This window comes from Thunnus maccoyii, chromosome 20, assembly GCF_910596095.1.
Source record: "Thunnus maccoyii chromosome 20, fThuMac1.1, whole genome shotgun sequence".
Classification (NCBI taxonomy): Eukaryota; Metazoa; Chordata; class Actinopteri; order Scombriformes; family Scombridae; genus Thunnus; species Thunnus maccoyii.
The window spans coordinates 5712801-6001158 of NC_056552.1; the positions used below are offsets into that span (position 1 = coordinate 5712801).

The following is a 288358-nucleotide window of genomic DNA, read 5'->3' on the forward strand; positions in this document are numbered from 1 at the left end:
TTTGATTTTTGCTGAAATATTGGATCATGTGAACATTTATTGAAATGAAAGCATGTGAGAAGTTTGGAGGGAAAAATCACTATTTGGTGGAGCTGTTAACAACTCATAGACATGTGAAATGTGACCCCGACTACACACTACTTTTTGTGAGAGGTCAAAAGCCAAAAAGGTTGGAAACCACTGGTTTCATCTTTAACAATGTGTTGTATTTTAAAAGCTTGTTATATTATCAATTGTGTCAAATCTTCATCTGAAAAGTAACTAAAGCTGTCAAATAAATGTAGTGGAGTAGAAAGTACAATATTTCCCTCTGAAATGTAGTAGAGTGGAAGTATAAAGTAGCATCACATGGAAATACTCAAGTAAAGTACAAGTATCTCAAAATTGTCAGCCAGAGCATCATAGATACTGAGGTTATATGTCAAAGAAACAGATCTGAAAAATGTTTCTATTATTTTTCAAATTCCACTGTTATATAAAGGATACAGACACTCATCAAGCACTTTATTAGGACCACTTGATGTGGTGTAAGTGTAACATGCATGTAGGGGGCAAAATATCAGGAACATTTTTCAATATAATGCACTCCAGTCCACCACCAGCACCCACTACAGCATCAATAATAAACATAAAGTAGAATTGTCACCTGTCTGACAATGTCAACAAAAACTGAAAATGTATAAGCTTCATGAATGTAGAATTTATGGCAGAGCTGTTGTATTGGTTTACATTAGACTGTGTTCCTAATAAAGTGCTCAGTGAGTGTATACTGTTGTTGTTTTTTACTCATTTAAAATTCTTGTTGGTCCCAGACTTGTTCTGCAAGATGGTCTAACAGTTTTCTCCCTCCTTCCTCCTCTGGGAATTTAATTATTGTTGAGAAACATTATATTTATTCATTCAGCTATGTGCTGCTTAAATTGTCTTTTCCTGATAAAAGTCAAATTTAAAAGTACAAAGTCTCACAAATATTAGTATCTGCATTAAAAAATAAAAATGATTTATAATCAAGAATAAATATAATTACTTTTGTTTTTGACTTATGATTCTTCGACATGTTATGTATTGTTTTGTTTCATGTTATTTTTCTGTCCGTTGTTGGCCGGGACTCTCCTGAAAAATAGATTTTTAATCTCAAACATGGTTAGTTAAGTGAAGGTTTAGGTTGTTTGTTGTTTAGTTGAGACTGAGCACAATCTCAAGTCAATTTTATGGTTTATTTCTCATTATATAATGATTTAAGGGTCGTACTTTTAAGTATAACATCCTTCATGTCTGTTGGTTTCTTCCTGTCAGATGATTATAAAACACTTGTTGTGTTTTAGAAAAGGGAAACTTTTCATTTGTAGGAGAAAGAGACAAAGTTTATTCAAAGTTTATTAAAAATGTTTTATGTAAGAAGTTATGTTCTCTTCTGACAAGTGTTTTCTGCTTCACCATTGAACTTTCGTATCTTGTATGTCTGTGTGGGCGAGGTGTTTGCATATGTATGACTCAAATTAACAACTACTAATAATAAATACGTGAGCTTTGACTCTCTAGCGGTTTCTTTTAATTAGTTTTTCAAATGCATACACTCTTAGAAATGACATGTCCTTTTACACACTGACTATTCTTTTCATCTCAATACATTTTAAGTCAAATTGTGTTGTCATTTAACACAAATATGTGCTGAAACTGTTCCCTCAAAGACCTGTTCCAGATATGCTCCACATATCTGGAAGAAAACAGGTACAAACTCCCAGAAACCTGCAGGTCTGCTGCAACTCTAAGATCTTTTAAATCACAGCTGAAGACTTTTCTCTTTGCCGCTGCCTTTATTAAACCAAATTTGAGAGTAAATATCTTAAACTGCACAGTAACTTTTATTCCCCTGTTTTATCTGTCTTATTGCATTGCAGCTTCTTTTATTTCCAATTCAACACTTTTTAATTGTATTTAAATGTCTTTTTACATTGGCTTGTGCTGCTTTTATATTCTGTCTTGATGCCTTTTGTGTTTTATGTGAAGCGCTTTGAATTGCCTTGTTGTTTAATTGTGCGATATAAATAAATCTGCCTTGCCTAAGTGTCTCTGAATCTGTCACAGTTTGGGAGCCTCGTCAAGGCTTCTGCAGCTGTCAGTGTCGTAAAAGATGGTTTTAGACAAATTGTGCCACATGTCCTGCATTGTCATATTGTTTTATTTGCTACGTTTTATCTTCACCTCCCTCCAGAGGGACAGACGGTGGCGTCACTGCAGCTCCTGCAGGTCGAACATCACTGACTCTCACAACCACAAGATGATGCTGTTTGCCTGCACAAACTGCACATCTGCACCAAAACCTGCAACACATTCAACCAGCTGTGGTTCACACTTAACATCAGGGACATGAAGATGGAGCTAAACAGGACTTTTAAACATGTCATCAAGACTGAAAATGATGGACATTTAAAGCTTTATTGTTAATTAACAACGTCTTTATGAATATTCAAGCTGACATTTTCTTTCTGTGGTCTATAAATACATCTATTGGAGACTGATTGGACCAACATGCTTGACATTTCAAGTAGGCCTTTCAAATAACAAACCTGCAAAACAGTAAATATTCCAGATGTGAGGTGATAATATACTGTAGGGCAGCCATGTGATGCTGCTGACATTTATCACAACAGTTGAAGGCTTTGTTTGGTAGCCTAATTAATTTGGTTAGAGTCGACTCTGCTCTAATCCAAGGACATTAAAGGTATAAAATTTTAGCCAAAACACATGATTGTGTCCATTAAATTTCTCCATTGCAGCAATATTATTTTTTAATTTTTATATTTTATGTCTTTTATGCAGGGCTTACAGGGGTACTAATGGTTTATTTTGTGAAATGACCATTAATTTATTCATTCATCAATCAAAACTCCATTAAATGATCTCTCTTAGATCACCTTAAATTGCAGTCAGTTTAAAAATTAAAGGCCCTCTACACACCCCAACAGGTGTTTCTGGTTATTTTATGTGATTAGACGTCTGATCAGGTGGACAGTCGACAGGGGTGTTGTTTGTTTGTTTGTTTGTTTGTTTGTTTGTTTGTTTGTTTTGCTTTAATGGCAGAGAAGAAAAAGAAGAGAATAAGCAACCCATGAAATGAGAAATTAATAATTTGAGACAAAGGAGGTTTAATAAATAATGTGAAGATGTAATTAATAATATAAATAAATACACTTTTATAAAGTAAATTTAAAAATTAATTACATTTAATGTCTTCACTTGCTTTCTTGCTTTGATTGTAAATACTACTAGCCTCTTAATAAACCTTAAAAGTAAGAAAAAAATAGTTTTGAGATGAAGGAGGACTTTAGTAATTAATGTGAAGATCTAATATAATTATGTAAATAAATAACAACATAATTGCTTTCTTTCTTTAATTGCAAAGACAATTCGCCTCCAAATATACCCGTAAAATATTTTGAGAGGAGTTTTAATAAAAAATGTTATTATGCAAATAATAATATAAATAAATTACATTTTGTAAATTTAATTAAATTTGATATACCCAGTCGCTTCCTTGCTTTGAAGAGACAGAAGAAAATTTACCTCCTAACATACTCTTATAATTAGAAATAAGCAGTTTTAATAAATAATGTGCAGATCTAAATAATTATGTAAATATATAACTACATTTTTTAAAAAGTTGTAACTACTTATTTCTTGAATTGCAAAGTCAATTAGCCTCCTAATATATATGGAAAAAAAAACTAAATATGAAAACAGGTGTTTTGAGATTAAGTGTAGTTTTAATAAATAATGTTAAGATGCAAATTATAATATAAATAAATAATTGCAGTGTATATTTATGATTCAGTATTATTTTTATTATAATTAATAATGAAACACCATAATTATAAGTTTAATTAAATTAGATTTAATGTAGTTGCTTTCTTTCTTTAACAGCAAAGAAAATTAGCCTCCTAATATAACTTTAAAATAAGAAGTAGGGAAAGTAGTTTCAATAAAAGTGTAAATAATGTAAAATTAATGTATTCTCCTCTTCCTTTAATAACCACTTTAATTAATTTTAATTTGGGAATTACATTAATTAAGGACAAATTAATGTAGGCTATGTGGGGAGAGTTCTCTTGGCAGACTACGTTTCCCATGATGCACCGGTGCAGAGCGTCGTGTCGCCAGCGGGCTGTCAGTGCTAGGGGAGAGAGAGGGAGAGAGAAATTGGTCCAGCATCTCTGGAGCAGCGAAGCGGAGCGGATGACAGAGACACACCGTCCTCATCAGCAAAAATGAGGAGAAATTAACTCGACTGTGGCTCTCTCCTGCTTTTTTTTTGTCCCGCCGCGATGCACAAACTGGATGTTTAAAGACTGAACCTCCTCGTCTGCCATAGACCAGCGCGGTGATCCGACTTTATTCTATCAATGAGAGATATGTGGAGAAGCTCTACCGCCCGGTGGTAACGCAGAAAAACGCAAGATGAAGAAGCAGTTCAACCGAATGAGACAGCTCGCCAACCAAACAGTGGGCAGGTAAGAAGCTGCGGTTGTGACATCGGATGTGTATGTGGATGCGTTTGTCGCCTGTTAATCTGCCTGCCAGCGTGCAGCGTTTCAGTCATTCACTCGATGGGCTTTTGCTGCTCAGCTGGTTTGATTTGCACAAAGCATTAACTGTCAGCGCAGGTCACGGTTGCAGTGTGAGCGTTGTGTGATTGATGGGGGCTCAGCGGGGAGGAGCGTATCCGCACATAGATGAGGAGGGAGCGGACATGGTACCCAAGGCGCAGCGCTGCTGCCCGCTGACCAATGAAAGCGCAGGGCGGCCCCGGGGCACCCTGCTGGGGGAGTAAGGACACGGATCACCCAGGGCCACTGACATGTCTGCGATGACATCCAGTGGTGGAGAGTAACTAACTACATTTACTCAAGTACTGTATTTAAATATAATCTTGAGGTACTTGTACTTTACTTGAGTATTTCCATTTGATGCCACTTTATACTTCCACTCTACTACATTTCAGAGGGAAATATTGTACTTTCTACTCCACTACATTTATTTGACAGCTTTAGTTACTTTTCAGATGAAGATTTGACACAATGGATAATATAACAAGCTTTTAAAATACAACACATTGTTAAAGATGAAACCAGTGGTTTCCAACCTTTTTGGCTTTTGACGTCTTACAAAAAGCAGTGTGTAGTCGGGGTCACATTTCACATGTCTATGAGTTGTTAACAGCTCCACCAAATAGTGATTTTTTCCTCTAAACTTCTCACATGCTTTCATTTCAATAAATGTTCAAATGATCCAATATTTCACCAAAATCAAAGATTAGAGAAAAAGTCCAAAAAACTGAAAACAGATTTGTGTATCAGAACTTTGTTTTTTCTTCTTTTCTCTCCCATTAATCATCTCATGATCCCTCAGATTTATCTGGTGACCCTTTGGAGGGGCCTGACCCCTAGGTTGGGAACCACAGAACTAAACTAGGGTCATGTCTAGATGGTTACCCCATATTTGCCAAACTCCTGCAAAATTTGTACGCGTTGTTCTTTCATTGTGCTTGTTCTACAAAATAATTATGTTTTATGATATGATAACCATAGACTAAAAAAATAATGGACGTAGTCACCGTGATGTCACCCATTGGTTTGTAGACTCCTGTTCTGAAGCCTTGAGTTTACATTTTGGTCCTCACCATCTCAGATTTTTGAGAAGTCAGAAGTGACTATATTTGGATGAGAGGGTGGAGCTGACCCCAACGCTAGTGGATAGCTGCTAGCTTAGTTAGCATGGTGCATTTACAATCTATGGTTAACTGTGATAATGCTCATGCTAATTTTTGAACTGTAACTGTGGCGGCTACGGCTACACCTATACTCAATGAATCTGGGGTTATGCCATGGTTATGCTACCTAACTAACATTGTTGCCAAAAGACAACTTTTTGTACCAGGCTGTAAACATGTTTATTTCCGCTGTAAAGTTGGGTATTGTAAAATGGGAGATTGACTCACTTTTGGAGCCAGCCTCAAGTGGCCATTTGAGGAACTGCAGTTTTTGGCATTTCCGCGTTGGCTTAATTTTTCAGCCCTGGAGGTTTCCACTTGGTGACACACAACCATAAATTAGCTAACTGTATATAAAATAGTTGAAACTAGCTCCACCTCCAGCAGCTACAACAGTAACATGCTGCTCTAACACTGATGCTTCAGTATAACAGTATTACATTAATATTCCTGTCTCAAGGAAAGACTTTTGTTTTAAGCTAATCTGCTGGAAATAAAAGTGTATGTCTGGACACTATGTTTTAAAAGGAATATTTTGACTTTTGGGGACGACATTTAGTCACTTTCTTGCTAAGAGTTTGATGAAGACATTGATGCCACTTTCAAGTCTGTATGCAGAAATATGGTGCTATAGCCAGGCGATGGTTAGCTTAGCTTAGCATAAAGACTGGAAACAGGGGGAAACAGGTAGCTTGGTTCTATCCAAAGATAACAGTACAAACAAAAACATTAAAACAAACAATGTAACATGTTAATTTTTACATTGTTAATTTATTTTACTAAGCTCAGCTAAGCTAAGCATCTCCTGGTTTTAGCTTAACATGGAGCGTACAGATACTAGAGACTACACACTGGTATTGATCTTTTCATCTAACTGTACAGTTATAGTTTTGAGTCCTGAATGACACCAAGAATCTGACTTGGTTTTTGGATTTCAAAGACAGGGAGTGATGATAAGGTTTTTCTTCTTTTGTGCAAACACTAATTGACAGTCAGAATGATTTCAGTTTTGTTTGTATTCAGCTGAAGAAAGTTCAGTTATATTTAATCACTGATTTGTTCAATGCACTTGCTGAGAGTATCTTATAGGACTGTTAGTCTCTTGTTGACAGATGTAGGTAAATTTGGGTGTCATCTGCATACTCATGACAGGTCATTAAATAGCTTTTAAATGCTAAATAAAAGAGGCCCAAGGATTGAACCTGGGGAACTCCAATAAATAATAGGAATTTCTATAAATAACTAGCGCATGTACTATATGGTGAAAAAAGCTTATTTATGTTCCTCCAGTATCTATAAATCATGTGCATTTTAGTGTCTTTCTTTGACTACCTGCACACATGAATGACATGAAAATACTACAGTGCTGCGGCTCTTAGTTGCTTTTAAATATATCCAGATTATGAATAACAGAGTAATTTTTGAATATCTGTGTTGCTCTGGAAATTAAAACAGTTTTACAGCTGCTTCTTTTGTACTCAATATTTCTGTCAAAAGTCTTTCTTGGCTCAGGTAAATCACATGACTTACAGTTCAGATTTTTTGTCATTACAGTGAAATTGGCAAACAGCACAACATTGTCTTTGGAGGCTTTGGACACATATTTGTGTGTTGAGGGGTGAGGAGGGTCCCCTCCTGTACATGGGGTCCACAATCTCTAGCTACACCCCTGGGAAAGCCAGCTACAACTGCTCATTGTCTAAAGAAAAAAGACAAAATAACTTTTGGTGTTTGGTGTCGAGCTTCCGAAAAGCTTTTTTTTAATCCTGGAAGTTAAAATCCAAGTATTTAGTGCCTCACATACTGTACTGTTCAAACATGGTGACACGTCATGGTTGATGAATGTAGAAGTGATTAATCCTACTAAATCCTGACTGCACGATGCTGCATCAGATAGTATGCAAATGTGAAAACACTTTAGATTAATGTGCTTAGGTTTATGTGATTTATTTGTTATCAGTGTGTCTGTTTTTTTTCCCTGCAGGGCTTGATGCTACAGATAAATCTAGAGTTTGTTAATCTCTCAGTCAGGACCTGAGGCTCGCTAAATTATCCACCAAAAAGTACATAACCCATTTTGGCTCTCATAGTTTGACAACGTGCAGTTTATCATGAAGGAAAGTGCAACTCAACCCCTGTATCTCTGCTACAGAACTACAGAGAGGTGAATGGGAGTTTTCTGTCAGGAGGTCACTGGTGTTGTAGCTTCTCTGAGCCCCGGGGCTAAATGGGATTGTGCTTCAGAGGAATCCCGTTGAATTCCAGTTGAAGAGGTGTAGCTGCAGCTCAGTTTTCAATAGGTGCTGTTGAGTCTTTGTCTCTCCTTCTGTTTGTCAACCCCACCCTTAGCTCGTAACTGAAAGTCAATGTCGTGTGTCAACACTGCGCCCTCGGCAGTTTGGATCAAATGTTGTCAAACCCTTCGTAATTGTTGCATAACCTACAAACAGAATCACTGTTGAGTTTTTCTCAGGCGAGTCAACAAAGAGGATTAGAAAACAGGTTGATTTGCAGCCTGTCATGCATAAAGTGTGAATTTTTGAGGTTTTGTGAGTTCATCACAACCTGGGCCGCTTGTTTACTTTGCTGTCGGCTGTAACTGACGAGGCTGGCACACCAAGAGGATTTTGTGTCAAGCTATCTTGCGCCTTGCTCGCCCACACTCAGACTGCAGGCAGACAATCAATGAAAAAGGTATTACTGCAGCTAATGCCCAGCAGAGTGGACTTGGCAGAGGTATCAGAAACACCCGGAGGACGTTTACCCATAAAAATTACTGGGATTGTTCCTTACCGGAGCTCTAAGGGACAAAAAGCTGTAATGCACTTAAGCAGATAAAACCAACCAATCATTTAAGTATATAAACAAAAATGTGTGTGTGTATGTGGTCTGTCATAGGCTACTTTTGGGGACAAATCTCAGATTTAGGACCAGTTAATTGGTGACAGCTTGTTGAACTTGGGACAAAAGCTGTGTCCCCAATTGGGAAAAAGCTGATTTTGGGGTTGGTAGGATTAGGTTGAGGTTAGGTTTAGGCTAGTAGTGGTGATGGTTAGGGTTAAGTAAAGTCTCGAGGAAATGAATGTAAGTCTATGCGAAGTCCCCATAAGTGACCACGGTCTGATAGGTGTGTGTGTGTGTGTGTGTGTGTGTGTGTGTGTGTGGTAGGCCAGGTGCTTGTTTATTTCCTGTCATCTGCTTGAGAGCCGGAGCACCAGAGCCCAGCGAGGCAGAACATCCCAGTAATGAGTTTTAACCTGTATCCTTAGAAGCAGAACAGCAGGGCCAATTAGTCATATTTAGAGGGCAGAAACTCCAACACGACGCCTGACTGCTGGCCACACAGGTAACTGGTGATATCTCCTGCGTGACCTTGGCAGCCCACATCACCTGTTTGTTATAAGGCTCAGAGACTTCATTTAATTGTGACCTTAAATCCTGCACTACTGGATTCAGAGAAGACTGTTAAACTACACCAACCAAATACAATCAATGATCTAAAGAACCCTTAAAGTGAAACCATGTAACTAATAACATGTTCTTCCTCTTAAAAATGAAACTTTGAACTCATAAACAATAATAACTTAGCCTGACTAATGTTGGCTCTTAATAGCAAACTAGAAAGATATATCTGTGTAACTGACATTACTGAGACAGTCCTCTGTTCCTGTGCCGCTGTGAACACAACTAGAGCTGATTGGTTGATTAATTGATCATCAGAATATTAATTGGCAGCTATTCTGATAATTGATAAATCATTTCAGTTATTTTTTAAAGAAAATAAGCCAAACATTTGACGGTTCCAGCTTCTCAAAAGTGAAGATTTGACATTTTTCTGTTTCATATATGACAGTTAATTAAATATCTCAACCTTTTTAGACTGTAAGTCTGACAAAACAAGCTGTTTGAAGACATCTCCATGGCGACAGAGAAATTGCCAATGCCATTTTTTCACCTTTTTTTAACTTTTCGCAGTCTAAATGATTAATTGACTTATAAAGAAAATAATCGGTAGATTAATCTAACATTAAATCAATGTTTAGTTGCAAACCTATGCACATTGTTGTAGCGTTTACTGTTAGCCTGTAATAGCCACTTGTTGCCAGTAGGGTCATTTTGTCATAGTTTTAAGGTTTTTTTCCATAATAGAAATGATTTGGAGCTGATTTGCGACCGGTTGGATTTTTCATTCTACATTAACGATGTCAGTAATGTATCACGAAAATTCATAAATACTTTAATTACATGTCTTTTGAGATCTCGAGACGGCCACTGTTACTGCTACTCACAACCTTTTTGTGACCCTCTTTCGTTTGGTATGATTTACGATACAGAAATGATACATCTATAATTATATACCTATAATCAGTTTGCTTTAGCACTGATGCTGTACTGTATGATTCAAACTCAACTTTGGGTGCACCAAACTCTGGATTTGTCCTGATTTATGATAATTTTGGCATCTTTGAGTCATTTTTAGATTTTCTGCACCTGACAACAACGACAGTTTGCCTTAAAGCAACAACCAAAAGAGGAAGAGTGAAATGCTCATATCATGTGTGATTCATCTCACTTTTCACAGTTTTTATCACAGATTTTGCCCCAACAGAAAAAAATACCAAACATTTTCAATACAGCGAGTCAAAATACTCACAAAAGATTTCTATAGATTTCTATTTATTGTACATCCATCATTGTGATTTATTAACAACACATTTTCAATATATGTGGGGAAATCTGGTTCTGCATACTTCTTGTTCCATGTTCATTTCTAAATATATTGACTCTGGTACGAGTGTCTCTCAATCTAATTTCAGTAATCAGTAGATCTAATTGAATTTCATTCAGTTGTTTTGTTTTTCTCAATGTATTTACTTAACTTACTCACATGTGTATTTGTTCCACTCACATTTTGGTCCAGGGATTTGATTTGGATTGTGAAAAATGGAATAAAATGGAAGTTTATTAAATTTATTTTGCATTTCTGTACCATTACAATGACAGCTGGAGCTTCTAAAATGTTCCTCTATTAGCCTGTGAAGAAAACACACATGAGCATCCTCAAACTAATGAAGCATCTCCCCCCAGGACGACATTGCCGCATTGCTCCAGTTAAGGATATAGGTCAAGAGAGGTTCAGACACAGTTAAATTCATCTCCAAAACAGTCAGCCTGCACCATTAATCCTGTGTAATGCTGCGTAAACTGTGTGACTGAATGAAAATGTGTAACTCTCTGTGAGCACAGCGAGGTTATGGCAGGAAGGGGACAGATCTAATCCTCTTTTGGCTCTGTCACGTCTTCTGCAGCGTATTTGGCTGGACTGGCCGCGGACCAGCCCTCTAACCCTGAATGTCACTGACTGACTGACTGAGTGATGAAGTTACACCATTGGTCAGACGGCCCAGTGTTGGAGTTTTCCCATTGGCTGTCACTCTTTCAAAAATGATTCAGTGCAAACAGTTTTCTATTGTCATCAGGGGGCGTTTACAGCTCCTCTACAGTCATGTCATGTCTGTCTATAGTCATGCAGCCCAAACCTCCAGGAAGTGCACCAAATTGACATAGTGGCTAAACTGTGTAATTACAACCTTCTGGTCCGACGGGGGCCCAAAAAGCATATTTCCCTGCATACAATCATGGGAAAAAAAGAGAGACATTTTTTTGAGCATGACAATCCCCATGATATGACTCATTTCACTACTCGACTTTGATCCATTCAGTCCAAAAACATTTGGAAAGTCTAGACAAGCCACACAGTCACACATCACACGTAATTTTATCCCCATTCAAGTAAGCTGAGGACTAAACTGGAAGTTAGTCAGCTCGGAAATCTCTGTTGCGTGTGCTCTGCCCATTGAGCGCGTGCAGTATTTGTTCATCCTGGTAATGTCTTCACAGCAGGAAGTGGCTTCTTTGGTTTTATCTGAGCAACTCTCATAAGAATGAACAGGGACCCGCCTCCAATGCTGCATCCAGTTCTTATATGGTGCAGCCCCGAGCCCAGTTCACTTTCTGTGAGACTGAGAGTGAGAGCAGCCCCGAAATAAGTTTTAAAACACACATTTACCGACCGAAGCGTCTCACACCGAGGCTCCGACACTGAGAGCGCCAACCCGAGGAAGGTCCGTGGACACAGTCGTGTTTCACATGCGCACTATTAAACAGAGCACTCCAGGACTGTTAATACATCACTTTATTAAGTTTTAATAGTTTTCAGACGAGAAAGTAACCATTTAGATTCCCAATACGTGGTCATTTATGTGAGAATTGAGCGTCGTCTTACTGTCAAGACGACTGTTTCCGCGTCTTACATGTGTTTAGTGTCTTTTCCAAATGAAGCACTTCTGTGTTCATGGTAAATAAAATAAAAGTGATGCAACAAATACATTTACGAATGCAAACTTTAGACAAATTTACACTCAGCATTAACGATTAACTTGATAGTTACTGCATTAAAAGTATTTTTCTGTGTTATGGGTAAGTGAAATAAAATATAAAACATATAAAAAAAGCCTAAATCTTAACTCGACCCTTCGTACAATCTGGTGCAATGCATTTTAAGTATTTTTAACGTTTTTTTTTATGTGTACAGCATCTTGAGTTACAACTACTGTATGAAAAGTACTATACAATTTAAAAAAACTTACATAAAACAAACATCTTAAAAATGCTGCAGTATTCATGTCTGACCTCGTCTCGTTCATCTTCTTGTTCACATTTTTCTGTGTTGGTGATAAACGAGACCGGTCGTTTTTTTTTCTTGTTGGTTTGCAGACAGACGAGATTTCTTAATAAAAGCAGAAAATAGATGTGAATCCGGGTCCGGCAAAGGAAGCTGAGGAATGTCAAGGTGAGATAAGACTGAAAACAGAAAAAAAAAATCAATTACAGAGATGCTAGAAAGTGGATTTATAATCTCCGTCAACAGGCATTGGAAATGGTTTCTTATTGTCGTTGTGTAGCATTCAAGCTGCAGGCGACAAGATCCCAGAAAGTATTGTTTGTATTTGCTCAAACACATTTCATTTCAGTCCCTAAAACCATTATCGACTGTCAGTCTGTTACAGCTTTGATGATTGAAGAGAGCGCGGTAAATTGCATGTTTTTTCATAGCCACAAAACAGGCCTTCCCTTAATGGCTTCATTATTTTTGGTTATTCGTTTCATGCATTATTCTTTTCCCTCCCGTCATATTCTGGGCTGCAGGAACAATCAGTAACTTTCTGATTGATGAATTCTTGTGGCTTTATTTCCAACGCTCCTGTTTTTCTTTGGTCCTTGACGGCATTTTCCGGCTGGTTGTTACTTTCTGCTTCACTTCAATGAGACCTGAGGAAGAATTCGTGTAAACCGGCCACGCTTGTTAGGTTTTTATTCAACGTCTTATCAGCAGGAGGGAGGAACATAGGATGTGTTGCCCTGCGGTGGCCCGGACATGCTCACAGACATCTGCTCCTGTCTGTGACAAGGTTTAATCTGTCGGGCAAGAGGCTGCTGCTCGGAGCAGGAAGCAGAGCGGCTTGATGCTGAGATCCATGATTAAAGCAACAAAGTGCAGATTCTGTTAGAGATTTTCCCCCCATTGAAAGTCCAAGTGACGTCCTCAAATTTCTTGTTTTCCTGCCCAACAGTCCAAAACTCAAATATATTTGTCTTTAATATCCTGTGTGACAAAGAAAAGCAGCAAATCTTCACATTTAATGAGCTGAAACCATCAAACGTTTGGCTTCTTTACTTGAAAAGGGACTGAAACAACAAATCGATTATCAAAATTGTTGCCGCTTTTCTCACAATCGACTGAATTGATTAATCAGCTCTAATATGTTGCCCTTAAATAAGCATATCTGTTGTTTTGTGATAAGTTCTTTCACAATATTAGGACAGTTTTAGGTAGATTTGTTTGATAATCATTGAACAAAATCTCCCAATAATCAAACAAAAAATAATTATCATTCATTGGACAATATTTCTATATGATTGTTTATAGTTACTAATAATAACCAAGCAAAAATTAATAAGAATTAAGTAGAGCTGCAATGATTAGCCAATTAATTGATTAGTTGCCAATTAGTAAATAAATCTAAATGTAACTATTCTGATAATCAATTTTAAGAAGAAGATTTCTGATTCCAGCTTCTTAAATGTGAATATTTTCTGGTTTCTTTAGTCGTCTGTGACAATAAACTGAATATCTTTGAGTTGTGGAATACACAAGACATTTGAGGACGTCAGCTTTGGCTCTGGGAAACAGTGATCGCAACTATTTCACAATTTTCTGGCATTTCTTAGACCAAAAAAGTAATTTATCAAGAAAATAATCAACAGATTTAATCATTAATGAAAGTAGTTGTTACTTCCAGCTGTAGAATGAAGGAGCGCTAGTTGTGAGAGAAAGAAAGAGTCGGTGAGGTGAATTAATTTGAAGTTGTACCGCTTGTTGTTGCACTTTCAGACCATCGACCAAAACTAATTGACCAATTTGTCAGATCTGAAAAATTCAGCAGCAAAACTGAAAAAAATTGACGGCAAAAGAGAAATAAACAGTGAGAGAAACGTGGAGAATAATCAAATGTACAACTTTTAATACAACTATAGTTTTATTGTAAATGTTTTGTTTGATTCTCGGGAGATTTTGTTCAATGATTATGAAACAAATCTAAACCGGACTGACTGAGCCTTCGCAGACTTGAGTCATAACATAACGAGACACATGAAGTGCTCACTGTGATTACTTTGATGCAGATTTAATCAATATTTATATTGATTGTGCCGAGCTGAGATCTGCTATTTTATTTTATATTCTTTGTATATATTTTAACAGAAGATGCATGTTCTGTAAAATAGCGGTGCCTTTTCATCCCAATTAATGTCGGATATGGACCAAATGTTTGACATGACGCTGAAATAAAGATAAAAACTAAACTTTATATTCATGAATTAAGTAATTCATTCATACAGGGGAGCCCAGTGAGAGCAGCATCACTCTCTTTTGCATTTTTACACAGGACAAAATTAATAGATGTGTTAACGATGGATCACATGACTACTTGTATGTGACTCTTTATTGTCTCTCTCAGCTATTTGTGTTGGTTGTTGTGACAAAGGCTGCAACTAACAATAACAGTTATTTTCATTATGAGTTAATCTTCCTCGAATTTTTTTGTTGAATTGTTTTGATCTGTAAAACATAAAGAAACTGTGAAAAATGACAAATTTCTAGAGTCCAAAGTGACTTTTTGTCCCCAAGAAGTTGAATTTACGATAATATAAGACAAAGAAAAGCTGCAAATTCTCAAATTTCACACTCTGGAACCATCAAATATTTGGCATTTTTGCTTAAACAATGACCAGAACTATTCATTTATAAATAGTTTGTCATCGCTGAACTTCAGTGTTTTGTTCTTAAAGAGAAATTCTCCATTTGGCAACCTGTTTGGTTCAAATAAAGAGCTCCCATCTTGTATATACAGTATATATAAACTTTGGATTAGTACAAATGGCTCCATAGAGGCAAACATAAATTATGCTGATCTGTTTTTTATCCTCCTCGGCTGCCGGGCCATTCAGCTGAGAGATAATGAACTCATTTGTCAAACACGGTGCGTGTAGTCCTGCTTGTATTATGTGTCGAGTATGTGTGTGTTCCAACATCTTTAGGATTTGATAATTGATTGCCCTTTATTTGGAGAATAATTAGTATTCATAGCGAGGCTGCTTTAGACACTAAACACGGTGGGAACGTGCGGTCCTGGGAGCAAAATGAAATAATTCAGGTCAGTATTAATGGTGGCCCGGTCTCTGCACGGCCGCCACAAGCTGCTCGGGGGTTAAAGGGTAAAAGAAGAGACAGGAACAGGACCTGACACGGATGACATTATGTTTACAGCATGAAGTGTTGCATCTCTCCGGGCTCCTCGGAGGTGTTGATTCGCGCTGGGAGGGAGAGGTTTTATTAGATCATTAGAAGCATTACTGTCCTCCAGTGGATATGTACACAAGGGCTAAGTGGTATGTGTGTGTGTGCATGAATATATGAGGCTCATCTACCTGTCCCACTCTTCCTCATTAATCATGATGAGAGTGTGTTAATGATGAATTCCAGCGAAGAGTTTAACTGCAACTGCTGGTTTCACTGTAAATATGAGTCTGTGAGGGATGTTAGCAGCCTTAAAGGAATAGTTAAACTTGATTTTTTTAGAGAGTGAGATGAGAAGAACAAAGTCAATTTCATGTCTGTGTGTTGAGCACAGAGTTAGAGTCAGTATGTGATTAGTTTAGCTTAGCATAAAGACTGGAGGCAAACATGGAAACAGCACCTGTTAAGCTCACTTATTAACATATTTTTTTTCATATGTTTAATCCATACATGAAAAGAGATGTAAATACCGAGAGCACAGGATTTGGTTTTGGTCTCTGTAGAGACATGATGGCACCCGGCAACCTCACTCTGACAACAAGACTTCAGGACAGAGCTGCAACGACTAATCAATTAATCCATCAGTCAGTGGAATGAAAAATAATCAGCAACTAAAAGTCATTTTTAAAGCAAAAATGCCAAATATTCCCCAGTTCCAGCTTGTCATTTGTGAGGAATTGCTGCTGTTCTTGGTCTTGTGTGATAGTAAATTCAATATGTTTGGATTTTGGACAGTGAATTACTTCAGAATTTGATTTTAAAGAAACTGTGACAGACATTTTTCAATTTTCTGGCATTTTTTAGACCAAACAATTTATTTAGTAGCAGTCTTATATGTCAGGAGGCTGCATAAAGTCTCTGCACCCAGCTGTTTTTTTGTTTTTTTATACTTGTGTCATGTGTGGATTACCCAAACTATCAATAAGACAACATAAGAGATGGCAGACATGTTATTGAACTTTGGACAAAGCTAAGCTTCCAGTCTTTATGCTAAGCTAAGCTAACTAACTCCAGCTCATTAATGCACAGACTTGAGATTGATAACAGTTTCACTCTCTGAAAGACAGAAAATAAGAATATTTCTTTATTTATCATATAAAGTCAGATAAAGATGAATATGACAAATATAAATATTTTTAAAGGCTCTGCACATCCATGATAAACCCACACAGGTGATTGTAATTATTTTGGCTGATTAGACCTCATGTATACAGACTTTGCTAAACTGACATCTTCCTCACTCTCCTGTTTCTTAATTGCACAAACGACATCTTTATCATTCTTATTAGTAGCGTAACTCCACCCAACTTCAGTTTCAGCCGAGTGAAAACACCTGTGTGGACGTGCGGCGCCTTTAAAGATACTTCAGTGCTTGACTTTTCATCCCACGTCCTCGCTCACCTCTGACGTGTTTGTCTTTAACGCTACTTTGATATTTTGGACCTCAGGTCTGGACTGTGAGCTGATTAATTGGTTGACCTTTTGGTTTTTGTAGCAATTCTCAGTTGAATTAAATTGGATTCAGCCATGCATTTAGTAAAAATCATAATAAGTAAACTTTAAGCTGAACTATTAAGCATTTTTATACTAAAAACATGATCTGAAAGAGTGAGTCACAACTTTTTTAATCATAACTTCCATGCAGTCGGCGGCTGCAGATTTAACCAGCTATATTGGCCAAATTTACTCAGGTTTAATTAATTTACTTTCTTTCTATGAGTTTGCCAAATAACAAAAATGAACTCTTGTAAATATAGTCTTTGCATGCTGGTGTCTGCACTATTTATGCTCAGCCAAAGATTGCTTCCTTGAGAAATAAACACCAGTCTGTATTATTTAGAAGATGGAAAAGATGGAAAGTGTATTGTGTAATTTTGTTGTTAAAAAAAGTGGTGAGTCTGAAATAAACAGTCTAGGTTATGACAGACTTTAAAGTACATAATGGTTTTAGGACATTTCCCTCATGATTTGATCCGTTCTGTTAACTGAGCAGCCTGAACTGTAATTTACTCACCTCTTCACAAAAAGACTTTTCCACCTCTCCTCTTCTTCTCTAGCCATCTCAAAATCGACACTGATTCTTCTTCCTCTGCTTGCCTCACACACTCATTTACCTCCTCTGTCTCCCTCATTCTTCACCCTCCTCTCGTTGTTGACGTCCTTTGCAGTCTCTCCAGTGTAAACTTAACTTTATGAAAGTGCAGCACCTCTTCTGAAATGACAGTTGTGACAGTTCTGCCCTGAAGGTAATTAGCATAAAAAGAGGAGATGATGACAAAAATAGCTGACACTAAGGCTGAGGTGTGTGATTATATATTCACCTTGCGCAACACTGAAGCTCATACAAATGAATCATGTTTCAAATTTAATGACTTAATGTGGTTTATGATCCTGCAGATCAGCAGTAGACGTTTAGGGTTAAGGTCTAAGAGAGGAATAAAAAAAAAGCCTCACAGACACATTTCTCACTGTCAGTGTTCTTCTGGGACATCAGGTTTGTGGGTGAATCCAAGGAAATCACTAAGGGACATGTCGTCGCCAGTGGAGCGTTATCGAAGTCACTGGAGTGCGATGATGGAGACGCTGCTTCGGGTTGTTGTTGAGCCACAGAGGAGACGACAGACAGACAGACGCCCAACCTCCTCAGTTCTTACTGCTGCTGATGACAACATGCCGTTTAGAAAATAGTTTTACTTCTTTACGAAGTTGGGAAATCAATCAATCAGCCGGTTTATAAGCAGGGAGGGAGGTTTTACACTTTTAAAACGGCCTTTTAAAGTCCAACTGAAATTAAACTGCCTTTTTTTTGTCTGCTGTAGCTACATATCTGCTCTGTTAATCACTTGTCCTGTGTTCTCCTTTGAGAAAAAATCAGAAACAAAAAGGGTTTCACATTATTTCGATTAAATACCGTTCCGCCATCTGCTTATGTTGCTGGAGTTTGACACAGCAAATCAAATCTTCTACCATAGTCAGAGCAGATGGTCACACTGAGCCTGATTGCATCCTGCTACACGAAACAAGAGCCACAGACTCTGAACAACAACCCACATTAGTTTTCCTGCTAAAGTCTACTTCTTGTCTAACTTAACTTATTGAATGAGCTGCCAAACCAAGCATTCACTGGGGAAAAGTGTGCAGCTAACATCAGTTAGCAGGCTAGATGGCTAATTCAGCTGCAGCACATTAAACATGTAAACATACCTGAAAATGTCACTTTGGTCTGGTTAGTTGGTTAGTCATCAAAATCCAACACACACTGACACAGTCTGTCCATGACTTGTAGCTACAGCAGTTTGTTTACTTTGTCTCCGTTCAGTATGATGTAACACCGATAGCCTGCCAGCTAAATGTCAATCAAACTAATCTCTGACACGACTGTTTTCTTAATTCTAATAATAAAAAAACTATTAAAGGGGTCATATCATACTATTTGTGATTTTCTGTCATTTATACACTGTTATAATGTTTGATGTCTATGTTAAATATGGTCAAAGCTCCAAATCTAGAGGTGTACGTATGTAAAAATGCCACTTTCAGGTTAAAAAAAAGCCAGGAATTCAGCCTGCCATGAGCACTTCGTTTGCAATGTTACCTCTACTTCCTCCTCATGATGACATCAGTTTGTTTGCCCACAGTTTGTTTATGTAGCTTTCGGAGCCAGAGGAAGCCTCCTGAAGCCGGCCAATCAGAACGGAGTGGGCTCATAGGGAGGCGGGCCTTAAAGAGACAGGAGCTCAAACGGCCTGTTTCAGACAGAGGCTGAATTGAGGGGCTGCATAAAGAGCCAGTATAAGATAAATGAAGAGTTTTTGAACAGTAAATCATGCAAAGATATTCCAGTAGAGCCCCAGAATATAAATATAGACCTGGAAATACATTTAAAAACATATTCACATTATTTTTGACCGAAAAGTGAATTTTTTGACTAAATGTGCTTTCAGTTGGACTTTAAAAATGTCTTTTATTCTTCATCCTCATCTTTTACCCGGAAATAAGCAGGAAAGTTTGACAATAGCCTCTTTTTCATTTGCACATTCATCAACTACTCACTCCAGCTGAGATGTTGCAAGTTGTACGAGGCTTCAGATGAACCTGATGACACTGCTGTCGGGTGTGTCTCTTTTATAACGCTCTTCGTTACTCATAGCAGATCCTTTTGCCAGCGCTTTTACTCATTGTTCTTAACTCATTGGCTGGCTTTGACCTACAGACGCAGAACAGATTTTAAAAATCAGAATAAAGCGTCTTAGTGGATCCTCTCTGTTGGCTCACGTTTGTCCGATGGCGTGTTTATCTGTTCAAGATGTATGTAAGAGATTTACTCCTCTGATTATAATTTATCGTAAAGGTAAAAGAAAGGACAAAGACAAGCAGCATCACAGTCAAATCCAATAAATAACAATAGAAATAGCCTCAAAATGACCTCTCAGCTCAGTCTCAACAAATATGGAAATGTTGGATCGAATTGTTATATAGTTACTGTTACTTTGTCCATTTCCTGCACATGGAAAGAATGAGACAACACACTTTATCATCTTGTCCATCACGTGTTAGTCTTCACATGTTGATGTTCACATTTGGGCTAGAAACGTTTGTCGGTTAATCGATCATTCAACAGTTCTCAAATGTGAGGATTTGCTACTTTTCTTGGTTTTATATCATTTTAAACTGAATATCTTTGGGTTTTGGGGCTGTTCATTGAAGTCCCAAACTATTGCCACACACTTGGATGCTCACAATTGTCTAAAATATTGTCTAAATGATATAATATAAACTGTGGATTATTTTCTCAATGAAACAATTAATCGGGTTGAAAAATCAGGAAATAGTAAAAAATGCTTGTTATAATTTTGTAAAGCCCATGGTGTCATCCTCATGTTTTGTTTAATCAACTGTCCAATATCAAAAGATATACAGTTTACTATCATGAATGACAAAGAAAAGCTTCAAATTCTCACATTTGAGAATCTAAAACCAGCACATTGTGACATTTTTGCTAAACAAAATGCCCATTATTAGTTTTCTGTCGATCAATTAATTGACTAATAATTGCATCATTGCAGGTCTACTAAGATTTCCCTTCATTGTAACTAAGGAGCCCAAACAAGAGCAGCCACATAGTGTATTTGATGTCAGCACAAATGAATATAGACAGAAAACAAGTTGGCTGCAGCCCACAAGTCCTGTGTGTGTGTGTATGTGACCGCATGGCGTCCTGCGACACACCCGTGTTGCCATGGCAACCTGGATCCTTCAGTTCTGTTGACGCTGACGTTACCCACCCGGCTACAACCACACACTCCACCTATCCTGTGTGTCAAACTGAGCTGTCCTGGAAACATTAGCTCAACAGTGTCCGGGTCCCGCCTCGCTTTCAAAAACAGCCTGCAGCCTCTGTAGACCATTAAACACCCTCAGCTGAAACCCAAGTGCTTCATCAACATGCGAGCGGAGCCTGAACATGACAGGAAATGACATCACGGGCGGGGGAATAACACTCCCAGAGCTCTTGCAGTATTTTCTCTGTTGTAATGGACACTAATTGGGAGCTTGCTATGGAATATGAATTCCACTCAAGTGGTCGCGTCTGATGCAGGCACGCTGATGTCTCATTCGGAGCTGTCAGGCCGAGTGTAGCCGAGCTGCCAAGTGAGGTCCCAGAGAAAACACATCGCGTCAACATCCCGGAGTGCTCGTGTTGATGAGGGACAGTCTGAGGCAGCCATGGGTAAACATTTCTAAACCGTGATGGAGTGCAGATCGAGGAGATGCTGTTGATCTGTTTGAACTCTCCAAGCAAGTTGGAGGCAGCACAGTTAAAGGATCGGTTCCGGTTTTTTCAAGTCTGTCTTAATACAATACTGCCTTTACCTTTATGTACATGGAAATGGGTCAAGTTGGTATCTTCCAAAATTCCCTCTTTTTTCCTCCAGAATGTTCCTTGTCAAGCTGCGGCGGAGGGATATCTTCCAGTAGTCGTGTGTAGATTTGTTGCAGGAAATGGCAATTTACTCACATGTTAAATATATAACCACATGCTGTGCATTTATTTATACTTTTACACTGACAGTTTTAGCCACAACCTGCTCCATTCAGGATCTCTCAAAGGAAATCTCTGGAACACATTATCTCGTTGCTTGTTTCTTTCAGAACACATCAGATAAACACAGATATGAACCATATTCATGTCTTATATAGGCGCAGAGGTGGGAGCAAATTGAAGTCTGGAGTATAAGAAGAATAGCTGGAGATCGACACCAAAATGTTCTAAACACAAAGCTGGAGCAGGCTGCTACCAAAATATTAGTATCCAAAAACACAGACTACAAAAATACTCTAACTATCAAATATAGCTGTGCAACATCAGCAAATGTACACGCGACTAACAAAATGTATCCCTCCACCACATAACTTCATTCTGTGGAAACAAAAAGAGGGAATTTCGTACTAGACAGACTGTAACTTTAGGTTATACCGACTCGGTTTAGCTAACTCAGGCTGCTGAAGCATCGTAGTAACTTCAGCCGAACTTTGCAATGCATGTTGTGGATTTTGTCCACCATATTTTACAGTGTAGTCGTGTTCCAGGATGAAATAGCTTCAAGGCCAGCATACAGAGCACAGTGACCAAAACCCATTTCCATGCACATATTGGCACATCAGCAGGACAGACATGAAAATACCCGAACCTATCCTTTAAAGGTAGAATTTAGTGGCATCTAGCAGAACAGACTTGGCAGAAATGTAATATAATATTCACAAGTATGTTTTAATTAGTGTATAATCACCTGAAAATAAGAAGCATTATGTTATCATCAACTTAGAATGAGCCCTTTATATCTAAATAGGGAGCGGGTCTTCTTCCACGGAGGCTGCCATGTTTCTACTGTAGCCCAGAATGGCCACCAAGGGGTATTCAATTTGTTGCAATGTGCAACCTCACTACTAGATGCTACTAAATCCTACGCACTGCACCTTTAAAAAGAGAGCAAACTGAAATTAGGAGTTCAGTTGATGGAGTAGAGAAGCCGTCCTCGTCATTTACACGTTATCTTGTGTTGCTGGCTTTCTAAGAGCCAGACTCATTCGTTACCCACTCTAATGGGAAAGATTTGTTACTCCACTCTTGTTACTCCCCTCCGCCTCAACATATCCGTCTTCAGAGAGATTTTTCACTCCCTGCAGTGAGAGACTTTGGCCTCGTACTTTATGTGCAGCCTCTCAGCGGAGAGTCATTGAGTTGAGCCATCTCAGACACAGGAAAATGATGCAGCAGGCTTTGTTTTCATTTTCAGGGTTTATTATTTCAGTCAAACACAGATCAATTCAATAGACAGTTCAAAGACAAAGCAAATGCAAATATTGCACAAATTACATCATACTGTTGCGAAGATGTAGCTTGGGCTGATTTCATTAAAATGGAAGTTTGGAGGTCTATCTTCATGGGGTAATTTATCTCTAAAATAACAGTATGAGCCTCTTAGTGGTGAAAAAGTTGCCTGGTGGTTGGAGGAATTATTTTGCATGTCATCTATGTTTGAAACAATCAACACTGATTGTCATGACTTGCAAACATGTAAATCTCACTTGTGGTAAAATATAAAAGCACGAATGCTCACAGTGTGCTACCACTAACTCACAAATATGGATAGAGTTTGGTTGGAAGAATATAACTTGGTTCTTCATAACACCCCACATCAAAAGCAGACAGCCAACCAGCCGGCAACCATGTTGGAGGCTCTGTTGCGACCTGGAGGCCAACTATACTCATGTTTTCTGGAGCTGCACTAAACTAAAGCCTTAAGACTATTAAAGACATGATGGGATATGTCATCCCAAACAACTGTGCTGAGATGTACCTTGGGAACATTGAGGAGGCTTGCAAAGATAAGATAGATATCTGGCAAAAAACAGAAAAGCTATAACAAGAAAATGGCATAAAGTTGATCCTCCAGGGAAAGATCTATCTATCCGATGCAAAAGTTGACCTACTTGCTGAGACTTGAAGGAAATATTTTTGACAAGAACTGAGAAAAGTGGATCTTTTACATGAAACATGATACCGAACAAGTAACTGAACTGGAAAAGAGAAAGTTTATACATGTCTAAGTTCTCCTAGACAACTATTTGTTTATAGTGTTAGATTGTATGTGCTCTCATGCTGTTATGTCCAGATCTGAAAACCCAATAAAAAATTAAAGTATAAGAAATAAATAAAGGCACAAATCCCAAATTCCTTCACCAAACAATCCTTGTACAAAAGTCTGTCTGCTTGCTTCATGTCCAATCAGAAGAAAAACACTCCGGCCAGCTGTTTGAAGGTGCGGCCAGAAAGCAGCTGATCTACCTTCTACTGTACCTGTTGCTTTGTTGCCACCACTCCTATCTATGTCTGTTAAACTTTAATGGGAAGTCAAGCCCTCGGAGCTCAGGTGTCACTGTCACAGCCTCACAAGCCTGCGGTGTGAGGCGAGGGGCAGGGGTGAAGAGGACAACTTCACATGCATAAAGGGGGGGGATTCTGTCTGCATTGGTGTTGTTACTTTGATGAATAAAGTGTTTTGTTGGCATCACTGTTAAAGGATAAATTATTGTTATTATAACAAATCTCATGAAAAGACCAAAACCAACAATGAATCGATCCTAATAAAAGTATTTTTCTTCTAATCTTGTCCAAAAACTATTAAAAACACATCAACGAGCCACACCGTCGCACTGGGTGAGATGTTCCTTTATTACCATGAACACAAACACTGTAGTTTATTTTGGCTCAATCCCACGTACACCGTCCTGCTGCCAGAAATACTCCAGTGTGTATTAATCCACTGCTAAAAATAGTCCCCAACAAATACACAAATTATTCCTGTTTGAGTAATGTTTACTAAAAAACTACAGTGACAAGCTATTTTAGGAAATTACTGAGCTTTAAGATATTCCAGTTGAGCCTCATAACATAAAGATACACCTGAAAATGTGCATGTGGTCCTTAAGATATTCAATTCAATACTACTGATGGAGATGTGCAGAGTAAGTGATTTACAGTCATTTAAATGTAATATAGTAGTGGCAGTAGATTGTGGAAGTTGTACAACTTTAGCAGAGAGGGGAGAAATTGTATATCTGGATCACAGGAAGGAAGGAAGGACCTCCTGGGGGGTTCAGTGGAGCACTCAGTCATTCTGAGTCTCTGGCTGACTGTGCTCCTCTGGCTAACCAGAACACTGTGTCGAGGGCGGGAGACGTCGTCCATGATGGAGAGGAGTTTTGACAGCATCCTCCTCTACACGCAGAGGGTCCAGCTCCACCCCGAGGACTGAGCCGACCCTCTGAATCAGTTCGTTGAGTCTGTTTGTGTTTGTGTATCGATTGACTGATCAATTAATTGTTGCAGCACTAGACACTACCCTCCACTCTCACCCCGAAACAACAGTCAGGGTTAGGGGTTTAGCAAACTGGCCAATTTAGTGAATATTAATTCTGAGAAAACACAAGATGCCGATACAAACGACTGTCTGATGATGAGTCTTGGATGAGTGAGATAGTTTGAGTCTACCTGAGGGGAACAGAGGAAAGCTGGAGAAACTTCCCTCTCCGTTTCTTACTTCACCCCCCAGCATGCATTCCTCCCCCCAGCATTAACTCCGTCAGGGACCTCCGGCGCTCCTCAGCCGTAGATATCTTTAATAAGCCTCGGCCCCACACAGCCTCGTTTCTATGCAGGAATTCCATGGCAACAGTTGAGTCATTTGCTCCGGGAGCTGCTGAGGTGATGATGTCAACATACTGATAGTGTAGCTGACTTAACCAGGTGTAATGATGACGGAGGCTGAGTGTGTCTGAGGTAATTCTGACTGTAGACATTTGGCTTTCTCTGTTTCACACCTCTTTATTTATTTTACACCTCTGAGATTCTCTAATTGTCGTATCACAAACACACTAGCAGTTAAAATAATGTTAAATGCTTATTAATGCTTGTTCAGGTTTGGCAAAACTGTTAATCTTTTCCCTTTTAACAATCGAAAATCAGTCTTTCCTTCTCTGCAGGGGCATGTAAATGTCTTTAGTCTGCACACCTCGTAAACAACAGCAAAGCTGCTAATGTGCTAACTAAGCTTTTCAGCCCAAACCATTGCAGTTGTCCACAATAAAGTGTTATTTTTGGCCTGTACTGGGTGAACAGAGCTAATTGTTCTCATATTAAATGGAATAGATGAAAAGATTCTGCTGCTTGTTTGGAAGTTCACTGAGTCAACCAGTAAACTATTAAAAGTGGGACAAACTCAAAAATTAGTCTGGATGTGGATGAGCTTTACCTTTAAACTCTTTAAGTCTGACTGTCACATTACTTACTCACCTGCATCACTGCTTAATTTCCAGTGATTGTCTTATTGTCTGTATAGTAGTGAAACTGTTGCTATGCTTTCATTATAGACATGAAACATAGATAACTGTATTTAATAACCTTACAAGTGAAGATTAAATATTGTTTTGTTATCAAGCCACATCAGCTGTAAACCTGTACAGATAAGTGCTTAGAAGACAAACATCAGTAGGTGTGTAGTACCTTTTATTAACAGTGACTACAAACTTTCTTTAACCTTAGCTTAGCTTAGTTAGCTTAGTGTAGCTGCCATAACCACAATCTTTCCCTAAACTAAACAACACCACAGCTTCCATGCACAGATATTGTATAAAATGGAGAAGTTGAAACATGTTGGAATAGGATGTAAAAATGTTGCTGAACATTATTCAGGGTTTTGCATAATCATCCAATATCAGCACCCTAGTCTGGTGAAGTTTCCTAACATCTGTTGTAGAAAATGTTAGGATTTGGCGGACGCTAATGGACAAAACCAAACCTTTAGAGATACCAAGACTAGGATTTGAATGTCCTGGAACTTCTTAAGAGGCCAGCATACTGCTTGTCGGATAGCTTCAGAAACCCCTTCTCCTCACACTTTTCCGATGTTGGATTGGTTGGGGCTGCGTTTGACTGTGTCAAAATATTAAAAATTATCCTTGTATTAAACTGACTTTTCACTCCACCAGAAGAGGGCTGATAAACACTTGATTTCTGATGTAATCATACAAACTGACCCTCAACCTGCACTCACTAACTTTTTTTCTGGAGCTTTTAACTGCTTCCCTCTGGTTCACACTTTAAAATGATCCTTCACTATCTTACAGTATGTCCTGTCCCATTATCCTTGATCCTCAAGACATACATCACATTAAGAAAGTACAGACACAATTTCATGGGTCATTTAAAGTCAGACAACAGAGGAGAGATTTAGATAATATCAGTAAATTCTCAACGGAGATGGTTTTAAACAGATCTGTATGCCCTCAAGAAGTCAAAGAGTAGTCTTATGTAATTTTAACAAAAGCATTTATTATATATTTTTGTCAGTAAATTGTTCTGTCCTACATCAAAACACATTCTTAGTTTGGTTGGTTTCCATGTGAATAAACTCTGAAAGAACCATGCTAGCCAGATATTCTTTGGGAGTGTGCTGAAGTGCGATGAATCACACATTTTTTCGCACCACCCTGCTTTAAAGCACTGCAGCAAAGCCATAGACGAGGTTCCTGCTGTGAACCTTCAGGTCCGAACCAGTGCACAAAGTAACGGTTTCAAATACGGTTTGACAACCGACATGCAAGCAGATAAAGTGTGATCCAGGTTATTTCATCACACATCTGATGACTAAATCCTCCCAGGAGTAAATCAGTGTGCTTTTGCAGGAAAAGGTAACCTCAGACAGCGCTGAGACTGTGCAACACCCCTCATCGACACTCCTCTGCGTGAGTTGTTTGTGTTCCCAGTGTTGACAAGATGCCTCTTATTTTAGCTCCATGCACTCCACTTGCCCTTGCTTCAAAAAATACATTTTTGTCTTGAGAGCAATCAGCAGAGCAGCTCTGTGATAAGACGGCACAGTTGCACATAAAGATGTCACCACTGATATCATGATGCCTCTGTAACGAGCCATCGCACAACAGGGGTGCAGTTAGCCGCCATCCCGCTTCTTCTTGAGACTTGGATATTCATTTGACTCTGTGTCTCTGACATTTAGGATATGAAAGGAGATCAGCTTTTGCTTGGCAGCGGCAAGAATGAGGAAAGATTGTTCTTAGACCCAAATGGTGGAAAATGTTTGGATCCTAATGGTAGAAATAACTGAATATATGACACAAGAACGGAGATGAACATTGAAGATTTGAAATTAAGCTTTTGGCATTGATTGATTGATTGTTTCAGTGAGTCACTTATCAGGTGAAAATACCATAAAATTACTGCATCTGGTTTGCTTCTTTTTTGTTTCACATCATTAGAAGTTGAGTCACTGTGTTTTTGTAGTGTTGGTCAGACCGACTAAGCAACTGGAACTAATTAAAACCACCTGAAGTGTTGATCTTAAAGTGACTGAATGCTGCAGAAATCTGCAGATGGGGGTGTTGACTCACAATGGGATTAGCAGCACTAGAGACTCCTTCACATCACAAGCTTTTCTCTTTAACATTAACGCAGAAAATATTGCTGAACAGAGGTTTATAATGGTTATTACATAGTTGGGTGTTATGTAATTTAAATCCCACATACTGCACCTACAGAGAAGGATGAATTAAAACACAAAGAAGTGGTTTGGTGCTTTTTATGACTCAGCAGCTGAGTCATAAAGGGAACTCCTATAATACTTGGCCGGCTTCAGGAAACACCTCGACTCTACTGATGTGAGGAGAAACACCTCCGACACAAAATCATAAACATTTCTCCACAAGTAGTTCAGTAGGCAGGTGTTTGGCGGTGTGTGTGTGCGTGCGTTTGATTGACAATTATTTAAGACTGTCACACTTACTAAAAACAGAACTGTGCTAAAAAATTCAAGGGGCTGCACTGGTGTGGTCATGTTTGTTTCAGGGATCAAAGAGACGATGAAATACAATCCAGGAAGGCTTTGAGTATTAGATCCATGAGTCTGAAGTTTTTTTAGACACAGTACAGAGGTTTATAATACTATAAGTTATAAGATAGCATGGTGACAGAATCATTCCTAATCAATAGTCCGCTTCAGTGTTCGTTTTGGGTCATTTCATACATGAAAACATATGGAAAAAAATTTAACTATGGTAATTATATTTTCTTTTTACCTCAATCCCATAATACACATATGATGTGTATTTAGTGGTTGCGGCACCATTATCAGGTATTGCGGCACACCTCTGCAGGGTTGTGTGGAGGTGTGGAATGTGGACATGTTTATTTGTAACCACCTTGAAACAATTAGAAAATAACATTTTTTTCCTCTCATTCACCAGCTTTCTCGCTACCACTGCTCGCTCTCCTCAGCCACTTTCTAGCTTGCTCTCCTCCTAATAATGTTTTTGTCTTCCCTCATGGCAGGGTTGTGCAGCGTGACAGGTTGTGTTTCTCCAAAAGTTGATTCTGGTTCAACTTTCTCGCTGCAGCGCCCCTGCGGCTCCCACCCCCGCAGCCTAAACGCACAACACACAACCCGTCTGCTTCCGGCTGGTGACCTGAGGCTGGTGACACGTACACATTGAGATCATGACAGGAAAATGAAAAGGAAAAAGTCATTTTCTTTCAATGAAGCTTATGACAAACTGCCAAAAACGAGCCAAAGAGATGCAGCAGTGAAACAAGAAGCATTGAAAAAATAGCAAAGCTGCCTGTTTCATTACTTTATATTCATGTAATAAATATACAAATGTCAATTAGATGGTAATCTGCATGAGAAATTAAGAAAAAGAAAAAAAAATCTGTTATAATAATCATCAGCTTATAGTGATCAATTTGACCCAGAGGGATTTGATCGCTATAAGCAGTTTCCACTGTACATGAATATAAAAGAAAAGCCACCATGTTAAAAAGAACAAAAAAAACAAATTGGATTGTAAAACCAAAATGAAAGCCTTTTTAAAATATGCACTAAAGGACAGCCTCTACAACAGGCCTCACTTTTTGGCTAAAATCAGGATTTTTTTTTTTTTTTTTACTTCAGGCAGTTGACAGTAAACCAGAATGTAATAAACCAAAACTGAAGCTAAATTTCAGAATGCTTCAATCTTCAAAACATCCCTTCAGAAATCTGCACAGATGCTGCAGTAAATCCTTTTTTTCTGCAGTTCTTAGTGAAGTGAACAAAGTTAAAGACTAATCCATGTCTGTGATAAAGACACTCTGCTGTATAATGAGACTCATTCCTCATTATTCTCAGTAAAAAGCCCGTAGACCCTCTTTTTCCCTTCAGTAATGACAAATCTCTGTTTCACTGATGCCTGTGTAGCTGCTGGCTCATAGATACTGTACATGCTGTTTATCATGCATACAGGTTTCATGTCAGTCCATACTGCTCTTTGTCATCCTTTTGTAACTGTGACAGCGGCTGTTGAGCTGATTTACCGTCTCTTTGTGTCATCATAAGTTTGCTTCAAGGTCCTCTTGTGTACATGACGGCTGCATCACTGAGGCGTTCAGTCATTATTGATGTAGGATGACCCCGAGGCTGCTGCTTGTGATGACTGAGTGGGACGTTAGTGTTTATCAGAAGGCTATTCAGTGCTACAGTATGATGGTTAGTATGGAGCTTGTCTGAAAAGAACTAAATTGATTGTATACTGTGCAATTATATTTCATAATTGCTTGTTTACTAGTGTGTTTATCTCGTACATTTTGCACTTGTGACTCATGTTTACTGTAATAATTACAGGTTTAATGACAATGATGATGATTGATGGAGAAATGTATGTAGGAAATACTTTCAATCACCAATAGGGTTGCAACTAATGATTATTTTAATGATCAGTTAATCTGTCCATTATTGTCTTGATTAATTGATTAGTCGTTTGGCCAAAAAAAGGCCCTAAATGGTAAAGAATGATGATTCCTGTTTCCCAAAACCCAAGGTGATGTCCTCAAATGTCCATAACCCAAATATATTCAGTTTACTAATATAGAAGACAAAAGAAACCAAAAAATATTTACATTTGAGAAGCTGGAATCAGAAAATGTTGGCATTTCTTCTTGAAGAAGACTCAAAATAATTAATCAATTCATAATCATTGAACAAAGTCTCCCAATAATCAATCAAAAAATAATTATTCCAAAACCCAAAGAGGTTCAATTTACTATAAGGTAAGACAAGGAAAAGCAGCAAAGTTGAGAACTTGAAACCATCTAGTATTTGGTGTTTTTGCATAAAGTATGATTAATTTTCTGTTGATCGTCTAAACTTCGCAGCTCTAATTACAAATAAATCCTGTTCTTTTTCATGATGTTTACTCATTTTCTGTGGCGTCTTGTTCAGCCGTCTGTTATATCTAAATATCGATGTGTGAGGGTTTCAGGCAGCTGTGACACACTTAACAAAGCTCTGACCCAGTTTGTTGACTGGCTAAGTGGGTTTCTCTGTTTTTGGTTTCCTGCTTTTCTCACATCTACTCAACCTGTCGGTCACAACAGCTGCACATTTTGAGAAGCAGGAGCTGAAGGGATCTCTGTTGAAATCCAGATTAAATAGTTTCAAGTTTACTGAATAAATTAAACACACCGTCACAGAACTTGACAAGTTATATTTATCTGTTTGACTCAGAAGTCTTATCAGAGGGGTTACTGTATGTGCCAACTGGTGCTTGGAAGTTAGCTACAAAGAGCATTGCATGTTTTCTTAGGGAAAAAAATCATATTACAGTTAGTGATTATTTTCTTTATTGATTAATATGCTATTTTTTTTCGATTAATTGAATTGTTGCTTAGTCAGAAAATAGTAAATAATGCCTGATATAATTTTAGACTCCAGGACCTCAAAATATTTACTTTACTGCCATTTATGACAAAGAAAAGCAACAAATCTTCACATTTAAGGAGGTGGAACCAGTGAATTTTGGGGATTTTTCCTTCAAAAATGACTAAAATGATGAATCAGTTATCAAAACAGGTGTTGAATAATATTCTGTCCATCGACTAATTGATTCATCAACTAATAGTTGGAGCTCTACTACAACTACATATACATACTTTTATAAAACTTGTGAAGTGCCCCTTTAAAGTGGCTAAATTTGATATTTTTTATAAAAATAATGATCTGATCTGTCAGTGTGTAATGTGTTGGGTGTGCCAAGTGAGTTTCAGCTCATTGTTTAGCTGTCAGGCTGCAACTTTACTGTTTTGGTTCATTCTCAGCGCTCTCATAGTGTCGTTTTGAGCCACAGCAGGCAGCTGTTTTCTAAAAACCTTCTGTACGCTACCTGCTCAGCACCAAACAGCAAACAGACACAGGTAGCTGTAGACTAGCTGGTGAACATAGTGGAGCATTTAGCAGCTTAAGAGCCGGATATTTCCCTCAGGAGTTGGTAGAAAGCAAAAACAGAGCTAACAGAGAGTGAATATTGGACTTAAATTCACCAAATGGACAGAAACACGACTCCAAATGGATGATAATGTTGCTCTGTAACTGCCGGATGTGGAAAATAATCAACTGTTTGCTAACAAGTTCAACATATCAACTTGAAAGGTGATGATAAGTGGTTATTGAGCTCTTTCAGCATGTACAAGCATGTAAACAAACATGCAAAAAAAATAATGCCTGGACTGCATCTTTAAGCCTCTGGGTCATTCTCACCAGACAGTGTCAGTGTCCAGGCAGCCTGGAGCTACATGATGCAGGTGATGAATCACAGCCAGGCTTCCCTCTCCGTCAAGTCCGTCTCCTTTCGTCTTGATTTAACATCTAAGGATAGATTCCTGCTGCGTGTTTAGAGCTGTGACATCCCATGCTGCTCACTGAGGCTGTGATGAACACAGATAATGGAAAATGTCATTTATGTAACACTGTAAATAGCAATTAGTTCCGTAACTCTGAACAAGAAAGGTTACCGCACATTCACATTTTAAAGCTAAGATTAGATAAAATCAGTGCATTTCACTCACACTCTCACACATGACTGAGAATATTAAACTGGTGTTAACAATACATATGTAGGTAAACAAGAGTACTACCTGGAGGTACAGTTACATGCAACTGAACACTGACAGTTCAGTGGCAGGTTACAGTCAGATATGAGGATATTTTCAGTTTGGGGAATGTTAGCAGCGCTACTATCTCTCTGTTCGTGTGAAAAATATCAAACACCCTGTGAGCCGGCCGGTTTCAGAGAAGCATATTTCAGAAAGTATTGCTTGATGTTCTGGCAGATTAGAGGAACATTTCTCTTTCATCTGGCTTTCATAGCTAATTTTTCATGCTCACAATCATCAACATACTGTCCGAGATCAGGAATTCTTTTGATAAAAGCGCAGAGAAGACCTCAGCTTGCAGTGTGCTTTTGTTGTGACACGCTTTCTTGCACATGTAGGCTTCACTACAGTGTGGGAACTCTCGCAGACGGAAGTCAGTTAGGCAGTTAGAAGCACCAGATATTCATTTTAGATAAACTAGCTATTGCGTAACGTTCAATATCTCCAAAAAGACAGATGATGTTGTAGAAGGGTTACTGTTAAAGTATTATTAGAAGTGTTCAAGGTCAATTATTTTTCAACCCTGTAGGTCTTATTCTTATAATTTTAACCGTTCTGACTATGAATCCTGTTAACTTTGCACTCACCACTTTCGATGTAGAGATTAGAGGAAACGCATCTCTGGGTTTTATTGTGTAAAACCGATTGTCTCTGAACATTTTCCTCCTACTGTGGAGCCACACTAGATAGTCTAAATTAGTGAAGATCTGAGTTGATAAAAAAAAATGTTGATGCTAATCTGAGTGAGTTACTTCAGTTATTACGTGTGCTCATAGAAATAAGATTAAAGGAAGATTGCTCTTCCTCAATGATGAAGGGGGAGACTCTAGACGGACAACTACGACATGCAAGGACCAGTGGAGACGTAGACGAAGGTGTTCGGTAGGCTAGTTTTCAGTAGCTATCTTGTGTAGTTGTACTATAGCATAAGGTAAACAGTAAAGAAGAACATAACACAATTGGACACTGAAAATTTAGTATCAGTAAAGCTTGTTAATCAAGCTGCTGTATTTCTTTATTCTTTCACCCTTATTTAGTTCTGAGAAGTTGTTCTCGGAACAATGCAAAACATTTACAGACGTTGAAGTCACAAGAAACTAACTTAGCATTTGTGGCAGCTAACTTCCCTCCAAAATAAGCACATTTAAGGATCCCTTCAGTATTACTTTCCAGTTTATGTATTACGTCAAATTTAACAAAATAAGATCTGAACATAAAGTCTGTTCAGCAAAATATCAGACAGAGACACAGTTCAATGCCAACGTAGAAAAAACACAACAAACTTAAAATAATGTGTCCGTGTTGTGTTATTATATTTAAAAACTCATCGATTCAGTCATAAATAGCACATTGACTAGTTCATCCATGACTGCTGAACTAGATGTTTGATAGTAGATTAGCTCATTAGCTGAAGTGCTAGCTCGGCTACCTGTGTCGGTCATGTGATCCTCCTCCCAGGTTGTAGTCGGCCATCTTGAGTCTCCCATGATGGAGGTTGTTAGGGCTGAAGAGAATACCTGCATACATGATTCAGGGCTAAAAAAATGTACTGACAACGTTTCTGAATAATATTTGTATTTAACGTTAATATTCTTGCAAAAAGACGCTATAATTGAACATCAGTCAAAGACAAGACAGTAAAGCACAGTGCTCGTTGTAGTTAAGACACAAATATAACATTATCTATCAGAAAGTATCAGGTATCTATAAAGAAGCATAACAGGATTTAGGATTAGTGCATTAACAATACAGAGGTTTACAGAGCATTTAGCATGACTTATGGTCAAAATGGCCACAGTTATGAGGAAAAAATACTGGAATTTCCCTTTAAAAACTGCCACATTCAGTCACATTTTTAGTAATAAGGTGCCACTGTTTTATGAAGATGGATGGCTTGGAAACACTTGTTTTCAAATCCCCCTGTAGCGAAGCTCCCTGAATGACTTTCAGCTGAGTAGAGCAGCATATGCTCCGTAATAACATAGCAGGGGCTCTTCCCAGTGCAGGTGGTGAAACAGACTTGCTATGGTGTGTTAGTCTTCAAAGTCTTCCTCCTAAGACTGTAATACAGTCTCTCTCCATTTCTCTCTCTCCATCAGCTTTGCATTTGTGCCGATCTGCAGAACAGTAGCAGTTCCTGTGTCACCATGTTTTCACTCCTAACTCATCACATACAGAAGCTTAGTCAGGAACCATTGGCGTCTATGTTTTAACGCACTTGGTACCCCTTTAGCGGCATTTTTCAACATGCAGTATCACAGCAGTCACTCTTAAATATAATTATTGTGTATAAATATTGTGTTTAATGGTGTGAAAATGCTGTGGTTAAGGTTAAACACAAAAAAACACTGGGTTAGAGTTAGAGAAAGATCACGGTTTGGTTTAAAACTGTCCCGACTCGCGGTTAAAGGATCAGTGTGTAGGATTTAGTGGCATCTAGTGGTGAGGTTACTGATTGCGACAAACTGAATATCCTTCCCCTCCCCCTCCTCTTCCAAGTGTGGCCATGAGTCTTGCAAAAAACGCAAAAGGCCCTTTCTAGAGCCAGTGTTTGGTTTGTCCGTTTTGGGCTACTGTAGAAACATGGCGATGCAACATGGCGGCCTCCGTGGAAGAGGACCCGCTCCCTCTGTAGATATAAAGGGCTCATTCTAAGGTAACGAAAACACAACGATTCTTATTTTCAGGCGATTATACACTAATTAAAACATACTTATGAATATTATATGCCAAGTTTGTTCTGCTAGATGCCACTAAATTCTACACACTGCACCTTTAAAAACTGTCCCCACTTGTGGTTAAAAACTGCAGTCGGAAACGGGAAGCGAACAGTAGTCTCCTGCCATCTGTTTATCTAACCATCCAACCAACCCGCCACCTCCGAATATGGAAATTTGTCACTTTATATAGACGTCATCGGTCTCATGGCGTCTATTTCAGACATTGTGGGAGCTCTATAGAAGTCTGCCGGACTACCCTGCATGCTGAAAAATGATGGTGAAGGGCTGCCCAGCTTGTTAAAAAGTGACGCCAAGGGGTCCTGACCAAGCTTTGGTACGTGACGAGTTGGGAGTGAGAGTTGGCTGTCTATGTAGCCTCACCTCTGGCTTCGTCTCATGTTGTTCCAGTGCTGCACAAAGCCAATGTGTGAGTGTGTGTGTGTGTGTGTGTGTGTGTGTGTGTGTGTGTTTGTAGACAGATGAGGGACCAGGGTATGCTGTGTAATGCCTCAGGGCTTCTCCTCTAAAGGCATCTGGTGCCCAGTCGGAGAGCCTTTCGATGCCTGATGAAATCACAGCTGACATTTTGAAAACACAGAACGCGCCCGGCACAGTAGATGAAGCGTAGCGACCGAAGGATTATGTTTGGTTGAATTTTTCTCACCTTTTCTCTCCTTCCCTTTTTTTCGCCTCCTTCTGTCCTCCATCCTCTTGTTTCTTCTTCTTTCTGCATCACTGACCTTTTCTGGCTCATGATTAGATGTGTATCAGCGTAAAACATGCATGTTCAGCGCCAATCTGAAAGCTGAAAATTGAGTATGGGTGAAGGGAGATCCAGAGGAGCATAACAGACACGTTGTTGTCTGTCTGCTAAAATATTCAGATACAGTGTCGCCTGATGCATCATTGCCAAACACAACATACGCTTGTTGTTTGAGGCTCCTCTCCTGATCAGCAGCGACAACAGCGATGAATATTTCACCGTTACAGAATGTGGAATGTGGGTCGCAACGAGAAAGCGAGGCCTTGCGGGGAACGCCATAAATATCTCCCTGGTTTTAATGGTTATGCTTTATTAGGGCTGTGTGTCTGTGGAGCTCACAGTAACAGGTCCAAGGAAACCCAGAGGAGTTCAGAAGAGCCTCAGGCAAGGTGTTGCTTCATCTGCAACAAATTCTCCTTTGTTTTATTTCATCAGGCGTTGTGGGGTTTCTTAAAATGAAAGAAAAATGAGTGAGTGCTTGTGTCAGTAAAATGCAGAGAGAGAGAGAGAGAGAGAGAGAGAGAGAGAGAGAGAGAGAGAAAGGGGATAAGTGAACAAAAAATGAAAAGGAAAGACACGCTGTGCTCGTATGTGTGTGTTCTAGTGTAAGAAAAAGAGGCAGTGTGTGAAAAAACATGAAGACACAGTTACCTCATTTGTTAGTGCTGCATGCTGAGAACACAAAATGTTTTAGTCACACCTCTTTTCATGAAGACGAATCCACGTGAAACTCATGATCCCTGAAGGACCGAACCCATGAAATCTACTTCATGAGGTGATGAGGTGGAGATGAAGGGACAGAAAATGCTTTGAAATACACTCGGCCTTTGCGGTTCAACGTGAGAGCGCTTCGCTTAATATTCTGTACACGCGTTAAGCTTAGGAGTTGTGTGCTGCGTGTGACATGACTTAGATAACATCTGGTTTATCTTTACATCTTAGCCTAGCCCAGTGGGTGGTGTGTTATGAAGAGCCAAAACCGGAATGTCCAGTTTCTGTGCCAAAGGTAATAAATTAAAAATGATAATAATGCAAATTGCAAAAAATCCAGCCCTACAGTATAACCTCACACAACAGTACGTTGTGTGATTTACTTCATTTGATTAGGGAGAGGTGCTACTGTTCTAATATGTTCTAGTATTGTTTGATATTTCGGTTTTTAGTGGAATTTAATTAACATAATTTCAGACAAGCTCAAGACTGTTGCAGGTAAAACATCATCAATGAACGCTAACGTTTGAAGTGAGACTAACTTTTGAAAGAAAAGCACATTTATTATATAACAAATAAAAAAATGAATTCAAAAGCAATAAAATGCATCCTTGTTCAGTGCAGCACATTGGTCTCGTATGACCATCGGCTGTATATAAAGATGGACGACATGACAGCTTCCTAAAGGTGGTAGGCGGCAGTAAAGGTCATAAATGTCGCCCCTTCCATGTTAGCGGATGAGACATGAGCCAAATTAAAACATCAAAGTTCTCCAAGTGCTCATTTTGTCTTATAACTTTGTTTTTAATGAGTTATTTGACAATATAAAAAGGGGGTCTGACGTTATGATTGACAGGTGTGACAGCTGCTCTCAGACCTCTGTCAGGCGGCGGGGCGGCTGAGGGGGCGTCATCTCGCCGCCCGACTCACTGCGCAGACTCTGGCTCCAAATGACATCACACAAGCAAGATGGCAGCTCCCAAAAACTTAATTAAGATCTCTTTAAGGCTGTATTAATTGATGTTTGAGCAACTTTATTTGTTATATAGGGGCAGTAGAGCAAATGTGTTACCAAATAGTTGCCTATTTATAAATCCAGCAGACATGGAGCCACGTTATCATTCATCTGGAGTCATATCTCTGTCCATCTGATAAATATAAGTCCAGTATTCACTCTCCGTTTAGCTCTGGTTTGTTCTCTGCCAAATCCTGGAGAAATATCTGGCTCTCTTAACTGCTAAATTCTTCACCAGGTAGTCGCTAACTTTGACTGTCTGACCGTAAACACCAAAAACAACCAAAACAATGTTCCTTAGAGGGCTAAAAGACCCCGTAAAGCTGCAGAGTTTGATGATAATTCTCTGTGGGTTAAAAAGCAAAACCTGTCACATCACACACAGTCATTCCATTCATTGTTACTATCACAAGATTCTATAGACATGTTAGTGGCTCTGTGAGGCTGTACTTGTCTGTCCGCATGCTAACATGCTAATTAATATGCTTAGGTTTAGCAGGTATGTAGTTTAATATTGTTTAACCAAACACACACAAGTACAGCTGAGGCTGATGAGATATTAGCTTCCGTATGCTGCTTCGGTGGCTAAAAATTAAAATCACAAAGGACTCAAATCCTTTATAGCAGTTAAGTGCTGTAGTAGATACTTACTGTACTTCTATTTATGTCAGAAAATGGAAAGTTAAACCCAGGAGCACGTCTCACTTTCTCAGAGAGACAGATGAAAGAAAATCCTCAATGAGAGATTAAACTGAGTCACAACAGTGAGAAGAACAGCGGCTAACAGCGATGTGACATCAGGAGTTTCTACCTGTGTCACCGGACGAGGACGTGAGACAAGAGTTCCACCTGCTGTTTCATGTGCGCCGTGGGTGTTAAACTAAATCAATGTATGACAGGATAACGCTAAGGGCGCCCACACACACACACAGAGTATATACACACACACACACATATTCATCTTAGCTGTCATACACTTCGACGCCTCGCTATGTTATCTGTTCGTCCTCTCCATCAGCACAGGGTGTAAAACCACATTCCCCCACCAGGAATGTTGCCTGGTAGTCATCTCGCACGTTTACGAGTGTGTCGCTCTCGCCTGTCACTTTTCTGATAAACATGTAGTTAATAGAAGCCACGGTGAAGCCACGACATACCACAACATGTAACGAGCTCTCATTATGTGTCTCTTAAAGCAACTGATGAACACTTGTTTCACCTGATAAACCGATTCAGTTACTCCGAGCTCATGTTTCCGTCGCTGTTGTTGTTTTCTCTGCAGTAAATGGAAAATAATTGACCTGCTCCTGTGTCAACATCTGTAGTAGAGTGTGCTTTAAAAGACTGAAAGATGCTGAAATGCTTTGAAGAGCTAAGGAGAGCAGCAGAGCACCTCTCATGTACACATTTCATCGATTCTTCATTTAAAATATTGATCATAGCGGCTTTAAGGATTATAAGATAGTACAGTAAGATAAGAATAAACATGACATAACGAGCTAGTGGAGAAAACTGCCTTGAACGAGGCCTCTTTAAACATCCCGCAGCATTGGAAAAGTCATCACACGCACGCACGCACTGATACTGCGCTATATCATAATCATACGAACCGGCCGTACTGCTGCTCGGTCCCTCGAGGAGTCTCGTAAATCTTTTGAGTCGCCTAAAATTAGATCCAAGTGGTGTGTGTTTGTGACTGGGTGTGACGGTGTACGCCTGTGTATGTGTGTGTGTATATATTCTACATGCGTGTATTTGTGTGTGTGTGTGTGTGTGTGTGTGTGTGTGTGTGTGTTTGTAGCTGCTGCTGCTGTTGACAGAGACTCAGTGCTGTATGAGAGTGGAGGATTTCCCAAGGCAGCCATTAACCAGATGCACACGAGGACACATCAGAGTATGCTAAACATACTTTATACAGTACATATGTCTGCGCCATCAGATGGGAGGTGCTGGGTGTGTGTAGCGCTGTGTATCAAAGCCTGTTCTTATTTTTTATGTGTGTCGTTATGTTTTTGTGTGTGTGTGTGTCTTCAGATCTATTTTTGTTGGTTACCAGGCCCGCGATCGTTTACAGAGGAGGATGGAGAATATGTAGGTTACAGTGGAAATGCTCTCAGTCAATTTTATGGCTTCTTTAAATGAGACTTAACATGCTTTTTGTGATTTGCAGCTATTTTTAGGCTGTTATAATGTTAATTGTTAATATATTCCTCATATTCCACTTCAAATTTCAAGTCTTGAGGTGAAAGTAAGAGGCGAAAATGCTCCCGGCAAGTCAAAAACCAGGGCTTCAACCATATATTTCAGATCGGATTCAGGCTCGAACACGTACGGATGTATTTGAGAAGTTTCCATTTTGAGTAAAGAACAATAAAAATAAGCTAAATGTGACAACTGTTTGTTGGCTCATCAGGAGGAGGGCCTTAAAGAGACAGGAGATAAAACAGCCTGTTTCAGACAGAGGCTGAACCGAGGAGCATAAAGAGTCAGTATAAGATAAATAAGGAGTTTTTGTGAACTGTGAATCATGCAAAAATATTCCAGTAGAGCTCCAGAATATAAATATACACCTGTAAATGTGCACGATACATCATGGTGGGTGTTGTGTTCTCCTCAGTTTTTCATTTTCCATCAAGAGAACTTTTGTTTTCAACTATAACTTAATATATCTCATTTCTACATTGATCACAGTTTGAAAGATTAAGGAGCACCAGAGCATATTAATATTACCATATGACTCTATTAAAAACTAGCATCTTCCCACTACATGACCAAAAGCACGTGGACGCCGTTTTCCAGATACTTTCATTGGTCTGAGGCTGTTTCATGTGGTTTGGTTGGTTCAAATTAATGCTTCAGTCCAGCATATAACAGCAGTTTAGACCATAATGTGCTTTCAACTTTGTGTCAACACGTTGGAGAAAGACTCTTTCCTGTTTCAACATGACAATACCCCTGTGCACAAAGCCTGGTCCATAAAGAAATGGTTTTCCCAGTTTGGGACCCGTTGGGATTAGTGGTTTTACTTTCCACTGATGCTCTTGTGGCTGAATGGGAACAAATCCCGGCAGCCAGGTTCTAAAATCTTGTGGAAAGCCTGAAACCAGAAGAGTTATAGCAGCAGATTAATGGTTTTGGAATGAGACGTCCAACAATCATATGTGGGTATAATGTGCAGGCGTCCACATACTTTTGGCCGTGAAGCACATTATGTTACCCCTCCGTGTAATCAGTGCTCTACCAGGCCAAATATCACTTAATGCCTGTTACAAATCAAATAATTTTTTAAAATCTGTTGACAGCAAGTCATGTACAGCAAAACCACACCAGCCTAACGAGAATACAAAACAGATGGACGCGTTTGATTAACCAGTGATGTAAAAATAAAAAGTTGGTGGGTGCTGTGGTAGTTTTATAATATGATGATTTTCAGACACCGGATCGTGGCGTCATCACTCGTAGAAATGACGCTCGCTCTGAATTACTGTGTTTTTTTCTCAGAGTGCTGGAATGCGTGAAACTCTCCCGGAGTCTCACTGCCTCCTGTGTGTCTCAGTACTGTAGGCGACACATGACTCTGAGGTTTTTACAGTAAATGAGACTTGTTGTTTCCTTGTGGCGAGAAGAGCATCATCATACGTAGAGGAGGAGGATTTCAGAGCTCAGTTTGAAGCTGAAACATGTGGTTTTTGCCTCTGAAGAGACATTTTTTTAATGGATATTTTGAAATATAAGTTTAATTCAAGTGAAGTGTAAGTGGTGTCACAAGCAAATTGCAACTCACTTCATTAACTTGCTATAGAAGCAAATGAGAAGTGAAAACTACTCATCTCTATTGTTAAAGTGTGACTTTTATACAGTATATCAGTAACTATTTTGATAATTGATTAATTTTTCAAGTAAAAATGCCCAAAATTAGTCGGTTCCAGTTTCACAAAAGTGAGAATTTGCTGCTTTTCTCTGTTTTATATTATTGTAAATTGAATATCTTTGGATCTTTGGATATTTTTGAGTGTTGGTCGCACAAAACAAGAAAGAGGTTGTACTCAGAGGAACATTTTATAGACTAAACAATTAATCAAGAAAATATCAGGACATTAAATGATAATGAAAATAATCGTTAGTTGCAGCCTTACTGTTAATTGACATAAATGTTCAAGGTTGTCGACACGTCAGGAAAAGTCATAGATTACTTAATTACTTAGGTTTTATTGATACATACAAACCTTCTATCTGAAAAATGCACTTTTTTATGAAAACTTGTTCATTCTTGCATGCTATTTGTTAAGGATACCCAATACATAACATGCTGTTTTTGGACTATATTACTATATTATGTGTTATTGTTTACATGTTTGTATGGTTATTATGGTATTGTTAACACATAATATAGTAATATAGTCCAAACAAAGTGTATTATATATTGGGAATCCTTAACAAATAGCATTCTGCAAGAAAACAAAAAGTTTTTTTTAAGTTTTCTCAAAAAAGTGCATTTTTCAGTCATTGATTCGCTGTTATTTCCTTACTTTGCATTAAAGGTGACAGAGTTATGATTATTAACAGACAAGTGCTTCATCAAGAGTGTTTGAGGTCAGATGTTAACAACGTCATTGGAGCATCTGAGGACTAAGACTGAGACTGAAAAATCTCAGCTTCAGTTCCTGTAACCAGCATCTCTCACTTCTGTTTTATTACTTTAAGTGTTTCGATTATCATTCTGATCAGTAGAAACAACATTGTACTCGACAAGTTACTTCCTGAGATCTCGGAAACACGGTGACATCACTAAAGAAAGAAATATTATGGGTAAAGAAGAGGTCAGATGATCAGACGATTAGTCAAACGTATTTGGAAGAGAAAACAGAAGTGAACAGTAACATTTTTTCCCAAACTGTCATTTCATGGTTCCACCTGCTGCACTTAAAACAGCTCTAACTGTCAGTTTTACCTCTAAATAAACCGGTTTAGATAATCTGCCTAAATTATTGACTTATTGAATGAAACTGTGAAAGAATAAACCAGAATTATACTTCATCATTGTGTCTTTTTAGAGAGAAAAGTTGAGGAGAAGCTCATGAATAAGAGTTTTTCTCCTGTTTGTGGCTCATTAAACGTCTCTCCACGTCCTCTTGAGGTCAGAGATTTTTGTCAGTAACCTTCCCAGAGATCTGGACTTCAACGCTCCTCACATCAGTCTGACTGTCTGTCTGAGCTGGAAACAGCTGTTGGACTATTTAATTGGATCTGACAGTGAAAAGTGACATCAGTGTTGCAGTAATGCCTGGATTCACGCCTGCTGTCTCCTCCCCGCTGTGGGAGACACGTGACGTTTGTTTGTTTTGTGTGTGTGTGTGTGCGGATCCATGTGTGTCACTTCATTATTCATGTGTACATATGCCGAGTTGAACATAACTGACAGTCACATATGTTCAAGAGACAGAAACAGTTACAGAGTGAACATTTAATCATTTGTATTTATGAATATTTTACTAATTGTGTGTCATCAGATGGTTTTCTGAGCATGTCAGGTGGTTGTAAAGTCATAATATTCCAACAATTTATTCACTTAAGTCTCCTCTATTTCTCAAACTGTTCAATTTTAACACATTTCTAACATCAAAATGTTAAAATGGTTGAAAATGCATAATTTCTGTGATGTTTTTCTCCAAAAATATGAAGAATTTGGGTGTTTTTGTTGTTGTTTTCATGGTGTGCAGGTAGCAGGTAATAGAGAGTGATGTTTTCCTGTTTGGCCTCATGTTGTGTCACTTTTGTTACACAAAAAGATGAAAAGGTTTCTTTTTGCTGGTGAACTGTCACCGTAACATGTCAGACACACTGTAGAGCACAACTGTCTTTGATATCAGAGGTTTTTGATGAGAGTAACTGAAAATGAAGAAGCAACCAATTATAAGGATTATTGTTTTGTGGATCAGAAGTAAAATTTGTTAACGAGTACGACAGTGATCAGAGGACAAACACTTCCTGGAAAAAGGCAAGTAAATGAGAAAAAATATGTATTTAGGGGTTTACAGCTGTACTTAATTCTGACAAGTTTACAAGCAATAAAATTTTTAGCTCCATTTTATGTAATCTGTATACGCAACAAGTGTCTGAAGACCTGAGATGTGTGTAAAAAAATGTGGATGTGGACAAAATCAAATATCACAATGTTTTTGACCAAATACCTTGATATAGATTGGGATGACTACAGGTGCTTTCTGCATTTTTGATCAATAATCATAAGTAATGTGTTTATAATCACTTTACTGTAATGCAGCCTTTAAAACCAGGAAAAGACAACACTTATGCCATATCAAGATATTACGATATAGTCTCATATCACGATATCGATATATTATATTGATATATATATATATATTGCCTAGCCCTAATTTGAAGGTTGAATTTAGTTGTATATCAAAGATGGCACAGCATCTTCTCCTCACTCTCCAGCTGCAGCGCTCACTGCTGCTACTAGTAACCAAAAGATAATGAAATAATAACTGAGACAATCGTTTTAATCACTATCGCTGCAATATACTGCAGCTCGTTTTTGTGATGTTGTTTGTTCCAACTTGTAAGCTGCTGATAACCTTTCCTACCATTTAGTGAATCTGTATTTTCTTCCCCTAAAAAGACCATTTGCACCTCTGAGCAACTCAAATGTGAGATGGTCAGTTTCCAAAAAGCAATTGTGAGCTTTGTTTACACACCGATTTCACTTATGATTGTTGTTCGCAAATTTTCCGATAACCTTGCCAGGCTCCTGCAATCTCTTGCTTAGGTCAGAAGTATTGTGTTTGTTTTGAGTAGTGAAACAAGTCGAGCGAGAGGAAAACAGTCTCATGTTACAAATCACAGCTCGCCCCGTTGCAAATTCGGTGAAACGGGCCCAGGCGGCGTCTTGGATCAGGGTGCGCTTGTTCGTCTGAACCCCTCAGAAATGAATTCCCTGGTGAAATGTCACTTCCCAAGAAACGACGAGGCTAAAGCCGTGATGTGAGCGGCGAAGCACTGTCTGCACAGCCCGACTGAAAAGGGGGGAGGTGAACGAGGTCAACGGTATCCACGACGACAGCCTAACCTCGCTTTCCAGAGACGAGAAAGTCTAAAGATGTGAAAGAACAGAGAGAAAGTAAAAGAGATGAGTCTGCACAACTCCATCAGCCGTCACAGATCACTGTCATCGTGAGCCTTCAGCGGCATGAACAACAAAACATTTAAAACTAGAAACCCAGCGTCAGTTTGACAATGCTGTCACAACTCCTGGGCGCCGCTCCATATCGTCTCCTCCCGCCTGTCACCTGCTTGAGTTATTTCATGGCTACGGTGATGCCAACGTGAATATAAATTTTTTTTTTGTTTGTTTTTTTTTAGAGGAATTTCTCACTCTCCGTGCATTTTTCTAACTTTCTGGGTGTTTGTCTCCTCAGCCCGTCTTCTCAGTTATTAGTCATCCTCTGCAATTGTTGAGTATGATGAGAACTTGGCAGGAGAGAAGCCTTCCCCGTCCCAATACTCCTGCAGAGAGGAGTCCAATGAGCTGTCCTTAGCTTGGCTGCCAGAACGCTGTGTGTTTCCTCACTGAGGCGGGAAGGTTGACAGCGAGTGACGAGAGGCTTAGACAGAAGCAGCAAAAAAATGTAGGGAGATGTAAGGAGGAGAGAGGAGAGAGAAGGAGAGGAGAGGAGAGGAGAGGAGAGGGAGAAACGGAGCTGGAGGGAGATAAAAAACAAGAGGGAGGGAGGGAGGGTGAATGAGCAGGAAAAACACACGGCGTCAGAGCATCGGACCGCCTGCCAAAATATGTGAGACCCTCGTACACCCCATCGCTGGCTGCGACCCAACTCCTGTTGAGGAGAGAGTGAGAGCGGGGTGGGGAGGAGGAGGAGGAGGAGGAGGATAAACACAACATGTCTGTAGCTTGATGAAGAACAGCCACTTCACCAGATGTTCTCTTTTTCTCTGGGAAAGCACCTGCAGAATTTGTTAACATATATATCGACGTCTAACAGCAGACCGGCGAGGTTTCACCTGCGCAGGCCGACTGATGCAAACAGTGTCTCCTGAATCTTTAAATTTCAAGTTGTGTCGTACTTTACGGCGGTGGTTCCCGACCTCGGTGACAGGAACCGATTAGTCCCAAGATTAATGTGAGAGGTAGAAGAATCCAGGCCTTTAAATCACTGTCCACGTCTTTGATTTTCTAAGTGATTCACATAGATCTGGTGTTCATTAAGTGTCCACTTGTTTTTATGTGCATTTATAATTTGTGCTTTAAAAAAAAAAAAATCTAAAATCTGATGAAAATTGGAAAAAAAAGTTGAAATAGACTTTTTTTTTTTCCTGCTGGGCTGAGGAGGAAATATCGGTGTAAAGTTGAACAGAAACATGTGATAAAGATCAGTGGAAACAGATGTAGGAAATAAATGATGACGTACGTGAAGCGCGTGACTTAAACGTCAAACCTCGAGCTTTCCAAAGATCTGTTTGGATGTGATGAAATGAATACATGCAAAAACAAACAGAAATATCATACTTCCATCATATTTTCCACAAACATCATTTGCTGTTTTAATGACATCATCTTGTCTTCTGTAATAGTTTAACGGCACCAGACTGGAGAATCTGATCCTCCACCTGTTTGCTATTTGTATCACAGTGGTGGTGGATGATAATCTGCTTTAACTCCTGTTTTCTTTTGCAGATTTACTGTAAATTCCAGTTAAAACTTGTTGCTGCATTTGGATGAAACACCAGCTGGTTGGAAAAACAAACTGAACCAATCAGAGACTTGTAGGTGGGATTAAAACTGGAGATCTTCTTGTGTCTGAGCCGGACAGGTAGCAAGAAAAAAAATGGCCACAAAAAGTGCAAATTAAAGAAATTAAACTTCTTGAATTGACAGATTCAATCATGAAGTTATGCTCCTGTAGCTTCAGGTCACTGGCTACTGATTGGTCGGGGTCAAAACTAGACAAATATATTCACCTAAACAGACATTAACACAGCAGGTAACTGAATAATGGAGTTAAATGAAATAACGAGGTAGGTAACGATACTAAACAATATCATTTGTTCTTAGTTTGAGTCTTAGATTTCCCAGTTTTTTAATGTTAAACAAACTAAATCAGCTGTACAAGAAATTTCCCTCAATTAAACAACAAGTAATTATTTAGATCTTAGAAGAATAGTGTCAGTAAAAAATAATCAAACAGGAAGAAACGGCTCGTAGCACATCTAATTCTCGTATCTCATAACTTGTTGGTGTTTATTTCAACATTTTCTGCCAGTAAATAAGCAAATAATACTCAGAATATGACCAAGCAGTCGATGCCAACTGTTAATATGACAGTTTTTCATACTTTATATGCTAAGAGCAGATTTCAGTTGCTACCAAAAAGGTATTAAGGTTTAATATTCAACCCAACTGAGGAGTCACATATTGTTAATACTTTTAAAATCTGTGTCACAGTTTTACCATTCTCAAATGTATGCTTTTCTTGGTAAATACGAGATGCTTTGACCTCTTTAGACCTCTATAATTTCTTCATGTTTTAAGTTTGAGAAGGAAAAATCCCTCTTCGGTTGAACTGCTGAACTTATGTCAACATTAAGGACATAATGTGTAATGACGGGACTCATGTTGCTTCTTTTTAAAGGGTCAAAAGCCAAAAACACTGTTCTGAAGAGAAGCACAAGCGGTACATTATACTGTAGATGTTTGGCGCTCTCAACCACAGAGACAACCGTGACATAAATCCCACTGCTGTTTGGAACGTCCTGTTCTAGTGAGTACACAACAGCAGAAGAAGAAATGAATGGGATTTGTGTATTTGTGAGAAAAGCAGCAGCTCACAGGTGTCCAGTCAGTGAATCTTGGGTTGTTGTCCTCAGAACGTCCATTTCAACATGTTTCAGTGTCTCTGGCGTCAAGAAACACCATCAGTCTTGTTCAGACCAGCTGTGTAAAGACGTGAAAACAAAGCCACAGGGTCGGATGTCGACACGAGGAAGGCTCATCTGTGTGTGTGTGTGTGTGTGTGTGTGTGTGTGTGTGAGCTCTCCAGCTCTGTTGTTGTGTAAGGAGACAGTCGACAGCCTGAGAGAGAGAGAGTTTAGTCATGGCGGCAGCGGCGACCACACAGGCAACGCTAGTTACTGCAGTCTCACATGAGCATCATGATTGTGTGTGTGTGTGTCTGTGTGTCTATGTTTATCTGTGTGTCTGTGTGTGTCTATGTGTGTCTGTGTGTGTGTATCTGTGTGTGTGTTTTAGTAGTAAATATAGAATTGAAGGCTGCCAGGCTTATTTGATTGTCAAAGTAGTTGCTGATCATTTTTCTGCTGATCGACTAATCAATCAACTAATCGTTGCAGCTCTAATGTAGTATATATAGTATATGACCTCACTGATAGTAATAATTGTCATTTTAAATCCTTTTAAATACATTTTTATGCTTTTAATGTTCCTATTTCTGTTTTGTGAAACGCGTTGTACTCCATCTTTTTGTAATGAAATGTGCTATAAATAAAGTTTTATTATTATTATTATCATTTACTTTGTAATATATCCGATAGAGTTGCAACAATTAGTCATTTTTTTAAGGAAAAAAGACAAATATTTGCTGGTTGCAACTTCTCAATTGTGAGAATTTGAATCTTTTCTGTGTCATACATGATAGTAAAGTGAATATATTTGGATTTTGGGCTGTTGGTTGGACAAAAGAAGACATTTGAAGACGTCACAACGGATATTTTCCACTATTCTCTGACATTTTATTGACAAAACAGTAAATTGATCAATCAATAATCATAATAACCATCAGTTGTAGCCCTAATCTCCAGTTTAATGCACATATTTAGACTTCAAAGTAGAGCAGAAACAGTTTGATGAATTGATTTGTTGATCGACAGAAACTATTTTTACTGCAACTCGATTAATTGAGGTATTTTTCAAGAAACATTTGCTTGTTCCAGTTTCTCCAGTGTGACAATCTGCTGCAGTTTTTACATCACTGTAAATTGAATATTCTGAGTTTTATTGGTCGAAGGTTGAAGTGTCAACTTGGTGTCTGACATTTTATAGACAAAACAAATCAATGAATCGATAAGATAACTGTCAGATTGTTCGTTAGTGACAGTAATCGTTAGTAGCAGCTCTACTTCAGTGCACACACCCGCTCTTACAATATGTTGAGATGGCTGTATTTTTAGCTGTACTGAAATATTGATACCATCAAAGCATAAAGCATTAAAGTTTCAGTCTGAGCTGCCTGAGCAGTTCCCAGTTTTTAAAGAAACATTTAAATCAGACATTTTAATCAAACCTTAAGTGTAAAAACCCTGAAATCAGGTCTCAATGCTTCCTAAAAGCTGGATCTTGTTAAAAATATTCCAAACAGCCATTTAAAGAAGTGTTGAGTGTTATTTTTAAGGCAACAACATCTTTATTTCCCCGGAGGTGAGAAGTGAATCTTTGGAAGCTTTAAAGAAGTGTAAAAAAAACCTCCTGTGGTTGATTTTTATTTTTCCAGGCTTTGCTCTGTTTTGTCGCCTTGTTAATAGCGAGGGGCAGCGGGGCCGAGGCGCTCTGGGTGAATCTGGAATGAGTCAGGCCATTTCATTGTATTCAGAGGAGAAAAGCCGGGGGATTTAGTGCTCCTTGAGAAAAACAGCGAACTCTCTGCAGAGCTGGACCTGAAACTTTTGGCTGTGAGCGGCATTTTGATAGGTTGTGCTTTTTGGAGCAGCTTTAGCTTGGGGCTGTTTTGTGTTATCTGTACGGCGGTTGTGTTGTGGCTGTTTACTATGCAGCGTGAGCGCCTCACTGACATCAGAATCAAGGTGGTCCGCTGTAAATAGCACAAGGCCGAATACTGTCATGTGTTGGAACGGAGCAAACAGGCACAGATGGAATATTTATTTAGCGGTTACAGATTTGGCATTTAAAGCCAAACATTAGGTGTCGTAATATAAACCATCAGATGCACAATTCACAATTCCTCTTCCTTTTGTCAGACGCACAAATTCAAACAAGATGCTTGTTTTTTTTGTTTTTTTTATAGGACACCATGAAACGAATCAGTCCACTCTGGAAATGATTGTGATTGGTCATTTGCCCTGCAGGGATGCACAAATGAGTTATATTTTTTTATCAGATGGATTAGACTGTTTGTCTTTAAAATCCCATTTCAAATTAAATTGCATGTTTTTGTCTGCAATGGCATGCTGATCTGCTCTGTAAATCCTCTGTAAATATCTTGTGCTCTAAAGAATAAGACCTCAAAAGGGAGAAATTACTATTTTATATTTCTTTGGTGTCATGATGGCTCCTCCTGCCTGTCAGATTACTACGACAGAGCTTCCTTGCAGAAATACAATCAAATCATTTAATTTTGCATAAAGCAGTAAACAACACTGTTCTGCTGCTGGATGACAGTGACACTGACTAACCGTGGACCCTTATTAGCTTCCTAGCTTATGTCTTCATGTCTCGTCTTGTTGAGTGAGCCAGAAAAGTGCACTGCTATCATCAGTTTGTAGATGGATCGCTAATTAACTGCAGCAGCTTGAACAGCTAAAAAACCTGCCTGCAAATGTCAGTTCAGATGCTAAATGTTGCGGTTCCTTCTCTTCACGGCTAACAAAATGTTGTCTGTCCTTCACTAGTGACCCACAAGTGTGTTTACACTGTGTTTCAGTGTCCCTTTAACTGTCAATCACACTCATACACCGGACCGCCCACTCAGAGGTTCGACAGCTAAAGGAGCATTTCTGAAGTTTCTCCAAAGAATATTTTTCATCTTCTGTTCAATATTAGTTTATTTTAACTTTTAACAATTAATAATATATTTGCAAATGATTTCATGGCTGCAAAAAGGGAATTTCAGCTGCAAGTAGTGAACACAACACTGACATATCATCACCTTTTAAGTTGATATGTTGAACTTCTCAACCAACAGTTGCTTATTTTCACATCCAGCAGTTACGGAGCAACATTATCATTCATTTGGAGACGTGTTTTTGTCCGTCTGGTGAATGTAAGTCCAATACTCACTCTCTTTCAGCTCTGTTTTTGCTCTCTACCAACTCCTGAGGGAAATATCTGGCTCTTTAGCTGCTAAACGCTCCACTATGTTCACCGGCTAGTCTACAGCTAACTGTAGCTAGCAGGTAGTGTACAGTGGCTTTTTCAGTGGCTGCCTGCAGCGGCTGAAAACGACACTATGAGAGCACTGAGAGTGAACCAGAACAGTAAAGATCCTTTTACAAACACGTGGTCATGTTACCAATCGTTATGTCAAAGTCATGAAAAATCTGACGTTTTAATTTTCAAGCTGTAAAATGCTTCATACAGCGCACCACTGTCGGCATATTTCCACCTGTTTCCACACGGAGATGCTGCAATGATTTATCGTTCATCAATTTCATTCTTTGCCAATGACAGCCTGCAGTTTGTTTGGTGTTTTTTCTATCCACCTCTGTGTTTATTTAAAGTTAGAGCAGAGTCAAGACCAGCAGACAGTCCGAGGATCTCATTCAGAATACTCAGGAGGAGGGAGGCGATATGAAACATCTGTCCTGTGTGCTGTTTTATATTTCGATAAAAGTGTTGAATAATAAAATGAGGTTAAAAAGACGTTTTATTTATTTCATCTGCAAAGGGAGAAACACTGACAACATTATCATTCATGCGCACGTGATCGCATTCTGATCCACGGATTTACATTTTACTGAGACTTCAGTTTACCAGGATCTTGTTTAAAGGCTTCATGATGATTTCTTATTCCACCCCCACTCCCACAGTCGCTGGATTGGAGCAGATGACCTTGAAACCAAAAGAAGATATGTGTGTGTGTGTGTGTGTGTGTGTGTGTGTGTGTGTGTGTGTGGGAGAGATACGGATCTCATCTTGGGTGGTTCTGCTGTTGTGACAAATGACAGCTCGGCCACCGGCGCTGCACCTCAGCCTCCCGTTAGAAGAATGACTCCGCTTTACTCCGGTGCTTCATTCGTCTTCGCACGCCGTCTCCACTACGGCGTTTGATCCGTCCGTCCGCTCCGTCGCTGCAACACCTGCTGCCATAGCAACCCCCACCCCCACAGTTAGCGGCGGAGGGAGAGAGAGAGAGAGAGAGAGGAGAGAAAGAGAAGCATGCTGGGTAATCTGACTTCACCTGGAACAATTTCTCCTGGGGGATTTTTCTGTCCTTGAACTGTTTTTTCCCCTCATCATACACAGATTTCCCTGCATTAGATGGACTGAATTAATATTCAGTTTACAGGTATATATCACATAATGCAATCAAAGTGCATCATATCCTGCTGGATTTGTGACATTACAACACATAACGCTCTTTTCTCCTCCTGCTGCTGCTTCTCCTGACACTTAAATGACCAGTCTGGTCTGCAGACATGTAACAAAGATGTTAAAGCTGACTTGTGCAGGCACTGTCAGCCTCACATGATTGCTGCCGTATTGATCGGCGCTCATGTAGCTGGCAGACAGGTGAGCACGGAACGAAAAATGGTGCAACTGAGACAAAAAAAAAAAAAATAGAGGCTCAGACTGTTTGTTCTGTTTCTCAGACTGTTCTTTTCTTTTTTTCTTGGAAATAAATGGTATGAAATTTGTTAGGATGAATGACTAAATAACTAATGAATAGTAACATTACAAGCTGTAGTTTTCTGCAATCATATCAACAACTCTCACATAACAAAAGTTATGAAAGAATATCCGACCAGATTTATAATCTTTTCACTTCTCTTTTCTCACTAAATTTGGCAGACAGTATTTTATTGTGGAATAGTTCTTGTACAGCTGTTTGTGTTTAGACAACAGAACTTTGGTGTTTGTTAAATGAAAAAAAGGTTTTACAGAATAACATTTTTATATGTTTCTAAGTAAAATGTCGATATCAGACGTGTAGGCAAAACAATCTTATGAAAAAAGAACGCCTTACCTCTTGAGAAAGTATCAATAAGTATTGTTTCTGTATCAGTACTCGTGTAGTTTATCAGTAATGGTATAGAAACATTTCAAACGATATCCAGCCTGAGATTTACACCTGCAATAAGTGATTCTTTTGGGCCACTTTGGCAGCAGAAACAAGCTGCAAACACACTGTAATACTGTTAAATATATATAATACAGGTATTTTAAGGTGATATTCTACTGCTGTTAGCACATCCAGCAGATATGGAGTCCATGTTATTACCATAAGACCTGAAAGAAGGGGGACAAAAAGTCTTGTTGTCCCTCTATTCCGGCGCCAGTGATCCCGTCCTGAAACAGGAGTACATGAGTTTCGCTAGCTAACGCCTTTGACTTTAATATGTGTTATGATGGTTCTGCATCAGGACTATATTAACAGAGCTCTTAATTTCCTGTTAAGTGAATATCTCATGTTGGGTTAGTTGTTTCACATCTACTCTCTGTCTCCAACACTGCCAGAAAGCTGCTGATCTGCTCCACTGTGCAGCACTGAGCTCTCATCTCTCTGATGAAACTCATCTGTCTCCACTGGGTTTGTTCTTTCTGTTCAAACAGCAGCAACTACGGTGACGCTGGTTGGTGTTCAATCAATGGAGAAAACATCAAGTGTTAAGCTGCCAAAAGTTGACCAGAAAATTGGTTAGAACATAAGTGCTGTTTCTATTGTTAGATTGTACTTTTACTCCTCTGAATGGCTGTCAGATGGGATTTTTGATATTTCTACATCTTTTTATTATTATTTCATGCTCTGGCTCAGCTTCAGTAACAACTAGAGGGAGCAGATTTTAATATGATGTTGTAATTAAGGTTGTAAAATGGTAAAATAAAGTGAAGAAACAATGTACCATCACAATATAAAAGCTTTTACAACCCCAGAGCTTACTATAGATGTGCTGTTTTTGACCTCTGACCCTTCAAACGTCACTGGAATGCAGATTTACCAAAGGTCAACCTGTTCACGACCCCTGCATAAGTAGAGAAATGCAGATCTTTCATGGTGAGATTATGTTTCCATTGTTTCATACAGATAAATTCAATCACTGTTTTAGTTTAATCTTGTTTGTCCTGCTTTTCCTCCATAAAACATAAATGCACTATTATGCTTTTGCTGTTCATACCAGAGCCTTATACTCTTCTATTTATTTTTATTTCAAGGCCACAAATGATTCATGAGTGCTGACTTGTACTTTGTACTTCTTGTTCTGAATAAGAACACAGCCACAGCTCATGTTATAACATAAGAAGGTCGGATATTTAAAGCCCCTCAGCATGCAGTGCTGTCTGCTGCGGGTTCTTTTTGCTAAGACTGAGAGCCGCCAACGTTGGAAATTTAAAAATTTTACTACAAGTGTTTAAATGTTGAAGCTTTTAGATTGTGATCCGGTAGCTGGTTCCATTTTATTTGTTGTTCCAGGTTCATACAGTAAAAATAGCCAGATTTGTTAAGATCTGACACAAAAAATAAATGTTTTTTTTTTATTTCAGGAAAAAAAAAAAAATTTGTACAAGGTTAAACACATATGATAAAAACGCACTTTTACTTACATGTACTCAGATATACATGAATTCAAAGTGAACAAATGCTTGTGCAGGAAGCTTAACGCTTTTTAATTGCAAAGAGCAATGTTGAAAACATTTAGGTAACGTTAGAAGACTTCTAATTTTTAGCCAATGTGGCTTTTGTCGGTTAAGATGACAAATATCACAGATGGAAGATGATATCAGCTGTAGTAGGGCTGTTTTTTTTCTCTGTTCTGTATTTCTCTGTTTAGCATCTTCAGGCTAGGCTAACCCATTGTTGCTAACTTTGGAGCTAACCCCCTTTACTTTTCCAGCATTTGGAGAAACAACAGACGTGACTTTTTAGCATTTATTAACTGACACACTGTAGTCTGTACTGTACATTTACTGCCAGACCGACAACTTACTACTAACCTTTTCCTCTGCTCCGCTCGTATCACTTCTCTGCCCCTCGCTCTTTCCCCACTTGCTACGCTAACATACTCCCTAACGGAGCCACGCGACCGGTGGTTTCCCAGGCAACGACACAGACGTTGACTCACGTACCGGAACAGCGCTGCATAGAGACTCCCAAACGCTGTCGATATTTGATATCGACAGCTTATCAAATATTTAAAAAAAATTTTTTTTGGTTGATTCAGTAAACGTTCAGTAAACGTTGAGTACAGTTAGACCCAGCGGTCTCCATTAAGTTGGGCGAGTTCAAAGTTGTGAAAACAACGGGGGTGTTTTGAATACACCCCCGTTGTTTTCACAGGTAATTAGTCTGTCCCTCCCGCTGCAGGAAATAATGGATTACTCCTGGAAAGCTGTTGATGTTGCACTTTTCTCCTTATGAAAATAACACGGAGATTATTCGACCAATGAGAATTTAGTCGGACGAGAGCATATCGACCAACTAATCGACCAGCAGACCAGCAGACTACAGCCCTAAGCTGTAGATAATTAATGTTGAGTCCATGACGGCTAAAGTGAAACATTTGGATGTTGTCTGGTTAATGAGCTTTTTCTCTGAACTCAGGCAAAGCTCATGTTTGTGATCGAGAGAAAGAAACATCATGATTCAACTGAGAATTTTCAAATAGTTTTGTCACTTGCTTTATTCTCTTTGTGATTTCTTCTGTGGAAGTTTTTGAGTTCATTAAATTAGTGTGCAGTCATGAATTTCATTGCAGTAACAAAAAGAATATTCAACAAATATTAATGTCTATGATCTTTATTGATCAAGTATAGGGCAGAAAATATGAAGTGTTTGGTCTTCTGTCAAAGTTCCTGGACCAAAGAAGGAGAAAAATCAAAGAGTTGAGTCATTATACAAGAGAACAATCTGTATTCTCAGTCCCTCTCGCTCCATCTCCAAAGATTTATCGCTGTGAAACCCCCTTTTTACACATCTGTTATCTTTCGTGCTCCTATCATCTTCTCTCCTCCTGCTTCTGTATTCTTCATCACCAGCCTCGCCTCGTCTCCTCCTTCTCTTTTCTCTTGTGCCAGTGGGAATCCCAGCTCTGACGACAGAAGCTGATGCTGCAGTAAAACACAGAGTGTGCTGCTGAGGCTTTGGTTCAGGATGCTGTAACGCCCTTCATGTGTCAAACAATTTACCAAAGGCTGCAGAGAGAGGAGAGGAGGGCGAGTCACACTGAGGTTTAGATGGAGAGAGAGATGTAAGAAGCTTTCGCCCTCTGTCCCTCTTTTCGGAGTATTTAGTCGTCATTTCGTCCACCCTGTGGGTCCTTTCTTGCAAGCGTCCCCTTTTAGATTTTTATCTTTTTCCAAAATATAAGCCATGTGTTTGTCAGCCTCTCCCTTCCTCAGCTGTTACCCCCGTCACGCTGCGTTCCCCCGAGTGGAAATGTCAGCACAACACAACAGCTGACCCTCTCTTCTCCTCACACGTGCACTCAGAGGCAGGGCCAAACACGAGGAAATGTTAGCGGCATACATGTTTTCTCAGGGGGAGAAAAAACCCAACCAAAAAAATGCACAGTCATTTAGTGCAAAAATGCATTTCAAAGTTGATGTGAAGCTTATATGAGGCTTCAGCAGTCTGAGTTAGTCATATCAAGTGGATATCTGACACATTTAGTCTTATTAGCATCATGTTCCCTCTTTGTGTTTCCCTTTTGAGCTGCGGTGGAAGTATAGTAACAAAAAGAGGGACTTTGGCACTAAAAAGACTGTAACGTTGAAAGATATCTACTTGATTTGACTCATTTGAAGCTTCATATTAGCTTCAGATAAACTTTTAAATACATTTTTACACAGAAGGAGGACTGTGGATTTTGTCCTCCATCACTTACAGCAAGATAAACCTATTTCAATGTTCATTTTGGCACCTGGCTGTTGTTTTAAGACAGACTTGAACACACACATTTCATAAAAAGATCATCCTTTGACTGAAAAGCTTTTGCTTTTGCTCCTTTTGCATCTGTGTGTGTGGTCAATCTTTTTATTTTGACATTGTTGTCAAAGTGGCTCCTCTTTGTATCAGTTTGTCATTTCATTATGTACCAGAATATTTGGTTTTATTGTCAATATAAAGAACCACGTGTATTCAGTTTTTATTATCTACGCGCTGATGATTTTGTAATTGGTCAGAATGTTAAACCTTCAATATGTTCGATTAAATTAAATATACTTTCTGTCCCTGCTCTTTCAAAGAGTGCAATGAAGTTTCTTCATCTTCAGTGTAACCTTAAGGATCCCTGAATCTTCAGTATACTGCACTTGAAACAGACCGAGCACTCTTTTACTTTAATTATACCTATTTTCTCGTTCCAAATGTCTGTTTTTACATCGTCTATTAACCAAATTTGAACATCTATTCTGCCATTTTTCCATCTCCACTTGTCTTTGTCCTCCAGTTTTCTCCTCAGCACTACCTGCAGAGAATCTGAAAGACAAGAGAGAACATTTTGTACAATATGTGCTCTCTACCTCTGGTAGACATTGAATACACTTTGTCTAGGATGCAGGATGCATGCAGCAGCACTGCAGGTACATTTTGCTGCAGCTTTAGCTTTAATATACAGTTAATAATACATTCATTTCCCACAGGGAGATGTGTGGTCAAAGTATTATCGAATCTTGCCTCCTGCTGGTAATTGAGGACATGACAGTTCAAACTGAAGACATTCGAATAATCTGCTTCCTGTGTAGACTTTATATACTGTATTATGCAGGTACATTTGCAAATATAATACATACAGGATGTGTGAGGTCAAGAAAAAGTCAGCGAGCATTCTTTGAATTTTAATTGTCTGGGTGATTTTCACTGTAGCGGCTGAGAAGCAGTTTGTTTTGTTTGCATTAAACCTTCAGCTTTGTCATACCATGCCTGGAAAGAGATGTGTGTGTGTGTGTGTGTGTGTGTGTGTGTGTGTGCCTGCCTGCAATCTAAACAGCTGTCACAAAGGAAAGAAAATGAGAATATGTCCTTTGCTTCGTGTGCATGTTTGGATTACTTGTGTGTGTCTGAGTGTGTGAAAGAACAACATTGCACCTTCCAGGAATGATGACTAATTACTAACCTGCTCATTATTGTGTGTGTGTGTGTGTGTGTGTGTGTGTGTGTGTTTGCATGAGCATCATTATCCTGTTGTTAAATTCACTGAGCCAGTAAATCGTGCTAACACTTTCTTGTTGTCAGAGAGGAAATGAATCCAGTGAAAGTGAGACTGTCAGTGATTTACTTGGCATCAAATCTCAGGAAAAAAAAATCCTGGATTTGTACACAGTGTGTCAGAAATAAATTAGGTTAAGTCAATATACAGAAACGAGCCGCTGTGACTCTGCTAACAGACACACTGTCACTGTCCCACAAAACCACACAGTGCATACACAAACTTATACAGCACTGTTGCTAACTTATTCATCTTCTCATCTGTCGAGTAACAAATACTGACAGCCTGTAGGCTTTGAAAGGTGGAAGACGACAGCATAAAGTCAACTTGGATTCTCAGCGGTTATAATATATTCAAACACAGCAGAAAAAAGTTGCTGTGACTTGGATGTCAATTAAGGCGACCAGATGAGAAGAGGGGGAGTTGGGGGCGGGCGTGGCCTCCAGTTCATTACATTCAGTGTTAACGAACATTAAAACACGTGAAAGTCAAAACTCAATGCTAAAATGTATTATTTTTGTTCGTGAAGTCAACTGTCTGTTGTTAGGACAACAAAAACAATGACTGTGTTTTATGTAACAGTGTTTAAATCATCATCTGTTACATAAAATTCATTTTATTTTATTCATGTCATCAGGATGGTTTAATGTTATTACGGCACTACTGCACAAAACTACAACAGCCATAATTCATGTAGACTACGGACATAACTGCCCGTCTGTGGGCGACACCAAAATAATGTTCCACAACGATCCGTATTAATGTTTTATGAGGTTATAACTAATCAAAACGTTGGTTTGTCTGATTTTTGGGACAAACAGGACGGGATTCAGGATTTGGGACAATTATTTGTAATTCGGAATGTCTGGTCACCCTAATGTCAGTGTTGGTCTGATGGTTGGTAGGTCCATATCCTGTATATAAAGATGGATGTAGTGAGGTGTGAGGTGACCCGTTGATTTGCATTGAAGCCATTTTGAAGCCAAGAGTTGCAGCTTATGGTCGGTTTCGTCTTTTCCGTTTGGAGTCACGACCTTCAAAATAAGGAGTGCAGGTTGTTGCCTTTCACGCTCTGGAAACACGCCCGCTACCTCAGACCGAAGCCTCAGTGCACACTTGAACTAGCTACTTCAGCTAAATTTTTCTAATTGTATCATAATGGTATCATAATAAAGTAACATTAAACTTATTGAAATATTGTGACAATAATCCGACTCTGTGCGAGTCCCAGAGGTGGGGAGAGCAGCAGGTGAGCCAACTGTCAATCACAGCTGTCAATCAAAGCCCACATGGCGGACATCAAAGCTACTGTACGTCTTCAAATTTTCAAATACATCCTTTTAGCACGCACACTAATATAATATATCCAGTGTTTTGTTGTATTAGCTGCACACTGCTCTGAAGGAAAAAAGAGCTAACACATGTCGCTATTTTGATGGTTGTAGTAAAACTGTTAAGCAAGCCGCAAGAAAACCAATCTGGCTATGACACATGCTTATGCAAAAGATGTAATAAAATTTATTACAGCTAACTACAGCCGTCAGCATCCGTTAAGCATCAAGCCAGTAACCTTTCAGTGCCACTCTCCAAGCTAACAGGATTTTTGGTGGAGTTTTCCTTCAATAAGCAAACAAAAGCACACAATTGCTCAGACAGCTGCATTAGAATTGGAGTGTGTAGTAAAAAGGACAAGAGACCCAGACATGGAGCTGCATTGTGAGGCTCAAAGCAGCACGGACACCAGCTGAGGAGGATGGAGGAAGAGAAAGAAAAGACCTCTCCTTTTGTCCTCCTGCTTCCAGCTGTTGCACTTCAGCCGGATCAATAATAATCCAGCCAATGAGAATGAACTGGAGGGAGGTGAAGGTGAAAGAGAAATGTTACAGGGTTTAAAAAGGTCAGGATCAAGCAATTAAGGGCACAAGCTCATGCAGCAACCAGCAGCCAGGTGCTTCTCTTTGTTTGTCCACCTTTTTTTTTATCATTTCCCTATTGTTAAAGAACTTCATGCAATGTTCAAGTAGATCGATGAAATAGTTTTTAAGGTTGTTGTCAATAATGTCTCCTGTTATATAAAAGATATAGCAGCTGGCCCAGATAACATTGGGAGCCACCCACTCACCTGTTGTGCAGAGCAACGAGGTCCCATTTTTAATTACATCTCTATGTTGTTAATCAGCCAGCAGAAGGTTCCAAAATTATGGAAACAGTTTATTCCAGTTGCCAAGAACAACCACAAAATCCTGAATGACTAAAGGCCAGTTGCTCTGACCTCCTTGGTCATGAAGTCCTTTGAGAAACTGATAAAACAGGAACTTCTGGACAGAACTCAACACCTTCTTGATCTGTTTCAGTTTGGCTACAGGGCTGGGCGGGGCGCTACTGTCACCTTGCTTGACCTTTTATTCAAACACCTGGAGGGCAATAAAACTCATGCCAAGCTGTTATTTATTGATTTTTCATCAGCTTTCACCACCATTGAACCCCACCTGTTGGCGTATAAACTCTCTAACTACTTTAGTGTTGACTCTAGTTTGGCTGGTTGGATCCTTGACTTCCTGTCCACACAGGAGGGTGAATGAGTGTGCGTCAGGGGAGCTCATCTACGGGTTCACCCCAGGGCCGTGTCCTCTCACCTCTCCTTTATATTCTGTATACAGATGACTGTTGGGGCCAGTTTGAGAACCAATAAATCCTGAAGTTTGCGGATGACTCAGTTATATTCATTCTCCTTCACGATGATGAATGAGGTCATGGCCCTTCAGATAGCACACGGAAGTGGGCCAATTCAGGCAATGACGCAGCACTACTGGCCTTCTTCTGGCCCGGACAAAATGGATGTGAGCCTGAAATGTCCCACATGTAAAATAGCAAACATGGCCCAAACATCCCAAATTAAATGTGGGCCTTTTTTGGTAAAGATGTAGTGCTCTCGCTGGATGTGGGCTGGTACTGGTTTAGCTGGTTTGTTCTTGGTTGACATACAGCATTGCTATGCCTTGCTTGTAGCCCAGATCTGGGGCTACAAGTGCCATCATTCCACGCAGTATGTGGGCCGGATGAAAGTGCTGAAAGTGTTTAGTTGGGGCCGGCTCTTGGCCACAGTAATTTTGCTATCTGGGCTGTGGTTGATTATTTTTTTAAATTGGTGCAAAAACTTTCCCTCTTCTGTTGGTATGACAGTCTAAATATATCAAACTGAAGAATGCAATAGCTAAAATAATGAATACAAGCAGCAAAATTACGGGTGTCCAGTAGAGTAGCCTGTCTGTTAACAGCCAGGTGGTGCAAATTACATCCTGTCTGACTGCACCCATCCTCTTCATCAGGAATTTCAATCCAGACCCTCCGGCACCCACTTCAGATTCCTTCTCAGTCAAGACAAACAGATACAAACATCCCCACAGCCATCACCCTCCTCAACTCAGGGAAAAGTAGATAGCTTACCCATCATGAGTATGAAGGCCTACTTGTAGGATGATGTTAATGGTGATTTATGATTATGTTGTTGCTGCTGGACGGATTTGTTGATGTATTTTGATTGTCATGCTATGCTGGTCATACTTTATGTAGGGGGATGACAGGATAGTACAAAACCAGTTGCCCTTTAGGGACAAATAAAGTTGAACTTTAACTTTAACAAGCTACTTTTTTGTTTTAAAGGTGACATGTCGTGCTTTTTGTGGTTTTCTGTCATTTATATTCTGTTATGATGTTGGATGTTAAACTTGAGGTGAACATATGTAGGAATTCTCCCTGCAAGTCAAAATTCAGGGCTTCAATCTGCTCTGAAGGATTCATTTGCAACATTTTTTTGTACCTTGCCAACAAGCTGATGTCGGCTCGTCATATATACCTATTAATGGCCGTCCATTCTGTAGCTTTGGTTGCTAAGGTTGTTGCTAAGGTTTTCCCATGTGTTGTTTGCGTTGTCCACTCGTATATTTCGGCTCAAACGTGTACTGATGTATTTCAGAAGTTGACATTTCAAGCAAAGAATGAGAAAAAACAGTGAAATCCTACAACTATAGAGCTGGGAAGTGTATTTCCCCTTTCTGTATTCTCATTTCACATATTTCTTTAAACAATCTCGTCAGTATTAATAAACATAGAAACTCAGGACTCTCCTGGATAATGTAACGATCCTATAGATTTATATTATGACCACCGGTTTTTAATTATTTCAGATTCGTTTCTTAGAAATCAGGTTTTGTCTGCGATTGATGGATGACTAAGAATACCCATGAGCCTCGGCCGCCGTTTCTATAGAGAAGAAACCATGGACATGAATCAGAGCACAATGAATTCAAAACACTTTGTTGCTGATGTTGTAAACAGCCATAGTTGCTGATTTCACTCAAAAGTGACCCAGAAATTAGAAGTAAACTGATTCACTCTGTAGGTTGTAAAATCAGTTTTCTCAACACTGTAATCTTAAGCTTCTGCTCGCCATTATTGGCGCACCAAAACAAATTTTAAGCTTGATGATTGGCTCTTTCTTGCTGAAATACACACTGGGAGTAGTTAACTTCTACCTCAACATTTTTATGTAACCACTCTTGCACTTTTTACTTAAGAACCAGTTATTTTCTAATGCAGTTGTACATCTTACTGTGCTGTTCTGACTGGGAGAGTTTCATGCTGATCCAAGTCATTGAAGGGATCAAACTGTGAGTCACTAATGTTGTCGATGGGACAAATAGATGGGATTTTTACTTACAGAACCAAGGGGTGCTTGAAACAACTCTTCCCACTTTGCAGCAGTTTCTGTCATGGTTTGTTGACGTTGCTGAGTTTCCTGAAGCTAACCAATCAGAACAGAGTGGGGCCTTAAAGAGACAGGAGCTAAAACGGCTTGTTTCAGACAGAGGCTGAACTGAGGGGCTGCATAAAGAGCCAGTATAAGATAAATAAGGAGTTTTTTTAACTGTAAATCATGCAAAGATATTCTAGTAGAGCCCAGAATATATAAACACAGACCTGAAAATGTGCATGTTATATCCCCTTTAAGGTTTATGTTATTTTCTCCTTTGCAGTGTCCGTGTGTGTGTGCAGTCATACACAGCAACATACAATCTATAAATCAGTTTTTGTGCAATCCAACCTGTTGACAAGTGTGATTACAGGCAAAAGGAGATAGAGAGATTGGTTGGTGATGAGAGAAAGAGTGAAAGGACCAGATAGTCAGGTCTCATTCTTCAGTTTTCCCTCCCCCTCACTGCCTCTTTTTCTCCTCCTTCTGTCGTTCTACTTTCCCCCTTTACTCACTCGTTTTTTTGCCATTCGACTGCTGCCTGAAAACAGTTGGTTTCCCTCCTGTTAGCAGGGGGGATGTGGAAGAGAAAGCTGCAGATCAGCAGGACTAGAGCCTCACGCAGGAACAGCACGGCTTTGTAAGTCCACCCAACCGCAATATGGTGTTTTTTTTTTTTTTTTTTAATTTAGACTAAAGTCTGTTTGTGTCAGGATACAGTCAGAGGGGATGTGTTGTCTGTGCTGATCAGCAAGTGAGGTAAGACAGACTTGATTGGTTTGGTGTTTGTTCTCAGTCAGAAAGGACAGGGCTGCTGTATGTTTGAGGTTTCATGATCTGAGCGAGTTTATTTTGTTGATTCATTTGTAAAAACATCCATGAATAAGATGTTGTTTTCCGGGTTATAGTGGTTTTTTGATCATATCAGTCATTGCACTCAGTAGCATGTAGGCAGTTTTGATTTTTGGCCTCCAATTATGTTTTATTTCATTAAGATTTTGTTTTTAATATAAAAGGGTTGTCTTTTGATGCTCAAGTGACCAAAGTGTTGCAGTCCTGCTTTGCCCAACTGAGACAGCTAAGAAAAATCAGGTCATTTCTTTCCTCTGCAGACTTAGAAAAGGTCATCTGTGCTTTTATCTCCTCCAGACTTGACTATTGCAATACACTTTAATCTTGTATAAGTAGGTGAAACATCCAGAGACTGCAGTTTATACAAAATGCTGCTGCCAGCGTCCTCATTATACCAATCCTCGCTGCCCGTCAGTGCTTACCTGTGAGTTTTAGAATTGATTTTAAGCTTTTGCTGCTTGTTTTTAAAGCTTTGAATGATCAGGCTCCTGTTTATATCTGTGATCTGCTAACTCCTTATTAACCTGATGGCTGCTTGAGATCTCCAGCAGGTCTTTCTGATGATTGAGCCCCTCAGCTGTGAACTCCCTGCCTGGAGATCTCAGGCAGGTAACCTCAATGTCGTCTTTTAAATCTCTTCTTAAGACTCACTTTTATCGTATGGCTTTTTCTCAACTTAAGTTATAACTAGTGGCTTCACCAGTGGTTGATAAATCATAAAATAATGCTTTATAGATCAGTTATCAGTCATAAATAGGAAAAATATTTGGGTTGCGTCGTTGTAAAGATTCCTTAGGAATGCTAAATGTTAGTAAGTCAATATTAAAGGGTTTTCAGGGTTTTTTATGATTAATAAAGAAATTGAATATGTGGTAACGCTTTACTACTTACAGAGACATACTGTATATTTCCCAAAACAGTCCTAGAAAGTTTCCTACATATAATTTTGTACTTCTTATGGGGAAATTATATGTTTTTTTTTTCTTTTTAAACACATTTTTAACCCCAGTAAATATTGATTTATTATCAATTCATAATTGGAAGATTTGTTATCCATAGACGTTGAATTTCAAGTTTGACTGTAAACAGATTTCACATTTGTTCAGATGAGATATCACACCAGCCACTAATTAATTGGAATCAGTTGATTATTAATATTATTATTAATGGTTATTTCCAAATTACAGAGCTTTTTTGGGGAATTTGACTCACAAATTGTTAGGAATGTACAACCTGTATAATAAAATGTTAATAAATGATCACAATCATTGGAGGGATTTTCCTAATGAGTTAAAATGGCTTATAACTGGTTTATAAAGCGTTAGTAAATGATTTATTAACAATTAATAAAGCCATTAGTTACAACTTTTAAACTCTTTATAAAGGGAGCTGTATTAGAAATTGGTAACTTTATTATCTTTTTATTTCACTGAGCTGTTCTGACTTTACGAGCAGTTGGTCACTCAGAGTTTCAACATAATAAACTTGACAACAGTCCACTTTACTCTCGATTTAGAGCCGCTGTAAAACTTCTTCTACCTGTTTTACTGGAGGTTTGTACCTCCGGGGCCAAAGAAACTCACGTCAGGTGACTCAAACTTATATGTTTTATTATAATTATCAGTTCTATTATTTATTAGGGTGCTGACAGCAGAGAGTAACGTTATAACTAATAACAAATCAATACTGTTTTTCTGCAGAGAGAATCAACAACTGAAATATACTGCAGGTCTAAGAGCATGACTTCCAAACAGGCTCCTGTGCTTATTGTCAGAGCAAACAGGACGGGGTATAAATCATTGACTGATGCGGTTTCTAGACCACATATTTTTAAAATCAGTGTTTAAAAATGGTGCGTCACAGGTTTCAGGGGAATTCCTGCGACTGCAGCTGAACAGGCTTGTATGAAACCAGACCTCCCGCAGGTACTTTAACTGAAGATAACATTGCAATAAAAAGAATCTGAATGCTAAGAGGCTTTAAGGAAAGAGAGGCCAGATTGCAGCCGACTGTATAATCAGTGTCTATAGAGCTGAATCGGAGCAGACAGAGAATCGCTTCAGTGTGTCTGAGAGAGAAACCTCAGCTGTAGCTTCATGTTGGTTTTTTCTCGTCTGCTTGTGTTCACAGGTACTGCACTGAATATGTGCAGTGTTAATTGTTTAACCTGCTGTACGTTTGGCAGCTGAACACTCTACCGTAATAGTTCTTTACTGTGAAAGAAGAAGCTGAGATACATTTTCATCTGCTGAGCTTGAAGTAAATGTAAGACGGGACCAAAGTAGTGAATTAATCAGGCAGTGGTGGAAAAATCAATGGAGGTCCATCTTTGATATTCTAATTTTGTTTCCCCATATTGCAATTATACTACTTCTACTTCTGTTCGCTATGTAAACACTACATCAGTTTCATGTCTGTCCTGGCAGAGGTTGCTCTTCTTGAGGTTTATACCTTTTTTTAACCCATAAAGGTGTTACAGAGCGCTAACGAGTTTTTCCTTTTCTGAATTGAAGGTGTTGAATGTTGTCAGACTGTAAAGCTGATTTTTAGCTGCAATGTAGTTTTGTAGCAGAGAGGTTTTAAACAGTCTAAAACACCAACTAAATGCTTTTTCTCTCCACTGACCGTAGACCAGAATTTTAATAATGGCTGACAACATTTCTCTTACTCACTATTGTTACTATTTCCAACTCCATGTAAAACCTACAAGTACAGATGAATAACTTTCTTTATTGGGATTTATGAATTGGGAAGTGAAGGAAATCCTTAACTTCACACAATTTTTGACAACATTGAATTAATTATATATGCATGTTGTGTATATTTGGACATTTAGTTGGTACTTTCAGCCAGATTTACTGTATGAGTCATATACTGTTGTTAATTATTATTAATGAAAAAACACTTAAGTGACCCTGTAATGTGTCAAATATACCATCTAATGAAATATAACAGTATAATGAGGTCCAGAGTAGCTTAAAATGTTCATTATTCAAGACTGAGAGGAATCAAGGCACAGATTATACAGCACAGTATAAGTAAACAACAGTATATGACTCATACAGTAAATCTGGCTGAAGGTATCAACTAAATATACAGTATATATATATATAATTAAGTAAATGTCAAAAATTGTGTGATTAGAAGTGCTGTACATAATTGTTGTAAATAATGTCATTTCTCTCGCAGACATTGAGATTTTAATCTAATTTATTGTAAATTTGTTCCTTTTTTAACCCGATACAGCAAAAAGCAGTAAAGTCTCTGGAATCTAACAGATTGATGTTAATCTTAATTGATATATTTATTTGATATATACTTTCTCAGTGATGTATTCAGCACATTTTCTCTGAGAAGCAGAAGAGTGTTGATCTCAGCTTCTGGTCTGAATAGGTTGTTGTTGTTGTTTTTTAATCCTTTTTCTGTACAAGTGGACTTTTGTAGCTTGATGTTCTGCACCAAGTTACATTAAAGCGTTGCTGTAATGTTCTTCAAAGGCCATCGACACTCCAGGCAACATTTTCCTCCAGAGTGCATCTCGTACTTTACGATTAACCTTCAGTTCCTTGTAGCCTCGCCTGTTGTAATATCCACATTGATCCAGGTCCAGCTGTCAGTCTCCATCTGTGGCCATGTGAAGGCAGTGATGGAGGCGATCGACGTTGCTTTAACACCTCACGCTCTGTATCCCTGCCTGAAGGTCTCGATGTGACTCATAATCAATATTTATGTTGTGTTTTTTTTGGTTTTTTTTCAAAAATGGCCTGCAGAAACTGAAAATTGAACAGCTGTAACAAAAATGGCTCTGTAAATGCTGGATTGGACATGTTATTATTACAATACAGTCATTCATCATTGGTACCAGTATAAAGCTACAGATATATATTCTATATTTTTCTGAATGTCAACAAATCCCTTGAAGAGACACAAACCAACAATGAATTTATCTACTTCCAAGTGTTATGTGTCTATCCGAAGTCTGATATATCTTCTTCCTCTGTGCCGTAGACCTCCGTTGTTGTCCAAAAACACGTCAGTGAGTCACACGGCTGCACTGGGTGACATGTTCCTTCATTACACGAACACACACACCATCCTGCTGCTGGAAATACTCACTAAAACACCAAATGTGTATTAATCCGCCGCTGAAAATAGTCCCCAACAAAGGCACCTTTTCTTCCTGTTTGAGTAATGTTTGCTAAAAACTACAATGCACAGCTGTTTTAGGAAATTACTAAGCATTTTTTAAATTAAACCATATATTTGTGACCTTGGAGCTGAGAGCCACAGACAGAGCAAAGAAGTCAAGTCTGAGAGACAAAGACCAACACACTGTTGGTTTTGTTCATTTCATGGGATTTATTTACAGTGAGCAAAATATAAACCTTATACCAACCGTATACAGTAATATGATTTTTAGCAATGCTAGCAGCCAGACTGAAATATCTCAACAACTATTTTATGGTTTATCATGAAATTTTGTTTCAGACATTCATGTTTCCCCTCAGGATGAATTGTAACTTTTCAATATATTGTTTTTTTGACGAAATACCTGCAAAACTAATGACATTCACATCAGCCTCAGCTGTACTTTTTGTTTAGTGCTAATTAGCAATTGTTAGCATACTAGCATAGTAAGCTAAGCTGGTGACCATTATAAACATTATACCTGCTGCTGTGTCTGAGTTCATCCTCACAGAGCAGCCAGCGTGGCTGTAAACTCTTTGTCTTGTTGAACATCTAATTGTTTTATTACATTATGTGGAACTTAATTAACAAGCTTTCTCATATTTTCAACCAGTGTAGAGTGACATTGTATCATACTTAAGCAAGTAATTACATTATCTGGCAGTTATTCTATTATCAGTTGGTATGCTGTATGTCACAGCTCTGCTTCATTTTCTACATTGTAAGATAAAATCATTTTGGATTTAAACTTCACTTTGATTTGAGGCCAGTAGAGACTGTAAAGTGTTTACTATCCAGCTCTGATTCATTTAATGGACTAAAACGTTTATCTTCACTTTATCTTTAAATAGTTTTTTAGCTTAAGTGATGTAAGAATTTCTCGACTCATAAAGGAATCTTTCATTTCATCACAAAAATTAAAACTCATCATTTTTGGAGATGCTATTGTCACTGTCACTGTAAAGAAGAGACTGATTTCTACATTCATGTGTTCAGGCAGCGTTTTCTGTCAGATTTACAACCTGAGAACTTGTAGTTGTGCGTTTCCTCTGTATCAGTCCTGTGAAACATTCCTGTTAGACCATTAGCTCCAGGCTGCATCTGAAATATTAATATTAATGTGCACAGAAATGAAATTCAGCAAATGATGTCATTACCTTGATTGAGGAGTATGTTGCTCAGTTCCCACAGTAACAAGTTATGTAATTTAACATTTCCCCACTGAACCCTAACAGCCTCTTTTTTCTTCATTTCTCAACAGGGCTGAAAAAACAGAAGTTTTAAGTGAAGATCTATTACAGGTACTAATGAATCTTCTTTTTCAAGTGTGTTTGTGTGCATGCCGTCCCTCAGTATCTTAGTCTCAGAATCATAAAATTACTTTTTCAAATGGCTTTCTGAACTGCCTTCAGGCAAAGTTAATAGGTGCTGTAATTGAACCTCTTTTGCGAGACAAAAGGCTGAACGTCCCCACTGATTGACTCGGGGCAGCGATGTAATTGATCTGATTAATGACGCCCTCAGTGGCAGCGACACCAGTTCCACGGAGTGGAACATTTAATAATGAAGTGAGAGGCATTAAGTTGGACAGGTAATGGTCTCGTATACAGCTGAGTAGACCATATTTTGCAGTATTTTTAGAAACAAGCAGCTCTGACAGAAAGCTGCAGCATCTGTATTTTTTTTAATCAGATTTTGTTCATGCTTGAGGCTTTAAGTGCCTCATATGCATGTCTGTAACTGCCAGCCGGGTCCTCCTGAAACTAACGTTATCTGTGGATGAGTGGGAATGTGTTGTCAGTTACACAATATACAGTATGTGTGTGTATTCCACTTCTCACTGAAGCTTGTCCACTGTTTTTTTCTTTCTTTCTGTGTATGTCAGGTGGAGAAACGTCTGGAGCTGGTCAAGCAGGTTTCCCACAGCACACACAAGAAGTTGACCGCCTGTCTGCAGGGCCAGCAGGGCGTGGATGTGGACAAGAAGTCTGTCAGGTCACCCTCGGTGAGAAGCAACCCAGACTCAGGCCTACGATCCATCTGAAAACACAGCTGCTGTTTGCTCTTTGGGTCTATTTCATTGATTTCATCTCTGTCTCATTCCCACAGATAACTGACCACATGTAGATAGTCTGACCTGATTTGAAGCATTTTCAGTGATTCAAATTTTCTGTCTGTCTTAAAACAACAGTCAAGTTCCCAAATGAACATTGAAACAGTTTTTGTTCGCTGTAATCATTCCTCCTGTTACTGACCAACGGAAGATCCTGTTAGAACATATGGGAGACAAAATCTGCTGTCCTCGTTTTGAACAAAAATGTATTTAAAAGTTTATCTGAAGATAATATGAGGCTTCAGCCATCTGAGTTAGTCAAATAAAGTGGATTTCTGCCACAGTTAAAGTCTTTTTTAGTAAAAACTCCCTCATTGTGTCCCGGTGGACAGTGTTTTCCTGTTCAGCTGCAGTGGAAGGATCGTAATAAAAAGAAGGAATTTGTCACTAAAACAACAGTAACTTTGAAAGATAATGGAGATAATAGAATATTTCTGCCGGCAGGATCATGATAAGAGACTCTGCACACCTGTTGGATTTTTCTTTCCTCTAAAAAAATTATAAATGTAACGTAAGACACAAAGCATTTTCCACCCAAAGCCATCAGTTTGCACAGCTCACTGAAACTACACGCGGAGCTGATCACTAAAGTATTGATCACAGAGTCATGACAAACGTACACAGTAATGAAGTGAGCTGTCTGACCTTAAAACAAGCGTTTCTTCCTGTTTAAAATCATCCGCCGCCTTCCAGAGTTCTGACTAGATCTCTGAAGCTAACAGCTGTATGCTAGATGTATAATATAAAGTATGTATACAATATATATTGCTGGAGCTTTAACTGTGCAGAGATATCAGTATGTAGCTGTTTGTCGCTGAGGTTTGCAGAGAAGCTGATGCACACGAATCGCCCAAATATCAACTATTCATTGTGCAGCAGTGTAGCTCAAACAAGCTGGTCAGGTGATCCAACTTCCTGTCAGGAGGTGGGTTTGAAACAGAAAAGTAACAAATATGTTCACACTCACATTAAAGCACATTAAAGAAACCATGCAGTAATATAAACATGACTATTACAGTGTCCTCCTACATGAATAAACTCACAGCTGGATGAAACACAGTGATTAAAACCATGCTGGGAAGCAGTGGTGAGAACACTAGAAGAAGAAGATTGGTTAGTTAAATAACTGATAAATAAATAAATAGATATGAAACTTAATTATAACTGTCTCCTCGATCACAGCAAACATTTAATGAGTTGATGATTTGCGATCCTGCACTGAAATCAAATGTTCTGTGTATTTATGTGCGTTACAGTTTGTGTGTGATTCATTTCATTTGTTTATTACAGTTTTCAGTGTTGAATGACACATTCAGGAGCCGTTGCGGCTGATTCATCGATTGTTTGTGTGTTTGTGCTCGTTCCTGTTTAGAAAAAGCTTCCTCTCACAACACTAGCGCAATGTATGGTGGAGGGGGCGGCGGTGCTCGGCGACGAGTCTCTACTAGGGTGAGCACACACACACACACACACACACACACACACACACACACACACACAGTAATCTATATAATCATTGATTACCTGTAGCACTGGCAGTGTTTTCTTTCCAAAAGCGCTGACATGGAAGGAATGTTTGTATCACCCAGAGCTGATTTTCCATTCATGTCCAGAGATACAGTCAGATGAGGACAAACCTTATCCTCCACTGTAAGATGTAAACATCTTCTATTTCACTTCTAGTCTTCTTTACTTTTTTTTGTACCTTTTATTTAATCAGGAACGCCTTAATGAGATTATAGATCCCTTCCAGATATGTTTTAAGACATAAAAATACTCTGCTTGGAATAATAATTGGTGTCTGAGATGATTTTTCCACAAAAAAAGTTCAGCTAACTTGATAAAAGTTCATAAAAATACATCTAATCCTTTTCCCTCATTGGAAAATCCAGAATCTATTATTACGCAAACATTTTTAGTTTCAGAATTTCAACTGCTGGACACAAGATGTCTCCTACTTCACTGAAAAGTCCATTCTCATTTCAAGTTTCCACATCACACTTGTTGCATACTGGACCACGATTGGCGCCAAACAAGCTGTGATGTCACAAAACACGCTCATAAACTCAGATTTTAGTTGAGTTCAGAGAAACTTTCCACCTTCGGCAGATGAACGTGAAAACAAACTCTGCACGTACATCATTCTGCTAAATGAAGCTCAAACATCCGACTGAAGGAACTGAAGAAAAACATATTTTTTTTATCCGAAGAGAGCTTTAAAAATGTATTTCTCAAGAGCTCAATGTTGACGTCTGAATGACAGAAAAAACAGTCAATGGAATAATATTGTCATTATTGACTCCTTTGCCACCGCGATATCTTCTGCAGATAAAATCATCTGAGTGTTTTTCTTTTGGTTTCAGGTTACTGAAATTGAAAAATACAGGAAATGAAGCATTTTACAATAAAACCTGTCAGTTGTCAAGCTATATTGATGCTACTGCCTTCCTCCTGTAGTGAGTTTCAGTGTATTGCATCATCTCGCTGTATTGACTCATACAGTATATGCATCATATTTAGTTTATTTACTACAGGGCTTTGTGCATAAATATCAGAAAAGAAGTGTAGAAACACCCCGGAGAACTGCGGCTGCCTCAGAGACCTACATTTCACATCGTGACGCATGCTCCTCTGTGTGTTTACTCGTGTTGCTCGGTCCCGTTGTCTGTTGCAGGAAGATGCTGAAGCTCTGCGGCGAGACGCAGGACAGACTCGCTCAGGAGCTCATCTTGTTCGAAGTCACCATCGAGAGAGACGTCATCGAGCCTCTGTACGACCTTGCGGAGGTACGTAAACAACGCTGTGTGAAGCCCTGTGTAATTAATGGACTCCAGTGAAGTTAATAGCAACAACAAATTATAATGCTTGATTAGAAAAAGGCACCAAACTGCACTCCTAGTGATTTAATTTATTAGATTGGAAGTTTTTAAGGATAATTACATGCAGAAAATGTTTTCAAGTAGCCACTGACTGATCAAAAATGAGGATATTGAAGAAATAAGGGGATAGAAATTGCCAAAAATTGATTTAAATAAGGAAGCTAGATTCTCACAGGGCTACTTCTACATGTGTTTAATATGGGATAAACATGGGACTCATTCTGATTAGTCTGTTAATTAGCCAGTAAACTAATCTTCATGAGACCAGGTAATTAGTACAGTTTTGCTACAACAGGTGCAAAGCCTTCAACAATACAGAGTCTGTTTCTCGCCCTCTTTCAAACCAACAGACAACAGACTGAAGTTAAACTCTGTCTTCACAGGTGGAAATCCCAAATATCCAGAAACAAAGGAAACATTTAGCAAAACTGGTCCTGGACATGGACTCTGCGCGCACACGGTAAGTGCGTTACTGCATGTGTGTGTTTGTGAGAAACAGAAATCCCATCCCCTGTGAATGGACTGGTCCCGAAGCTTCCCACTGAATGTTAATGGGATTCGATTGCACACAGGGAGGTTTTAACCATGTCTGCTTGGATAAAGCGTGAAAACCTCACCTACAGCCAGATGTTTCCTTTTGCTTTATATGTCATGTCATCCTATGTGCTGATATTATTAAAAAATAGATAAATAGTTTCCTATATGGCAGCAAATCTTTGTTGGTAAGTTAATGTTTACATATTTAGAGGACATTTTTTAAAAAGTTTGCCATGTATTCTGTAAATTTAGCAGCACACTCAATGCTAAAGAGCAAAAAGGAAAAAAAGAATCAAATATGAAGAGAAAAAATACAATTATTCAATAACAAAGACAAATTTATGGTCACTCGACCTTCATCGGGGCAAAGTTTTGACAAAAGGGAAACACAGAGCGCATAAATAAAACAGAGAATACCGTGTTTTTTCATCCAAGTACAAAATGGAAATGTTAATAAGAAATGTGGTTCCCAAGGTCAAAATACAAAATAAACTCCACAGATAAAAACATTTTACAAACACTGAGGATAAATCAAAACAGATAGCGTAGAATACTATTCATGCTGTTTGCTTTAATTCATAGGTCATATCATGCTCTGTGCTGATATTCATTATTCATTTATTCATCAACTAACGTTTCATACATGTACTTCAGACATTTATCAGCACACTTAGCAATGCTGAGGTGCAAAAAGGCCAAAAAGAATCAAGTATGTAGAGAAAAATGCAAGTATTTAATAATAAAGACAAAACTTTTGGTCTTTGGTCAAAGGTTTTGTCAAAAGGGAAACTCAGAGTTCATAAATGAAACTGAGCATCCCAAAGTTTTTTCATGCAAGTTCAAGTGGGAAATTCAAACAGAATTGTAGTTCAAACTGTCCAAATACAACAGTACGACAGTGTATTGCTGCCACTGTGACGAAACCACTAGTTTGACCGTCGCCATCTTGGATTTTTGGAGCCAGAAGTGAACATATTTGTACGAGAGGGTTGAGCTGACCCTGGCTGCTAGCTGCTAGCTCGGTTAGCATGGTGCATTTACAGTCTATGGTTAATTGTGATGATGCTAATGCTAATTTTCACTAGCAAAAAACAGGTTTAAAACCATTAAAACAAAATGTACCTACCGGAAAAACTGAACATCCAACTCATTAGAGGGTCTTTTAGTTCAACCAAACACTGAACAAGTGAACTGAACTTTTTAGGTGAACAAAATGTTACAATTAACTTTCATGAACTGAAAACACACTGAAATAACGACAGCTAAGGCTACGGCTCTGTGAATCTGGGGTTACGCCATGGTTACATTACGTAATCAATGTTGTCGCTATGGTAGCTACTTGTCAATCACATATTTGCCACGCCCTAGAGCATACCCTGCTCTATTGGCTATTGGCTATATGCTGTATTGAAGAAGACTTGAAACTAGCGATTGAGACCATAAACTCATTAGTAAAGTGGTTACTGAGGTGATAAATCAAGTGAGAAGTAGGGTCATTTTCTCATAGACTTACATATACAAACAGTGAGGATAAATCCAGATAGAAAGCAATCAGGAAAGTAATTGAAATACTTATTAGAAGCAATAAGAGGGGAGGAAATATTAAATAAACCAAAAGTTCTCTTTAAAAAAGTCTTTTTCCCCCCGTTATTAAAATGTACATGCTTAATAAAGTATATGTATTATTTATATCAGGAATAGACCTTTATCAGTAGAAAGGTTTGGTTGGAAGTACACAGCAGTGCTCCTCGGTATAAGCTTTCACACTGAGCACATCATGCTGTTAGACTCAATCTTCACAGCCTCCCAGGGTTCAAATACCACAGACCACCAAGCGATTCAATCTCAGTTACATTGTATGAATCATGAACAATTTATGCTAAAGAGAGATTTTCATTTTGCTCAAGATTTTGTGCAGCATTTCTAACATTATGAAGGCTTGCTCACTGTAGAGCTGCACCCAAAGGTTGATTATAGGTTTGACATTACCGCTTATGGCTTCAGATTCTTCCATGACGTCGGGCTTCTTGCAAGAAACAGATTAACGGTCAAACTAACATCAAATGCGTTGCACCAGAGGCAGAGATATTCAGATTTTAAGTGCCTAGAACGGGTCAAATACTGGATCCTACACTTCCCATAATGCAACTCAACATAGTCTTTTCATTAGACCCTCCCTGCCTTGAAAACGTCTCCCTCTTTCACTTACATTTACATTACATTTAGTCATTCGGAAGATGCTTTTGTTCAAAGCAACTTACAAGTGAGGCAAGACAAGTAGCGAGTAGCAAGTGACTGGAAGTAAACAAATACACCCCCAGTTTGTTTAGATTTGTTTGCACACAGAGGCTTTTATGCTCAGCATGTCCTCTGTTGCAGTATTCTCCAAAATGCTACTCAATGCTGAGGAAAACTTCCATGACCTGTGGTTTCGCAACTAAGGGTCATACAGATGTTTGCGCAGGCGTACCTGTTCAGCCGGTCTACCTTTGTACTTGGTACCGTATACCATCTGGAAATGAAAAGCCCCGAGCACACAGTAGGCGCTTAATCCCAAAAATTGGAAAGGTGCACGACCACGCATCGTGACAACTTGCAGAGCTTACGTGCTCAACACAAGAGGGGCGATGACGTCACTTTTGGCACATGCACCTTTACTGCATGAAGCATAAACAAGGCTTCATGCAGGCTTCCTGTTAATATTTGCAGTCTAAACCGAGTCCAAGCCGATGTTTTCACAGCCTGAGCGATAATCTTGCTGACTGGTAAACAGATCTTGTTGGGTAAAATTGGTGAACTTCCCCATAAATTATATCATGATTGTAGCTCAAACTTACACAGATTTTTTTTAGATGTACAAAGAATGAATATACATTCAAAATAAGTGAAAAATACCTGTAATTAAAGGTGAAAGAAGGTGTTGTGGACCTCCTGGCTCAAAAGCAGCTGAACTTTCTGCATTTTTGACTTTGAGACTCATTCTCTTGTGTTTTTATTAATCCATTCCAAGCAACCACAGAAATCAATGCTGAATAAAAATGTTATTCTTAAAATGCAGACTTTAGGACCATCGTTTCTCTCACCTTATTTGCTGTCATTTCAGTGTCATTATGAGCAGTGACACGGAGAAATACGATTTTCCTCACTGCAGTCAGTCCAGTTAGTTGGTTCGTTTTTTTTTTTTTTTTTTTCTAGTGACCCAAATCTGAGACAGTTTTCCCATCATCCCGCTGTGTGCTGAGCTCCTCTGGCAGCGTTACATATTATCTCCACTCAGGCCGCTCAGACAGAAAGTCTGACAGGCAGAGCGAGAGAGAAGAGAGTTTGATAGAGAGAATTAAAAGAGAAAATAGCTTAAGTTGAATAAATGAGGGTATAATGATAGTCCAGAGTTGGAATTTGTCAGTCAAAGACTTAAGTGATCCACCACCTTTTATAAAAACAGTTTGTTTTGTTTGTCGTTTTGTTTGAGTCGCTGTCAGATTTCGTTTTGTTTTGATGATTTTCTCTCTGAGGAACAAAAATCTGAAGCTGCTGAAAGCAAATAAAAATGTCAAACCTTCTGTTGGTTCGTCAGTTTTATTTTTTTCATCATTTAAAAGTCTCAAATCTACATAAAATAAAATATATATTGCATATATTAATTCTGAAAAACGTATTTACTATTTCCAGGTTTTATCAGTCTACCAAGTCTTCAGGATTGTCCAGTAACCTGCAGCCAACGGGAGCCAAGGCCGACCACCTCAGGGAAGAGATGGAGGAGGCAGCCAACCGCATGGAGATCTGTCGAGTCAGTAATCACTTCTGTTTGCAATAAATAAACAGTTTATGTCCATAATGCTACACATTCAGCGTATTTTCTTTATCATTCAGTCATTCTAAGATTTAGGGTATCCAAACTGCTGCTATTACTACTCACTCACTATCATGTTACTTATTTTTGATTAACCCGCAGAGAATTATCAGGTCAGAGCGTTTTAGCATCTTTCAGCTCATTGTTTTAGTTTACAGCCCTCAACTTTACTATTTTGGTTCATTCGCACTGCTCTCGTAGTGTATTTTCCAGCCATAGCAGGCGGCTTTTCTCGGACATAAAGCTTTGATAAACCCACTGTACACTACCTGCTCAGCACCAAACAACATAGTGGAGCATTTAGCAGCTAAAGAGCCAGATAGAAAGTTCAGAAAAGGATCCCATATTTGATAAAACGTAAAATAATATAATATGTGCACACCTCCACCATGGTGGAGGTGTGCACTCTCTGGCTGCTTTCTAGTACTATATTCTACACTTTACTATTTATAGACATTTTTCTCAGGAGACTTTTTGAATTATCATAGCAGGAAACTCACAGGTGCAACTAATAACAACCACAAAGGCTTTGCTACATAAAGAGCCAGCATGCACAATAAAGGACCCAGGAGCTTACAGCCATCATCTGTTTTATTAATTACACCTGTGCTTCCTACCTACCTTATAAAAGGATGTATTAAACTCTTTCATCTTTTCTTGTCGCTCATATATGTTGTTGTTTTTCCCTCCAGGATCAATTATCAGCAGACATGTACAGTTTTGTGGCCAAAGAAATTGACTATGCAAGCTACTTCCAGACAGTAAGTACAACATCTCTGCAGACTGTGACATGAGCGAAGAGAAACAAAAATAGTCTGCAGGTCCATCAGAGACTCTCTGGTCTCATTTTCTCTCTCTCTGTCTCTGCGCCCAGTTGATAGAAGTCCAGGCAGAGTATCACAGGAAGTCGTTAGAGCTGCTTCAGAGTATTCTGCCCCAGATCAAAGCTCATCAGGGTGAGTTTGAGACGACACACACACACACACAAACACACACACGAACACACACTGTCCCCTCTCCAACCCCTCGCTGTGCTGCTGCAGTTCACATCACAACAACAATATGTCCATGTTAGTTTGTACACATATACGATCGCCTGTAAATAATTTGGGGTTCTGCTTTCGGAAGTTAGATGATTGAATTACGGCTACAACACAGTGGTCACTAAAAACAAACTGACACAAAGTGTTGAGTCAGAATGGAGCTGCAGCAGTGGTCTATTATGTTTTCAACGTCTTGTATTATTTTTTATCATTTGATACTTTTAACAAACAGATATATTGTTTTTTTCTTTTGGTTGAAAGTTGTAATTCTTGACTCATTAGCACAAACTCCTTGTACGTACTATTAAAAACTGGGAGAAATTAGCCAGTTTCCTCTTCAGCTAACATGTTTTTTTGTTGTTGTTGGAAGCATGTTTAATATTTTTCTAAAGCCTTCAATAATTGTGACTTAATAAGCAACAATAAAAGTGAAGTAACTATCAGACAGCAGCCTCCATCGTTCCCAGTGTAACGGACAGCCGGGTCACGTCAGCGCTCTCTGCCATCTGAGCTGACGATGGTTGAACTTTTTCAATTTGCTGCTGCAATTACAAAAACCACACTGATAGTAAAACAATACAGGAGCTAATTATACTTGCATGAGTACACGGAGTTATACACCTCTTCATTATCACCAGCAGTGAACAAAAAATACATTAAAAAAATTGTCTTGGAGCAACAAGTTTGAATATCTGATGTGGGCCAAAAAACAATGTTTATGATATTAGTTACCTGGACTTGCTGTATTAATTAATCATGTAATATTACTAACCATTAAAGCTTTATTTAGCTGCTGCACTTAATGATATTAGAGTAGGTGGATAAGATCTAGCCACTCTGATTTGTTCAGTATTCAAACAGATCTGCTGTTGTTGTCATTGAGGACTGTTTCCAGTAGGTAAAGAAACAGTCAACCAATTACAAATTTGTAATTTTAAGAATTAGGACATCATCTTCCTCATAGCAAGCTACGACCATGAAATAAAACTACCACATAAATGTTGATGAGTATGGATGAGATCTGTGCAGTTTGTTTGTAAATTGACTTACAGAGACTCTTAAATCTGCATAATTCTTTGATGTTTGTGACAAATGCTAACTGCTCCCAGCAACAACCACTGCAGCTTCCCTGATGACTGAAAATGATGCTGCAGGTACAGATATGTCACTCACTACCGACTGATTAGGGAAAAACAAGACAAAACACCCCCTCTTCCTATCAAGAAATCAGCTAACATGAACACGATGTCAAGCTGAATGACTTAATTGAAATAAAACGTTAATTAAGTGTAATTATCAGGCTGGATGACGCAGATTCAAAACACAAACACCAACATCACCAAGTGGAAGATGCAGCTCGATGCCTGAAAGTTACTTATATTCAACTGTCGTCAGATTGTGACTCTCTTTATTTAAATCTGATTGTTCTGTGAAGATGTGTGGCATCACCTTTTCCCTTCAAACGAGTGACAACAGCACAAACAAATAACACAAATCTTTCAGCAGATAATAATGTGTCTGTCACCCATAGTGAGAAGCTGATTAATGAAATGTTTTTCAGGGCCTTTAAGGTCACCCAGAAAATAGATTTCCTATTTGTTTTGGTAACTTTCAGTGTTAGTTTTAAGTGGAAGGTAGCAGCATCCTCAAAGTAGAGCTGCTTCTGCATGTTGTGCGTGTGTGTAACACTGTGTGTGTGTTTGTGTTTGACAGAGTCCTGGGTGGAGAAACCATGCTACGGGAAACCATTAGAGGAGCACTTAGCGCTCAGCGGGAGGGATATTGCCTTTCCCATCGAGGCCTGTGTCACCATGCTGCTGGAGTGTGGCATGCAGGAGGAGGTCAGACTCCACCGCACACATACTGCATCTGTCCCGACTGCTTTTAAATGACACCAACAGACTCAGTAAACAAATTACTGAAAAGAAATTATATCTAATAAGGCCCAGGCAGCAGTTTGGTTTCCTCAAAGCAGTTTGCTTAAGGCTCGAAACAAATAATCCTCGGCTGTTTAATTAATGTGTGATGGTAATAAATGTCCTAATTTTGTGTTATCAGTCCTGCGAGCTGTGCAGCTTTAATTGCTCAGCGTGTTGCGATTGTTTAACGGAGAAATACTGAGAGCACAGTGAATGTTTCTATCAACAAATCATTATGAGATTAAAGGAAAAAGACATAATATATCATTATACATTTCCATTTTAATTAATATATTTGTTGCACATTATGGATAATATTTTGCGGTATTGTGCAGAATAGTGCAGAGAAAGTTTTAACATCTAAGGCTGCGTTCACTCTAAATCTGGCAAAATGGGAAAAACGTCAGTCCTTCCATTCAGTTAAATGGGGGCAGTGTGTTTAGGCTGTGGGAGTGAGGACTGCATGGGGTGCAGGTAAAAAACCACAGTGGCCGTGCAGGAAGAAGTTGAACCAGAATCAACGCTGCAGAGGCCAATCATGTAAGCCGGTGATCAGACCAACGGGAAGAAGAACCTGGTTTACCATGTACTCTGCCATGAGGGTGGACAAAGACATTACTAGGAAGAGGGGTGGACATTGTTCTTTGTTTGATAACTTTAAAAGTAAAGTTTGCTGTTGACTTCATGACTCATTGTAAAAAAAGACGAGAGAGAGAGAGCAGCGGTGGACGAGCGAGCTAGGGAGTGAATGAAGAGAGGGAGCGGTGGTAGCGAAAACAAAGCAGTGACTCAGAAAAATAAGACATTATTTTCTGATTGTCTCACGGTGATTACATTCTGAACCATAAATAAACATGACTACACCTCCACACAACCCTGCGGGAAGGTGTCACATTGCCAGATTTGGTGTGAATGCAGCGTGAAGCTGACAATCCAGTTAATTCATGGTGGTGCAGAACTCAGAGGTCCCATCCTATTTAACATGTTTGGCAGCTGAAAGATATTGATTAAAGGAAACACAAATTGATCCTTTTGGTGCCAGAACTGCTGCTGTTCATTCATTAGCAGTCGAGTTCAATGTCTCATAGGTTTTGCGAATGTGATATGTATCAATGAGGACGTAGGTTGAGGTTCAATCGAGTTTTTACTTTGTTCTTCAACCAAAAAATCAAACAAACTGAAACTAAGTCAGTGCTCTTTATGTACATTAAACTGATTCGGCAGATGCTTTTGTCCAAAGCAAATTACATTTTTTTCCTCTCCACATAAGCACACATTGGGATCAGTTTTGCTCAAAGACTGCTGGGAATCAAACCTCCAACCCTATAATTATTGGGCACAGCTGCAACCACCCTGTTACATGCATTATGTAGGCTATACAGTACATTTAATGGTTCTGGTAATTAACATTAAGATATTGTGATGAAACTGGCTCGTTAGACTACGTGTTCTAACTGTTAGTCTAAGTAAAGAATTAGAAATGCAGTGTTTAATTGATATTTTTGCCCAACATTTTGGAATATACATAAATATACTATAATAAAGATGTATATATTTTTTAAAATAAATAATCGTATCAAATTAAATTAACTTAAAAAAAGGAAATTGATCAGAAATAAGAGTTATGTATATATATTGACAGTAGGCTTTATCTGTTGAAATTTACTGTGTTTGATGAGCGTGATGTGAGATCAGTTCATTGATGCTATCTGTACACATTTTAATAAGAAGCTCTACTCGGCCTGTGAAAAAAACAAACAGCGTCTTCTGTTGCTCAGAGGAGCAAGTCTGAAAATAGAAATAACCCTGAAGACCTCATAGTGATGTCATCAGGGTTATTTTTGGAGGCTTGGAGACAAGGATTTTATGAAAGACACTTGTAGTATAAAGAACAACTCTGTTATGTCTTGATCTATTATCTGTGATCATAAATATATTCTTTATACTACGAGTGTTGCTTCAGACTTCTCTCCTTCTCTGTGCACTTTGGTGACATTGTGCCAGAAATCCCTACTTTACATTTAGCAGTTTAGCAATTTATATTATAAAATTCACAGAGAGTCTGCATCACAAACTGGAAGTGTGGAGTGGATAAATTATGCTATTGGTTGCATTATGCATTCTTTGTTTGATGTAAATAGCATCTATTTTGGGGAATTTTACAGTTATAAATTGGATAAAAATTCACATTAAATTTTCTATTTATTTTGCTGACTAACATCTTTCCTGTCATGTCCTGTACAGAAAATAATCAAGAAGCCCATTCACATACTTTAATTCTTTGCAGCTGGCAAGTAGCAATTATCTACACATAAAATATGACATTTTGACCACAAATGGTGTTTTCTCGGTTGAAACATTGTCATATCCTTGAGTAAGATACTGTATTTGTCTGCACTTTTTCATTAATTTCTCCCTTGACTGCCCTCTTATGTATCAGTAATCAATTATCTCTTTTTATTTCAATCTTTTCATTGAACTCCTGACTGTCATCGTCAGCTCTAACTCGTGTCATCATGTTTTGTGTCTCAGGGTTTGTTCAGAATCGCTCCGTCAGCCTCCAAACTGAAGAAGCTGAAGGCGTCTTTAGACTGTGGGGTGTTAGACGTTCAGGAGTACTCCGCGGACCCACACGCCATCGCAGGTGAGCATGCAACCTAATCTGTTGCCATGACAACTAATAACCATCATCTAGAAACTGAAACTCTCCTCACAGGGGTAGACTCATGAGTTGGCACCCATTTCGCTTTAGGAATCTAATTTCTGCACATTTCTGGCTTGCTCCCTCGCGTCTGTGTATTACTGAGACATCTGTTCTCCCACCTTCACTTCCACACGAAGGGGAAAAAAACAATTTATGGGAATGAACATCGTAATTAAGCTGCCAAATGATCTGGCAGTCACTCCGCATTGAAGAGATCTCTCTGTTATATTATATTTTAAAGATGTTTTTCACAACTTGTGTTTGCCCCTCAGTAAATCCTCACATATTACTGATTCTGCTGTTGTCATACGTCAAGCTCAGCAGTTAATTTTCTTGCTGGAGGTTAATTTGAAAGTGTTATGTAAGGGCGACACATGAGAGTTAGAAGATTACTTTAGACTTGATTAGGATTCAGTTGCTGCAACAAGAACATCAGAATCAAAACAAGCAGAACGTTTTTGTCCTTTTTTGCTTCTCTGTCTTTTTTAGTAGAGATATTCAATAAACTTTGCCAAAATGCATAGTGATAAACTCCAAATATAACTGGGATTATTGTCAAAATGATTCTTCATCTTCTGCACAGGCTGCACCAAAAAACAAACTCTATTATCTTTGTTGCTTTCTGTTGCTTGTCACTGACTTGCGTTTAAATCAGAACCGTGACTGACTACAAAGCTTTTATGATGCTGTTGTTGATATGTTTTTAAGGATGCTGCATCTTTACTGACTGCAGGATAATGCTGTTGTCAGATGAAAAACTCCAAAACATTTCAGGAGCTGTGGAAAATATTTTTAGCTTGAAAACCGTGCATTTCAAAAAAAAAAAAAAAAAGTCAGAGTAATTTATGGAGATGGTAATATTTCAGCTGAACATGAAACGCACAAAAGCTGGAGATACAATATTTTCACCCATCAGGAACAATATGTTTCATTATTAAACATCAAATTAAAGTCAGTCAATCAGCTGCGTTCACTGGAGCATGTGGAGTGACCAGAGAGAGCGTTAAGATGAATCCCGAGTCGATGCCGTATCCCTCTCTGATGATTCCAGATTAAACTGGGTTAGCGCCAATAGGAAATCTAATTTGTGTGCTGGTCCCACTGGGTTGGGGGTCAGCGATCGTGGTTGGGGGTGGGGGCGTGCAGGGGTTCATCTTCCATCAGTTTCAATCAAAAGCAGCTCCATAAATATAGCAAACTACTGTAGAGGAGCATCTTCTGTGGGTTTAACATACTTCCCTACATTTAAAGGATAAGCCTGGTGATTTTCTATATTTTTCTTATTGTGAGTGAATCTCATGTACAGAGCCAAACCAACAATGAATTGATCTACTAACAAGTATTGTGTGTGTATCCAAAGTCAGATATATCTTATTCCTCTGTGCCGTTAATCTTTGAACCCATCGGCTCTCTGATGACGATTTAGCCTCTGAAGGCAACAGATATCTGGATAACGGATATCTGGGCCAAGACTTCCTCTTCCGTGCACTGGTTGTTGTTTACAGTCCGATTAGTAACTTAAGATGGTTCAGACAACATTTCGGCTAATCTGTATAAACAGATATATGCATATGAATGCAGATAAATTAAAAAAAAGCTAATAAAAAGCGAAATTGTCGTCAGATGATAGCCGATGGGTTCCAAGATTGCATTTCGGCCAATGCGTTCTGCCTCTTTTGCTCTCCACATTGACTGTTTACCTGCATGCAACCAAAGCTCGCTCTAACGTGATTGGTCAATACTACTCAGACTACAAACCAAAATCGCCTACAGATTCTGCATTTGTATGCAGATATCTGTTTATAGAGATTACTGTGGTATAGACCTCTGTTGTCCAAAAATAATTAAAAACACATCAATGAGCCACTCTGCTGCACTAGGTGACATGTTCCATCACCCTGAAGAGTTTGGGAATGGTAGTTTGTTTAGAAACGGCTCCAAAGACTGATAACAGCAATCATGTTTTCAGTCTCCGGAGAGTAGTTCCTTGTAAGGCTGCATTCAGACTGGAAACAGCTCTGTGTTGAAACAAATCAAGGGGTTGCATTGAGGGAAGTGTGTTGTTTAAGGTAAATACAATCCAGGAAGTCCAGTTGAAGCTACAGATGGCTTTTCAGACACCAAAATACCACACAGCAGTTTGTAAAACTCACAGGCAGGATTTTACAACTCTGGAAAGTGTGAGATACATTCGGATACAGTGCTCACGTTACAAAGTAATCCACCAATATGCACTTGCATAAATCTTATTTGCCGGATGATGTCATGTTGCATTGCAGCAAAAGTTGAGCCTGGTTCAACTTTTTCGCTGGACGACCCTGCAGTGTTTTGCTGGAGCTCTTTGTGTTGGCACCCCCAACACGCAGAGTTAATGTCGGTCTGAATGCTGCCTAAGGCAAACGCTACTGTACATGCACGGGAACACAACCTCTTGACTTTGTAAATTTCCCAAAGAACTTTAGTACAAAGTCAAGAGGTTGTGATATGTAGCACAACAAGCAAGTAAAGCTGTAAACAGAACCGCGTCTTCTGTACAAGGAACTTCTCTCCAGAGACTGAAAACGTCATCGCTGTCATTAGTCTTTGGAGTTTCTAAACAAACTAATGCGACCAAACTTTTCATGATGAAGGAACATGTCACCCAGTGCAGCGGTGTGGCTCATTGACGTGTTTTTAATAGTTTTTGGACAACAACAGAGGTCTACGCCACAGAGGAATAAGATATATCAGGCTTTAGGTACAAACACAATACTTGTAAGTAGGTCAATTCATTGTTAGTTTTGCTCTGCACATGAGATATAAATATATAAAAATATAGAAAATCACCAGCCTTATCATTTAATATGTTTATTTAATCCAATCACAAACTCCATGTCTGTGTATATACACAGATCTAGACAGGCAGACATGTATACGTACACGCTCAGACAGAACAACAGCAGCCTCCAAGCTGTCTCCCAGTGAGGGATGCCCTGACTTGGTTTGTTTGTCATCCATCCCACGCATCCCTGAGGGAAATGAATGCAGCAGACCAGAGAGAGAAGAAGACAAGTCAGAGAGAAACCCAGTCAGCTGTCGTTTTCCTCCTCAGCACTGGAAAATTACACTGCCACCCACCAGTCCTGATCAAACAGAGTTCAGAAATAGTTTTCTGTTTGTTTTGAACTGCTTGTTGTACTAGATATCTGGGTCTGTATAATTTCTAAGCACGTGATGAGACATTTTCTGCACAGTCACGGCACAGGTACTACTGGGAAATGTATTTGTTGCCCCAGACTCATAGCTTTTCTCCGGATCATTTGTGTCTACATAATTTGATTAATTTAAAATTTGCTAGAATCCTCCATTTTATGGTCCTGCTGTTGAAGAGGGACTCTGTGTCAAAAGTTTTAAGACTTTAATTACTTTAGTTTATATTGAACTCATTTGTTGTAAAATTGTGTTTTATCAACTTGCAAACAGAAAACTGAGGAACAGGTCATATTATTCCATCATGAGAGGCACTGTAAGGCTGCAACCAACTATTATTTTTTTACTATCAATAGGTTTGACAATTATTTTCTTTAATCAATGGAAGACAGGGGAAAAGGGCTTCCCAGACTGGTCAGTGAAAATACTCAGGAGGGAAAAGGGCTGTGAAATGCAAAAAAGTGAGAGCACTAATTAGCTGCTGGTCCAAGCCTTCTCTGTGTTCTTTATTTGTATTTGCCTTTTTTAATTTCACAGCTTCTTTTTTATGAGAATTTATTTCTTTAATAATCAACAAGTGTATAAAATGTCAGAAAATAGTGAAAAATGCTGATCATGAGTCCCTGAAGCCCAAGTTAACATATTCAGATGACTCATTTTGTCTGACTAAGAGTCAAAAACACAAAGATGTTGAGTTTATTATAACAGAAAACTGTGAAAACTAGAAAATATACTGAACCACCAATGAATTATCAACGACTTTTGGGCAACTTTGCCTTAAAAAAATCAAAGATTAACAATTAATCAGTTATCAAAATTGTTGCCAATCAACTAATCATTTCAGCTCTAGAGTACTGCCAATATGATAGGGGTCAATAGGGATCAAACTTTTGCCCCAGGGCCCCACAACCAGAGCATGCTGGTACGCAGCATACCATGCTTCCAAGAATGAAGAACCTGGTTTCTTGTGTGCATGTAAACACGTCTCTCCTGCTCTCAACATCACTGCTTAGTACGCTCTCAAGTTTACCTGCACGATTGTTCACCCTGTCAGAGTGTTTGGCTGTTTGGTCTCCAGTCTGATCACCAGTAAGATATTGGTCGCTATAGGGAAGCACTGAGACAATCTAACTGGTAAATGAGACACAAATATAAGGTCTGAGTCTGACATATAAAACAATACAATCACTGACATATACAGTAAGATATATATATACATATATATATACAGGCCTGCATCAGTCTTCTGAGTGCAGCTGCTGTTTGTTCTTCTTCTCTTGAGATATGGAGGCTTGAATCAAACACAGTATATCCCATTGAATTGATTCTGTATTGAGCTGCTGAAGTGCTCATCAGTTCACAGCTGGTTTCACCTCATTTATCATCATCCAGCTTCCTTTACTTTCTTTCCTTATTTATTCCTTTCTTCCTTCTTTCTTTCTTTTCTTTCTTTCTTTTCTTTGGCTCAATCCCCATGTCCCCCCTAAGGCCTAAGCCCTGAACCCTCAAGGACTTAATTGACGTCACCTGGCAAGTGCTCGAGTGCAAGAGGCTGCAAGGGCTCGAAATAGTACATAACCGTTTTTCCCCTTGTAACCTCGTATTTAACGTCACAATGCTATGAACTGTGGGTAATTCCCTCGACTTTACAAAAAGTGTGTAGAAAGGGTTCAAAATGTCTGTGAGAGAGCCCTCATTGCACTTGACGATTTGACAGTAGGATAGCCCGAAGCCCTTGTGGACTTAGCGGGAACGTGCCTCAAAGTCCGTGAGTGTGGACATTGGGATCAGGCCTTTCTTCTCTCCTTCTTTCTTTCTCTATCTCCTTCTCTTGTCTCCTGCTCACACTTACTATACATAAATGCATCACCTGCTGGTGATCATACAGACACTTGAAGCTCACGCAGTTACATCTGCATTATATTTGCACAGATACTGCACATACATGCATACATGCATTTATCTTATGATTTTGTTCTCACCAGGTGCTTTGAAGTCCTACCTGCGGGAGCTCCCTGAGCCGTTAATGACCTTTGAACTCTACAATGACTGGATCCAGGCCTCCAAGTGTGTATCTTTTCAGTATAATTTCGTTGTTATCAGTACAGACCTTCATATGTTATCATCCTGAAATTTAACGCATCTTTTCTGTGGTCCTGCAGCATTCAAGACCAAGACAAGAGACTGCAGGCTCTCCTCAATGCCTGCGAGAAACTACCCCCAGCCAACAACAACAACTTCAAGTGAGTCACTTTCTTAGTTTCTCAGTTTCACACCAAACCTAATTATTACCAGTAATGATCTGCTTTGGCTTCTATGTTTATGATCAAACCGACTCCTATTAGTAACTTTATTACTATAGTTGAATGTCACTTATTAACATTATATTTAGCTATATATAATTAGCTGGTTAGCTAGCCATGCAGCTTTGATTATTTAATGTTAAGTAAAGAAAGCTCACAAACATTTAGCTGCTGTTTTACTGACACTATTTACTCTTTGTGAAAAATCTCTTTATGTCCATCCCCTGTTTTATAACACGCATTTCAATTTGTTTTGACAAAAACAATAATTTAGCTTCTAATAATAGAAAAGGACAATGTTAATGCTAATGTTAATTAGTTGTGGGTGACAGTTAAAACCACTGATGCTAAAGTCACTTTAAAACAGGGAAATTCTGAAGCTTTATGTAGCTGGTTATCCATACCTCACACTGCGGTTAAAGTCAAAGCTGCAGAAAGAAACTGAGCTGTAAAGGACTGTTTGCTTCCATACAGACCTCCCTTATCTGCCCTGTTAGATCAGGAGGAGGATGAGGGAGAAATTAATGAATACTGAAGTTTTTCTTCACTGATATGACACACACTTTCCTCTGTTCTGCAGCTTCTGCAACCCACAAGCGGTCAAAGGTGGTTTTATATGATGGGTGCATTAAGCTAATGTTTGATTGGATACAGTTTTGTTCACGCCCCTGAGTTCAAGATGAGTCTTCAAACATTTGAAAACATTTGACAGGAAGTAAAAATACTACAATTGGCATAATGAGCGATAACTGAACAATTAACCCCAGGACATGGGATTAAAACTGGGAAAATTGATTTTTTATTTCATTTTGTCTTTAACAACGAGTGTACAGGACTGCTCTACAAGCGTCACTGATACCATGTAGAGCTTTCTAGCTGGAAGGAGCCAAGTAGTCTAAACAGAGAGGGGAGTCAGAGTCGAATACGAATGAAAACATACAGAAAAGTGACTTATATACTTGACTCTATATACTATACTATTAAGGGTTTTTAAAACACCTTTTGTGAAAATACAATTTAACACTTTCTAAAGCCATCCGATCTCAAATATTTGAGGGGGAACAACGCCTCTGTTCTTAATTCTTATCTAGTTCCTCAGCAGCTCAGCGTTACTCTATTTGCAGCTGGATTAAGGCAAGCGTTAGATATTGGTTGAAGGGCTTGTCGCATGATCAAAAGAGAGAGGAGGAGCGGCAAAAAGAGGAAGAGGAGGGGATAAATAGCGAGACGGTGCAGCACTTGTCAGTGTCATCATCGAATCGCACAAATAGGGTGTATTTTTAGACAGTCCTCCTCTGAGAAGACCTGTCAGACCTGTCCAGATGATCGCTGCTCGCTGGAATGAGCTGCCTGATGTTCATTCAACTGTAGTTCAGCTCTGGATGAGTCATTCAGCTCAGCTACACTCCGAGAGCCACAGAAACCCACTAGCCCATTTTTGTGTCTCAGAGCCCCCATGAAGAGACTGAAAAAATAATAATAATGATAATAATAGTTTACTGAAATAATATGGTTTAGCTCGGTGTGTTTTGTGGAAGGCAAGTGTTGATGTAGCACAATGAAAAAATCAAAAATCGACATTAAATACACTGTAAGTCTGTTGGAAACTGACCTTTTTTTTAGAGGATAGGTTCGCAATTGTCTTAAAACAACAGTCAGATATCCGTATGAACAGTGAAAGAGGTTTTCCTCTGTAATCATTCCTCTTATTCATACTGGCTATTAAAAGATCCCCTTCAAATGTGCTTTCATTGTAAGTGGTGGGGGCCGAAATCCACAGTCATCCATAGGATTAGCAAGTATAACCCAGTATTTCATTGTTATTTCCCACGTTTCTTACTTTACACATCTCATTTTCGTTGGAGTTTATCTCAATTTATTCTGACAAATAGTAAAGCTGAACCTCCATGTGAACACTACCACATGCTCCAGCTCCTACACAAATGAAATACACAGGAAAAAGGAGAATTAGCTCAGTTTGCTACAACTTTAAGCTAGCAGAACTCAACAGCTTTAAGCGGCTATCAAAAAATCAATATTTTTTATAATTGTTTGACTGTAATGTGTTGGGCGTGACTTATAGTGATGAACCTACAGAGATCTACCAGTGACTCTGCAGCTCCCCTCGGCTTTACAGAGCTTTACTGCAAGTTTCAGCTCGTTGTTTAGCTGTCCGGCTGCAACTTTACTGTTTTAGTTCACTCTCAGCGCTCTCATAGGGTCGTTTTCAACCACAGCAGGCAGCTATTTTCAGAGGAAAAGCTCTAAAAAGCCTCTGTACACTACCTGCTGAGCACCAAACACCAAACAGACACAGGTAGCTGTAGACTATCTGGTGAACATAGTGGAGCATGTAGCAACTAAAGAGCCAGATATTTCCCTCAGGAGTTGGTAGAGAGAAAAAAACAGAGCTAAAAGAGAGTGAATATTGGACTTAAATTCACCAGGTGGACAGAAACACGACTCCAAATGATTGTGGTGCTGAACACCAATTTCTTCTTTGCTCCTACAGGAGTTGTTTTTATCGTAAGTTGTTTTGGATAAAAGCGTCTGCCAAACGAATGTAATGTTTCATTGACTGATCCACAGTATGTCCTGTTTCTCTATTTACAGATATTTGATCAAATTCCTCTCCAAACTGACTGAATACCAGGATGTAAACAAGATGACACCTGGAAACATCGCTATTGTCCTCGGACCTAACCTGCTGTGGACGCACAACGAAGGGTAAGACAGCATTCGTACAAACAGTATCAGCTATACAGAAATGAGTTAGCTTATTGACTTCTGTGTAACAATATAAACTTTAAAGAGCAACTTAAAATCTGCTGACTTATATCATGCTCTGATTTTCTGTTAGTTTTATACTGTTATGATATTAAACATGATCAAAGTTCCAAAACTTGAGGTGAACGTATGTAAAAATGCTTCCTGCAAGTCAAAAGCCAGGGCTTCAACCTGCTCTGAACGCTTCGTTTGCAATATTACCTCTACTTCCTCCTTGTGATGTCATCATATCATGCACACACGTTCACAAACAGCTGTCCGTTCCGTAGCCTTTGTCACTAAGGTTGTTTTATATTTGCATATTTCGGATCGGATTTTGGCTCAAACTTTTACGGATGTATTTGAGAAGTTGATATTTTGAGTAAAGAATGAGAAAAAGAAGTGAAATCCTTTGTTTGTTTATGTAGCCTCTGGAGCTGGAGGAAGCTTCCTTAAACTGACCAATCAGAACAGAGTGGGCTCATCAGGATGAGGGGGGGGGGGGGGGGGGGGGGGGGCTTAAAGAGACAGGAGCTAAAACAGCCTGTTTCAGACAGAGGCTGAACTGAGGGGCTGCATAAAGGGCCAGTATTAGATAAATAAGGAGGTTTTTTTAAATTCTAAATCATGCAAAGATATTCCAGCAGAGCCCCAGAATACAAATATATACACCTGGAAATGTGCATGATACGTCCTCTTTAAGTTACATTTTAAAAGAATATGCCACTAACTTAGCACTGCACTCCTACAACATTGTAGGATTCACAATGAATTAATTTATTCCTATGTCTTGTATAACACAGAGAGAATGAACTGAACGAATATATAATTGAAATAGTCCATATACTGTGTCTTTTCTCTAGTGTTTTAGTGACTGTGGCTGGTTGTTATCATGCTGGGGTGGGTGCAGCAGCTCTGCATCCTCCTGTTCAGCCTAGAAATCTGTTTTTCATGCAGTAACTCGGTGGATGAAGAAGACAGACAGATAAGAGAAGGACTCCGTATCCACAGGGATTCTCTCATCACAGCTCAGCTTCTTTTTCTCATTTTTCTCTGCAGAAAAAAAAAATTGAGCTGCTGATTTTCATGATGCTGCTCAGAGCTCAAAGTGCTACAAGTTCTAATAACAAAATGGCCAGCAGGCACAAAGCTCCAACACATCTCCAGGAGGCTATTCTTATCATACAGTACATTCATGATGGTGACTTAGCAGTTTGGGAAGGGTGAAGGACACCTCCTTTATATCTCTGTGTAAATCTTACAAACTTTTTATCCCTCTTTAACTTTTAATTAGTATTTTAATAGCCCACATTTTTGAAATGGCTCTAATTTTCTCTTTTTAATGTGTCTGTAATATCATGAAAATGTGTTAATCACAGCCTGAGTGTTAATTCTTATGATCCAGACAGCTACTTTTCCTCTATGTCCAATCATAAAAGTCTCTGTCTATTTTCTGTCTGCAGCAGCAACATCACAGAGATGATGACGACAGTTTCCCTGCAGATCGTCGGCATCATCGAGCCCATCATCCAACATGCCGACTGGTTCTTCCCTGGAGGTAAGGAGGGATAATAGAGGAGGAAATAGATATAGTACATGTACTACAATTTTGAGGTACTTGTACTTTACTTGAGTATTTCCATTTGATGCTACTTTATACTTCCACTCCACCACATTTCAGAGGGAAATATTGTACTTTCTACTCCACTACATTTATTTGACAGCTTTAGTTACTTTTCAGATGAAGATTTGACACAATGGATAATATAACAAGCTTTTAAAATACAACACATTGTTAAAGATGAAACCAGTGGTTTCCAACCTTTTTGGCTTTTAACGTCTTACAAAAAGCAGTGTGTAGTCGGGGTCACATTTCACATGTCTATGAGTTGTTAACAGCTCCACCAAATAGTGATTTTTCCCTCTAAACTTCTCACATGCTTTCATTTCAATAAATGTTCAAATGATCCAATATTTCACCAAAAATCAAAGATTAGAGAAAAAGTCCAAAAACTGAAAATAGATTTGTGTATCAGAACTTTGTTTTTTCTTCTTTCCTCTCCCATTAATCATCTCACGACCCCTCAGATTTATCTGGTGACCCTTTGGAGGGGCCCGACCCCTAGGTTGGGAACCACTGGACTAAACTAGCTAACTGTAGATAAAGTAGTGTAAACTAGCTCCACCTCCAGCAGCTACAACAGTAACATGCTGCTCTAACACTGATGCTTCACTATTAATAATCTAATGATGTCACATATAATAATATATCAGTATTATTATTTAGTATTTCTACATTGATGTAAACTTTTACTTATCTGAGTACTTCTTCCAACACTGGAGAGAAATACCAAGGCTTAAGAAAGTATACAAAGATCTATTTATGTTTCTGCACAAAACAACATACTGAATTGTTTCTTCTGTCTTTCTTAGAAATTGAGTTTAACGTCACGGGGAACTACGGTAGCCCCGTCCACACCAACCACAATGCCAACTACAGCTCGATGCCGTCTCCGGACATGGAACAGATGGATCGTAGGCAGAGCGACCAGAGCCGACGGCCCCTCAGCGTCGCCACAGACAACATGATGCTGGAGTTCTATAAAAAAGACGGGTACGACATATTGCAGTTTAAATATGAGGATAACGGTGCACATTTTCAGGCATTCATGGTGTTGCATTTGATTGTTCACGTGAAAAGTGACAGGATGAAAAGAACGAGAATGAAAGAAAAGAGCTTCAGAGAGAAGTCCTCCACACAGCTGACCAATCATGGCACAAAGAGCGGTGTGTGAATATCGGCTCGTCATTTTCTGAGAGTTAAAGAAATGGTCGGGCAAGCACTTATTTCAGAGTATGCAGGCTCCTTTACACTCATGTTGCAATCAATCAGCAACCTCTCTACCTCTGCGATGCACTTACAGCTTCATTCAGGGCGGATCCCAACTGACAGCTGAGCTGACATGTTAGCTTTACATTTTTTCTAGACAAGGTCACAACGAGGCACGTAAAGTTTCCACATGACTGCCTTTTGACAGGGTCGTGCGTGTGGAGTAAGAATGAGAGAATTCCCGCGGTGATTACCAAAGTTTCATGTGAGAAGTGACTCCGGTGAAAAGCTCAGTTTCACTATGAGGTGGACAGAAAGGAGAGTGCATCACTCTTTATCTGCAGTACCTGCCTTTAAGCTTTTTATGTAGCCTAGAGAACAGGGAGACACAGAGAGAGATGACATTTAGTCTGTGAAATGAGGAATCTGACAATCCTCACACTGTGGAGGAGGATTAGCTGAAAACCAGTCTTCGGTTTTCTTTCTCTTTCTCTGTCCGTCTCTGTGTCTCTTTCTTTAATGCTTTAATTCACTCTCGGTCTTATCAGGCCCTGTGGGTAGTCTGAGCTCTGCGGCCGTGGGACCACAAGTAGCCTGCCTAATTAAACCTGGACCGAGTGTGTGCTGGGTCTGATCAATAGAGCTTCGCTTTCAATAGCAACACTCCTCAGAAGCAGCGGGCTCAGCACAGCGAGACTTCTGCTCCTTTGAAAGAGAGGCTGTCTCAGTTTTTATGTATTTAAGATGTTGGATTGGACACAGCTGAAACTTAACGGCAGAATGTGTAGGATTTGTTTGGCTGTGGTTTGTAAACACAACAGCGACAACGACACCACAAGCGTGTTATGTTCTTATAGAGTCCCTGCACCTGTTATTGGCTGGCGGGCTGCATTGAAGCCCAAAAACATCCTGAACACAGCAAAATAAGAGAATACAGTCGGAGGGCAGAGTCTCCGCAGATATAGACACTGCCACACACTTCTAGTGGGTCGTAAGTGATGATTGAGAGGGATTATTTTTGTAAGAGTCTATACAATGTTTTTTTTTTAGTAAAATCCTACTCATTCTGCCTTTAACTTGATAGTCACATTTAAATGTTTTACTTAGTGCACATCCCTCTTAAAAGTTAATTGATGTTCAGACACTAAAATCTTCTCCTCTGGGGATCCGTATCCCCGTAATGTGAGGGATAAAAACGTTCTATTAAATCATCATTGCTGTCTTTATCTTTATACGCAGCCTGGACAGAGTGTAACACGTACAAGGTTACATACAGGGCAGAAAAAACTACAAACGGTGTGAAAGTGAAAGAAAATAGTTGGACGTTTTTATCTTTAACGTGTAAAAGATTAGGTCATAAAATATCATTTTAAACTTACGATGGAAATAAATAGCAGTTTAAGGATTTTTACGACTCTTGTCTCTGCAGAAAATAAACTATATGGCCATTAGTATGTGGACACCAGGACATTACATATCCTAAACCAGGGGTGTTAATCTGCTGCTATAACAGACTCCACTCTTCTAGTTTCAGGCTTTCTACCAGATTTTGGAACCTCGCTGCAGGGAATTTTTCCTGTTCAGCCACAAGAGCATCAGTGAGGTCCAACACTGTTGTTGAGCAATAATGCTGCGTTCATGTCATATGGGATTGATGGGAAAGATGGGAAAGATCCTCATGTTTACTGCTTGCGAGCATTTATTAGACAACTCAGACAGACAGAGTTGGTCGAGTGATGATTAAAAATACTGTGCACTGACAATATACTATAACAGTATATCCGTTATATCTGTGGGTTTAATCACCATGAATGATGGACTTAGGCTGACATGAGGCATCCCTGTTTGCTACATTTTCAAGTACTTCTGTACTATTAAGCACTAAGTCTGATATATCGACGCTTTCAGAAAACTCAGAGTTTCCCAGACATAATGACGACTTGGAAGTTGGCGTGAACAACAACTCTGATATGATGTTAAGGTCTGGCTCACATTCTGCATTGTAATCAGCAATATATTAAAAAAACTGCATCTCAAGACAGTGCCCTGTTCATTCCAATGATAGTTGCTCAATAGACATACAGTACCAGTCAAAAGTTTCTCATTCAAGGGAAACTTGAAACTTTTGACTGGTACTGTATATGTAAAAAACGTTTTTGTACATGCGGCTTTTTGAGACGTTTCAAATTTCATTGGACCTAATGGCTCAAATTTTGATAATACAGAGTAATTTCTGGGGTGTTAATCTGATTTTTTTTCTTTACAGCAGTTTGTGTTGTAATCACTACATATGGGAAAAAAATCTTTTTGGCCAGTGAGTATCTGTGACTACACAACCCAGCTCTGGTTCTGGGAGCTTGTTTCCACTTCATCCCAAAGGTGTTGGATTGTGTTTTGATCATGGCTCTGGGCCAGTCAAGTTCTTCCACACAAACCTGGGAAAAACATTTCTTAATGGACCTGGCTTTGTGCACAGGGGTGTTGTCATATTGAAACAGGAACGGGTCTTCCCCAAACTGTTGCTGGAAAGTTGGAGCTGCACTGTTGTCTAAATATTATTGCATGCTGTAGCATTTAGATTTCCCTTCATTGGAACAAGAGAGCCCAAACCATAAGAAACAGATCCAGATAAAAAAAAGTGCATGTCCACATACTTTTGGCCATATAATACCACCGACTCTCCGCATGATGTACTGGTATGTCATCATCACAAAGAAACCACACTAATGAAAGAACCACTGTTTTGGGGGGATTGTCTTGAATTCATTAGGGAAACTTTGACCTAATTAGGGCTAAATGAAGCAATAATTTTCTCTCATGGTTGAAGCACTTCAGGGAGAGCACATTTCACCCCTCAAATCGCTCTCCTCATTACACTCAGCATGACTCGCATCCCCTGCAGCCCCCCGTCAGGACAGCCTTCCCATTCCACTCTGCTGCTCCTCCATCTTGGCTCTTGTCTCAAAAGTTTATCCTGCCAAAGTTCCGTCGCCGCTTTGATAATGATGCTATTAATGAGCCCGGGGAGACTCTGTCCCCCATGATCTTTGCTCCTGTCCTCATTTTGCTTGTCTCTGTTTTAACAATGCAGCATTAGGAAGATACAAAGGTACAGTATAGATCCTTTTACTCCAGTCATCCTCCCATCGGTCTGTTCATCATGTCTGTCTCAGCTGCACGTTGACAGGAACTGTCTCTCATTCGTCATGTGTGTTTAATGCTCCGGTCAGGTCTGCCTGACACTTGGACTCCTATAGTTCAATGTCTCCTGCAGAGAGAGGGCTGACAAATGGGTGACATGAACAAAGCAGGCCTTTCTCTCTGTGTTTACTTAAGCAGCATCTTTGTAACGTCTGGCACTGGATAGACTTGTTCAGCCTGTGAGTACAATGGCCCCTTCTTGTGCAGTCTTAGCCAACATTACGGTTAAGTTAGCCCCTGTTTTTCCTCTCTGTAAAGGAATAGTTTGACATTTTAGGAAATACGCTTATTACAATATGTAGCTGGACCCAGCAGCTTGGTTGCTGTATATATTTACCATAGAGATATGAGAGTGGTCTTCTCATATGACACGGCGTTTCAGCCATGATTTTAAATAAATACAGCCGTCAACACAGGCCACTTAACAGCTTACGTTTTACCTGAAGCATATTTTTATGCTTCAAGTATGTTTTTTTTCTGTTTTACCAACTAATAACTCCAGTAATTGTCTGGTGGGCTCTGAGCACTGCCAAAATGCCAGTGACCAACACTCAATACTGCGCCTGAACGCATCCTGTGTAGACACATACGAAGCACTGAAGCTGCTCTGCTTTCGTGCTGCTTTTCCACTGTGCAACTTTCAACAATAGAACAAATAAGCAAATTTCCCAAAATGCCAAACTATTCCATTCAGTTATTTCTTTGGCCTGAGAGGAGCAGTTATGATGTCAAGGGGACTAAAACATGCATCCTATTTTTGTTCATTTCATTCAAACTGCTGCTGTGTTGCAGTTACCAAAAATGTTTACATTTCACTCATACACCATTATCATAAAGGAGAATGTGTCATAAAAAAGGGGATAGTAGAGTAAATGTTCTTGCATGCTGTGGATCATAAGTGGAACCATACAAGGCTTTATAAGTGAAGCACAGTGACCCTAGAAGCTGATCCAGGGTCAGGCCTTTTTGAAGCACTAGTGGTGTAGATGACGGACAGAGAAGCTGATCCCTCTCCAGCAGCACGCGAGGGGCAACATCACCCCGGACGATCTGTTTAGGGTGTGGAAACCTGACCCCCTGAACCAACACACGCCCTCCTTTGATTTGATTGGCTGTGCATCTCTGTCCCACTGCAGCATGGGTGTCAGGGTGATGGACACTTCTTGGGTGTCACGCAGGGGCTCTTCTTCTACGCGTAAATCCTCCTCCACGCCACCGAGCGTGCATCCCCCCTACCCGCCCTCTGACGCTCTCATCCCCGAGCAGCCTGGGGAATTCTCTGCTTCCCCCTCCCCCACCCCTCCTCCCACTAGCAGCGACCGAGCCAGGTAAGGCTGTTGTGCCCCGTCCTCCTGTTTCACCCCCCCCCTCCCACACACCCCCTCACCACCTCCCACCTGCTGCTGCTCCCCTCCCCGCCGCGTGTGCTGCTGCGTCCTGCAACTGACAGAACAGCGCTGTCTGCTCTCCCACGTCTTCTTGTCTGTTGCTGTTTTCCCCTCCAAACTGCTCATCCTCTCACCTCGTCACCTCTGTGTGAACCCTGCTGTCTCGCTCCCGATGAAGCATGTCATTTCATACTTTGTGACTGCTCTTTAAGTTTCTTTGTTAAATATTTCTCATCCTTGAATGTGTAGAGTCATGTGTGGAGTTCATTTTCTGCTTGAGTGGTGATACTGTGTATCATATGGTGCAAGCAAAGACTTTCACTTCTGTTGAGTTTTGCATAATAAAATGTAGGAAAAGTTGAGGAAAGTTCATCTGTAGTTCAGTAGAAATGGCTCATTGCTGCATGTGCATGAATGATCTGTTTTGTTTTTGCCATTAGTCCAAGCATCATTAACAGCATAACAGTCCATTGTCGCAAGGCCCTGCAATGGATGAGGTGATTGACTTTTCTGTTTTATTTCATTTTCGTGATTTGAAAAGACTTTCATGAGCACCTATTCTTTATTTTCTTTGTGCTGTTCCCTCTGGAGCCCTTACTTCTCTTCCTAACACAGTAATTAGTATTCGCCTGATTTCCCTCCCTCATAATGGACCAAACTTAAAGGATAAAGCTGTCAATTTTCTATATTTTTACATGTTGTCAACAAATCTCATGTGCAGAGCCAAACCAATAATGAACTGATCTACTTACAATTATAGTTTTTGTACCTGAAGCCTGATACATCCTGACATATCTCTGTGCTGTAGACCTCCATTGTTGTCCAAAAACTATTAAAAATACATCAATGAGCCACACTGTTGCACTGGGTGACATGTTCCTTCGCCACAAAGGCAATGGCTGCCGTAGTTAGTTTAGAAACTGCACCAATTTGTCAGAGAACTTCAGAATAAAGTCAAGAGGTCGTGATATGGAGCACAACAAGCTAGCAAAGAACTATAAACAGATCCTGGTGTCTGCTGTACAAGGAACTGCTCTCTGGAGACTGAAAATGTGATCGCTGTTATTAGTCTTTGGAGCTGTTTCTAGACAAACTAATGTGACCAAGCTCTTCATGATGAAGGAACATGTTTCATCATCATTGATGTGTTTTTAATAGGACGGAGGTCTACGGCACAGAGCAATAAGATATATCAGGCTTTGGACACACACACAATACTTGTAAGTAGGATGAGTTAATTGTTGGTTTGGTTCTGCACATGAGATTTGTTGACAATAAGAAAAATATAGAAAATCGCCAGCGTCATCCTTTAAACTTATAAATCAATATATCCCATTTCTTGTTCCTTTAGATACTAATGAATTCATCCACTTTAACAGCTTTTCAGCCTCTGAAGACCACCACAGTTCCCCATGAAACTTTGGTATTTTTATCATTGCAGCTCGGATGATGCATCCTCCAATTGGTCGGACTCCTGTTATGCCTACCCCTCCCCTGAGGAGGAGAGACCGCCTCCCCCTTACCCTTCCTCCTCATCTTCCTCTTCCTCCTCCTCTTGCTCGTCCTTCTCGCTCCCTCACCACCATTTCTACACCCGTGCACCTCCGGGTATGCGTCCCGTCGCTCCCAGTCCCGAATCCGTGCCTCCCGGCCAGTCCCCTCCCCTCCGCCGCTCTGGCTACAGCCCAGCCTCACTCCCCCACTCCCTTTGCCCCTCCCCTCAGCAGCTTGACGTCAACTCCAACCCCAAACCCAACTCCCTGCACCTGCCCAAACAGGCCTCCCTGTCCGACGCTCCGCATGCGCCCCCGTCCGAAACGAATGGCTCCACCCTTTACATCAAACCCCCGCTCGTTCTTACTCGCCACGATCTGTTCCTGAGCTCCCCCAAACCCCCCAACACCCCCCTCTCTGCTCCCCCTCCATGGGCAGCCTGTGCCTGTAACCGAGAGAGAGGAGCCAAGCCGACTAGGTAAATACAGAACCCTGCTTAACTCGTTCGTACAATTCACACACAAATGAAGAGAGGCCCCACAGGGACAGCATGAGAGAGGGATGATGTGAGGAGAAAGAGGGATGGGTGAGATTCAGATACTCCCGACAGCTCCGCCCTATGTTCTGTCTTTTTAATTCCCCTTTGGTTTTCAATCCGTCAGTCATTGAAATCAATCGTTCTTTAGGATTTTCATTATCAAATCCATCTTTAATTAAATAGCCATGTATGCAATCCATAACTTTCCATGTTGCCAGGATATTCAGGAGCCGGTTGCCAGGCAACAAAGGAAATTCAAAGCTTTCGGTGAATACCATTATAAAAGTGGGCGTTAATGAGTCATGCCAGTGGGCCCAGTCAGCCCTGAGTTGTGCACTGCAAGATCAGACCTTCACTATGAAAACACACACACACACACATACAATGATGCATGTTTAAGATGGAAAGCAACATCAACTAACAAAATTACCATGGTGTTTGATATTGGAAAAATGCCCAAAGACGTTCATCTGCATTTATCCACCCCGGCTTTAAATCCTCGCAGCTTCAATCATCCATCCATGCCTCATCTGCTGAAAGTCAGAGCCGGAGACTGTCAGTCACTCAGAGTATAAACTGGTTATGTTTTGAACTTTAAGCCCTTTCCCCATTGGCATTCTGGCTGCACTGCACTGTAAAAGTAAGGAAAATCCATTAAGCCATCAGGGTTTATTTGGGATCTTTTGAACTGTTTCTGCTGCACCGCAGTATAGACTACACATCCGTCTGCAGCAGTGGTCACTCAGGCAATTTGACATTGAACTATGGGTGCTCATATTTTTTTTAAAGAGATTCATGGAAACAGGGTTGACATTATTATTAAAGAGGAGTGAGATGAACAGGACAGCATGTGACTGGAGCGTGTTTTTCTTTCTTCACTCTCTCAGTACTCTAAAGAACAAGGAGCTGTCTCCGGTGATCGGACAGAAGGGAATCCAGGGGACAGTGACCTCTTGTGGACAGCCGCAGCACTCTGAGCACAGCCCACACACCCTGAGGAGAGGTAATCAGGCCTTTGTTTCTTGTATGAGTCACTGAATCCATAACATCATCTATCTGTTAATCTCATTTGAAAGCCCCTTTTCAGACATGCAGCTTGTTAAGTAGATTCTGTTTGCTGGCAATTTCCAAATTTAGTTAATTAATCGATTTGTCGATTGACAGAAAATGAATCGGCAACTATTTTGATAATCGAATAATCATTTTAGTCATTTTTTTAAGCAAAAATTTGCTGGTTGCAGCTTCTCAAATGTGATGATCTGAGGCTTTACTGTGTTATATATGACCTGAATATCTTTTTTTTGGACTGTTGATTAGACAAAACTAGACATTTGAAGACATCATCATGAGCTGTACAAAATTATAACAGGAACTTTTCAATATTTTCTGACATTTTATACAGAAAACAATTAATCGAGAAAATAAGGATTAATAGACAATGAAAGTAATTAGTTGCAGTCCTAGTTTGAATAAGCGTCAAAGTCACTTTTCTGTAACAGTCATGATGGCAATGTTACCAAGCTGCAATCATATCAACATAAAGGCTACAGCAGCACAAGGTTAAATAAACAAAGAGACATATTAAAGGTCCCTCTCGTACCCCCGGTCTAAGAAAACTAATACATTTGTTATTCAATTATTTTCTCTAAATCTCTAAATCAGCTTTATAAAATTCAGTTTAAAAGAACAACACTGTAAATGAGCCAGATTTAAGTTGTAGGGATCTTCTCATGTCAGATCAGTCTAGAAAATTGTTTTCATTCATTGTTTCAAAAGAGGAAAAAAAGAAAAACTAGGAAAACTGCTATAACTCTTACCTGTCTTGAACGTCTGCCATCTTACCCTCTTTCTTCCTGAGAGGACCACGATGAAAATAAGCTTTTAGCTTTATTGTTTTTTATCCTCAACAATTCAATTGTATGTCGGCATTGGCAGACTGCAGTCTTGTATATACTTTGATTGTTGTCAAATAAATCTATCATCATGTCATTTATCCCCTTAATGTTTCAGCTTGCATTTAAGCTGACTGCTTATGATATAAATATCCATCAAAATGCTTTCCATACAGTGTGTGAGAAAATAAGATGCCACAACCTAACATTTTGTCATTTTAACTGTCAGATTGTAGGCTATAAAACAGGAGAAGCAGAATTACAGATTCTACTAATGAATGCTCACATTAACGAGTAATTTTACTGGTGGATCTACAGGGTTGATTAGACTAGTGAGACGCATCCCTCGATGATCATTAATTAACTCTAAAATAAGTTTTAAAATCCATCATTTATGCAGCCAGACAACTGATAACACGTTTTTTTTTCCTTCAGATAATTATTTTCCAGCTCAGTGCCGTTCTCTAACAGCACCTCTGCTCCATCTGGTGCATCAGCTGAAATATCTTGCAAGTCTTGCAGTTCTGTCCATAACCTTTTTGGGTTTTTTGTGTCTCCACAGCAAAGAAGCTGGCCCCAATCCCACCTAAAGGCCCGTACTGTCAGACAGGAGCCATGTCCGACCAGTCGACAGGTCAGCCGTCTCCAGTCAGCCTGTCACCCACTCCTCCCAGCACCCCCTCCCCATACGGCTTCAGCTACCCACAGGGGTACGCCACCATCGGCTCCCCGGGACAGATCCAGATGGCTACCACACCGTCTCTCTCCTCCCCGCCCTCGCTGGCCGGGACTCTCACTAAGGCCAGGCCGACACCCAAACCGCCCCGGCAGAGACCCAGCTTACCTCCTCCACAGCCCCCCACCACTCCTGGCAGCAGTCCCCAGCCTCTGGAGCATTCAGCAGGTCTCCTGGATGGTTTATCTCCTGGGGAAAGCATGTCCACAGGTAAGGTCTTTAAAACAAAAGAGGATAACATTTCACTACATGTGTGCACCTTGACTGGACCGCTGTATTTAAGGATTGCTTTGAGGCACTTCATTTCTAAGATCTTTGTACTTCTACTTTATTACATTTTCAAAGAAATGAATGTCCTTTTAGTAAACTACATCTATCAGAGTTATATTGTATTTTGCATAAATAACATGGAATAAATTAATTTATGCTGTGCACTTCAATACAACATCCACAATCAGCATTGCTTGACCACCAGCTTTTACAAGATAACGTTAATAATAGATCAAGGATATGAAGCCCCTTTTCACTGAATTACAAGAAACACATTTAAAACATGTATTTCAACTTATAAACTTACTCAAGTACTTTTGATAAGAAACTAATTTCTATTTTTGATGAAAGATTTTCTTTATTTGGCAGTTTGTTGATATTTATATGTTAAAGTAACAAAACTGCACATTTTGTATAAGTATATACATATATATATATATATATATATATATACAAGGATATAGAGGAACACGTTTTCAGGACAGTGGAGTTATATTGCCAAATTATTTATCAGATTGAGATATATATTCATAATGGAGTGAAGGGTTTTAATATAACAAGGAATTCAACATGACAAAGCTCATCTGAGAGCATAAAATATTCCATCAATGTAGTGTAGAGTAACACATTATATATCATCTAATATATACACCTAAACTTCACTGCATACTAATTAAAGGTCTGGTGATATTCTGTATTTTTTACTGTAAACAAATCCCATGAAAAGACCAAAACCAACAATGATTGATCAGACTAACAAGTATCGTCTGATATATCTTATTCCTCTGTGCTGTGGACCTCCGTTGTTGTCCAAAAACGATTAAAAACACATCAATGAGTCACGCTGTTGCACTGGGTGACATGTTCCTTCATTACCATGATCACACACACTGTAGTTTATTTGACTCAATCCCACACACACCATCTTGCTGCAAGAAATACTCACTTGAGCCTGAAATGTAGGTTCATCCGCCACTGAAAATAGTCACTAACAAATGCGCAATTTCCTCCTGTTTGAGTAACGTTTGCCAAAAACTACAGTGCCCAGCTGTTTTTGGAAATCACTGAGCCTTCTAAAAAATGAATCTATATATTTGTAACCTGTTTTTAAAGCATCTTCAGTAGTTTTTGCATCTTCAGTAGTAACCAATGACTCGGGACTGAGTGCCACAGAAAGGGTAGTAAAGTCAGAAAGTATTGAGTGAAGGACACCAGTGGTGGAAGAAGTACTTAAGTAAAAGTAGCAATACTACAATGAAGAAATACTCCACTATAAGTAAAAGTCGCGCATCAACAGTCTTAATTAATAAAAAGTACATCAGTATTAGCAGCAAAATGTACTTGAAGTATCAAAATAAAGGTACTCATTATGTAAAATGGCCCAGATTAGGTCATGAAATACAGTATCAATCATAAACTGTATACATTATTGGAATATAAATACGGATTCTGATTGACATTAACGTTGTCATGGGGAGCTAATACATAGTATAATTATTACAAATTATACCGTTGGGTAGTCAGATCTACAACAATGGATATTTTATAAAGTGATCATATGTTTTACATATAAAATATTGATCTGAAAAGTAGCTACATGTTGTTACTATAGCTGTGAAATAAAGTTGAGCACCTAAAAATAAAATACCTCAAAACTGTACTGCAGAGTACTTGAGTAAATGTACTTTGTTAGATTCCACCACTGACTAACACATTATTGGTCTTTTGATGGGATTTGTTGACAATAAGACAAATATAGAATAACCAGTCTTATCCTTAAGGTAATAGTAACTTTATCAGGCTGATTGGTCACTTTTGGAATCTCAACATAAATCTGCACTAAATTATATTATTTGTTGGCTGTTGCTGGATTCTCATCATCACTGGTAGTTTCTAACCATGTTTTTTGTCTGATTTTCCCCTCTTGTTGACTCACTTACAGCGGTATGAGGCGAGAGGTTCAGTGTGATTCTATTTGTGAGAGGGACTTTTAGGGTAAGCAGGAGTTCCTGTGCTAAAGTCTCACCTCCCCACCCTTCCAAACCCCCCTCTATGCCATCCTGGCCCCAACACGGAGCCGGTTTACAGTAGGGTGAAGCTGCCAGCAGATGCAGAGAACGATTCACTGCTCAATGGCAGCTTCTACACCCTGCTCCTTATGTTCTTATACATGACTTCTCCATGTGTATAAACCAACATGAACTACTGTGTTCAGTCCACCTCTAACCCATTTTGTTGGCCTTTGCATGGTGGCTGAGACTGATGCGATGCATGGCTTACATGGGCGTGTCGGACCGTCCAGTCTAAGCAGACCGGGGCGGAAGCTGCAACCTTTTCTTCCCTTAAGATTCCCACCCATAATGCCCTGCTCCGGCTGCCCCTTCACTTCGGCTTTGACTGCCTCCTCCACTCCCCCCCACACACACTCCCACTCCCACTCCACAATGTTGTGCCTCACTGCCCACCGCTCCTCCTCGGTCAACACACTTCCTGTCTGTTCAGTGTCCAGTCGTCCATCACACTCGTTACACCGTGGATGTCATCATTCTCACAAGAGAGGCAAAGAAGTAGCTGTTATTTGTATCAAACTGAGGTCAATGTGTTAGTTTATACATAAGTATAACTAACTAAATTGATCTTGTGCTTTTGGGTTTTGACAGCGTGTTTATAGAATTGATTAGTTGTCGTTTTTAATGCTCATTGATCATGTCTGAATCAGGTTTAAGCATTATGGGTGCACGATATTGACATTTCTGCAAATATCCAATACCGTCTATTATTTTAGCCAACATAGATGCTAATAGTGATACTCGCTGCACCACCACATGTACACTGTAGTTTCCATCAGTGGAGTTACCCTGTCATTACACTGTACAAACTAAAAATCACTGGGTCAAAATTTTACCCAGTTTGGGTATATATACAGTATATATAGCACCAATGCAATATTAGGTTAACTTTACCTAGAACATCGGTTATTTTGACCCAGTTTTACACACAAAAAGCTCAAGTTTTAGCTGAAAACTGTCACAAATTTATTGTTTCTCCTATAAAATGATGTGAATATGACATTTAAAAGATACTCAAGTCATTAACAATCATTGACAAACAGTGACATGTACTGTAAATTTAAAAACAGTAGAATATAACAAGGTTTAGTTTGGGTAAACAACCCGACAATAAAATAAAAAAATACCACTAAAACTAGGTCAAAACAACACCTCGTCTTGAGTGGCTTTCTATGTAAGCCACTATGTTGGTGCTATATTGACCCAAATTTGGTAAATTTTGACCCGGAGTGTAACTTCTGCAGATGCAACTGTCTAAAAAGCAGTGCTTGATTATTACAGTCCTGATTTATTACTAAACATGACACCATATCCGGGTGTCTGCAACCACTGAGGATGAATTACTTAAATTCAAATGTATTAAGCATTAAGTTTGACATATTATATATTATATCATATATTTTGGCTGCAATATTTCAATATTTTATTGTTGCTTTTTTCATTCCATCATTGAACACAGTATTTCCTCAAGTGAAACTTGAAAATTTTATGCAACATTTTTGCATAAAATTTTAACATTGTGCTTTCAAAATTGGCTTGACATTACTACATTAAAACAGAAATGTCCTACGTTTGTACTGGTAATTAACAAATTAATAATCCACATACAGTACACTACATGGCCAAAAAAATGTGGATACCCCTATCCACATAGATATAGATATATTTTATCATTGTCCTCATGGGGGAATTGTTTCCACAGTGCATTAGAGTACATGTACCTCCAAAACATAGACAGATGTGATGTTGTGAATAGCGGGCAATGGAATTTAAAACCACTGTAGCAGATGGGACACAACTTCTCCATCTAATTGTCCTGTATCTAGATTGAAAAATGAATTGATGAAGCACACAGGGTCATGTGCCACACAAGTGATGGCTCTGACATTAAGATCTGAGAGATTGGGGGCATACTTTTGTGTACTTTTGGACTGGGGCAGTTTTTTTGGCAGAAGATTAACACCCCTGTTTTTGGAATGACATGTACAACAATCACATATGATTGCAATGCTCATGTGTCCACATACTTTTGGCCATTTAATGTATTAAATTGGTACAAAACACTGAGATTGAGTAGCATTTATTATTATTGTCCAGTATAATAAGGTAGCAGTCATATCATGCAACCCTGTCATGCATTTTTTTAATTTATTCATACTGTAACTCTGGTTTGGACCTCTGATGACCCACATGCTGTGTGTGACATCATCCAGCATCGATGAACCCACATCTGGAATGATCTGTTTCACTCAACACATCTGTTTCTATTCAAATTAACATTGTGGGGGTTTTTTTCTCCTTTCTGCTGCTCATCCTGTGTGTGTTTGTGCTCCGCCAGGTTCCCTCTGCAACTTGGACATCCCCATCATTAACATGGAACTGGACGGTATTTTTGACTTGCCCCACATCTCCCCCTTCAGGAACTCAGTGGCGCTGCTCGAGTCGACCAACAACAGAGCGGAGTCAGAGGAAGAGTCTGAAAGCACAGTGCTATGACGTCACTGAGTCTCCCCCCTCCCCTCCCCTCCTCCTCCTCCTGCTGGGCTGATTAAATGAAACTCAACGCTACTGCTGCACCGTCTCGCTCAAACCCCCCCCCCCCTAGACTCATTCGTCGACCTTTCACCTCTCCAGCTGGGTCGCTTCAGCCTCAACGACCGCTCTGGATCTCACCTTCACACCTCACCACCTGTACTTGATCCAGAGTTGTAAAAACAAGCTCTTCTATAAAATAACAGAAAAAGAAATGTCCATTCTCACAATCACGAGGCGTTAGTGACAATGCTGTCAGGAGACTTTTGATCGGACACAGAATTTGACATTTTACGTTGGCTGGATCATTTTGATTTTTAGGAAATGTTTGGGTTTTTTTTTTAATTTAATGTTTTATGTTTCTTTTTGCCTTATTTGATCCACTTGCAATATTGCCTTTAACTTCACACACAAGACTGGAAAGAGGCTACTGGGAGGAATGAGTGCTCTTCGCTGCTGCTTTTCATGAGTGAATTTTAACAAGGAAGAACAACATCTGTCCTGCCGATTCTTCTTCTTCTCTCTCTCTCTCTCCCATCTCAAGTTCCTCCTCCATTCCTCAGGGGCGTCCCGTTGAAATGCCTCGCTCTGGCATGTGGTGGCCACAACCCCCCCCCCCCCCCGAATTTCTATCCCACCTGAGCGTTCACTGTGAGTGTGCCAGTATGTCGTTTTGGAAAGTGTGTGCGCGTGTGCGTGTGTGTATTTTGCTAGTGTGTGATGTTTTTGGTAATTGTACTACGTGATGTTGCACTGTTGGTGTCGAGCATAAACAGGAATGCATGTTTTAGACATTTAGGAAATAACAACCAGGTTGCAAAGAGGTTAAACGCCCAATCACACTTTTCTCTATATTTACATTCAATCAGGATTTCAATCACTGAATATTTATTGTTTATACTGTACATTTTCAGAGTATATGAGTAACATTATAAATCAAGTCGGATCATATTTTGTATCTACAGGAGAGCTATAAAGATACAGTTTCCTCCAGATAGAATATAGGTGATGTTGTCAGGGAGCTGCAGTATAAAATATATGAGACATAGTTTATGAAAGGTACAAAAATGGAAGGGTTGGAATTAATTTTGTAAATGCAAGTTGAAAAATTAAAAAAAACTCCATGTGATTACACATAATTATTTTTGGCAGCGAGCAAGGTAGCATGGGATTTTTAATTTTTTCATGTCAAGTGAGGATTTGTGAGGAGCTGAAGACACAGAATGACAAGAATATGCGGGTGTGGAGGCTGGAGTGTGCCAACAGAACGGCCGTCGGAAGTAAACAAATCACTCCGCCACTTCTCGCTCGTCACTGTGGGCGTGTTGACACCAGCTGACAAGGATCTATACATACTGTCACCACAATGTCAACAAGGGAGGGCTTCTGTGTGCGTGTCCCGATAATATTTGAGCTATGTTTTTAGCCTTTTAGTATTTCTTAGCAGTCATTGTCTAATTGAAACAACTCTTCTCCGACAATTTGTACTACTTTGTGCCAAGCTGCAGTTCTTTTGTCCTTGTTGATTGCTGATTTATTATCTTTCAATCAACTTATTGATTAATCAACCACTCATTGTGCGACTAATCAAAGTGGTATGTCAAAAGTTACATAGTCCTGCTTTAACAGAAGAAATAAATGAATTGTGAGATGGGATATGATAGGAAGACACACATTAAATTGAATAACAAAATGTAAACTTTAAAAGCCTTTTTTAAAATTAGCTTAAAATAAGACTTTATTATTAATTGGCAAATTATATTGTTTTACACTGTATAATTTAAATGCAAATTTATATAATGTTTCACTTATTTTAATGATTGTAATTGAACAAGTAAATATAAAAGTGTTGAATATCTCTGGTGGCACACTCCAGGCTCCATATGGGAAAACCTTGAACAAGCATGTTGAGAATCATCCCTGGTAAGACCTTAGCTGAGAGAAATGTTGGAAACCTCTGAGTGAGAACGTACAGGCACAAGTTTTTGTCCTCCTGCCTTGAGGTATTATAACATCCTATCATATCATAACAAAAAACTGAAAACAGTCTTGACGCACTCCCAGAAAAAAAAGGTGCTACTGGCTAAAACGTGTGCACCTTTTTTTCTGACAGTGCAGCACTGTCTGATGACGCTGGTATTTTGGTCTATATTGGTGAACCAGAGGCAAGTGCAAAGATATGTGTATATGTGTTTATTTTGATGAGAGTATTTATACAGATATATTTCTGAATACTTTTTACTAGGTCTAAAGGGTTGTGATTGTTTCCGCTACACATGAATCTCATCTGAGGGGAAGGGGGGGCGGGGGGAGCATTCAAACATGGGACCAGACTTTCCCTGCTGTCGCATCAAAATCTTTTCAGAAATCAAAAGTAAGACTTGAAAATCAGTTCAACTGGAGTGACGAGCTTTGCTTATGACGGCAGCCGTTTGTTATTTGCCTTGCGGTGGGTTTTGTTGTGACCTATCCAGATTTGTAAGACTTTCTTTTTTGTCCTGAGAACATCAGTGCATCCACGACACATGGCCTCAAAGTCACTGTGCTGCTCTACCATCCTCTTTCTGTTGAAGAGCGATATTATTCACAGGACTTTTGTAAATATTGAAACCTCTGTACATACATGGTCTGTATATACTGACAGGGGAGAAATTTAAATATATATATATAGATATATAGATATATACAAATACTGTATTGAAAAATATAAATGATGATGAACATTATAACATTATAGTGTACATATAATATTATAATGTTGCCGGTTCTAGCACAATATCTCCAGTTTCACACGAAATAACATCAAGTAGACTTCGCACAGTTAAAGCAGCTCTAATGGCACTGACTCCAGGTTAAATCTAGTTTATAGATTTTCTCAATAAAAACTGCTGATAGTGCTTGTGTTGCAGAGTTCTTTACTTCAGAATTAACCTCTTGAACCCTGATTTTAGCTTTACAGTTAGAAAAAACTGTCCACACCATTTAAAAATATTGCAAATAGTACTCTTGTGTATAATTTGTTTTTTTTTTAACATTTCCACATAGTTCAACCTAGCATATTTCATATTTTTGAAAATGTTGGGATCTTGTTTAGAATTTAAAATAGTTTTCTGTGGGTTCGCACAATCCTTTTTTAACACAACCTGCAGTTGGGATCAATTACAGGGTCAACAGGGTTTAAGAGGTTAAGAGACACTCTGCAAGGAAACTGCATCACTGTCTTTAAAGTTTGACTTTTAGACAGCAGAAAATGAATCTCCTCAGTTCCACAACATGAGTAAAAAAATAAAAAAGACATACACAGATATGTCCCCATGTTAGATATAAGATAGATTAAGTAATTTTAAAATTAGAGCATGCAAGAACTTTCTTCACCAGCAGAAAAACTACAGAATCAAAGAAAAATTAGACATTTGCTACAATTTAGGGCTGCAAAAAAATATTTTTATTATTGATTAATCTGCTGATTAATTGTCGTTGGTCTGTAAAATGTCAGAAAACAGACCAAAGTCATTTGTGCGACTCAAAAACCAAAAGATATCCTGTTTACTATCACATGGGACAAAGAAAATCCTCACAATAAAGGAGCTGAAACAAGGAAATATTTGGCGTTTTGTGTTGAAAAATTACTTTGATTGATTACTTAACTAACCATTTCAGCTCTGCCACAATTCATACCAACTGAATTCAATCAGTTCCTCCAGATGAGTTGAAATCAATACAGCATGAAATGCTATCACCAGTATTTACAATTTAAATATTTAAAGAAGTTCATGCTGACAACACAAAACATTTTTTAAAAAAGAAGTTATTGTTGCAGTTTGGCTGTGCTGAGGTGAATGGTCTGTCCTGTCTTTGTCTGGATTTCTGTGTTACAATGTGCTGCTCTTCGTTTTGTACTAAAGGGTTTCAGATTAAGGCTTGTACATACATACAGTATTCTTCAAACACAACTTTATTGACAATAATCCTGTCGAGCAGAGACAGTCAGCGAGAGATTCCAGAGACAGTTTCCAGTATTACAGCTTTTGCAAGCATGCCCTTTGAGCACTAAAATACGAAGGCCTTTTTTTTTTACATGAATAGGTGGAATGTACCGGTGATAGACGATGTTCACCTCATAGGTTGTGATACAGGCGGATTTGTGTGTGTTGTGGACATAGTTTCAAGTAAAAGAGGGTGGAGGGATATTTAATAAAAGTGTGTTATGACCAATTTGCAGGGGGTGGGAGGAGGGGCGGGAGGGGGGGTTAATTCGACATTGTCCTGTGTGAAACTCAGCAGCATGCTTTTTAACCATGCCTATGAAATATGTCTCATTTTTGGTCCTATATAAATGTGCTTGTATTTATTTTTTATAAGTGAATAGATCGACCTTTGCAAGAGAAAAATAATTCAGTGCTGCCCTTGACCTTTTTCAGTCAAACTCCCCATCGATTCTGCCAACAGTTTATTTGAATAACTCATGATTTACTGCTTGTTTTTCACCTTCTGTGTTACATTAATACAGTACATTCCACCCTTTTTATCTATAGCAAATAAGAAAAAGCACATTTGACTCAAAACACAGACCAAAATATCTTCAGCTAACATGATGGAAAAGAAGATGATTGTGGCCAGAATCCTGCGCTTTCAGAGGAATAAAATCTGGTTAAAAACTTTTCTGACTCTCAACTGAAATCATAGATGGACTTTCCTGTCAGCAAGCAAGAAAAAACATGCTGCATACAGGTTTGTTTTTTACCCGTACACTCTGTAGATTACACTGTGGTGCATGCAGCCATTGCAAATACATCTTCAATCATCTTTTTTTGTTTTTGCTCAAGTTTGAGTTCCAAGTAAAGGGGGCCAAAATAAAAAGGGAACAAATAAGTGATCAAGGAATCTTTTTAGATTGAAAAGTTCTTTGTGTCGAGCTGTAGTGACGCTGTGGACTCTTTAAAGTTTGAAGTGAAGAGGAAATGCCTTTTCTTGGACATGCTATCTCCCAGTCACCAAGTGGAACACAGTGTAAGATAAAAAAAAAAAAAAAAATCCTCATCCGAATGTCAAAACTATTAAAATGTTTTTATATTACTTGGATTTTCTGTGTTTTTGTTATGAATGATAAATGTAAAAAATGGTGTTCAGAAAGAGGCATCTTGGGACCAAAAAGCAAATAAAAAGAAGAAGAGTACCCAAAGTGCTGCAATATATTAAACGTTGGTATAAAACTGTCTGGTTGGGTTGCAGTGATTTCTCACTACAAGGAAACCTTCAGTCACATCCAAGGTGCTTTAGTGAAGGCCAAACACATTCTGCAGAGGCATAAAACATTCAATTACATTTTTGAATTGCAAGGTAAATCAAAATGTAGAGTGGCTGACAGTGTCAGCGCTGAAAAGCACCTGGCAGGCAGACCATTATGACAACAAGCAACCATGGTGTGTTTACTGATAAACATCAACCTTACAACCTGTTTAGTCATGATCAAAACAGGCTGTGCTTCATGCAAAGAAAAGAGCAACCAATATAATGCAGAGAAAAACTGAAAATAGTATCACATCGGAGTTCCCATTTTTTGATGTCTGTCTGCAAGCACCTCACTAGAATACGTACGTTTTCCCTCAGTTTTTTAAAAACTCAACAGAAACATTGCTTTCCAATAACAATTTCTCTGTTACTCTAACTTATCTACAGACGTCCCTGTCAACCATTTTCATCTTGTTTTGTCTATTGAGGATATTACCACCTAAATGTCATTTTTCAGAGCTGTGAGCATCATAGACACATTTCTATTCACCTGCATTGTATTGGTGTGAAAACTCAAATCTCAGACAGATATTCTCAAAACCTGGACGCATACAACCGAAATAATCTGCATCTGCATGAAGTGAACTGACCCTTTAAATGATGAAACATGCACGATGAGTCCTTACCTTTAATTTCGTTCAAAAAGTTAAACTGTGGTGAGGCAGCTGCTTCGAATGACTTGTCCTTGAGATCAGAATATACAACATAGTGAAATATGACTTTGTGTAGCTTTTTTCCCTTTTCTTCTTTCTTATAAACACTCTGATTCATCACAGAAATTGACTCAATTATCATGATGTCACAATAATGTTATTAACTCAACTGAAATGTACTCTGAGTGCCTCTTACCAAAGTCCATGCTGATGTTTAAGGGTGAGTTGTAGGCCTGCAGGTACTGTTGTGGGCTCTGGAGCTCCTCTCGAGCCAAAAGCTGATGGAGAACCTCCTGAGGGACGATCAGCTCCGGAGTCTCATCCAGCATGGATCCAGGAGGGGCCTTAGAGCACATTCAGACAGGATTATTTAATAGTGGTGAAAACAGGAAAACAAATAGGTGAGATTTGTGTATGAATTTGTTTACAGAAACTCTTATAAATTACATAAAAGTGAACACACCTTAGATATTTCAAGCTGTTCGTTCAGTTTCTGCAGTGCTGACAGGACGCAGCAAACCAGAGTCTCTGTGCTCGATTCCTCATCCTCAACTCCCTTAGCCTCAAGGTCCCCGGCCACCTGATCTGCATTTAGCACCTTCAATCAGAAACATAAATCACTCAGTCAAATGATGGTCATGCATACAGAACTGACAAGGAAATCACACAGACGGGTGACATATTAAGGGAAATGACTGAAATGGCTTGATGAGTATGATATGGATCATATGTTAAGGCCTTCTATTGGTTGAGCACATATAGGAGATTTACAGGCCAAAATGTCAGACACTAAACACCAAAAAGAGGGAATATCTTTTGAAGGAACTGTGTTTATCCATCCAGTAGAGCTCCACGGACTTTAAAAGGAGCACTGAAGCTGATCTGGAGGCTGGTGGTGGAACAACACCTTACTAAAATATTTAATTTGTCAGCTGGCTGTATTTGCCTCATACTAATGAAACTTCAAAGATCGAAAGTAAAGATAAAAAGCAAACCTTGTAGCTCCACTGCTGGAACAGCCTGCTTTGAGGGTTATGTGCCATGAACACAACCTTGGGAGCTTCCAGCAAAATACTAAAAGGGAATGTAAAAATAATAAGTATGGGTTCATATGCTGTATAATATAAGATCAACAAATGTTAGGAACCTTTCTTTGCTCTATAATGATTCCTCGTGGAGGTTTATGGACATACTGTAGTTACACATTTAAGAAAACACAAGAAACACATATATACAGTAAGTGGACAGCACATCAAAGCAAAATCAAACTCTGGACAAATATAATACTTTAAAGAAGAAAATAGCGAATGAATAAATAAACTAATGAACAAGCAGATAAATATACAACAGTTAAATTTATCAACAGTAGTGGAATGTAACTAAGTACGTTTACTCTTTTAATTTTATGCTACTTTATACTTCTACTCCACTACATTTCAGAAGGAAATTTTAGATTTTACATACAAAACACTGGATAACCTAATAAAATTCAAGGCTTTGTTAAAGATAAAACCAGTTGTTCACAACATTTTTGGTTGTCTTGGAGAGACCTCTTACAAAAATCAGAGTCTAGTTGGGGCCCATCGCTACATTTCAGAGTTTTTAGCAGTTACACCACAGAATAATCTCCCTCTAAACTTCTCAGATGGTTTGGTTGATATAACTGTTCAAGGCTCAAAGAAGCTAAACTCTCCAATTATTTCGAGAGAAAAGTCCAAAATATTTATACAAATTTGTGTAGCAGAACTAAGTTTTTTCTTATTTTCTACGTCATTAATTGTCTCTCAGATTTATCTTTTTGGATGTTGCCCGTAGTTTAATCCATTATGTAATAATAATATTTCACTGACAGGCTTTTTTCTGCGGAACAAGTACTTTTACTTTTGATACTTTACGTACATTTTGCTGATAATACTTGTGTACTTTCACTGAAGTGAGATTTTGAATGAAGGACTTTGATTTGTAATTTGTGAATATTTTCACATTGTTGCATTACCTGAAGGAACTCAGTACTTCTTCCACCACTGTTTAACAATGTTTGGACGGTTGTACATACTGTAGTAGTATTGTTAGTTTTGTTTATAGTTTAATTAATCTGTTTCTATCTTTGTTAAGATCTTCTGTTGAACCATAGTCACATCGATCTGTTCACAGGGAAAAATCACAGAAAATATTCAGTAGTAATCAAGCATCAATAATTAAACTTTTAAGATGTCTGCTTCATACTGAAAGCATTTGAACACTTCTTCTTGTGAGTGCAGGCTGTTATTTCAAGACATTACAGATTAGGACCCAGAGCTTTCGAATCTGTAGACACACATCATCATAGCTTGTTTTGATATTTACTGATGCCAGTAGAGTACACGCAACAAACATCACATGATGAATATTTGCTTGATAAACTGGCTCTATGAGATGAATTTACATGAGACAACAGGAAAACTTCGATGAACGGTACTATGAAGTGGATTGTATGACAACACTATAGCATATATGATATTATTCTTCATCATTACCCGTCTGACTGTTGCTGCATATCTTTAAGGTCTTTCAACACAGCAACCAGAACCTCCCTGGAAGACTGGAAGAGAGACACACAGAAAACTGTAAATACAAGACTTCACATATTAATGAACCTTCACCATAGACTGACTGGATATTTGTTTTCAGTAACACTTACTTCAATGACATGAAGCAGACAGGACGGATAAATCAGCAGCAGGCCCGTCATGTAATCCCACGTGTACAGCTTGCTCAACTGAAAGTTGAGTTTTTCATAATGAGCTGTGTGGAAACAAGCAACAGAACAGTCTATAGTGTTTGTTGGAAGCAGGCAGTTGCAGTCAGCGTGAGAGCTCGGCTCTGTTGTACACATAGTCTCTCCTGGGTCTTTTATTGTGGGCTTTCTATTCTGTTTCATTAAGCAGCAGCCACAAAAAAGCTCTTTCAAGGACACACTGCGGGCTAATTCACATGCAGAAGTGTAAAACTTATGAAAACATCCAAACAAGGCAAACAAGAGAGCTTTTTTCGCAGAAAGTAGCTGCAGCACATTTTAGTGATTTTAAGTGTTGGAAAATTGTTCGAATTTAACAGTGACGAATTGATGTTTCCCAGATATCAGCTTTTGTCCAAGAGAACACCATCACCCTTCATTCCCCCCTAACGGAAAATTGGACTGGCATAAGGTGATTAGGTCACTGATGAGAATGAGGAGATGTTGTCAGTGAAGTGGCGTTATGTTGTTATCAACCACTGAGCTGTGCTCTCAGTATTCGTGGCTCTAAGGTAATTGCTGGCTGACCTCCCAGTTCTGTCCTGTCAGCGAGATCGCGGGGGAGCCGAGCAATCACTATGAGCCGCTGTAGCACGATCTTCTGTGGAAACAAAGAGGAAAAAGTCTTAGAAAAACCTGCAATGAAAGCAGAATTGTGTGCAGAAATGACAGACCTGCCCTCATGCAAACATGGAATGAGACACTTAAATCATGCTTGATCACACATTGAGCACATAATAATAGGTTACTTTGCATTAGTTTTCCACTTTTTGCAGCATTACCCACAACAATCAGTTAAATCCAGTATCTATCAGGAAAAAAGATCTCTGAATTAATTAGGAAAACAATCAACATTTTCCAAAACAGAACTATGAATATGCATCTGTACAATAACTTTATCTCCTCTTGTCTGTTATTTTATACAAACCACATCTTCTTCCACATCCTTCCTCTGTGCCATAAGATAGTGAAATAAACTAGTCCCAGCTTCTTCCTCCGTCTTTTCCTCTGCTTTCAATGGGCCAATCTTTTGCTCGCTGTTTTTCTCCATCTCACCCTCTCCCGTTTGTGCAATTCAAGCACTGAGTGAGAGCTGCCTGCCTTCAGTGTTTATAAAAGCTTATATCCTAGAAACGTATTGTTCCCCAGATGCTATAAAACAAAGCCTGCTGCACTCTGGTGAGATTACAGACGTACACGATAAACACAGGAGCCAATCACAGGCCAGGACAGCCTTGTATTTCAGGTAATAAAGGACAATAGGAGGAGGAACTGTATGATGAGGATGGCAGAGGATGGTGTAGTAAGACGATGAACTGTGTTAGATCTGAGTGACTGTCATAAACTGTTTGCATGATAAGAGCAATGATATGTGGGTTAAAGAACAACAAACTAGAATTACTAATTTGGATCTGAAAAACTCGACTAAAATGTCATCTGACCCCTCAAACTGTGCCGTACACCAGCCTCATGTACACTCAGTATTTGCTGTTCACTTACCAGATTATCACTCAGATGGTGGAAATATTCAGATCCTTTACTTAAGTAAAAGCCAAAATACTGTTGTCTAAAAATACTCCATTACAAGCAAAAGTCCTGAATTCAAAATGTTAAGTTAAAGTATTTATTATCGTCAGCAAAATGTACTTTAAGCACCAAAAGTAATGGTACTTATTATGCAGACTGGCATCTTTTAGGGTGTTATATTATTACAGTATATTTATTATATTGTTTGTTTTTATTTCTAACAAATTACATGTCAGCTCATTCATATTATATAAGAATCACACAATTTTATTGATAATATTAATGATAATACACATAATTTATATAGCGCCTTCCACACACTAATGCAGCTCAAAGCGCATAACAATTTATTTTTTTTTAAAAAGAGCATATAATTTAAACAGTAGTTACAATATTAAAATATATTATTTTTTGTAAAATCTTAATCAGAAAAGTAACTAAAGTTGTCAAATAAATGTAGTAGAAAGTACAGTATTTCCCTCTGAAATGTAGTGGAGTGGAAGTATAAAGTAACATCAAATGGAAATACTCAAGTACAATATAAGTACCCCAAAATTGTACTTAAGTACCGTACTTGAGTAAATGTACTTTGTCACTTTCCACCACTGATGACAACTAATTACATTATCCTTTTACAAACTTTTTATTCAGTCTAAATTAGGAACCAGAAGGTCTCTTTGTAAGTGTGCCAGAAAAAACCCCCCAAAAGTTATTACAATTACAACGTTAAAACAAAGTTATTTTGCTCTTTTTTTCTCCAAACACCCGTTTTGGGACATGTTAGCTACCAAAGCACTAACTTATATTGCTATTAAAAACGTGCTATATTGACCTATTTCAATGTAATATATTGTCTTATATATATAATAGGGGCACTGGCATGATATTTTTATAAAAAATAAGCAGTTGAGGTGATCAGTAACCCTAATTTAATGATTTTTGGCAAATGTTCTTGGGCCTTATTTTAAGTTTTTGCTTCATTTGTGGGCAGTCGGATAACCGTTAGTTAGGATAACCGTTACTACAGGTTACCGTTAAAAGCCTTCAGCACAAACCTCTCTCATTCTCCCGTCAAACACTTCAAACATTGTCACTGTGCTTCCTCCTTCCTCCTCCGAGTATCTTTCATCAGATTGGGATGAAAAGTTTGTGGATTTTTGCGAAGTGGCCATGGTGGCACTCAGCGGGGGATGTTTGGGTCTCCGCTCTCTGTGGGTTGCTACGGCAACGAGTTCGTCACTGACGTCATGACGCATTTGACGTATCATAACAAACAAAAACAAAAATAAACAACAGAGCAAAAGATAGGGGGCAGGTGCCTGGTTTGCCCAGTTGGTAAAGTCCAGTTATTATTATTATTATCATTATTATTATTATTATTATTATTACTATGTACTTTGCAAAACATATGTTACAAAGTGCATCACAAGGCAGTAGAAGCAAGATAAAAAGATAGAAAATATATTAAAATAGAGCAGATATAGTGATAAAATAATAAAAGTAATAATACAAAGAAATAATAATTTTAAAAAAAACATTGTAACTGATACCAGTAAAGGTATTTCAGTGATACCAAACGCAGTTCTATTCGATGACCAGCAGATGGGCCTAATTTAATATTAACTGCGTGTCATGCGCAGTGCGGAGCAGCACTGAGGCGCGTGAGCACAACTGTGCAGGGAAAATCCACCCTAAAACTGAATTGGTGATTGCGCTATTTCGACATCAAACTCAAATGGAAATCAGAGTGCAACTACATGGGCATTTTAATTAGAATTTTACACCCAAATTGCAAAAAATAAATATAAAAAATAAGGGATGAAAACAAAACAAATCAATGCAATGAGAGACCAATACATATTCAAAATAAAGGGGGGAAAATGATAAGAATGATTTTAAAAGGGCGATTCATTTGAATTCAGTGATAGAGAGTCAGTGATCTTCAGAGAAGATATTTCTGTATTATTCTAAGAAGCTGTTGCTTTTTTTTTCAAATTTGTTTTTAAGAGCAAGAGAGTTAAATTCAATCAAAAAAAGAGGGCAAGAGGGTTGTGAGTAAAGAATTTTCCCAATAAAATAAAAAACAACACAGTTTAAAGATTTGTCATAATAACAAATTATATCTTTAAGATTAAGACAGTGCGTAACACTAGTGTTACTGAAAACATGAGAGTTTAAATCAAACCAAAAATTTAAATGTTCCACACATAGAAATACCACAGATTGTGATTTAGGGTGTATTCTCCTTTAAATACGTCGCTGAGCAGAGCGGAGATCTTCAGACAGACAGACGGCAGAGGAGGAGACGCTCGGCCGCAGCAGCTCACATCAGCGGGCTTAATGCACTGATAAACATCTCTGTACGGGGCGATGTTCAGGTAACAATTCACTATAATGTGTCTCGTTTCATATCTGGTGTGAAAACAAGAACATTAAAATACCAGAACCAGTATGCCGTTGGCTGTTTTAGGATCGTTTGTTCGGGAAGAATTTGCACACCCAGTTTTGACAGCTGAGCTCAGCATCATGTGTCTGTTTTCAGTCGCTTATCTTGCTGTCATTTTTAGTCCTGTTTTATGTTATAATGATTACATTCGAGGTATTTACAGTGCATTTATTTAAATATATTATTCGATAAGAAAATATTCTAGTAATGCCTCCTTACTGGTTGTGATGGTTTCTAATCAGTGTTCAACAGGGTCTCTTCCGTTTCTCTTTGGGATTAAAACCTTAACCAAGTATGATTTTATGATCAGTATTTCTAAATAGTCAAGATTTTATAGTGTAGTCTTGTGTCATAGAGTCAGAAACATGAGGACCAATTGCCTGCTCACCCTTTTTAATCACAGATATTTCTTTTATTATATAAATCCATAGGCCAGTATCATATTTAACATTAAGCCGGGGCAGGAAAAGCTCTCAATATATGTTTTATTGCATTTTGCTTCTACAATTTCAGTTTCCCCCCTAGGCTGTGCTGTGGTGGTTGAATATAATCTGAATCTGAATTATTCAGTGTATGACAGAATGAATTTTCACCGGGCAACGTATAGAAGTCACTCACTGTAAGAGCAGCTATAAGCTCTGTATGGATTTCTGTTTGAAGTCAGTTTGTATTTTCTTGTCCCTCAGTGGTTGTAAAGTGTTTTTATTGAATGTGGATATGTGGCTTTACAACGTGCATGCAGGAGGTCAATGTTATGCATTGTGACACTGTACACTACAAAGACCTTGTTCCCGTCTCCTGTACTTTACTTCAACTTTTAATCCTCAGTCTTATTCATGATCACTTTCCAGCAGTGGTGGAGCCGAGCGATGGCCCAATTCTCTTTTTCTTTTTTTTTCTTGTGCAGAACTATTCCTGCACTTTAAGTTTAAAGTCTCCCTCCACTCAAAACTGTTTTTTTCTTCTTGTTGGATGTTTGAGCTTCATTGTGCAGAGTTAGAAGGCTGTTTTCATCTGCTGAAAGTAGAAAGTTTCTTGTGTACCTGTGAGTATGATATGTGACATCACAACTAGTTTGGAGCCAGTTGTGGTCCAGTATGCAAATTATTCAAGTGTGATATGGAAACTTGAAGCCTCCAGTGCACAAACACTGAGAATTTACAGTCAAGTAGGAGACATCTTGAGTCCAGCAGTTAAACTTTTGAAATGAACCATCTTTACATATTCATAGACTCTGGAATATTTAACGAGGGAGAAGGGTTAGGTGTCATTTTAAGGATTTTAACGAGATGAATATTTTTACATATCTTAAAACATGTTTAGAGGGGGTCTTTAAGTGAAGACACCAGGATTTTGGACATGCACAAATTCAACAAAGTGTATTTAAGTAGGGCTGCAACTAACCATTATTGTCTGGATTAATTATTTAAGTCAATGAAATGCTTAAAAATTGTGAAAAAGCCCGGGGTAATGTTTAATTAGCTTGTTTTGTCTGACTAACAGTCCAAAACACATAAGAATATATAAGACAAAGAAAAATAGTAAATCATCACATTTGAGAAGCTGGAAACAAAGTACCTTTGTCCTTTTTGGTTGTCTTTCGATTGACTAACTGATTAATCAACTAATCGTTGCAGCTCTATTTTAGTGTGTTCTGAAATTCCCAGTTGCTTTTGTACTTAAAGGGAAATTCCGGGTTATTTCATCCTGACGTATTTCACATAAATGTGGCCATTGTGTCTCTATGTGTTGTTCTAACTTTGCTCTCACCAGCTTCCTTATAGAGATTCGGGGAAACAAGGACTCGCCCAAAACGACGTTTGTCTGGGCGAGCCCTGCGAGCCTCCTACAGCTCGTCAAATAAACATGAATTTTACGTGAATAATTTCAAACGTTTGTCTCTGATCATTTTGTGCGAGTCCTCGTCTCCCGACACTCTATAATGCAGCTGGTGAGAGGAAAGTTAGCATGATCCATTGAGCCACGATGGCCACATTTATGAGAAATACATCTGGTTGAAATAAACCAGAATTTCCATTTAAAAGTTTTGGCTCGTTTCCTTTAAATAAGGAAATTCTTCACCATTTTCTGCCCACAGGAGTGTTGGGGATTTATTTTAGATTTTGTATCAAAGTTTTGGCTCTAAGACAACGTCCACTAACCACTGATTGATAACTTTTGAGGAATAATTTGGCTTTTTGGTAAATACGCGTATTTATTTACTTGCCGAGAGTTGGATGAGAATATTGCATAGTCAGCAGGCTTAGCTTAGCATAATGACTGTAAACAAGAGTAAACAGGTTAACTATTCTTTTCTCCCAACTTTTGTTTCCCATTAATTCAACTGTGGCCACAAAATGGAAAGCAAGTGAAAACAGCCTGTTTTCCCACGAGAGCAAAAACATTGTTTAACATTATTTGGGTCAAATGGTTTTGTTGTGTCGTGTTGTTGGCTGAGAGTATCTCTGTGTCCCTAGCCTACTTAAGTCAGATGGAGCGCATTAATGGGGACAAATATATGACAACAGCTTTCCTAAGACTCACTAGTTTCTCATTTAGACTTTGGTCGTATTCCCATCTGCTCTTGCTCACAGCTAGTTTGGTGTTCAGGGATTTAACACCAGCTTTCACTCTAATTATGAGTCAGTGTGATGAATGAGGCTGCTGGCCACAGTGGTACCTCCGGGAACTGTGTTTTCTCCTTTAAAATTTGCTGTTTACTCTCAGTATGTATGCTGAGCAAGTGGAAATTAAGTGCTCCCGTCATTGTTCTGCTGAATGTCAAAGTTTGCTTAAAGACATGTGCTGAAATAAAGCTACATTTGTGCTGCATTTTTAACCAAATCAGAGATTTCAAGTGTTATAAAATGTCAGCGGGCTCTCATTAAGGCCAGTTTAATATGTATTTAAATGTATGCAAAGCTACAAGTACGAATCAAATTAAAAATGCTGTCTTGCCCGTAGGAGCACATTTTGGAAACATTGATCTGAAGCTGTGTAGTTAATGTCTCATCTGTTCTTTTTGAGGAACATGTGGTTCTCTCTGTTGTGTATTCATCAGTGCTTCTGGGAATCTGGAGGGAGTGCTTTTCATTATCAATTCCCAGCTGTTGTTTGAAATAATTAACTCTTAAGTCAGTTTCTCACTTGATGTTGTTTCTCCAGCCTTGTTAGATACCAAGAGATTTTCAGGCTCAGAGATGAGGTTATAAGAAGTCAGACGAAACAAGGAAGTTTTCTCTGCTGTGATACGCTGGAGAATGTTGATAGATCATCCGGTCCATCAGCTTGTCTCAGCAGATTCAAAGCTCTGTGTTATAAATTTTCCCTTTTTTAATCTTGGTGTAATGACTCTTGTTTCCTTATTTCTTCCTCTCCAGATTTGTTTGCAATGGAAACGGATATGATACCAAAATTCTCCTCAAAAGACGAGGAAATTGACTTCTGGAAGGCTCTTTCCCTCAAGTACAAAACAAGGTCTGTGATTCATATTGTGGATTATGTGTTTCTCCTCCAGTCAAAGTCTGACATTATGCGTTACCTCTTCAGTAACAATGACTTAGCTTAAAGAATAATAAAAATAATAATAATAATCTTTATTTATAAAGGATTTTTTTAAAATCCACACGACAAAGTACTTCACAAAGGCAGCAAAATAAAACAAAAAATCTGCTTAGTTCAACCTGGACCCAATTTTCCATTTTCTTTTCCATCTTAGTGAATAATTCTGACAAATGTCATCAGTTATCAACTAGTCTTTGTTTGTCTGTGTGTGTGTGTGTGTGTGTGAGACACTAAAACCATCCAATTGGTTGCATGGCTTTTTCTACTAATCATTTGCATACTTTGCACACATGTATCAACAAGCAAGTGTTCCCAACAGTACAAAAGCTGTAAAAGGAAGCAATTGATTTAAGTCTTGTACTTTAAAGGCTGATCAATCATTTTTGGAACATTTGAGGTAATTTGAGGTATCATCACATGCTTAACTGAAGAGACTGAGTAATAATCATAACATTTGATGTAAACATTTTCATTTTACCGTCCTTGTACACTATATTTATTATATGGGCACCATTGTAAATGGTAAATGGACTTCCCTTACAGTACTGTGCAAAAGTTTTAGGTACTAAAAGTAAAGTTAGGATGCATACAAAAATGCTATAAATTGTTTTTATTTATAAATTAGCTTCATACAAAGTTCAGCAAACAGCAGAAACCTAAATGAAATCAGTATTTGCTGTGTGAGCAGCTTTGCCTTTAAAACAGCAGCAGTTCTCCTCGTTACACCTGCACACAGTTTTTCAGCAGGTCAGTTGTTCCTGCATCTAGGAGAAGTTGTCACAGTTCTTCTGTGGATTTCGGCGTCTCAGCTGCTTCTGTCTCTTCATGTAATCCCAGACTGACTCCATGCTGTTGAGATCAGGGCTCTGTGGGGGCCGAACCATCTGTTGCAGGACTCCTTGTTCTTCTTGTCGCTGCAGAATAAATTTGGGACGGATCAGACGCCTTCCTGATGGTATTGCATTATAAACAAGAATCTAAACATCTAAAGTGCCTAAAACTTTTGCACAGTACTGTATACAGTATAGCGCTTTTCTACAGACAAAGCGCTTTACAATTTTCACCTCTCATTCACCCATTCACATACACACTCACACATCAATGCATGCAAGGGACTGGCTTGACCATCACGAGCAACTTGGGGTTCAGTGTCTTGCTCATCCAAAACCTTTTGGGATGAACTGTGAGCCAGACCTTATCACCCAACATCAGTATTGAACCTCACTAATGCTCTTGTGGCTGAATGGGAGAAAAACAAGCCTGAAACCAGAAGAGTGGAGGCTGTTATAGCTCCAGATTAATGCTCATGGTTTTGGAATGACATGTTCACCAATTCTGTTTGGGTGTCCATAAACTTATGGCCATATAGTGTATTACAAGACAGTCAATTTGAGAGTGATGTCTGGTTGTAATCTCTGTATTTTTGAATTGAGGTACCTCTTTGTTAACTACGTTTGACTCAGATTTTGCCATTGATTTACTATCAGATTTTAGATCAAGTAGCTCTACAGCCTCTTTGTGTCTGTGGGAACGACAGCTCAGCAATGCACCACCTCAGGAATGCTTCATCTGCTATCTTGTCATTGGATTTCAGTCATCCATTCTCACTCTTTGAATTAAAAATATCGTTGACAGATCCAGTGTCACGAGTCTTGTGTGAGACGAGCAGTGAAAGCTCCGGTGGAAACCTCTCCCTTTTCCCCCGAGCGACAGCTCCTGTTTCACATTAAACATAAAAGGCTTTCACTTTTCTTTGTCCTCCTGTCTTTGAATAGGTTTATGTAATGGTACTGTTGCTGTGTTTGCTGTTGTGATTACACAACATTTTAATGATCTAAGGGCTACTAAAATTAGCTGTCAAGCTGAAATCTTATCTTATAGCCATTCGCTTGATTAAGAACAACTGATTGGAATCTCACACCCTGTGTTAAAGGAAACAATCTCGGGTGTACACCCAGTTATATAAGAATCTCTAGACAATAAGCTTCCTGCAAAGTCAAGGCCGCCTCCGTTCTGTTTGTGTGTGGTATCTGATGTAGGAATTTTCTTTTCTTAATACTTTTATGATTGTAAAATTAATGTTTTTATATTGAGGCAGTTCATATTAAAATAATCCAATATTTTTATGATAACAAGGGAATAAATGATTGTGTGATGTGAATATGAAATCCACAGATAATTAGCTGCTGACTCTCTCCTCTCTTCAGCCATACCAAAGCTTTTTAGCGTCTTTCAGCTAATTGTTTTGGTTTATGGCTCACAACTTTACTGTTTACTGGATATAAAAATGTCGTTTTATAGGATTTTCTGTCCCTTTAAGACTCTTTGCAAGTCATTAACAACAGAACAATAATTGATTTAAAAGCCTTGTGCATTAACTTATAACACAATTGGTGAGAAAAACCACAAATTTTACAAACTTGTGTTAAATATGCAGAAAATCAAGTGTCATGAAATGTTCTGCCTGCTTTAGGATTGATTCCCTCACCCTAGCCACTCTCATACGCTGGAGTATTTTAAATGCAGGTTGATAACTGTGAAGAGGAAGCACCAGCGTGTAAATTGGTAACAGCCAATCTTTTCCAAGTGAAACCGGTTCAAAGCCTGGCCTTACTGAACACAAGTGTTTGTAAATTGATTTTCTGGCTCTGTGCTACCTCTGGCACTGAAGGTCACATGATGGTTATTCCTGTTACCATTTTTAGAAAGCTAGGTCTGTGTGCGGCCATCTGTGCCCATCCATGACCATATCAGCAGACACTTACATAATCACCACTTTCTAGTAAAGCCGTACAGTGGTCACATATATAATGTTTTTTTTAAATGAAACACTCAAATCAGGTTCCTGGGAATGACCGGTCTATCTGGATAAACATAAACAGGATAAAACTGTCAAAATCTCACATGCAACCAAGTCAGTTCACTTTGGTGTTCTGACAGGTTTTTGTTTGTTTCACAAAAACTGGGCGAGACTGTGGCTGCATTTGGGGGTTGGGCGCCAGAGGCTTGTGCACAATGCATCCTGGTACATGTAGGCACTGACAGCACAGACTCAGCTTTCTCTGTGAATATAGCATGCACTGAGGAATTTATTGCTTCAATTGACTATATTTACCCTCAACACTGATTGGACATCCACATAAAACGTGGTGATTAATGTGTAGAGTTGCTGCCCAATTCCTGCTCTTTATATTTGGATTATAGGCTTTAAAAAATAATGGACGTAGCTACCTTGACGACACCCATTGATTTATGGACTCCCATTTTGATACTTCAAGTTTGCATTTTGACCATCGCCATCTTGGATTTTTGGCACCAGAAGTGACCATATTTGGACAGGAGGGTGGAGCTGTCCCTAATGCTAGCTGCTAGCTTGGTTAGCAAGGTGCATTTACAGTCTGTGGTTAACTGTGATAATGCTAATGCTAATTTTCGCTAGCGAAAAAAACATTAAAACAGAATGTACTTACTGGGAAAAACTGAACATCGGACTTATTAGAGGGTCTTTTAGTACAACCAAATGCTGAACAAGACTTATTTAGACAACCAAAATGTTAAAATTACCCTTCATGAACTGAAAACACACTGAAATAGCGATAGCTGCAGCTATGCCTATACTCTGAATCTGGGGTTAAACCAAGGTTACGTTACCTAATCATGTGGTGGTGGCGACGCGCCTGATGGCACCCACCTGTCACTCAAAGTGGCCACATCCTTAATTACGCATAACTTTAAGCCACCCCCTGCCAGTGGCCAGACAAAATAACATAAAGATAAAATTAAATAAAGCACTAGAAAGCTGTTTTCCAATTGAATGCACCCACCTGCCATGTCTCCCAGGCTGTTTGCATACTGACCTCTTTCTGTCTCAACTTCTTGGTTAATGCCGTCTCTTCTGTCTTCCCACAGCTGCCAGGAGGCTCAAGAGGAGCTGCTGGAGTTCCAGGAGGGAAGCAGAGAGCTGGAGGCTGAGCTGGAAGCACAGCTGGGCCAGGCTGAGCATCGTATGAAGGACCTGCAGTCTGAGAACCAAAGACTCAAGAATGATGTCGAAACACTCAAGGTAACGGCAAGAGTTTGTTGAAAGAGCAGGGAAGATAAATGAAATGATCTGTGTCTCTGTGTCAACACTGAAAGTGTTTTATCGGCTCAGGTTGCCACTTAACACAGTATTGGTGAGAAAGTAGTCCCGTCTGATAAAGACGTTGTAATGAGCTACAGTGATGATGATGATGTTTGATGAAGAGCTGCAGACGACCAGCACACCTCCAACAGGTGAACTACTTATTTTACTTTGCTGTGCTGTGTGATGGAAAGCACTCTCAGGAAATAAAGGAATAATTTGACATTTTGGTAACAAAATCAATCTAACAGCACCTCTTAAGTTCTCTAAGTAAAACACTGTATCTTGTTTGTTTAATTCATACAAAAACGGATGAGTAACTGACTGATGGGGCATTATATCTTAGGCTATAACTTATCTGAAATCACTTCTATGTTCACTTCCTCACTTCTCCCTATAAAATGGAAAATTTACTCAATAATGAGCAGTAAATTGAGATTTTGAATATTTACTAATCGTTATCACTATGCATCATCATTGACAGCGAAATGTTGCATTTCTCAAATAGCGTACATGTCATAGACACTATGGCTGTGTCTGAAATCACTCGGAGCAAATATTCGTAGGACAGAAGTGTAATATGACCATACCTTTTAAAGTGGAAGTCCACACGTCTCAGTTAATGAATCCTGACTTGATTAGAAGATTTAAAAAATAGTCAAAAATACATAGAGTAGGACTTGGCTATGTATGTGACTGTGTCTGTGAATGTGGATTTATGATGAGACCAGCTTTATATATATATTATTGTATATGTATGTAATCTTAACAATACATTAAACTCTGAACCAAGTAAGTACAGTACGTCTCCATACGTACCCATATGATAAATATTTGATGCTTTTTTTACAGCCATCTTATATCATCACTCGTCCTTGAGTGCAGTCTCTTGGGAGTGAGGAGAAGTGAAGTCAGGCTGTAACAGCTGCTGCTGCTGCCCTCGATGCACTTGTGATGCACTTGTATTTTTTTCTGGTGAGCCTGCAGCTTCGTCCTGGTTATATGTAAGGGGTCACAGGCTCATATTGAGATTGCACCTAGAGTATAAGGGCTGGTAATAAAACCTTGTCCCATGACCAGGAAAATAAAAGGTTGCCCTCGGGAAGAATATCACACTGTCATTTCTTGTGGGTCTGTGCTTGTTGGAGGCCGAACTCAGACAGTTATGATGTGATTTATTGGACTCAGTGAGGAGAATAGTCCTGGAGATGAAATAGTTTGGGAATCCATGTGCTATCTAAATGCTAATCTCACTTCATGAAGTGCTGAGGTACCTCTCTTTTCCAGTCTCAGCACTTATCATACCAACACCTGCTCTGTCCTTAGTGGGCTGTATACTGATGCAGCTGATCTTTATGATTCTTATAAATAATGCATCAGGTTGTGTCTCTCGTTCTTATTCTCGCTCCATAATTAGCAAAAGGCGGGTGGCACATTTTTCTGTCCATTTTTCCAGCCCGGTGAGTAAAGTCACCAGCTGGGATGAGACGTGTGTGCCAGGTTGTCTGTTTTGTTTTTCCAGACAAACAGTACACTTCACACATTACCTTGGTTTTGGGCAAAAAACACTCAAGTGGTCATTTCGGAGCAACAATGCACTGTTGGCTTTTCAGAGATGCATTCCTGCTCTATATAATACAAAACCGTTCCTTATTGTGGGTTAGATCACATACTTTCACCCATTGTTGACAGTTTTTTGTACAAACTACAGTGGCTCTGAGGAGCAAAACACAGCAGCATTACTGAAACACAGCATTTGTTAAAGTTCCCCTCTAGTCATGGTTTAAGCCATGTAAAATGCTTTGCTTTAGATAATATATTGTGTCTGATATATTGTCTGATTTTGTTTTTTTCTGCAAAATAAGTTAAATTATCTTGTTAAAATCTTTAAATCACCTCTACTCCTCTGCCTTCATTAGGAATTTCAGGATTATGAATATGCAAATTAGCCCCACTTTGCATTCGAACCCCCCACTGCTCACCTGTTCACCTTCGACTCTGCTCATCAGACACAGTAACCTCTGGTTGTTTCCTGTTACTACTGTATGCGGAGGACACAACACCGTTTAACAAAACAGCATCAAACAACAACACAACGACATTTCAGGAAAAAATTACATTTAAGAAAACAAAATTTTAGAAAAGACATTTCAGAAAATAGATGATCAAATCAAAGAACAATACAGCATATCACAGAAAATATGTCACAAAACACCAAAACATTTGAGAAAAGACAACATTTAACAGAACTAATAAATTTTTTTTTTTTAAAAACAACAGCGTAAAGACCACATTTTAGAAAATACTGTCATTTCAGAAAAGACAATGTTTTAGAAAATATATAATTTTGGAAAACAATAATTTTTCAGTAATCAGACATGACATTTCAGAAAAAATTGGGATGTTTACAGATAACAGATAACATGAAATTTCGAAAAGACTATATTTCAGAATGTGTCAGAAAAACCACACAAAAAAAATGAGGGGGAACACAAAATTCATAAAATGTCAAAATTTCTGAAAGACACATTACATATGAAACATTAAGAAAATCATCTCCTGTTCATTCATTTTTTGAAATGCTATAGTGTTTTGTAAAATGCTGTTTCCTGATTTGGTGTTGTGTTTTGTTGACTTGTTTATTTGTTTTATTTTATTAATGTTCTTCCTCCAATGTTGTGCTTTGCACCTCAGAACCACCATACAAAGCACATTACAGCATAAATTACTGTATATCTTAACTGGACTTTCATTGTGTGTTAATGGAATTTGCTGAATGAGATTCATGAATGAGGGAGCAAATAGAGGTCTGTCTGGTCCACGTGTGACCTGCTGCAGTTGATTCAGACACTATAGTAACAGCAGATATAGGTCAGACTTACAGACAGGCCCGGCAGTATTTATCGAGCTGATTGTCCCAGAGCTGGTGGATATATAGGTCACACTTCACATCCTGTGCCTAACAGTGGAGAGGAGGAAAATGCGGGGAGCACTGAAAAATGGATGATAAGATCTAAATGGTGTGCATCAGGAGCTGGTAAATGTGTTTCGGTCTTACATGAAATGTGATCATTATCCTGTCCTGTCTTGCCCTTCAGGAGAAGCTGGAGCAGCAATATTCTCAGAGCTACAAGCAGATCTCCATGCTGGAGGACGACCTTGGCCAAACACGCAGCATCAAGGAGCAGCTCCACAAATATGTCCGAGAGCTTGAACAGTCCAATGACGACTTAGAAAGAGCCAAAAGGTTTGTTTCTGCTCTTAACGCTCACTAGGATAAAAATAAGAAAATATCCCTGAGTAGCATTTGTGTGTCACTGAATTTACCATCCACACAACACCTTGACCTGATGCAAAGGTGTTTATTTTTCTCATTAGTGCAGCCACTTTGTGATCGTTATTTAATCTATATGAAAATTTGCCAGAGGTGCGAGTCTTGTTACAATTAGCAAATGGCTCAAATGCAATTGATTGCTGGCTTGAATTTGATTAAAATCAATGCTGCACTTGCACAACCTTGACATATTGATCACTTATCAGTACTTGAGTAGTCCAAAAAGAGTAGATAGGACTCACAGAAGGCAAGCCCATTTTATTTGACATTTTATTTGTGTTGAATGAAATGCTCATTTTTTTTAGATTTTGTGAAATTCATTATTTTGTTTGTTTTTTTTTCTCTCAATGTTGCTTCCTCCATTTCTTTCTCAGAGCTACTATCGTGTCTCTGGAGAACTTCGAGCAGCGTCTGAACCAGGCCATCGAGAGGAATGCTTTCCTGGAAAGTGAGCTGGATGAGAAGGAGTCGCTTCTGGTCTCTGTACAAAGATTAAAGGATGAAGCCAGAGGTGATTATTGATTAGATTTTACTAATGAGCTAAGCTGTCAGTCACCGCTTCACCTCATTAACATACGACTGCCGCAACTCCCCTCTTACTGATGAACTGTGTCAATTTAAGATATCTACTTTCCCACATAGTTGTACAAATTTCTTTGTGCCCTTAGCAGTTCCTTTTATCTTTTTTTATTTTTGCAGACTTGCGGCAGGAGCTCGCTGTCCGTGAAAGACAGTCAGATGTATCCAGGATGTCTGCTCCAAGTTCGCCCACACAGGACAATGAGAAGATGGACACTGCGGTACAGGCCTCTCTCTCTCTCCCTGCTACCCCACTGAGTAAAGGTCTGGACAACGCCTTTGCCAACCCAACAGGTACGTGCAGCCTGTCTTCCCTTGAGGGCTTTTTTTTTTTTTTTTTCAGCATGCAGGTACAAACTCTGAAATCTGAGATGTTTTGTACTTAAGAGCCCTGAAGCCTGCTGTTGTTTTCATGTATGGACACATCTAGGGAGGGAGAAGTGATTTTTAAAAGGAAAGAATGTGCCTTTATTTATGGGTAGGGTGTGGTATAAAATATCCAATTCCAGGAATACAAGTCAGTGGTTAAGAATAAAAGCATGGCTGTATGAAGAGAGCTGGATATGGCTCCACTACTCAGCATTGTGCCAATCTCCCCCAGTGGCCACTCGCGGTAGTGTAATGAGAAAAATCCCCATTATAAAAGAGAAGTCTGTAAAACTGTTTAAAGGATACCACAAACTGCTAACAATGTCAATTATTACTCTTTGTATTATGAATTTTTAAGCCATGAAAGTTTTGGATTTGCTAGAAAAGTGATTTTAACGTTTGTGAAGTCATTCCAACACAAAGTCTGTGGGCTGAGCGGGACCACGTGCAGTGGGACACGCAAACTGGAGCCAAACCCAAAATCAAGAAAACTTTTTGGCTTTATGCCCCAAACTACAAATTTTCATTCGATGGAATGGGTGCCATCTTTGAGTCTAATATCCAGGTCTTATAATACATCCATGATAAAAAAGCCGTAAAAATACAGTTTGTTAAAACAGCGAGGAATGAGAGTGTGCCAATACATGTTTGTGTATTTTTATCCATGCTAGTTGCTCTTGGGATATATTGACATTCACAGTGAAAACGTCATCTTCTGATTCATCTTTTTCATTCACCCTCCTCCGCTCAGTGCTTTCAAATGGCTACAGCAGCAACTCACCATTAACTCCCTCGGCAAGAATATCAGCCCTCAACATCGTCAGTGATTTACTCCGGAAAGTTGGGGTGAGTCATTCTGCGTTACTGCACTCAAAAACACTGTACAGTATCTCTGTTTATCCATCAGTTTCAGGTCACCTTTTCTCTTCCCACTCCCTGTAGAAAGTCCCTGTGTTTCCAGTGTGAAGGAGAGCATCATCTTCTGTTTATATCTCCCCTCAGGCTCTGGAGTCCAAGCTCGCTGCTTGCAGGAACTTTGCCAAGGACCAGAAGGCTAGGAAGGCGTACGCTCTTGAGAACAGCAACATCCTCAACGCAAACACAGCCAACTACTCGCAGTCACTCCATACATCATATTTTGACAAAGCGTAAGTGAAACCAAACACCCACCTGCCTTTGCTCTTAAATCTTTCCTCTCTTAGTCATGAGTCAGGGATAATTTATGACAAGAATCCTACGGTGTAATGTGATAGATCATTCCTGTCAGATGTGTTTTCAGGATGTCTTATGATAAAAGATTATGTGATGTGGATGATGATGTGTTGGATGACGAAGGTATCTGAGACCTGTGTGCATTTTTCCCAGCAGGACAGAGATGGTCACGTTCCCTGCATTGATTCTGGGTAATTGTAGCTCCTCCGCCTGTTAACTGAGTGTGGTGGGGCGCATGCATGCTGCTGCTGATTATAACAAGGCTCTTTTCCCATGTAGAGCTCATACAGTAGAAATAACCATAACTGTTGGTTAGATGACCTCGCCACTAACTATTCAAGGGTGGAGGTGATGGTGGTAGTGATGTAATGGTGCTGGTATTTCCCCCTTGCCTTTTATATTCTAAGCTGACCTAACAGATGTCTTTCTTGCCTATGTATGAGTGTGAGCAGTTAATTAAAGCTCTTAACTAACATCAAGAGCTTTTATGTATAGGAGTAAAAAACAAGCAAGTTTTGTCACAAGCCTGATGCAAGAGAAACTTGATGAAAGTGAAACTACTTCTACTGCTACTACTGGTTGTCATTAAAGGATCAGACTGGTTTTAGTCTATATTTTTGTTATTTTCAATAAATCTGATGAAAAGACCAAAACTACTTCCCTACAAACAAAACTTCCCTACCCTGTAAGCAGCACTCAGTTCCAGTTCAATTGATTTCTTCTGAAGACTTGAATCTTTTGGTCACAAATATATAGTTAAATTTTGAAAAAAGGCTCAGTAATTCCTAAGATAGATATAGTTTTTAGCCATGCTAGCGGTGTGGCTCTAGGATGCAGTTGGTCCACCACTATGGTCCAGACTGGAATATCTCCACGACTCTTGGATGGATTGCTATGAAGTTTAACACAGTTATTCATGGTCTCCAGATGATGAATCCTAATGACGTTAGTGATCCTTTGACTTGTCCTCTAGTGCCACCATCGATTGTATTTTCCAGTTAGATTTCTCTACAACTGGATGGATTGTCATGAAATTAGTTTCAGACATTCATGTTCCCCTCAGGATGAACTGTAATAACTTTGGTGATTCTGTAAAGTAGCAGCGACTCTGCAGCTCCCCTTGGCTTTACGGAGGTTTATAACGAGTTTCAGCTCATTGTTTAGCTGTCTGGCTGCAACTTTACTGTTTTGGTTTACTCTCAGCACTCTAGTGTAGTTTTCTGCCGCAGCAGGCAGCTGTTTTCAGTGAAAAAGCTCTAAAAACCCAGTGTACACTACCTGCTCAGCACCAAATGGCTGTGGACTAACTGGTGAACATAGTGGAGCATTTAGCAGCTAAAGAGCCAGATATTTCCCTCAGGAGTTGGTAGAGAGCAAAAACAACTAGAAGAGAGGGAATATTGGACTTATTTTCACCAGGTGGACAGAAACACATCTCCAAATAAATGATCATGTTGCTCCGTAAATGCTGGATGCGGAAATAAGCATCTGTTTGCTAACAAGTTCAACATATCAGCTTAAAACGTGATATGTCAGTCGCCTCACAGAGCTGATAGTGTAGTTTTAGACTCTGGAGCTGCAGCACAGTGGAATGAGATATATCAGGTTTGGATACACGAATGATACTTGTTGATAGGATCAATTCATTTTTGGTTTTACTCTTATTCTTTAATAGTCAATCATATTTATTGGTAAAAGTGCTGTTCCGTCTCATTTTATGCTGCTGTGTCACTGTCCTATCTATTGTGTTGACAACAGTTACTTATTGTGTAAGGCCGCTGGTGAGAGCAGGGACTGGCAGTGTGACAGTGTATAGTGTTTCTGCTGTGTGAGAGAGAATAAAGAGGCAGATTATACATATTGAAACGCGTAACCACAAGGGCGTCTGCTTTCAGGGCAGGCAGGTTCATGTACAGGTTTGAAAAAGCCATTTGATCTCACATAATTATCTCCTTTTGATCATTATTTTTCTACTAATTACATTTTAATTAATTGTGTTGAAGCAATTTTTGTTGTGTGAAAGCTTCCCAGAGTCATGACTCAGGCCTAAACCACGCTACAAATACTGATCATAGTCCAACTACGACTCACAAAAGGAAGCAGTTCAACCGGTCAGTGAGGATAACCCTCAAACTTCCTTCCCGGTTTCTGAGATAAAGTTCCATTTTTAGCAGCACATGAGGTCATCCATCTAGAAGTTGTAGCGTCCCTAGTGTGTGAGATGGAGACAGTTTGAGTAAATAATGAGGACAGAATGACATTGTGACCTGCTGCTGCTCAGGTCAGTGCTTTGTGCTGTGTTGGCAGCAGCTACTGGAAAGTGTCAGTGTGTCTGAGGTGGAGATTTGACAGTGATTGTAAACACTGAAGCTTATGTCAAACTGAGAGACTGGCATTAAGAAGGACATGAGAGGTTTATCTGACAATTTGATTAATTTTTACTGTAATTCCCATCTCCATCCTTCTTATGAAATCTCTGTCAAGCCATTTCTGCCAAGAAAAAAAAAGATGAAATGTTACAGAGACAAAAATGGTGAGTCAAATTTATGAGATAGGAAGTATGTCAAAATTTTGACTTTCGATTGGGGTTTTTTAAAAAAACATTTTGACTTGCCATACTTTTCGCATAATTAAGAATTAGTAAGTACATTTTTTGACTTATTATTTACTAAGAGTCAACATTTTGGTTTATGTCATAATTGTAATCTCAGCGTGTGTTCAGACAGAATGTAAAGCGAATTTTAGACATGGCGTGATAACTTACAACATCAATAGAAAGATGCATATTTGCTCAGGTTGGCATGAATTGATGTTTCAAACCATTTCACAGCAGTGATTGATCAGCAGATCTGAGTGATGAGGGGTTCAGAAAGATAATCTGGTACCAGTCCATGCAGTGCTTTAAAAACAACAGAATCTTAACTTAATCCAGTACAGACCATTATCATGTCAGCGGCAGGTAATGGGTTAGTTGGCCATTGGTACTGGTATCATCATTAATCCATCTAACGTTTTGACCTTCCTGGGTTGATGTCAGTCTCTTGTTTTATTTTTTTTTTCAGCAGCAGGACAGTGAACGGACTGGAAACTGGTACCCTGACAGCCATCACCGCCCCTCCTGCTGCCTCCTCCCCTGGCTTAGTGCCCCTCACTGTGTGACGGTAACTCCCCCCTCCGCCCCCCTTTTACCCAACACATCCATCCTGCAACAGAAACTCACATCTACTGTAATAAAAGGAGGCCCAGACAACGATGCAACACAAATGACTAATACTGTAAAACGTTGATGTACTGTTACCTTCTCTCACTCTCTCTGTGTCTGTTGCTCTGACTCAACACTTGTGCTTCGTTCCTGCTGTAATTATGTGTCCATGTCTGTATATTTTATGTGTTACTGTATATGCTGTTTGTTCACCGGCTTGTATAAAGATGACACAGCCGTCTCTACTCTGACACACGCTTTAAGATTCCCTCAGGATCTCCCTTGATTTGTGAAATAATTACTGAGTGCACCATATCATCTTAAAATGGAAATGATATGCAATTTAAATTTTTTTTTTTGTTGTTGTTGGAATTTTTGAGCACACAGTTAACAATTTAAACAGCTTTTTTCACTCCTTCTACAGCAATAACTTCAATTAAAGTAACAGTTAAGTGCACTCACATCCACCTCAAAGCCCATGAATGGGGGGGAAAAAAGGTTTTAATGGGTTGGCACATGTGCAAATGTCCTGAATAATTGTGTGCCACATGGTCTATGTCACCATCAATTATTGATGTTTTAAAAATGTCCACCATATGAGCCTCACAGGCTAATGTTTTAAATATAATAACTGATGTTTAGGTGAGGACTCAAGTGATTTTCCTGTTAACATGTGAGGGAGTCTCTGTGTCATTGTAGTGAGTCTAACAGACCATCTGTCTTCTGAACTATGTGACATGATATGTACAGTATTGGTCATATTGATCGTTATTTATTGGCAGCAGAATTAATTACAGCTGTCGTAGTGTTCAGACCAGTTAACCAGCATTCTTGGATTCTGTAGTCGAAATGTTTTATCCTGCTGAAGCCGGCGTTTTTTCCAAGTTAACACAAAACAAAAAAACATTTTTAGTACTGTACACTTTTCAGTAAGCACTTTGATCCAGGGTGTGAACTTAATCTGTTTTTTTTTTCATTTTTATTCAAGTGCAATATTGCCTGTTTGTTATTGTTCGTAGGTTTGATTTATGTCAGATTTCTTTTATGGCATGTTTTAATAAAATATATAATTATTCTCCATCTATTACTTTTGAAATGTTGACTGGTTCTTACTGTGGAGGAAATTAGACCTGCTACTATTATTTTGCTATATTTTCAGTATCTATTGATTAATTTTGGGGGGTTAATTGATTAATTTAGTATCCAAAATGACAGAAAACCTATTGTTTTCTAACTAAATCAAATTCCCAGAGCCCAATTTTATGTTGTCAAAAGTCTTGATTTGTCTTAACAAGAGTCTAAAACTCAATGACAGTCATTTACAATTATATAAAACAGACAAAAGCAGCAAATCCTCATATTTGAGAAGCTTGAAGCACCAAATATTTGGATTTTTTTCCCTTTATAAATTACTTAAAAGTACAAAAACAAACTCAATTATTAAATTTGTTCATCTTTTATCAACTGACTAATCAGACAGTCAAGTAATTGTTTCATCATAAGATGAATTAAACATGGTTAAACTTTTTTGATAACTAATATTGACCCTAATATGTGTGTTCACAGGTTTGTTTAGTTACACTGATCTGATTGCACTCAATTAATGTACCCAAGACTTGAGATCAAATGAAAATATTTACATGTTGTAAATCATGCTGGTGTGTTTCACATTTTTGGGGGTTTTCTTCCTTTTGTTCCAGGCAGCCATTTGTCTACATTCATTTCTGTACAACATGAAAATCCATCAGCAGACTCTTTAAACTTGTTAGAATCATCCAATCCATCACAGAGAACATTAAGCCTGCATTATGTCAAAGTTATATTATTGTTGCTTATTGCAGCACTGCTTTGCTTCACAACAATTATGTAGCTTTGACAAAAATTAATGCACACTCTATGTTTATTTTGAAAGATTAGACAACTTAAGCAAGAATCTGCCAGCGAAGGAAAAAATATATCTCAACATCTAAAACAACACAGCATACATTTGGAAATGGTCAGCAAAAATGTAAAGATGATTTATAGCCACCGGAGGTAAAAACAAAAAAATATGTATGTATGCTTAAAACTTGCCAAAACACTGATATGGGCTGTTAAATTGTAATCAACAGCGCCCCTTGCTGGACAAACATGTAAGTACAATAAAAAAGGAGCTGATCTGACTTTTAACACTTTGGTCATTTAATCACTAATAATCATGTCTCAAAACAGACACAAAATACTCAATTACATTTTCAATTCATCTGTTTGAAGTCATCCTGATGTCATGCACGGATGCTGCATTTATCAGAGTATAAACAGTTTGGCTTCTTGCACAACAGACGTTTTCAGCACTGTAACAAACCATACACTGTGCTTTCTTATTTACTGGAAACTGATGTGTGAAGATGAATTAATAGATCTCTCAGTGAAAGCAGGCCCAGTAGTATTTATAAACCTTATTATCTCAAGGTTTTCTTTACACAAGTGTATCAGGTTATGTACAGTCGCGCATATGTAGTGTCCACGTCTGAAGAGCTGCTCAACATTATATTCTGGCCCAGAAGTATTTTGTGGTACAACAGTGGGGTCAGTAATAGTTCAGGTCTGCTGTGCTCAGCTGCTCCCTCCTTTCTTCTTCTCTGCCGCTTCGTCTATCTGCCTCTGTCTCCTCTCCAGGATCTCCATCCTCTTGGCATCGTTGCGTGCTCGCTCCTGGGCCCTGATCTCTGCCACATCCTCAAAGAACCTGTGCCTGCATGGAGGAAAGAGCATCACATCAATGAACAAGGAAGAATTCACAATTAAGACGGCACTGACTGCTGTAAGCCGTGGCTGTGACATTTCAAATTATTTTGTATTTCAAATCAGAAAATGGAAATCTGAAGATTTTACATAATATCAACTCCTGTAATACGACTTTCAAAAATCTATTGACAACAACCATAAATGTAGGGCTGCAACTAACAATTATTTTTGTTGTTGATTAATTTGTTGGTTATTTTCTTCTTCTTCTTATTATTATTAGACAGTTTCCCAAACTCCAAGGCAATGTCCTCAAATGTCTTGTTTTTACCTGATCAACAGTCAACAAGCTCAAAGATATTCAGTTTACATCATAGAAGACTAAAGAAACAAGAAAATATTCACACTTGACAAGCAGGAGTCAGAAAATTTTGACATTTTTTCTTAAAAATGACTCAAAATTATTGATCAATTGTGAGAATAGTTGGCAATTAATTTCCCGTCTACCGGTTAATTGAATAATTGACTAATCATTGCAGCTCTAGAAAAATGTAGTTTTTGTATGGAGCCCCTTAACGTCTAAGTTTTGGACAGACATACAGAAGTTTATTTTTTGATTAAACTGGGGATTCTGTTACCTAAGTTTGAATGTAATAATAACTGTGTGATTTATAGTCAGTGTCATACTTTTAAATGGCTATTCAACCATTCATTTTACACATGAAGATTAGTTTACTTGTTGTATGAAATCGGTTTTCTGTTTTCTGTTGCTCTGCTGCAGCTTTTTCAACTGAGAAAATAACCCTGATGATGTCATTGCGATGTCATCGTGATGTCATCAGGGTCAACCCGGCATCGCTTTGGGGACAAATTTCTAACAGCAACTCTGTATAGAGAACTGGAGGAAGGGTTCAACAAAAGACACTATCAAGTTGCATTATGGAAATTGGGAATTATGTAGGATCTAGTACTTTTGGAGCTTGGCCCATGAATAGGAACTAAAATTTAGCGTATTTCAGCCTCTGCAACATTGCAAGATTTTTACCATAAATTATTTTTCAATCTGTCCCCCAACTTTATTTAAGTGCAGTGCCAAAACACTGGAGTACCTCTTTAAATTATTTCTCAGTTATCCCCTAACGTAAATGTTTTTTTGGTGGAAATTAATTTATGCATTCACAAAAAATATTTTGTTTGTTTTGCTGTTGATGTATTCCAATTGGTTTTAAACTATTATCTATAATTTACTTGTACACTATTACTTATTTCTGTATTTTACATAATTTGGAATATTTGTATGCAAAATAAGCACCTTGTATCCAGATACTGAATGATATCTGTACGTCTGTTGATATATTTTAAATTTTTTTTTAAAAAACAACTATTAATCATTCCTCCTGTTCATACTGACCATTAGAAGATCCCTTATTATGCACTTACAATGTAAGTGATGGGGGACAAAATCCACAGTCCTCCTTCTGTGCAAAAATATATTTAAAAGTTTATCTGAAGCTAATATGAAGCTTCAGCGTCCAAATGAGTCAAATCAAGTAGATATCTTTCAACGTTACAGTCTTTTTAGTGCCAAAGTCTTTTAGTTACTATACTTCCACTGCAGCTCAACAGGGAAACACTGTCCAAGGAAACACAAAGAGGGAATTTGATGCTAAAAAGACTGTAAATGTGTCAGATATCCACTTGATATGACTAACTCAGACTGCTGAAGCCTCATATAAACTTCACATCAACTTTTAAATGACTGTTTGGACACTGGATTTTGGCCTCCATCACTTACATTGAAAGCACATTTGAAGGGGATCTTTTAATAGCCAGTGTGAACAGGAGCAATGATTACAGCGAGGAAAACCTCTTTCACTGTTCATATGGACACCTGACTGTTGTTTTAAAACATACTTGAGAAATTGTGAACTTGTCCGTTAATATTTTAATAAATAAACAGTAGATGGCACCAACTGTCAGCATGCAGGAGTATGTGAAGGACAGAGGACCAAGGTGCACTGAAACAGCCAATTTAACGTTAAATATTCAAGATTTCCAGATGATAACGAAGCGAAGAAACACAGAACATGCGATAAATCACCTGTTAAAGAAAGCAGTCGCTAGTCCAACAATCAGCGTCCCAAACAAGATTGGCTTCGTCAGACGCTTCCCCGCGGACAGGTTGTGTTGCTTCATTATAGCCAAGTTTGTTAAGTGGCTACACGCCGAAATACAAACAGAAAATTAACCTACATGAGATTTCTAGCTGACCTTCCAAGTGACCATTAGCTAACAGAACAGCTTCTACACACCTCCTCTTGACGACACGGAAGTCAGCTTCTGATTCGGCAGTTAAGGAGAAAGTTAAGGGAAACTTAAATTACAGAGCTGAGCGACCGATTCTCCGTTTTTTTTTTGCAGCTCTTACTGTTGTGAAAGCGTGTTAGGCATTTTAGGTGAAGCCTTCGCGTTGAATGAAACCCACTTTCTATTTCTGAAAATGCAAAAAAGGGAGATTTCACATCTAGACCACAGGTACATCTCAAGTCTCTTAATTGCATCTACGTTTCTCTTGCGTCTTTTCCTTACGTTAATTCCTCCCACTGAGGATGCAAGGAGAGACGCAAGGAAACTATGCGAGGAGAGAGGAATCGAGGAAATTTGTTTTTAGAAAGATGAGACGTCCTTTCCTCTGAAGCGTCACGTAATATTGTGATTGTGAATTAATTTTGTAATAACCCAGAATATGATTGGAGTTTCTTTTGAACACTGGAAAATATTTATTAGGCTAAGCGTTTCAGGGAAAATTGAAACTATGTAACTCATATCAAACCCTACACCCAGGAATTTTCAGCCTCATATGTGACTGAATGGAAATTACAATACATCATGTAAAATTGAATGTGTTTAAAATTTGTTTCTTACTGAAAGACAGACTCTCCCTGACTTTAATTTTATCCAAAATAAAAGTTAATGTGGGAAATTACAGATCATGAAAAGAAGAATTTTTCTTATAAATGAAGAAAGTTGTTTATGATTCTTTTGTTGTTCAGACCGTCAATTAAGTCAAGTGATACAATTGAGTTTACTCTGTAATCTGTCTCCACTCAGTGATGTTGTGATGTATCAAATCAGTAAGATTAGCTGCAGGTTAGTCAATCACAATTTCTAACAGCAATATTATAACACTGCAATCTTCTAATAAAAGCAGGCTACTACTGAACAGCTTGTCTGCTACTGGCTGGTCTTTGGTGTCAAGTTATTCTGAGAGATACCAGTTGGTACCAAACACCAGCCAATAGCTCTATTTCAAAACAGACATGTGTAAACATCACTGATTTGAAAGATAATCATTCTCTCAGTTTTTACACACACACACACACACACACACATACACACACACACACACACACACACACACACACACACACACACACACACACACATATACACACACACACACACTCGTCATGCAATGTCCTGCAAGTGGCGGTAACATTACTGAAACTGAAAGTGTTCAGTCAGTTATTTCAGACTCCATTTTGAGATGATGGAGCAGAGCAGACAGACGTCTAACGCTGGGTGAGTTTTAATAAAACATTCTTATTTCTTATTTTACCATGAAAGTCTCAGTCAGTTACCTCCCTGAGGACTGAAGAGGCGGGATGAGTCAGAATGAACTTCCGTGGATATAACTTCCTCGTGTGTGGTATTCCCCATTTTCTCTGTCTTTGCTGTGACTCTTGTACTGACTTGTTTCTCTTGAATCATGCTTTCTAATCTCACAATCAGTTTTACTGGTTTACTTCTCAGACTGACTTAAGTCCACAAGATGAATGTTTGTGTGGAGGAAGAGGAGGACAGAGCAGAGCCTCCCGTATCCAGCTGTCTGTCTATGAAGAGTGACCAGTCCAAAGGTCTACCTGAAATATTCAGTAATGAACCTGGACCCTCAGACTCAAAGTAAGAGACTGTATCTACTGTAAACTGACCTGGTGGAAGGATGAAGACAAACTGCTCTGTTAAGATATGTCTATTCATTATGCAGAACTATTATAATAGATGTATTGTGTAATTTATGTAACTATTATTATAGATTATTATAGACACTACACATAGTATTTCTGTAGCAACCTCAGAACATCATCCAGGTGTTCTAGTAACTTGTGAAACTGACTGAGAAACAGTGGCTTTTTTATTTGATGAAGCAACCAAATTTGTATCTTGCTTTTCAACTTTTAAACTCTAAAGGTAGGTAAAGGTAACTTCAACTTTTGTGAAAACATGCAACACTGAACACTCTAATGTCAATTTTATCAAACTAGCACGTGAATGCACCACAGAAACAACTCTTGTACACACAGTTAAGAGTCTTTCTTTAGTTGTACACAGTGTCATTGAAAGGTGACCTTCATAATGTATAGACACTTTTTATTTTCATTTTCAGCATCTTTTAACAGAGAATCAAAACGTATTCCCTTCGTTACCTCCTACAGTTTAGTGGTATTTGATTTCAAAACAAAGATTTAACATCAGTGACGGCTAGTTATTCAGTAATTCATTCTTTATGATACAAAATAAACACACAAAATGTGTTGTCCACCTCATTCATTTCATATATACAGAGTCTGCATACAATCATACTGTTGACACTTGTTGACGACTGTTGAGTCACCTGTGCAGGTACATCTCTGACTACATATGCACAAGGAACCAGAATGAGTTAACATGCAGCATGGCTGTCAATGTCAATTCCTAACACCACTAGTATAACACTGCAATCTGCTGGTGAAAGGATACTACTGAACAGCTTGTCTGCTATTGGCTGCAGCAGACATACGTGCACATCACTGATTTGAAGGATAATCATGCTCTCAGTTTTGGAGCAACAGTTCTCATAATGCTTTAGGAGGATATAAACAGGATGTATAGCATAGCCATGGATTCAACAAGTTAGCTGTGGGCTCCAACTTGAACCCATTTTTTAGCCTTTTGTATTACATCCACGTTTCAGTCAATTATTTCAGACTCCATTTTGAGACAATGGAGCAGACAGACAGATAAAAACTGATATCTGATGCAGGGTGAGTGTTAATAAAACATTCTTATTTTACCATGAATGTTTCAATCAGTTTCCTCCCTGAGGATTGTAGAGGGGAGAAAAGTCAGAATGAACTTCTGTGGATATAAAGAGAGGAAAGGAAACAGGGAGATACTAACTTGTTTGTGTGTGGTATTTCCCATTTTCTGTTATTGCTGTGACTCTTGAAGAAACGTTTTTCTTGAATCTCACAGTCAGTGTTACTGGTTTACCCCTCAGACTGACTGAAGTCCACAAGATTCATTTTTGTGTGGAGGAAGAGGAGGACAGAGGCGAGTCTCCAGTATCCAGCTGTCTGTCTATGAAGAGTGACCAGTCCAAAGGTCTACCTGAAATATTCAGTAATGAACCTGGACCCTTAGACACAAAGTAAGAGATTGTATCTACTGTAAACTGACCTGGTGGAAGATGATTCAGTCAGGATGAAGACAAACTGTTCTGCTAAAATATTTATATTCATGATGCAAAACTATTATAATAGATGTATTGTCTAATGTATGTAACTATTATAATAGATCATTATGGACACTACAGATAGTATTTCTGTAGCAACCTGACAACCTCCATGTCAGAATTTATGCTTCAAGATAGGGCTGAATGATATTGAAAAAATATCTAATTGTGATTATTTTGACTGATGTTGCAGCTGAAATATGATTTGTGATATTAGAGGGAATGCTCATTTTTAAATCATTATTCTTCTTTTAATTGAAAAACATATTAAAATGATTATGGTGTGATTTTTGCAGGGATCTGTACCAAACAAAGATGTTTTCTTAAGCCTGTAGAATATGATGTGTAGGCCAGAACATCCCTGCAGCATGGTAATATTTCATCTAAAGTGGTATTTTGACACATTGCTCTTTTGACAAATATTTTGCCTTCTGTAATTTGAAAATTGCAGTAGAGCATATTGTGATTTTGATAAAAATCTTGTTTTATGATCAGCCCTACATCAACAAGATATTCATACATCTTTGTCCTAACATTGAAGTCACTGTAAAGATCTGCAACTATTCAAAACCTGAAAGAATGTGCTTCAAATGTTTAATTCAGTTTATCATGTTTTACTCAAAAAATACCTCAGATCAGCTGTTATGAGCTACCAGATGACGTGTTGAATCAGTGCATATCATAATTGTGAAACGTGTTGAAGGTTACTTGTAGAAAAGCTTTCCTCACTTTGATTATGTGTGTTTGAGTTTTCTCTTCAACTGTTTATGTAAAATATGGTGAAAAAATTAAGCTCAAAGGTCCACTTACAAATGATTTGGAGCTTGCAGTTGAAAGTTCTGCATTATTAGTAAGTGGACCTGACAAATGCATGTAACACACTTTTACATGCAGTGTGTCTTCAACTGCTGGTCTAACAATATTTTTAGAACACTTCTTATCTCAGTTCAAACCTAAGTAACCCAAGCTAAGCTGCCCAAAGGGACTGTAAACAGTAAAGGACATAATCAGCTCTCTTTAATGGAAGGTTTTTTCAGTAAAGCAGCTGCAGGAAGTGTTGAGTTTGTATTAATGGAAACTACAGGCAGATCACTAAATGTTTAGTAAGACAACCAGATAAGAAGCACAGTTAAGGCTTGTTTTCAGCAGAGAGACAAATGAATCTCTTTATGTCAGTTTACAAGACTTAAATGTGTGTTTATGAAAGCAGGAGAGTTTAAATAAAATGAATAACCATTTTCAGAAATGGAGCTACATTTTTACTGTTCTCTGTGACTGTCTTACCTTCTAGACAGTGTCGGCCAAATCTTAATATTTTTCAACAACAATCAACAAACAATTTCAGTGATTAAAAAAATGATGTTTTTACAGAGAGAGGAGTTGTGTTTCTGTGGAGGAGCAGCTGTCCTGCTGTTCTTTGTGTAAGGACGTCCTGAAGGATCCAGTCTCTACAAGCTGGGTACACTGGTTCTTCAGAAAGTTCATCACCTTATACTGGGACCAGCCTGCTTCATTAGGAGACTCCTCCTGTCCCCAGTGTGGAGAAAGATCCAAAACAAGACCTGGTCTGCAGACAGACAGTCAGACCAGCACTGTACAAAGTAAGACTGATTGTTACTGTGTTGGTAATAATGGATAATTATCAGATTGTCTTTGTTTAGTCTCCATTTTTTCTCTTTTTCTAGTGAATATTGCTCTCTTGGAGGAACATAAGATCTATCTGAGGAGGAGATGCGAATGTGTGACTGAAGGAACTGTTGAAGCAGGAAGTGAGACCCTCCTCAACAGTATCTACACCGAGCTCTACATCACAGAGGGACAGAGTGAGGAGGTTAATACCCAACATGAGGTGAGGCAACTTGAAAGAGTTTCCAAGATGAAGATCCTCTATGACACTCCAATCAAGTGTCATGACATCTTTAAATCCTTACCTGACCAACAGAGACACATCAGAGTCGTTCTGACAAATGGTGTTGCTGGCATTGGTAAAACCTTCTCAGTTCAGAAGTTCACTCTGGATTGGGCAGAGGGCTTGGAAAACCAAGATATCAGTCTGGTGATTCTGCTTTCTTTCAGGGAGCTGAACTTGATCAAAGATAAGAAGTACAGTCTCCTCATGTTGATCCATGTTTTCCATCCAACATTACAGAAGGTCACAGCAGAGGAGCTCGCTGACTGTAAGGTTTTGTTCATCTTTGACGGTCTGGATGAAAGCAGACTATCATTGGATTTCATGAACAGCAAGGTTGTGTCTGATGTCACACAGAAGTCACCAGTGAACATACTGTTGACAAACCTCATCAAGGGTGATCTGCTTCCCTCGGCTCTCATCTGGATAACTTCCCGCCCTGCAGCAGCCAATCAGATCCCTCCGTCATGTGTTGATAGAGTAACAGAAGTACGAGGCTTCACTGATGCCCAGAAGGAGGAGTACTTCAGGAGGAGATTCATTGATGAAGAGCTGTCCAGCAGAATCATCTCACACATCAAGACATCCAGGAGCCTCTACATCATGTGTCACATCGCTGTCTTCTGCTGGATCACTGCTACAGTTCTGGAGCACATGTTGACTACAGACCAGAGAGGAGAGCTGCCCAAGACCCTGACTGACATGTACTCACACTTCCTGCTGGTTCAGACAAAGAGGAAGACGCACAAGTATGATGAGGAACATGAGACGAGTCCACAGGAGCTGATGGAGGCTAACAGGGAAGTTCTTCTGAAGCTGGGAAGGCTGGCATTCGAACAACTGGAGAAAGGAAACATCATGTTCTACCAAGAAGACCTGGAGCAGTGTGGTCTTGATGTCACAGAGGGCTCAGTGTACTCAGGATTTTGTACAGAGATCTTCAAAAGAGAGAGTGTGATCTTCCAGAAAACAGTGTACTGCTTTGTTCATCTGAGCATCCAGGAGTTTCTGGCTGCAGTCTACATGTACTACTGTTATACCAACAGCAACACTGAGGTACTGGAAGACTTCCTGAGAGAAGATGACAAACACAGGGAATCAAAACCAGAGTCTTTACTTGAGAAGATTTCTAAGTATTTCAGAAACAGTGATCGGCGTGAGCGATCTCTGGATGTCTTTCTGATGGAAGCCATGAAGAAATCTCTCAGAAGTGAAAATGGCCACCTGGACCTGTTTATTCGCTTCCTTCATGGCCTCTCTCTAGAGTCCAACCAGGGTCTCTTAAGAGGCCTACTGGGTCAGACAGAGAACAATCCAGAAATCATCCAGAGAGCCATCAACAACCTGAAGGAGATGAACACTCATAATATATCTCCTGACAGAAGCATCAATATCTTCCACTGTCTGATGGAGATGAATGACCGCTCAGTACATCAGGAGATCCAAGAGTTCCTGAAGTCAGAGAACAGATCAGAGAAGGAGCTCTCTGAGATCCACTGCTCAGCTCTGGCCTACATGCTGCAGATGTCAGAGGTTCTGGATGAGTTGGACCTGAAGAAGTACAACACATCAGAGGAGGGACGACTGAGACTGATTCCAGCTATGAGGAACTGCAGAAAGGCTGTGTAAGTCCACATATGATTATCAACATTATAAATCAATCACTGAAGAACACAAACATCTCTCATGTCCAGGTGCTCAGTCCAAAAAGTTTTAGCTTCTTCCTGTTGCCTCTGTACCCAACTCTGAAGAGCGTATTTGGGATTGAAACGGTGTACTCTTTTATCTTGTAACAAAGATAAACATCTTTGATTAAGGGAGCATTTTACAGTCTTGAGAGTCATTGGGAAACAAAGGATCAACATTATAAAGCCAATATTACATCAAGGATATCAATATTACTGGAAAGTGTAATGTAAATGTATAGTGCATACTGTAAAGTGTGTATCACTTTACATTAGAGATGCACCAATAGAACCAATAAGAACAACCAATAATTATTTGTTTGCTGTGGCTGATACCAATACGATAAACAATTTTATCAATCCTTAAACAATGTAGGTTATTGTGGTCTGTAATTTACACTAGCCTTGTGCAACCAGGTAGCAACACAGAGAGCAGAGGAGAGAAAGGCAAGAGAGGCAAGATTGTACAGACTACTATAATCTACTCTAAAACCCTGTCTGCTTTGTTACTCTCAGTCCACTCCAATACCAACAGAAGCCTTAAAAAACCTTTTAAAAAAATCCCTGTTCACAACTGGGTTTAGAATGATGTCACTACTCCACAGTCACTGTAAAAAGGCTCTGCAATAACAATAATTACTTTTTCTAATTTCTTGGCCAATAAAATATCAGCCACTGACATCATACATCCCTGCTTTACATGCATGCACATTATAAAACTTACAAACTAGTGTGTTTGTGTGTTCAGCTTGTGTTACAGCTGCTTGTTGCCAAAACTGTACACCAGTTATTCTTGCAACAATTGTCCTTCAGTTGTAACAAAAACTTTGAGAGCAAGAAAAACTTTGTAGTTGGTGTGTTTACACTTATGAACACAGTTATTCTGTTTAGTTGTAAAGAATGTTAAATTTTACAATGTATCCTTCAACTTCTAGTTTTAATACAAACCCAGCAAAAGAATTTCAGGACTTTAGGATTTGTGTTGAAAAACCTTTAAAACTCAGCATTTTATCACAACAGACAGCATTTTACAGTGCAATATATGGAGCTACTGACTTTCACAACTCACTAAAATGTTTAATGTCCAAAATGCCTGAACAGTTGGTTTCACTTTGAATTTAGTCTACAATGGAAAGAGTTTGATATTTGTAAGAAAACTGTTGAAATTATTGGACAATTTAATGTTTTTTAATTTTTAGTATGGGTGTAAACTCAAATCTGTGAACCAAATGGGAAAAAGTTCAAGACTTTCATTGCATTTTCAGGAATAATGTATTTTATATTAAACATTGAGAACACACTATTTTGTAGGAACTTACACATACAGTCTCTCTCTCACACAAACTTTAAAAGTCATACAGGAGTACAGACAAAGACAGTACATCATATTTCCAAATTCAGTTCGTATCTTCAGTTGTGTCTGAGCTGCCACCAACAACAGGTGACACTTCAACATGTGCATGATGCTTCCTATCAGGAGATGATGTCACTTTGTGTAGCTGCACCACCAGTTAAAAGGGAAGTCATGTGAAAGTCTGGTGTTTGGCACTGATCACAATCAGTCAGCAGTGATGATGAGAGTAAATCTGTGATTAGAAATAAGTGTCTCAGTAGGAGGAAAAATATTTATATTTCTGTATTTACTCAAATTCTATAGCGTGTTAAATGAAATTATATGTAATAGTTCCCATTTACATGGAGAAGATACAAGTAATGCACAAGCTTTTTAATCCAACATGTCTAATTAGATCCGTATTACAGACTTGATCAAGGTCAGCAGCATTTTATCGATCTGTGTTGACATGAATAGGTGTCTTAATGTTGTGGTGACATTTGTATGATGTCTGTAGAAGGCTGACATCATGATCCACAATAACACAATGACAAAGTCAGTCTGCTCATTTTAGGGAAAAGCTCATTGATTAAGACATAATAATGTTGAACTATACATTTAAAACCTGAGCGGAGCTTAAGGATTATAATGGATTTTTTCTACACAATTTCTTATTTGTTCAGGTTGAGAGGCTGCAGTTTGTCAGAGTTCAGCTGTGCTTCTCTGGTCTCAACTCTGAAGTCCAACCCTTCCCATCTGAGAGAGCTGGATTTGAGTGAAAACAAGCTGTGGGATTCAGGAGTGAAGCTTCTGTGTGATTTTCTGGAGGATCCGCACTGTAAACTGGAGACTCTGAGGTCAGACACCTTTTTTTTTTTTTTTTTACTTTTTCGCTGCGATTAATATTATGTGAAAGTTGTGATGACACTAAACTGCAGACACAGGGATGATTTTTATGAGGTAAAATCCCCTTGAGATGTAGACATTTAAATGCTGTTTTCAAATAGTTAAATACCATTTACTTATTTAATTTTAAATCATAGTTAACACTTGAAAAACACAATTTCAAACATTCATATCTTTGTTTTAATCAATTACGATAAAATTAAAACATCTGTGACCACATAGACTTTATACTGATCCACACCGAGCATCTTTTTGGTCTTCATATTTAATGTAACATTAAAAAAGCTCTATTGGGTAATTCACTGTTAAGTCACTGTGTCTTTATTGATGTAGCAGAAAGTTGTCATTAATATTAATGAGAGCTCTTTTTCACTGTTTGTATTTGATAGTTATTAACCTAGTTTGGGGTTTCTGTTTTCTAAACTTCTACATTCTAAACCTTCTTCAGTTCTGAAGAGATTATGAAACATTGAATGATTTCAAGCAGGAACTTTGTCTTCTAAAATGACATCATTTATTCTTTATTCAGATTGAGTTGGTGCTGGTTGTCAAGGATCAGCTGTGCATCGCTGGCTTCAGCTCTGAAGTCCAACCCCTCCCATCTGAGAGAGCTGGATCTATGGGGAAACAACCTATGGAGTTCAGATGTGAGGCTGCTGTCTGATCTTAAGGAGAGTCCAACATGTAGACTGGAGACTCTGAGGTCTGTAGAGAGTTGGAGTCAGTCTGTGGCTGATTTCAGTAGTCTTGTATTAAACACAGTTAGTATCAAAGCAAAGATCCAGTATTTCCTGCTTAACCTCCAACCCTCTCAGCTGCTGCATTCTTCAGTGAAGCTGGGAGAGGAGAATGTTAAACAGGCTTCAGGATTGGACAGAACTACAGAGAGAGAGAGAGAACAGTCAGCCAATCAGATGATGTGAAGATGACTGTTGTTGTTGTGTTCATGTCTGCAGGAAATAGAGCTGGATTACAGCTGAAAACCTTACAAGATGTATAGAGACAGTGGTCCTCATTTATCACACTGTTGTAGCATTAAATCCAATCTGAAAGTGTTTGTGTTCTCATTTTAACACTAAAAAACTAATCAGTTTATCTTTTTTCAGAGCTCTAAGATCAGTCTGACTGAAGCCTGCAAATCAGTGAACCATCATTACGTTTAATAACCATGTGGACTTTATACAGACAAGAACCTCTGCTGAAGTCCAGGAGTCATATCTTCATGTGTCCATCACTTATTTTGTTTCCTCCAAATATTTTCAGTGACAGCCTCCATGTTTGTCAGATGATATTTCCAAAGCAGAGAAGATCTTCAACAACACACAGAGACTCTGACTTTAACTTTAACAGCAGGTCACATGTAACAACAGTAAATGCATCACTAAAGTGTTTCTGCAGTAATGATGTGTTCATGACTCTCTGCAGTTAATTTCCTATGTACTTCAGTGAAATCTGCAGAGTAAACAGACTAGATACCAAAAGTCTCTGCAGGTCTGTGAGCTTAGAGCTCAGTGTTTTCACTCCAACATGTTAACATAAGAGCTGAAAGGAAGCTGGCTCCACTGCACAGCTGTTCCACTTCTGGTCTGAACAGAACTGAAGGCCCTGCTGGCTTTATACTGGATGTGATGTGTCACTGACTGACTGACAGCTGATGAGTCTCACTGAACAATGATTTATGACCTCTACAACCTCCTGTTGTATCTTCTTCTCTCATCAGATGGTGATGATCTCTGTAACAATGTGCATGAACATCCAGGAGCATGTGTTGTGAGAGGATCAGCTGTATCCCGATGATCCAGAGAGGTTTAAGCAGCAGCAGCAGCAGCAGCAGCTTGTGTGTAGAGAGGCTCTGACTGGGTCGTGTTACTGGGGGGTAGAGTGGAGAGGAAAGCTTCATCCAGCAGTGACTGACAGAGGAATCAGAAGAAGTAGAGATGACTCTCAGTACTGCAGTCTGAACTGATCTGAGAACAGCTTCACTATCAGACACAAAGTCAAGTCCACCATCTCAGTCTGGCTTTTGGACCATCTAAATCATCTTCAGCAGGGGCTTGTTTAGAAAGACTTTTTAAAGTCATATCTTTGTATTTAAATTTTAATCCTCTTTAAAACTGAGATTTCCTTCCTTTTTGCTTTCCAACATTGCAGGCTGAACTCCTGTAAAGATTACAGGCACTGCAGTATTTTGTGTTGCAGCTCCACCATGTGTAATGATGCAGTGTTGCAGCTACTTTCCAGATAATATTTCTTATCACTTTATATCTTTCAGCAAAGAATGCAGCAGTCAGCCTGCAGGTAAAGTCAAGTGTCATTAATATTAGTGCTCAGTTTCAGTTCACCTTTGTTGTTTGTTGATGAATTCTGTAATTGATTGTATTAGTGCTATTATTAAGACACACCTCACGGTATCCACAGTCTGTCTCACCTGTTTCCAAGTTGTCAGATATAAAGACATATATATAATTCAGCCCTGGTGGTGGTAAATGAAACTTATTTGTTCTCTCTAGATTTTCAGTGTATTTCTTTTGACTATTCAGGTGTTTTGAATATACACCAGATGCTTGATGTACCCAGGACTAAACTTTCTCTACACAGCTTGTTCAATTTCAGCTCTTGGTGTAAGTATTTACATTATTACAGTAAGTGCATTTATGAGTCTGCTGCCTTTGAGTTTGTCATCTTGTATTGTCGCAGAAGAGATTACAGCCCCTGAACATGTTCCTGTTCATATCGACTGTCAGTGTTTCAACCAGCATCTTTGTTTCATCATTGCATAAGTTGTTTCAGGTGCTCTCCCTGCCTTGGGCTTACATGAAAGCACATGGAGGGGCAGAGAGCTCCCAGAAAGAGCCATACTACCAAATATAACAACTGCTAATGGCTATAAGTTTTCTTTTCAACTAAAGTGGTCTTGACTGAAATCTAAAACGGTGTTATAAAGAATCTGTAGTCTCTGGGATAATCTAGTCCAGATTTGACCAGTCTAAGTATAGTGGTTTTTGATCTGAACCTGGTCAATGTGGTCTAAATGTGAAAAAAAAAAACAGTAAAATCCTTTTTTGCGTTTCACAAATAGAGTAAAGGTTTCACCAATCTGAAAGTGGGTTTCACACAGCGTTTAAGCTTTACCTAAAATATCTAACACGCTTTCACAAATGTAGGAGGTGCAAAAAATGGAGAATCGATCGCTCAGCTCAGATCTGCACTACGTTAAGTTTCCCTTAACGTTTCCCTTAACTTCCAATCTGAAGCTAACTTCAGTGTCGGTCCTTCCTGTCATGCAGTTACTCACGTATCATTCACTTCCGTTTACCAGTTTTATGAAACAAGATAACCACCTAGGTTAACACACACTGTAGATATAGCACTGTTTTGAATGTGTAAACTTGATTAAAATTGGATCTGATATTAAAGGCCGTATTATAACGGTGTTTTTTTGATTGCTTTTTTTTGTTTTTTTTGTTGTTTTTTTTGTTTTGTTTTTTAAAGCGGAACACATGTCTTTTCGGGAAGCCGTAGTTCTGTCGGACTCATTAAAGGGACGAACCTAAATATGAGCTAGCTTGAGATGAACGTGTGTTTATGTTTGTTGAAGCAGGTGTTTTCCTGCTGGAAAAGGGTGAAATGAACAGCTTTAATTCCTGGTAAAGATGTGGAGGAAAGGCTCGTCTGACCGGTTTGAATATTTACAAACTCTGGTCACTGAGTTTCAGGACACAGACAGTGAAGGTGGGTTCAGTAAAGTTTTATTTGACATAATTCAGTTTCCTAAATGCAGATCTTAAGAACCATAGACAGTACTGGGATGTATCCAACGATTATTTTCATTGTCATTTAATCTTGATAATTTTCTCGATGAATTGATTAGTCTTTTGGTCTATAAAATGTCAGAAAATGGTGAAAAACGTTGATCACTGTTTCCCTAAGCCAAAGATGCAACCTAATATATCTATTGTTCCATCCAACAGTCACAACCCAAAGATATGAAATTCAATTAGAGCTGCAACAGTTATGATCAATCAGTCGTCAACTATTTTGATAATCAATTGTTTTGAGTCATTTTTTAAGAAAAATAGTCCAAATTCTCTGATTCTAGCTTCCGAAATGTGAATATTTTGTGATTTCTTCAGTCATCTATGACAGGAAACCGAATATCTTTGAGTTGAGGACAAAACAACAGTCTAAAACGTCATTTTTAGGCTTTGGAAAACTGATCAATATTTTTCACCATTTTCTGACATTTTCTGGGCCAAACAACTAATCGATTAATTGACTGATTAATCGATAATGGAAATAATCGTTAGCTGCAGCCCTAAATTTAATATCTTAGAAAACTAAAGAAACTAGTAAATATTTATATTTATGAAGCTGGAAACAGAGTTTTAGCATTTTTTCTTTACAAAATGACCCAAAACGATTAGGCTAATCCATCATTAAAATAGTTACGATTCATTTTCTGTTGATCGATTAATCGACAAATTGTTGCAGCTTTTAACAGAGTATTATTTAACAAATAGCTAGTTTAATCATTTAAAGGCTCAGTCCATAATGTAGACAAAACAGTTGCCTCCTATCACTCAAAACACAGCATTAGAAACTGCTGTCTAAAAAGTTTTTAAATACACAGACTAACACTTGAGATTTTTCAACTATTATTAAAGATCCACTCCAGATATGTTTTAAGACAAGTAAAATCAATTTTATTTATATAGCCCCAAATCACACCAGCAGTTATCACAGGGCAATTTTCACATAGAGCAGGTCTAGACTGTACTCTTTAATTTACAGAGATCCAACATTCCCCCATGAGCAGCACCTGGTGACAGCAGCAAGGAAAAACTCCCCTTTAACTGGAAGAAACCTTGAGCAGAACCGAGTTCTAAGGGGAGAGGGGAGAGAGAGACACAGAGAAGCACAACAACAATAATAACAATAACAATAACAATAACAACAATAGCAGAAATATGACTAATAATAATAGCAGCAATGGTGAACGTCAAGCTGGACAGCAGTCGGTCGGAAAGCACAAAACTAAGGGGGAAGATGCAAAATCAGTAACATGTATTAATGATACATAAATGTATACAGATGGAGAGGGAGAGAGGAGCTCCATGCATCATGGGATAGCAGACATAAAAATGGCAGCTTGGAATAATAGTTTGAGTCTGATATGGTTTTTTCACAAAAAGTTAAATTACCTATTATAACACTTACTCCTTCTCCCTTATTGAAAAAATCCTGAATCTATGAATAATCAAACATTGTTCACTTCAAAAGTGTAACTGTTGCACACAAGAATTTTTTTCTGTTGTTGTTTGCTTGAGGGCATCTAAAAATATTTGTTTTCATCCTTTATTTCACAGTTTCAATGAACATTTGAATGAAAAATGAGAAAAACAAAATCAAAACGTCAAAAATAAATTAAGTAAAAATAAATTAAGGTAAATAATCCATAACAATTATTTAAGCAATAATACAGACAAAAAGAATTGTTTAGAAACTCTTGTCCAGTCTTATGTGTATATACCCGTAATTTATGTTGTCCAAAATGACTGATTTCGTCTTAAGAAATTTGTTTTATTTTGATTGTATTTTCCCTCTAGAACAGGATGTATAACAGTGACTTAGTTTGTTCATACAGAGCATTTCATTTGCCTGTAGTTTCCCTGGAAAAATTGTAAAGAACACTGTCCTCGACGTGACAAAGTATGGGGCCTACATCGTACAATACTTAATTAATTAACATAATAAATCAGTGTAACTATTTTGTGACGGGAACCCTGAATTAAGTGAGAACATTTTCATTGTTATCTCAACTAAACATAAAGCTTCAGTTTGTTTCCACACATTTTTACAGTATTAAATATAAAGGAGGATGCAGTGTAAATACCCATATCAATAATATATCAAATATCAATTCCAATATTTAAGGGTTAAAATGTTATGTCTTATTAACTTCATTTTTTTATCTAATTAATAAAGGATCCCTTAAATTAGGTTATTAAAGAATTGCGACAAAGATATTTTCTGAGTGGAGCATCTTACAGTTAAAAAATACAACCTGTTAGTGCTCTCTAGTGGTGTGTTTTTCTTTAAGTTGCTCACATAACACAATATCTTTTCATTACATCAGAGGCAAAGGAGCAAGTGCTGGCTAACCTGGCCAATTTTGCATACGACCCGAAGAACATGGAGTATCTGAGGGAGCTGCAGGTGACCGACCTCTTCTTGGACATGCTCACTGAGGAGAATGAGAACTTTGTGGAGTTTGGGATGGGTGAGTATCACATCCATATAATGACAAATTTTCCTTAAAATACTCTACACTATCCCTCTCCTACTGTTTTTACATAAGCAAAACAATCAGTGTTCATTACTTCAGTGAGGTCTCTTGTGTCCTGTTCTCAGGGGGGCTATGTAACCTCAGCATGGACCCTGAATGCAGAGACATCATCCTGCAGAGTGGTGGGATCGCCTTGATTACAAATTGTTTGTCAAGCCAGAGGGAGGAGACCATCCTGTCAGCCATCACTACCCTCATGAACCTCACAACGTCGTCATCACGCTCTGAGATCACTGATCCGGCCATACTGCAGTGCATGCTGCGCTTCTCCCTGTCAGAGAGCCCCCGCCTGCGCAACCTGGCCGCTGTGTTTCTGCAGGACTGCTGCAGCGAACAGCAGGTGGCCCGAGCAGAGCAGCAGATGCAGGGACAGCAGCAGACGGCAGTCGGCATCCCACTGCCCAAAGACTAAGACATTACAGCTGCTGTAAGGTTTTAATGAGGTTGTTTTTTTACAATGGATAGGGGGAAAGTCTGCTCTCTATGAGAGTATAATAGCTTACGTGGTATGGTCAAAAGTGCACACCGCAAAATACCAACAAGTTCAGTTCATTACAAAACCATGGACTTCAATCTGCTGCTATAACAGTCTCCACTCTTCTGGTTTTTAGACTTTTCACCAGACTTTGGAGCCTGGCTGCAGGGATTTTGCTCCAATTCAGCCGCAAGAGCTTTAGTGAAGTCCAACACCGACGTTGGGTTAAAAGGTCTGGCTCGTTGATGTCGGGTGGGGTTGAGGTCAAGGCTCTGTGCAGGCCAGTCAAGTTCTTCCACACCAAACTGGGAAAACCATTTTTTTTGGACCTGGCTTTGTGCACAGAGGCACTGTTTGTCATGTTGAAGCTGAAAAAGATCTTCAAACTGTTGCTGCAAAGTTGGAAAAACACTGTTAGCTTTAAGATATCTCTTAGTTGCCCACATACATTGACCATGAAGTGTATCGTTTAAGATTTAGAACTTTTAATGTTCTTATTAGTGTTTGGGACTTCAAAACACAAAAACAAGATCCCTGTCATGTTACAACACATGTAAAAGACTGAAACAAGTGTAAAAAGCAGAACAGGACAGTGATGGCTATGACAAAAATCTGATCACAACCTGTCAGCATCCTGTCATTTTAAGAGCATCATATTTTGTTTTCTTTGTTGACATCTTGAGTTGTTTTGTGCATCTTTTATTCCCTTGAAAATAGATTTAGCCTGTCAATATGTTCCAATGCTTTTCCACAGTTGTACATGTCAGAGAAGATGCTTGAGTTGGAAGTGTTGTGCTCTTTCTTACCACACGAGGGAGACTAGACAGTTTTTCTTGAAGTATCAGCTTTTGGCAACACAGACTATAAGTTAATTAGTTAATAGAGTTGATTACTATAGGCACAAAAACAGCAGGAAGACAATTTAGTGTATAGAGAGAATTGGCCACATCTCTCGACTAAGTCATGCTTGTAAAAACAGGCTCACCATCTATTTTCACCCCAAAAATGTACATTCCTTTGGGTTTGAAGTGATTTCCTCAGACCTGGAGTAGGTTAAAGCTAACTGGTTGCCTCTTGCACTTGGCGCTCGACATAAGAATACCATGTCCTGAGACATTCGATCCAAACCCAAAATATGTCAAATAAAAAATGTAAAATAAACCTTGAGGTTCTTTCTTAAGAGCCAGGAGTGCTGTTTGTTTTCTTCTGGGCTCCTAAGAGCTATTTCTGGGCTGAGTCCTTCAGGTCTAGACAGAAGACGACATTCGATCCTTCAGCCCAGCGTCAGGTAGGCTGCACATGTACTCGGGTCAGACTCGAGAGGAAATTCTTCACAGCTTTGGGTGTGTGTCTGTGATACTCGGTCCTGTTAAACACCACAAAGACATTCCAAAGGCTTAAGAGGCGTACACCTGCCACTGAGATCAATAAAAATACCTCAATTCTTCCCGTAAAAAGAGAAACACCCATGCCTGGTTTTAATAATGTGGTATAAAGTTTATTTCAAGTTGATGTATAAAAAGATTTTTCTAATTCTGCTAGATAAAAAAGAACAATAGAGAATGTGATTCAACAATTACAAAAAGTTCTGCACTGATTTTTAATAAGCTGTATGTTGCAGCCTAAAATAATCCTGTCAGTTCTCATCCAGCTAATTTGGCGCTGATCATGTAATTGCGATTTAATGAGGTGGGTGTGTTGGGAATCCTCCCAGCATGCACTGGGGCAATAAATTCATTGACAGAAGTATGATTTTTATGTGCGATCCTTTATTGTTACTGCTGTTATTTTATTCTACATTGTGCTCCGCAATGTTTCTACTCTTTCGACACTTTCATCACACACTATTAAACCTTTTAAAAACACGTTTAACTGCATAAACAACTTTTAGCAAAGTGAGTTCTGCAGTTAATCATTTAATAAGTTTTATTGTTCAAATGTCAAACTAAACGTTATGTTCTGGCTCAGTTGATCCTTTAACAGTCAGAATATCCAAAACTAAATTCCTTTTTAGTGCACAAAGCTTTATTTAGTTGTATATTGTATCATGTATGAGTAACTCTTCATTATAAAAATTGATAAATTGATAGTTATACCGATAAATGATGAAAAAAATATCAATAACCTGGATATTCTCATCTAAAATCATATCAACATTCTTTCATTATAGATCTGAAGAGGTGAGACATTTTTATCTGAAAATTAGTTCATGTTTGAGGTTTATCCTAAAACACTTTGGTCATGATCCAGCTAAGAGTCAATAAGCCTGCACTTTAGCAGGTTTGGGTTTAAAGACGTGTTGCCATGACAACAGTTCGAGATTAATTTTAAGACAGCTTCAAATAACCAAAAAATCCAGACTCAAGTTGAATTGCTAGGATTTTAATCTTTATAACTCGGTTATCCACGTACGAAGAACAGGGCCCTGAATAAACAATGTGTTGGTCTCTCTGAATACTTTCTGACTTCCCTGCTCCGTGTGTGGCTCTCGGCCCACAGCCCATCGGTTCCTAATGAAGATGTGAATCTTAAAAAACTGATTACAAATATATATATAAAAATATATTGTTTAATTTTTTAAAAAGGCTCAGTAATTTCCTCAAACAGCTGGGCACTGTGGTTTGCAGTAAATGTTAGTCAAACAGGTGTAAATAGTGCATTTGTTAGGAACTATTTTCAGCTGCGGATCGATACACATTTGGTGCTCCGGTGTGTATTTACAGCAGCGGATCAGTACATGTGTTATTGACTTAAAATAAACCACAGCATGTGTTTATAGTGATAAAGGAACAGTACAACAGTGTCATTCTTATGCGTTTCAGATACACACACAGTACTTATTAATAGAATTCATTGTTTTTTTTGGTCTTTTCATTTGATTCGTTGATCGTAAGAAAAATGTAGAAAATGACTATAATCTGTTAACAGCTGGTTACAGGAAGATACACAATCATTTGGCTCAAAACATGGCTTTATACACATCTATCACGTCTAAAGAAGGCACAGGGCTATCTTTAATACATTTTTAAAAAAAAGAGGTTCTAAAATGTACTGATGGACGGGTTTGTAATCCCAACTGGTGTTTGTGGGATACAACATGGAGTAATTAATCTCCCTCCATATACAGGATGAGTTATGGCCTGTCATTTTCCTTTCTTCAGTCCCAGTTGCTCCTCAGCCTCCACTTTTAGTTTTTGCTTCTGGATCTGAGAAGAGAAAAAAGAACGCGGTAAATCTGTTTGTAAGTTGTTCCTGCAGGTTGTAAGTTGTGGTGAAGAAGACTGCAACTGGACGCAACAATTTGAATGTTATTTTCAGGGAATAAAAGTCCAAGATTTTTGAATAATGAACAAAAACTAAAAATCTATTCAGTCAGAGTTGGGCAACATGACGATGTATACCATTAGGGGATTTAGAAATTGTTAAACCGTCAGAGATTTAGCTATAGGTCCACTGATTATACCATAGTAGGTATCCCTTCCTCTCTTGCTTCCTATTGTGCAGACTAAGGGACAAAATGAAGACCACTGAGAAGTTGGTGGAGGCTATGTCCTTGCCAAAGTCAGCTACTGATCTGGCCAGCGATAAGCCAGCGCTGGTAACTGAGAGGCCAGCAGTGGGAAATGACGCATGAATCACCAACTTGGTCGAATGAATAATCGGCTTCTCATCTCTCATCACCGGCTTATCATTGGCCAGATCAGTAGCTGGCTTCGGAAAGGATATAGCCTCTTCCGACATCTCATTAGTCTTAATTTTGTCCCTTATCCTGCGCCATAGCTTTGAAGTTTGAAGATTTAACAGCTATAAAACCTACTCCTCCCCAACAAAGAGTCATAATATGAGATACTGCTCTAAACTAGGCTAGTTCATCTAAGTAAGCTCCTAGCAGGATGGTTTATCTTTTAGTGTTTTGTCTTTGTTATGATTTGATTCAGCTACTGCGTTATTTATTTGGTATAACAAACTCAGTTACTAAGATGTTGGAGCATCAAGATTTGATGATTTTTCAATTACAGGAAACAGGAAAAAGTGAGTAAATTAGCATTAGCTACAGCTCTCCGACTAGCTTTAACTAGCTTTAATTAGTCAGTGTGGTTTGGTTGGGTTTTTAACTCTGTTTTGTAGGCTTTATTTATTTATATATATGGCATAATAAGTTTCATATAGTAAAACAAAAAGTCAGATTCTGGTCTTAACTCACTGGATTTGCAGGATTTTTTAATCAATGTGATTTAATACCTTCATTTGTCGGACTATTTCATTTACTGAATTCACTAAAATAAACATTCCCATTTGGGACACAAAGTGATACATTTCATGTATCTCTTTCATTGTACATAGTACAAGTATTTTGGGCTGCATCTCATATATCAAAGGTGCTATACAAATTAAGTTTTAGTATAATTATTATTGCAGACAGAATTGCAGTAACTGTGTCTGTTCATCACATTATCTCTCCCTGACCAAACAGAACAGTTTGGCCAAACACTTTTGAGAGGGGGGATTCACATCTTCTGAAAATCCCTGCTGCCAAAAATGCTCTGTTCAAGAGCAGCCTGCAGTACTTTGTTGCCACTATCTGAAATCAGCTAGACGGGGAACAAACTAATCTGCAGGCTTTCAAATGTAAACTGAAATCTGGATGCCAGTACACTTCACTGAGAAAGTATGCTGACTAATGCTATTATTTGATGTATTTTAATTGTTTTATTGTGTCCTATGTTGATACCCAGAATTCTCTGGAAAGCACCGTTAACACTGAGTGGATTAACCCGGTGAAATAAAGTAAACTGAATTGAAGGGAGTCCGGTTGATCTGACATGCTGCTTGGGGGACAAGGTCTGCTGCCCCTCCTGGGTTCACCTAACAGAACATTGTGTGCGTGCAGACTAGCTAATAGCTCCCTTTCCCTCCTGTCTGGGGGCATGCAGGGCAAGGCTGTTCAAACACAACGCCATGTCTACAGTAAATTACTTTAAACGGTGTCCCATGAGAGAAACACAAGGAGCAGAAGGGAGTGGATGTTTTTGTGTTCGTCCCTTCCCTAATTTATCACAGATTATTACAGCAGTTGCTAATTATAGCTCTGACTGTTCTTTTACTCATATCATCTTAATAAACACAGTAATATAAAGTTGTATTCATGTCATTTATACTGTATTTAGGAATATATGAGCTCAGCTGAGAGGCTGGGATTTGGGAAATTACCTTTCCAGTAATAGTGAGTGGGTAGCTGGTTACAAAAAGTACGTAGCGAGGAATCTTGAAGTGGGCGATCTGAAAAGAGCAGATGAAGAAGGAGGAGGAGCATGAGTCAAAATCATCTGACAGGAAGATAAAGAATTAAATAATACCTTTTCATTATGAAATATTAAATTGTGCCTCACCTGTCCCTTGCAGTAAGCTTTGATTTCTTCTTCAGTGCAGTCTTGTCCATCTATCAGTTTGATACAGGCACAAACCTCTTCACCCATACGGTGATCATCCACTCCAACCACCTAACAAACAGACAGAAACAAAAAAAACATGTAGCTCTGCTGGAACAGGGGAAAACAGTAAAGTCAACACATATAGTGTACGGAAACATAATCAGAAATACATACAAATTCTCAATTATTTCATGGCAAAAACTATATTTATGTGAAGATTACTGCACTCATGACACACAGCTAAGGCTCAAAGTGGCAAAAAAGAAAAAAAAAATTAAGTAGGAAAAAATGACGGCTCTACAAACCTGCGAGTATTTGATAATAAAGTGTCTTTCTCTTGGGTTAATGTAACACTTAACAGGAAATGTTCCATAAGACATATTAGAAAACTGGATGACACTGGGCAAGATGGGCGGACCCAGTCAGCCCACATCAGGAACAGAGGATTTTTCAGTCTTCCATTTTTAAATCCTCAGGTAGAAGCCACAAAAAAGTCTACATTACATCTCCTCCTTCTCCCTCATTGAAAAATATAGAATCTATGAATATACAGATATAGTTAATTTCAAAAGTTTAACTGCTGAACACAAGATGTCTCCTACTTCACTGTGAAGTTCATTCTCAGTGTTTGTACACTGGAGGCTTCAAGTTTCCACATCACACTTGTGTAAGTTGAATATTGGACCACGATTAGCTCCAGATTAGTTGTGATGTAACAAATCATGCTCGTAGGTACACGTGTTAAACTCAGATTTAAGGTGAGAGCAGAGAAACTTTCCTCCTTCAGCAGATGAATGTGAAAACACACTCTGCACATTCATCATTCTGCACAGAAAAGAATGAATTTAACATCCAACTGAAGGAATAAGAAGTGAAAAAACATTTTTGAGTGAAAGGGGACTTAAATTTTACATAGGTCTGACAACTTCTGAAAGAAGAAATAACATTCATTCTTTTACAGATGAAAAGTTGAACTTATAAGCAGTAAAACACATGGTATCGCTCAGTTCCACCAGGTGTCTTGTCTCTAGACACAAACCAAACAATCCTGCACACTGTTAATTTCTTGGACTCACTTTATCAACAACATTTCGGTCCTCAGACCTTCATCAGGCAAATTTCATGCCAACAAATTGACTTTGTATGGATTGTCAAGTCAAGACTTTATGATCTTATCCTTCTGTCACTAAGACTTCATTGTACAAAATGAAATTATGAGTCTACTCTCAGGTGTCTTCCCACAGGCCCTGAAAACTGCTGTCATCAAGCCACTCTTAAAAAAGAACACTCTAGACACTTCACTTATGAGCAACTATAGGCCCATATCAAACCTCCCATTTTTAAGCAAGATCATTGAAAAAGCTGTTTTTCAACAACTGAACAACTTTGTGGCACTAAACAACTGTTTTGATGTCTTCCAGTCAGGATTTCGACCACATCAAAGCACTGAGACTGCTCTTGTTAAAGTCTACACTGACATACACTTAAACACCGACAGTGACAGAATTACAGTATTAGTATTACTAGATCTCAGTGTCACATTTGACACGGTCAACCACAACATATTACTAGACAGACTGGAAAACTGGTTGGGACTTTCTGGCACAGTGCTAAACTGGTTTGAATCCTACTTAAAGGACAGGGACTACTTTGTGTCTATAGGTAATTACACATCTGAGCCGACAAAAATGTCATGTGGAGTTCCCCAAGGCTTCATTCTGGGGCCTCTTCTGTTCAACATCTACATGCTCCCACTAGCTCAGATTATGAGAAACAATAAAATGTTACCACAGTTATGCGGATGACACACAAATTTACATAACCGTATCACCAGGAGACTATGGTCCAATACAATTGCTGAGTAAGTGCATTGAACAAATCAATGATTGGATGTGCCAGAATTTTTAGTTCTGGCACAAAGTTAAACAAAGACAAAACTGAAGTAATTGTTTATGGAGCCGAGGAAGAATGTTTAAAAGTCAGCACTCAGCTTCAATCAGTAATGTTAAAAACCACAAACCAAGCCAGAAATCTTGGTGTAGTCATGGACTCAGACCTTAATTTCAACAGCCACATTAAGACAATTACAAAGTCAGCCTACCAACACCTGAAGAATATATCAAGAATTAAAGGACTTATGTCTCAGCAGGATTTGGAAAAACTTGTCCATGCATTTATCTTCAGTAGACTTGACTACTGTAACGCTGTCTCCAGAGGTCTCCCTAAAAAATCGATCAGACAGCTGCAGCTGATTCAGAACGCTGCTGCTCGAGTCCTCACTAAGACCAAGAAAGTAGATCATATCACTCTAGTTCTCAGATCTTTACACTGGTTTCCTGTCTGTCAAAGAATTGACTTGAAGATATTGCTGTTGGTTTATACAGAACTAAATGGTTTAGGGCCAAAATACATCTCTGATCTGCTGCTACATTATGAACCATCCAGACCTCTCAGGTCGTCTGGAACAGGTCTGCTTTCTGTCCTCAGAATAAAAACTAAATATGGTGAAGCAGCTTTCAGTTTTTATGCTCCACATATCTGGAATAAACTCCCAGAAAACTCTAGATCTGCTGCAACTCTCAGTTCTTTTAAATCGCAGCTGAAGACTTTTCTGATTGCCTTTCATTAAACCACATTAACAGTTAATATTTTACACTGCACTGTTACTTTTATTCTCTTGTTTTATCTGTCTTATTTAGCTTCTTTTTTATTTCCAAATGTAACACTTTTTAATTGTTTTTATATGTCTTTTTACTTGTGTTGCTTTTATATTCTGTTTTAATGCCTTTTATGCTCTATGTGAAGCACTTTGAATTGCCTTGTTGTTGAAATGTGCTATATAAATAAACTTGCCTTGCCTTACAGCCTTACTTAGCCTGGTATGACCGGTAGCTCGTTGAGGCTAATGTTAGTCAATGTTAATGTTGCTGTATAACTGACATTACTGTGTCACTTTGCTGACTTGCTGACTTTTCTTTACTTGTGATACTTATGTTTTAGCATTTACCATTCTCCTGCAAATACCACTCTCAGAGAAAGTCACAAATGTGGACATACGTGTGCAGATTCTTCTTTTGGCATCAACAAAATGTGCATAAAATGGTTATTGCTGTTGCTGTTTGAGCTCACCTGTGCCTCCTTCACTTTTGGGTGCGTGTGCAGGAACTGTTCAATCTCAGCCGGGTAAATGTTCTCTCCTCCTCTGATGATCATGTCTTTAATTCTGCCCTCGATTTTGCAGTAGCTGTATGCATCCATGCTTCCAATGTCTCTGCAGGAAACAGGAGGTATTAAAACATCAGTGACTGGACTGGAAATCACAATCAAACAAAACATAAAATGCTGCAGATCCTCTGTCATCAGTTGTAACTCCAGATGGCATATGTTGTTTTTCTATTCTGCTGCTCTGGTTCATACTCTATGAAGCAGTGTACAGAATACTCACCCAGTTTTGTACCAGCCGTCTTTAGAGATGACCTCCTCGGTTTTTGCTTTGTCGCCCCAGTACTCCAACATCACACAGAAGCCTCTGATCATAATCTCCCCCGACGATCCCAGAGGTACGAGCTCTCTGGTTGTAGGGTCCACAATTTTAGCCTGTGGAGCAGTAGATTCATATTTTTAAACATTTTAATACTTTTATTTAGCTAATATTGTCATGTATGGACTTTCAGTAGAGCCATTTTGTGATGACAAGATCATTTTGTGCTATTGATGGCTTCCAAGCAAATGTAATGCAATTAAAAACTGACACAATTACTTCTTAAAGTTTCCTTTTTACACATATGAAGAGTTAATAATAATAACAATAATAATCAGGACAGAAAGAAAAAGAGAACAGAAAAAAAACATTCAAAAACACATACAGACATAACGCACATATGAACACAGAAAGCATACAGCCACCAGTCACCAGACTCAGCTGATCTAATGGGAGGGGGGGGATTGTTCCAAAGTCTGGGTGCTAGCCCAGCAAAACCACAGTCGCCTTTGGGTTTGTTTTTTGTTTTTTTTTTGTTTTGGCATGTAGTATGGCCAACAGGTTTTGGTTGGATAACCTAAGTGACCACTTGGTTGTGTAAGGGCTTTGTAGCTCGGAAATGTAGGCAGGAGTTAATCCATGTAGGGATAAATGTTTAAAAGAATCTTATAGAGTGGTTTTTAAGATACTCAAAGATGTTTTACACAAGTTTGAGAAAATCTTAGGTATCTAAAAAACACACTAAAAGGTCAGCCTTTTTTTTTTCCATATTGTGTTATACACTCAGAGGCCGACTTATTACCTTTTTATTACTTAGAAAACACCCACCAGAACAATGTGAATTGTTTGTGGTGCTGGAAACATTCCTGATCTATGTGGACATAATGGCCTCACACTGTTGCTGCAGATTTGTCGGCTGCATATCTCCGGTTCCACCTCATCCTCAGTTTTTTCTCTGTAAACTCTAGAGACTGTTGTATGTGAAAATCCCAGATCAGCAGGACTGAGATCAGCAGTTTCTGAGATAAACCAGCCCATCTGGCACCAACAATCATTCCACAGTCAGAGTCACTTGGATCACATTTCTTCTCCACTCTGATGTTTCATTTGTTCTGTATGGTTTTATGCATTGAGTTTGTGCCTCATGGTTGGCTGTGTAGCCATTGAGTGTATATATATTGATTTGGGAAAATATTCTTAATAGCATATATATATATTTCACAGTCATTTAATCATCATTTTTTATAGTGAACCACGTTCTGGTACCTCTAAGTGGTCGATGATGTACCCGACTGTCTCGGACTTCCTCTCTATGTTGTCTTCCGGTGAAGCACAGAATGTCACAGGGCTGTTCTCCGTGGTGCCATATCCAAGCTGTCAATCACAAACACAAACCACATGTCACAATGGTGTCATCTTTTCTTGATAGTCTAGCAGAGGTTTTCATAACTCCACAGGAGCAAACAAGTGCAAGCCTAGGAGCTCAGTGAGGTATGTGGTGCCCCTCTGACAACTGGCACACCTGACGCAGAGATCTCTTACGTCTATCATTCTTTTTTATCAGAACCTATTTTCTTTTCTTTTCTCTTCTTTTTTGCATTGTCTGAAATATTTTTAGGGTGTTCATTAAACAAAAAGATCTTAGCTCACTGTACTGTGGGGGCTTTTCAGATGATCTGTGAGCCAAGAGAAGGTGAAACATGACAGTCAAACAATCAGAGATTGAGCCTTAAGAAAATCTTTCTCTTTCTCTGTTGGGGTGAGGTGAACCTGAAAGTATTTGGATGGGTGACAGAAATAACATAATTTCCTGAACTAATAAAGGTTTCCTTTCTGAAGTTATTTCTCATTCAAAACTGAAAAATATACACTGAGTAACATTCCTTAACAGCAAAATTCACCATTTGTCACTGGAAGAAGCAGGAAAAAATTAAACAAATTGGGTAAAAATAATAGAGGAAAGAAGTAAAGACAGCATGTACAGAAGTGAAACCACACTGCTGGACGAAAGCCACACCACTGACAGACTTTCCCCATCTTAAATTACAACTCACAATCCAACAATCCAACAAATTGTGCTTACTTGCAAAGTTAATTATTAAGTTAATAATTAATAATCAATACCAGGATACTTAATAACAACTTAAATAAAGAAAAGAAATTTTCTCTTTTTTTGCAAAAAACACCTTTCTGTTCACCCAACAGGAGCTCCACTTAAACTAACATATACATTCATATATTGTGCTTAGACATACACACACATACACACACACACCTGAAGGTCAGATACACAGAGTACAACCAGTGGGTTTGCCAGTTAAATGAAAGTTCCCAAAGTGATGTGTTAAAATGTCAATGGCAATGTAAAGATACTCAGTTTACATCGATATAAAATCAGAAAAAAGCAGAAAACCATCATATTGCAAAAGCTGGAATTTACATTCTCAAATGGTTAATCCATTATGAAAGTAGTAGCCAATACATTTTCTGTATATAAATTAATTGTTTCAGCTGTAAACCCAATACATTAATTCAACTGATGTTCATCAGTGTTTCTGTTTTTGGAGACTTTCTACATTTCCTACTTTTTACTCCATTACATTTATCTGATAACTGATAGAGTTACTTTGCTGATTCAGACTTTACAACAAGAGATGAGATAAACTCATGATGAAAGAAGAAAAAGAAAATATTCGAAGAGGAAGGAGTCAGATCGGTGACATAAAATTCACTGCTCACAGGTGTAAATACACTCAAAGGCAGAAAGGTTCATGTCTGTTGGACAAATAATACCTGCACAGCATTTTAGCGGAGGTTACCTGGAAAATCAGGGAGGAGACGATATTCCCAATAAAATGTTAGATCTGTTAAGTAAACTCTAGATTCCATTTATCCTGGGTGGGTCCATCAATCTTAGCCAAACTATCCACAGACCATAGCCAGGCAACAAGACTTCTGCTTCATTTTTTTCTATGTTTTATTTTAATACTCAAGTAGGTATCAAGAACAGCAAAAACAAAGTTTGTTCTCAGATCTGACTGGTAACTTTTCATGGATAAGTCCTTTTTTTTTCACAGCAGCAGCAGACTTTGAAAAATAACTTCACAAGAGACTCATAAGCTTCTCCATCTCTAGCAGTGGAAAGCTGACAGACACAATCACAGTAACAACTCACATGTTTGACTGCAAATGACCACTACATTACATAACACCCATGCTCATTTTCTGAGGAAAAAGACCGAAAGAATGCATACAGGAATGTAAAGTGGCATCTCAAACGTTCATTCCTGGCATGATGAAGTATCTTTTTGCAATTGTTTTGACTTGAAACAGCATCTCTCCTCCTGCCAGCCATCTGGAGACTATTATCGGTTATAAAACAGCTGCACAGGAGTGGCTCCTTTTCCTGCCACCGCAGACTGAAAAACAATAGAGATGTCTGGCAGCGTGTACAGATCGAACTTGACCTCACGCCACATTGTTAAACATATACCTGGAGGTTACTCTGATGTAAAAATGATAAAGAAACACAAACAAAAAAAACGGATGCATGAGCATGTGTCTTTTTTATGATTTGTCTGAGCGTTTATGCAACTCCTGCAAAAATGAAGCCACTAGCCTAGACTGAGCGTCGTCTTCCTGCTCATTTAGGGTTAAATTCTCATAGACACTTGACTTCCTCTTGCAAACCTCTCGCTCTAACACTCTGGCAAGCCCTCCTAGTTTTTTTCCTCAAGTAAATGTTATAAATAGTCATGTGTGTTCTGTTGACTGGCCATCCTCCTCTCAAAGTGAATGTCTCTCTGCACTGCCCACCTTTGCTCAGTCACCTTTACACTCCTTCTCTCTTTCTGTTTCTCTCTCAACACACACACACAAACACAGTTCAGTTCAACTTTTTGCCTTTCCTCTTTACACTTCTCGGCACTGCTTCTCTCAGAGGATTTTTTTTTACATCTTCTTGTTCTGCTAAAAGACTGGAAGACACTCTAACAAAGTCGGCGGACATTTAGGAGTCTGTCAGGATGCGTTGTGTGAGCTGGTTGTTGCTGGGGACCTGTCTCCTGGTCCTGGGTCCTGCAGTGCAGGGCGCCCCGAGCCAGTGCCCCAGCTTGTGCCACTGCCACGGCGACCTTCAGCACGTCATCTGTGACAATGTCGGGCTGAAGAAGATCCCTCGTGTGTCGGAGGCCACCCGTCTGCTGAACCTGCAGAGGAACAACTTGGGCAGCATACCCACCGGGGCCTTCAGCGATAGCAAGGGACTCATCTCTCTACACATGCAGCACTGCCAACTCCGAGAGATCGGATCCCAAGCCTTCAAGGGGCTGAAGAAGCTCATCTACCTCTACCTGTCCAACAACGAGATCAGCAGCATCAAGCCAGGCGCCTTCGATGACCTGACCGAGCTCACTTACCTCTATCTAGATGGGAACCAGATCAGCGAGTTGGCTAAGGGCATCTTCTCACCCATGATCAACCTTTTTATTCTACAGCTGAATGACAACAACCTCCGTGAGCTGCGGGTGGGAACCTTCACAGGTGCCAAAGACTTGCGCTGGCTGCACATGAGTGGGAACGAACTGTCAACCTTGCAGCCGGGCTGTCTGGACGATGTGGAGAACCTCGCTATACTTCACCTGGATAGGAACAAGATGACCACCTATCCCAGCGCGGCATTGAGCAAACTGCGTGTGGTGGAGGAACTCACGCTGGGGAGGAACCCCATGAAGACCATCCCAGACAACGCCTTCCAGAGCTTTGGGCGCTACATGGAGAAACTACACCTGGACAACATGGGTCTGGAGAGGGTGAGTCAGTGGTTTCACCTGGTATTTACTACACAGAATTAGCATGATTCTAATATCTAATGCCTAAAATGTAGACAGTCAAAGCTAAAAATATTGGTTTTCAGCTAAGAATTATAGAGATATGTTAGGATTATGTAATTTATAATTCCTATACCAAAGATTTTAATCCTCGGTTTTTAATAAAATAGTTCAATCAAGAACAAAATAATGTGTTAATCTTATGAAAAGGTCTTTTTTATGTCTGTCTTAATATTTGTTTATTTGTTTTGGTCTGGCATCTAGACTATATTTCGTCAGCATATTTACATGTACCGACTTGCCAACAGCCAACACCCCTCACAGACTGCCTACAGGCATTTTTCTAATCTTGTGCACAACATACATGTCTGGTGTTAATGGATGCATCTACACTAGTTCTATCATAAGTCCTGACTACCATAATAGTAACATAACCAACCAACATTTACATAAGTTGCGTAACTGAATCTTCCTAATGCAGCAGTTGGTTTGTATGATTCTGCTTCCTCCGCATCTGGCTCAGTGATGATGTATTTTTCCATCTCAATGGAATGTGTTTTGGGTAAAGCTTCAGGATGCACATGTGCTGGAACCTGTCTTGAAGATTTCTGCCTCCACCCAATAAAATGAAGGTGAATGCACTGAAAAGATAGGTGGAGGGACTATTTCTTTGGCAGAAATAGTGTTTTTTTGTGGATTATCTTAAATAATGGGGGCTTTATTTCTGGAAAGAACTTTTCAAATTACATTTTACTCCGTTGTGTTGGGGTGGAGGCAGACATCTAGAGACAGATATCTCAAAAACTGGGTAAATAAAACCAAAAAAATGAAAAAAAGAAAACCCTTAAATGTCTTGTTTTGTCCACAACAGTCCAAAACTCAAAGATTATTTAGTTTACTATCATAAAAGACTAAAGAAACCAGAGAATATTCATATTTGAAAAGCTGGAATCAAAGAATTTGTAATTTTTTTTCTAAAAAACTCAAACCAATTAATCGATTATCAAAACAGTTGCTGATTAATTCGATAGTTGGGAACTAATCAATTAATCAACTAATCATTGCAGCTCTAAATATCTTGCTTCATCACTGGTGGTTTAACACTGTATGTTTGTGCTGGTCACTCCTGAATTTAAAGTGTAATCTGAGATCGTCAAAAGCATCATTACACAGTGTTTGAGAACTTCAATGACAAATATTCGTCCTGCTATCATCCTTCATCATCCTAAACATCAACCTGCCACATGGTATCTGATCAGATGAACCTCCAGAATGATGCTCAGATATGTTTGACTGTAAGACGTCCATCTTCCATCCAGCTCTACCACAGCTATGTAATGAATGTATACAGTATAAACTCTATGCTATACCATGCTACAGTGCTTTTCAGACATTCCTGAGAGCACATTTGCTTCATACTTGAGGTTAAGCCGACATTTGAGTGTACCTGTGCCACAGCATGGAGGCATCCCGAAGGGGAAAACTGTAAAATAACAACCTTCTCACGCTGGGACTGTGCGAGAGCCAGGTGGAAGCAGCAGGAGAAGGCACACATGGCCGGAGAGACTGAGCCATTTTCCAGCCAAATGCAGATATTTTTAGAGTGTTTTTGTTTGCTGGACCTTGGCCAAGCATGTCTGGGTCTAATTATTACACAAGTGTTATTTTCAGCGAGGTGTGTTTTCTACTTTCGCTAGGAGGGTCTTGTAAACAGGTCAGGAGGGGTTAGGAGACAGGTAAATAGAGGCAGGGTGTTCCACAGTCCATGAAGAGGAATATTTTTAGCTTGCCATCGCCCCAGTTGAATGGACAATTGGGCCCTTTGCGAGCCTTCCTGGCAAAGGAGCGGCCCAAAGAGGGAGACGACAGTGAGCGAAAACACCCCGACCATGCTGGAAGTCATCCATCTTCCATTGCTTCAAAATACCATACCCTCAGCTACTCGTCGCTCTACAGTGGAAATTTCCAAAGGGCACTTTTAAAACAGCCAGACTCACATAAAACAACCCTTCAAAGTCTAGCTCCTCTCTCATCCACCCTCTTCTTCCTCCAGGAGGAGACTAAACTTGACACAACACAGATCGGTTCATCTAGCACCTCTCTGAAGCTTTTAGCACCCTCGCAGATGCATATGAATCACAAGTGGAAAAAAGGAGCCCCGCGACTGTCAATGTTTACACAAGAGCCAGTGCAGAAGGAAGGATGAGAGGAGTCTTTCATGCCAGAGCAAGACTGGCGAGATTACCCCACTCTGCATCTGTCTGCCTTCTGACAAACACGAGGATGGGTGGTGGTGATGGGTCAGCATGACATGTGCGCCATGTTTTTAACAACACTGTATGCACACTGTGTACAAGCTTAGCTCACCAATAGTTTCCTGATGTTTGTATCTATTAGTGAATTAAAATTTTCCAGTGTGCTAAACACACACACATCTTTCATGAATTTGTGTCATATTAACTGAACAAAATCTCCCTAGAATCCAAGGCCAAAACAACTCACAAGTTTTTTCCTTTAAGGTCATTTTTTGGTTTCAATTTATTTTTCTCTTTCATTTTAAATTGAGTTTTGTTTGTTTGTTTGATTTTTGGGAGCCTTTCAATTATTCAATTCAATTCAATTATTCAATTATTATGACAAAGATTTAATCCAATACAGGTGCTCCAGAGTCCAAACAATTGTAGATACTTACTGTTTCTCAAAGACTCACAACAGTGCAAGATACTCCCTTAAAAACATTCTTCTTTATAACATTCAAGAAGGGGAATTAAAAATGCTAAATGCGAGACAAAGAGCAAGTCTAGACTCAAAATGTTTTGCTCTTTCTGAATGAAAGAAAGAATATTTTCAAGGGAGCTCATTTAAATCTATCCTAACAGGGATCCCTCAATACTGTGACATAAAAATGAAAAATAACTTCTCTGAATTTCTCTCTATCTTTCTAGTTCTCTGATGGTGCATTTACTGGTGTGACAGCAATCAAGTCACTACACCTGGACAACAACAAGCTAAAGTCCCTTCCCAGAAGCCTTGAGTTTGGTACCATCACCAACGTCACCCTCTCCAACAACCCATGGAGCTGCACATGCCAGCTGGTTCCACTACGCAAGTAAGAGACTCACCTGAAACACTGAGACAAAACTATACAACCTAGTGGCTCTTTTAGGTGATACTTTGCCACTTAATGCTTACATCAGCATACTAACATGCCCACAACAATGATTTTAACATGGTATTATGTTTACCATGTTCACTGTCTGAGTGTACGGTATTAGCATGCTAATACTTGCTAATTGGCACTAAACACTAAGTACAGCTGAGTCTAATGTAAGTGACAGTTTTGTAGGTATCTGGATTTAACCAAAGTACCAGACAAATTAAAATTTTGACATGGTGCTAGACGAAAAGTTAGATGATCATTGAAATTTTTACAATTCATGCTGAGGGGGAGCTCAAACATGACTACAATACATCCAATAGTAGTCAAGACCTGACTTTCAACCAAAGATGTCAACCTGCTGGTGGCACTAGATGAAAAGTCGGGGTGAACACCAAAGACATTAGGCTTAATCTTCATTAGGGACCTTCGATGTTTGTACCAAATGTTGGACCAATCCATCTAATAGTGGACTGGTCAAGTGACGAATTGACCCCAAAGCCTCACCACTAGAAATAAAGAGACACTGGCTACAAATAAAGAGACACTGACATAATATCACCTAAAAAGCTCTGTATCTTAATGCTCACATAAGCAGCCCTTCTCTTTCTTTATATAAGTTGTCCAACCCTCTAAGCCCTCACAAATACTCCTCATCTTTTGGTTTCTACCCTTCAGGTGGATGGACGCGAGTCGCAATCGTCCAGATGCAGTGTGTGCTTCTCCACCTCCGCAGAAAGGCAAGCAAGTCAGAGACAGCACCGCCTTCAGTAGCTGCAGAGTCAAGCAGAAGAGAGCCAAAAAGGGCACACGCCATTGAACACACAGCTGAACAGGTACAGTACGAGCCGATGACGTGATGAGAAAAGAAGAATCATATTTTTGTAAATCAAAGAAAATCATATAATATAACTCCTGATCAGAAAGTTAAATTATCTTAAAGGGAACATATTATGTTTTTAGTGGTTTTCTGTTACTGCTATGATGTCAGATGTTAAACATGGTAAAAAGTTCCAAAACATGAGGTGAAGTTATGTAAAAACGATACTTGCAAGTCAAAAGCCAGGGCTTCAGCCCGCTCTGAACGCTTCATTTGCAGCGTCTTTTTCTACCGTGCCGACATCAGCAGGCTAATCAGAACAAGGTGGGTTCACCGGGATGGGATGGGGGGGAGGAAGGGGGGGCTGAGGGGCTACATAAAAGCCCAGAATAAGAAAAATAAATTTAAACTGTAAATCATGCAAAGATATTCCAGTAAAACCCCAGATTATAAATACATTTCTGGAAATGTGAGTGATACATCCCCTTTAAAGTGCCTAAAGTTGTGGGGTTGGTTAGTGGTGTACTATACTGTCTTTTTTGACAGTACCACAAGGAGTCACAGAGATGGAAATTTTAAAATCCTTAACAAAGGGGCTTTAAATGGTGCTCATAAATCATTCATATTCTTTTTTAAATGCACTTTTATCTTTTTGTTTTGTTTTGTTCTGTTTTTGCAATTCCAAATACATCCATGGAGACACTTGACCTTTAAATAAAGTTAAATAGTAGTTCTGTTTTTTAAAGTGACACCCTCACTGATCACAACCTTTGCAAATACTTTAGGTATAGTTTTGTTCGTCACTCCAGCCTCTATTCACGTCTAAAATCACACCCCTCCTGTGATGGTCTGGTGTACAGTTTTCAGCTGGACTCCTGCACAGTGTGTCACTGGATTCAGACGTTACCACGAGGTTTAAGGTGGTTTTGGAGTAGCCCAGAGTTGGCTTTGCATGATTTTGTTTTTCCCTTCTCTTTTCCTGACCGCAGAACTCTCTGTTCTCCACTCTGTCCCTGTGTGAACTTTTCCATGTTGGCCCTGGGGTCCAGTACACCAAGTCCAGGTCATGGGGTCTCTGGTTGGAGGGCAGACTGTTTGATTTGGCTGCTGATTGTGTGTCTTTTCCGCAGGAGACGCTGAGGAGGAGTCTGTCCAGGTGACCGGCTACATGTGCAAAGAAAGCAATGCTCACTCATTCTACTTCGAGACTGTCCATCTATTCATCTGCCAGATGTTGTCAAACACTTTCATACTGTACATACACATGCTCACTCTTTGTCTGTCTCTCTCACACGCAAACACATGAAGAGCTTTATGGACCTCAGACATGTTTTCATTTCATTTTCCTTCATTCATATCAAAGATGAAGAATTAAGTATGAAGTGGAAATGTACCACATTCAGGTAAACATCAAAATAAAGGATGCATTTCAATAAACAACAGCCACAGAGATTACAGAGGAAAAATGTGTTGCCTTTTCCTCCCGAGAACAGTGAATACAAAAAAAGTCGATGTTCTTTAGTGAAGATTGTATTCTCCTTATAAGTTTCAGTGTCTCAATTAGCCTGAAAATAATGTAAACATAAACCAGATAAACTTAAAAGGTGCAGTAATTTCTTATATTTTTTTGTTGAAATGTTCTCCAAAGCATATTGTCAAAGGCTTCTGTGACTCAGGCTCACTGAACAGTCTGGCAGCAGTACAGAATATTCCCCTTCTCAATTTTTAAAGTGGAAACAGACGACTTTTCAACTTTCCCCCACTGGCGTTTCCAAGTGGCATTATTGTTTGTGCTGCTGTTGCAAAGACAACCAGATCATTTTCCTCAGAGCACAGCTCTGTGAAGAAATGATCAATGCCAATAAAAGAGATGAAAGAAGCATGTTCACTGAAGAACTGAACAATTGTACAATTGCACAATTTTATATTGAATTTGGAAACAGGCAAAAGCTATTGTAATGATGTGCATCGCATAGTAATAACATAGTTTGAGTAGCGTTATTGCTTCACACAAACAAGTTACTACAGCAGGGGTTGGTGTCAGGGTGGAGCAGGGAGTAACATTAGAAGAAAACATTAGGAGAAAAAGTGTGAGTTTGTTTGTTCATGTCATCTATAATGGAGACATGAAAGCAGAATTCTTTAGTATGTGTTGAGAAAAGCGAACTGGGTTGGTAGCATGTTTATGTTTTGACAAAATGAAATAAACTGCACAATAGAGATGGTGATAACATATTTTCTGTCTGTTGATTTTCATATGAACAAGTAGATCAGCCTGACTGGATACTGATCCAGTGTTCTGTGGTTGTAGGGCTGCTAGCTTAGCTAACTGATTTCTAGAGGGCTTCCTTCCTGTTAGCTACCATAGCTAACTGGAAGAAGGCCCTCTAGAAATCAAAAGACAAGTTTATTCAGGTAGTATACTTAGTATACATAACGTATGCAGATAAGAAGTGTGTCATCAGATTTGCCTGTGCAATATTCCACATTTATCATATAGCAATAAGACAATAGAAAGAGGTTGGCCATCAAACAAATTATTGAGATATAGCTATCAATAGCTACAGGGGAAAACAAAAGTGCTATCCTCTTCCTCTTTTGGTTGCGCAATGGTTGACACACTTCCTTTGTGCCGTAAATTGAGCCTTCATTTTCCCGGGTGCTCGTACCCGGTGGCAGACAGAATTGCATAGTGACAGCAAGGCTTCTAGGAAACCAATCTAAACGCCAATGGTGTCATTATTCTATAGCCATTACACTGTGCAATCAACATTTACTTCATAAATTATAAGTTAAAGCAAAAAAGTTGTCTATTTCCACTTTAAAGCGAACCTCAACCTTCTAACCAATCAGAGACTGCCAAAGCCAAGCCAGGGGTGGGAGTTCACAGCTGTCAATCAATACGTGAACACACTTCTAGCCTAAAACTACTCTTGTATCAAGTTTCCAGAACTTGTATATTGTAACTTTAAAGCTACATTATTTTAAATATTATTATCTTTTTGGCCACAAGGGGGCAGTGGAAAAAGCACAACATTGACATATCATCACCTTATCAAATAGTCGCCTATTTCGTCATCCAGAAGACACAGAGCAACATTAGCATTCATTTGAAGTCTCATTTTCGGCCACCTGATGAATGTTAAGTCCAATATTCACTCTTATTTTAGCTCTGTTTTGGTCTAGATTAACTCTTAGCTGCTAAATGCTCTACTACGTTCACCGGCTAGTTTTGTCTGTGTGTTGGAGCTCGGCAGAGTGTACAGTTATTGCAAACAGGGGCGTGCTGCTGCTAGAAACGAGGTTGATGAAATTGGAGTTTACAGGCCAGAAACAATAAGCTAAAAGAGGCTAAAAGGCTTCTTAGAGTTGGGTTTGTCACTACGAGCAATACCTTTAACATTACATGTAACAATTTGATCCACTGTTAATATAAATAAAAACAATTATTGGTGTAGTTTTAAGATACTGGAGGTGAAGTTTCTAAAACAGGTGATGCTCCTTTATTTTGTTGGTTACCTGTATAAAGAATTGATCATCAGGCCAGATATGGCTCCAAACAAGATAAAGATACTCCTTCAAACTATAAGCTAACTGTTAAGCATCCTACAAATGTCGCTCAGGCAGGCATCAACGCTCTTGTGTACCCTCTTTTCTGCTTTGTGATGTCAGTTTTACCCCCTCATCAACTGAGAAAAGACCCGAGATAGTTACAGAAAGGATAGAGTGACTGAAGACCTATTTCTCCAAGAAATTTAAAAGACAGTAAAGACTTGAAAATGTGGGTAAAGTTAATAGCTTACCCACATTTCATAGCTTAATACGTTTTCCATTTATTAAAGTATTTCATCATCCCACACAGTAGACCTATAAAACTGCATTTAGTTCATTTTTTAACACAGCTAAGAAAGAACACACATGGGAATTCAGGACTTTAAACCTAAAAAGATGATTTATACAAAGAAACTGTCTTTACTGTCATGCAAAGTCTTCATATCACACTTAACATTTTAAAATTCATTTAAAAACATGATTTAAACAGAAGGAAAAAGTTTATTGCACAAATATAAAACAAATATGAGGGTTACTGACGAGTGTAGACTTTAAGCATATCTTATGTTTATTCAATATTTTTACATTTCCTGGACTTTTGGAAGTGGTAACTGCTCACATCCAATAAACCTTTTACTAAACTAAGCCTTCTTTTTGTCTTTTGACTTTTTATTACAAAATGTCAAATGTCTTTGGATATCTGCCTTAAAAGTCTGAGATCTTATAAAAATTAATCCAAATTCAAAAACAGGGTTTATAGTCTGGTGTTGCTAAATCTAATGGATGTTATTCTAAAGATTTGCCTCCCCCTAGTGTTTCAAAACTGAATTGCATCTTGTTATAATGCAAAGCCACAGTTGTTTGGTGGGATAAATTAGATTATTTTTATTTTTATTGTATAAATTTAAAAACACTAATATTGAAGTTATATTGGTAAGATCCACTCACTGTTATTCCCTTGATGCCCATTATAGAAACAACCTTCTTCACAAGCTCTGGAGGACAAGGGGAACCCGCCATGATGCCTACAGCACAAAAACAAACAAAAGAGCATTGGACATATGGAATAAACTCTATTCTACAGGAGGGAAATATATACATAGACAAAAAAAAACAGCAGAAACCAAAGGCTTTAATTTTAAGTAATCAAATAATTATTCAGCATTCAGCTGTTATGTCTCACAGAAGCAGCATTTCAGCCTTTTCTCACCTGCCTCCACTGACGACAAGTCATATTTATGAAAATCCGGCTGGCTGATCATATCAACGTACATGGTGGGGGTACCGTAGATGAAGGTGCACCTGTGAGGAAAAGGGGACAAATGAACAGAGTGCATCTGATAAACGGCAACAATAAACCTGCAAAAAAATTTTTTTTGTGTGTGTATATCTGTATTTAGGCCTGATGAAGACTTGGTGAGGTTGAAACGTACAATCCAAAAAGCTACACTGCTTTTTTCCTTCATGTCATTTGTCGTCCTGCACCTGATCTAAACTGTTATGGGATGTATACACACTATCTCTTTGCTATGTCTGTACTTTCCACAGTCAAGATAACATGATGTCTTCTGTTTGTTTTACAAGAAAGAGATAAGAGATGTAGGGTTAGGTGAGTACAACTTATTCTAGATAGAGTCTTCATTGTGCTGCTGTTTAGGAGACAGTCTACACATTGGGCCTCATGCAAGAACATTTTTGTATTCTTACCCTAAAACTGTGAGGTTTAAGTGTTCCAAGTCAGATTCAACAAACTCTCTTAACTGCACAAACTTGTTGTAAATCGCTTGTTTGTGAGATTTGATCATTCACATAATCAACACCCTTAAAATGTCCACATGAGGCGACCTGTTCGGCTCTGTTTGTGGGTGAGTTTCATTCACGAAAAGCAAGTTCTTTTCTGACAAAAAAAGGAAACAGTCCTTATAACTGCAAAAAGCAGCAGCTGATACCTCGTAACAAGGAGAAAACTGTCAAGAAAACAAAACCTGATTATTTTTTTGTGGTTTGTTTTGTCTTTGTAATAAAAGTTTTTATTAACTTTTTCAATATATACAAACATAATGATGCAGCTGCTGAAGTAAATCAATGAAAAATAAGTAACACAACAAACAGAAGAAAACAAAACAAACAATAAACCGTGGAGACAAATGAAAAATAAAAAATAAGGGGGCACCATGTATCAATACGTGAGGTAGCACATTTTCCTTTAAAAAACAACAAAAAAAAACAAATTGTAGGAATATTTACTTCCTGTGAGGTTACTTCCTTTTATATACATCATATCCACGAGAAACGCATCCACACCTTTATACCCTCCCGCTCGGACTACTGCCACTCCCTGTACACTGGGATTAGTCAGTCATCCCTGTCCCGCCTGCAACTGGTCCAGAACACCGCAGCCAGGCTCCTGACAGGTACCTGGAAGAGGGACCATATTACCCCTATCTTGTCCTCTCTCCCTTAATGGGCTGGCTCCCTCCTGTATCGCAGACCTTCTAACCCCTTATTCTACCTCCAGGTCCCTCAGGTCGGCTGACCTAAAGCTCAGGGGTAACCACGCTTTTGCAGTTGCAGCCCTTAGACTGTGGAACAGCTCAGATCTGCCTCCTCCATCGACTCTTCTAAGTCTAGACTCAAACTTACTTTGATTCGCTAGTGTTTGAATCCTCATGATGTGGCTGATTTTTGGTTTGTGCCTCTGTGTTGTCTGTGTGCCTTGTTTTTTATGTCGATGTGTCTCGTATTTGTGATTTTAGCTACTTGCTCTGGTCTGTGCAGCACTTTGGTCATCATGGGTTGTTTTTAAATGTACTTTATGAATAAATTTGACTTGACAACCAAAAATTAGACCAAACTTCATAAAACTTTCCTTGGTAATTATTAGTCCTTGCAATTAGAGATTCAAAAGAGGCAATGTCTGTCATTAATTTTAACCAGCAAGATCTGGTTTTGTCTGGCTCTTCCAATGGTGGAGAGCAATCCTTGAAGCAGTAATAAAACCCGTCAATGCAAGCCAAAATTTACTTTAGATATACCCAGAGACCGGTCTCCTGCTAAGCACACCGGGGGGGATTCTGGCAATGGCCTCTGCAACCACTCGCCAATACTTTTCATTATTTGTTTACAAAAAGGAGAAACTAAAGAATATTCCCACATTAAATGAAGAAAAGTATCTGTTTAATTTTTACACTACCAACAATAATTGTCATCTACAAGTCTCATTCTGGTCTATGGACTGGTGTATAATAATACCATTATTATTTATGCAGCTCCTTATTTGTAGATACCTCCAAAACTCTCTCTTGTCCACTGAGCCAAAATCATCTGTAAGCTCTTAAAGGACTGAAAAATGTTCTGTCTACACAAATCACTAACTTTTCCAATATTCTTATCCACCCATGATTCCCACAGATTAGTTTTTTCCCCCTATTCGGACTAATGGGTTGTTCCAGATTTATGAAAATCCTTGTTTATAATGACTGTTATTAATGCTGTGGTTTATTTTGTATAGAAATTTAAAAAAAAAAACATTATTTATGATTTTAAAAACAATGGAAAACTTTTATTTTTAAAAAAAGGTTTGTGGTATTTTTTGAATACATTACAACTAAAGGTGGCAGTTTACATGTTTTTATCCTCATCCACACAAAAATCCACAAATTTGACCACTTATTTTATACCATTTATACTGTTTTGTATGTTTTTTACTACTTAAAATATCCCTGTTCTTATAGACTGGCAATACGTCTTAGAATATTACTTAAAATTGAGAATACAACACATTTTAATTAAGAATACATGAAGATATAAAACTACTGACTGCTTACACTGCGACAGAAGGTAAGTTCATTAAAACAAACGGAAGCATGCGATTTTTCTACATTTCTCTTTCTCAGAATGAAACTTTTTCTTCACTTCAATTCTGCAGCAGGTAAAACTGTAAAAACATCTTAGAAGTGGGGCTGCCATAAATAAGAGTCTCATTTAACTTCAATGAAAGGCTGAAGATCCAATAGCAATATGAATATTCTCTTGAGGACTTTATATTATTTGCAAAGAAACAAAATATTAAAAGCTGGTGATTGATTGTTGGCGAGCATTTAACCACTGGAAGTGTTTTCTACTTTCATAAGATTTAGTAGAGAAATGCAGATGTTGTATTCCTCCTCTTTGTCTGCCATATCTGATTCCACTCAGGACATGTCCATATAAGAGTATCCAACACTAATGTTTACCAGACACTGCACTGGAACAGCATACAGCAATTTGACCCTTGACTCTAACTGGAACTACACACACTAGTTACTCATGTCCTCTTGTGACTAAATTTCTTCAACTCTACTTAAATCTGCATCAACTGATTTTTTTTGTCCACTTGTTTTCAGCAGAAACAGGCTGTAACCACAACACTGACATATCATCATATTTTAAGCTGATGGATTTTTCATGATTCACTTGTTGTGCATGTGATGTGTATGTCATCTGTTCCTTGGGAAAGTGTCCAATTTGTTATTCTCAGGAAACAGGAAAGAACACCCTCAGCCCACAGGGAGAGCCACCGATAAAGAATTGGACAAAGAAAGACCTTTGTATTAATTGAATGACAAATCTGAGGTTGCGGCTTGCACTATAAAGATGACTGTTACACTAAATAATTTGTTCTTGGTCTAAGTAAAGGTATTGAATCCGGCTGTGTGATTCAAGAATAAACTCTTAATAGACAAATACTCTCTTTGTGAAATCTATCTCTAGCAAACAGTTGCTTATTTCCATATCCAGCAGTTATGGAGCAACATTATCATCCATTTGGAGTCGTATTTCTGTCCACCTGGTGAATCTGTCCATCTGTTTTTGCTCTCTAACAACTCCTGAGGGAAATATCTGGCTCTTCAGCTGCTAAATGATCCACTATATTCACCAGCTAGTCTACAGCTAACTGTGTCTGTTTGCCGTTTGGTGCTGAGCAGGTAGTGTACAGTATTTTTTAGACCTTTTACGCCAAAAATGACACCGTGACAGCGCTGAGAGTTGCAGCCAGACAGCTAAACAATGAGCTGAAACTCACTCTAAAGCTCTGTAAAGCTGAGGGGAGCTGCAGAGTCGCTGATGATTCTCTGTAAATTCATCACTATGAGCCAGAACCAACACATTACACACTGACATACACACAGCTCATACATTGTTATCATGAAAAATATTGATTACAATCACTTTAAGTAACATTATAAATATTGGACTTTTAGTATTTTTATAATATGGACTTTGTTACTTTTAATTAAGTAAAAGTAACCTCAATCTCAATCATGAGATGTGTGAAAACCGGTTTCCATACCTTCAACCTCTGTGCAGTCAGACCAAGCTTAAAGACTGAATTCCTTTGGATTTAATTATCGGTATTTAATTTGAAATAAGCCTAAATCACAAAGCGTCCCTTTCTAAACTACGTATTACAGTACAATGCTGCACCAGCATAATTGGTGATTATATTCAAGGCTCATTTAATCCTTTGTTACAGTGTATTAAAGCTCATGACCATTTGCCTAGTGCAGGATTAACCTCTTCCACTCCCCTCCACCTTTTGTCCCTTTTTTTGAAAGCAAGTCAACAGGATATGCCACATAGAAGTGATACACATCATCTGAAAGCTGGGAGCCTGAGCTTTGAACACTGTTGCAGCAATTTTTGCGTTGTTACACCATTGTTACACAGATATAGTACAAAATGTAACCATTTTTGACCACTCAAGAATTGATAGAATGGTCAAAAATCCCTCCAAAATACCACATTAAGACACCAAGATTGATATTTGGAGATTTCTTTAAGAATTGCATTTTTTGCTGATTGGACTTCTGTTCTTGAAATTGCTCAGAAATCCCCTTATTGTCAATATACGTCAATATACATCCTCTGAATGCCCTCAGTCTCTTGTTTGTGGTTGTAAAGTTTCATGACGTTGTGATTATCCTAGAGGTCAAAATCATTTTATACAGTGCGGTCAAGTCTCAGAAAACAGTCTCACTACAATGAAATGGCTACTGTGGGGACTAACATCATCACACATGAATACAATGGGCTCATTGAATCCACAAGAGCCTCAGCTTTCCAGTCAGACCAAATTTATGCAATTCCACAATTGTCTAGGGACCCCAGTATGTAGAAATATTCAAATACACCATTTCCCACTGCATGGGATTAGCATAAAGTGGGCATGTCTGTAAAGGGGAGACTTGTGGGTAACCACAGAACCCATTTATATTCAGATATTTTGAGGTCAGAGGTCAAGGGACCCCTTTGAAAATGGCCATGCCAAAATTTTCCCTCGCCAAAATTTAGCCTAACTTTGCAGCGTTATTTAGCCCCCTTCCCGACAAGCTAGCATGACACAGTTGGTACCAATGGATGCCGTAGCTCTTCTAGTTTCATATGATACCAATCTTCACTGTGGCATGAAACTGAGCTCACTACAGCCTCTGAAAGACGGTAATGTCGGCCGAGGATGCCGGCGTTTTTGGCGAGCGATGGTCATTTTCAAGTCTTTGATCATATTTATTTTACTCTTAGTTTAATAACAAATTTATGGAACTGGCTAATGACTTCTGATGTTACCTTTCACTCTCCATAGCTGCCAAGTTGGCTTTTCCATCATACCCAGGAGAGGGAAAGACCAGGGAGAGGCCATGCACGGCCATGCACAACCCACCACCCACAGAGCCGAAGCAGTGGTACAAAGGCACAGGCAGACAGACACGAGTGTGAGGCTAAAGGGACAAAATCAGGAGACAAAAAGGGTAAAACAAATTGTCAAATGCACCCGAGGAATCACGTACTAAATGAAAACTGTGCAACTGATTTTCTGTCTCTTTTGAGAGAATGATGGATATGGAAAATGGCTCAAAAATATATAGCTTAATTTTTTTAAAATACATTTAGACACTGTCATTTTTAGCAAATGTTAATGTCAGGGACTATTTCCAGACATGGATTAATGCACATTTGGTGCTCTGCAGAGTATTTCCGGTATTTTGGACAACAATGGAGCCCTATAGCACAGAAATAAACTATATTTTAGCTTTGGCTACTAAGACAATTCTGCAATTTCATGGATATACTATATATTAAATTTAGGACTCCTATCCCTATTCCACTCATCAACTCTCTGAATGAAGAATTTTGGGGCCTAAAAAGACACTCACAGGTCAGAAGAGGTTAATGAAACATTTTGAGTCAAACTCACCCTCCAGGTGTATCCCACTCGTTGGCCAACAAAGTAGGCATCGTTGACGATGTTGTGATGAGATAATGTGGCGCCCTTTGGAGCCCCAGTTGTGCCCTGGTGACAGATATTAGGAATAACTTAGTGTATTTAGAAATACATAATTATTGCTCTCTAAACACGATGAAGCCAACAGACAGTCAGTGATCTTATACAGTAAACATTTTATTCTTCCTTTGTAAATACAGATTAAAAAGAGAATTAAAAGTAAAGGACTTTTTGAATTAGAGCTGTCAGGTAAGATGGTATCATCTTGCACCACTAAACCAAACCTTTATTTCTTTTATTTCTCTTATTTCTGTGACTGTGATGTCTTCCATTTTGTACCTATACTGTATACAGTATACAATGAAGTAGTAGAATACTTTATAACATAGGAAAAATGCTCATTTACTTACTTTATTAATATGTCCAAAATGTGACAAAGTGTGAAAAATGTAAAAAGAGAAGTGAACATTTCAGTCATGGAACAATGATCAGCACAACTTTTAAGTACAGGCCTTTTTTTTCCTAATTAAGGGTCATGAGGTTGCCTGTTCAGTCTAATAAGGTTCAGGGAGCTATAATCCACTGTGCAGACTTCCTCAAGGCTTGGGAAAAACTTGGACATTTAGCCAGAAAGGAGCAAAACCTGCCACACCTCAGCACTCAAATCATGGGACTCAAATTACATTACATTACAAGCCAGACTTTCCTTGGGGCTTTTCAGATTCCTTAAGGTTATCTGGAATTATGCAACAATTACCGAAGTGAACTGGATGTTTATGGGGTCATCAAATGAGAGCTTCTTTTGCAGATCCTGAAGCTGCTGCATGTACTGGCTGCTGCCCGCCTGCATCACGTCTTCAAAATGGTGCATTCCTGGCTGACGGCTGTCCAGAACGATCACAGAGCGGAGATCTGGGAGTCTGGGGGGGGAGGAGCAAACAAACACAAATGTAGATCATGTTTTATAACGATAACCTTTCACACCCCAAGTTATACTGTAACATCTCACAGCTTTGACTCTGTCTCTCTATGTTAAACCAGCATGGTTTGTTGCTCAATCAACATATTCTGTTTATCTTAACTGAAAGAAATGCATATAAATAACATGCTGTAGCTCGAGGTCAAATCGCCCCAGAGACATCATCCCCCCTTCAAAGAAATTTTTCACAGACCACAAAAAAAAAAAAAAAAATTAAAGGCACAGTCACCCCAGCATTTAAAAAAAAATGAATTTTGTAGTGAAACAAATTCATTTCAATGGAATTGCCAAGATCACTGGAGTATAATGTTGGTGAACTTTTTCGGTCAACAATAGCAAACCACCTTGGCTGTTATAGTTTTGAGGTACTTGTACTTTACTTGAGTATTTCCATTTGATGCTACTTTTTACTTCCACTCTACTACATTTCAGAGGGAAATATTGTACTTTCTACTCCACTACATTTATTTGACATCTTTAGTTACTTTTCAGATGAAGATTTGACACAATGGATAATATAACAAGCTTTTAAAATACAACACATTGTTAAAGATGAAACCAGTGGTTTCCAACCTTTTTGGCTTTTGACGTCTTACATAAAGTAGTGTGTAGTCGGGGTCACATTTCACATGTCTATGAGTTGTTAACAGCTCCACCAAATAGTGATTTTTCCCTCTAAACTTCTCACATGCTTTCATTTCAATAAATGTTCAAATGATCAAATATTTCACCAAAAATCAAAGATTAGAGAAAAAGTCCAAAAACTCTCTCGTTAATCATCTCATGACCTCTATGATTTATTTTGAGAATTACTGTTTTGGATATATTCCCACTTATTGTACTGGTACTTTTAATTAAGTAAAGGATCTGAATACCTCCAGTCCTCCATCATTTAAACATGCAGATTACTGGAAAGTTAAGACCAATGACAGGTGAACACCTTGTGACTGTACCTGGCACTCTTGATGTTTCCTGGGGTGGATGACTCGATCTCTGGACATATCTTTCTCAGCATGTCACAGTACTTCTGAGTCTTAAACTGCGAAGGGCACACTATAGCTGTACACCCAACCTGTGGTGAGAGAGACAGAGGATTCACCTTTTCCTAATATGATACAGTCTCTATATGTCACAGCAGCAAATCGATATGTTAAATCACCCACCTTCTGCAGTGCAAACTCCACCTCCTGCAGCTGGTACGCTGGGTTCACAGACACCTGTTGGGTGGTGAAATTATAAAGAGTTACTTATATAAAGGTTGACTTAAAACTGGACCAGAGTCGAAGCAAAGACAATATACGAAGCACAAATGAGATATGATGCAACGTTATGACCTGTACACTTATTTGTCCTCCATTTTGTGTAGCTATTTGATTGGTGATTGGTTGTCATTTAATTAATTTCATTACTCTTTCAATTATTTTCTTTCTTCTTGAATATTTTAATGAAGTTTTTTCTCAGAAACTTGTAAGAAAAAGACCCAAAAAGCAACAACATACAACAAAAATCCCCTTTGTCCCATTACGAACCGTCTCCAAATCTTTTTGAGTGATATTTTCTTAACAAGACAGATTTATTATGTTGTCAGTTGATTTATATTAAAGAATAAGACTAATGATATTCTATATATTTCTTATTGTCAACACATTCCAACAATGTGTTAGTCCGTCTCTCAATGTAAAAGTTTAAAAATAGCTTGCAAATAAGCATTTTCATTTTCAAAAAAGGTTCAATAATTTCCTAAAACAGCTGGGCACTGTAGTTTTACTCAAACAGGAGTAAAAAGCTCATTTGTTGGGGATTATTTTCAGCTGCAGATTAATACACATTTGGTGCTCTAGTGAGTATTTCTGGCAGCAGGACGGTGTTATCAGTGTTGTAAACTTAGCAACTTTCTCACCACATTTGGTGACTTTTAAGACCCTTTTAGTGACTTTTTTCCAAAAAAGCACCTAGCAACAAATCTAGCGACTTCTTGAAAGGAGTCACCAATATTTCTTAGTGAACTCCTCCATTGTTTTTATTCTAAACATTTTAATTCTGGACTATTTAAATTGCTATAGCTAATGATACAGGTAGTTAGAGTCAGTAAAGTTTAGTTTGACTTAATTTTCATCCCCTTGTTAGTAGAATGGATTTATCGTTGGTTTTGGTCTTTTTATGGGAACTTTTTGACAATAAGAAAAATACAGAATATCACCAGACTTTTAATTTAACTGATTTGGATTTCAAACTTTGTATATTGTAAATATTGTAAATATTTTCTGGATTAATTATATGGTGACATAGCTGATGGTGGGGCCTTAATCTGGGACTCACATCTGAGTTGAGTCAGGTGAAGAAGTATATATGAGCCTTCTGGGTCAAATGACGGTGTCATGTTGAAACGTCACAGCTGTACTAAATAAATCTTTCTAACAGCATCAGTACTATCCAAAGTGCAAGTGTCTTTCTCTACAACATGTTTCACCTTTTTGCTAACACCTGATTAAATATTAGGATGTGCATACACTCTACTGCAGCCTTGACTCACCAATATAATGCCAGCTTTGGCTGTTGCAAACTGCATCAGGATCCATTCATAAGAGTTGGGTCCCCACATGCCGAGCCGGTCTCCTCTCTGCAGTCCAAGTGCCAGCAGCCCGGCTGCAGCCTGATCCACCTGCAGACACATCGACGCACAAACAGGTTAAACTTGTGTGTTGACAGGAGCTGCAGGAGATCACGACAGTACACAAATGGATATTTCAAATACATAATTAATAGTAAACCAAGGTTTAGGTATTCTTAATAGGTTATCTTCTGTTATTGTAAGGAGAGAAACTTGTCACCCAGGATTATACCAAGTTCATAAATCATTCTTACTGCATTCTTTAAAGCAATGTTCTTGTGTGTTTGTTTTGCTTGGGCATTTTGTTGGCACAGTACAGAAAAGTTTTTGACATGTGATGACTTGTCACATGAAAATCAGATGAGTCATCTCATGGAGCTCAACCAGTACACAATAAACTTGTTCAGATTGGTAACAATTCTGAATAATTTCCGTCTACTGCCGGAATATTTTTCTTAAAAACAGCACAAACATTTCATTCCAGTTTGCAGAACATCAACATCACGTGTTTTCCTATTTTAAAACCAAATTATGCTAAAGAACATTTTCAGAAAAATCACCTTTAATCAAAAATATTTGTAATAAAACACCTGGTTTTATAACTGCTCCGAATTACAGTGAATCATTTTTATCAAATTATTGCCTCATAAGAGCAAAGTCTAACTCAACATGGACAGAGTTAAGTGAGTTTAGAGATATTGAAACAAATATATGTTTTTACAAAGAAAATATTTTGTTCCAAACAAAGCTCATGATTACAAAAATACAGAATAAAATCTCGCCAATAGCATGGTTATTTTCTTAAAACAGTTATGATGTTCTGCAATATATAAAGAAAATCACTGATACCAATAAACCATTAATCAGTAACGAGGGACAACTAATCATGCCTCCACGTAGAGTAGAGATAGCACCACACTGTGCAGGAATAATAATAACAACAAAAAGACAAATTAAATCTTCAGTAAATACAAAGTAAGAAGGAGAAACAGAACATGTATACCTTATGTTTAGCAAAGCAAGAATTATACAAATTATAATATCATATACTCAGGTAATGAGATGGTTTATATGACACCTGATATCTGAACATTGTTTGGCCTTGAGTGGGGTCAACAACACCAATCTATCACTTTGAGTTTGTGAAATCTCCACGCTGTGTTCCACATTTCTTTGGGTTTATAGGTGAAAGTTCACGGTCTGAACATGCAGGAGACTGTTGGATTTTTTTCTCTGAAAACCTACAAGCGTGACAACGTGATGCATTTTCCATCCAAAGCCATGAGATTATCCGGCTGTCTACGAGTTGCACATTAAACTCTAAACACTAATCAAACTGATTCACAAAGCACTGATCACTCTTTGCACTCTTCATTTAACAGTCATGAATATGCTTCTGCGATTCCTGCAGTTTAAGACACAAAAACAACTTCACATGATGGTCTTGTCATAAGTTTCTCATTTTGGTTTCGTGGTTTTGTGTCCCTGCTTGCACATAAATGAAATGTTATGAAAGGGTTAAATATTTTTCTTTCACACAATAAACATGCAGAGGAGGTGGCAGTGCTTTTTTTTAGCCATGAGTAGTGCCTTCAGGCTTCCTCTCAGGTTGCATATGGCCCCAACAACTACAAACAATGATATAGGCCAATCTCTATGTTGCCTGAGAGGTGAAACCCAGTGCAAAAGCTTTTGATCATACTGAAAGCAAAGCAGGAGAGCAGGACAGCAATTTAGTTTACTGCCTGCTACCCTGTCCTTGATTTAGACACAGATTGTTTAATTTTTACTAGAATACCACAATGCATGTTTGTGATGTTTTGACTTTTGTTTTCATAGATAAAGGGGAAAACAGAGTTGCAGCTAGTTAGTTAAGTGAGATTTAAGGTTTATTTTTAGCTCACTATCATATAAACCATAGAATGTAAAAAGTAATTTGGCTTTTGTCTTTCCACAGGCATTTTTGGACTCCAGTGTTGACATTTTATAGGTTTGGAGTTTGTTCTGAGGAGAGGTGAAGCAAGATTTCATTTATGTTAACACATACTTCTTACTTAAAATGCTATGTTGTGGTCTTTTTGGCCTTTATCACTTAGGGTTAGGCACATTAACTGGACACATCTGCTTTTGAGGAAAGGACTCACATCTTGCTGAAACTGTGCAAACGTCTTGCGGACTCCGTCATGTAGAAAGGCCATGGCCTCTCGGTCAGGCCATCGCTCAACAGTCTTCAGCAGGGTCTCTCCTACTGTGGTGTGGAGCAAAGTTGAGGAAGAGGTGCCGTGGGCATAGCTGGTAGTTAGAGTTGGGATGATGGGCGGATAGTCCACATGAATGCCACTGCAGGGAAACAGGAGTTAGAAGAGGTTTCAGATAATGGCAGCTTAGCCATAGGCACAGGTCATATAGAGATATAACTATTTGTAAGCTAGTTTAACAAAATTAAGCATAATTCTGAATAAATGTAAATGTATGACAGGTTTGAATAAGGAAGAACTACAGTATAGTAATATTATAATTGAATTGTGGAATACCCCAAGGCTCTATATCAGATCCCCTTCAATTTTTAAACAACATGCTTCCACTTGGCCAAATAATACACAGTCATGACATTTCTTTTCACTACTATGCTGATGACACCCCACTTTACGCATCAAGTCAACAATCTGACATTTTTGAAAAACGGACACTTAAAAGCTGGATGTGGAGCTGAAACAATTAGTTAATTAATCAACAGAAAATAAAGTAGCAACAATGTTGATAATCCATCAATCATTCGTCATTTTTTATTTAAATAATGCCAAATTCACTGGTTTCAGCTTCTTAAATGTGAAAAATATATGTCTTCTCTGATGATAATTTCATTGTCTTTTGGTTTTGGACAAAACAAGAGATTTAAAAATGCTGACTCAGACATTTTTAAAACTATTTTCTGATATTTTGTGGTCTAAAAAACGAATTGATTAATCAAAAAAATAAATAAGTAAAATCAGCAGCTCAATCAACAATAAAAATAATCATTAGGCGCTGCCCTAGATTGTATCTTCCTGCAACTGCATGATCAAACGTCAGAAACAGTCTTGTTGGCATCATTAAGTTAGCATAAATAGATGTGAATGATTAATCCGATAACCTGATACCACCCTTCCATTAAAGGTGCAATATACCGCATTCAGCCCCACTAGATAACAGCAAACAACAGAGAATTAAGTCACACTCCCTCTGTGTATGTTGTTATCGCTAACCGATAGCCGGTTCCGTCGTGTGTAAATGTTAGTCCCTCCTTGTCCTCTATGTCCAATTTCAACATGGCTGCCATGTCACAAACTTTCTCATATTACAGCTAACCAGTACACTAAAATATGTTTCTGAAAACATTTCAGGTCAGGAATAGGCAATGCAGTAACAGAATTGAGTTTCGTGAGCTCTTGGTTCAGGGATCGCTTTTTTTTTTTTCCAACTTTATTGAGTAAACGACACACATATTTTATTTCGGTCTGCAATGCTGGTGTTACAGTGCCACATCTAGTGGGGCTGAATGTCGTATATTGCACCTTTAAGCTTATTGCCAAAAATGTAATTAAGTTTTACTTTTGATTATCATGTTAATGAAGTACACAGAATTGTTTTTATAAACTTTATATTTTTTCAGAAAAAACATTGTTCTCTGACTTGAAGAAAATTTTTACTGATTCTTTCATCTTTACCCCAATCTAGACTTAAAACAAAGAGATTATTTATTTGCTATCAGGGCCCTCAAACTCCTGTTGATGAGGTTGCAACCTCATTGAATTCCTTTAAACCTCTTCTAAAAACAATTATCAGGAGGAAGAGTGGCTGTAATGAAGTGCAATGTGACCTAATCATTTGTTGAACTGATAGCCTAAGTGATAAAGGAAATGATAAAGGTTCAGTGATGGATTCAAACTGGTTTGGCTGTTATGTAACCTCTCAGACATAAAAAATGACCAGGGACACTTGTTTTTGTACTGCAAATAATGGTGTAACAGAGATACAACCTCAAACTGTATCTTTATAATGCTAAAAAATCCTTTATTTTTATTGCATCAGTAACATTAAGACTTCTTAACTCTGACAGCAAACTGTGAAGAATCAATACGACTCAAAATCAGCTGTTCATAAAACACTGAAAATTAATTTTTATGTACAATTCAGATATAAGGTTGAAACAATGTGAACTTGATGATCATGGCTCAAGCTCTGAGACTACACATTTTAACAGAAATCCTGCTTTACAAACTTGAGCATGAAGTTTGAAAGCCTCAAGCGTTTACCAGACAAGGGAAACCTATCGAAATACTGCTATTGTTGTTGCATTATGGGAAATGTAGGATCCAGGATTTTTGGAGGATAAAAGTCAGGATGTCTTGGTCCACTTGCTGCATCACTTTTGACCAATTTTACCCCTTTGAAGGCTCAATCAAACAGCAGTTAGAGTGTCTCCCTCACACATGTTGTTAGTGTGGGAGAAGAATGAGGAAGAAAATAATCAAAGCACAACAAAACTCTGGGAATGTAATAATGACTTATCTCAAACACTCCCTTGGTTTGGCATGATCCATAAAGCCGAGGGGAGCTGCAGAGTCACTGATAATTCTCTGTAGGTTCATCACTACAAGTCACAACCAACACATTACACACTGTCAGCTCAGACAGTGTTATTATAAAAAAATTATAGCTGCTTAAAATACAAATTCATTTAGGAATGTGTACCTTGCAAGAGCAATATGACCTTAAATGTTATAGTTATTAAATTTATATTTGACCCAGGACCCATCTTCAACACAGAGACTCAAAATAAGGTAAGAGTGTTGATATTAATACTGATTCATTGATGTGTACATGTAAGTAGTATTTTAATTGTGTTAAAGTGAACACTACTATTATAGCCTCTATAACAATGCAGTGATCATCACTGGTGGGAGAAGTACTCAGATCCTTTACTTAAAGGACCAGTGTGTAAGATTTAGAGGGATCTACTAGCAGAAATGGAATATAATATTCATAAGTATGTTTTAATTAATATACAATCCTGTGAAAATAAGAATCATGTTTTCATTACCTTAGAATGAGTCCTCTATGTCTACATAGGGAGCGTTCACGTTCACTATGATGTGAACGAGTTGCTCAGTCTGCTTTATGTTCGGGGAGGTGATGGAGCAGAGGGCTACCACTGCAGAAAAACAGGATGCCCTATGTTATCACCACAGTCTCTGCTCACAGTGCCAAGGTGGGTTATACACACTACTATGAGTAATACTCTAATACAACTTTACACACATGGGGAAGTACTGGATAATTGCGCAGAAACAGTGGTGGAAGAAGTATTAAGATCCTTAAATAAAAGTACCAAAATAGTCCATTACAAGTAAAACTCCTGCATGAAAAATCCTACTACAGCAAAAGTACATAAGTATTTTGAGCTTGAAGTAGTTAAAGTATTGCAGTAAAAGTAGTGGTTTGGTCCCTCTGACTGATATATTATTATATATGAAATCATTAGATTATTAATACTGAAGCATCAGTGTTAGAGCAGCATGTTACTGTTGTAGAAGAAAGAAGAAAAAACAAAGTTCTGATACATAAATCTGTTTTCAGTTTTTTGGACTTTTTCTCTATTCTTTGATTTTTGCTGAAATATTGGATCTTTGAACATTTATTGAAATGAAACCACTGGTTTCATCTTTAACAATGTGTTGTATTTTAAAAGCATGTTATATTATCCATTGTGTCAAATCTTCATCTGAAAAGTAGCTAAAGCTGTCAAATAAATGTAAGTTGGTGGATAGAAAGTATAATGTAGCATAAAGTGCAAATACCACAGCGAAGTACTTGAGAACAACAAAGTCAAAATGTCAAAAATAAACTCTCAGTTACTGCCAGGTCACAATGACTCCTGTGGCAGCTTTCCAGCATAAAAATACTTGACTTTTTTTTCTACTATCATTTGTCATCTCAGGGTTGTTCAGTGTGCAGATCTGCAGGCTGCAAAACTGACAGATAACCGATACAATCACTTAATGCACTTATTGTTGAAGGTATTACAATAATGCAGTGGGTGAACAAAATAATCTGAACAATACCACAGCGAAGTACTTGAGAACAATAAAGACAAAATGTCAAAAATAAACTCTCTGCCAGGTCGCCTGCTCTGCCAGTTACTGCCAGGTCACAATGACTCCTGTGGCAGCTTTCCGACATAAAAACACTTGACTTTTTTTTTTACTTTCATTTGTCATCTCAGTGTTGTTCAGTGTGCAGATCTGCAGGCTGCAAAACTGACAGATAACCGATACAATCAGTTAATGCACTCATTGTTGAAGGTATTACAATAATGCAACGGGGTGGACACAATAATCTGAACATTTACACAATATCAATAAATGCAATCTGAGAAAACAATTCGGTTAAGTTACATAAAAACAATCAGCAGTGATTGCTGCAAAAACACCGCACTAGGGTTTCTTTTACCCCTTCACCCCTTCCTTCCTGTGATTCACACTGTGACATCAACCCTCACTCCCACACTGACTTTACACAGACATACCAGAGTAATGACACATAATGTGTCACATAATAAAAAGAGACGAAAGACACTGACAAAAAGTTTCTAAAGGAATATATTGGGTTGTTTTTCACACACACACACACACACACACACACACACACACACACACACACACACACACACATATATATATATATATATATATATATATATATATATATATATATATATATATATATATATATATATATATATGTATGTATGTATGTATGAAGAAGAAGAAGGAACACGAAGAGAGAGAAAATACCAAGGGCAGAAAGAGGGGCTAGAAAAACTGTGGGGAGTGAAGGCAACAGTGGTGCTAGTGGTAATTGGAGCACTGGGGGCTGCGACCCACATACTGGGACAGTGACTCCAGCAGATTCCAGGTACAACATCTGAGGTCTCAACTCACCGACTTGCTGCAGCTAATACCAATGGATGACGTGTCCTTGGTCTCCGCAAAACATCTACAGTTCTGGAAAAAACAAAGTTGTTGCGCAGAGATCTGGAGCAAAGCGCAGTGTTGAGGATCATTGTTTGCAGCTGCCGCAGATCACCGCGCCTCTCTGCACAAACTTCAGCTGCTGGTCTGGTTCAGTCAACGGATGGAGATCCTTCAGGTCGTTTGCTGTGCACTGAAGGAAACAACCAGACTGATAGTACAGCAGAAAGCTCCTCTTGTTTTGGGGAAAAATACTAACTGACTATCTCCGTGCTCGGACCTTGATCCGTCACCGGTGTTGACACAATGTGTTCTGATGAAGCAGATCCTGCTTACAGGTCCTGTAGGTGGCGCCAAGCGCTGCAAGGAAACAGCTTACATCCACACCATATCAGGACAGGTTCACAATTTTTCATGTCTGTCTTAAAACAATCAGGTGCCTAAATGAAGATTGAAAGAGGATCCCCTCCAAATGTGCTTATGTTGTAACTGATGGGACACAAATTCTTCAGTCCTTGTTTTAAGCAGAAATGGATTTAAAAGTTGATGTGAAGCTTATATGAGGCTTCAGCAGTCTGAGTTAGTCATATCAAGTGGATATTTGACACATTTACAGTCTTTTTAGCATCAAATTCCCTCTATGTGTTTCCCTCGGACAGTGTTTCCCTGTTGAGCTGCAGGTGGAAGTATAGTAACAAAAAGAAGGACTTTGGCACTAAAAAGACTGTAACGCTGAAAGATATCTACTTGATTTGACTTATTTGGACGCTGAAGCTTCATATTAGGTTCAGATAAACTCTTAAATACATTTTTGCACAGAAGCACTGTGGATTTTGTCACCCATCACCCATGCATTATGAAGGGATCTTCTAATGGTCAGTATGAACAGGAGGAATGATTACAGCAAAAAAAAAAAAAAAAAAAAACGTTTCAATGTCCATTTGAGCTCCTGACTGTAATTTTAAGACAGACTTCTATATTCTGGGTCACTTAGGAAAAGTTTAAACTTTCAGGAGGTGTTTAATGTTTTTATTGCTCTTCAACGTAAAAATGGGTCAAACTTGACCTGAGCATATGAAGTTTAGCTCATGGCAGGTTTCATTCACGATGTCCACTACAGCTGACAGCTTCTTTACCACTAAAGTTATTATACCAAGTCTGGACCTTGAAGGACAAGTCTGATATACTATGTATTTTTAATTGTCAACAAAACCCTTGAAAAGACCAAAACCAATAACAAATTGATTCTACTATTAAGATTGTATCCAAAGCCTCCATTCAAAAATGTCTTTCTTCTTGTTCCTTCTGTTGGGTGTTTGAGCTTCTCTGTGCAGTTTGGAGGAGGAACGTTTCTCTGAGCTCACTTTAAAATCTCAGATTAACACGTGGACCTACGAGCATGATTTGTGACATCACAACTAGTTTGGAGCCAATCCTGGTTCATTATGCAACTTAAACAAGTGTGATGTGGAAACTTGAAGCTTCCAGAGCACAAACACTGAGAATTGACTTTACAGTGAAGGTGGAGACATCATAATTAAACTAGAAAAACCATATTAGACACAAATTAATAATCAATGTAGAGTGTTTATATGTCTTAAAACATTTTTAAAACATCTTAAAACAACATCATGATGGTAAAGACATTCCTCCACCTGCAAAATTTAAATCTTTTTTTCTGAGAACAAAAGTGCATTAAAAGAAAACTCATAATTGATGAACTCACTGGAACATTAGAGATCCATTTAAAGTAAACTTTTAACATCAGTCTGATGTGTCTGTTGTCATGGTGACATAACTGTTCTCTGGTCAGTCTGATGACATCCAACTCTGAGATCTTTACGACAGACAAGTAAAAACATAAATAATACTCATATTTGGCACACATGAAACATACATGTTCATACCCCTTCATATAGATAATTTTTGCACAAACAAATATCCTCACACCGTACATGATGAAAAACAAGCAGGTTACCAGGTGAGGAGAATTATTTACACATTTCAGTCACCCAGTTTTAAGCATACGTACAAACTAATCGCTTAACTGCCAAGAATGTTTTTTACCGGTTACTCATGTCAGTCTACAGGTTAATTTGCATACACACTCCGCTAACAGCTAGACAGTGATGTGTTCACAATATCTTCTTCTACATGGAGTGTTGCATTATGGGTTGTGTGTAGCATTAATGTTGCTAGGAAAGTGTCCTAAAGTCTGTTTACAGTGAGAGTGTTAGGGTCAGTCAGCCCTAAAAGTATTTTGTTAGTCCAGTTTAACCCGCAGGAGTTTCTGAAGCCTCGTGTAACATGTTTTTCTGCCACGGAGGAAATAAATTCATGACAAGTGAAAACGAATCCAAAGCATCTTCAGAGGTCTCTACTGCAGAAACAGAATATGTCAAGCTGCCAAATACCACTGGACAGATGATAAGGAGCTCAAAAAGATAAACAAGCAGCCTTATAAATGCTAACTGCCGGAGAAAATAATTTGTTTACCACTTCCAAGAGCCTGGCAGGAGAGTGTGTGAGTATGTAACTATGCTATGATGTAAGTCATATTCAAAAAGTAATGTTATTTTTAAAAAAACAGCTGGTGGAAAAGGGGGGGGGGTCATCTTATAAGCAGGGTCGTATTATCATTTATATTTATACCTTGAGCCCGAGTACCTTATGCCATTGAGAGCTACTGTGACTAAACTCATTTAAAACACTTTGAGGAGAAGAAGGATGAGCTAAAAGTCAGGCTAACGTTAGTTCTGACCGCCGACTGTCGGACAGCTCTCACAAACGAAAAATACGTCACAACTTTTCTTAAAAATTAACCGGTTAGTCATCGGTTAATGGGTGTCGGCCCGTCGAAAGCAAAACTAACTGAAACTAGCACAAACTGAGCCTTTTTCTCAGCTGACTGAAGAGAACAGTTCCTCTTTCTGACGATAGTAGCGTCCTCTCTTGGCCATGAGCTGTTCGTCAGTCCCCTCCTCCACGACTACGCCCTTCTCCATGAAGATGATGTGATCTGCCTTCTCCACAGTCTTCAGCTGATGAGCCACCACCAGAACTGTCCGACCACAAGACAGAAACTCCTGCAGCACCTGAGATACAGAAACCAACAGTGAAATGCCAAGTTACGGATATCTGTATCTGGATATCTTGTCTGGAAATGTGAAAAAGGAGGTCTACATGCACCACCAAACACTGTCAGATCGAGGAGGTTAAAACTCCTGCAACACTTGTTATACATAAAACCAACACCTGACCTGATGAAAAGATGTTCTTCAAGTGTTGCTTTTTGACTTCTTCAGATTATTTCTCTTCTCCGTGCACGTTGGATTTAAGTGAAGTTGTACCAGAAATCCCTACTCTGATGCTATCAGATTCATCTGTACTAAAGATGTGCTGGTGTCAAATTTTCATGCTACATTTGTGGCCAAAAATATCACGGTAAATGGTATTATCACAATAATAATCAAACTTTTCTGACTATCAGTGCTACAATACAGTTAAATTAGGATATGCTTTATTTCACAGGTTCTTTCATTTCATACAAATTTCCTGGAAATTTTCTGTGTAATTTGAAAGTATTAAATGGTTGATTTTTAGGACATTTTATAGAAAGGGTGGTGCAATTTGGTAAAAATTCTAAGAAATGATTTAGTTTTTAAGTTCAAACTCATATTTGGATTCATATTAATAATAATCATGTTAATTTTCAAAAATTCTTTATAAATTAGACTCTTAACAATTCTGAAGCAGACACAAAATACTCAGTGTGTAGTCAAACTATAAATGTCTTAAGAATTAACAGTTACACAGCAGCTACTTTTAGGAAATTGTTGAAAAAATGTCCTGGACATTAGTAGAAAGTAAGGGGTCTGTGATATAAAAATGATGATTACACTGTGTATGTGTGCTACTATTTTACATAGATCATGATGAATTGTTGCTGTCTTGTACTGCAACTCTGCAACATCAGCAGACTCATCAGCTACAGTTAAAGGAAGTTCAGCATTATGTTTGTAGAGAGGAAGATGTAGAAATTAAAATTCGTTGGAAAAAAGGGTGAGACATGTCATCTGGGGATCAGTTGGGCAAGATGGTTCCAGGACAGGAGAACTGAAAACAGACATGACGTTATCTATAAGTCTGTATTTTGATAGATTAAGAAAAGAACTGTAACGTCCACTTAAGGTGTATAAAACCTGTTATAAGCCTTTTTCTTTGTAACCTCATCCTGTGTGTTGCATTGTGAAACGTTCCTTCTTGTACAAGAAAATAAATTCTGTTAAATTTTGATACTTAGGCTCTGGTCTCTATTGTTTAATGGTCATTAAGAAGAACTTTTTTGCTATTTTTTGCATTGCTATAACAACCTATTATGCTTATATATTGTTTGACACACAAAACTACACTTCTGTTGATGAAGTGTTAAGAATCTAAGTTATTAATGATTTTAAGAATTAAGAACTACAACCCAAATATAAACCAACTTAACACTTTTTTTCCATTTCTCTTAGCAAATTGCACCACCCTTTCTGTAAAATGTCCTAAAATGTGCCTTTAAATATCTGCAAATTAACCAAAACACTTCCAGGAAATTAGTATAAAATTAAAGAACCTGTAAAATAAAGCATTACCTTAAATTACTTCTCACGATGATTGCTTTGGGCTTAATCAAACCGATCAAACTGAACAGAGTACTATATATTGCTGCATCCTGCAAATTAAGTGACATCAAAAACACAAAAAACACCACAAACAAAAGCCGGCTGGTTGTTTAAAGTTTGAGACAGTTGACTTGAGATGACTTAAATGTCTCTTTCTCTGAGATTCTATGCATATCCTGATTTGTGTTGGATATTAATTGTTAAAGAATCTGCACTTGTAATCACTGTATCTACAATATTTCACCTCTCAGACTTTCATGAATTGAATTTTAGTGTGTGACATGTTTGGATTCTTTCACAGTCAGAGTTTGTTATCCCACCATCTGTTTATAATACTTTCTGAAGAGCAAAAATGTTAATAGTTAAAAAACAGGAACATTAGAACATAAACACTGTAGCACCACCCGCCTGTCTGTGCACCACCTCCACATGAATACTAACAAACACCACAGAAGAGCTGGTTGTCTGGTTCTGCTGTTCCTGTTTGACAGGTTAAAAAGGCGTTTTCTTGTGGTTTCTCAAAATAAAACAGCTAATAAAGACGGGAGAACTGTGTTGTGTTCATGATGTCCTCTGAAAACGGCGGTAAACACGGTAATGACTAATGGAAATGGTTTGAGGTATTGTATAGTGTAAAAATGGTATAAAGGCTCTAATCTGGACCCCATTTAAAAATGCAGTGTTCTTGTAAGGTCTGTACTCAGATATCTTTAACAGAGGAAGGGTTAGAGAGAGAGTGACCTTTTAACCTTTTCGGTGGGTTTTTTTTCTTGGGAATGCAGATGGTATTTACACCTGGTTAAGATCTAATCACAAAGCGACACAGACCACCTCCAGATGTGGTCTGATAGCATTCCCACTTTGCATTCAAAGCCCTGGAGGCTTAAATTTATGCAAAACGGAAAACAGGAGTTTTCTTTATTTCTTTTTGTCTCTGTGCTCTGCTCACTGGTTTGACGTAGGCAGGACTCAACAACAGGATGCAACAATCAGGATTCAGCAATATTTACATCTGCTGATGTTGCCCGACCACCGTCCATCAAATCTGACAGTCTGGATAGAACAGACTGACTGACTTTCTGAGGGTTAAGACAGTTTCTTCTTTCTCCAAACTTAAACTTAAATAGTTGTTTATTTAGTCATGAATGTTTAATGTTAAAGAGACATTTCTGCAGCAAAATCACTGGCACGCAACAGAAAAGTCTGTTTTGTTTAACAGTTTTTTCCGTCTATTCAATGTTTCCTTTAGCCAAAACTAAATATACAGTTTAGTCTATAAAACCTCTTTCATACCTCTCTGTCATCTCTCATATAAACTCTGTGAAGAAAAGATAACAGAGGCAAATATATCCACTCAAGATCTATATTTTAAATATTTAATAATTTGTATATTTTTTAATTGTTTTAACTTTTGTGCTCTATTTTTTTCACCTGTTTTTACTTTGTATTTATATAATCTGTTTGTGTATTGGTGTCCTATGTTTCACTGTATATTCCCAAACCAACTGGGGACAAATAAACTTTGTGGTGGTTTTGTCAGTTAATATTTCCAAGAATAAACTTTCAAATTCAGTTTTTTTGTGCTTTTTTCCCCCTTATCTAGATAATTTATCCAGATATAAATCACATGTTAATACCATGGCTTGTCATCAGATCTCAGCCAGGTGTGAGTGCAATCTGTACAGTTTGGCCACAACAACAAAAAAACAAGTTTAAAGGTCATCTTACTCCACCTCTTCCTGCTATCTGTAAAAAAGCGACAGGTAGTAGGCGGTGTATCTTCCCTCGTAAGACGTTACTTAAAAATAGATGATGTACGTCCATGTAGCAAGAAGGAAATGTGCTGCTTAATTCAAGGTGTTGGGACACGTTTGTTGAGAAGTCTGACAGCTCCACCTACCTAATCTGCATATTGAGACCCGATCGCAATATGGACTGAATTGAGATAACACTTCATAACGTATCCAGATTCAGATTGCGTCTGGTGTAAATGGGATAACTGTAATGGAAAAATATAATAATCAATGAGCTCCTGTTATGTTATGACCATGTTTTACTTACAGTGTGCTGCGCGTCAACATCCAGTTTGCTGGTGGCCTCGTCCAGTATGATGACCTGCGGATCTCGAACCAGAGCTCTGACGATGGCGATGCACTGCTTCTGTCCGCCTGAAAGCTTGCCACCACATTCTCCTATATCTGTGAACGCAAACAATGGATATATTGATTATAGATTATTCAAACTGTTGAAGCATGTACCCATTCCTGCCGTCCCGTTTTTCAGTCAATCATTAAATTACCACCAAAACAGTTACTTTCTGCATTGTGGCCTTTCATCGCTGCCCGTCAGCTATAAACAAAGACTTTCCCCTCATCGAATCATGTCTGCCACGACCATGTCTGTTAAAAGTTAATATTAAACTACTTTTCCAACTCTGTCTGTTATTGTATGAGTGGTGGATCAGAGTGGGTCATAACACATTCTTCGGGACTACAATCTCCTCTCCCCTGAAATGGGAGGACAACTTGAAAAAAGCTAACCAAAGACTATTCTTTTTAAGACAGATGAGGAAATCTGGAGCATCAAAAGGTTGCAATGTTACAGTTCTACAGAGCGGTAACAGAAAGTGTGCTCACTCTCTCAGTAACTGTATGGTACACAGCCCATCCAGTGCACAGCTTCAAAAATAACTGGCTGTGAACTCCCCAGCATTTCTGAACTATACCGCATCCACACTCAGCGGACAGGTTTTTACATTTTAAAGGACTCCTCAGACCCAACAAACCTTCTATTCAATCATCCCCCTTCAGGTAAAATACTCCGCAGTAAAAAAACCAGAACATCTCGCTTCCATAGTTGCACTTACCCTGAAACAACTGGTTGTATAACAAACACGTTAACATGTCACTTTAAGGCCATGGGCTGTATGGCTGCTGTAAGGTTGATTAAGGTTGATGCAGCTGTCTGTGTTTTATCCACACATGATGTTACTATCTCTGTTGTACATTTACAGACTTACAGTAAGTATTTTCTGTCTGTTAACTGCTGTTTTTTTTACTGTGTAATGTTTACAAATCAACAAATTCCTACAAAGTAAGTTTATTAAACATATGAAAATATCTCTAGCATAAGTGTATTTTCATTTGTTTAAATGTCCTTATACATTAGTCCAAAAACATTATATGTGATGACTTTACTCTTGCATTAAAGGGACTATTAACACACCAAAACACCTACATACTAAGGCACCTTAATTAGATTAAATGGACAATAAAATCAGTAATGAAACAATGACAATAGACAGTTAACTTCATCTTAGACTCCTATCCTAGAATATGATTAAATTAAAGATTAAATTAAATGAATTATTAGATTAAATGATGATTAAAAAATATAACTATTTGTAGCATTCAGAGCTGATTGGTTTTAATGGGTCCTGCATTAAAAAAGTTTTATTTTAGCACAATTAATGCCCAACTATAGTAATCTATTTGTACTCTTTATGTGTGTGACACCTGCGTACCTGTGTCATATTCATCGTCCAGCTCAGAGATGAAGGCATCTACGTTGGCCTTCTCTGCAGCTTCTTTCACCTTCTCTATGGTGCAGCCCTTCAGGCCGTATCCAATGTTGTATCTCAGTGAGCCAGAGAACAGCACAGGATTCTGGGATACCACGGCCACCTAAAAGAAATGAAGTTGAAACACATATTAGCATCAGTGCAGCGCTGGTGGACAGGATCATTATTTATGGAGTAAATATAGTGCAAATATGATGTTTTAGCAAATGTAAATCAGATTTGGTGAAGACCAACTGTCTGAGTCACAGATCTGCAGGTTTGTATTTCTCAATTCATTTTTAGCACAAAGTCTCTTGATTGAAGGAAACGTGTTCAACAAGCTGCTCCTTATGTCAGGTTTTTTTTTCCAGATCGCTGCATCTAACTGAACCAACTGTTACAGGAGTGGAAGAAATAATCCGCACTCACAAAACTCAGAGTGTTTTATACATTTGAACAAAGGGGATTAAAACAGCCAAAAACATTTCAGTCTTCACATCCTCACACTGAGAAGCTCACTGAAGAAGCCCTGAGGCCGAGAGACGGGAATAAATTAGCAGGAAAACTTTTCAAATGAGACGAGCCTTTAGGCATAGAAACAGAAAACCAACAGAAACCTCCTCTTATGACGAGTAACACCAGATTAATACACTAAATATGCTTTTTTGTTATGTTATAATGTTTGTAGCAGTTTGTTAACAAGTAAAACCAAATATACAAATAAACAGTGTATAGCTCCTTTTTATCTGAATTGTATTAGTGTTAATATTGGATTTTATTTAGATGTAGCTGTCAGTGATTATGCAACCATTTTGCCACCAGTTTCTTGACACATCTGTGTTTCTTTTTGCAGAGTGGGAGATATCACAGCTGTCAGAAATTCCTGATATTGCAACTCTGACAGGAACAGTTTTTCCCACTTGGCTGCTTGTAATTACGATCTATATATACATGACTTGAATGCAACATTCGTGCAACCCTGGTACCAGTATGAGCTTTGGATTAATAGACATGACGCATTTCTTTTGTAACCAGGTTTCTCGTTTACACAACAGTTAAGAATTCAGTTTTCTGAAGAAAGCCGACTGTAACTTGGTTACTGAAGTGCATATAAACACACTGCTGGATGATGATGCAGTGAATGGCACAATTATCATTGTTTAGTTTAATGTATTTCATCTATACTTTATCTATTGCTGTGAAATTGTGTTTGTATTTTATGTCTTGTTTGTATTGTGAAGCATTTTGTGACGACTGATCTAGAAAGGTTTTATAAATAAACTTCACTTACGACAATCTACACACAAAAAAGACAAAAGTAGAAATACTGCCTCCTGGTGGTATTCTTCTGCCAACCAAAGTTGCAGTTTACATCCATGTCTGTCCAGACTCATATAATATTTGTAGTGAAGACTTTGAAGGAATTTAATAAAAGGTATTAAGTGTGTTTTCCTTCTATGTGTTCACATGTTTGGCCAATAAAGCTGATTCTGACAGAACACATAGTTGTAGCCATGACAGTAGACGATGCTTCAGATATGGATGTTGCTGCAAAGAAGCTACAAATTCTAAAACGTGGATGTTTCACACACATCTTGAACCCGGCAGCACAGAAGATCTAAACAATCACCACAGTTTCAAGATGGGAACCCGAGATTAGTGTCAACAGTTCAGTATCTGAGCAAATGTGAAATATGGTCACGATCTCCCCCTCAGCTCCTGAGTTATGGCGTTGAATAACGGCCAGAAAAGTGTTTTTGCAGCACATTATGATGTCACAGAGAAGTTGACCTTTGACCTTTTGGATATAAAATGTCATCACTTCATTATTTTATCCTATTAGACATTTGTGTGAAACTTTGAATTCTTGAGTTATGGCCAAAAACGTGGTTTGTGAGCTCATGGTGACCTTTTGACCTTTGACTCCCCAAATTCTAATCAGTTCATCCTTGAGTTCAAGTGGACGTTTGTGCCAGATGTAACAAAATACAAGATTTTTGAGAGCGATTCCAAATTTGAGAGTTTAAATAATCTGATATATGATGACATATTGACCGATATAAATTTTCTTTAAACAACCAAAAACATTTTTTGATAAAAATTTTTTGATAAGGTTCCTTTAAGTTTGTTTTTTTAACAATGGTGGCTGTAAAATGTGCTGGGCAGGAAGTTTTACAGTTAAAAAACTTGTCACTGTAGAGTGGTGACGCTGTTTCAAGACATATCTTCAGTATTTCTGTACTTCAGTTTCTTGTAATTTATTGGCTGGTTTATACGCCGACACAACATAATATATCTGCGATGAGCCAGTGTCAGTCAACATACTGGTTGTTCTCTAATTCCTACATGATTTTATTTGGGGCAGTGATTTAAGCCTCCTTCCACCGAGTCGACTGTACCTTTCGATGGAAGTATTTGTGTTTGTAATGGTGCAGTGGCTCTCCATCCAGCAGGATCTGTCCTTCCTGAGGTTCATACAGCCTCTTCAGGAGGCTGACACAGGAAGTCTTTCCGCTGCCCGATGGACCCACCAGCGCTGTCATCTCCCCTGGCTTCAGCTCCATAGAAACTGACTGCACAGAACACGTTAACAATGTAATGATCCACTGACCAACTGTGGATTAATGTTTAACACTACTCTAAATGCAATGATAGAATAGGACACTGTGTTAAACTTTAAGTCTGTTAAACAGTTACCTTCAGTGCAGGTTTATCTTGAGGAGATGACGGGTAGGTGAAGGTGACATTTTGGAAAACAATTCCTCCCCGCAGCTTCTCGGGAGCCAAATCTCCCTCCTTCTTACATTTCGGTGTTCTGTCAAGATAGCCGAACACTTTGGAGATGACTCCAACTGTTGACACGGTCTCTCCAATGCAATACAAAATCTCCTGTGACAAAAACAAGCAATCTTCATCAATAAAAACAGTATTATAGTTATATATATATATATATATATATACACACAGTATTTTACAACTCAAATACAAAGAGGAGATTCTGCAGTGTGTAATATTTGTAGCTCATCTCACCCTTAAATTGTTTGACATGGGCTTCTGGTACAAGAAAAAGGACACGAGACTACCGATGCTGAGCTGACCGGAGGAGATGAGACTGCGAGCCTGTAATAGCATAATTATCTTTATCCCCGGACTCACCATCTGAATGAAAAGAGCACAGAGACAGAAATGAATCAACTTACAAAACAACTTACTAAACGACAGAAATCACACATGCTACTGAAAACACCAAATAGAAACATGATTTGAGCAGCACAAAGATACGGAGGCCCAGACCTGCCAAGAAAGAAAAGAACTCACATACAGTAAGTCAAAATTATGAAATACTAAGGTCTCTTTGTAGTTTAGTTCACTTGGTCTGGATAAAAAGGAAAAAAATAAACACTTTTGCATTTTCATTCTGGTCCGGTTCATGTTCAGCAGTGTTCATTTCATCAATGGAAGCTATGACAAAAAATATTTGTTGACAACCTTTTTTTCACAACAAAAAAACAAACTAAAACTAAATAAAAAGCAACCTTTGAAAATCAGAACTATGATGAAATATAATAAATTTATAATAAAATGAAAAAAGTGAAATGGACAAATAAACTGACTTAATAACTGCTTTGATGCAAAGTCTTATTTCATGATCTGCATACATGCATATTTTTATTTTCACCATTTCTAATTTTTCATATTCTCTTTGTCCTCTCGGTTGAAATGGGCTTCCATACTTGTGACATTACATTTAATTAAAAGCTGTCTTTTAACTTCCTTGATAAGTCATTTAACAATCTTACCCTCCGTATTAAGAGGAAAACTGCACTGTAGATTCCTGACTGTCTCTTGATAGAGCCCATCTGGTCCAGAGCCTTATTATACCTCCTCAGTTCATCTTTCTCTCCTTTAAAGCTGCGGACTGTTTGGATCCCGCTGATGGTCTGGTGGGCCAGATCTTTGTTCTGAGCGTGGCATTCCTGGATCTGGTCTTTCAGCTCCTGTTTCACAAAGAAAACAAGACAGACTCAGTGGACAAAGAGCTGCACATGAGCAGACTGATGCTTCTTCTTGACATGTGCTGCAAGTCATTTCCTTCTTCCTTCCTTCCATCTTTCATGTCACTCTTCAATTCAGTTCGTCACTTGCTGTTCTTTCATATTGTTTGGTACAGTTCATTAACTTCCATCTGGGAATACGAGGTGTTAAGTGGATGTGGGAACATCTCTTTAACACCTGGGGTGCTGCTCATGCCTCCTCAGGTGATCAGGAAATCAGTCCAGGACTTTCCCTTATCTCTGTTCAGAGGGAGGAGTGAGGAGCGATCCCTAAGGAGGCTTGAGCGACGACAAACCAATACAATCCTTCACAGAAGTCTGAAACTGCATCACAACAGCAATGCAGTTTTTAGTTTTAGTTTTACAGAAGAGGATAAAATACATAACAAAACCAACTCTCATATAACTCCCAATTTTTAGACTAAAAGACACAAGGGAACAGGAGGACACGAGGACATAAGTAAGTAAAACTAGGAGGCAAATGAGAAGCATCCCATGACCGAAGCAGTGTCTTTCAGTGTTAGAACTCCCCTTACTGGACGATGACAGAACTCTTGTCAGCTCAGTTGTGGTACACAGTAAGTTACTTCCTAGTCTGGTTAAAAGCTTATTACAAGCAGGCGAATGATAACTCTGTTGCAGATATGTTGCTGCTGAGCTCAGGGTTTCTGAAGGGTTCACCAAGTTAAATTAAAGCCTTTTAAATACCACATGTTCAATACTTTATGACTTTTCATGACCTGCTGATACTGATACCCTGTGAGTTATTAACCTTATAAACACTGCTTAGACCTAGTTTGGCACTAAACTGAATGTAAACAGGCTGACCTCACTATAGACGACATTATAAATGATGTGACTGTTTAGTTTAGAAACAATGAACAAGCTACATAGTGATTATGAATCTTTAAGCTGAACTGATCAATTCCAATCAGCAAAGTGATTCATAATCTCAACCTTCGCTGGGAGAACTGTGTTTGAATGCATTGTTGAAGAAAAGGACGATTGACTTGTGATGAAAAAACTGCTGTACCTCACAGAGGAATGATGTCAGCAACACAATACAACTTTTTCTAAGTTAAGAGGAGTCCAATCTCATCAAACCTACCTTGGACAAGGTGATGTATTTGTTCTGTATTATGGCCAGGAGTGGCATCTCTATGCAGGTGAGCACAGTGAGCTCCCAGGACAGGCGTAACATCACAGTGAGCATGAGGAGGGTTTTGACTGTGCTGCGAACCAGCGCGTTGGCGTTCAGCGCGACTGTGCGGCCCATCCTGTCCACGTCTGAGTGCAGGCGGGAGGAAAGACGTCCTGCGTGTTGAAAAGACGGAAAAGCAGCAGAGCTTCACATTTGAGAAACTGTAAGAAAAAAAAAAAGACTAAAACTGTTGATTGATTATCAAAATAGTTGCCAATTAATTGACTAATCGTTGCAGCTCTAATAACAACAACTTTTGGGTTCCCATAATGGCCAAATGTATGTGGTTTAAGGCTGTTTGATTTGATTTGGACCCCTTAGTTCCAATAAAAGGAAATCTTAATGCTACATCATACAATAATATTTTAGACAATGGTGAGCTTCCAACTTTGTTTGGCTCTTCCCCGTTTCAACATGACAATGCCCTTGTACCCACAGCCAGCTCCATAAAGAAATGGTTTTCCCAGTTTGGTGTAGAAGAACTTGAGCCAGGCTTTATCCCCCCAACATCAGTATTGGACCACACTGATGCTCTTGTGGCTAAATGAAAGCAAATCTCTGTAGCCAGGCTCCAAAATCTCATAGCAGCAGATTAATATGCAATGACATGTTCAACAACCACATATGGATGTACTGTTCATGTATCCACATACTAATGGCCGTGTAGGGCATCTTCCAAAAACAGATTTCTTTACCCACCATTATTATATTTCAAGAAATATAATAACAGTGACGTGTGTTTACTGTGTCCGTCTCACCAGGGTTGTTCTCGTCAAAGAAGTGCACTTCCTGCTGCAGGAGGGTGTGGAATAGCAGATGCTTCAATCTCTTGTTCAGTCTAGCCAAGGAGCACATAAATATGCCTCCTCTCAAGCCAGAGAACAGAGCGCTGTTAATATGGAGACATTGAAAATTATGTTTTTGTGATCAGACAGGTGATTGATTAGTCATTATGTTGTTGTTGTTATCAGGAGAACACAAAGGAAAATATACAAACAGTTTGGTTTCATTACCTTCCAAGAGAGACAAGAGTCAGCTGTCCGATCGCATAATAGAAATTTGTATGAAGAAATTGACCTTTTAGCATATCGATGACCTTCCCCTGATACCACGGGATAAATGTATCACCTGTTAGCAGAGATGAATGACACTGATTAGGTGAATAGCAATGATAACTTCTATACTGTACAATGTTAGTCCTACTTCTTACTGAAGTAATCGCTAAACTTTCTAACAAATATCTCATATAATTGCTGTTGCCTCAAAAATATCAGAGCTGTTTTTACTTTAACCACCATGTATTTTTAAATTCAAGGCTTGAAGCGTTTTCTCAGCCAGAAGAGAATCATGTTTCTCACGGTTTTCACCTTTTAGGACTAGTCTGGGGATATTCTGTAGTTTATTTAATGTTCCATGATAAGATCAAAAAACCAACAATGAATTGATCCAACTGTCTTATCTGTTTGTCTCTTGATGTCACATTGAACTCAAATTTCACAGTATTGCTTATCACAAATCGGCATTTCTTTGAGCTCTGTTTACACTGACAAATATTTCCAATGTTTGATCTGACAGCTGACATTTCTGACTTCACCTTGTACCTGAAAACTCAGCTGGAAAATCACAGCGTGTTGAAGTTTTTTGGATGTGTCTGAAAACATAACTTTTCGACTCTTTTTAAAACCTTATTAAAATATACAATAAATAATGTCAATGAACAAATCTTGCAGCACCTTTGCTCATCCTGAAAGCACTCACTTTTGTAAAATTATCCAACAGAAGTGTGTGAACAGCGAGGCTCTCCATTCCTCTGGACTATTTATTAACAGATCTGCACTAAATTAGGCAAAATTTGGTTCCTCTTTGAGAATTACGTTTTAACCTTGGCTGCAAGAAAAAATCCTGTTCAGCCCACATTTTTAACTGTATTAGATTATAGAGACAACCTATATAACCTATATATGCATGTATCAGACTCACCACTTTAGTTACTAGGCTTGACCCAGGAATATAACCTCATCACTGTAATTTATACATGTTAAATGAATGGACCTCATTAAAAATACAGAGAAAGGTTCATATGTACCTTTTTCTGTTGTGTTGGATGTGATTGTTGATTGATTAATGTGTTTTTGTGTAACTTTGTGACACCTGTTGTTCGCTACCATGTTGGCCAGGTCTCCTTTGTAAAAGAGATGATGTATCTCAAGAGACTTCCTGGTTAAACAGGTTAAAATGTTGATGTTTTGGGGTATTTTAGAATCTACATGTGTTAGTTTCATGTGTTAATTGTGGTTAGACTGATCCTATTCCTTTTATTTCACTTATTTGGGGATTTAACAGCTACTGGGTTGTTTTAAGGAGTTCTAAGTGTCTTTACGATGTAATATGTTGTATGATTGTATTGGAATGAATTATATTTTATGACTGCCATGTTTCACTGTGATATTGTGATGTACTTTGAGACATATTTTGTGTTATTTGTTTTATGTTGTTTGTCTGTATTCATTGTTATGGCTGCCTTTCTTTGCCAGGACGCTCCTGAAAAAGATATTTTTAATCTCAATGAGGATTTCCTTCACTAGAACGTTAAATGTATATTAGTCCACAGCTGGAGACAGTCCCAAACAAACGCACCATTTACTAACACAGGAGAAAATATCTCAAGACGGACGAACACATTGTTGGTTTTGGTCTTTTCATGGGATTTGTTGACAGTAAGAAAAATACAGAATAATGTCATCTTTATCCTTTAACGGTTTATATATTATCTTGCAAATGTATAACTGTAAAGTTAATGCTTTGTAAAATGCTATCAGGTCATGTATGCAGGTAAACCATAACATATACGGTAGAATGTCAATGTTTCACACTCACAGATGACACCTAAGATGAGGAAACTGAAAGCCGCAATCAGGTAAAGGACGTCTGGTCTGAAGTATTTTAACACCCTCATAAGCAACCGCCTAGTATCCAGGTTCTGGTCGTCCTTTTTCATCTTTCCATCACCGCAGAGGCCTTTTTCCCAAATCATACAGGCCATTAATGAGGACAAGGGCCCCAGGAGCAGCATGCTGAGGTTAGGAGTCGGTCCGGTGTAAGGCTCCGAGGGAGGCGCCATGAGTATCCGTCCACTTTCAAACGCAGGAGAGAGAAGGCAGAGGAGCGCTACCAACCTGCGGAGCACAGCCTCGGGCTTTCCATCAGTCAGTGTAAGAGTGAAAAAATGCAGAGCGGCCCACTTTACCGCCCCAAAGGCCCACACACCTGCCAGTCCACCACAGCTGGAGCACTCCAGCAACACCAGTCCAGCCCACAGTGCCGAACTCAGCACCAAGTCAAAAAAAAGGATGAATGATCCGCATACTGCCACTTCCCTCATTTTCCTTTGGTAGACGGACAGACTGCAAGAAGCTGAATCTGATCCTGAAACACACATATTAAAGTTATAAAGTCTACTGATTACATAGATCATCCTAGTGATCACTTTATGCTGGTGGTACTGCATCAAATACTGCATAGTATACTATACTAAATACTGCAAGTAAAGCAAAAGTCCTGCAAACTTTAGAAGTACAGCAGTATTGGGAGCAAAATGTACTTAAACATAAAAAAGTAAAAGTACTCATTGGAGGTGTGTGAGACACAATATGTAAGAAGCACTTTAATAATGCAGCTGTTTGAGATAATGTTAATTTTACCTATTTTATATACTTTGGGGTTTTTAATCTGTAACAATACATTATATTTTCTGAGTTGATCATTATGCTTTGTAGGCAGTGGTGGAAAGTAACTGAGTGCATTTACTCAAGTACTGTACTTAAGTACAGTTTTGAGGTACTTGTACTTTACTTGAGTATTTCCATTTGATACTACTTTATACTTCCACTCCCTCACATTTCAGAGGGAAATATTGTACTTTCTACTCCACTACATTTATTTGACAGCTTTAGTTACTTTTCAGATGAAGATTTGACACAATGGATAATATAACAAGCTTTTAAAATACAACTCGTTGTTAAAGATGAAACCAGTGGTTTCCAACCTTTTTGGCTTTTGACGTCTTACAAAAAGCAGTGTGTAGTCGGGGTCACATTTCACATGTCTATGAGTTGTTAACAGCTCCAAAAAATAGTGATTTTTCCCTCTAAACTTCTCACATGCTTTCATTTCAATAAATGTTCAAATGATCCAATATTTCAGCAAAAATCAAAGATTAGAGAAAAAGTCCAAAAAACTGAAAACAGATTTGTGTATCAGAACTTTGTTTTTTCTTCTTTCCTCTCCCATTAATCATCTCACGACCCCTCAGATTTATCTGGTGACCCTTTGGAGGGACCTGACCCCTAGGTTGGGAACCACTGGACTAAACTAGCTAACTGTATATAAAGTAGTTGAAACTAGCTCCACCTCCAGCAGCTACCACAGTAACATGCTGCTCTAACACTGATGATTCAGTATTAATAATCTAATGATGTTATATATAATATCAGTCAGAGGGACCAAACCACTACTTTTACTGTAATACTTTAACTGCATCAAGTTCATAATACTTGTGTACTTTTACTGTAGTAGGATTGTTCATGCAGGACTTTTACTTGTAATGGAGTATTTTTACATTTGTGTCTTGGTACTTTTACTTAAGTAAAGGATCTGAATACTTCTTCACCACAACTTGTAGGTAAAATTTTGTTCTTCAGAGTAAGTACAGGTGTCAGATAAATGTAGCGCTGTAGAAGTTATCAAGCAACATCATGAGAGGTAAAAACCACACCTCAAACTGTTACTTTTATGACTTTTCTGTTTGCAGTCTGGTGTGGAAATATTAGCACCATCAGCAGTTAGCCAGGTGCTATTAGCTGACGTTTTCCGCATGTTAAAATATCAACTACACCTGTAACATTATATCATTTGAACGCTCATAACTTCATAACGTTAGAATGAATCACAAGCTAACATCTGTTTAGTTTTTTGCACATACTGTAGCAAGCTAACTTGCTGGTGTTACAACTTCAATATCACTTCGTAAAAAACATTTTAGGTCACTACTGTCCTTCCTGTTGTTTAACATTTATCTGGACAAACCTGTGGCACATTAATATGTCCATAAACTTACGGTTATCATACATAATTTGTGTGTCTTACCGTGTGTTTCCCCTTTCAGTCGACGGTTGGTTAGCTGCTACTGGCTTTACTTTTAGTTTCATTTTCAGTTAAGGCAAATCAGTAACAGTAACGGTCGTTTCGTTTATGACCACTTGATGTCGGTGTAAGCCATATTTTTTTGTCCTAAAGTGGCGAACTCATGACTCGCCCTACTCTGCCTCTGATTGGCTACTTCTCGTTGCCTTCGTTTGTTTGATTGGTTGGGTTTAGTCATGAGGACTGAGATTGGTTAGAGATAGGGTAAGAATATCAGGGTAAGCCAATCAGAGACGGAGTAGGGCGGGTCATGACTTCCTAAGAAAAAAAAAATGACATGGACTGTACATGTTTAAACCATATAGTCCATACTGTCTATGGTTTCAATCATATTTGAACTCAATTTCCTCATTAAAAAAATCTTTTTTTTTTTTTTTTTTTTTTTACATGTTTTATGTATTTTATTATTTATGTTATCATTTGTATTTTGTTATTGTTATATATTTTCTAAAATATTTATTTTGTTATAATGATGTAATGGGCCTTTTGAATTTGAAGGACACGTTCACAAAGTCTGTCTTAAAACAACAGTCAGGAGCCTGAATGAACATTGAAACATGTTTTTCTAGCTGTAATCATTCCTCCTGTTCATACTGACTGAAGATCCCTTCATAATGCACTTACAGTGTAAGTGATGGGGGACAAAATCCACAGTCCTCCTTCTGTGCAAAAACGTATTTTAAAGTTTATTTGAAGGTAATATGAAGCTTTAGTTGTCCAAATGAGTCATATCAAGTAGATATCTTTCAACGTTACAGTCTTTTTAGTGCCAAAGTCCTTCTTTTTGTTACTATATTTCCACTGCAGCTCAACAGGGAAACACTGTCCATGGAAACACAAAGAGGGAATCTGATGCTAAAAAGACTGTAAATGTGTCAGATATCCACTTGATATGACTAACTCAGACTGCTGAAGCCTCATATAAGCTTCACATCAACTTTTAAAGGACTGTGTGGACACACAGTGGATTTTGGCCTCTATCACTTACATCGAAAGTACATTTGAAGGATCTTTTAATAGCCATGTATGAACAGGAGGAATGATTACAGCGAGGAAAACCTCTTTCACTGTTCATATGGACACCTGACTGTTGTTTTAAACAGACTTGAAAATTGTGAACCTATCCTTAAGTCTCTTTAGACTTTATCTTGTAGGATCGGTTCCAAAGTCAAACAGAATTTTTATTTGGAAATGTGAAATTTGACAAATATGTGAAAAGGTTTTGATTTCTTTGAGAATCATGGAGAGAGGAGTTTTTTGGTTTTTTTTAATTTATTCTAATTGAGGGTCTGAGGATAAAGGATGTTGAATGCTGTACAGATTATAAAACCCCCTGATGCAAATTCGTGATATTAGATAATATAAATATATATTGACTTAAGTATCCTTAAACCAATCTTTGTAACAACAAAGCATGAAAATCTGCTATCCTGTTGGAAGACAACATTGTGAGACCCATTTCATATATATATTTCAATTGTATGTTTTGTAACTTCATAGCTGCTATGTATTTATTTTCTATGATATTTCCCTGTTTTGCATTATTCTAAAAAAACAAGAATAGTCTGATAACACAAAAAAAATATGAGAAACGTTTTTGTTATTTGTTTTACCATTAACACTTGAGTATGCAGAACTAAAACAGCAGAGACTTGATCATTAGAGAAGCAGAAATATATAGAATGATCAATGAACCATGCAAATAGTAACTTATCACATGTACAATGCACTCTTTCACTGTAGAGGAGAAACTACTGTATGTCATTGATGTGTTAGTATCCTATGACCCTGTTGTGGGTCTGGATTAACCTGCAGGACTTGCCTTTAGGCCCTTACACTCAGTTCATATCCTGCTTTGGTGGCACATATTCCTGAACAAATGTAAAATTAGATCACCACAAAGTACAGTAATTTCCACACAGTGAGTCTGCTGAATTTTAGTTCCCGGGGGAACCCACGATTGATAATTTTGCTTTGCTTTGTTGGAGTAAAACTCATATACATGCCTTTATTATCCCATCTGCAACTTCAGTGTAAGTTTAAATAAAATAAAAGAAATGTTTGGATGCATGAACACATGAAGACATTTTTGATATTTAAACATTTATTCCCCCCCGTTCACAATGTATAAATAATGAATTTATAATAATAATTTGGCCCAAAGCAAAACAGCCTCTGAAAATGACTAATAAATCCTCTGGTTACACTTGCAAAACAACTTATACTGTACCTGAAAAGTATATTATTTTATTTTCAGTCACATCTGTCATAAAAGAGCTTTGTTCAAACCTGTACTAGTGTGATATTCTCACTGGATATCTTAAATTACTCAACAGATAAGGCAGTCACACGAAATCTCTCATTGGAACTGAAGGTAAACAGCGTAATAAATCCTGTCAGTCTCAGTGCCTTCGAAACATTCACATCACGAAATGTTTAAAACCACCAACAAGCTGGCGTACAGTATGAAATCATCTGCTTCTGTCCTCCGTGTCCCTGAAAGGGTTTTTGAAATCATCTCGTGGTTGTAGATTATCTTATTCAAATACATCAGTTATATAAAAAGGCACTGTTCCATTAAGGAATGAAAAGCATGCCGGAAAAAAAACAACTTGATTAATTACTGCTACAGTACATTTTCATCTTCTTACATGTGACAGTGAGTATTTTTATATCCACCTTCAATGACCTCTGGCATCAAATACTCATCAACAATGGTTGTAAAATACTCGGCATGCTGCGTTTAATGCCCGAACAACGGTCAGGACATTGAAAACTTATAGTCCTACTTCGACGATAATGAAGATGTCAAGAAGACATATTATCTATCATTCGCTGTATCCTGTTCTGGCTGATTAAATACTTTCTGTAACAGCTCTTTGAAGGAAAACTGCTGATATTTTACATATTTCTTATTGTCAAAAATCCCATTAAAAGACCAAAACAAACAATGAATTGATCTACTACGGAGCTGCAACGATTAGTCGATTAATCAGTCGGCAGATTTTGCCAACTATTCTGATAATCGATTAATCATTTTGAATATTTTTTTAAGAAAAAAAATGCTAAAATTCTCTCGTTCCAGCTTCTTACATTCAATTCTTTGTATAATTACATTTGCACATTATATGTACTGTGTATAGTGTGAACTATACACAGTACATTCTCAGTCAATATCTTAATATCGTGTCATGGCTTCAGAGACCGAGGTGCAGATTTACAGATTACCACCACTGACGTATGTATTCTATATATCGTATTTTCACTTTATTTTATCTTATGTTTAGTAATATTATCAAGTGGGTTTCATTTTCCATCTTATGTACATTGATATGTTTTTATGTCTTTTTTGGTGTAAAGCACTTTATTATTATTGTTTATTTATTTATATATATACTTTTTTTTTTTTAAACTCTAACAGCACTTTTCACCCACTTAAAATATTTATGATCACCTGTCTTTTGTGGTACTTGATGGACTGTTGGTCGGGACAAAACAAGACATTTTACGTTGCATCTCGGCCTTTGGGAAACAGCAATCAACATTTTTCACCATTTTCTGACATTTTATAGACCAACCGACTAATCAATTAATCAAGAAAATAATCGACAGATTACTTGATAATGAAGATAATTGTTAGTTGCAGCCCCTAACCTACTAACAAGTATTGTGTGTGTATCCAAAGCTTGATATAGCTTATTCCTCTGTGCCTTAGAGCTCCATTGTTGTCCAAAAACTGATAAAAACACATCAATGAGCAGCACTGTTGCACTTGATTACCATGAAAACACACACTGTAGCTTATTTTGACTTTTTAAAATCTTCTTCTGTTTTAGTATATTTGAAAATGTAACATGTCAATGTCACCTCAGTTTAACACAGTAAATTTATATTAAAAATACACAATCAATGCAAATCGATTGTCCTGTGTATTAATCCGCTACTGAAAATAGTCCCCAACAAAAAAACTACAGCTGTTTTAGGCTTTTTTTAAAAAAAAATGGAAAGTATAAGTTTGTGACCCATTTTAGAAAGATTTTGCAACAGGAACCAGCAGGCTTGTACCTGAGCGCCACATACGGGGTAGGGAAGGTGAAAAGTTCAGAGACACTGGGGCCTCAGACTTTAAGGGGCAGGAAAACTCCCCTGCAAACGAGGTATCAGGTATGACGTTGAATCTCTATCAGCTGATAATCAAACAGCACCAAATAATGAAGATGCTGTGCTTTAACCTTTAATTTAATCTTTTCACAACTTTTAAGCGTAGGCAGAGACAGTACCCTTAACATTTGGATCCAGTCACGACAAGCCCTGTGAAATGTGTGTTTATCAGCTTGTATGGTTCACGATGCTGGTGGAACATTTTGTGTACGTGCTGCAAAGAGCTGTCAAATCAGGTCAGCGCAGGCGGCATGTGCTATTTTGTGTGAGGATCTGGTGATTATTACCTAATCTTGAGGTACGGAGTTGAAGAGGTGCCCTGTGTCAAAATACAGTTTATCATTTCAAACAATATTGTGCTTACCAGGTATATATTCCTAAATAAATTTAAATAAAACTACTACAAAGTAATTGTGCACACTACAAACCTGGATCCAGTTATGTTCCAGGATAGCAGTACTGGTTGGTATAATTGTAACAGCATTTTTCAGTGTTTTCTGGCATCATAGAGATAAAAAAACTTCTTCGACTATACAAGAATAATCGTTAGTTGCAGCCTTAGTGTAGTCAGCTGTGTTAGCACTGCGCGGTTCCTGATACACACTTACTCCAGCCATGCTAACACATAGTTTGGTCTTTTGAGATTTGTTGACAATAAGAAAAGCCTAGAAGAATAACACCATTCTTATCATTTAACTCTTGATAATCTGGAAGCCAATGCTTATTCTCACTTTGCTTTCATTACTTTGATTTCACCCGCTGATATTACTGCTCAATGTGCTTGTTATTTCATCACGACCACTGCTGTAGAAATATGACTGGCTTATGTTGTTCTGGGTGTAGCTTTTCCTCGTCTGTAAGCTCACCATATACTGATAAATCATCAAAAACTATGACTTTAGCAAACATCTAGAAAGGATTTTGTGAGATTTCCTCAACAAAGGATCGTGTTTGCAGCTTGATAGAGTGAGATATCTCATGTATGATAGATTGTGTGATCACATAGATAAGATCAGCAGCATATTACAATAAACAGTACAATCACATTGTAGTTGTAAGTGCACATCTGTTCATTTTGGTATATAGGATCAAGTGTTTAAACTGGGTCAAACAGAGCAAATTATTCGTAGTATTTGTTTTGACTTTTATGGCGTACCAGATGGTAACGGTTCATCACATGGAGACAGTTTAGACCAAATCGGGTGTGCTGTCAACCACAGAAGAGTCAATTTTGAACATCTGGCACACCGAGCGAGCTGGTGCAAACATTAGGAATTATTTGCAGACCTGTCAGACCCAGAGTGTGATGTGTGTTAAGGGTGACACACAGTGTGTAAGCAGGTTCAGAGGCTGGTGATATACTCTGCCCCGTTCGCCGAGGCCTTGTCTTTGTCTCCCTCTGTGGGCACGCTGCTGTACTGGCAGCCAGGGGCGACGTCGACAGCAGGTCTCGCTGGGTCGGGCAGTGCGGAGGGTTGACCTTGCTTGGATGACTTCTTGTCCCTTTTATCCAGCCAGCAAAATGACACCATGAGAAACACGGCAGATGAGGCAACAACGGCGCTGCAGGCAAAGAAGACATGGAAGTACTGGCCTGTTCTGTCAACCAGGGCTCCTGCAACAACAAGAAAAATCATCAATAACGTCAACATTTTAGGGTTTATCTGTTTGGATGACACTTTATTTTACAGGCCTCATATTTCCCTGTAATTTATTAGAAAGGAACTAATATCTGACTGTAAAATTCAACTGAAACTTTGTGGAAAAGACACATTATTGGGCACTAATTATAGGAAAAATTGAGACAGTGATGATTGGTACATTGGAAAATAATTAATTCCAATTAATTGCAAGTGTAATCTAGACCAGTGGTTCCCAATCAGGAGGTCAAGACCCCAGTAAGGGGTTGCAAGACAAAAATTTAGAGGTCAAAAAAGTGAAAAATTATCCAAATAAAACAAGGAAGGAAAAAACAAGTCACAGCTGGTGCAACCATTGAAGAAGGGTCGCAGGGACGCATTCCTTCAGTTTAAGGGGTCACAAGCCAAAACATTTTGTGACCACAGACTTTAAGTCCTTTAGCAGGTCAGTGGAACATATTTGTCATTTTGCTCTATTTCTGATTCATTCTGTACACTCATCTATTGCAAGTCCGTCCGTCCTGGAAGAGGGATCCCTCCTCTGTTGCTCTTCCTGAGGTTTCTTCCATTTTTTCCAATTTAAAGGGTTTTTTTCCCCAAGGATCGAGGATGTTGTATTGCTGTACAGATTGTAAAGCCCACTGAGGCAAATTTGTGATTTGTGATATTTGGCTATAAAAATAAAATTGACTTGACTCAAACATGCAAAAATGTGAAATTTGTCTACAAGAAAATATACAATGCAACAAATGTGAAGAATAAAGTTTCTAAATAACAATGAATAAAGATTTACTTTAGTTTAAATAGAGCAGGTCTTTCAAGGAAACTATAAACTCAACTCAAACGACTGTCTGAACCGTCTCTATTTTCCCTATAATGAGTACCAAATTACAGTAATTTTCAGTAAACCTCCTAGAAAATGACAACCATGTAAAATAAACAATAAGAAAATTACCCCTTTTTAAATATGATTTATTCAGATGATTATAAGCAGTTAAGCTCCAAAAGCAACTCATCTGCGTGCTATATTGATAACCCAGCCCTTTTTTAAATTATATAAATACTGTGGGAAGCAAACTGGGTCACTGACTGCGTGTGTAAAGCAACTCTGTTGGGACTTCTCACTGTGTCCGGTTATATACCCTCACATTAACGGGGGAAGCATACCTGTCATCTGAGACAGAAGCAGCCCTGAGAGAGAGCCTCTGCCCTTTCAACCACTCTGCTGCCGCTAACCTCCGCTCCTCCAAAATGGAGCACAGACTGGCTTCTTTTGTTCTCTGTGCAGCGGCCAGATTGACTGAGAGCAAGCTGTTATTTACTGCAACCGCCTGGAGCAGGAGTGGCTGAACCTTCTATTCCTGTAGTTCTGCCATTCAAATTCACACAAGCAGAATCAGCGCCCCACAGCACACGAAAACATATGTGCAGGGCAGACTCCCCTGACTACACGTGTGTGTTTTGCACAATTTTGCACTGTTTTTGAGTCTATTTCAATGTTCTTCTCTGATTTATAGTCTATGGTAGATTTCGACAGAAAAGACGGACATGCAGCAAGAGGTCACGCCAACGATACTGATACTGGTACATTTTGTTCTAACAAGCCTTTTCCACTACGGGGACTAACCAACCCGCAACTGAACTTACCGAACCTCCCAGTAACAGACTGCTAACAGTTCTAAGAAAGTTTCTCCTGTTCAGGATGTTTGATTTGTTAATCAGAGGAAAAGAGGGCGAGCTTTATCTCCTCTCTGGCTGTGTTTATTCTAAGCCAGCTATGAGTATGAAGTGTGATCAAATTACAATGTGATGCACAAGAGGAAAAGAGGAGCTGCTCACAACTGCAAAACATAAAAATAAATTGTAGATGGTAGTGAGGCAACTTGAAGAATCTTTAGGAAAATGTTAATTGTTTAATTGGCAGTCGTGTAACATTGTCCATCTGTGCATGTACTGCCTCATTTACAGTATACTATGACAATTAGTGTATACTGTAGTGAAATCTGTATATTATGACTATGTTGTATGGGACTGTGTTTTAGGGGTCCCACCCACTAAGGTTATTTTTACCTCCAGGGCAGCTTCTCCATGAATAAAACAGTTTACACCTAAAAGTTCAATCTGCCTGAAGCCTGTAAAACCACACTGAGGCAGTTTCCATCTAGTATATCATCAAAAAACATTTTTTATTATAATGTGATTATATATTATACAATTATAATGTATAACTGTGTCCTACATTATCTACATTATCACCATATCTTTCCTCTCAATCTCTTGCTCTCCTCGCTCTCTGTGTGTTTACTTTACCTGCCAGTGGAGGCCCGATGAGCAGTGTGACGCTCTCCATTATAGCGATTAGACCCAGAGCTGAGGGGAAGCGGCTCATCTCCACTGTATCCATGAGTACAGTGAACATCAGGGATCCCACAACACTCATGGATAGCCCGTAGATCGTCACATAACTCAGCAGTACAGAGAAACTGGGCCCGATGCAGCAGATACTGTTACTGAGCCCATTGACCAACAAAGCCGAGGCAAATACATAGATGTGTCGCCCTTTGAACCAGGGCATGTTGAACATGATGCCGAATGGCGGTCGCACCACAATGTTAACAATGCCCAGGATGGAGAGCAGCATCGCGGCCCGGCCCTGCTCCATGTCGTGGGCTGTGGCGTAGGGAACCAGATACACCAGGGGCACCACAAACCCAAGCATCATCCAGGTGATGCCTATAGCGAACACACGGTAACGTGAGTTGTTGCGGAGCTGATCAAAGGCCATGTGTTTGCTGAGGGAAGCCGCCAGGCAGCTCCATATCGTCCTCACCCTTCCTTTCCCCTTCTTCACACTCTCCACCTCTGGCGGAGGGGGTCCGTGGTTCATCAGGGGTTGGCCTCGACGTTTGGGGGCCTGGAGGGGCCTCATCACCGCTCCGCACACGCAGCAGTTAAGCAGGACCGCCCCCAAAACAAGAAAGCTTCCCCTCCAGCCCAGCTCTGTGTGGAGGTAGTTACCCAGGAAAGGGAGAGTGCACAGGCCCAGCGCGGTGCCTGTGGAGGACATGGCGTTGGCAAACACACGTCGACGCACAAAGTAGTGCCCAAGGATTGTCACAGCTGGCTGGAAGCTGAAGCAGAAACCAAGTCCTGTAACGAAGAAGACTATGAGTTTCATCATCACATGCAGTATCGTGTTAACTGATTTAGAAAATTATGTGTAGAATAGTTGTGCGGTAGTTATATAGATGTGTAATTTTCAGACTAATCCTTCACAGCCCAATATGAAGTAGTCTGTTCAACGCTGTACTTCTAGTAGGTTGACCAACTGTCAATGAGAGGAGTCTTAGTCGACCAAGTTTTCATTGGTCGGTTAGTTGCAGGAAAAGAAACCCCTCAAACTCAATTTGGGAGCTGCCACTAGTCAAAATTAGGTAAAAACTTAATATACGGCAGGAAAGTGTATAAAACCCTAGAAGACACATGGCAATGTAACTTCATCACTCAGTCAGTGACCCCGTCCGCTGTAATAACAGCTGGGAAACCGCCTAAAATGATAGACGGGAGGATTTAATTAAACTAACTGACCAACAGGACTGAGAAAAGGTAACTCAGTCTCCTTGCAGGTTGTTGCAACACATTCAGAATCGTTAACTTTTGCCTTTAGCCTTTTGCCGTTAGCATTGTCGTTAACGTTTGGCTCACTTTGTGTGTGCGCTTGTTAAATTTATATCTTAACATATTTTAATATATTTTTTGTTAACAATATTATTTATAACATCTTTCTCAACCCTGGAACTAAAACCATTTTCTGATGCCCCACAAAATATATATTTAAATAATTAAATCAATATCATAAACATGCAATGACTAGTCAACTAATGGCTTGAACTAACGACTATTAGTCAAATAGGAAAATCTTTGGTCAGGGGTATCCATGATTTCTAGGATGTAGTGAATCTGGTTTATTGTATTACAATTTGGGTTTTATTTTCGCACTTTTTGGCTATGATTCCTGGCTAAAATTATATGATTGTTCTCACCAAGTAAAGAACTGATGATGTCCAAAACTACAAAAATGAGACCCAGATTGTAATAAAACTAGAAATCACTTTTAAAATTTTGATTTAATTGATTTTTCTGGTCAATTGGAGGCTGAGTTGCACAATAATCTGAAAAACTCTTCATATTATCGCTTTATAAAGCTGTTATTACTATTGTGTTAGCTAATAATTGTCTGTCTACATGAGTTGCAACATTAGCTTTCATTCATTCACTGTCTCTGTTTTGGTCTCCACCAACTCCTGAGAAAGAAATCTCTCCTCAGCTGATGGATCCACTTTCTTCACCAGCTAGTTGCTAAATTTGCCTGCTGCTCTCTGTTGGGTAGGAAGTGCACAGTTGTGTGTAACCACAGTCATCAAGCGTCAGCTGGTACAATAAATCTTTGTTGGATGTTTGCTGACCTGTAATAACCCCCGCGGTGATGTAGAGCTCGGTGATGGACTGGGTAAATGAGCTGGCAGCCATTCCAAGTCCACTCAGGACTCCACCCAACATGACTGTCGCCCGGCAACCAAGTCTGTCCACCAACACGCTACAAAAGGGACCTGTGGATGAAATGTAATGCTCTTAGTTTAATGCATACTGGAGGTGAAATGAGCAAAGGCTTATGCTCGCAGAGGCGAGGTCATTTTCTTAATCCTGCAACGTGTTTCACATAACTTGTGCTAGGCGGTAATCCGTACCGTCTGAATGACCTTTTTAAGTACTAAAAGCTGAAAATATGCTCTCTCACTTAGTCCTTTACACTATACATTATGGTATGAAAGACCAATGTGTGCACATGGTGTGTACCTGAAGTTGCTCTTGTTTGAGTCTGTGCTGCAGCTTTTTATTGACCCATCAAACTGTCAATATATTCTCAAGATGACGTAACGTTTCAGGACACAATTAATGCTACAGAACAAATTTTCCCACCATCTAATTACTTAACTATCTTAAATACTGGCAATGAATAACTTTTACCGGAGGAGGAAGTTTCACTTTGTGTATTCTAAAGGTTCGACACTAAATACAGTGGTGTATATTGGTTAAAGGTTGCTACGAAAGGGTAGTAAATTCAACACATTCTTGCTTTGTTGTTCAGCAACAGGGCTGCAGTGTACTGATGGGGATAATATTGAGACTTATATGAGCTTATGTAAGCCAAACACACAGGTGTCAAAGAGCTTGAAGCATTAATCAAAGTGTTTGAACCCTAACATTTGCAATTTTTCACTTAAATGTCCCCTTAAGTAGCTTCAACGCCAGATAAAACATGTTCTGCACACAGTTTAAAACATCACAATTATACTATCCTTTATCGGCTTGTTTTTGGTTATTACCTTGAGGTCAGCTCTATGCAGATATAACATTAGTTTCAATTGATAAGCTGAATCGATTCTTCACACTGGACACTATCACTTCCGGACATTCGCAGATGTCTTTTGTGAACTGTGAGCAGCTGAACGAAGATAAACCTGAGATTATTGTCATATTTCCGTAAGCTCAGGGGAAATTTCTAAGATCAAAGCATTCCTGTCTCCAAAAACACCCTGAGAACTGAGTACAATACTCACATCTCTCCCCCACACTGTTGAAACTGTCTATACTCCTAAAGTGGTAGAAAAGTCCCTCCACATATCTCTAGTTTGTTCAAAATACAGCTGCCTAAAGATAAGTCTTGTGTTATTCTATATTTTTCTTATTGTCAAAAAAATCGCATGAAAAGACCAAAACCGACAATGTGTTAGTCTGTCTTTCAATACTTTACAACTTTCCTACGCTGTCTGTTGCACTCAAGTCCAATAATTCCTACTGAAATCTATGTAAATCTTTGAAAATGGGTCACAAGTATATCGATTTATTTTTTTAAGGCTCATAAATGTCCTAAAACTTGTAGTTTGTAGCAAATGTTACTTAAACAGGAGTAAATAGTGCATTTATTGGGGACTATTTTCAACACACAGTTTAATACATATTTGGTGCTCCTGTGAGTATTTACATCAGCAGGATGTAGGATGTAAACCTCTGCACCCCTTTAGTGACTACCTGTGACTTTTTGGCATTCCGATTTTTCATTTAAAATTGCACAAACAAATTTTATAGGCCAACTTTTATGCAATAATTTGTTGTGCCTTTTAGAGATCATGATCTTTCAAACTGTTCATAATTTATCATTTTGATTAGAGCTGCAAAGAGTAGTTGATGAATCATTTAGAGGTATTTTTAAAGAAAAAAATTATCTTTTTTCTGGTTTATTTGACAGTAAACTGGATATCTTCGGATTGTGGACTGTTGGTCGAGACAAAACAAGACATTTGAGCATGTCAGCTCAGGCTTTGAGAAACAGAGATCAACATTTTTCACCATTTTTTACTATTTTAGGCCAATCGACTAATCGATTAATCAAGAAAATAGTCAAAGTTGGCTGGGACAGTAGTGCTGTTCCTGAAGCCCACAGCAGGACAGTTCTAGCATCTTTCTCTTAATCTGTTTAACGGACGACACCTGAGAGTAAACATCAAAATCCTTTCAGAAATATTTCCACATATACTGTAAATAAAATATTTACCCAAAGTTGATAATCAAACTGAATCGTCATTTCATTTTCACTTCATCATATTTATCACTGGGAAAAATCAGAGATGTGTGCAGCCGTTTGTTTACATACATAACTGATCTGTTCCACATACGATACAAAAAACTAAAGGAAACAGAGATCCAGGCAGTGTAAACATAGCCTGGAGCTGTGTTTTCAAAGGGAGTTGAAGTTTGACAGCATTGCAAAGTCACAGACCAGTAATAAGTGTTTTTGTCTAACGTAACCTAATCTTTTGATTAAAAAGAAAAGAGGGTGCAGTAGGTTATTTTTCATACATTTGGAAAGTTAGTGAACAACAACCAGAGAGCTGCGGTTCAACTTGAAGTGGAGGGGAGGTGGAAAGAGGAGGGAGGAACATTATCAAACCAATCTGATAAGATAGAGACGTTGCAGAATGCTGCATGACTTTGACCCACTTCACTTTTGTTTTTACATTGAAAGAATAACTGTTGATTTTCCACTTTAAAACTGACAGCAAGTGTTTGGATTAACATCTCAAAAACCCTGTCTCTGATCCCTGTGATATATTATATCAGTCTCATGGACTGAGTTGCATGGCCAGACTAACAACATCTCCTTACTCTTTTTGACTAGTTTAGACAGGAAATTAACAAACCTCTTACATGCACTAAATACAATATTCAGGATGCAACATCATAAAATCATAAACACAAAACTGGTATAGCAGCCAGACATGCACCTCGATCCTGTATATTGACTTTTACACAGAACACACTACTTCCCTCTTTCATGACTGTTAAATAATGTTGATAAGACTGCGTCATAGAGGAAGGAAGACCACATTACTGACAGTAAAGATAGACCGTTTGTGAACCACACTGAAGGCACGTGCACCCTAACCCTAACCCATGAGAGGATAAAGACGTCTTTATGATCATCGGATTCTGACATTTGTGTGAATAATACACAAGAGATGAAAACATCCGAAAGAGCCCTAACTGAAATCTTAAAGTCTCATAATTTCCTACATAAAACCATAAAAATATCTATTATAGTACTATGGGAGTATACATACAGATACATATATAATATAAGTACTGAACACTTTATTTTAAATCCACCTATTTAGCATTTATAAGAGTTACATAAAGATGTTTTTTAACACACTTACATGTAGTTGTAAGTACATTTAAGTGTAATGTATTTAATGTATTTGTCAACAACAATACCTCATCCTGTGGGCCCCTACAAGTGGTGTATAAACAGATAATGAATGATGTGTAAGAGAAGATGGCTGCTGCATGTTTTCTTTTTAAAGTATTGAATAAAGTCAATCAATCAATCGATGATAAGATTGTAAAACAGTTGTAATAATATAAAAAACATAAATTGCAGACAAATACTGTAGATTAATAAACACTTGAAATGCCCTTATATCGGTTTATAACAGCATTATGGTGTGTTATGAACATTTGTTAAATGTTTATATACTGCTTATAAATGCTCAACAGGAAGACTGAAAATAAAGTGTAACCGTGTGACTTTCGTAACAGCGTCTACAGCAGTCATAAGTGGTAGTTATGTTGTAATGGTAAATGCTAAAACACAGCTCAACAATAGCACAAGTAATGAAGGGTCATAAAGTCAGTGGCTCGGTGGTCAGAAAACTCAATAATGTAGGTAACCAGACATATCTATGAAAGGTTTACTAACATTAACATAAGCTTCCGGTCATACAGACCAAGAAAGGCTGATTCCAGCTTCTCAAATGTGAAGTTTTCTGGTTTCTTCAGTCTTCTATGACAATAAACTGAAAATCTTTGGGTTGTGGATTGTTGGTCGGGACAAAACAAGACTTTAAGGTTGCATCTAAGGCTTTAGGAAACAGTGATTGGCAATTTTTTTTATCATTTTCTGACATTTTAGGCCAAACAACATTGCTAACATTAGCATAAGCTTCTGGTCATACTAGACCAAGTCAGGCTGCAGCAGCAAAACCCCCTGAGTCTATTAATTTAAGCTAGAGTGCATTTAATTTCTTATGAGTGCAAATTACATTTGAAAAAGAATTAATGTGCCGTGTTATGTTTTTGAAGTTACATGAAGTCACTTTAAAATCTTGGATTATTATTAATTTTATAACCATATTCTGTATGTGTCGATTACTCAAAGTCACTCAGGGCTGTGGGGAAGAAGCAGGCAACACTTTCTCATGAAATAATCTGCTTTAAATCAACACCAAAACAGCAAGACAGTAAAACAAACCCAACCTCCCTCTGTCAGGGTTCTTCACAATGCAAAACCAGCAGGTAGAAACTCAAATTACCTCCAGATCAGGGGGCATTAACGGGCATCTTTTACACCTTGTAATACTCATAGTATTGTAATTGATAATGAAATAATATCTTCAATCATCTGAGTCAAATAAAGTGGAGAGTTTTCCTGTTCAGCTGCAGTGCAAGAATTGAAAAAAGAGGGAATTTGGCACTAAAAACTAAAAAAGACTGTAACACAAGGGTCAATAAGAACATGAGGGATGATTACAGCAAGAAAAACGTGCTCATTTAAGTGTATGACTTGTTTTAGGACACACTTGAACTCATTTGATGTAATCGGTGCAGTAATTGAGGTCACACATTAAATAAATAGAGAACTAACTAAATAGAGACCTAGTTCTTTTCCTGGTCTGCCCGTCTTACCTCCAGCATGAAGCGCTGACGTCATGATGGAGGGCACCCAGGAGGTTTCACTGTTGGAGGCGTGGAACTCATTCTGCAAGTCTGTGTAGAAGATTCCCACACAGGAGGGGAACGCCAGGGTCAAAGCCAGGACTATGATAGTGGCAACCAGCACCACCCACCCCCAGCCCCCATCAGGAGCTGTTACTGCTCCCGTTACAGCCACAGAGTCTCTGTTTTCACCTCCCTGGCCCCCTTCCTCCAACTCACAGTCGATGGCCTCTTGAACTTTATCGTGCTCCATGCCGTTGGCGCGCTCACGGACCATGGAGGCCTCCGAGTGGAGGCAGTGATCACTCGTCCCTCTGATTCCATTTCTCTGAGTCATTTTCTGCTTGGCAGGTCAGGCGAGGCTCCTGTGTTAGCTCTGCAGGGTGTGTAATGACTCCTGCTGTCCATGTCACTATAACTGCTGCGACCTTTAAGCACACCTGGAACGACAACATTAGAGGTTCTGAGTGTAATATCTTAACAAAACCTGGATGGATTGGCATGAAATTTGGTAAAAATATTCAGGGTCAATTAATAACTTTGGTGTTCACCTGACTTATCACCATGCCACCAACATCAGGTCATATTATAGCCTCAGATGTACTTTGTGTTCAGCGCTTATTAGCACATTTAGGATGCTAACACACTAAACTAAAATGGTGAACATGGTGAACATAAAACCTGTTAAATATCAACACTGGATCACAAGTTGTTCTTTATACTACTTCAAAGAGTTGCTGTAGTTTTGACCTCTTCAAATATCAGTATGTCAGCATTGTCCTTGTGAGCATATTAGCATGGTGGTGTTTGCATATCTCTAATATCTCTTATCATTGCTATTGCAGATGACAACCCGCTGTACCTCCCACTCCCCGCCCCCTCAATTCTGGTGATCCAAGCTGTTTTAACTCCCTGCTGTGCTGCACTGACGATATAAAATCATGGATGGCAAAAAGCTTCCTGCAGCTAAACCAGAATAAAACTGAAAAATCCTCATTTTTGGCCCTTCAGGCTTTTCCAAAACCACAGTAAACACTCGTGTGCCTCTAAAATTGAATGTTAATGTCCATGCAAGAAATCTCAGCATTATCCCTGATTCTGGTTTAAAATTTGATGAACTAATCATCTCTGTTATCAGCAACAGCTTCTTCCATCTTGGACCACTTACAAAACTAAAACCATTTCTGTCTGTTAAGGATTGGGAAACTTTAGCACATGCTTTTATCTCCTCCCACACTAACTGTTGTAATTCTCTGTACATGGGAAATAATCAGTCACCTGCAGCTGGCTCAAAACAAGGTCTTTCTTCACTGGTTGCCAGTGAAATGCTTTAACCTAAATTTAACTGAGTACTTCATGACCTTGTACTGCACAGCAGGTTGGCTTCTGTCTCTGAATTTAACTATTGCATCTCTCTGATCTTCTGTTTGTTTGTTCCACATGCACATGAGAGTCCAAGCTGTGTTCTCCTCTCTCTTCTCTCTCTATTTTCTCCTCCTGTCCTCTCGTGTCTCTGAGGCATCTCTTGTTGGACCAGCAATATTGAAGGCATTTCCTAAGATTTTAGATCTGGTTTCGCATACCTGCAGGAGTTCAGCCCCACCTCATGTCTCTGTCTCTCTGAACGTCTTTATCCTTCTGTGTCTCCTCTGTGAATAATGTCATTTCTCTTCTCTTGTGTATGTGAACGGTGTGATGTGAGTCTCTCCTGTGTGTGCATGTGTAGTCTGTCATCTTGCCAGGTCTTCATGTTGATAGAGGTCATGTGGTTCAGGTCCTATTCTGTTCTGGTGGTACCTGAGGGCTGCTTGGTGTCATCTTCATGACATTCTTCATATATATTATAAATCCATCATGTTATCCTGTTCAGTGCTGTATTCTGTCATTTATGTTGTATTCTGGGATCCCTCCTCTGTTGCTCTTCCTGAAGTTTCTTCCATTTTATTCCCTGTTAAAGGATTTTTTAGGGACTTTTCTTTATTTGAATTGAGGGTCTAAGAACAGAGGATGTCGTATTGCTGTACAAACTGTAAAGCCCCCTGAGGGAAATTTGTGATTTGTGATATTGAGCTATATAAATAAAGTTGACTTGACTTGACAGTTAGCTTCTCATTATTAGATCCTCCCCCTCGACTGATATTTTTAAAACCTGTCTTAAATCCCATTTCATTTCTTCAGCCTTTTAATATTCATCAGGAAGTCATGAATGGTCACACTGTGTTTTCATTTTATTATTTACTTACTCTCTGTGAAGGATTTGTTCTCTGTGCAATGCTGTTGTGTTTTTAAGATGTAAATCCTCATAACTATGTCTGTGTTTTCATTTAATTGTATTTCTCAGTCTCTGTAAAGCACTTTGGTCAACTTTTGTTGTTTTTTAAATGTGCTCTACAAATAAATTGACTTGACTATTTCTTCAGCCGCTAAACGCTCCACTATGTTTACCAGTTAGTCGCTAACTTTATCTGTCTGCTGTCTGGTGCTGGTCAGATAATGTACAGAGAGCATATCAGGGTTTTTCTGTTACTGAAAACATCTGACTGCTGCAGCTATAAACATGAGGTCGATGAGAGAGGTGGGAGTGAACCCAAAACAGTAAACATTTGGGCCGTAAAACCAAAACAATGAGCTAAAAGACACTAAAATGCTCTGTAAAGCTGAGAGGAAGTGCAGTTTGAGGTGATATCTCTCTACATATGACCCTTTTCACACTTACACATACTAAGTTCAGTCAATGTTATAAAAAAATATTGATCAGGACAGCTTTAATAGAGTTTTAAAGGACGACATTAAGGATGTTCTTCGTATTTCGAGTTTGGAGTCCAAATGCCAAATATCTCACTGGCCTCTGTCTTCAGCCTGAGACAGTCAGCTGGTCAGCAGCCTCATAAACAGGAGTATGTGGAGCTATATAAAAAATAGTGCATGGAACAATGACAGAAATGAGCTCAAGTTAAATTAATTTCTGGGGGAAGTGAGAGTAACAGTGATCTAGCTGACTGGAAACAAAGGCGTGAATGAGGTTTTGTGCATCCTAAAATGAAAAAAATGATCTAATCTTTGATAAAATGACTGCTAGTCTCCTGTGCAGAATGAAAGCCCTGAGGTGCTGCAGCATGCCTCACATATTTCCTGTGTATACTTAAGGACTAAAAACCATCATTTTGGTTCAATCGGCAGTTTAAATTAAAAGAAAGCCAGACGTCAAGGTCTTTGTCTGCAAGTCAGACTGTGAGCGAGTTAACAAAGGAGAGGTCTGGTAGGTTTAAGGACGAATGAAGTATCTGTGTAGATGCGAAGGGAATCTAGCAAGCGTGAGACTGCATGCACTTGTGAAAACGCGAGAATGAATGGCCCTCTGTGCAAATGTTCCAGCAGAGTTTTCCCCAAAGACACTTAATATCATTTCCAAATGCACCGACTACTGAGCAGAGCAACATCCTCTGAGATTATGTTCCTGAAAATATAACTCTTGGCTAATGTTAATGCACTCATCCATTTGCACCACAGTGTGTGGCCAAACATATGAAAATTAAACCATTATGTTATTGTTGAACATGGGAATTTCAGTATTTTATAAATGCTTAAGTGTCTCAATATACAAAAACTCCAAAGAGATCCAAACTGACTACTGGGAAATTCTTACCTTCTGAAACACAAAGTGCTCAGAATACAGACACCTCATTTTACCACAAGTATCAGTGCTGATAACGGTACAGATCTCTGAATCAGTACATTTTTCCTTACTTTAACAACATTACACTGGTGAGCAGTAATATAGCAGCTAATTAGGGTAAAAGAAATGCAATTTATTTTCTTTTGATTACAGTCAAAACATTGCAATGTATTGGGCATTTGATACTGTGAGTAATCACAGTAAAAACAATTATTGTATTATTCTTTCCAGCATTATTACAGATTTACTGTACGTTATATAACTGAAGTATCTCAGATTTGAATACGGAACAGAAACTGAAGCAGTGAAGTAAAACTACAATAGTCATGTTGACTTGCATGAACATAAGATTTACTGTTGTGTAAAAGTCAAACTGCATTATCTATATTTACAGCTATTGAATATTTGTCAAATAACATTAAAGTTTTCAAAAGCAATTTTTATTCAACATCATTTCAAATACTGACTTTTGTATCGATTGCACACATTTTTTATCATTACTTGTGTAATCTTGAGGAAATGACGACTGCTGACTGTTTTTAGGAGGATTATTTACTGTTTGACAACATTTGATAATGGCCATTTTATTTTCACGTACAGTAATAACAGACTTACTACATGATACATTACCTTATTTAATACAGATGTTTTCATTTTGGGTGTTATGTGAGATTTTGAGGCTAATATTAGAAATATACTGTTTTGTGTTAAGAGTTTTGTAAATTGAAACTATGAAAACTGAGCTGAAGCAACAGTAAGATTCTGTAATCTGCTGCTGTAACAAACTCCACTCTTCTAGTTTCAGACTTTCCATTAGATTTTGTAACCTGGCTGCAGGGATTTGCTCCCATTCAGCCACAACAGCATTAGTGAGGTCCAACACTGATGTTGGGAGACGAATGACTGTTGAATGACATTGAAGTTGGTGAATTTCTTCCACACCAAACTGGGAAAACCAGTTCTTTTTGTATAAAATATCATTGTGTTCTATAGTATTAACATCTATCTTGAAATAAGGGGCCTAACCGAAACCTGGGACCAGTTTGTGTGTCTCATGTATCAGCATTACCTCCAAGTCGCAGAGCTAAGCATCTGATTTTCTGAAAAATAAATACCGGTGACCTTTGACAAACCCAGAATCTTGTTAAACAACACTTAAAACTGTTCTGAAAGTGTTACTAAAAACTCTAAAGACTCATATAAACATCTGGATGAAAAAAATATTCCATCTGTTAACCTATTTCCCAAGTTGCACTTTGTTTTCCTCATCCAAACAAAGATGATAGCCCCAGACAGAATATGTTTTCGTCCAGATGGTTAAAAGAATCTGACGAAATTTGGAAATTTAACATGAAATCAGAATATCAAACTGGAAGACAAATTATAAAAAAATCATATTCACAACAGGTTAAAACACAAAGAAATATTCATACAGTCACAAGAGATGTGCAGGCAGAGCCAAAAAACTAAAAAAAAAAAAAAGGCTTATCAAACATCATCATAACAACAACATGTCAACAATCAACTTTCATCTGCTCATCTGTGTAAACCAGAATCTACAAGTTGTTTGAAAAATAGAAAAGTACTAAAAGTTAACTGAGGAATTTCTTATCTGAGGAATAGTTTACAAAATTACTGGGAACTGACTTTCAGATTCTAGTGCCTCTATTAGAAACTGTGTGTCTGAAGTTCTTGAAAATGCAGGTTGAAGCTGCTGAAGGCTCCTGGTTTCATAGTTGTGAATAATGCTAAATGTACTAAAATGATAATTTAAGGAGAGAAAGCTTCTTTTTAAAATAATGAGATAATTAATGATAAATAATTTAAATATAATTACATGCACTCAACAACCTGAAGTTTATTAATTTGGAAAACACTGAGAATGGCAGATCTTGCAAAGGGAGATTCTGGTCTACTCCAGGAAAATAAAAACCTGAAAAACAGCACAAACATTGACAAAACTATGCAAACAGGACAAGGGTATCTACATACTTCTGTCCTTCTGTCCTGTCACTCTCTTCCTCTTCCTCTATTGCTCTTACTGCTGAGTGTGCAACAGATCAGTGAGGGAAAGGCCTCACATACCTGAGCAGTCTGAGCCACAAATACAGCAACAACAGGGGCGGACTTTACCATTAGGTAAGGTTAGCAGCTGCCTGGGGCCCCCAACTAAAAGGCCCCCAACAGCTATAGATTTATTAAGATGTTTAGATATGAAAAACACTGAATTATGTTACTACTCTAACTAGGGCTAGGCGATATGCACAAAATCAAATATCACAATATTTTTGACCAAATACCTCGCTATCGATATTGTGACAATATTGGAGAGACGACAATTGATGCTTTCACAAAATATTTACACAATGAGTCTGTTAAGTTCAGAAAATTATATCACTTTACTGTAATACAGCCTTTAAAACCAGAGAAAGACAACACTTATGCCATATCATAATATTACGATATCCAAAATCTAAGACAATATCTAGTCTCATATCACAAAATCAATATATCAATATATTGATATGTTACCCAGCCCTAATTCTAACTCATTCTACCCTGAAATAACCAACAAAAGTCCCCTAAAGCATTTAAAAAATATGCAACTGTATACTTCTACTTCTACCTCAGAGGAAAACATTGTACTACTACATATACCTGACAGATAAATATTACTGGTAAGAATTAAAAGCTCCACCTTGAACAGATGTTAAGTAAATTTATGTGCATTGTCGTACTAATACCTCTCTTTCACCCTTCACTTTTAAGTAAAAATTTGAAAGCAGTACTTTCACAGTATTTTTACTGTATTAGTAGTTCAACTTAAGAAAAAAGTTTTCTTCCACCATTGCCAATACCAACATTCCCAGTTAGAGAAAGGGTCTGCCTGGGCCCCTCAAATGACTAAATCCGCCTCTGAACAATAGCATCTTGTTTTATTTTCTGTTTCACCTCTGTGCACACTGCACACATGTTTCCTGTTATTCACGTCTAATTGTTCCTGATGGTGGAATCAGTAAGGAAGACTATATTACTCCCTTATTATCAAATAAAAGTGATGCTGAGCCGCTGATCTTTCATGTGGGACAGCCCATGGAGGGATGAGAGCGCCTGTTTTTATATGTCAATAATGGGGTTTGTACACAGGCATAAAACAGCACATAATAAGCATTATCAGCATTAAATATATCTGTACATATCTTCAGCTGCATAAACACGAAGCCCCCTTTTTTACACGTTCACGCACATGTAGCTACTCGAAATTATATCGATTTGTTTACAGCTGAAAAGCCCAAATAAACACGGATATACAGTCCCCATATCACCGGAGCTCCGTAAACAACATCTTCCTAGTCCTTTACCGCTCTAAAAATATTCATAAATGTCCATAAATATTTTATTTCAGCAATTTTTACTTGCCTGATTCGCGCTTTCCGATGAAAACGATTTGAATCTGTAATTTGAGCCTCTTTCGTGAGTCTCTAAGTTTAAAAAATACACTAATCTCTCACCTTTTTTTTTATGATGGTAGTGGTCGTCCAGGCGCGGTCGCTCCTCGATGACTGCCGGAGCAGAGGCGGTGGGTCGGGGGTCTGCTCGTCATGGAACTCCAGCTCACGGTGGGAGGAGACTGGTGAGGCCGGCTGGGAGGGGCGGGATGCGGGCTGTGCTGTGCAGGCCCGAGTCCTGCGGCACCACAATACAGGCAGCCAAGAGGTGCTATCAGGCCTGAGACTCTGCTTAATGAGCCCTAATGGTGGACACTTGTTATTCTGCTGGTCTGTGGTAAGTTAAAGGCAGCTGGTCTCTAACAGCAGCAATACAGTCTGTATGCAGCGGTAGCATGGCTGCATTAACCTCCTGTGGGGCCCTGGGGCCCCGGTGGTGTGGCGTCACTTTTCCCCTAGGTGGAGCCTTCAAATCATAGACTGTAAAAAAATATCCACATATCGATTTTGGGAGCCAGAAGCGACCATATTTGGACGATAGGGTGGAGCTAACTGTAATGCTAGCTGCTAGCTTGGTTAGCAAGGTGCATTACATTCTATAGTTAACTGTGATAATGCTAATGCTAATTTTCGCTAGCAAAAAACAGGCTTAACACCATCAAAACAAAATGTTACAATTAACTTTCATCAACTGAAAACACACTGCAATAGTGACAGCTACAGCTACACCTGTGAATCTGGGGCTACGCCATGGTTATGCTACCTAACCAATGTTGTGGCTGTGGCAGCGACTTGTCAATCACAACGTAGCTATGCCCTAAAGCATACCCTGTTTTATCATCTATTTTATTCTAAATGGGACCATAATTTACAAAATGAGTACAATGATGTATTGAAGAAGACTTGATACTATCATCAGGAAAGTGTTTACTGAGTTAATAAATCAAGTGAGAGGTAGGGTCATTTTCCCATAGACTTCCATACAATCAGACTTCTTTTTGGAGCTAGTGGAGTCGTCCCCTGATAGCCAATAGAGAGAATGCAGGTTTAAGGCACTTCTGCAATGGCTTCACTTTTCAGACCCGGAGCTACCTGCTTGCTTGAAATGGAACTCCTGAGCTCGTGGTTACGACATAGGAAGTCGTGTACACAATAAGCGTTCAAGTGGTTAAGTCGTGAGGACACCGCTGCTAGGAAACATGGATGCCAAAAGACCCCTTGTTCTTCTGTCATTCTTCACTTATTTCCAGGAAATGTTGACTCACTTTGTATTTCAACATCATGTGGAGGAACAAGAAATGAGACAACAAAGGTGACAATTTTTTATATACATATAAATTAACTGATACTCAATGTAGCCTGTAACTCTGGGTGTATAGGGCAAGGGAAAAGATGAGGCCATTGAGAATATCAACACTTTCCTCATACATATTATCCTCAGACAATTACTGAGAAAAAAAATATGTCTAAAATTACAATATATTAACTTACCATTCACCAAAAAATGAACTTCCATGGCCTCCGCCATTTTGGAAAACGTCAACAACACGTCACAACTCATAAACTCAAGAGCTTTCAGAAAATTTCCACTTCTGAAGTCGTGAATACCACAAGAGGAGGGCGTTCGTATGGATTCTTGTCGTGAACACGGTAAACATGACCCCATTAGGAGGCAGCTTACAGTCCTCGGTAGTTGTGTGTGTTTTGGTTGTGAGCATGCGCCATACAATGTAGATTTTCATGGTTTTGGACTGATGTTGAAGTATCACATGGTTGAAATATTTGGGTGTCCACATGCTTTTGCTTATATAGAGTTCACTACATACATTATTTTGACTGTTTTTATTATTGATTAGTTTTGACTTTTTTGGGGCTGCAACTTACTAATATTTTCATAATCGATTAATTGTTGATTATCTTCTCGATTAATCAATTAGTCATTTGGTCCATAAAATGTCAGAAAATGGTGAAAAATGTCCTGACTGACAGTCCGAAACCCAAAGATATTCAGTTTACTGTCAGAGAAGACTAATGAAACCAGAAAATATTCACATTTCAGAAGCTGAAATCAGAGAATTTGAACATTTTTTTCCTAAAAAATGACTCCAAATGATTAATTGATTATCAAAATAGTTTAGTTGACGATTAATTCAACAATCGATTCACTGACTAATCTTTGTAGCTCTAGACTTTTCTCTTTACTAGCTTCTGCTCTGTAGGTTCAGATAATGTACTATTTTCACTGTGTCTGAGTGGTGGTTGATATTATATATGATATAACTATACTTTCCTGAACTGAATAAGTTACCATCTTTTTCACTATAATGTCTGCAGTTAGCTTAAACTGAGTTTTAGTGGTTTCGCCCTTCACTTCACCCCAGGAAAATGAAAATATATGCAAATAAGCAACGGCAACAGAAACCCAAGGCGGGCTTGTGGTTTAAACTCATGATGACATTTTCTGAATCCGTCATTATGTGGTTGTCATCATGTCTCATGAGGCAAACATTGTTTAAATCCACAGAAAACAGAAGAAATAGTCAGTGAGCCACATTTTAAAACACAGACACATTTTATGATTAAAAACCAGACTGGGTTTTGTTAAAATTGTTACATGTAAAGAAACAACATTGGTAGACAAAATTCAAAAAATATAAAATAAATAAAAGTGAAACAAACAATCAGACAAAATGTTTTGTCAGCTTCCAAACATTTCTCCACAGTCTCCATTGACAATATTCACATTTGACATCAATACTGTTGATAAATGAACACAAAGTAACTGTTAATAGGTGACATTTCTCAATACGTCTAAATGAGTGTACAAGTGTGCATGTCCACAAACGCATGCAGGTGTTTACAGATTAACTGGCAAAATGATCCATGAATCAAAAAATCTTTCTTTTTGTGTGTTGACCTTTGGGGGTCGCGTAAATGCTGTAAATATAAACCAAGATTAGAGAGGGGTGGGGGGGGGGCGGTGGGGGTCTGCAATCTGATTGGTTGGTTAATTCGTGTTCAAAGCTAGCTATTCTTTATCTATTGTTAAGTCAAACTGACATGACAAAGATACGAAAACAACAAAGAAACAGAACATGTGAGTAGAGAATATGTCTAGTTGTAGACCAACTGTTCCACACAAGAAATCTACACCTACGAACCACAGAGCCATGCCTTCCCTCTGCTCCCCCCGCCATGCATCACATACACTTTGCACTAACACAGAGGTCAGACAAAATCCAGTACACGACATCATAATCTCTAGAACAATGCATGCTCTCATGTTTTCACGTGCCCAAACAACAAGAGATATACTTTTTTTTTTTTTTGCAGATTTGTTAACATTGCACATTATTTGTAGACTAACTAGTGCAGGTGAAAGTAAAAACTAATGGTCATAAGTTATTTTTTTTGTTTTAAAAAAATGGTTGCTTGATTCAAATATTAGGATAATCACACAAGAAGCTTCTATGAGGTCAGTGGTTTCCAACCTTTTGGGACTTTTTTTTCACCCCTTTAAATGAAACACTTGTCACGGGATGCAGAAGTTGTGTGAGCAGTTTGAGGAGAGAGTGATTTATTAAGTTAAATGATTAGTTATTAAGTTATTAAGATTCATCCTCTGGGCACCATGAATGTCTGTACAACATTTGGTGCAAATCTTTCCAGGATATGTTGAAATACTACACTGGATGATTTGACTTGATGAAATGTCGACAGATCACCAAAGTCATTAAGGTTCATCCTCTGGAGACCACGAATGTCTGGCAATCCATCCAGTAGTGGTTGAGATATTTCAGTTTGGACCAAAGAGGTGAACCGACCAACCAATATTGCCACCAAGAGCCACGCTTCTAGCATGGCTGCTAAAAAAGCAACGATTAGAGCAAAGTCTGAAGAATTAGATATAACTTTTTCTTAAATATGTTGTTTTTTTTTTTTCTTTCTATCCTGTTAACTATCTTGCGATCTCCTCCTGACCCTCCCTCAGGTTGGAAACCACTGACCTAAGCAACCAAAGTTAAGATCAAACTGGGTTCACAAAGGTGACAAGTACAGTAAGTGCTTTGAAGGTGGATTACATACATCTAAAAGTGGGACCCTTAGAGATGGCTTCAGCATGCAACTCAAGGACGTAAAAAGAAGCCAAATGATGGCAAGTTTATAATCGAATCAATTTCCAATAACAAGAGCACTGCTGGAGTTTTACTAAGATAAAAGGAGAGGAGGGAAACCTGCTTTCACAGTCTTCCTGCGGTCGACTGTGCCCTCCCCTCCGTTTAGTGGCGCTGTAAAACCACAAGTGTTTGCAGCAGAGACAAACATTTTGAATCTCCAGCAGTGTAAGGTATTGTGGGTGGATTCAGCTCAAAAGCAATGGCACAAAGGAAGCAGCTGGGAATACGTTTCAGTTTGTAGGTATGTGTAAGAAAACTTAACGCAGGGGAGAACGGGCATGTTTGGCGTGCCTCTCACCCAAACACAAAACAATAGAAACCAAGCTAAAGACCGCAATTATACATTAAACCTCAGGTTGGTGCCTCCTGGCTTTTTTAAGGTATGAGAGGCACCTTATGATAAGAGGGGAGAACAACTGTGCACAACACAGGTCAAAAGGCACAACACTGGACACGGACAAAGGGAAACAACACCAACGGTGCTTTGAAAAAGGCCCAGAGACAACAAGGGGGAGGAAAAAGTGCTCCTCAATGAGACGTTTGGGCATTTTTAGCAGCTCACGGTCTGCTCACGACTCCGATTAGTAGAATAGAACTGCACGACACACACTCGAGAGGAGAAATAAAACGACAAAGAGGAAGTCACATCAAAGTTTGAGCTCTGAGGCCTGACTGGACATGGTCAGGGAGCATGACAACAGCAAAGGTACAGGTTTTTTTTTTTTTCTTCTTCTTCTTCGTTAAAATGCATTCTTTTTGTTCATGCTTGATATAACATAACTGCATCAAATATGTTCTTTATACAAAGGATGGTGTATCAAAGTGATCAATGCCAGTGATAGGTAGGTGTCGGCAATATTACGTAAAGATCAGACGCCCCTTTGCTTTTAGGAGCAGAGTGATAAAAAGGTGAGTTCAGTCTGCACGATGGGTACCGACAAGATGTTTCAATTCTCCATCTGATATGTGTAAATATGGCTCAAACTTTGCATTAAGTTGCTCTTATAACAAGGCTGCATTTATATACCGGTAACAACATTATATTCTCATGTGCTGACATTGTAATTTATAGACAATATAGTCTATTGTAATCAATTAACCATTTTAATTTATTAACCAAGAAGAAATGTCAAAAAATTCACTGGTTTCAGCTTCTCAAATATGATGATTTGCCTCTTTTTTGGTCTTATATTATTGTAAATTTAACTATATTTGGGTTTTATGCAGTTGGTTGAATACAAGAAATTTAAAGACGTCACCTTCGACTCTAAATTTGACTTTTTTTTTTTTTTACTATTTTCTGGTATTTTTTAGACTAAATGATTAATTACTTGAAAAAAGAATCAACATTAATGAAAATAATCATTCGTTTTCTATTCGTTTCGTCCACAAAATGTCAAAATCTGCGTCACAATTTTTGCTATTTTATAGAAATTTTGTCTATAAAATGTCTGAAAATATCTTCACAGTTTTTCAGGGCCCAAAGAGAAGTCTTCAACAGTCCAAAAATATTGAATTTACAGTGATATAAAATGCAAAAAAGAAAAGAAACTCTTCACATGAGAAGCTTGAACCAAAAAACGTTTGACATTTCTGCTTGAAAAATAGCAGATTAATTGATTATCAAAACTATTCAATTATAAATATTTTAAAAACACATTTAGCTTGATCATCAAGCTTTCATTTTCATTATTAAATCAGAGATGTGGGCAGTGGTTCACAGGTCTGGAACCAGGCTGGTTTATACTGTATTCGCGTGTTTCTCCAATGTTGTTACAAGTCTAAAAAAATAGCACTATCATACAGCAACTTAATGTCAAGTATACTTCAAGAGAAATATACTTTAGCCAAGTTAGCATCTCTATCTGCTGGCACATAAACAAAAAAGAAATAAAAGCTTCCCTCTGAAGCTCAGAAAACTGAAGACACTTCCCATCTGGCAGCTTCACTTACAGTATAATAATAATAATATCTGTGATAATGTAGGCTCAGGTATCTCAGGGCTTTAAGCGTGAGGAGTACAATTCAGCTTGCGCCACAGTTGCTACAAGTGCTGCAGAATGAAAGACGACAACACGGTCAGCTGGCTGTTAAGTTGAGGAATGGCAACAGAGGCAGCTGCGAAGTGAATGAATATTGGCATGAGTAGTAGCACAATGCCAGAGAGAGAGAAGAAGGGTGCTTCAGGGTTTTTTTTTTGAGGCAGCATACAAACTGGCCATCGACTTTCCCCCCCCCCCAACACGCCACGCTTGTCCAGACAAATGGCGATGACAGTAGTTTTCCGTAATCCCTAATTACAATTTTAAGATATGCAGGATATCAAAGTAGGATATTTAAGAGAAAACTTATCAACGATATCTGGAGTTATTTTGGAGGAACACTACAGAAAACGTGCAGCTGAAAAGCTCGTGATATTTCAGTCATGGACAGAAAGCAGAGAGGCACTGCATACACATACTCACACCTTTGTCACCAGGTGTTGAACCTTCAGGAAAAACTGCTTATGAAAACTGATATTTTCTCCACCGTTTAAATAGACTCACCCACCAGAATACGTAAATATATGACAACTATGATACAGAAATCAATAATTACACCATTTGCATTCAATTTTTCATATAATTTCATCATGTAGCCTATATAGATTTATATAGATTCCTCACATGCCTTGACAAGTTGTACACAGGTGTGGTTTAGTCTTTTTTTGAGTCATTTGTTTTCTTTTGCGCGGAAATATCCCGATTTTTCTCCCTGCAAGGACAGATCAAATCGAGCCTGAAAACAGGAAACGACAGGAGTGAGACGTTTGGATTTTCCAGCAGCGCCGCCTCCTCCCTCCTCCCCCCCGTGCCCAATCAGAGGCAGGGCGTCTTTAAGATGAATATCTGTCACTTGTTAACACTGTTTTAAAGACCGAAGAGAGCGGAGATGACGCTGCATCAGGCTGGCTCAAACAGAGCGATCGGACTCTGCGTCATGCTGCCTGCAACCGCTCCGTGTCCTCCTCGTACCTCTGTTACTGTCCCGGCTCGGTTTGTCGTGCCACGACCTTTCCTTCCTCAGACATCGGCTGAGGAGTCCGGGGAGGGGCGCAGAGAGAGGGAGACGACGGGCGCTCTGTTAACGGATTCAGGTAAAGAGAGAGAGTGAGAGGCTCAGTCTGTGGAGTTGTGTTCATTCCTTTATGTCCTTTGAGAGTCCTGAGGAGGTTTCTGCTAAGTCGACAGAGCCGGATGTGTAAGAGAGAGAGGAAGTATCCTGTCTGTTAACGGCAATGACGATGAAGATGATGATTCATAGTAGCTCCGAGCTGGGCGTCCGTCCACTGACGATAACAAGGGGGCTACAATCAGCACCGTAGCCTGCACCGCTGTGACACTGACCATCAAAAAATAAAAAAGCTGCATTGAGGAAAACCGCTCACTTGTAACTCTTTTAAACTCCACCTGAAATGTTCGATAGCCGGCGATGGAGGAGAGGAAATGAGAACACAAGTCAGGGTCGTGTTGCAGCGCTGGGGGGACAGAGTCAGGGAACTCCCCGCTGTGGAAAGGCACACCAGAGGAGGGAGGGAGGAGGGAGGGAGGGAGGTCGATGATGATGATGATGGTAAAAAGATAGAAGGAGGTAAACTTATGGATCTTAATGCAAACTGGGGGAAAAGTTCAGTTGTGGTTGTTTTGTTTTTGTTGATGAAGTGTTATTTAGATCAGGATCTGGGTCTCTTCACATCCGCGAGCCTCGCTCTTGAAGGATCTGCGAGGGAGGAAGGAAGAAAGAGCATCAACATAGACATCATCATCATTATCATCATCATCATCATCATCATTCAGTAGTGTTTATTTCCTCCTTTTTCTAGCAGAGGTAAGTAAAGGGACTCGAGTGCAGCAGGTCGCTCACCTTGGCCTTCTCGGTGGGCTCGATGACGATGCCGTTGGTGGAGTTGTTGAGTTCCCGGGAAACGACACATAGAAACTCTGCCTGGTCCTCGTTGCCGTAGTTATATGAGGAGCCGATACTTATAAGCTGCAGATGTGGACAGAAAAAAAATGATGAGGTTGCTTCCATGGAGGAAAAATAAAGAAGAAGTAGGACTATGACTGGAGAAGAACAACCTAAAATCTACATTTTGTGCAATTTCTTTTTTTAGCAAGGAATAAGTAATGATAACAGCAGTGGTGTAAATCAACAAATAATGTCTACAGAAAGCTATTCATTCAAAGGATTCATTTTTATATTTCATAACTGTATTAGAGCTGGTTATTGTTTGACATTTCTTGATAATAAGACACCTGAGCTTTGGTGCAGATACCAAATACTTTTTTCTAACTGTGATGAACATAAAGATACTTTTCTGTAAAAAAAAAAAAAAGTTTTTTCTACCTTTTTTCCATCTAACAGAAGAAGTCAAACATTTCAAATGTTGAAAGTTGTCTGAACAGCCGTCCAAGAATTTTACATTAAGAAAACAGTCTGAAGTTGGTAAAATTACTATTTAAATATCTGGAACTATATGTTAAAAAATAATTAAACAAGAGAAGCTGAAATGATCAGTCATTTAATCAATTTATCAATCAACAAAAAGTTAATCTGCAACTATTTTTATATTTTCTGGTTTTCTTAGTCTGTTATAATAAATTAACATCTGCAGGTTTTGGACTGTTTGTCGAACAAAACCATCAATTTGAAGACGAAACCTCCAGATCCAAGGTAACATCTCGGATAGACCATCAAAAATATGATCAGAGAATTAATCAATGATGAAAACAATCATTAGCTGCCGCCTTAAATCTGACTAGACAGTCATGCTAATTATCAGAACTTGACTACAGACACGTTTCAGTCTGTATTGCACTTTAATACCCAACAATACACAATATTTCAGCATTTTATTGGATTTTTTTCAATTTTCTCTTTAGTAATAAATGAAATTACAGATATTTCTCTGTATATGTTTTAGGTCTGTGTGGAAACTGAAGCTCTGGAACAACTTAAGCATAAACTAACACATGACAACAGAGGGGGGGGAAAAGCTGCATATTCTGCACCTGCTCAAACTTCCAGCCGTCCGACATGGTTGAGACCATCTGTGTGAGTTCCTCCTCTTGGCACTGTAGTACTCGATACACATGCTTCACAGGGCCCTGAGGGACACAACACACACACACACACACACACACACACACACACACACACACACACACAGCGACTGTTACTAAAACATCAATAATCTTCACATAAATGTAGAACAGAAAACACTATTTTGGTTACATTTGTACTAGAAAAAGGTCCAGGAAACAGATTAATCAGTCAGTTCTATTTTCAGTCCTCTGACTTGTTCTGATTGTTTTAAGTACCTGAGACGTTCGGTTCTCGTTGTCCCGTATCCTCTCTTTAACCAGCCTCACCAGAGATGCGATGTTGTAGAACTCGGCTTCTTCGAGAACACCTGAAACAAAAAAAAAACAGGCGATCAGAATTCATTATTTTCAGACAGATGCTATTCTGCTGCTGCTGAAAATATGTTTTATAATGAATAAGGTATCGACTGAAATAACCCAGAACCAAGTAGTATCGAACCTTCTCTAGTCAAACCTTATTTCTCTGGTCAAATCTGTGTCCTTTTTGTACACAGATCTAGAAAAAAATGACGATTTGTATGCTTTTCCTTGCAGCCAATCACCGCAAGTGGTCTTCAGTTTAATTAAGTGACGTGTGATAGGTCGACTACCACAGCAGCTACAACCCGTACAGTCTGTAGTGAAAACACTTCATTGTACAGTTTTGTACAGTTGTTTAATAAATATTTTAATAATTTGAACACTTTCAAAATATATTCATGTAAAAATCACTTGGATGAGGAGGAGTGGTGTTTCCATTCACATGATGGGTATCCAATGAAGTACTTTAATGGTATTGGTATCACTTAAAGGGTACTGGTATTGGTACTGGTACGATACTCAGTCCTTATAATGAACAAGATCTTTCTGCAGGGATGAAGATGAAGATGTTTTACCTTCCTCAGCCAGATTTTTATCCATGATCAGTTTTCCGTGTCGAAGGTAATTCAGGATGGGGCCGAAGTATGTGGGGTCCCTGTCGATCAGGTACGCTCCTGTCTCGTCCTGTAGGAGACACGACAACAGACGGCATGAGTGAGGAGTCTTCACTGAGCCTTCATCACTTTACAAAAATCAGTACTGCAAACGGTGAAGTGGAGTAACGTCAAGAAAGAAAATAACAGAATGGAGAAGCGTGAATTTATTGCCAAAATCTAAAAGCAGTCCAACAGTGTTGGAATTAGAGCTGAAGTGATAAGTTGATTGACAGGATGAATGATGATTGATTAATCTTTATTTAATAATAATAAATCTGAATTTTTCAAGAAAAAATTGAGGATTTTTCTACTTTTCTCTGTTTTGTGTTTGGGTTTTGGACTGTCAGTCACTGCGGGCTCTGGAAATTTGTGTTGAACATTTTTCACTATTTTCTCACATTTCATGGACAAAACAAGAAAACAATGGGTAGATTAACTAATAATGCCATAATTGTTAGTTGCAACCATAGCTGGGATTAAATTTATAAGGACAGCTGGAACAACAACTGAAAATATATTCATATTTGGACAAGAGGATACAACATGAGCCATAAATGACCCATTATATTTAAAACAGACACACAGCTTAAAGGAAATGAGCGGATGAAACTTAACTTCAGGAAAAATCCTTTAAGATGTAAACATATCCCATTTATCTGCACCAGCCACCCCAAATGTGTCCACCAGAACTGATCTTAAAGTGAATATTATTTAACTATTAAAGATATAACAGTGGATGTTAAAGTAACTTTTTTGTAAAACTGAACAGTCAGTTTTCAGATCAGTTTACGTTTCGCTACCATGTGTAAACGGCAGAAGCTGGACATTAAAACCATTCATCCATTACTTTTAACTATCTTGTTTAAGCATTTTCAAGTGTTATACTTTCAGCTAGCTATTTCAACCATGCACCCGTTATTTTTAGCTATCTAATTCATTATTTATCCATTACTCCTGGTCAGGAATCACTTGATATAATATCAGAAAATATTCCTTATAATATTGTGGCTATGATTTCCATCATATATCACCCAGCTCCATATGAAGCAAGGCCCAGCAGACAAAAGGGTAAAATATTGACTATAGATCACCAGTTATCTTGAACAAGGCTGGATTACTGACTGGACAAAGCAGGACACTGCTCCCAGACCCCCACTTCATGTCATTTGGGTCTACATAATTCAAAACTTTGTTATATATTTGTTATAAATTTACAGCACTGAAGTACAATATCAACTCTGACAGGTCGTTCATCTCGTGGTCCTGGTGTTGAAGAGGGACTCTGTCAAAATCTAGTTTTAAGACTTTAATGTTTTTCAGTTTATATTGTGCTCATTTGAAGTTGTGTTTAATCAAATTACACACAGAAACCTGAGGGTGAGGTAGTATTATTCCATCACAGGAGAACTGTAAGGCTGCAACCAGCTGTTATTTTCACTATCAACAGGTCTGACAATTATTTTCTTTAATAATTGATTGTTTGCTCAGCGTATAAAATGTCAGAAAATAGTGAAAAATGCTGATTATTCCCTGAAGCCCAAGTTAACATATTCAGATGACTTGTTTTGTTTGACTAACAGCCAAAAACACAAACATGTTGAGTTTACTTTAGTGGAAAACTGGGAAAAGTACACCGTTACAAGTAAAAGTACTGCATGAAAAATCCTACTTAGGTAAAAGTACATAAGTATTATGAGCTTGATGTAGTTAAAGTATTGCAGTAAAAGTAGTGGTTTGGTCCTTCTGACTGATACATTATTATATATGACATCATAAGATTATTAATACTGAAGCATCAGTGTTAATACAACGCCTTCATGTATGTTAATGCAGTGGACAAAATATTAGAAACACTTTTCAATATAATGCACTCCGGTACACCACCATCACGCACTACGACCTTAATGATAAACATAAAGTAGAATTATCACCTTTCTGACAATGTCAACAAAAAATTAAAATGTATAAACTTAAAGTAGAATTTATGACAGAGCTGTTGTATTGGATTACATTAGATTACACTGATGTACCTAATGAAGTGGCCGGTGAGTGTATTTTAACCACATATGCATTCATATATGTACTGTATAATTATGTAACATATATCTGTTGCACATATGTGATGTTGCTCTTATATGTTGCATATGTTGCCAAGGTCATATTATATGGAAATATTCAAAATTGGAGCTTAATTAGTAATCCAGGAGTACAGATTTACACGTTGATCTTTGTTTCTCAGGAGGGCTGCACAGGAAACTAAGTGAAGCTGTCAAATACATGTAGTAGAGTAGAAACAATATTTCCCTCTGAAAGGTAGTGGAGTGGCAGTATTCAGTAGCATCACATGGAAATACTCAAGTAAAGTACAAGTACCTCAGAACTGTATTTAAGTACAGTACTGTAATAAACGTACTTGGTTACTTTCCATCACTAGTTTTTGCATTTGGCTTATTTTCTGCTTGTTATTATTTGTCACCATGATAATTAAAACTAAGTCTGCTTACCTTGTCGGAGTCCAGGTCCGGATCTTCTTGACACAGTCGGAACAGGAACGATTTTGGGTCTCTGCACAGCGTCTGTTTGGTCGTGATGAAGTAGGTTCCTCCGACGTTCAGGCGAACCCAGCGGGAGCCCGGTTTGTCCACCGGCTCGGACGGGGAGCTCGGGTTGCTCTTCACCGGGAACCCGAACACGGAGCGGCCGCCGCCACCTCCACCGCTGCTGCTGCTCGACACCCCGCCGGGACTAAGCTGGCTGCTCCGCGGCGGTACCACGAGAGTGGGCGACGCCAGGCGCACAGAACCGCCGCGGACATCACGGTGCTCCGTCTGCTCGATGGTGCCAGTGCCGCTCGGCTCCACAACATGCAGCTCAGCCATGTTTTCTTCCGACTGAAAAACAGATTAGCTACCGACACACTGCGGGGAAACGATTTCTCTCAGCCGATTTGTAAACAGAGCGGGGATCTTTTTCTCCGACGGGGCGGCTGACATCAGGGCGTTGCTGCTCGCACTCGACCGCCTCTGCCCCCAAAGCCGAGTATTAACACACAAACACGACTACAGGCGGCTGTACGCTGTCAGCAGCATCGCGTTTAACCGTCTCTTCACAAGATAAATTGGTCATTCTTGTCTATTCAAACGTTAATCAGAGAAAGGCAACACTTCCGGGTTGTAACGTGATTACTGTTTACTTCCGCCGTGTCGTCGTTTTTCAAAATAAGAGTAACGCTTCCATCTCCCTGCAGACAAGTTTTAAAATGTATGTAAATACTTTAATAATAATGTGTGTCTGATATGTTTTTTCTACAAAATAAGTTATATTATCTTGCTTATATCCTTAAAGATCCCCTCCAAACATAAGATGTACAGGCTATGAAATACTCTATTTTGAATAATAATCTGTCTCTTATGTGTTTTTTTCACCAAAAATGTTAAATTATATTGTTAACATCCTTAAAAATTTCAAAATATATAAATATGCAAATATATTTAGTTTCAGTTGAGCTGCCGGACACAACATGTCTCTTCACTGTAAAGTCTATTCACTGTGTTTGTGCACTGGAGGCTTTAAGTTTCCACATCACTGCACAACTGCTCTAATGTACAGTGTACTATACTATAGCATATTAAAGGGTCTATATGTAAGACCGTATTTACGTGTTTACTAAACACCAGTAGGCTCAGCAGGCTGTGGCCAGGGAGCAACATCCAACTGTAGGAGCAAGAAGAAAAACATGTTTTTGAGTGGAGGGGGACTTTAAATGTAAAGGAATGGAAAATATGTTGAAATTATAGCCTTATTTTTCCTAATCTAAGCCATTTTAGAATCAAATCAAAATAAATTTGATTAAATTCAAACAAAAAATATGCAACGCTTTTTATACTTAACTCCCCATTAAAAATATGTTTTTCCTCTTGTTCCTTCAGTTGTTTGAGCTTCACTGTGCAGAATGATGTATGTGCAGAGTTTCACACTCGAAGGCTGTTTTCACATTCATCTGCTGAAAGTGGAAAGTTTCTCTGTGCTCAGTGAATATCTGATTTTAAGGGGCCTACAAGCAGGATTTGAGACATCACAAGTAATTTGGAAGCCGATCCTGATGCAATATTCAACTTATACAAGTGTGATGTGGAAACTTGAAGCCTCCAGTGCACAAACACTGAGAATTGACTTTACAGTGAAGAAGAAGACATCTTGTACCCAGGAGTTAAACTTTTGAAATGAAAAATATTTGTATATTCATAGATTCTGGAATTGCTAATGAGGGACAAAAAGTTTTAGGGATTTCAACAAGATAATTGATCTTTTTGTGGGAAAACCATATCAGACACTTCAGATTATTGTTCACTACTTTATATACATCTTCAAACATGTCTTGAGGGGATCTTTAATAGTTGAAAATCATCTTTTATATCAGCAAAACAGCTGATAGGCTCCATGACATCTATATCACAAACACTGAAAATTAAATAGTTTTATGTTGCTCTACAAGCAACATGTTCATGGATGCAGCCAAAAAGGAATTCGTTTTCAGGTTTATTTATTTGCACAAGCAGCACAACAATGACATACATAAAATATAAGTGATTAAAAAAGGATTGTGATGGTGGGATTAAAAAACTCTTAAGGCTTATGAGGGCATCTCATAAAAAATATATTAAAACAGCTAAAATTAGATTCAAACAAGGCAGAACAAAGAGCTGTCAGAAAATTCTTGAAAAAGGTTAACGTTGCATAGAAACGAGCAGACAAATAAATATTTAAATGAACATCGTCTAGCAATAAAATAAATATGAGATATACGTATATGTGAATTGCTGCTATCAGGAACTCATTGAAAATACATAGAAAATGTCTTTTTTGGGTCAGATCATTGGTATTAGACATGAGCAATCCCCTAAACTGCATCCATTTGGTTTATTAGGGAGAAAACATTAGCTGTTGTGGTACCATCCAGCGATAGTAATGGATGTAGGTTATGTAATTGGAAATCCTCCACTTGTCTAATTTTAAGGAATAGATTGAATTGATGTGTAAAATATCTATCTATTTATATAATATCTTGTATCTTCTAGCTGCACTGATGCCTGCTTGCTGCTTTTGGATTTTCAGCTTAGTTCAGATCTTTATTGTCACACAAGAGGAAATTATTGTTGCAGTAAGGCAGCATAAAAACACAAAACACAAACAAAAACATGAAACATAAGCACAATAAAAACACTAGAAGTGCTGGTTCTATGCACACAATTCAGAACAATGAGGATGTGTGTTTTTATCTCATAAATAATACTAATAATCTGCCTGGAAGGACTGATTTCAAGCTTCTGATGGATTAAGCCTACTGGATGTATTCAAGTGATTTTCATATCTGTTGTTATATGTGTGAATTACTGAATCAAATTCATTTATTAATCAATTTTACGTTCACATGTAGACTCACAATTTCGATTTGTCCTACAGCTCAGTTACGTTTCCTGTCTGCCAGGGCTTCAAGCAATCAAGAATAAAAGAATTCAAGTGGAAAACCACAGGAACCACACAGGATTTGTAATGACCTTTAAGCAATCGTTCGGCTGCTTTTACTGTAATACAAAGGCCTGACTTGTTTTCAGATGGGAGTGTGCAGAGTGCTCACTCAGCAAACCTGCAATGGTTACGACACATTTGTTGGGAAAGAGGAGTGCATGAAGGTAGAGATATGGATTCAGCCAGAGCCAGGGAAGAAGTGGTTGTGATAATGTTGGCAAAGGCATTTCTGCAAAAGGCTTTTTCAGAAGATATATTTCTTGTCAAAAACACATAACTTTTTCATTCGCTGTGCTTTCTAATCAGTGAAACTGAAAGATATGTTGACAAGATGCTGGGAAACATCTGGAAAGAAGGGAGATGAGGAGTAAAATTGTTTATATAGCACTTTTCACAGACATTAATAACAAAGTGCTTTACATGGGCATGATGCCACAAAGAAATACAAAGAAATAAAGAAATACACAAACTGTAATAAAGATACACGGTAAAAAACTTAGAAAAAGTAAAAATAAAAAGACACAATAAAAACATAGAAACATAAAATGCTAACTTCTTACAGGTTACCCAAACGCCTGTCTAAACAGATGTGTTTCATGAGAAAAGCAAAAAAAAACCCCAAAACAAACAGTAATAGAGTGTACAATCTAAGCTTAAATAAATCAATTTTAACAAGAAAACAGCAGACAAGAAACACAGAAAAAGATAATGGCGGATTATATTTCAAATGTATATTAAAAAAAAAATATATATATATATTATGTTTTGTTTTAATTTGATTGTACAGAGCTTAGCAGATGTGTAAAATAAGCTGAATCTTCATATTAGCGTCAGATAAACTATTAAATACATTTTTGCACAGAAGGAAGACTGTGGATTTTGTCCTCCATCACTTACATTGTAAGTTCATTATGAAGGGATCTTCTAATGGTCAGTATGAACAGGAGGAATCATTACAGCAAGAAAAACACGTTTCAATGTTGATTTGGGCTCCTGACTGTTGTTTTAAGACAGATTTGAAAATTTGTGAACCCGTCCTTTAATGTTATTAGTAAAGCTGTAATGTCATATTTGACCTGTGGTGGCAGTACTGCGTCATTACTGCGTAAACTAAAACCATAGAAGAAGAAGTATTTGAGTTAGTTGTGGGCGCGTTGGTTCATTGTATAAAACAGGACTGACAGGTACAGTACTGACCTAAGACTTGGGTTACACATGTAGTAGAGCTCAAAATTACCGAATTACGTTATTATAGCTGTTTATGAACGGCTACGTGTCATTTGGGGTAAGCTAGCTACCAGTTTGCATCCTCAGTTGACGTTATTTGACGCAAGCTAGTCAGCAAGCTAGCGTCAAATAACGTTATCAGTTAACCTCCAGAGAGAATATAACGTTATGTATGCATCATACATACGTTATATGCAGCCTTTAATATCGCTGATTGAGACAATTATTGCTGCTAATCAGCTAAACTACGTGTAATGTCTGTCTGTCTGTATGAGCCAGCAGCAGTGATGTATGTTGATATAAACTGTGATACTCTCCTCCTCTCTCCTTGTTGTCTTTTAGCTGCCTGAGCCATGAGTGAGTTCAGGATTCACCACGACGTGAACGAGTTGCTCAGCCTGCTTCATGTTCGAGGAGGTGATGGAGCAGAAGGCTACATAGATTTACTGCAGAAAAACAGGACGCCCTATGTCACCACCACAGTCTCTGCTCACAGTGCCAAGGTGGGTAATAAACAATACTATGAGGAATACTCTAATACAGCTTTACACACATGGGAAAGTACTGGATAACTGGACAGAAACAATGGTGGAAGAAGTATTTAGATCCTTAAGTAAAAGTACCAATAAAGCAATGTAAAAATACTCCATTACAAGTAAAAGTCCTGTGTGAAAAATCCTACTGAAATAAAAGTACACAAGTATTATGAGCTTGATGTAGTTAAAGTATTGCAGTAAAAATAGTGGTTTGGTCCCTCTGACTGATATATATTATTATATATGACATCATTAGATTATTAATAGTGAAGCATCAGTGTTAGAGCAGCATGTTACTGTTGTAGCTGCTGGAGGTGGAGCTAGTTTCAACTACTTTATATACAGTTAGCTAGTTTAGTCCAGTGGTTCCCAACCTAGGGGTTGGGCCCCTCCAAAGGGTCAGCAGATAAATCTGAGGGGTCGTGAGATGATTAATGGGAGAAGAAAGAAGAAAAAACAAAGTTCTGATACACAAATCTGTTTTCAGTTTTTGGACTTTTCTCTAATCTTTGATTTTTGGTGAAATTTTGGATCATTTGAACATTTATTGAAATGAAAGCATGTGAGAAGTTTAGAGGGAAAAATCACTATTTGGTGGAGCTGTTAACAACTCATAGACATGTGAAATGTGACCCCGACTACACACTGCTTTTTGTAAGACGTCAAAAGCCAAAAAGGTTGGAAACCACTGGTTTCATCTTTAACAATGTGTTGTATTTTAAAAGCTTGTTATATTATCCATTGTGTCAAATCTTCATCTGAAAAGTGACTAAAGCTGTTAAATAAATGTAAGTTAGTGGAGTAGAAAGTACAATACAAACTCTTAAATGTAGTATAGTAGAAGTGAGTGGAGATGAGTATGATTCGTCACACCCCTTGTGGAGATGAATGTGTTGTTGACTGTTATTATTCTCTTGATATTGACTGTCGTTTCATTTCCAGGTCAAATTAGCAGAGTTCTCTAAAACCCCCGAAGACTTCTTGAGAAAGTACGAGGAGCTCAAGTCCAAAAATGTTCGCAACCTGGACCCACTGGTCTACCTGCTCTCCAAACTCTGTGAGGATAAAGAGGTATAATAAGTGATGTACAAGCTGACAATTATCTGGTTTTGTTTTAATACTTGTTAATCAAATTAATTGATTTCACCCATTGGTTTTACGGATTTGAAATAATTGTGATGTAAAGAATGAGTCCTGTGTTTTCATTAAGTTTAGGCAATGCAACAGCTAATGTCACTTATGTAAATAGAAGACTGAAAACCATTCATTGGCATTAGAAGTAGCTCAATTTGTTAAGCAGATACCAAAAAAAGCAAAACATGTATTCACCAAAGATTTCTCCCATCTTTAAAAAAGTTGATAAACTGTCTCATTAAACGTCATAACCATCTCAAGTCTCATTTTTGTCCTGATGTATTTGTAGACACTCCAGTTTCTGCAGCAGAATGCCAAAGAGAGATCAGAGTCATCAGCGAACACGACTTCAACCACAACTACCAGTTACACTCTGCCTCAGACCAGCACTAAGATGTCCATGCAGGAACTGGATGAGCTGCGAAAGAAGCTTGGCAACGTGACGGCCAGCTCCAACGCTCCACTGGTGAGCTTTTTTTTTAACTTGGATGCAGTAGATTTAAATGTTGGGTGAAATTGTAGGCGGATAATTTCACAAGATTTGAAAGAAACAAATAGATGGAAGATAAAAGCCCCAATCAAGCAGGATTGATTTCTCTGGGGAAGGTGCAGTGCACTTTTTGGTCGTGAAACATGACCATTATAATTTCAAAGGTGACGTCTTCATATGTGTTGTTCAAAACCCAAAAGATGTTCAGATTTACTATCATGTATGATAAAGAAATGTATGAAATCGTCACATTTGAGATGCTAAAACCAGCAATTTCTTGGCATTTTAGCTCAAAATATGACTGAAATGATTATTAAGTTATCAAAATAGACGAGTAGGAATTCAAGATGAGCCGTTTAGGTAGTCTGTGAACTGTCTGTGTAAATAATGAAATTACAAGTTAAAGGACGGGTTCACACATTTTCAAAATCTGTCTTAAAACAACAGTCAGGAGCCCAAATCAACATTGAGACATGTCTTTCTTGCTGTAATCAATCCTCCTGTTCATACCGGCTATTTAGAGATTCATGATGCTCTTCCATTGTAAGTGACGGGAGACAGAATCCACAGTCCTCCTTCTGTGCAAAAATGGATTTAAAAGTTCATTTGAAGATAATTTGAGGCTTCAGCCGTACAATCTTTTAAAGGTAGTATTTTTAGTGCCGAAATCATTCAAAAACACTGGTTGTCAAGACGCAAAAAGGGAATTGTTTCCTAAAATGACTGTAAATGTGGATGATATCCACTTTATTTGACTAACTCAAATAGCTTTGAATACTTTTATCTCAAAATGAGGACTGATTTTGTCTCCCATCACTTCTTCTAACGGTCATTATGAACAGCAGGAATGATTCCAGCAAGAAAAACATTTGAGCACTATTGTTTTAAGACTGACTTGAAAAATTGTCAACCTGTCGTTTAATGTTTTAAAAACTAGTAATATTAAAAATAATATTAGGTTGAATAGTTCGCTGGTGAAGAAGGTCACTTCTGATTTGTCTGCAGCCTGCTGAAGTCACACGGAAGATGCTGAGAGACAAACACAACAAGAAGAATCCCACCCAGCCCAACCCCGTGTTTCCTAACTGGGTGTACGACCGTCCTGCTCTCCTCGGAGACTTCATCACCAGCCCCAGCCCTGCAGGAGATCCAGCTGTGGCTGTTGGTAAGTTATAATGTTTCATATTTATTTATGCTGTTTGCTACTAGACTCCAGATGTAGGTTGTTGTTGTTTATAAAGGTGTTCTCTGCCGTCAGGTACGATGCCCCTGGCTACTCAGGAACAAGCTCTGGTGGAGGATCTGCTGTTTGTCCTGATCGGAGTTGATGGGAGAGACATCACAGCTCAGCCTGTACTGGGGAGACAGAACCGCTCCTTTATTGTCGATGCAACACTGGACATGTCTGTCAAGGAACTGGTGAACAGAATATTACCAGTGGCATCGTATTACTCCACTATAACACGGTGAGTGTGCAGAAATATCGGGCTAAATATCAAAGCTCAGTTCTACATATCTGACCACAACAGAAGAAGAATTATTAGATGGTGACGTTGTGTTTGTCGCTCAGTTTCATCGAGGAGAAGTCGTCCTTTGAGTACGGCCAGGTGAACCACGCTCTAACAGCGGCGATGAGGACCCTGATGAAGGAGTACCTGATCCTGGTCACTCAGCTAGAGCACCTCCAGCGGCAGGGCCTGCTGTCCCTGCAGAAGCTCTGGTTCTACATCCAGCCCACCATGAGGACCATGGAGATACTGGCCTCTATTGGTAAGACTTGGAACATGAGTTTTGCATCTTTGGCATTTCTAATTAACTCAATGTGAAGGTGGTTGTGCCGGATCTTTAGTTAACTCTACTCTAATGTGTAATGTTGCACCTAGTTGGAGCATCTTGCTTTGCTTGTGTCATTGTAAAAAAAAAAAAAAAAAAAATTATGGGTATAAAGAGCCAAAGAAAGGAGGATGTGTTAGAGATTGAGAGATTTACTTTTTTAGGACCAGAGATACAACAGTAATATCGGCATAGTTTTGGTATCGACTGGTAACGTGTTAATAAGCTCTACATCTACCAGTGGAAGATACTGGTGGAAAAAACACTATAGCGAAGGTAAGCATTTTTTTGTAATGTAAACATTTTTTTACCATATTTGTCACTTTTAACCTCTCCATTCAGAGAGAAAATAGAAAACTAAATGAAATGAAAGTTCTTTTGTTGACCAGAAATTCCTCTTTCTGATGGTTTCTTTTAGAGCTGCAATGATTAGTCAATTAACTGATTTATCGATCAAAATAAAAATAATTGGCATATAATTGTTTTCGTCATTTTCAAAAGCTAAAATGCCAAATTTTTCACTATTTTCTTACGTTTCATAGATAAAATGATTAATCAAGTCGAGAAAATAATCTGCAGATTAATCAACAATGAAAATAATCGTTAGTTGCAGCTGTAGTTTCTCTCTTCTGGTGTTAGACGCAAAACCACAAACCAAAGGAGACACTTTTTGAATTTATATGTGTGCTGTTAGAGGGACTGTACACTGTTTGTCTTTGAAAACCACTTAATTAAGTCAAGATGTCTGAAAAGCTCAACCCTTTTTTTTTAACCTACATTATCACTAACACTAATACTAAAATGCATGTCAGTATCAGCTGATATAGGCTGGAAAAAATAAATATACAGTAGACTAAACTGGTGCATCATCATAATCATGACAGTTCTGTCCTTAAACAGCTGCTCCCTTTAACCACTAGGGGGCGATCTAAACCAGGATTTGAGAGAAAAAAGCAAATTGTGGACGAATGTTGATAATTCTTGCAGCTTTTATATCTAAATACTACAGATTAAAACTACTATTATTTTTTTATAAATGTCAAACACATGTTGCTAGAAACATAACATTTATTCTTTCAAAGATAACTGCACTAATGAAACTGTTACTTTTTGTAAATAGAAGTGTATAACTGGTTTATGCTTTCATAACTGTTTTCACAGCGTCCTCAGTGGATAAAGGAGAGTGTATGGGCGGCTCAACACTGAGTCTTCTCCATGACCGAACCTTCAACTACACCGGTGACAGTCAGGCTCAGGAGCTGTGCCTCTACCTCACCAAAGCAGCCAGCGTCCCTTACTTTGAAATACTGGAGAAGTGGATCTACAGGGGTATCATCAAGGACCCGTACAGGTGCAGCCGCTCTCAGATAAATAGTCTGATGATTGGAATAATGGTCAAATAAGAAAATATTTAAATATTAAATATGTACGCAGTTGTACTTTGTGTTTATTTCTACTGACTGTCCTCACAGTGAGTTCATGGTGGAGGAGCACGAGCTGCAGAAAGAGAAGATTCAAGAAGATTATAATGACAAGTACTGGGATCAGAGATACACCATCGTACAGCATCGCATCCCCTCATTTCTACAGAAAATGGCAGACAAAATATTAAGCACAGGTATAAACAAATAAGTAAACTTTTTTTAAGGTAAGGTTTTTTTTTATCTCTTTTCATAGGAAAAAGTTTTTATCACTGTTTTTTGTTGTTGTTGTTGTTGTTGTTGCATAGGGAAATACCTCAACGTGGTGCGGGAGTGCGGCCGTGATGTGACGTGTCCTGATGCAAAGGAAGTCTTGTACACACTGAAGGAGCGAGCGTATGTGGAGCAGATAGAGAAAGCTTACAACTACGCCAGCAAGGTGCTGCTGGACTTCCTCATGGAGGAGAAGGAGCTGGTTTCACGTCTGAGGTGAAGTCAAAATATTCCAGTTATAGTATTTGCTTAATTTTATTTTTAACCATCAACAATAAATGTGTGACAGGAAAGAGAACAGAGAGAGTGCGACATGCGGCAAAGGTTGTACGCTGAATTCAAAGTCATAGACAGAATCAGGATCAGGCCGTAAAAATGAGCTGAGTGGGGAAAAAGCATTACGTCAGCTTGCCAGTCATAAATCTGTGTCATCGGTATCAGGAGTTGCTGAAACTCAAACAAACTGGTGGCAAAATTGCTGCAAAGCCACAACGGCTGGCAGTTAACATCTAGATAAAATCCCATATTGACATTTAAACAGTTGAATGAGCTAATTAAAAGGTATACATTGTTTTTTTTGTATCTGGTATAGAAAGGTAGCCTTTAAACATCTCATAAAATATCCTCTCAGTCAAAGTTAGAGTCTTTGATCTGTCTCAGTTTGGAGGAATATCAGTTTACAACAAAACTCCTACAGATCATTGTTTACAGGTGTGAATGTAGATGCAGATCTTTGGATGTTAACAAAACGTTGCTTCAGACAAACTGGAACCTGTTGCTCCACATACCTACTGTAACATAATATGTTTAGCTAACACTTTGGAACATGTAAGAACAGGGTGTAGATGTTTCTATTAGGAAATCTTGAAAATTTTGCAAAGTAAAACTGTTGGCCAACTGTAGTTTGCCATGATGCTTTAAGTCATGGACATTGTAAACAGTTATCAGACCTGCAGGGTTTAGTTTGGGTTATCTAGACCTCTTTGCAACCAGAAAGCTGGATATTTAGTTAAAATAATGATTATTAAAAGGCTAAAACCTCCATATAATCCCACAGAGAGTGGTTACAGTTGGATGTTAGACGTGCTTGTTCATACTCGCTCAGACTGACTGACGTACTAAATTTATCACTATTATGACAGACTTACTATAAAAACTGTATGTGCATGTGTTGTTTTTTTCTTAGATCCATCAAGCACTACTTCTTGATGGACAAAGGTGATTTCTTTGTGCACTTCATGGACCTGACGGAGGAGGAGCTGAAGAAGCCCGTGGACGACATTGTTCCTCCAAGACTAGAAGCCCTGCTGGAGCTGGCTCTGAGGATGAGCACGGCCAACACAGACCCGTTTAAAGACGACCTCAAGGTGACAAGAACACAGTAGTGATCAGTAGCTCCATCTGCTGGTCCCAGTGATGAGGAATAGTTTTCCTGTCGCCTGGGATTCAGAATAATTGCAGTCAAGCAGTTCAGATAGATGAACACAAACAACACAACAATCTACAACAGATTTATTAAAGACATTTGAATAGAAAACATCTAAAATTGACCTGCTTGGGACAGAACTGTCAACAGTCAAGATCATATTATAAATGTATGTCTTAAAATAAAGGAGCTGAGAGGAGCTTGTACCAGCTATTAGGCCATTAAGAGACAAGGCTCTGTCACCCTGCATTCAGGGTGACAATGTCAGCTTCTCGACTGATGCATCATTTTGCACGCATTTTAGGAGGCAGCCCTACTCAAAAAGCATGTCCACTTGTTTATTTATAAGGGCCATGAACAGCTCCATGATCACACAGGTTCCTGATGCAACCTAAGCTCTCCAAGAAGGAAACTTTTGCAAAACTGCAACTTTTGGGGGGAAATTCATCCCAAAAAACTTAAAACACAAGGAATAAATGGAAGAAATCTCAGGACGGGACATTTAAAGATCCCCTCCTCTTCCTCAGGTGGCTCGGGGGTCAGTAGGAACTGTAGGTGTGACTATGAAAATTACAGAAATATTAAAAGTGTTGTAACAGTCCGTCCATTACTCCAACACTAATGTAGTAAAATCCAGTGTTACGAAGACTCAGTCGACTTCCTTCACTTCCCAGACTGATCTCATGATAAATGAGTCATGCTGCTTCACACTTCATAACGTTTGAACTTCATCACCTCTTTCCACAGATTGACTTGATGCCTCATGATGTCATCACCCAGCTTCTGCGGGTGCTGGCCATCGAGACGAAGCAGGAGAAGGCGATCATCAACGCAGACCCTACAGACGTGGCTCTCAGCGGCCTGGAGGCCTTCTCCTTCGACTACATTGTCAAGTGGCCGCTCTCGCTCATCATCAACAGGTTCTGAACTGCCCGTAGATTTTTATCTTCACTTAAATGTTTTATATTGTTTTCCTAACTTAAGATAACTCAAGATATTTCAGCAGGCGTTTTGTGCTTCCTCATAAAACATAAATATAATAGGTGTTATTGGAGGTGTAGGAGACACATTTCTTTATTTTTAAGATGACAGGGGAGCCACAAATCAATCAAAATTCAACCACTCAAAAATAAAATTGAAAAAGACATAAAAGCAAGAATCCCTGTAATAGTTCTTCTTTAAAGGTCCCCCTAGACATGTTTCAAGACATAAAAATACTCTGCTTTCAATAATAATTTGTGTCTTACATGGTTTTGAGGAGCCAGATGGTTTGTTACACAGAACTATCTGAGAAGTCGTGCTTGGAAATTGTTTGGAAAAAAGGGCAGGAACTTTCCAATGAAATACTTGGCAGGTGATTGGATGAACCATCTGTCGCCATCTTACTTTGTGAGGCAGCTGGATTCGCGAGATCACACGAGAATCCTCGTAGGACGCTGATCGGTCCGAACCACCGGTGGCTCGGACACAAGCGCAGAACTTTAAAGCCTGACAAGATGGATTCTCGTGTTGTCATGATCTCGCAAATCCAGCTGCCTCACAAGGTAAATATGCATGGAAAAAGTAATAATTTTCCAGGCAATAATAAGATTAGTGAAGCTTTGTTATGGACTGAAAACATGTGTCTTACTCTTATGCAAGTATTGTGATGACAGACACAGAGGAATAAGATATATCAGGCTTTAGATAAACACACAATTCTATTAGTAGGATCAATTCAATTCAATCAATTGACAAGAAAAATAAAGAACATCGTCAGTTTTGACATGTTTAGTAAACATTGTAATCATTGCGTTTGCATTAATTTTCCAGGAAAGCACTGACGAGGTACCAGATGCTGTTCAGACACATGTTTTACTGCAAACATGTGGAGAGGCTGCTGTGCAACGTGTGGATCACCAACAAAGACTTCAAGGAGTACGCTTTACATTCTGCCAAATGGTGAGCAGCCTTTAAACGGATGTAGTGAGGTGAATCTTTAAAAAAAAAAAAAAGGCATCCAGCAAATTGTCCTCACACTGTTCAAACTCCTTGCACTCCTTGTAGGTTCGCTGCGGCGTTCGCCCTCCGTCAGCGCATGCTCAACTTCGTGCAGAACATCCAGTACTACATGATGTTTGAGGTGATGGAGCCCACCTGGCACGTCATGGAGAACAACCTGAAGACGGTGAGTGAAAGAGTTCAAGTGTCCTTCTCTCCTGATCGCTCACCGTTATCGTACTGTCAGTGACCCGTCTGTCAAACGAGAGCAAAGCTAGCTGACAGCCACTAGTTTCAATCTTGTGTTGCACTTTCCTTTTGGCCTGTGATTGATTGATTGTATTTATTTATTGGGACAGTGTACAGTTTTTAACATAAAAGATGCACTGCACCGGAGTTAGCTCATCATCTACATCTGCAGTTCCCCACATTCAAAACATACAACAGCACAACAACAAACAGTACAAAGCAAAAAACACACAGAACACATTATACAAAATACAAAGCTATAAACAACAGCACATCACATACAACCACAATTAGAAAATGATGATGTATTGTTCACACATGTGAGTTTGTTTTCACAGTTGGAGGACAGGATGCTTACACAACACCGTATATATAAGACAGACAGGGTTCAGACAACAATGTGATCTTGTATTGTTGTTGTTTTTTTAAGCTGACCGTGTGTCTTCTCCTTCTACAGGCATCAAACATCGATGACGTGCTTTGTCATCACACCAGCTTCCTGGACAACTGCCTGAAGGACTGCATGCTGACCAACCCCGAACTTCTCAGGATCTTCTCCAAACTCATGTCTGTCTGTGTCATGTTCACCAACTGCATGCAGGTTTGTTGGCACAATGATAAAGAAGAACAGTCAGTCGTTTCTGCTCTTTTTTATTCATATTGCATTTAATGTTCTGCTTTGATTACTTGAATTTGACAGATTACAAATATTTGTACTAAGATGTTTTTTTTCTGGACTGTTGCAGCGGTTTACTCAGAGCATGAGGTTAGAGCGTCTCTCTCTGGAGCAAGGGACTATGGACGGGCCTCCTACTCAGAGCGAACATGCTGAGGAGGCAGAGAAGAAGAGGCTCACAACAAAGGTATTCCCAGACACTCACTGCCAAGGCCTGCCCTCTTAGACACTGAAGATTGGACAAGTAGTCTGTGTTCTGTAGGAAATGTTCAAATTCCTCCTTTGAGTTTCAGAAAATGTGAAGATAAACGTGAACATTACACTAAAAACAGGAAGTATTTCAACTATTTAGTAACTTTTTGAACTTTATCTGGTCTGTTCAGAGTTTCTGTTTAACATGTCTCATTGTACAACATGTTTTTGTTCCTTCTTTGCTTCAGTTTCTAGCTGAGCATGCGGACACCCTTCAGTCAGACGCAGGCTTTGAAGCCACCATCAGCAAGTTTGACAGTAACTTCAGCATGTTGCTGCTGGACCTGCTGGACAAGCTCAGCATCTACAGCACCAATGACTGTGAGCACAGCATGATCAGCATCATCTACAGGTAAAACTGTTCACATTCAGAGCACCAGAGATGGAGTTATCACTTTATGTTACTACAATTATTTTCTAAAGCAAACCAGTGCTTTCATTTTTTATTTCCTTCCTTCCGGGCAACCATTTTCTAGTTTCTAGTGAACCCGTTTCTATTAATTTCATTATCAACATCATGCAGGCCAGATTGAGTCACTGTGGGTAATCTTATCTCCGAAACCATCACGTCTAGTTCCTATTTTTGTAACTGCTTTACTTCGGTAATGCAATTCAAAGTACATTTGGAAAGTCTCCCATCTCTTACTGTATGTTGTTAATATGAGTTTTAATTCTCTATGAGGTGAATTCGGTTAGCTGCAAGACAGGAAAATGCATAAAAATACGTAAACAAACTTTGGAACTATGGAACAGATGACTGTGTGTAGCGGGAAAGGGGTCTCTTATTGATGAACCCACACAGATTTATCACCTTACTCTGCAGTGCCCCTAAGCTCTATGGTGCCTTTTAGCCTCTTTTAACTTTTTATTTTGGTTTTCTGGCCCCATAAAGTCCACTCTCATAAGCCTTGTTTAAGGAGCTAAATAGCCAGAGGGGTGTACTACGATGCAAGTTCAACATGCCCAGGCTTTCTTCGTGTGAGCTAGCTCGACAAACCCTAAACTCGCGATCAGAGATAACTGGTATCACGATGGTGGATATGAACTTTCTTTGTTAACTCAGGCTTTCTGCTTCAGGCTATGTGCGCGTCCCCATAAAAGGGGTCGTTCAGCACGTCATTTGACTCTTTTTTTCCGCACAAAATGGACAGATCGTGTGCCGCTTACTTCAGTCAGGAGGAACAGATCATTATAACGGAGAGATATGAAGAATATAAATACATTATCACAGCAAAAAGCAACGCTGTTGGTGCAAATAAGGCGAGAGAGGAATGCTAGCAGAAAATTGCTGATGTAAATTTGTTCGTTAAAAAACAAATTCATTAATTTATTAATTTCGTAAATAGTTTATATACTTATTTGACCACTCAATGCACTCTCCGTACCTCTCACATCAAAAGCTCTTAAACTTTAAACTTGATGCAGCAGATTTAAACTTTATACTTTAAACTTTTTATACTTATGCTCAACATACCTCGCTAACCCACTAATCTCGCTTCGTTGTACACCCCTCAGGAGTTGGTGGAGATCAAAACAGAGCTAAAAGGTGGACACAAACACGACTCAAAATGAATGCTACTGTTGCTCTGTGTGTGTTTTATGACCCTTTTTATAGTACAAACTAGGGCTGCAGTCAGCAGTTATCTGTTGATTACTTTCTCGATCAATCAGTTAGTCGTTTGGTCTATAAAATGGCAGAAAATGGTGAAACATGTCGATGACCGTTTCCCAAAGCCCAAGATGCAGCCTCAAATGTCTGTTTTGTCCCGACCGTCAGTCCACAACTTAAAGATAGTCAGTTTACTGTCATAGAAAACTAAAGAAACCAGAAAATATTCACATTTGAAAAGCCGGAACAAGATCTCTGTCCAGCCTAAACCAAACTAAAATCTGCCTCATTTTCCGAGAACTGGTTGCACTTTGTTCAAAATACTTCAACTTGGAGAAAAAATAATCTCAATATTTTTGTAAAATTTGCTAATTCAGCTCTTATAATTTCACAGGCTGGATTTCAATGGATTCTACACTGAGCGCCTGGAGCGGATGGCCATAGAACGAAGTCAAAAAGCAACAGCATAGCATGTTTTCCTTTTCTGTATATAAGCAGTCGCCCAGCAATAAAAAAAGTGCTTTCCTCATGTCTGTTTATCTATCCAACACCAACCGTCCAGCTAATTACCATATGGACGTCAGCCACTGGCTCAAAAGATGATATTTCAGTGTGTATATAATATGTATTGTATGAAATGTAGTTATAGTCTGATGTTGCAGCATTATATAAATGCATCAAATGTACATTTTAAGAAGTGGAACTAATGTTTATTCAACCGTGAAAATGTAAGTCATGACACTCCTTATGGGTAACTTATTGTACCTGTACAATGACAGTTTATGTTTGTATTGCACCTCATTAAAACAAGACTTAAAACAAGCTCTTCTTTGGCTGCTGCTTGCTTACTTTGTATTAGTTGATTTAAATTATGCTTTTTCGTTGTTTAAAGTGAATATTTATACTTTGATGTGCGAATTTGTTGTTGTCAGTCGAAAGTTGCAAGTTAATTGATCAGATATTGTTGGTTTGTGTCTTGAAGTGTTACAACAAAGACTACTGACAGTTGAACACTCCCTACTTTGAGAGCGTCAAGCTAACTAAACCGGAAATATGAGAAGACCGACGTCAACATAAAAGCACGCAGCTTGCGCTAGTAAAAAGGTTTTTTTTTTTAGTCTTAAAAACTGATTATTTTAAATTAACTGATTATTTTTTGTTTTTATTACTTTAGTCTCATCAGATTTTATTGATAGGAACATTGTTTTGTAAATTGTTCACTATTTTATTATTTTTATGTAACTTTAATGTTTTATAGTAGGGCGCTCTTTTTCTATTGTTTTAAATACTCTATTTTACTATTATGCGAGGCACTGAGCATTTACGAGAAGTGCTGTACAAATAACGATATTAATATTTATATGAAAATAATTTGTAAATAGTACAATTTTAAAATAAAAAATTAAGAGCTTCATAATATTAAGTACGTCTATATTTACTGAATAATATATATACATTTAAAAACTGCAATGCGCTCTTGATTAGGGTTGCTTTAGAGCAAAAGTTACGTGTGTGTTTGTTGCCTGCAGTCTTGAATGTTTATCGTGATGAGCATGTTTTTTTTCATGTTTATTTTTAAGTTTAAAAGTTTTCAGTAAACTGTTGAAACAGAGAATATAGATGATAGTTTTATTGAAGCACCCGTCAACTGTAAATCCAGCAAATAGACGGAGCCGTACAGCCCGCTCCGTGCGCACGTTATTAAATCCGGTAAAAGTGAAACTGAGTGGCGTTTTTTTTTCTCAGGTAAACCGTTAATTACATGTATGGGATCCCGAAAAAAAACATTTTGACTATACTAATACTGCTGGATAACAGTTAAAAATATAACATTTTGGCTTTTTCTCAGAGGGCTAGCTAGGGGATAACACTACGTGACCGAAACAATGAGTAACGTACGAAGTGGTGACGTCACAAATGGGTCAACGGTTGGTCAGTGTGCCACGAGACTCTCTGATTCATTTTGACACGTTGTATTTCAACGGAAGTCGGTTAGTGTGTTTTAACATCTGGCTTGACTGGTTTCTTTCCGGTAAACATGACATGCGTCGATAAGAGCGAACCAGGCGGAGGCGGAGCTTTAACGGAAGAGCTGCTCCCGATGACTTACGGTGGAGTAACTTTGCAGTTAACGGTAGATGAGCGGCGGTGGTGCCCCGAGCAGGACGCATCATCATGGGAGCTAACATGTTCTCACTGTGGCTGGCGATGGGTTCGTTTAACTTTTCTGTATTAATATTACTTTTATTGAGCGAATATTTTATTAATTTCTGACATTTTCTTGGTTGGATGCAACAACAAGTTCAGTAGAAAAGTATGTTGGACAGAAAGAAACATGGATAAAACGTTATTGATGTTCACTCATTATAAAGACATAAACTGTATCTGTGGGTGTTAAACTCTGCATAAAAAAAATATTTTTTGCATGTCAACACTTAAACTATGATATATAATTAATCAGGCAATGGCAATGACTTTCTGTCTGTAACAGGCAGGTTAAAGCCTCGTTAATTTAGACTTTATCCACATATTGTTTAAGTTAAATGTGTTTAATACGAACATCTGTGTGTTGTGTGTAGTTTGCCTCGTGCACAGCTCTGGGATGTTGTCCCACGTGCAGCGGTATGAGGTGGTCACCCCTGAGAGACTGCAGGGGAGACACAAGAGGAGCCCGCGAGACAATCAGGTGACCCCACCTCACCTGTTCATCACACTGTCACACTATATCAATACACAACACACACACTCTGCATAAAATACTAAAATTATTATTTAAATGTTTGAATGTACATAACTTATTCAAGTGCTGCTGTTCTGCAGTTTTTAGCTACTTTTTAAAAAAATATTTTTTGTTTTACCTTTTTATTTTTATTCATTGTTTATTTCATTAAATTTTTTACTGATACTTCTGCTCCACTACATTTCAGTGAGAAATACTGTATTTTTTACTCTCCATTACTGCTCTCTGACAGTAGCAGAAGTAACCAGTTTCTATAGCTAGACCAATATAGATAATGGAGAAGTTATCGGCCACGTAACATTTAACATAAACAAATTTTTGATTGGATTCCTTAAATTTGTGTTTTTAAAGAATTGTGACTAAGGTATGTTCTGAGTAGGACATTTTATAGTTGTAAAAACAACAACTATGTAATGGTGACATTACAACATACTTTCTCCATTTCTGCAATTAATGATTATTTTCATTATTTCCAAAGCCCAAGGTGATGTCCTCAAATATCTTGTTTTGTCCCAACCAACAAAGATATTCAGTTTATTATCACAGAAGACTAAAGAAACCAGAAAATATTCACATTTGAGAAGCTGGAACAAGATAAATTTGACATTGATTATCAAAATGAATCGACTAATTGTTGTAGCTCTAATCTGCAGTAAACCAGTATTATCAGATAAATTGGCCTTGCTCTACTTGTTACTTTGCAGATAAAGATTTTAGATCTAAAACATATCATTATCATCAGCATTTTATGCATTTTTATAGATTACTACACCTATCAGTGTATTAATTAATTAAAATTAGCCCCATCTTGACCAGCCACACCTTTAAAATGTTTCTTACACATTCATGCATCAGTAATTATAATCCAACAATATACTGTATGTGCAATATGATGATATAACATGACAAAAAGGGGATATTCCTTATAGAGTACTCTTACTTTTGATACTTAAAATGCATTTAAAATGATGATACTTTGGTGCTTTTGTAAAGGATGATGTGTTAATCATCAATGGTTGTCATGTGAATTTTCTGCAGCTTTATCCTGATAAGGTGCAGTACAAGTTGGCCATTGAAGGAACGAACCACACAATTAATTTGGAAAAAAACAGGTAAAGGGTTTTTTTTTTTTAATACTGTCATTTTTTCACAAAGATTTACTGTATTTTGATATTTAAATATACAAAAAAGATGTTATAGATTTTTCCATCATTGCTTCATAGGAATCTTATCGGGAGAGGCTACACAGAAACACATTATTCAGACGATGGAAAACGAGTGACGACATCACCAGACCAGGTGAGATTTAACCATAAAAATACCAAATTCTATTCGTCAGCTGCTGCCCAGAACTATTCTCAGACATAAAATATAACAATAAAGAAAAAGAAAACCACATGTTAGATTGTTTAGACAGGATTTGACTCAGTTCTGGTCATTTTTGAGTCATTCCTCTGAAGGGATTATTCATTGTGTTTCTTGTGAATATAAATGTTCACTGATGCACCAACAGTCTGGATATTTGTGAATAAGAATCTTTAAAATATGATTCAGAAATCAAACTTATCTCCACATCTGTAATTCGTTGTAGTTTCAATGCATCTGTATGGATTCTTATTATTATGGTTCTCTGTATTAACTGAAATACGATCTGTGGTGAACGCTTGATTTATCCTTTACACAGGAACTAATTTCTATATTTAATGTTGGGAGCATTTAAGTTAGAAAAAAACAAAATAATAATACAAAAGATTTTGTGTCATAAATACTAATATTTATTTAATTTATCTGTATACTTGAGTATTTTTCCTTATCATAAAACCAGAAGTTTATTACTTATAACAGTTCTTGTTTCATTTTATCAGTGTGGAGTTGAACTAAACCAAACATGATAAAAATCTCACATTCCTAACCTGTGATTCATAACTTCATTGACATTAAAAACAAAGAAGTCTTTGTGAATAATGTCTATAAGTAAAATGTGACGTACCAACCAGCATGTGTCCTCACATTAACTAATTTAAGGACGTACTGTGTTTCCGTCCAGGAGCACTGCTATTATCATGGCCATATTGAAGGCGTGACAGATTCTTCGGTCAGTGTGGGGCTTTGTTCAGGCATTAGGTAAGTACTTCAGGGTGTATTTACAGCTTGTAATATCCTGCTTACATTATCTGCAGTGAAAGTTTCTTTAATACTTGTGAAATGAGTTTCTTCATGTTATTTGGTAATCAGTTCTAGTTTTTCATGCTGTTTTTTAAACATAAGTATTTATAGATCAATGTGAATATACTGGACAACATAATTTCTATTTGTCTGGTCACATTTTGGCTAAAATTGACCTCAGAATATCCACAAATGAAACGTTTTTTCTTGTTGTTTTTCTGTGTTTGTAGTGGTTTTGTGAGAGCCCGGCAGCAGGTTTACCTGATAGAGCCTCTGGGACAGTCTGTGGACGGTGATCATGCCGTTTACAGACAGGAGCACCTTAAGATCAGTGGCAACCCCAGCTGTGGCTCCAACACCACCACGCTGTACGACCAGGACCAGGACCAGGCCCCCCGGCTCGCTGGCCTCTTCAGGTCCAGACCATGGGTAGGTTTATCTCATTCAGCCAGGAGATTATTGAAGTTTAAATCTCCTCCAGACATGTTTTCAGACGTATAAAAATACTCTGCTGCTTGGAATAATATCATGTCTGACGTGGGTTTCCTACAAAAAAAGCTCAATTACATAGTTTTAGTTCTTAAAATTACATCTCTCATGAGAAATCCAGAATCTATGATTATGCAAATATTGTTCATTTCTAAAGTTGAACTGCTGGATGCAAGACGTCTCTTCCTTCACTGTTAAGTTAATTCTCAGTAACAGTAACACCAACTAAAAATGCTTGAAATCACGGATAATAAAGTGATTCACATTTGCTTGATGCATATGTTATGTTCAAGCGTATTTATGGATATATCATCTCATTCTAAGCCATAAGAGCATTAGTGAGGTCCAACCTAAGGTGTTGGATGGGGTTGAAGTCAGGTCTCTGTACAGGCCAGTCAAGTTCCTCCAAACCAAACTGGGAAAAACATTTATTTATGGAGCAGTTGAAAATGAAAGGGTCCCTGAACTGTTGCTGAAAGCACACTATTGTCTAAAATGTAATTTTATGCTGCAGCATTAAAATTTCCTTCAACCGCAACTAAGGGGCTAGGTTTCGGGCGATATGACTATATATATCCCATAAGATTTGCTTGCCATACTCTGTATACTGTGATCATTCAATATCTCTGGGTGTTTTAGGCCTTTGTGGTCAATGTTTCAAATCAATGACCAGCATTGTTGGACCAGACAGGGATGCCTTCTTTCCACTTTGTTGTTTGTTCTGGCCCTTGAACCTTTGGCTATTGCTATAAGAGAAAATGAAAACATACATAGTGCCACTATAGTTTCTTACTCAGCCACAATCATCAATCAACAGACTCTTGAGTATTAGAGAGTGTTTCTCTTCTTTTTCGGGCTCAAAATGAGAGGCCCTTCTTCTTTCTGAGCAGTCAACGAAGCCGGATTTGAGCGACCTCAATAGCAAGTTCTCACAAAATGTCCTAACTTATCTTGACATTATATTTCCTCCTGATCTGGATAAAATAACAAAAGTATTGAAAAACATGTTTGAAAGCTTGAAAGGTCTCAACCTCTCCCTTTGGGACAAATATCTGCCATAAAAATGACGGCCATCCTGACTTATTCTATGTGTTAAATGTGTTGCCACTTCCATTGCCTGATAATCTAACAATCAAGTTAACAAACTCATAACTAATTTTATATGGAACGAGAGAAAAGTGCGTTTTAGGCTTACAACTCTGCAAAAGACAAAGGAGGGTTTAACTTGCCCAGTCTTCAGTTGTATCACTGAACCTTCGCTATAAACGCATTTTTAGTTAGATCTAGTCAACCTAAACCATCTTGAATCAATATTGAACAGCAATCTGTCACATCCAATCAGTTAAAACATTACCCTTTTATCAAACATCGCAGTATATCAGCATCATTTTCTGGTAATATTGGATTTATACATGATGTTTGCATTAGTGTGGTGAAGTACTTTGAGTTATCCAGTATTTAAACGTAATTTGCTGGATTAGCCAAAAGCAGATATTCTCATATTTCAATTGATTTGTCCAGAAAATGTATTATATCAGGATAGATAACAGCCCCAACCATGAAACAGCCTCAGGGGTGTCCACATACTTTTGACCATATAGTGATTAGACAACGGGTGTGTCAGTATGAATACATGCATACATTATGTGTATATGCAGTTTTAAAATGTAGCAGTATATTTGCAATATGGATTTATTTATTTTATATTATTTATGTATTTTTTATACTTTACTTATTTTTTATGTATGACTAGGAAAGTGTTCCTATTCGTATTTATATTGCCTCTCCTTGTTGCCTTTAAAATGTCCTATGTTAGAGCAAATTTAACACTAACAGTTTTAAACTATCGTTTTAGAATAGGATCATTAATATAAATGTATATAGAAAAATAAAAAGAAAGACAAGTACTGAGCGACTGAGATAATAGATGCTTCATGAAAACATGTCAAAGGTCACAGTCTGAACTTTTTGTACTTTTTAAAAAATAAGAATATTAGTATGAAGATTGTATTTCTTTGTGTCCTTTCAGAAAACTAAACCCATCACAGAGCCGCAGCGGTTTGTCGAGCTGTATGTGGTGGTCGACAACACCGAGGTAAATATCACTTTAATTCCTTTACAGCTTTCATTCCATTGCTTAATAAATCTGATCACATGTTTGTCTTTTCTCTTCCTCCAGTATAAACGATATGGAAGCGAGACTAAATCCCGCATTCTTGAAGTTATAAATCATGTTGACAAGGTAGGTTTTTTATCAGTTGGAGCTCAGCTGTTTCTCTGGTTCTGTGCCATCATTGCTCTTAGCCGACGGCATCCAAGTTTATTCATTTCTGAAAAAAATGTCCTCCTCCTCCTCCTCCGCCTGCAGTTGTATCGACCTCTGAACATTCGCGTCATGCTGGTGGGCTTGGAGATCTGGTCATACAGAGACTACATCGATGTTAACATTAATTCAGAGACTGCCCTGGACAATTTCCTCATTTGGCGCCAGGCTGATCTGCTGCAGAGGACGAAGCATGACAACGCCCAGTTTGTGACGTAAGGATCAGTTACAGATATCTGTACGGGTAATGAAACACAGTTACGCCACCAGTTTGACCTAATGTTCAACTTTTGTCTTCAACAGTGGCAAAGATTTTTTCGGGGATACAGTTGGATTGGCAAATAAATTCGCCATGTGTACCGAAAACTCAGGGGGAGTCAATCAGGTGTGATTAATGACCTCTAATTTATATTCATCCTTAAACAACAAGAGATTAAGGGATTTTTTTTGGATACATTCTGCTGAATTTCAACTAATTGTTCTGTATTTCTCCACCAGGATCACCATAGCAACCCAATTGGCCTCGCCTCCACCATTGCTCATGAGATGGGACATAATTTTGGCTTGTCCCATGACTCTGCAGGCTGCATGTGTGGTCCATTGTACAGCAGTGGGAACTGTGTAATGGCAGACAAGCTCAGGTAAGAAAGTTACTACAATATAAACACAACTCTGGTTTATCTCACTGTCACTGGGAACGTGTATTTATTTTGATGCAAGATGCAAGAAAAATGTTTTTTTTGTGTGTGTTGTATGTTTGGAAGGATCATATTTCAGCTAAAACATTATGAACATTCAGCTTGTACATAGAATATAGGACCAAAAGTATGTATTTGGTGTGGATTTATTAGTTCCAATGAAGGGCAATCTTAAAGTCTGGTCCATAAAAAAATGGTTTTCCAAGTTTGGTCTAAAAGAACTTGACTGCACAGAGCCCTGACCTCAAACCCATCCAACCCTTTTGGGGACTGGAACACCTGATTATGAGCCAGATCTTATAACCTAACATCAGTGGCTGACCACTCTGCTCTTGTGGCTGAATGAGAGAAAATCCCTGCAGCCAGGTTCCAACATCTGGTGGAAAAACTGTTATAGCAGCAGATTAATACTCATGATTTTTGCAATGACATGTTCAACAATCACATATGGCTGTAAAGTTCAGGTGTCCTCATACTTTTTGTTATATAGTATATAGGTTAGGTTAGTTCTTTTAGTTCACTATCTTAATCTCTTTGCTCCTCTTTAGGATAGGAAGTCTCGCGTTCCCAGAGCTTTTCAGCGACTGCAGTGTGGGGCAGCTCGCTGAATTTTTGGAGCGAGCTCGACCCGGCTGTCTGCTGAAACCCACCTCTAATACTAAGATTATTGCTGTGGGGCCTCTCTGTGGCAACGCCATGCTCGACCCTGGAGAAGAGTGTGACTGTGGCACCGTGGAGGTAAAACTTCTTTTTTTTTGCAGATTAGTCAGTTTTTGGACTCTGGAAAATTTAAATATATCCTCTGGTTAAGGAAGATACCACTTTGGCTGTATGTTGGGTGTTTCCATTTAGTGGACTGGTGTGGTTTCCTGTAAGCGAGGCTACAGCTAATATGAGGGAAGGTAATCCCAAACTGGAGTTTAGCCTGTAAAACTTAATATTTTAATAGTTTTCCTATGTGCTCACATCTTATCTGAGAGAAAATTCTTGGCAGAGATACTGCATGTGTGGGAGATATTAGAGAGTCTGTTCTTGTTCAAGGTGTAACTTGATGCACAAACACAACTGAAAATGTTTTTTTTTCTCTTTCTAGGAATGCAGGAACCCTTGTTGTGATGCCTCAACTTGCCGTCTGACTGAAGGATCCCAGTGTGCTCATGGACAATGCTGTGACAACTGTCAGGTACTGTAGCTTCTATTACTCTGCTGCCTTTAATGCAGCTTTTAAAGGAGCTTTATCAGCCACAAATCCAGAATAAACATTGACCAGACTGTTGAGTTTCACTGTCAGTGGACGTAGCGTGCCAGCTCCATAAAGGCCAATCATACAGACACACCCTGCTGCCAGCTCATAACTGTGGGCATTAAAATAGCGACAGGAGGTTTGGACCAAATTGAACAACAGTAGTTCAAGGGTGGGAGAGGGTGATATCCTGCTGTTTTCCTGAACTGTTGCTCACCACATCCTTCCTCAAATGACAGTTTCAAGGACCGGAAGAGGTGGTCATGAAATATAACATAAATATGCCAGCTCATTGTAAACACAGTTGACTCAACATTATATACTGAATCACCTGAAATGTGCTCTAACCCACAGTTCAAACAGACTGGAAGTGTGTGCAGGAAGTCAGCCAGTGACTGCGACCTGCCTGAGTACTGCACCGGAGTGTCGGGGTATTGTCCTGAAGATAGCTTTGAGATGAACGGTAAACCCTGCTACGACCAGGAACAGGGCTACTGCTACAACGGCCAATGTCCCACACATCTGCAGCACTGCTGGAGGCTGTTCGGACCAGGTACGGTCAACACGCTGCCGTCGGAACAGTTATCTAAGTAAAAAACAAAGTCACTGCTTGCACAAGTTTTCATTTTCTCTTGAATAGTTGGTCTGAGCCTCAAGGAGCTTTAGATATTCATCTATTTCCAGTAGTTTCACTAAATCTCAGCATCACATGGTGGAAATGGACCGTTCCAAGAAAGATTGTCTGATACACATTTACAAGTGGCCAAACTTATTACAGAGGAGACTACAGAGAATGAATAGCATGGTCACATAAAATCTCTGCATCTACAAAAGAAATCATTTTGAAGACTCATTTTGACCTTCTCTATAAATAATAACATCCCAACATCATGGCTGCACTGCTCAATCAAATGGAAATATTCTACATGTCTTAAGCATTATTTTATACGCCTCTCCCCTGAAATTCAGTCTGACACATTTGGTTCTTTGGAAACTTTGGGACCTCCAGTGGAGTTTTGTGGGTTTGAGTAATGTTTGGCTGCACAGCATGAGTTTGTAATGACAGCAGTGTTCATATGGAAGTCCATTCACGCCAAGAAGAGAATAAAATATGTTGAGAGTAAAGGGGAACTCCACAGATTTTCCACATCAGCGTGACTTCCGCACTGCGGGTTTAACTCACTATTTCATAATTTAGACTTAAAATGTTGACTTACCATCTCATAATTATGATTTTAAACATCAAAATTTTGACTTTGTATCTAATAATTTTGACTTTGGTAATTTTGTTATCATTGTTATCATTGGTAATTTTTGTTATCATTCCTAACATCCTTCATCTTTTTTTATTTTTTGACAGAAATCTATAGTTTTAAGAGGTTAATTATGAATTCCTTCTCGTCTTAGGCACCAGAGTTGGAGCAGACATGTGTTTTGACTTGAACAGACGGGGCGAAGAAGGTGCTAACTGTGGGAGCAGCAAATACGGCTACACCAAATGTACTCAACCGTACGTATCATCAACATTTTCACTGAACTCGGTCTCTATACAGATGTTATCACAAAATGCTTTTGAATGATACAGACCTGAAAAGGCACAAAATAGCACATGAAGAAGTTAAGATTTAGCGATGATGAAATAAGCAAATGGAATGGATATACGTATATTTTATGTTTTTGCAGCTTCTTGATCAATTTGTTGATATTTCTCTCTTGTAGGAATCTTAAGTGTGGATCTATATTTTGTGAAGGAGGGGGCGAGTCCATCACAGGTAAAAGAGCAGCCTACAATATGTTCGGCTTAGAGTGTAAACTAGCTGTGGATGACGACAAGACCAGGAAAATGGACATGGTCCCTCAAGGAAGCAGATGTGGACACAACCAGGTAAACCTTTCAGCCAAGAGACACGTTATGTATTTTTTTAAATTATGTTGGATGTGAATTAAGTATAGTATTTGTGCACAGGTTTGCCTCAACAACAAATGTATGGATGTATCAGTTTACGGGAAAAAGGAGGATTGTGCAAAGAAATGCAACAACAACGGGGTGAGTGAAATATTTGAGGGTTTGAAATTAGTTGTAGCTGTTTTCAGTTTGACTCTTCTGGAGTGACATGTGAGTCCAAGTCCTTGACTCAAGTCTAAATTAATTTTATTGCATTTTATTTTTAGGTGTGTAATCACAAGAATGAGTGCCACTGCAATCCTGGCTGGGCTCCACCTTACTGCGACATCCAGTACGCAGATTTACCTCAAGGTACACAACACTTCACTGGACTGGATTTTAAGACAGTAGATGTGTGCAAATTCCAACTTTTTCAACAGGATTAGTTGCTTAATACAAAAACATATATCAATTTAAACTGACGGTTGGCTCTTAGTGGGTGATGCAGACAAAAACAGGTCACACCTGGTTGTTGAATCACTCTTCCAGTAAGAAACATGAATGATTCATTATGAGTGATCTCCTATTTCTGCCAGCATTAACTTAATCCTCTGTTCCTGATATACCTTCAGTTTCACCTCCCTTAAAAGACTTTAACAGTCTTGATTAAGTTAGGCTAAACATTGTGCATCAAATCATTAAACAATAGCATTTAAGTAGTTGCCTTTCAATTCCTTCAAAATATTAGATATGTTTTGCAGGAGGACGTGATTACTACAATAGTAAAATTAAGGGACAATTTACTCACAAAACCTTTTGTGCAACAATTTAGTTTTCACAGTGAACAATTAAAAACACAAACAAAGGGGAAGAAGAGATATTTGAACACAGAGAAGATCAAAATTGTGAAATACTTCAGCACAGAGATACAGAAGTTGTTTTTCTATCTTCACAAGAACACAACAAATAGTGAAACCAGTATTTCCCGTAAACCATTTGAATTGAAGTAAATGAAAAAAGTACATCTCTGCCAAATTATTGTGAAAGATGTTGATGAGCAAAACGACAATTTACGACTACTCTTACACATAACTGCCACTTTTCTTCCCGGTTGTTTGTGTTTTTAGCTATTTTCTGTGAGTTCTTAATAGTTTCATAATCATGTGGTGAGGACAAATGAACACTAACACACATGTAAGCCACAATTGATTAATCTCACGATTGTATTTCATTGGCTGCTTTAGCCAGTAAATAATAACAGATGAGAATTAAGAAATTACTTGCTTATCTGTACATCTGGTAGACAGTGTAGATATGTGTGTTTTCCTGTGTAGAGCTACATACAATATATAATGTAAACAGTGCATAAACAAAGGGTTTAGAACAATGGAAGCAGCTCTGTGAGGCTGTACTGAGGCACCACGGATGTATTAAGAGAGTTTGATAAAGTGCCGTCACTCAGCCTTGCTGCCAGTTTCCCACGGTGGTCACTTGTGGTATTGCAACGAAAAAAGGTCAATTATTACTCTTTGTTTATGAATCTTTAATCCATGAAGGTTTTCTGTTTATGAAACTTTCCCAGACCCTTGAAAAGCAATTTTAAAGTTTGTGACATCATCCCAGTGTAAAGTCTATGGGCCGAGCGGGAGAAACATTACTGCACGTATACAGTGGGCGACGCACAACTCGGAAGCTAGAAAACTTTTTTGGCTAATGCACCAGGCGAGCAATATTTATTGAAGCGAATAGGCTGCATCTTTACGTCCAGTATCCAGTTCCTGTAATAAATCCATGTGAGACACAACTGTGTGCTAATGTCAGCATGCTAACATGTTGATGTTTGGCAGGTATAATGTTTGTCATGTTCATCTTATCTGAGCATGTTAGCATGCTAACATATGCTAATTAGCACTAAACACAAAGTGCAGCTGAGGCCGATGGAAATGTCATTAGTTTTAAAGATATTCAGTCATAAACTAAAGTATTGGACAAACTGAAATTTTTACCTGATGGTGGCGCTAGATGAAAAGTCAGAGATCAACAAAAAGATTATATTTCATACTCAGATGAACCAAGAATGTCTTGGCAAAATTTCATGAGAATCCGTCCTCTAGTTGTTGGGATATTTTAGTCCCAAATGGTGGATTGAATGACCGACACTGATCCCTACAGACCCGCCGCTAGCTACACTAAAAACAACTGGCTTACTATTGATTTGGAACTCAGTGTAGATACATGTGTTTTTCTCTCATAAAGTTTAATTTTAAAAGCTACACACATTATGTAGTATGTCATAAATCATTTAACAGTGAATAAAAAAAGACTGTAACAACAGATTCAGTGTATTTTACAGTGCAGTTATAACTGTTATTTGTGTATCTGTGCCTGCAGGTCAGTATGGGATAATAGCTGGTGTGTGTGCAGCTCTGTCCATCGTTATGGTGATCGGCTTAGTGATTGTTGGGCTGATGTGCTGTAAAAAGGACAACATGGACAACTACACCTCCAAAAGGTACTTTTCCCTTGGATTCATTCTTCTGTGTCTGATTTATGACACAAATCTGTTTCTTGGTTTTAAGTCTCTCCAACTGAATGAATGTCACGTTCACAGGAAAGTGCATTCAGCTCCAGGCAAGTTGAACCCGATGTTCCAGGAATCAAATGTTAAAGAAAGACCTCAGATCAGCCAGCCCACTTTGATGGAATCAACAGCGAAACAAGTCTGCGCTCCGCTGATCGTTACTCCGAGCAGACAAGCTCCACAGGTACAGAGCGGCGATACAATATGAATTAATCATGCAAATCAGTTTGAAGCATTTGAAGAAAAGCATTCACACTGTGATTTTCTTTCCTTCCAGCCACCAAAGAAATTATCTTCATTGTCGTCCACTTCGCAAACTGAGCCGGTAAGCTTTAAAAACAAACTCTTGTTATGTGAGCTAATCTATAATGCAAACTGAGGATCACATTCAGAGCTGGCGAATTAAGTCAGCTGCTTAGATAAGAGATAAATTAAATAATACATAAAGACAGTTATCTGCATTCAGACTTGTGGTTGCAAGTGCTTAAAGGAGTTTTACTTATTGTCAACAAATCCCATGAAAAGAAGACATTAATCTATAAAAAAATAAGTCACAAACATATCTTTTATTTTTTTTAAAAGGCTAATTTCCTAAAACAGCTGAGCATTACTCATACAGGAGGAAATCATTTTGTGCATTTTTTGGGGACTATTTTCAGCTGCAGATTAACACACATTTGATGCTCTAGTGAGTATGTCCGGCAGCAGGACAGTGAGTGTGTGTGTGTTTGTGTGTGTGTGTGTGTGTGTGGGACTGAGTCAAAATAAACAACAGTGTGTGTGTTCATGGTGATGAAAGAACATGTCGCCCAGTGCAACAGTGAGGTTCACCGATGTCTTTTTAATAACAACAAACAATAAATACTATTATACACAGAGGAGTAAGAGATAAACTAACAATACGTGTCAGTTGGATCAAGTCATTGCTGGTTTTGGTCTTTTAAGGGATTTGTTGACAATAAGAAAAATATGGAATAACATCAGACTCGCCCTTTAAACTGAAAATCAGAGAATGCATATAAACATCTATTAATAGCCTGTAATGTACTGAGACTGATTTCAAATAATTGTGAAAACTGGGTCAAAATCACGGTTATTTGAACACTCGCCACTTAACTAACATGGAAATATGTGTGTGGGCGTGTACGAGCCAGCTTATCTGGACATATCTGTGACATTCACGAATCAAATGTATGAAATATGACTATAAAAGTAGTGAAGCAATGAAATCTGAATACCAGAAATAGACCGTGTGCGTGTGTGTGTTTGTGTGTTTAAAGTGAAAAATCAAATACAAATGTCTCAGTGATTTTTTTTCCTCCTTTGTTCTTTTATACTACAGACAAAACCTCTACCTCCATCCAAACCTTTACCTCCTCTGTTGCCTAAGATGCAGGTGAGTCATGCCAAATACCTTCAACTGGTCTCACTGGTCTCTCTTTGCAAATCATTTGTACACTTCAACAAGAGAGGAAGTTCAATAGTGCTGAAAAGAGAAACTGATTCGTCTGTTGACAGAAAATGAATTGACAACAATTTGGATAATTATTTAAAGGGGACATTTCATGCTTTTTTGTGATTTTCTGTCATTTATATATATATACTGTTATAATGTTGGATGTTAAAAATGTTCCAAAACTTGAGGTGAATGTATGTAAAAATTATCCCTGAAAGTCAAAAGCCAGGGCGTCAACCTGCTGAACGCTTTGTTTGCAATGGGTTTTTTTACTTTTCCGACAAGATGACAGCTCATCGTTCATGTTTTCCACTCGTATACTTCAAATCTGATTCATGCTCAAACATGTACAGATGTTTTTGAGAAGTTTCCATTTCAAGTAAATTACGAGAAAAAGGAGGGAAATCCTGCTACTATAGTTTGTTCATGTAGCCTCTGGGGAAAGCTTCCAGAAGCTGACCAATCAGAGGAGAGTGGGCTCATGGGGAGGAGGGACTTAAAGAGACATTTGAGCTCGACTTTTTTTTGACATTTTGACAAAACTAACCTTTAATGACTGATTGAGACTATTGTAACCTATAATTATATTTTGTCAACACTCCACTAGACATCTAAACTCTTTATGACCTACTGAGTCAGTCTCTTTACGGCTAAAGTGCCTGTTACGATTTGAAGCATGTTGCGGTTTATCGGAGCTCGCTGCGACGCGTTCGCTCGCATAAATACATGCATCATTCCAGCTCAGATGCTTTGTTGGTTTTATTTAACTTCCACGTGATAAACAACAATTTAAGGTCAAATATATAGTGTTATAGTTAAAATCAGAAGGTAAAAAACACTCAACAGCTGCAGGAGTTAATACATTAATAAAGACATTAAATTGAGTTATGCAGAAGCATTTAGGTTTACTGCATATAAAAGAGACATACAACAATGTGTTGTTCTTTATCTGTTTCCCACATCTTCAGATTGATTTCTTTACTGTTGTATCATGTGGATTCGCCTCTAGAGATCAATAAAATCTTATCTGGAAGATTCAGCCAATTTGTGTCATGGGTTAGACTCTCATTCTGGTTTTGGGATCAAGTAAAAGTCCAGCAAAAATAACAATAAAAACAGTTTTAGGTGCTGATGTAGCAACAACACATTAATAAATCTGTCATCTAAAATCTTCTCTTGTTTTTCTTTTCAGTGTCTGGCAGCCAAACCGAGTCCTCCTCCCGTGCCTCCGGTCAAACCCAGTCCTCCCTCAGCCGCCCGAATCCACCGTGTCATGAAACCATGTAGTCCTCCTCTGCCCCCATCGAAGCCACAAGCTCACAGACTCACATGAAATTCTCATTAAAGGAATCAAGTTTTACCAAAGTAGCCTCAACATGTGGTCATAGATACGTATAGATTCCCTATTTTTGGGATCAGAGGGGTGAGTCACGGGAGCCAAAGAGTTTGGAAAAAGTTCACTCTTTGTCTTCAGAAGCCTTTAAAGATGTCGTGCGTGACCGAGGCTTCACCGACTGAGAATGTCTTTGATGACTAAAAACCAACAGCCGCTGCTGTGGAAAAGTGATTTTTTTTGGGGGGGGGGGGGGGACTTGTAATTATCTGCTGTTGCAGTTCTTATTGTTGTGTGTTGGTGAAAGTTCTTCCTGCTAAACTTCCTTTTTAATGAGTTTTCTATTAAGTTGTCTCATTGCACTTTCTGGAGCAAAATGTTGCTCACATGAAAATGTACTTTTTAAATATTTATTTAATGTTTGTTAACTGTTTCCAAAGCCAGTTTGTGCCTTCGTAAAGGTCCATTTTGTATGACTTTGCACTCTACTTGAAAACTAATGAATGGTACATACGGTGTGGGAGTTCTGGTGACCTGTTTATGTTTCTGTGGTTCAGCTTGAAACCTTTACATGCTCCTTTGTTTTCAGTCTCAAGGAGGGAGTGTGACAGAGCCTCGAGGAGCAATTACTTACTTGTGTTTTATTACTGCACTGATATTTTTCTAGAGCAACAATCACTGAGTTTAAAGCCTGTAAGTTAAATCGCAAATTAGCCGTTCACCACTAATTGGTCCTAAAACGATGATCTCAATCCTTCTTTCTAATGTGTCACATATGATTGATTGAATGTAAAACGTTTCTCATGAGAGAAAGCCTTTTATTGCAAGAAATAAAGTGCACTTAATTGCAAAAATATGATGATCTTGTGGCATCAGCTGATTACACAATTTATCAACGTGAAGCAAAACATGACAGAACTTTTGTTTTCCTCTTTGTGTGGATTGCACAACAATTACAAGCTGCTTGTGTGTCGACGTCTCCGTGTTGTTTTCGTCTTTCCTTGTGTATGAACTTACTGAGAAGTGATCTATTGTTCTTCCCAGCTAACTGTGTCTGCATCAGTTAACACTTAATCCATATTTATTGGTCTCTAGTGAGAGGAGAGAGGAAGAGAAGTCATGAGTCAGAGCTCTGCGGCCCGGGCTCGGACTCCCAGTGTGAGCTCCCATCATCTGGGTTTCCTGCTCAGGCTTCTCTAATAGTAGGATACCAATAATAGTAATGATAATAATTACTGAACTTATATATAAATATATATATATAGCACTTTTCCAAACTTTAACAGTAAAAAAACAACAGAGTAGAGGGTAAAAATGCTAAAACTTATGATAAAAGTTTTTAAAATCAAAAACACAGGATGAAACAATAAAACTTTGAGGGACAAAGAAAAAAAAATATAACTAATATATAAAAACATAATTAGGTGTCTGGTCATACAAAGCCTTACAAGTTGTCAGCAAAATCTTAAAATCAAATGTAAAACTCACAGGGAGCAAAGATGTAAGAAATGATGTGATGTGATTTCCTGGAGTTAATAAAAACAAAACAAAAAACTGCAGCATTTTAGACAAACTGATGATGCAAAATCGACTAAAAAGAAAAATGCTGTTGTGTTTTGTTCTGTTTCCAGTTTAACAGACTCGATGTTTTCATGGGAAACAACAAAAAACATTTCAAATGAATTAGTGATTAGAGCCCGATTGATAAACCACTCACCAATATTAGTTTATCGCAAATATATTGGTATCATTTGAGTATTTGTCGGCTGGTAAGTAACAAGAAACAAGTACACAAATGTTTATACATGTGTGTATGAGTTTGAGGTAGAAACTATAACAATGTCACCTTTTACGGAGTTTGTTCTCCGAAGAAAAATGTAAAATTGGAACTGCAACGATTAGTTGATTAGTCAATTAGTCGATCAACAGAAAATAATCAACTATTTAGATAATCATAAACATAGTAAACTGAATATCTTTGGACTTTGGATTATTGATCAGACAAAAAAACAATTGAAGACGTCACCATGAGCTTTAAGAAGTTATAACGGGCGTTTGTTTTTTTGTCTTTTTTACTATTTTCTGACATTTTATCTAAAAAATGATTAATCGAATAATTGGCAGATTAACCGATAATGAAAATAATTGTTAGTTGCCGCCTTAATCAAAATCAGATGTTTCAGTGAAGTAACATGTTTACGTTGCAGTGACAGCGCCCTCTAGCGGCCGTAGTAATTCTGACAGAAAAAAAGAAGAAATCAGGTGATGTAATTACAGAACGACAAACATCGCAGGAGAGTTTAACCAACGATGTTTTACAGGAACATGACAGTACAGACTCTCCTCCATCGCTTTCCAACCGCAAGTCAAAACTAGGTTTTTTTTAAAATGGCAAATGGTCTTATCAACCACTCAATGTGTTTTACAACACCTGCCAACATTCACACATTCATACATTGATGGCTGCCTGCTCATTAGGACCGATACAGCACTTCCTGTCCAAAGCGCCCCACAATGCTTCTATGCTCACCCATCTTGGGACACTTCAACTTGCAGACTAGAGGAGCCGGGGATCAAACCACCGACCTTCTGATTGGTGGACGACCCGCTCTGCCTCCTGAGCCACGACAACGATCATCTCCTCAACGTAACCACGTGGTTAATATTGTCCCCTAACTTTAACTGAGTAGTAACTGTAAACCAAACCTAACCAACCTTTAACCGTAACAGTCATATGTTAAACTTATTTATTTTTCATCATTGATTTGTAACAGTTTTTGAAGGACATAAATAAATGATTGATAGGGGCATCTGATCAGAAAACGCCTCTGAAGTGCACGGACCAACGATAGATTGTATCATTTGATTGGAAAGACTTGTCTGAGCAATGGTCTAAAACCCCAAAGATATTCAAGTTTATTACAATTTAAGATAAGAAAAAGCAGAAAATTCTCACACTTGAGAAGCTGGAACCGTCAAATGTTTGGCATTTTTGCTTTGAAAAATGACTCGTATGATTAATCGATTATCAAAATAACTGCAGATGAATTTTTTGATGACTGACTAATCGTTGCAGCCAAGTTTTTTTTTTTTTGCCACGCTGGCGGCAATAAAAAAAAGTCGGTCATGTTCTTCCACACCAAATTGGGAAAACCATTTCCTCATGGACATGGTTTGGGCGTCCACATACTTTTGGCCTGATGCTGAAACACCAGCAAACCGCAGCAGAGTTTTTCTTCTTTTCTCTGTTGCAACTAATGAAGAAAAGAAAACCGTCTTCACTATTACATGTACAAATCTAACTGTAAATGGAGGGAAAATCAGATTTGAAGCACGAGTGTAAATCACTGCACAGACAGAAGAGTTGTTTTTGAGGAATGCGGGCTGATTTCTCACCGAGAGCTCCTCTGATTCACTCTGATTCACGAGCCAAGCATCTAATAAAACAAGCAGCTTACAATCGGTGTGGCTTGTTTTACAGCCGAGTGTGTCTCTGCTTGTTGCCCCAGCTCAGATCAGCGGTTTACTGGGCACATTCTGCAAGAGATGATATGTGATGACAACATTTTTCTTCAAAAGGATCGAGGCGTTTTCTCAAATGTGCTGCCAGCGGTGTGTGTGTGTGTGTTTCTTTTTTTCTAAAGCTTCAAGATAATCCACAAGACAACCACAAGACTTTCCAACAACGCAGACTTACAGTAAAACCAAGAAAAAGGTCTTTTAATGTTCAACTTAATCTTCTCTTGGAGATTTACAATCCAAGTTTCAAGAAGTTGTTTTTTTGTTTTTTTTTACATTTCTGCAGCATTACAGAGAAATATAAAAGTATGCCAAAGGTCAAGAAAGATCCAAACTCCTCAAACTGAGCCAGATGAGTTTGATTCCCACTGGCAATCGGGTTTCGGTGTGGCCACCGTCCACATTGCAGAGATTTTAATCTAAAAACTCTCCAGAGGCAAACAAAAGTGACCTTGCATGACTTATCATGCTTGCAACTCTCCTCCTGACAAATCATTTCCTGACACAAACGGTAAAACAGGCGATTCTGGCTGAAAGAGAGTCTTCAGCTGGACCAGAAAACACTTCAACAGATCATGAGAAGGAAGGAAGAAGTGAACAAGATAATCTACCCGGCTCAGTGACTCATGATTAATCACTCGCTCTGAACGCTGAGCAACACTGGTTTAATAATTGACCTAAATTATCTCGATTGTTTCCAGCTTCTCCTTTTTCATACTGATGAAAACTGCAACTGTACTTTTTCTCTAAACTAGTCTCTGTTGTGTCACAAATGGTTTCATC

The 288358-nt window shown here is 38.5% G+C and overlaps 12 protein-coding genes and 1 long non-coding RNA gene across 27 annotated transcripts; 7 read left to right on the plus strand and 6 right to left on the minus strand.

The window, feature by feature from the left end:
- Window positions 1–4159: 4159 nt before the first annotated feature.
- On the plus strand, window positions 4160–109860 carry LOC121886755 (rho GTPase-activating protein 44-like). Of its 6 annotated transcripts, XM_042397000.1 has the most exons (21): window positions 4160–4511; window positions 69145–69184; window positions 69769–69888; window positions 71369–71445; window positions 72671–72782; window positions 73259–73335; window positions 77085–77202; window positions 77958–78026; window positions 78140–78221; window positions 80022–80149; window positions 82760–82871; window positions 88106–88187; window positions 88283–88363; window positions 91037–91150; window positions 92656–92747; window positions 93623–93803; window positions 98357–98548; window positions 100050–100580; window positions 101528–101643; window positions 103095–103478; window positions 107946–109860. In XM_042397000.1, the coding sequence occupies exons 1-21, from the start codon at window positions 4459–4461 to the stop codon at window positions 108101–108103; spliced, it is 2919 nt and encodes a 972-aa protein (XP_042252934.1). In that variant the 5' UTR covers window positions 4160–4458; the 3' UTR covers window positions 108104–109860. The 6 variants fall into 6 exon arrangements, with proteins under 6 accessions (XP_042252934.1, XP_042252931.1, XP_042252930.1 ...); XM_042396999.1 differs by lacking the exons at window positions 4160–4511; window positions 98357–98548; window positions 100050–100580 and adding exons at window positions 32717–33612; window positions 105481–105533 and having other exon boundaries at window positions 92653–92747; window positions 107946–108033; XM_042396997.1 differs by lacking the exons at window positions 98357–98548; window positions 100050–100580 and having other exon boundaries at window positions 107946–109850.
- LOC121886757 lies at window positions 12553–18231 on the minus strand. Its single transcript, XR_006092840.1, has 3 exons — window positions 18144–18231; window positions 17704–17901; window positions 12553–12634 (listed from the first exon to the last, which is right to left on the minus strand). It is a non-coding gene; the product is annotated as an uncharacterized LOC121886757 (long non-coding RNA).
- Window positions 51574–119628, minus strand: LOC121886756 (testis-expressed protein 47). 5 transcript variants are annotated; one of them, XR_006092836.1, is made up of 12 exons: window positions 119443–119628; window positions 117389–117461; window positions 116765–116868; window positions 116601–116665; window positions 115080–115158; window positions 114548–114682; window positions 114281–114428; window positions 114058–114115; window positions 103377–103457; window positions 102458–102493; window positions 85851–85939; window positions 80502–80818 (listed from the first exon to the last, which is right to left on the minus strand). XR_006092836.1 is itself a non-coding variant. In XM_042397001.1 (9 exons), the coding sequence occupies exons 1-8, from the start codon at window positions 119557–119559 to the stop codon at window positions 114078–114080; spliced, it is 759 nt and encodes a 252-aa protein (XP_042252935.1). In that variant the 5' UTR covers window positions 119560–119628; the 3' UTR covers window positions 113314–113436; window positions 114058–114077. The 5 variants fall into 5 exon arrangements, 1 of the variants encoding a protein (XP_042252935.1); XR_006092839.1 differs by having other exon boundaries at window positions 103377–103485; XR_006092837.1 differs by lacking the exon at window positions 102458–102493 and having other exon boundaries at window positions 80503–80818.
- A 1053-nt stretch (window positions 119629–120681) lies between these two features.
- Window positions 120682–138301, plus strand: ndel1a (nudE neurodevelopment protein 1-like 1a). Of its 3 annotated transcripts, XM_042398222.1 has the most exons (10): window positions 120682–120765; window positions 124214–124310; window positions 128307–128460; window positions 131619–131767; window positions 132229–132365; window positions 132554–132727; window positions 133554–133648; window positions 133805–133950; window positions 134171–134205; window positions 137077–137172. In XM_042398222.1, the coding sequence occupies exons 2-10, from the start codon at window positions 124225–124227 to the stop codon at window positions 137088–137090; spliced, it is 990 nt and encodes a 329-aa protein (XP_042254156.1). In that variant the 5' UTR covers window positions 120682–120765; window positions 124214–124224; the 3' UTR covers window positions 137091–137172. The 3 variants fall into 3 exon arrangements, with proteins under 3 accessions (XP_042254156.1, XP_042254154.1, XP_042254155.1); XM_042398220.1 differs by lacking the exon at window positions 134171–134205 and having other exon boundaries at window positions 137077–138301; XM_042398221.1 differs by lacking the exon at window positions 134171–134205 and having other exon boundaries at window positions 137080–138301.
- A 10607-nt stretch (window positions 138302–148908) lies between these two features.
- Window positions 148909–154070, plus strand: LOC121887360 (NACHT, LRR and PYD domains-containing protein 12-like). Of its 2 annotated transcripts, XR_006092960.1 has the most exons (5): window positions 148909–149028; window positions 151105–151278; window positions 151857–152030; window positions 153048–153625; window positions 153868–154070. XR_006092960.1 is itself a non-coding variant. In XM_042398097.1 (4 exons), exons 1-4 carry the CDS (start codon window positions 148919–148921, stop codon window positions 153052–153054), a joined length of 465 nt encoding a protein of 154 aa, XP_042254031.1. In that variant the 5' UTR covers window positions 148909–148918; the 3' UTR covers window positions 153055–154070. The 2 variants fall into 2 exon arrangements, 1 of the variants encoding a protein (XP_042254031.1); XM_042398097.1 differs by having other exon boundaries at window positions 153048–154070.
- Window positions 154071–154852: 782 nt separating this feature from the next.
- Window positions 154853–159891, plus strand: armc7 (armadillo repeat containing 7). 2 transcript variants are annotated; one of them, XM_042396960.1, is made up of 4 exons: window positions 154853–155059; window positions 157464–157607; window positions 157739–158100; window positions 158285–159891. In XM_042396960.1, exons 1-3 carry the CDS (start codon window positions 154981–154983, stop codon window positions 158083–158085), a joined length of 570 nt encoding a protein of 189 aa, XP_042252894.1. In that variant the 5' UTR covers window positions 154853–154980; the 3' UTR covers window positions 158086–158100; window positions 158285–159891. The 2 variants fall into 2 exon arrangements, with proteins under 2 accessions (XP_042252894.1, XP_042252893.1); XM_042396959.1 differs by having other exon boundaries at window positions 154854–155059; window positions 157739–159891.
- Window positions 159892–160514: 623 nt separating this feature from the next.
- acsf2 (acyl-CoA synthetase family member 2) lies at window positions 160515–197641 on the minus strand. The gene is made up of 16 exons (XM_042396957.1): window positions 197254–197641; window positions 192415–192610; window positions 190193–190321; window positions 188823–188876; window positions 188613–188731; window positions 187438–187600; window positions 186654–186749; window positions 186026–186177; window positions 180630–180721; window positions 180368–180444; window positions 168328–168435; window positions 167026–167177; window positions 166710–166851; window positions 163539–163649; window positions 163360–163428; window positions 160515–161354 (listed from the first exon to the last, which is right to left on the minus strand). The coding sequence occupies exons 1-16, from the start codon at window positions 197373–197375 to the stop codon at window positions 161292–161294; spliced, it is 1845 nt and encodes a 614-aa protein (XP_042252891.1). The 5' UTR covers window positions 197376–197641; the 3' UTR covers window positions 160515–161291.
- chad (chondroadherin) lies at window positions 168446–179018 on the plus strand. The gene is made up of 4 exons (XM_042396958.1): window positions 168446–171872; window positions 174836–174999; window positions 175726–175883; window positions 176998–179018. The coding sequence occupies exons 1-3, from the start codon at window positions 171087–171089 to the stop codon at window positions 175865–175867; spliced, it is 1092 nt and encodes a 363-aa protein (XP_042252892.1). The 5' UTR covers window positions 168446–171086; the 3' UTR covers window positions 175868–175883; window positions 176998–179018.
- Window positions 197642–199744: 2103 nt separating the features above from the next.
- tap2t (transporter associated with antigen processing, subunit type t, teleost specific) lies at window positions 199745–216046 on the minus strand. Its single transcript, XM_042398244.1, has 12 exons — window positions 215911–216046; window positions 213643–214191; window positions 211779–211893; window positions 211524–211654; window positions 210673–210878; window positions 209310–209507; window positions 208540–208668; window positions 208207–208398; window positions 207909–208082; window positions 205474–205633; window positions 204012–204148; window positions 199745–200378 (listed from the first exon to the last, which is right to left on the minus strand). The coding sequence occupies exons 2-12, from the start codon at window positions 214145–214147 to the stop codon at window positions 200184–200186; spliced, it is 2142 nt and encodes a 713-aa protein (XP_042254178.1). The 5' UTR covers window positions 214148–214191; window positions 215911–216046; the 3' UTR covers window positions 199745–200183.
- A 3917-nt stretch (window positions 216047–219963) lies between these two features.
- slc16a5a (solute carrier family 16 member 5a) lies at window positions 219964–238560 on the minus strand. The gene is made up of 5 exons (XM_042396284.1): window positions 238293–238560; window positions 231075–231544; window positions 226235–226378; window positions 224079–224918; window positions 219964–221743 (listed from the first exon to the last, which is right to left on the minus strand). Exons 2-5 carry the CDS (start codon window positions 231439–231441, stop codon window positions 221472–221474), a joined length of 1623 nt encoding a protein of 540 aa, XP_042252218.1. The 5' UTR covers window positions 231442–231544; window positions 238293–238560; the 3' UTR covers window positions 219964–221471.
- Window positions 238561–244518: 5958 nt separating this feature from the next.
- Window positions 244519–251696, minus strand: kctd2 (potassium channel tetramerization domain containing 2). The gene is made up of 6 exons (XM_042396285.1): window positions 251012–251696; window positions 248427–248535; window positions 247768–247859; window positions 247459–247554; window positions 246311–246436; window positions 244519–246166 (listed from the first exon to the last, which is right to left on the minus strand). Exons 1-6 carry the CDS (start codon window positions 251384–251386, stop codon window positions 246137–246139), a joined length of 828 nt encoding a protein of 275 aa, XP_042252219.1. The 5' UTR covers window positions 251387–251696; the 3' UTR covers window positions 244519–246136.
- A 3426-nt stretch (window positions 251697–255122) lies between these two features.
- On the plus strand, window positions 255123–267964 carry tubgcp2 (tubulin, gamma complex associated protein 2). The gene is made up of 18 exons (XM_042396281.1): window positions 255123–255220; window positions 255606–255766; window positions 256742–256870; window positions 257223–257399; window positions 258429–258588; window positions 258682–258889; window positions 258994–259193; window positions 260418–260607; window positions 260729–260874; window positions 260986–261166; window positions 262137–262317; window positions 263124–263296; window positions 264189–264317; window positions 264423–264543; window positions 265063–265206; window positions 265352–265468; window positions 265722–265885; window positions 267537–267964. Exons 2-18 carry the CDS (start codon window positions 255617–255619, stop codon window positions 267610–267612), a joined length of 2646 nt encoding a protein of 881 aa, XP_042252215.1. The 5' UTR covers window positions 255123–255220; window positions 255606–255616; the 3' UTR covers window positions 267613–267964.
- A 605-nt stretch (window positions 267965–268569) lies between these two features.
- On the plus strand, window positions 268570–284912 carry adam8b (ADAM metallopeptidase domain 8b). Of its 2 annotated transcripts, XM_042396283.1 has the most exons (23): window positions 268574–269354; window positions 269722–269828; window positions 270921–270994; window positions 271106–271181; window positions 271930–272006; window positions 272279–272477; window positions 274567–274632; window positions 274717–274779; window positions 274906–275075; window positions 275164–275245; window positions 275359–275501; window positions 276107–276296; window positions 276652–276741; window positions 277156–277354; window positions 278209–278311; window positions 278521–278686; window positions 278768–278848; window positions 278974–279058; window positions 281078–281198; window positions 281298–281451; window positions 281545–281592; window positions 282610–282663; window positions 283916–284912. In XM_042396283.1, exons 1-23 carry the CDS (start codon window positions 269318–269320, stop codon window positions 284054–284056), a joined length of 2526 nt encoding a protein of 841 aa, XP_042252217.1. In that variant the 5' UTR covers window positions 268574–269317; the 3' UTR covers window positions 284057–284912. The 2 variants fall into 2 exon arrangements, with proteins under 2 accessions (XP_042252216.1, XP_042252217.1); XM_042396282.1 differs by having other exon boundaries at window positions 268570–269354; window positions 281078–281451.
- The last annotated feature ends 3446 nt before the right edge of the window (window positions 284913–288358 follow it).

Excerpts from the sequence above, each read along its gene's own strand:
- LOC121886755 (XM_042397000.1), top strand. The coding sequence starts at position 4,459 with ATGAAGAAGCAGTTCAACCGAATGAGACAGCTCGCCAACCAAACAGTG. Across the intron at positions 69,889-71,368 it reads AGTCTGTCAGGTCACCCTCG|AAAAAGCTTCCTCTCACAAC; the intron begins GTGAGAAGCAAC and ends GTTCCTGTTTAG. Across the intron at positions 88,364-91,036 it reads GCCAACAACAACAACTTCAA|ATATTTGATCAAATTCCTCT; the intron begins GTGAGTCACTTT and ends CTCTATTTACAG.
- LOC121886756 (XM_042397001.1), bottom strand. The coding sequence starts at position 119,559 with ATGGCCACTTCGCAAAAATCCACAAACTTTTCATCCCAATCTGATGAA. Across the intron at positions 116,869-117,388 it reads TGACAGGACAGAACTGGGAG|CTCATTATGAAAAACTCAAC; the intron begins GTCAGCCAGCAA and ends GTTTCCACACAG. Across the intron at positions 114,683-115,079 it reads TCCAGCAGTGGAGCTACAAG|GTGCTAAATGCAGATCAGGT; the intron begins GTTTGCTTTTTA and ends TTCTGATTGAAG.
- ndel1a (XM_042398220.1), top strand. The coding sequence starts at position 124,225 with ATGGAAACGGATATGATACCAAAATTCTCCTCAAAAGACGAGGAAATT. Across the intron at positions 132,366-132,553 it reads ATTAAAGGATGAAGCCAGAG|ACTTGCGGCAGGAGCTCGCT; the intron begins GTGATTATTGAT and ends TTATTTTTGCAG. Across the intron at positions 133,649-133,804 it reads ATTTACTCCGGAAAGTTGGG|GCTCTGGAGTCCAAGCTCGC; the intron begins GTGAGTCATTCT and ends ATCTCCCCTCAG.
- LOC121887360 (XM_042398097.1), top strand. The coding sequence starts at position 148,919 with ATGCTGCAGATGTCAGAGGTTCTGGATGAGTTGGACCTGAAGAAGTAC. Across the intron at positions 149,029-151,104 it reads AGGAACTGCAGAAAGGCTGT|GTTGAGAGGCTGCAGTTTGT; the intron begins GTAAGTCCACAT and ends TTATTTGTTCAG. Across the intron at positions 151,279-151,856 it reads TGTAAACTGGAGACTCTGAG|ATTGAGTTGGTGCTGGTTGT; the intron begins GTCAGACACCTT and ends TTCTTTATTCAG.
- armc7 (XM_042396960.1), top strand. The coding sequence starts at position 154,981 with ATGTGGAGGAAAGGCTCGTCTGACCGGTTTGAATATTTACAAACTCTG. Across the intron at positions 155,060-157,463 it reads TCAGGACACAGACAGTGAAG|AGGCAAAGGAGCAAGTGCTG; the intron begins GTGGGTTCAGTA and ends TCATTACATCAG. Across the intron at positions 157,608-157,738 it reads CTTTGTGGAGTTTGGGATGG|GGGGGCTATGTAACCTCAGC; the intron begins GTGAGTATCACA and ends TCCTGTTCTCAG.
- chad (XM_042396958.1), top strand. The coding sequence starts at position 171,087 with ATGCGTTGTGTGAGCTGGTTGTTGCTGGGGACCTGTCTCCTGGTCCTG. Across the intron at positions 171,873-174,835 it reads ACAACATGGGTCTGGAGAGG|TTCTCTGATGGTGCATTTAC; the intron begins GTGAGTCAGTGG and ends CTATCTTTCTAG. Across the intron at positions 175,000-175,725 it reads CAGCTGGTTCCACTACGCAA|GTGGATGGACGCGAGTCGCA; the intron begins GTAAGAGACTCA and ends TCTACCCTTCAG.
- acsf2 (XM_042396957.1), bottom strand. The coding sequence starts at position 197,375 with ATGATCCTCAACACTGCGCTTTGCTCCAGATCTCTGCGCAACAACTTT. Across the intron at positions 180,722-186,025 it reads GCAGCTATGGAGAGTGAAAG|GTGCACCTTCATCTACGGTA; the intron begins GTAACATCAGAA and ends TTTTCCTCACAG. Across the intron at positions 180,445-180,629 it reads CTTGTCGTCAGTGGAGGCAG|GCATCATGGCGGGTTCCCCT; the intron begins GTGAGAAAAGGC and ends TTTGTGCTGTAG.
- tap2t (XM_042398244.1), bottom strand. The coding sequence starts at position 214,147 with ATGAGGGAAGTGGCAGTATGCGGATCATTCATCCTTTTTTTTGACTTG. Across the intron at positions 210,879-211,523 it reads CTTTGACGAGAACAACCCTG|GACGTCTTTCCTCCCGCCTG; the intron begins GTGAGACGGACA and ends TTCAACACGCAG. Across the intron at positions 208,399-208,539 it reads CCATGTCAAACAATTTAAGG|GAGATTTTGTATTGCATTGG; the intron begins GTGAGATGAGCT and ends TTTTTGTCACAG.
- slc16a5a (XM_042396284.1), bottom strand. The coding sequence starts at position 231,441 with ATGACTCAGAGAAATGGAATCAGAGGGACGAGTGATCACTGCCTCCAC. Across the intron at positions 226,379-231,074 it reads GTCAGCGCTTCATGCTGGAG|GTCCCTTTTGTAGCGTGTTG; the intron begins GTAAGACGGGCA and ends TTTCATCCACAG. Across the intron at positions 221,744-224,078 it reads CATCGGGCCTCCACTGGCAG|GAGCCCTGGTTGACAGAACA; the intron begins GTAAAGTAAACA and ends TTGTTGTTGCAG.
- kctd2 (XM_042396285.1), bottom strand. The coding sequence starts at position 251,386 with ATGGCTGAGCTGCATGTTGTGGAGCCGAGCGGCACTGGCACCATCGAG. Across the intron at positions 248,536-251,011 it reads CGGACCTGGACTCCGACAAG|GACGAGACAGGAGCGTACCT; the intron begins GTAAGCAGACTT and ends TGTCTCCTACAG. Across the intron at positions 247,860-248,426 it reads TAAAAATCTGGCTGAGGAAG|GTGTTCTCGAAGAAGCCGAG; the intron begins GTAAAACATCTT and ends TTTTTGTTTCAG.
- tubgcp2 (XM_042396281.1), top strand. The coding sequence starts at position 255,617 with ATGAGTGAGTTCAGGATTCACCACGACGTGAACGAGTTGCTCAGCCTG. Across the intron at positions 258,589-258,681 it reads AGATCCAGCTGTGGCTGTTG|GTACGATGCCCCTGGCTACT; the intron begins GTAAGTTATAAT and ends CTCTGCCGTCAG. Across the intron at positions 258,890-258,993 it reads TATTACTCCACTATAACACG|TTTCATCGAGGAGAAGTCGT; the intron begins GTGAGTGTGCAG and ends TTTGTCGCTCAG.
- adam8b (XM_042396282.1), top strand. The coding sequence starts at position 269,318 with ATGGGAGCTAACATGTTCTCACTGTGGCTGGCGATGG. Across the intron at positions 270,995-271,105 it reads ATTAATTTGGAAAAAAACAG|GAATCTTATCGGGAGAGGCT; the intron begins GTAAAGGGTTTT and ends ATTGCTTCATAG. Across the intron at positions 275,076-275,163 it reads GACAACGCCCAGTTTGTGAC|TGGCAAAGATTTTTTCGGGG; the intron begins GTAAGGATCAGT and ends TGTCTTCAACAG.